This window comes from Mustela erminea, chromosome 11 (assembly GCF_009829155.1).
Source record: "Mustela erminea isolate mMusErm1 chromosome 11, mMusErm1.Pri, whole genome shotgun sequence".
In the NCBI taxonomy this organism is placed as follows: Eukaryota; Metazoa; Chordata; class Mammalia; order Carnivora; family Mustelidae; genus Mustela; species Mustela erminea.
The window spans coordinates 33,409,990-33,698,347 of NC_045624.1; the positions used below are offsets into that span (position 1 = coordinate 33,409,990).

General features: G+C 35.2%; 1 protein-coding gene across 5 annotated transcripts; it reads left to right on the forward strand.

Moving 5' to 3' along the window:
* The first annotated feature begins 1,192 nt into the window (after positions 1–1,192).
* TFEC (transcription factor EC) lies at positions 1,193–176,397 on the forward strand. 5 transcript variants are annotated; one of them, XM_032304336.1, is made up of 10 exons: positions 1,193–1,289; positions 54,967–55,014; positions 55,962–56,208; positions 139,159–139,410; positions 148,857–148,943; positions 164,126–164,240; positions 165,344–165,400; positions 169,158–169,233; positions 174,094–174,241; positions 175,114–176,397. In XM_032304336.1, exons 3-10 carry the CDS (start codon positions 56,011–56,013, stop codon positions 175,492–175,494), a joined length of 1,314 nt encoding a protein of 437 aa, XP_032160227.1. In that variant the 5' UTR covers positions 1,193–1,289; positions 54,967–55,014; positions 55,962–56,010; the 3' UTR covers positions 175,495–176,397. The 5 variants fall into 5 exon arrangements, with proteins under 5 accessions (XP_032160227.1, XP_032160228.1, XP_032160231.1 ...); XM_032304338.1 differs by lacking the exons at positions 1,193–1,289; positions 54,967–55,014; positions 55,962–56,208 and adding exons at positions 115,050–115,219; positions 120,111–120,190; XM_032304340.1 differs by lacking the exons at positions 1,193–1,289; positions 54,967–55,014; positions 55,962–56,208 and adding an exon at positions 56,535–56,655.
* The last annotated feature ends 111,961 nt before the right edge of the window (positions 176,398–288,358 follow it).

A 288,358-nucleotide genomic window follows, 5' to 3' on the forward strand; every position in this document is an offset into this window, starting at 1 on the left:
GGGCATAACTTAAATGTAACTTTAATGTAGAGCACTTAAGTGACTTGCCCAAAGTAATACAAATTAGTGAGAGGTCCAAGCTTTGCTACTAACTAGTTTGCCTTACTTGGACAACTGTCCAGAGTTCCAAGCCTTGTCTTCTTTCCAGTCTACCACATTGTTCTTCAGCACATCCACTGTCTGTAGTGCGTATATTTGCCACATTTTGCCAAGATGGCCCATAGGAATGAGGAGAGGTTTATTCTAGATATGGATAGTTAATGGTACAGTTCTGAAAATAGAGCAACTATAATTTCATCCTCTCAACCAGTAAGCATTGGCTAGGTTAAACATATAACTTCCAGATCTAAGTAGTTACTAAAATTGTTTCTCATTTATGCTATAATCTCAACATAGGTTATAGGAGGGCTCTGTCCATTAAAGTTACTTGGGGTCCTGGGTTGATAGAAACTGTTTGGAAACCTAAACTGGTTTGGAAACCATGATCACAAAGACAGACAGAAAGGAACGCTGTAGAACTGGGTACCAGCAAGTAGATGTTTCAAACCCTCCTGTTTTGCTGCCATGGTCTCATGGCCACTCCAACCTCGGGTGAGCCTGAAGTGTAGGAGAATGGAATATGGGTGAAAATGGTGAACACTGGTAATGATTATCACACCCACTCACTGACAAATACACACACAGACACACAGATGCTTTGTATGTTACTTTCTTTTTAATGGAAAGATGACTCATTTGTCCTCCAAAATCTTTGTGGTGAGACTGTATTTCCTACTTGTGTTTAACTGTTGACTTTTCTGGAAGGGTCTTGTAAAATCCAGGGAAACTGAACCCAGATGATGATGACAGAGAAACCATTTATCTTCTCCCAGGAGCCTTCCTCCATCAGTAGTAATTTTGTCCCCTTATTACACATTGAAATTTGTCCTTGCGTCTCAGTTTTTTAACATCACTTTTAACTTTTATTTCTATATAGATAGCTATTGATAAAATAATAAGGTTTTTGATGGGGGGGGAAAAGAATTGGGCTTTTTTTTTTTGTAACTGCAAATTGTTCAAATCGTGATCTGTTAAATATTACTCACTCTCTTTAACATTATAGTTAGGAATATGAGAAATGAATGTAATGCCAAAAAGAGGAACTAAATCATGGTTTATCTAGCTCAGTCTCACTTAGAAGGAGAACACGTAGAGAAATCGGAGTACACAGAGCTGTAATGCTTACAGTACATAAAAAGCAAATGGAGAGATTGACTCTTAAAGATTATGCTCCTGAGCCATTACCAAAGGTAATTTTTTTCCTCTATGTTATTTAATTAGAACAATAAAATATGAAATTACTTATATCCAGGGCTTGAAAGCACATAACTCTAAATTTCAACTTAATTTTACATGTTTAAGTCTTATAAACATTTAAACTTTAACTTACATTTTGCGCTATAAGTTAGAAATAGATAAAATTTTTAATGCTGTTTTTTAAATTATTGATCACATTTTATTATAAGGTTTCATTCAGTATAAATTTGATAGAAGAAAAAGGAAATGGGGAATTGAAGAACTGATATGTGAGACTTCTAAACATTATTCTTTTTTGACTGTGCAGAAATGGCTTCAAATTTTGCCAAAATCCATAGAGAACTGGAATGAGTATGTTTTCTCATTTTATAAAATATATGTGTTACAAAGAATTCATTGAAGACATGATTATTATATATATGATGTAAGAAATGTTTATATATCTATCATCTATCAATAATCTAATTTTTTAAAAAAGCACAGATAAGGAAGTCATTTTATTGATATGTTTTTGATGCATTATAAATGTGAAATTTTGACAATTATATTTCCTTAAAGTGAGGCATAGGTTTGAATTTTGTAATTTAAGTTGAGACACCTCTCAGTATCCACTGCAGTAAATGTACTTGCAATTTAGTGCTCATATCATTTATCACATTGAATAGCATTCAGGAAGCCCTTGCATGGGGAGAAATGATTTACTCACATTAGTTATTTAAAAATGAAAACTGTTAAAATAAATAAATCACTTGAATTAGATATGAATGATATTAAATATGGATTATTCAAATCATATTTGTAAGGTTGACTTTCTTTATTGTTAAAGCATGATAAGCAATGTAACAAATAAATAAATTAGCACAATTTATAGTGTTTTAGGAACAAAAATGAAAGAATATTTGATTATAACTTTTTGCTACTTTATATTTTTAATATGAGCAAATATTTTTAAAAAAAGCAAGTACAATTAAGCAAAGACCTTCAACTCACATCATATTAATAGGGATTTGTGAAATACTATAAAATACAAATTATGTTGTTATAGTATGACATTAATATTATATTTTTACAGGTGTATGTTATCGCAAAAGAAAGAAAAAATATATCTGCTTATCCATTATTGCCCATTTTAAACAAAGACTGCACAAAACTTCACAAAATATTTTTATAGCTCAGAACTCAAAAAATTTTCCCCTTGGATATCATTAAAATTTCCTTTAGCTACCTTTCACTTTTGGGGGGAATTGTGTCAGAATTTGAAAAAATAGAAAATAAATCACTTAGAAAGCATTATTAGGATGTGAGTTTGTTAAATTCAGCTAGAGATATATTTAGTTGCTTAAATTACATGAGACCAACAAGAAGAAGGAATACGTACTTCAGAGGTTTGCATAATTTTTCATACAACTAAATAATTTGATTTACTCACATTAACTATTTCTTTTCTTGTCCATAATTCTCATGTAAAGGTAGAGTTTTAGTTGCTATTTCTCACTGAAAATACAGAACAGATTAAAGAAATAATCATTAAAAAAAATACTTGATAGGCTGTGAAATGGGTCAGAAATATTTTTTTTTCTTTTTAAAAATTTATTTATGTATGAGAGAGAGCATGCATAGGACTGGGGGGGATGGGCAGAGGGAGAGGGACAAGCAGACTCCCCGCTGAGGACCCTAAGATCATGACCTGAGCCCAAGTCAGATGCTTGACTTACTGAGCCACCCAGGTGTCCCCAGAAATATCTTTTTATAGTGTTATACTGGAGAATCTCAGGTGACAGATACATGATTGAATTTTAGATGTATTTTTCGGTTGATTTGCTTATGACCTTTACCCATTCGTAGACTTCATAGAATTTCCTTTTTTGTATTTATAGTCAAACCCCCAAATTCCAATGGCACTATTGTTATTTCTTAGAAGAATGTTATAACACATACAGGGGGTAATGGTAATGAGTGTGAGCCACACTCATTATTAGAAAGATAAATATGTATGTGGAAAATGGAGAAGCATTTTAAATGTGTGTGGAAAAATATAGGAAAAGGGAATATACTGAAACCACTTAAGTATCTTAATATAATAGAGACTTTCTGAGATCTGCTATGGGTAGTTTAACACAGTGTTACTTCTAGAGAATAGGTTTTAAAAATCTTTGGAAATAATTTCCAAAATGCTAGCTGTTGACTAAAATCCTCCCCAAACAGTCTTCTGGTGAGATTAGTGCATTCTTCCCCAGCTCAGAATAGAAACCACAGAGCTATTTTTCTAGTGAGAACAGGCTGCTCTTCTGAAAAAGCACCTCCTATGCAGCTCCCCCAGCCAGTCCCTGGCTCTGTATTGTAGTGCTCCCCGTCACCCTGACCGGAAACCTCAGATGGTTAGATTTTGTGAGTCCATAGGTACTGCTTGAAAATGCAGGAAAGACAAGAGCTGCTGTATTACTCTGCAGGGGAAAATGAAACTAAATTTAGATCCGCATTCACCAAATCTAGCATCAGTTGTTTTGTGGCTCCTTCATAGTGCTTTGGGCTGCTTTCGGATTTGCACATTTCAGGAACAACATTGTGGAGACTTTGTTAGTCTGCAGTGGTCCATTGGAAGGAAGTTGCTCTCAGTGCTCAACTGTTTCCGGTCTCTGTGGGAGGCCTGCCACCTCTGAGTTTCAGTCTCACACTGTACAACTTGCTGCCCTCTTGTCTCACCAAACACCAAACCTCAAGAATCTAGCTGCCAGGGATCAGGTCATTTGCTGCTTCATCAGCCTGAAAGCTTTATTTTCTTACAGAATCCACTTTAGTATCTTTCAAAACTTGAGCCTTTAACGCAAAATTTTTGTTAACTTTCCAGTGCTTAAGAAAAGTTCAACCTGGGGCACCTGGGTAGCTCAGTGGGTTAAAGCCTCTGCCTTCAGCTCAGGTCATGATCCCAGGGTCCTGGTCCTCTGCTGGGTGGGGAGCCTGCTTCCCCCTCTCTCTGCCTACTTGTGCTCTCTCTCTCTCTCTGTGTGTGTGTCAAATAAATAAAATAAAATAAAATAAATTAAAAAAAAAAAGTTCAACCTTAGCTATTTCACTTTAATCCTGAGGTAGTATTTTCCTAATTTTATAAATGAGGAGATTGTGGCTCAGGAAAACATTTTTAAAACTTGTTGTGTTTATGTGAACAAATAGGGGACATAGAATTTAAAACTAGGTACCTGATATGTGCCAGAAAAAGAATTCAGAGTTGGATAATATAGACATGTCCTCAAAGATACTGGTATGTAGTGGGAAGGGAGACAATAGATACACAAATGAATTAATGCCTTTCAGTGTGATAGAAGTTAGTGTGAAATTATATTAGAATCTAAGTGAGAAAACAGGAGGGAATGAACAATTCAGTATGGGGTGTCCAGGTAAGGTTTCTTTTCTTTTCTTTTCTTTTTTTAAAGATTTTATTTATTTATTTGACAGAGATCACAAGTAGGCAGAGAGGCAGGCAGAGAGAGAGAGAGGAAGGGAAGCAGGCTCCCTGCTGAGCAGATAGCCCTATGCAGAGCTCAGTCCTAGCATCCTGGGATCATGACCTGAGCTGAAGGCAGAGGCCTAACCACTGAACCACCCAGGTGCCCCACAGGTGAGGTTTCTAAGAAGAAGGAACGGTCTTGACAGTTGGGAGGAACCAAACATTCAAAAAGAGGGGAGAGTCAGGGAGATTTATTTTGCGTATTCTTGCATTTATCATTTCCTAGTCAGTCCCATCCCTGCACTTACTGTCTTATTTCTTGTTTTCCCTCTGAATCCTGATTTCCTCCCCCCAACAAACAAACAAACAAACAAAAAAAGAAAGACAAAGAAAAACCACTGGCCAATGCCTATTAAGTATCTTTTATCACCACATATTGTGTGTGGTCACTAACCCATTTGAGTTATGGACTATGTTTTCTTTACTGTGCTATTCCATTTACACTCATTATAGTAAGTATATATGTATACTATTGAAAAAAATTTGATATGTAATGTTACTTTAATTTTCTTGTTTGTTCTGAACATCTAGTATCTTCTAAACTGTTGTTAGGGAAACTAATGACAGAGAAAAAGAAGAAAAAAATGGGAAAAGTGAGCTAAGGAAGAAAAAAGAAGAAAATGGTAAGAAAGAAATAGAGAGAAAAAGGAATGATTGTTAATAACTCTGGGCAGGGCGCCTGGGTGGCTCAGCTGGTTAAGCAACTGACTTCAGCTCAGGTCGTGATCCTGGAGTCCTGGGATCAAGTCCCACATTGGGCTCCCTGCTTGGCAGGGATTCTGCTTCTCCCTCCAAACCTTCCCCTTCTCATGCTCGCTCTCTCTCTCTCAAATAAATAAAGACTTAGAAAATATATTAAACAAACAAACAAATAAACAACTTTGGGCAACAAGATACTAGCTCTTTCCACCTGCTTGCAAATTTTGTGCATGTGAAAGGAAAGCTTTCCGAGACAGGAAATTTTAGGGATTATGATATGAAAATAGGACATGAGAAAGTATAGGAAAAATCATCAGAGACATGATGGAGGCCTGATATATGAAATCAGAACTCGTTCTTTGACTGAAATCCCCAAATTATTTTCTAAGTGAGCAATATTAGTTCAAGATACTTCAGAATAAAGTTTGGTATTACACACAAATGTGGAGATGACAAGAGAAGGCCTCTAAGGCCAACAGAAGCCAAGTCTTCCATATTTGTCTAACATGTGTATATAGAGAGAATTACTTGATCATAGGATGTGAAAATGGAAAATTTGTTAATAACCTTTTAGTCTCAAACATTCATTTTGGAGATGAGGAAATGGAGACCTATATGCCTTTTCCAAGCACAAACAAGGAGCTGTTAGGAGACCTGACTAGATTTTACATCCTGGATTCCTTTCCTAGTAAACTGAAGCCTATTAACATGGACATGGAAGATGTCATAAGTGGACTACACTTAGGAGACATAAAATTAAGTGCTTGAGAAGTCAAGAAGAAATTCTAGAGAATCATAATAAAGAGAAAACTACAAAAACATGTTATGATTTCTATGTAGGCCAAACTATTTGAAGATTCAAGGCTGAGTGAGGGTGGGTGCAGTTATGGGGAAGTAGATGTGAAATTAAATATTTTCTGACTTTTAATATCTCATTTTCTATCTTTTAAATGCCTTGCTAATTGTGGGTTGATTATTATATTAGAATTGTAATCTTAGGACCGATAAAAAGTTGAAGTAATTTTTAAAACAGATTCTTCTTTTTGAAGTGTATGTCTCAGATTACCCATTTTTTTTTTGAAAGATTTTATTTATTTATTTGATAGACAGAGATCACAAGCAGGCAGAGAGGCAGGCAGAGAGAGAGAGAGAGGAGGAAACAGGCTCCCTGCTGAGCATAGAGCCCGATGCAGGGCTCGATCCAAGGACCCTGGGATCATGACCTGAGCCGAAGGCAGAGGCTTTAACTCACTTAGCCACCCAGGCACCCCTCAGATTACCCATTTTTCAAAGAGATTAATTGCTTTATGTTAGAAAGAGAGGGAAAGAGAGAAGGAATGGGGGAGGGGCAGAAGGATAAGGGGTGAGAGAGAGAGAGAGAATTGTTAGAAGACTCCACTCCCAGCATGGAGTCCAATGAGAGCTCGATCTCATTACCCTGAGATCATGACCTAAGCCAAAATCAAGAGTTGAATGCTTAATTGACTGAGCCACCTAGGTGCCTCAGTTCCTAGTTTTTATAAATAAATAATGAGTTTCAAAAATGATAATATCTAATATTCAAACTTGTTAATGCAAATGTGGGCAATTGCCTGTCATTGTGCTGTAAGAAAATTTTCTCTCTCCTCTTGGTAGTTCTTGTCATCCCACTAAAGGGAAGCCTCTGGGGCCATATAGATAGTTGTCCCACTCTGCCTCCAGTATTGGCTGAAGTTCCTTCAGGGAGCAACAAGAGCTATAGGGTCTGTATTAGGGTAGGAGAGACAGGTACTTGCCTCAGGTGCAAAATTTAAGGGAGCACCAACAAATTCAGAAATCAAGACAAATAATATTTTAATCCAATATTTTTTAAAAAACTGAAAGCTTTTAGCACACACAAAAAACCTGCCTAATGAACAAAGTATGACAGAATCAGTAATAACATGGTTCCGGGCCATATCAGAGCCTGAGGCAAAAGAAAAAAACTCAATAATACTGATCTAAGAGTTGGGGAGAACGGGGAGTTTTATTTTATTGGTAAGGTGCATTTTAATTAGACAGCCATGTCACAAGGAATGTTATATAAAAGGTGGAAAGATAGAACGATTTATTCAGTCAGCTAATCTAATCTTTTTGACATGTTAGGATTTCCGATTAAATGTGTGCCTTGAGGGTGGCGAGGTGGTTAACATGCTTGGGAGATGCTGGGAATGGCAAATGAGACGTTTTTAAAAGCTGGACATTTCTCATCAGAAATGTTTTTCCAATCCTGTGAAGACATTAGTTTTGGTTAAAAGCAAAAATATTGCTGAGTTTAATAGAATCACAATAGAACAAAATAAAGCAAATCTTTTAACTAGTCTTTTGAAGTTACCCTGACAGGCTTGTTGTAGGTTCAGTGATACAGTAAGAAGTACAACATGGAAATATGTCAGCCATAGAGCAAGCAATTGCATTTTGTAGAATGTAGTCCTTCTTCGATACCTTTAATAATGTGATGTTTGACCACATGGCTATGGCTTCCCTTCACTTGTTTAACTTCTATTCATACTCCAGTTCTTAATTTAAGTATTAATTCCTCCAGGAAACTGTCTGATTCACTATAGAGTAGATCCCCAATTATATATGTTCATTCGACCACATATTTGGCATTAATCAAAATGAAAAGCATATCAGTGAAAGAAAAAGAAATCATACTAAGTCTTTCAAAAAGAGTGAATTTAATAGAAAGAATTAGTTATGCAAATGGTGGAAGGGTTGATTCTACACCCTGGTGTCTTTTTCTATTGAACAGGGACCTATTAACATTGATATTGGAGATGCTAGATTTGTGGGGTACCCTCTGGAAATGTAAAAGCAGGGTGAGGTAACCCAGACTGGGACTGTGAGGTAACCCAGACTGTGTTTGTGAGTTGTCAGAGTTCCTAGCAGGGGTCCACAACTGCCAAAGAGGATGATGTTGCATGGGCTAGTATAACTGAAGTGGGGAAGTCAGGGCCAAGGATGGGACCCCTAAAAGGTCGTAGCCACTTTGAGAGATACCATCACAAGGCAAAGAGAGAAGAACAATGTCCAAGGGAGGGGGGAGAGCCATGACTTCTCCTCGCCTACCGTCTTCCAATTTTGCATGAATGCCTCTCATTGGCCAAACCTAACTGAAGGTCAATTGACAAGGGATTCTGGATAATATAGTTTATAGAGGTCCCTGGACCCCTATGTGACAGCACAGAATATGGAAGAAAGACATGGAGCTAAGACACACAATGTTAGTAAACTAAATAATTATATTAATTAATGCTGTTATCAGGGTAATGCTAATCTTTCTAGGCAGTGTAACTTCTGTGGGTCAGTGTTGTGCCTGCCTTATTAACTAATATATTTCCAACACATTTCATAGTTCCTAGCCCACTGAAGATTTTGAATGAATGGAAAAAATGTATGAATCAGTATTTTCATTTCCATTATACTTATAAGAGTCATGATTTTCACCAAAACTTAGTAATGTGCTCCTTCCAACAGCAATGTGAATAGGAACTTCATGATTTACCAAAAGAAATAAGTCCTCTATCTAAAAAAAGTGAAGGATAGAGGTGAGAGAGAGGAAAAAAAAGAAGTGTGTTCATAATGGTTTCAGAGCTTAGAAAATTTTGTTCTGCCTAAGTCTTAACTGCTTTATCCATCTAGCCCTTATACCTCATAGGACACTCTAGTATATGTATTAACTAAGGAAGATTTTACTTTTTTTTTTCAGAAGTAGCAACACTGGCATTAAGTGAAAAGTGGCCACTATACCTCAATACTCATAACTAAGATTAAAAGACAGTCTTTCTAAGTCTGGTTCAAGGCAATGTTCAGTAGACACTGTGTTCTTTACCGTTATGGTAGGGCAGGATCATTCTTCTCTCCTTATGGTTTCATCTAATTCTCTGTTTAAAGGATGGGCCACCAACCCAAGATTTTAAAATGTAGCAACATTTTAAAATTTTAGGAAACACTTCTTGTTTCCCCTCTCCTTTTGAGACTCCAATTACATGTATATTAATTCATCTGAAGTTGTCTCACAGCTCATTTGTGTTTTTTCATATTTTTTCCATTATTCTAATTTTGAATCTTTTCTATTGCTGTGTCTTTAAATTCACTAATCATTTCTTATGTAATATTGAATCTGCTGTTAATCCTATCTAGTGCATTTTCCCCCCCTTCATTATAAATTTTGTTTTGTTTGCTACAGCAATGAAGAAATAGGGGCTTTGGTTTTTTCTTTGCCCAATTACTAATCACTAATAATCACTACTGGCAAAGCAAATGATCAGAGTAAGAATGCAAAACACAAAACAAGTAATAGCAACTGTGACATCAAAAAAAGAAAATAACAAGATAATCATCATTGTTTACCTGAATGATAAGGAATATCTGTGCTATTTATCCAGCTTATTGGTTTTTACTGGTTTGAAAGCTTCTGCAGTTCCCTGGCTAGGATTTATGTTATCCAATGAAATTTTCATTTTAGATACTATATTTTCCTTTTCTAGAATTTAGATTTAGGTCTTTTAAAATATTCAAAAACCTTTTTAATAGGTTTGTATATTAAACCTTTTTAATAGGTTTATGCTTTCCTTTACCTTCTTGAACATGAGGCATATGGCTATAGCAGCTGTTTTTTTTTTGTTGTTGTTTGTTTTCTTTTGTTTTGTTTTAGATTTTTAAATTTATTCATTTGAGAAAGAGAGAGAGCGCTCATGAATAGGTGGGATGGGGAGAAGGAATGGGAGAAGTCAACTCCCTGCTGAGCAGGGAGCCAGATGGGGCTCCATCCCAGGATTCTGGGATCATGACCTGAGCGAAAGGCAGATGCTTAACCAACTGAGCTACCCAGGAACTCCATAGCAGCTATTTTAATGGCTTTTTCCTGTTGCTGTCATTTGAGGTGTTTGTAGGTCAGTTCTTTTGAATGATTTTTCCCCCATGTTATTGGTCATATTTTCCTACTTCTTTGTATGCCTGATGATTTTTGATTGGATACCAAGCATCATGAGTGGTGGCACTCTTAGTAATTTTAAAAACACTTTGAGCTTTGCTTAGTTGCTTGGAAACATTTTGATTCTTTCACAACTAGGTTTAATCTTTGCCAAATGGAATTAGAGTAGTCTTGAGTCTAAAGCTAATTTGTCCCTGTAAGTCAGGCAATATCTTCTGAGTACCTGCTTGACACATGCCCTATGCATTATGATGTTTCTTATCTCTGGTTCTTGGAAATGTGAACCATTCCCAACTTTGTATGATTGCTGGAAATTGTTCCTTCTACTCCCTTCCAGTAGTGCATTGCTCAGCCAAAAAGTAGTTTGCTTACACACATGCTCTGATTAGCGTTAAGTTGAGGACTCTGGGAGACCCTCTGCAGATTGCAGGAGCTCCCTCTCTTTGTAGCTCTCTCTGCTCTGATACTCTGTCTTGCAAATTCTGTCATGACCTTCCCAGATCCTCATTTCTGTCTCTTCAATTCAGAGATAATGCTGGGCTCTGTTGGGATTTCCTCTCCCTGTGACTGAAGTTTGAAAATTCTCCCCAGGTAATGAACTGAAACAATCATAGAACTTACCTAGTTTATTTCCCTTCTCTCAGGGTGGCATTGCTCTCTGCTGCCTGTTGTTCAATGTTTGAAAATATTTTGTTTGACTTTTTTTAGTTGTTTAAGGTATGGGTGAAAATCTAGTTCTTGGTCCTCTATCTTGGCTGGCAGGGGAGCTTCTTGATGTTTTTTTTTTGCCAAACTAAAGGTCCTGCCCACATTGTTCCTAAACACCTTTTTAAAAACAGATGTATTTATTTATCTTAGAGAGCATGCACATAAGTGTCAGGGGGAGGGCAGAGGAAGAGGGAGAGGGAGAGAATCCTAAGCAGACTCCCCACAGAGCATGAAACCTGTTGTGGGACTCCATCTCACGACACTGAGATCATGACCTGAGCCAAAACCAAGAGTTGGACGCTTAACTGACTGAGCCACCCAGATACCCCCTAAATGTCATCTTTTAAATTTAAAATTTAATCTAGGTATACTTGGTATCTGAATGTTATTCTGCACCATCATTTGGAAAGGTTTTAATACATGTTTTAAGAAAATGACCATAAAGAGAGCTATGTTTATGTTTGAATTATTACTTCCTACATTGGGAAAGAATGAAAAAAATTTCAGGAATTTAATCTTTTTTTTTTTTTTAAGATTTTATTTATTTGACAGAGAGAGAGAAATCACAAGTAGGCAGAGAGGCAGGCAGAGAGAGGGGAGAAAGCAGGTTCCCTGCGGAGCAGAGAGCCCGATGTGGGGCTCGATCCTAGGACCCTGGGATCATGACCTGAGCTGAAGACAGAGGCTTTAACCCACTGAGCCACCCAGGTGCCCCAGGAATTTAATCTTTGTTGAAGTCCAAGGTGCTTACCAAATTAGCATGAATGTCTCCATGAACAAAAATTTTTAAAATCCAGTGAAACAAATCAGTTCAGATTTTGTTATTATCTTAGGAACTAATTAAATTGGCCATTTGATGTTATCTCAAACTCGAGGTATTCATTTACTATTTCATGCACTAAAAGGTAAATCTCATTATGAAAAGTTATATAATTATATAAGAGATAGGTGTATTTGTCCTGCTGAATGAAAGAAAATTCCATTGTAACAGATTTTCATTCTCCGAGAGGAAAAAAAAAAAACACTATTAGGATAAGAAGAAAAATTTAACTGGAGAACAAAAATTTCAAAAGCTAGTATCAAAGGAGAATATTCTCTCTTCAGGTTAATGTTAGAGAAATCTATTTTGAATTTAACTAAGATTGATCAAGCAAACTTCCAAAAGAAATTCAGACTTTCTCATATATTTATTCATTTTCATATGCTACTGATACAGTATTATGAAATCCTACCTGCAACTTGCTCAAATAATGCAGCCCACTGCATTATTTTCAAAGGAGATTAATGAAAATATTGCAGTTTGAATAAAATTATATTTAGAATTTATAGTTTTAAAACCTCAAATTTTGATTTTATATGATTAATTATACTCATCTAAATGAGATGCATCTCAAAATGAATGTTTAACAAATTAAGTTTTGAGTCAAAACAAAGCCATATATCACAAGGGCTTTATTTCTGTATGAACAAATATAATTTGAGTTTGAGTCACACTCACATGTCTTCCAATCACCCTTACTTTGCCTCTGAATGCTAATATAAGAACACAAAAATTCTTCTCATGAATTTTTAAATGTTAGTTTCACTTCCACTCAGCAAAGTATTAAAATAGTATTCCCCTAACTATACACTCAACAAGAAAGCACTATTACAATAAAAATGCAAACATATTCTATAATATAGATGCCAGAGTTGTTGTTGTTGTGGTTGTGGTGGTTTTATTTAATATTCTTAACCATGTCATATATTACCATGTGATTGTGATGGTTTCATTGTTGCGCAAGAAAATAGGTTGTGGATTTTTTTTCTTTAAGGCCACTGAGTCTAGTTCTAGTGACTCCAAAGAAAGTTGAATGACAAGCAGGCCTGGAATCATTACATTACTTGTATTCAATATTATATTAGACGTCCCAGAAGGCATAATACAATTTATTCCCTGACTTTTAATTTAAAACAGATTTAATTCTTTTTATTATAAAAATAATTCATGCATATTATTGGAAATCTTGAAAATGAGTGAAATTGAGAATGGCCAGTCATAGTTCCACTACCCCAGGAAGAGGAACTTTAACAGAAATAAGGTCTTTGGATTAACATTAAGCAATTTTAAGTAACAGAAGACCAGTAGTAAAACTATAAGAATAAACAAAGTATAACAAAAAAGTTGTAGATTAAGCAAGAAAAATGTTTTGGTGTGTTGAACTGTGTAATAATTTAGACTTTAAGAGCCAACAGAAACAAACTTGTACTTTTGAGAATTAATTTACCTGATGGAGAATCAAGATAGGGAGAAGGAAGCTTTTCTGTTTGGTCTGTATTCTGTACACATTGGCTGTCATAAAGGAGATTATAGGGGCACCTGGGTGGCTCAGTGCATTAAAGTCCCTGCCTTTGGCTCCGGTCATGATACCAGGGTCCTGGGATCGAGCCCCACATCGGGCTCTCTGCTCAGCAGGGAGCCTGCCTCCCTTCATCTCTCTCTCTGCCTGCCTCTCTGCCTACTTGTGATTTCTGTCTGTCAAATAAATAAACAAAATCTTAAAAAAAAAAAAAAAAAAAGAAAAAGAGATTGTAGTATGGATGCCTATTACCTAGCGGCAAGGCAAAATGCTTGAGGAGGTCATGGTGAATTGCCAAGTTCGATAATGTTTCTTGGAGTTCTCTACTGTCTACAAGCTGGAAAGTTGTCTGAATTTTTGTTTTGTTTAGTTGGGTTTTGAATGCAAGTATTGGGACCATTAGAGAAAAAAAGTGCATTTCTTTTGTTGTTATTTGAAGGTATCACCAAATATTACATCAAATGAAATATTATTTAGAAATAATTCTTTTTTTTTTTTTTTAAAGATTTGATTTATTTATTTGACAGACAGAGATTACAAGTAGGCGGAGGCAGGCAGAGAGAGAGGAGGAGGCAGGCTCCCTGCTGAGCAGAGAGCCCGATGCGATGCGGGGTTCTATCCCAGCACCCTGAGATCATGACCTGAGCCGAAGGCAGAGACTTTAATCCACTGAGCCACCCAGGAGCCCCAGTATTATTTAAAAGTAATTCTTAAAGTCTATGTTCACAACTGTAATTTGAGAAATGGTGCTCAAACTTACACACACACACACACACGCACACACACTAATCATACCCACTCCTCCCTTGCATGTTATTCTTACACAGTATTATAATTAAACATTATTGTAATCCCCCAAATTAGAATTATTGTTTTTGATTTATTTAGATGCTTGTTTAGATTTAACTGCTTACTAGCTACTTCTGTGCTCACCATTCATTTTTAGCCCTTCAGACCTTGCTTCTCAGATCATTTTCTTCCTAATCCCTTTAGTGAGTGTACGTTGATAGTAAACTATCAATTTTTATGTGTTTGTCTGCAAAATGAGTTTATTTCATTTTGGAAAAATGCTTGAAACCAGTTTTTTGGTCCTTCTCTTTTCCAACCTCCTACACTCTCTTTTCCAGTTTAAGCCTCGGCTGATGATCTTGCTTTCTATTCAGTGAAAAAAATTGAAGTCATTAGAAGAGAACATGCAGAGATACCCAGCATGTTTGGTCTGTGTTCTGTACACATTGGCTACTTACCTACACCACCCTACCTACACCCTGCTGCTCTGACTGAAACTTGAGATGACTCACCGCGTCCCACCTAAAATCAAGTTTTCCAGTGTGTGCTTGTCCCCATTCCTTTTATCATCTCCTCCAGCAATTCTTCCTCTTTCTTCTGCACAATCACTGTTTGTTTTCTAGAGGACTGTCTCATCAACATACAGCATCTTCTTATTTCTCCCATGTATTTCTGAAAAGTTTTCGTCCTTATTTGCATGGTCAGCTACCACAATATTTCTCTCCTTCCCTTTGCAGCAAACCTCCTTGAAATGATTATGCTTTAAAGCCTGTTTCTACTTCTCTCAATTATTCTATTCAACTATCCAATCGGGTTTGCGCACCACTAATTTTCCAGATCACTTTTTTAAAGGTTCAGTGACTAAATCCAATGCTGAATTCTCAGTTTCCATCACAGTCCACTATCAGCAGCATTGGACACCATCATTCCTTTAATATATTTTCTTGACGTGGCCATACAATACCTCTTTTGGTTTTCCTTCTCACATGGATTGGATTACTCTCGCTCAGTATTTTGTACCCATTTCTCCTCATTTCCCTAACCAGCTGAAATTTCCCTAGTCAACACTTGGTCCATTTCTCTTTAATATTCACACTCCATCTCTTTGTCATCTTGTCCAGTGTTTTGCCTTTAATTGCCATCCATATGCCAATGACTCCCAAGTTTACATCTCTAGTGAAGATCTTTCTCCTGAACTCTGGATGAAATTATCTAACCATTAGAGACTCTTAATCTCAGGGAACAAATAGGGTTGCTGAAATGGAGGGGGATGGGAGGGATGGGGTGGCTGGGTGATGGACCTTCGGGAGGGTTTGTGCTATGGTGGGTGCTGTGAATTGTGTAAGACTGATGAATCACAGAACTGTACCCCTGAAACAAATAATATATTATATGTTAATTAAAAAAGAAATGATCTGGGGCACCTGGGTGGCTCAGTGGGTTAAGCCGCTGCCTTCGGCTCAGGTCATGATCCCAGGGTCCTGGGATCGAGTCCCGCATCGGGCTCTCTGCTGAGCGGAGAGCCTGCTTTCCTCTCTCTCTGCCTGCCTCTCTGCCTATTTGTGATCTCTCTCTGTCAAATAAATAAATAAAATCTTTAAAAAAAAAAAAAAAAGAAATGATCTAACTTCCTATTCAACAGCTCCACATTGATATTATTAGATGTTTCAAAGTCAACATGTCCAAACCTAATTTCCAATATCTTCCCTCTTTCTGTTAAGCTGTTTCAACCATAGCCACAAAGCAGATTAATGACCTCCCTCTTTTTAGTAGCTCAGATAGAATGTTTTAGTCATCTTGATTCCTCTTACCAATCTAGCGGGAAATTCTATTGTCTATATCCACAATAAATCCAGAGTCTAGCCATGACTTACCACTTCCCTGCTCTCACTCTAGTCTGAAGCATCTTTATCTTGAGCCTGAATTACTTCAAAGTCTCATAACTGGTTTTCTTCTTTGTCACCACCTCCAGCCGCATATTTGCACATAGTAGTCAGTAGTCAATGTGATCCTGTTAAAATATCAAGTGTGCCACTGCACACACTTCTTGCCCTCCATTCCCTATTTCACTGAGTAAAAATCAAAGTTCTTTTTTTTTTAAATTAACATACAATATATTATTTGGTTCAGGGGTATAGGTCTGTGATTCATCAGCCTTTTTTTTTTTTAAAGATTTTATTTATTTATTTGAGAGAGATCACAAGTAGGTAGAGAGACAGGCAGAGAGAGGGGGGAAGCAGGCTCCCTGCTGAGCATACAGCCCAATGCTAGGCTCATTCCCAAGACTCTAAGATCATGACCTGAGTCAGAGGCAGAGGCTTAATTAGCCACCTAGGCACCCTTGATTCATCAGTCTTATATAATACCCAGTGCTTATCACAACACACATTCTCCCTAATGTTCCATCACCCAGTTATCCCACCTCCCTACTACTCTCCCCTCCTGGAACCCTCCATTTGTTTCCTAAGATTAAGAGTCTGTTATGGTTTGTCTCCCTCTGGGGCTTCATCTTGCTTCATTTTTTTTCTCTCTTCCCCTATGATCCTCTGCCTTGTTTCTTAAATTCCAAATATCAGTGAGATCATATGATAATTGTCTTTCTCTGTTTGACTTAATTCACTTAGCATAATACCCTGTAGTTCCATCCATGTTGTTGCAAATGGCAATATTTCATTTTTTGTGGCTGTGTAATATTGTGTGTGTGTGTATGTGTGTGTGTGTGTGTGTGTACTGTATCTTCTTTATCCATTCATCTGTGATGGACATCTGGGCTCTTTCCATAGTTTGGCTCTTGTGGACATTGTTGCTATGAACATTGGGGTGCAGGTGCCCCTTCCGATCACTCTATTTGTTATCTTTAGGGTAAATATCCAATAGTGCAATTTCTAGGTCATAGGTTAACTCTATTTTCACCTTTTTGAGGAACTTCCATACTGCACCAGCTTGCATTCCCAGAAAATCAAATCTCACCTTTTTAATGAATTCTATTCTGACAGCCCATTTAAGTTTATTAACCTCTGTCTTTTCAGTCCCCTGGTCCACTGTTTTCACAGAACAGTTTCCTTATTTATTATCGTTATTATTTATTGATTGTTTCTCTCTGTTGGAACATAAATTCCAGAAAAGTAGGAATTTTTTTGGTCAATTTTTGGTAGATTCTAATCACTGTCTAACACAGTATATGAACAATACATTTTGTTGAATGAATGATTGAATGGGACATAACTTCATGGGGTGTAGGATGCTACATTGACAGCTAGTTTTTCTCAGTACTTTGGAGTTATCATTTATCAATCTTCTGGCTTCCATTATTGTCATTAAGAAATCAGCCACCAGTCAAATTTTTCCTTTCAGCAAATCTATCTTTTTCCTTGGGATGTTTTAAGGACCTCTTTTTTTCTCTGATGTTTTGTAGCTTCATTACAATATGTCTGAGTATGGTGTTTTTCATTAATTCTGATTGAGACTTATTGAGGTTCCTCTGTGTCTCATCATATCAGGAAAGATCTCAACCACTGTCACATCAAATATTTCTTCTACATTTTTTTTCTCATTCATTTCTAAGACTCCAATTAATAGACATATGTTAGACTCTCTATTTTCATATCTCTTAACTTTATTGATTTTTAGTCTTGGTTCTCTGAATTCTATTTTGAGTAATTTATCCATATATGTCTCAGAATTCACAAATTTCTCTTCATTTTTGTATAATCTGTTTTATAATCCAAACTTTGTATCCATAGTTCTTGTTACTATGTTCCCTCATTTAAAAAATTTTAATTTTTTCCTTTTCAAATATCTGTCATTTTCCATGATCCCTTCTTCTGCCACTGTACTTCATAATAGTCTTTTCCAGTTATTTAAGTCTATCAAGTAAACTCATTTAGCATGCTTCTTATGATTATTAGAAGAGAAACCATCCAAAAATATTACTTGGCAGTTTCCTGATTTATATCTTGTTTCTCACCTCTAGTTATTTAACCCTTCCATGTTTGGTGATTTTTCACTGTGAGTCAGTTTTGAAGCATCAACTGATACTTTTTTGAGGAATATGTAAAGTGAATTTTTCTCACTTATGTTAGAAACTTATGTTTACTACCAACCTTGAATCACTTTAATCTACATTTTATATTTGTCAGCAACCTGAGAAATTTTGCCTGCTCTAGTATTACCTTGTTTTAGTAAGTTGTCAGGGATATTTCTGAGATAATGTGAATAAGGAATTCAGGTCTATTTGTATTTCTTTTCCTTATATGCCTGTGTTTCTTGGTCATGCTGCTTTGAAGAATACAGAGGTAGACCACATGAAGAGTGATGGGCAGCAAAGCAAAGTTTACTGAAGGATAGTTAAGTTTATTGAGCAGAGGTAGTACAAAGCTCCAGAAGAGGGAGGGGACCGGTGTGGGTGGCTGCAGGGGTTTCAAAGTCTAACAGTTTTTATGAGACTGTTGATGGGTCATTTTAATCTAATTAACCCTCCATGCACCTGTCACCTAATCAGGTTTTTGTTCATGCACTCATCTACCTATCAGGTAGTTGTTCAGATGGGAAAGGGTGGAGGGCTCCTTCTAGGATGGTGTAAAATTCCTTTAAGGATAGTTTCCTTTTAGAGTGGGGTGGAGAAGAGGGAGAAGGGGAGTGGAGCTTGTCCCTGCCTGCCTTTTTTCTGACTATCTTTCATTATTTGCCTGTGGATTCAATCTAATATCTGGATCTAAATTAATCCAAAGTAACTATTTCCTGAGAGTGTTTCTGGACCTGAAACTACATGATACCTAATTAGAGCTCCTGGGTCCTTTAACAAATCAAAACTTTATTTTTGGCTTCTGAGTCCTGGTATCTCTGATTGGAAATATTTTGGTTTCTAAGAACTGCCTGTAATTGATTGAGCTCTGGGCATTTGCTGGGTAGGAGCTCTGGGCATTTGCTGGGTAGGAGTCTAGTAATTGTGATCCTCTACATGGGTGCACGAAAGGAAGTGGCCTCTGTGGTGTGATTTGATGGATGCTGCCCAGACCTTTTTGACCAAACGATTTCCTCCTCTCTTTAGCTGTGGCTCAGAGATGACTGTTTTAGCCATTTCATAATCAGACAGCAAAAACAGGAATCACAGTCTTCAGATAGCTCAGGGGAAGGGTAGTATTTATAGATATCAGCTTTCTCCTTAGTATGGATTTGATTATAGGGATAAGGTGAATGTCGTTGTGGAAGGTTAAGAGCCTATGGAGAAAAGATTTAGGACTGGTAAATTTCCAAGGAAAGAAGAATCTGTCGGAAGTCATTTGGACAATTTACTGTTGTGAAAGGACAAGCATTAAAAATTTCCAAAGGTCAGGGAAAAACGTTGGGGTGATTATTACTGTTGCAAGATTTTTTTCTCTGTTGGTGCCATGGTTCTTGGCCACACCCCTTTAAAGAACGTGGAGGTAGACCAGACAGAGTGGTGGGCAGCAAAGCAAGGTTTATGGAGTCATAGCAAAGCAAAGCAATTGCACAAAGCTCCCAAAGAGGGAGGGACCCCGGAGGGGTTGGCGACAGGAGCTTCTAAGTCTAGGGGGTTTTATGGACTTGTTAGCTGACTCTTTTAATCTGATTAACCCTCTCTGTGCCTGTCATCCAATCAGGTTTTTGTTACCAATCTATCACTTGTGAAAGGGTGGAGGGCTCCTACTAGGGTGGTATAAAATCCTTTTAAGGGTGGTTTCCTTGTGAGGGGGGATTTGTCCCTGCCTTCCTGCTTTCCAATTGTCCTTCATCATTATTATTATTTATAAGATTTATTTATTTGAGAGAGAGAGAGAGAGAAAGCAAGTACAAGTGGGGGAGGGGCAGAGGGCGAGGGAGAGAGAATTCTAAGGAGACTCCCTGCTGTGGGTGGAGTCTGATGTGGGGCTCCATCTCATGACCTTGAGATCATGACCTGAGCTGAATCCAAGAGTTGGTTGCCTAATTGACTAAGCCACCCAGGCTGCTGGGGTGATTATTTTTAGAATACAGTTTTATTTGTATTTATTTTTACTTTTTTTGCAGTAGTTAGCCAGGATTACATACAGTCTATATGTATTCGTCAGATTTCTCCAAAGAAAGAGAGAGGAGACTGATTTTTAAACAATTAGCTTACATGACTGTGGGAGCTGGCAAGTCTGAAATCGGTAGGGTGTGCTGGTAGGCTGGACCTTTAAGTCAAGAGTCGATGTTGCAGTTCTGGGTCTGACTGAATTCTGCAGAGTAGGCCAACAGATGGGAAACTCAGGCAGGGTCCCTATGTTGTGATTTTAAGGCAGAACTGAATATTCTTTAGGGAAACGTATCTTTTCTCTTTAGGCCTTAGTAACTGAATAGATGAAGCCCACCTACATTATGGATGCAATTTGCTTTACTTAAGGTCTACTAATTTAAATACTAATCACATCTAAAATATACCTACATACCAATATCTAGACTGGTGTTTGACCAAATGACTGAGCACCATGGCCTCGCCAACTTGACACAAAAATTAATCATCACACAATCCTATAAAATTTTAGCGGACTGCCTGCCAATTTCATTTAACATGATTACATTTGCTAATGCTTCATAACTTTTATATCATGCCTTTTGCATACCCAAAATTAGTAATCCAGATACCCACATGACTGATAGTCATGGAGTTTTTGTGCTGAGGTGCTAACTTGATCAGTGAATCAAGACATGTTTGCAAAATACCACGCTAAGGAAAAGTGTCTGAGAGTCCTTCATCTCCAGTTTTCTCTGGGCCTCTTCCTTCTCCATAATCCTGTGCTAAAGTTTATAGTTAAAGGCATTGCAGTATGTTTGTAGAAAAGGTAGAGACAGAGATAATATATTGGAAGAATGTGAAAGGTGGGTTTCCCCACTTCTCTGACTACTCCCAGATCTCATTTCAATGGTCAAGATTGCACAGTTCCCTGACAGAAACATCAGTAACATATACAGCAAGGGGTCATGTACACAATTCAATCTGTCAAGACATCAATTCATTTCTTGATTTAGACTCAGCAATTTCAGTACATTAAACATGTTTTCTGTGTCTGCTTCCAGCTGGGGAACTCTAAACTGATGTTTTTCTCTTTCATGTTGTACTTCATTGATTGTCATAAAGAGTAGCCTTCAGGTTTTGAAATTCTCACACTCAACAAAGAATTCTCCTAAACCATTGTCATCTATGGTGGAAATGTCATTTGAATTTCAAGAGATTACAGGGAGGAATTGAACCAACTACTTCAGTATTGCATAACAGTCAGCTTTTCACTCTGAAATGAGAATTACTACCCCATATATCTTCTATTCAGCTAGCTCTGCATTTTCTCTGAATGTCTGTTATGGCAACCTCTCTGTGTTCATCTGATCTTCTGTAGCAAAAAGAGCTCACAAGACAGAGATAAAAATGAAATAAAAGTTTATTTCTCTGACATGTGGATAGTCTAAAGTTAGGCTGTAGTCTGAAGATAATGGTAGAAGGTTTTCTCCTAAAAGGTCAACAAATTATCTTGGTTGGTGGGTTGGTTTTGTCACCAGAAATTTATTTCTGTTTCTGGTCCAAGGCAGTTGTTCTACTGGTCACTGCATTCCTACTAGTGAGAAAAGAAGCTGGTTCAGGACAGGCTGCTTATCTAAAAGAGGTAGTCATAAAAGTTACAGGCATCACATTCACTCATCTCCTATTTGGCTGAACTCAGTCATATGGCTACAGCTAGCTGCAAAGGAAGTTGGGAAATTTAGTCTTTAGCTCAATAGCCATGTACCTAGCCAAAACCCAGAAGGTTTTATAAAAGAAAAAAAAGAGAAGAAGAATAAATACTGGGTGCAGTCAGTGGTCTGTGCTATACTTACACTCAGCATGAAACTGCTTGCTATTCTTAATTAAGGCTTTTTGTAAATATAAATAATAAATATGTTTGAGCTGACTTTAATGAAAATAGAGAATGTATTGTAAAGACAAGGGAACTTGAGTGTGGGAATGCAGCTGGACCTCAGGAAGAGACTAGAAACAGGAACTGAAAATTATGAGGTCCCTCCTGTTTGCATCTCTGCTTCTTTCTGTAGTTCTGATTCGTTCTCTCTCCATTGCTTGGCTTTCTGCAACCCTAGGCCGCCTAAGAAAAATAGCATGTACAGAGACCCTGAGCTAATCTGAGACAACAAAAGCTGCATGCAGATTTTGTTTGGCTTTTCTGAATCTCAGTTGGAAGTTTCAGGGTGGGGGGCTCTGATTGGTCCAGCTAGGATCAAGTGTCTACTTTTGTCTACTTCCTTGCAGCAAAGGGTCAGGTAGTGTAATTATAGCTGGTAGGGCCTAACGATGTGCGGGAGTACATTCAGAAAAATGAGGAGGGGTTCCCTAAAAGGTGTCATTACCTCCAGCCTTATTAGTATTCTTAGAAATCCTCCACTTAGATATGATCCTGACCTTTTGTGTCCAGCTTTTCCAGTTTACTGCTAAGGCAAACATTCCTAGAGAACAACAGAATTCATAGCAGATTCTTAATTTATTGAGTTGTAAAGAATTCCTTCTGAAGATTTCTTATAGTATGGACAATCTTCATCACAGAAGACTGTACTTGAGAAAGAGAACAGCTAGGACAGCTGTCTGCTGGTAGCTGGCGAGATACCAAGAGCTAAGGCATGGTGTTCTGCTTTTCCTAAATAGCACCAGTCACCTCTGATCACAATAGAAAGACAAGGATAAAACCCTGCACAATGCAGACAAATGGCCGAGTCCCTTCCTCTCCTGTCTAAATGAGTGACTGCTGCCTGTTTACCAATTACAGCTTTAGACTCATTGTGTTTTTGCTGATGCTGAGAAAACTGACACCCAACTACTGAATTGCTTGTACTTTCTGATAACATCCAACCTAGTGCTGGGCTGATACTTAGTACCTTCTCTAAAAATCATCTAATAGAAGCCCAACTCTTATAACTAGCTCCCCGCTGCACCCTTGAACTGAGGTGATCCATAGCTCCTCATGGGGTATGGTCTCCCTGGCTCTGGCAAGCAATCAATCCAACTTTGTTTGACTTCCATGGTATGTCTATAGTCCTTGGATGATGGTACTTCTCTGAGGGATCTGACTGAAAGAAAAACAAAGCAAAATCGATAAAACAAAACACTCTATACACATGTGCATACACACAGTAACTCCCTTTGTCTCTTGTATTTTTTGTCCAGTGGTACTGAGCCTATTTTTAGGTAAGTGAACTGGTTCATTTAGAAGATGATTAAATATACTTGTTATAACTTGAGGAGCTCAATAGCTTGTTGCAAGGGGATGTTACAGAAACTCATTATTTTTTTTAAACTTAGCTCTTAAAACTTATTAAAATATGAAAAAATCACCTTGAAAGTTTATTTATTATTCATTACATTAACATAAAGATGAAAATAGAATAGTTTGAACTGCTCCAACTCCTTTTTACAGTTCCACATATTTAAAACTACTCAAGAAATTTAAGTTTGGAAATGGCAATTAGCCTTTTAATTTTTACTTTTTTTGGTCACATCCTGCCTGACATATTCTTCTGGTGAACTTTTGAACAATTCCTACAGCACTTCCTTAATTAGCATATAATATAAGTGCTTGTGCTTCTCTTAAGGTATTTCAGTGATTTATTGATTATAAATTTCCAGAAGGTGTTGACCATGTAATAGAGGAGTTTGTTTACTTGCTTGTTTTTTTCAAGTGTCCAACAGGACTTGGTACTTTATTCAGAGTAATCATTTTATAAATAAGTGGCTGATACCTGTGTGGTGGGGGAAATTTGGTGAAGGCCCAGAAAGGACATTGGATTCAAGTACTTTGAGGGCATAGACTGTGTCATATTCAACATTATATCTCTAGTGGATAGTAGCATGCTAGCGCATTATGACTGCCCTATAAATATTTGTTGAGACATGAAAAGACTGTAATGCTATATCCTCCAGAGTGTGGAGAGTCTGGTGAAGGTCACAAATGGGAAGAGAGAAATTGAAGATGATTTTCACCTGAAATATCATTTTGTCTCTAAGCCTGGGTCTGTGGACTACCATATTCCATTAGGCAATACATTTAAAATAGTAATTGATAAAAAAAAATAAAATAAAATAGTAATTGATATTCATATGTTGTATGCTGCCATAGTATACTGCTAATATATCAATGCTTTCATTTATTTTTTAATGATATAATACCTTGAAATTTTATAAAAGTTGTCTTCTATACCTCCATAATACCTCCATAATACCCACCACCAGGTTTACCCAATCTCCCACCCCCTCCCCTCTAAAATCCTCAGTTTGTTTCTCAGAGCCCACAGTCTCTCATGGTTTGTCTCCCCCTCCAATTTCCCCCAGCTCACTTCTTTCTATCTCCCAATGTCCTCCATATTATTCCTTATACTCTACAAGTAAGTGAAACCATATGATAATTGACTGTCTCTGTTTGCCTTATTTTACTCAGCATAATCTCTTCCAGTCCCATCCATGTTGATACAAAAGTTGGGTATTCATCCTTTCTGATGGAGGCACAATACTCCATTGTATATATGGACCATATCTTCTTTATCCATTCATCTGTTGAAGGGCATCTTGGTTCTTTCCACAGTTTGGCGACCGTGCCATTGCTGCTATGAACACTGGGGTACAGATGGCCCTTCTTTTCACTACATCAGTACCTTTGGGGTAAATACCTAGTAGTGCAATTGCAGGGTCATAAGGAAGCTCTATTTTTAATTTCTTAAGGAATCTCCACACTGTTTTCCAAAGTGGCTGCACCAACTTGCATTCCCACCAACAGTGTAAGAGGGTTCCCCTTTCTCCACATTCTCTCCAACACACGTTGTTTACTGTCTTGTTAATTTTGGCCATTCTAACTGGTGTAAGGTGGTATCTCAATGTAGTTTTGATTTGAATCTCCCTGATGGCTGATAATGATGAACATTTTTTAATGTGTCTGATAGCCATTTGTATGTCTTCTTTGGAGAAGTGTCTGTTCATGTCTTTTGCCTATTTTTTGATGTGATTATCTGTTTCGAGTGTGTTGAGTTTGAGGAGGAGTTTTTTTTTTTTTTCTTTTTTTTGAGTTTGAGGAGTTCTTTATAGATCTTGGACATCAGCCCTTTGTCTGTAGTGTCATTTGCAAATATCTTCTCCCATTCTGTGGGTTGCCTCTTTGTTTTGTTGACTGTTTCCTTTGCTGTGCAGAAGCTTCGGATCTTGATGAAGTCCCAAAAGTTTACTTTAACTTTTGTTTCCTTTGCCTTTGGAGACCTATTTTGAAAGAAGTTGCTGGGGCCGATGTCAAAAAGGTTGCTGCCTATGTTCTTCTCTAGGATTTTGACAGATTCCTGCCTCACATTGGTCTTTTATCCATTTTGACTTTATCTTTGTGTATGGTGTAAGAGAATGGTTGAGTTTCGTTCTTCTATACATAGCTGTCTAATTTTACCAGCACCATTTATTGAAGAGACTGTCTTTTTTCCACTGCATATTTTTTCCTGCTTTGGAGAGGATTATTTGGCCATAGAGTTTAGGGTCCATATCCGAGCTCTCTACGCTGTTCCACTGGTCTATGTGTCTGTTTTTGCGCTAGTACCATGCTGTCTTTCTTGGTGATCACAGCTTTGTAGTAAAGCTTGAAATTAGGCAACATGATGCCCCCAGTTTTATTTTTCTTTTTCAACATTTCCTTAGAAATTTGGGGGTCTCTTCTGGTTCCACACAAATTTTAGGATTGTTTGTTCCAGCATTTTGAAAAACGCCAGATTATTTTAAAGTGTTTCCGGCAGTCCTTCACCTCTCTTGATAAACTTTTGCACTCTTGTCTTAACAATCTAATCTGCTGACTGTATTTCTAGAACATTGCTTCTATTGCCTCATGTCCCAGCATAAGACAGTATAATGGCTCCCGTTTGCTTTTTAAACCTGTTGTCCTATCTCTCCTGAACCTCTACAATCCAGCCTACTGGAGGTTATGTCTATTTCTGTTCAAGCATCTCTAGGTGCCCAGTCTAGCTGGCTTCTCTGTTTTTTGCTTATGTGATGGCCTTTTATATATCTGTGTTCTTTCACTTGGTGGTTTCCCCCTGGTCTCTCCTTTTCCTCCCTTCTTCCTCCCAGTTCCTGGAATACTTTAGATTTAGTTTAAGCTCCCACCCCTCTATAAACCTGTTTTTCCAGGACACAAATATAATCTTCCCTGAATTACCATAGTAATTCTTCCCAGGATCCCATAGTTTATCATTAAGTTGTTTTCTAGTTGTTTCTTCTGATTTGGTTGACTTTCCTAACCTTGATCATAAACTAAGTAAATTTAAGGCTTGATGGTTTTAACTTTTTTTTTTTTTTTGACATTACCTCCATTCTTGGCACACTCCATAAATAATAACAAAAAAATACTAAAGAGATGAAAGGTGAGCTTTAATCAAAGGAAAGCACGATCAAGAAGTGGCTCTTGAATGGAGAAGGTTTGTTGAAAGGCTGGGGACGGGTTGGGAAGCGGTGAGAATGGCCCATTGTTCCTACACGGTGCTGGATGGAGTGCTGGGCAGAGAATGGAGGCTGTCAACTCTGGTTATACTTGGCCATTGTTCCTGGGAAGCCCGTGTTAGCTCTGAGTAAGAGATAATTCATCAGAACGCTCTTGTACTTTTTTTCTCTCTTGCTCCGGGGCAGAAACTGCTCTACTTCACAGGCTGAACTTTTTACCTCTTGCCCTGCGAGGCAGAAACATGCTGCCTGAGTGCTTCCATTTTGAGACACCTTGTAGGAATCCTTATTGAATTGCTTTAGAAGAGTAGATTCTCAGCCCTCTAGTGCAGCAATCTGCCACAGCAACCACAGAGGGTGTTATATTTCTGTCAGAGGCAGAAGCCTCCTGTAACATGGGCTCACTGGGCTTTTGGGGGAAAAAAGAGCATTTTGCAAGCCTAGTTCTAATTGAACATCTCCACGTTGCAATTATTATTGTATTTCAGTCTTGTAGCCTTTGTTACAGAGGTTTTTGTGTGAGTTAGGAGGGGACGCTTTGGGTGACTATTCAGGCTTTTACTTTTTTTCCTTAATTTATTAAAGTTCAAATTAAACAAGGCTCCTGCTGTTACCAAAGTTTTCTGAACTATTTTGTGTAAATGTTATTCACTCTTTGAAATCAATACAATTAAAAGTTGTGTTAAGAATCCTCCTTTTCAAGGCTGTGAACTTTTATTCTAAGGATTTTGAACTTGTTTCAGGTCTTTGATTTCTTAAACGCATTTCAGAAAGAAGATATACATGTTCTTTAATTGCTTCTTAAATTGGCAAAGTTATATTCTGTCTCAGACAAAAAACTTTAAATGATTGCGTTTCTCTGTAGATTAGTAGCTTGTTAATTTTGAGGATGAAATGAAAGGAGGGATAAAAATCATTTGACAAGGTATCTCAGGAACTCACTTCAAAAAGAAACAGTAGATGCAGATTCTGTCTAACAAGGCCCCATCTGAGATCAGAGCTTCTGTATGACGTGCTGGAGACATCTAGTGGACAAAAGTCAGAATGGAACATAAAACAGCACCCAGGCGGGATCCTAACTTTGAGAACATTATGCTTTAAAAAATTAGGAAGGTATTTCCTTCCTGCATGAAAACCAGTATACTTTCTCTGAAAATAAATTGTCCTGTGTGTTTTAAATCTGATTTTAACTTTGTTGTTTTGAACTCATTATGACTATAATGACCTATATTGCTTAACTTGGCACAGTTATCTGTGTCAGTGTCAGATTTTAATTTAATATATCCTATTCGTAGAGGGAGATCTCTCACTACCAATCTCAGAGAGGTAGATTTACATGGAACAAAGGACTGTTGTATTTGGCTAGTTATGTAGTATTTTTTTTTAAAGATTTTATTTATTTATTCGAGAGAGAAAGGGAGAGCGAGCGAGCACGAGTGGGGTGAGGGGCACAGGGAGAAGCAGGCTTTCTGCTGAACAGGGAGCCTGACCCGGGGCCTGATCCCAGGACCCTGGGATCATGACTTGAGCCGATGGCAGATGCTCAACTAAGCCATGCAGGCGCCCCTAGTTATATTATCTTGGGAAAACCTGTCTGAATCTCTTCTTTCACATGTAAAATGTGTGATTAAACAAATATTTTTTTCTGGTTTGGAAATCTAAAAGCTTATTTGTATAGTATTATTTTTGTTTTCTATACTCCTTGACACTTTTGAGAAGGTTTTCACAACTATCATCTAAACTGACTCTTAATAAGTGTCCTAGTTATTTACTGTAAAGTTTGTTCAGTGATGCTCTGGAAGGTGAGGGGCCTTATGACCTGAAGAAAGAGACCAAGTTTCTTGACGTTCATTCTGACACACACCTGACGGATCCCACTGTTGATGCAGTTCGAGTAAATTTCTTAATGTCAGGGGCGCTCAGCTCAACTTTCAAAAGCTAGTAACTACCAGCTAACATCTACAGTTACCATATCTTTTACATACATTATTTCTAATCATCTTAGTAATCATGCAGAAAAGGATTATTAAACCCAATATAAAGTTGAGAAAGTTAAGACTCAAGTAAGTGAAGACTCAAGCTCACCAGAGGGTCTGTGACAGGGCCTATGTGGACATTCCAGTCTCTGGCTTTATTACACAAAGCTGCAGAGCATCCCTTGACCAAACAAGGGAACCCCTGAAAGCTGGTGCTGTGTGTATTTTCCCCCTGAGGATTAAAAAGCCTGTGGTAGGTGTTCCCAAAGTCTCAAACGGGACCTCTTAAACATAAAAACCTGGAAACATAAATAAAACTACACAATGAATGTCCCAGAAGATCTCTTAAAAATTATTTTAAAAAACAAATTAAAACAACTTGGTGAGTCTTTTATCTTGGGGGAAGAAGATCATCAAGAAAATATTTGACAATTGCTGGTCACTGTGTGTTATATACTCATGAAAAAAATGTTTAAGACACAGCAGAGACGTGATAAGACATGTAAGCTTTAAGAATAAATTAGCCAAAACAAAGGTATAGAATAATTTTAAACAGCAAAATTGATTAAATTTGGAAAAACAGTACACAGAATTTAAAAAGTACATATTCTAGTTGGCCTCTGAATATGGATAATGCAATGAAAAATATTCATTAGGAAGCTTTTTGGAATAGAGAGAGGGATCAATTAATTAGATGTGGTGACTTAAATACTAATGATTTATTCTGACAACATTGATCTAGTCACTTTTAGTTAAAGTATTTTTAAAATGTCTCTAACATTAAATGCTAATGGTATCATTAGAAACAACACTTTTTAAAATATTTCATTTATTTTCATAAACATGTTTAGTTTTATAAACAATTTGAAAAACTACTTAGATGAACTGCATAGTTATGTAAAACAGTACTCAGGAATAGATTGTTATATGAAAACTTGAAAGTCAATGAGCCAATATTTTAAATAACTTAATATTAATATTCAAATTTCTATTGGGTTTGGAAATATGCTCTGATTCATTAACAGTGAAACATTTACATTATTATCGTTGCAATGTTTAAGAGAAATCCAGTGTGTTCAGTAATTACATCTTAAAAGAATAAATCTTTCATGACAAAAAAGGATCCATTTACTAGTACATAATTATAGATTTTGCCTCAACTAGATCTGTAATCCTAGCAGCATGCCCTATTTACAGCTAAACCACTGGCTTGATGAAGTCTATAATTTATTCAGTTGTTAGCCTTTATCCATATTTGAGTTTTATGTAACTCAAATTAGTATACTTTTTAAAACAATGCTTTGAATTACTAAGCTATTTGGCATTGTTTTCATTAATAAAGCTCAAAATATTACTGCTTACAAATTTATATCCATGAATAATGTCATTTAATTTTGGTCCCCCCCACCCCTGCTTTTTTTTTTTCTGAGTAAATTAAATGCATAGCTTAAAACCAATTTCCTACACAATGCATGCAGTAATTGCAATACCTTATCGATACATATAGAGGAACATATGAAAGACTGATGTAAGTGAACCAAAAAACGTGTATGAGTATGCAAAATAAACAAATAAGTCACATACATACTAATAAGCCTTAAGTAAAGCCCTCTTTTATTTACTGTGAGGAACCGATCAGTCCTTGCAGAGAACCCTAAAAACTAATTTTCTAAAGCAATTTTTTTTCATGTTAGTTTTAGTGATCGTGCACATTATAGAAAGGTAGTAACTAAATAAATATTATTTTAGTTTAATTGGATTAAAAATTAGAAATGCAAATTCTCCTTGTACTATATCTATAAGCCCACATCTCTGTTTTTATGGTAATACCCTTTTCATGGTTTAAGCCTATGAAGAAAAAACACTGAAGATTTTTAACTAGCTGCTTTGCAGGGGGCAGAAAGGAGCAAAGAAGATTTAGTGGTGAAAAGAGCAAATAAATAGGTGCTCCAAGATTAAAAAGAGGGTAGAAGTGCATGCTGAGCTGTTGAAAGACCTCTCTGTGTTTAAAGAAAAATATTGTTTGGTGCTTTCACCAGTGCATGATCAAAATAAGAGGTACAAATTAGTTCATGGCTGCTGAAACTACAAAACATCATGCAGAGAGCTGTCTTTGGGAACGTTTTAATGAGGAGAAGAGGTCATCAGACTGTGACATTGCTTTTCAGAATTCTTCAAGAACAACACAGACTTCCTGTTCCAAATGTGGTAGAGAATAAAACAACCTTAGTAGTAATCGTACAACTTTTGAACCGTGCTCCTTGGAAATGCCGTACAGTGCTCATTTTGTAGCTTTAGTTAGCCATCTCAAAGGAAACGCTTCCATATTTTCCATGTGCCCTTATTTCAAAAGTACAGTGAAACGGTGGAGCTTTAACATGGATTATATTTATAAAATAAAGTTTTATTCAGGCTTCTAAAGAGATTTTAATGTTTTCATTGCTCCAGGTGAAATGGTACACGGTGGCTCTGTTCATTAACATTTAGCATCAGTGCAAAAAATCAAGGATTACCACATACAGCATAAAAGGAGGGATAGTATGACTTTGAAATTAAATTCACTACAATCTTAGTTTTGCCGCATTTCAAAACGTGATTTTAAAATGTATAAGTTGTTAATGACATTCTAGGTCAAATATTCATAGTCCAATATCAATCCTACAGAGACTGGCATTATTCAAATGTGTAACGTATTTGAACAGAAGCTGAAGAGGTTTTCCTGACGCTTAATAAATAAGACATTTATTTTGGTTTCAAAGACCAGTGTTATAATATTATTTAATACTTCAAGTATGGGTTGGTGCATTTTTGCCACTCCACCATGAAGCTACAACCTTCCTTTTGTTTTCCGTGGACATGATACATTTGTAAGATGTGTATAGAGAAAGAAAATATTTATGTCCATATATTTAATAGTTATAAAAATAAGAGACAAAAAAGGTGACTAGTCTTTTATATGGTAATGCTCACAATCTTATTAATCTCCAAGTTTTCTTATAATATTTTTTTCTTCCAAAATAAGGGATTCACAAATAATCACATTTCCTCCTGATGTGTAAAATTAATTGTCAAATGCGTGAAAATAATGTCAGACCTACAGGGAACAGTTTGAACTTGAGTTGACATGGAAGACAGGCCATTTCTGCACACAGCAATGTTTCTGATTAACTTGTGAGAGGTGATTCAATTTGTGTTCAATTAATTGATTTAGAGGTAGCATTTTTTCCTTCCCTCTTCCTTTTTTATCTTATTTTCTTTTTCATTTTCAGCATAGAACAGAAGTCAAGCATAGACTGTGTGCTTTACATATGATAAAGAATAAAACTGTCATACTAGCTTTATAGCTTTTCAACTATTTCATTGAAAAGTTTCTTAACTTACATAGATCATTTACGGGACTCGGTCTTTTATATTAATTTTATTTCTTTTAATGTATGCAGCCTTTGTTCTTAAATGTTCTTATTCATAAACCAGACACATTTATGTTGACATCCTTAGCATGTAGAATTTTCTACAAAGATCTAGTATGGTAGTTATTTTTAGCCTAAGCTCTCAGTCTGGTTTGTTTGGCCTGCTCTCTTTAGCTTGCTTTGTAGGCGTTTCCTGTCAATGATTTATACATTACGAGCTCGTGTCAATCTATTTTTTTGCATTATTAGCTTTCTGGACCTATTCTACTTTATCTGCACTATGAGTTCAACACTATTCTACTTCATAAACACTGTTTTTAAATCTTAAAGATGTCTTAAGCATCTAGTAAGCTGCTGTTCATGAGGCTTTAGTTAGCACTTACTATGGTAGCTTAGGGGAAGCCCTGGAAAATAACACACACAAAAATGAGAAATAGATAAAAATCTAAAATTTTCTCCCAATTATTTCAAAGTACAATTCTGTCAGGAAAGAAAAAGGTGAATTTTGAGGACATCAAAAAGAGTGGCATGAAAATCTTTAATTTAAGTAATTAAAGTATGTTATCTTTCCCACAAAACATTTTTTAGCAAAGGAACTTTTCTGATAAAGGAAGGATTTTTTTTCTTGCTAAATAAGATGAGCTTATACTTTCTGTTAGCAGGAATTTAAATATAAGGCATTGTGATGTAAACAAAAATCACTATTAATCACTATTGTATAATTTTTGAAAATCAACAAAAACTTAAAAAGACTATAAGTCCTTGAAAGTTTATGATAGCTATTATTGCATAAATTTATTTCTCTCTAAGGTACTGTATTAATGGATTTCTTTATCTCCTAATCTAGGAGAAAGCTATTATGAAGAAAAATTTAAGAAGTAATTGGACAGGGGCGCCTGGGTGGCTCAGTGGGTTAAAGCCTCTGCCTTCGGCTCAGGTCATGATCCCAGCGTCCTGGGATCGAGCCCCGCATCGGGCTGTCTGCTCCGCGGAGAGCCTGCTTCCTCCTCTCTCTCTCTCTGCCTGCCTCTCTGCCTACTTGTGATCTCTGTCTGTCAAATAAATAAATAAAATCTTTAAAAAAAAAAAAAGAAGTAATTGGACAAAGCTACAAAATAGACATTGTTCTGGAAAAGGGACAAATAAAGAATGGGATAAAAAGCAAAAATAAAAGTGATGTAAAATTGGTATATATTATATTGGTTACATTTTGATAAGAATATTCATCATATAAATAGTCTCAGTAAAATTTAGAGATATTTTGCCATTTTGAGAAAAGAATTCTCATCTTTTTTTTCAGCTACTACTCTTCTCTAGTTTGTTTAAATGTTGACTAAATGTTATAGTTCTCAGAAAGTATTCCACAATCCCCAGGGCATCTCCAAGACTCTTTCAGGAGACCCACACTGTAAAAATTATTTTCAGATTAATTGTGAGATGTTGTTTGCCATTTTCACAGTTTTGATATTTGTACTGATGGTGCAAAAAACAATGGTGAGTAAAATTGCTGGTGCCTTTTCAAGCGTCAATGCCTCAGGGCAGTGGCACCAAACTGGTCATAATATTTACTGTGTTCTTCTCAACCATGTACCCACAGATAGAGACAAAAGATATCAGTTTTACTTAAAAATACCTTTGATCAGGCAGGAAATATTAACTTATTAAATTTTGACCCTTAAACACATTCAGTTTTTCAAAAGCTGTACTTAATTGCTGATATTCTAAGCACCTCCTGAATATGAACCTCCTGAATATGGAACTTTGATTTTTTTGTATTTGTATTTTTTATTCAGTGTCTTCCTAAACGGCCAAGTACTTCCTCTGACACATAACCAAAGAGGCCGCAGTTTGTTCAAATCCTTAAGAAAACATCAAGAAATGGTATTTTTTAAAAAATTTATTTATTTGACAGATAGAGATCACAAGCAGGCAGGGAGGCAGGCAGGGGGGGTGGGAGGAAGCAGGCTCTCCGTTAAGCCGAGAGCCCGACGTGGGGCTCTATCCCAAGACCCTGGGATCATGACCTGAACCAAAGGCAGAGGCTTTAACCCACTGAGCCACCCAGGTGCCCCAAGAAATGGTATTTTTAAACAGTGTTGTGTGAACAGCACTGAAGGATACAGCTTTTGGCTGATTGAAGGGATTTCCATGAATAATTTTTATTATGTACATTTTTGGGGACTCATAGGTCAACTGTAAGCACTAACTTTTCAAAACAATGCTGCCAGCTCCTTGGTACAACTCAACACCTGGTGTGTGTGTGGTGATGGAACATCATCCAGATCTAGAGGGAACAGCACTACTTTCTGATAAAAAAAAAAAAAAAAGCATTCATTCCCATCTTTCCATCAAATAATCTCTACTTTGGCGCATAAACTGAATTTAATAACCTAATATAATTATAAGCAACAATAATTAAGTACCTGGAATCTACCATTTATTGTTATGTAGAGAAAGCTCTTCTGAAGCCACTTTCTATTCAATATGTGTTAACATCTCAGGGTACTAAATACTATAAATCATCATTTTCTGTGAGTCCTTCTGGAGCAGAGGCTCCTCTTAATTTTACCATTGCTTAGCAAATTCTCTCTTTATGGCTGGTAGAAATGACATAAAAGATAGAGGAAACAAGATATTTAAGGAAACAATTTTTTTAAGTACTCTCATGTTCTCTAGAAAAATATGCTTAAAAATAAAAAAAAAGCATTGTTAATTAAAATCTTTCCTTCCCCCCTTTTTATTTTAGAAGACTCTTTCTATGAGGCAATGTTTTATCTGCAATTAGTAAAATGAATATAAAATAATATGATTATACTTGTTTTTACAATAAGTATAAAGTTACTAGACTGGTAAATGAGGAATCTATTCTAGGTATATATGTTCATGATATCTTTGTGATCACAGTAAAGATCAATTTTCTGAATAATAATATCATTAATTAATTACAACTGATTAGCAGACTAGTCTTGATTAGTGGGTCCATATTACCCCAGAGGGAAGTCTCTATTGACTGATCTTTGTGCCTTGTTTTTGTTTTTATCCTGCCCAAGACATTTATTAATTATTTGCATGAGGATGCAGAAGTCTTATTGATAGCATATTGACCCAGTTTCACATGGTGTAAAAGCATGGTCATGTCTGTTTGCCATTGATATTTCATATTTAATAAATAAACCTACTTATAAATAAATAAACTTATCTTAAAAATTTGCTTCACATAAGCAACACCATGAATGAGATTGTGGCTCTCAATTTCCTAGGTATAATTTTTTATTAACATAGATTATTAAATTTCATTAATGTAAAAGGAAAATTCAACCATATAATCATGTCATATAGTTAAATTAGTGTTTATACTATACTTTGAGTGACTTTAACTTAGGCAGAATCTTGGCAAAAGGAAAGAAGATGGAAGGACATCTTTGAGAAATAATGAGAAACAGCAGGACTAGAAGTTAGCTCTCAATGAACAGTCGTACAAAGGTTAAACCTGATGTGTCTGTGATTCATAGGTGGAGCTGTCCATTAGTTGGTTGGAAATATGGCTTAATGCAGTCATATTTATCACTGGTATTAAAATTATTAGTTGCATATATTACTTCATTTGACATTCACAATAAAGCTGTAACTCAGTTACCATTTTCATTTTATAAATATTCAGTCACTCACTGATTTATGCAAATAATATTTATTAAGTGCTTACCTCTGCCAATAACTATTTTAAGTAGTAGGATGTAACAATAAAACATGCAAAAATCTCTATCTTCAAGAAACTTCCATGCCAGGACGAGGAGAAAAAAATAGAAATTTAAAGACAGATTAACTAACCTAAACTAGTAAGTGGTAGAGTCCATACTTAAACCTTAGTTGTTATTAGTTTTAAATCTCAAGTCTTTGATCTTTTCTTTTCTAAATAGAACTCAGATTAATAAACCATGTCATGTCACAGAAGAGAGAAACACTAGTAGTACTTATATTAATAGATATGATACATAGAATGAGGAGAGGTCCATTTCCACCACAATTAGATTGGTCATTTTATATCTGGGGTGTTATATTCCGTTTCTGGCATGCTTGGATAATTCTTATGTAGTGGAATTTTTCAGAGGAGATGTTATCATAAGCTATGCTATATGGAGGAACTGAGTACACTTTGTATAAAAAAATGAAGACTTAGAGGGGACTTGGTAATTGTTTTATGATTATGAAGAACTGTGAAGTGATAGAGACTTGATTGGTCTGAGAGCTGTGTGAGACTAGATAAGGTTTCTCAACGCTGACAGTTTTCAAGAGCTTTGGGGAGATTTTTTATCATACGAAACTGAGGTGGACAACAAAGGTCCTGTCTAACTTACAGAATATTGGATGGATAACATAAAAATTTATGATTCTATTCTGGGATTCAAATGTCTTATTACTTCCGCATGGTTTTCCCTTCCTTTCTTCTAAATAAGTTTTGCTGTGAATTAAAATATAGACTATACACACTTTTCATAGCAAAGATTTTTACTATCTTTTTATTTGCTTCTATCTTGTACAATTTTGATAAAAGCTCTACCAACTGATGTTTCCTTCCTGGTCTCCTATATTTGGATATTTATCACTTCTTAATTTCTTTTTTATCATTTAGTATCTTAGATAGGAATTTCAGTAATAATATGAAGTAAATTTAGAACAGTTACCTGGAAGTTTACAGATCTTTATACTCCGTGTTCGGACAACATGTGCCTTCTCAGTCTCTTCACTGGACTTCCTCCAAGTCTTAAACATATAGTACTAGTTTTTCTCAAGGGTCACCATATTATCATTTTCATTCCCTTTTCTCTGCATTTGATATAATTCCTTTCATTTACTTGCATCTTTGTTATGCTGTCCCAGATTGGCAACAGTGAAAAAGACAGATTAGGTTTTAGCTTTCATGGACTTCCTAGTCTAGCTAGTGAATGGATAAGAAAACAAATTGTGAGCACTTTGTGGTAAGAGCAATGGTAGCAAAACCATAGCAAGGAAATAATACACCTAACCTGCACTTGTTTGGTCTGAGGAGATTTCTAGTGAATAGGGTTTCAGATCTGTAAGTGAACAGAAAGGAATTTGCCAATGTGTGTGTGTTTGTGAGTGTGCACACTCATGTATGTGTGTTCTTGCATTAATGGTGGCAGGAATATAGTAATGCAATAAGAATGCAGACAAAAATATTGAATCATTAGCATTATAATGTGTGGGGGAGGAGATTACTGGGTGTTGAAGGTGACAGGGAACCACCATCAAAGAGGAAAAAGTACAACAGGGAAAGACATCTGGGAGAATCGCAACAGCCTCTTTTTCTTCACAATTTGGCTAAGAACTAGCTTTAGAAATTATTAAAATGTAAGAATACTGGGAACCAGAAAGGTGACAAGAGAAAAACCATATAAAAAGGTTAATGTTCTAGATCTTGTTCTATTACCACTTTGTTGGTGAGGCTTAGAAATCAATTTTATTACCTTTAATACACAAGTGATATTTAATGTTTTCCATATGCTTATTGAAATATGGTGTGCCAACATAAAGCAACATATGAAGAAGAAAATACAAATCTGTGTTTTCCTTTGTCTCTCAGTAACAATTCTTCTTCTACATGATACATCCTTATGTGGCAGCTTTTCTCTGTTGCCCTCTCTAACCCAGTCACACTTAGACACTGCTGCTATATTACTCTTCAGCTACTTACCTTTAAATAACACCTTGTCAAGTTACTTTGATTTTGTTTTGTTTTGTTTTTCCAATCTGAATATTTGTATAGTCTTTGGTTTTATAAGACTTTTCTAAATTTGAAATCCCCTCGAAAAACACTGATAGATGAACTAAACCAAGAAATAAGCCAAAGGATATATAGCTTCTCTAAAGCACAAACTAAATGTCCTCTGAAGTAAAATTCAAAACAGTCAATAGAACTGAAGCTGTGAGCATACTAGTTTGAAGTTACATTCTCCATATCTAGAAAGATAAGTGAGGTTATATCCATATCAAACAGAATATAATATATGAAGCAAAAATATTTAAAGCAAGTAGAGAGAAAAAAATGATTATTTTTTAAAAGATTTTATTTATTTACTTGACAGAGAGATAGAGAGCACAAGTAAGCAGAGTGGCAGGCAGAGGCAGAGAGAAGCAGGCTCTCTGCTGAGCAGGCAGCCCTAGACAGGGCTCGATCCCAGCACCCTGGAATCATGACCTGAGCCAAAGGCAGCCACTTAACCAACTGAGCCACCCAGGCACCCCAAGAATGATGTCTTAAAAGGGGTGAGAATTCATTAATTGAAAATTTCTCATCAGCAACAACAGAGGCCAGAAGACAATGGAGTAGTGAAGGGAAATAATTATAATCTAAAGTTTTATACCTAGCTAAACTATTACTCTAGGGTCAGGTCAAAATAAACCCATTTTTAGAAATATAAATATTTTTAGAAAAGAATTATTCATCAAAATAAAACTGATGCCATTACAAGAAACAGTGATGAGCCAAGAAATGGCAAAAAAAAGTCAATATATTTATTTAACTATTGACTGTATGAAACAACTAATTTTTATTTTTTATTGTTATTTTTATTTATTTATTTCAGAGAGAGGGAGAGGAAACAAGTGAGTTGGAGAAGGGGCAAAGGGAGAGAGAGTCTCAAGCAGACTTTGTGCTAAGCACAGAACCTCTTGTGGGACTCCATTTCACGACCCTGAGATCATGACCTGAGCCAAAACCAAAGGTCTGTTGCTCAACTGACTGTGTCATTCAGGCACCCACCTAATTTTTATTTTTATAAATCAAATTTAAACTAAAACTATAGGCCAGTACTACTCAAAGTATGGTCATCAGATCTGTGTCTGTGCATGAATTACTTGTTATTGATCTTCTGTAAGTACAAGAATTGAGAGTAATTACTTGAAATTGTTTTAGACATTTGACTGTGCCTCATTATTGATTAGGGAGATTATTCTCACCTACTGAAAGCAGAGATTATTACATTGGATGAAAAAACCTAAGTCCAGTCATGAACCATTTTTAAGAGTTCCATCTAAAACAAATCCCTTCAGAAAGGTTGATATTACAATAAAGAACAATAAGCCAGGAAGCTAACATTAAAAAAAAAAAATCTGTAACAATATTTGAAACAGATAAAACTTTCCATCTGACCTGTTCCAAACTCCTAAAATTACAGTTTCTCTAAGAGAAACACTCCCCCTTCCCCACTGTCTCAAGAGTTCTCCTTTCAGGAGTCCTCTGTTCTCTTGCTTCACTCTGTACAGGTTGTTGTGTAGACGCAGGACATAGTAATCCTTCAGGTGTCCTTTGTCTTCTTTTCTGTTGGAGTCCCAGTTTTTAGTTTTTTGAATTCCACTCCTTTTCTTTTTTTTTTTTTACTTTCATAAATGACTAACATACATTATTCAGTAGTGGATCAAATGAACATGCAGAATTTCAGAATTTCAGAATTTCACAAGTTTGTGAGTTTTTTTCCCCCCACCCTCACACCTGCCTAATAATTAGGATGGTAAAGAATTCTAGAACAAAAATCATTTTTCCTCAGATTTTGAATGCTTATCTCCATTGTTTCCTAGCTTCCCCAGTTACTGATGTTGAGATTTCATCTCAAGTTCTGATCCTAGGTTTCTTTCTCACTAAAATTTCTTGGGAGTGTGATTTTTGTCATGCCTTAGGCTAGTTGCTTAATAGTCTTTTCAAACTGGAAATTAATGATCTAGTAAATTTTATTTATCAATTTATTAATTCTTTGATCATTTCATTCCCTCTTTTTTTTTTAATGGATCGCTTGACTCTTCAATTAATACCTTATTTTCTATTTTTATCCTATCTATTTCCATCACATTTTTGTTTATGCTTCTTTGGATAGTCTCTTATGTTTGTTTAGTTAATCAAAATTGATTTCTGCTATTTTTAGTGCATCCTGATTTTTATTTCATAAGATACATTCTTTTGTCATTCTGAGGCTATTAATTTTAGGCTCCGTTTTTTTCTCATTGTTTATTTTCTTTTTTAAGTTTTGTTTATTTATTTGAGAGAGAGAGCAGAACAAGAGAGAACATGAGCAAGGGTGAAGGATGGAGAGAGGGACAAGGAGACTCCCTGCTGAACAGGGAGCCTGATCCCGGGATCCTGAGTTCATGACTTGAGCTGAAGGCAGATGCTTAACAGACTGAGCCACACAGATGCTCCTCATTGTCTCATTTTCTTTAAGTTTCTTTCCTATAATGACCTTTTTGGGGAATTTTTTTCTACTGCTTGGTTTAATTTCTCTAATGTGTAAAACTCCCACCTTCTAACATATTGGTAGAGGACTAAATACAGTGGGAGGGTATGGTGAGCTAACTGCTCCTAAGTCATCAAACTGATTTCCCTTGCTGCCATCTGTACAAACTCTGAAATTTCAGTTTGTTCAGTTCTTATACATTCATTCTAGATGGTTTCCAAATCTACAACTTTAACTCTGATCTCAGTTGTCTTATATTGTAATTCACAACCAGATATTTCCTTTTGAAAGGCACTTCAAGCAGGAAAATATGGCTTAATGAAGTAATCAACTCTCCAAAGATACCAGCCTTATTCCTCTTTTATTCTTAGTTTCTTGAAGTGGCATCATCTTTGAGTTCATTCTCTCAATTATCATTCATATTTAATCGATTCAACCAAATCTCAATTTTGTTTCTGTAGGATCTTTTGGAATTTTCTTTTCCATTTTCTCCTGGTCACTACAATATATATCACCAGCTTTACTTTTTCCCTAAACTACTGTAATATAGCCTTTAAAGGGATCCCCCAAGCTTCCACATTCAAGACCATTACATGCATTGTCATCTGGTTAATTGCCCCCAAGCAATGCCCCGATCGTGTCATTCAGCTGCTCAAAATTTTAATGACTTCTTGTTTGCTAGAGTAAAGCCAAATTCTTCAGCCTAGAATTGAATGACTTCCATATTCTAGTTCCAATCTAGCTTTCTGATTTTATTTCTCATTGTTTCATGTCACATTTTCCATACATCCCAGTAAAAGAAATTAATGTTCTCTTACCCATCCTAGCTTTACCAACTCTGTGACTTTGCACACGGTAAAACCTCTGCCTGGAATGCTTTCTTTAATATCTCTCAACCCTGTATATTTGAACTATGCATGCGCTTTAAGACAAATCACTGTCTACCTCTTCTATCAAGTAATCTCTTGTCCCTATTTTGCTGTACCTGCCATACATTTCTTAGTAGACATACTGCTCTCAAGGGTCAATTTAGTAGTACCTTTACTTTTTATTCCCTAAATGTCCAGCATAACATCTTGCCAACTATGGACATTTAGTATCTGTTGAGGCATGAAAATATAGATTTTATGCATAGTATGTGGTATACATACTTGAAAGCTACCATGAAATTATTTACTATCTATTGAATATATATTGGTCTTCTTATCCCAGAAACACACTTGAGGACAGGGTCTATGGCATTTTGTTCTTTGTTTCCCTCTACAGTGGCTTGCATCATGCCTTCATATGTATTCCTCTTTTGTGGTAAAATAGCAATATATACAGCATATAAGTAATTATCCTTCTGTGATGCCTTTGAAATGTCAGCTTGAGGAATTGGGGGGGGATTTACATAGGAGAAGCCTTTTTTTTTTTTCTTTCCTCAAGATAGAATCAGCTGCTACCCCTTAAAATAGTCTAATTATTTTACTGGAGGCCTAGTTATAAAACTACTTGCAGTTGCACTAGAAATAGAATTCTGGTGTCACTTAATGAGATTTTTCAAGTTCACATTACTTATTCTGCAGACTTCTTCATTTGAGTAGATTGTTTAATATTTTATTTGTTTTATTATTCACATTTTGGGGGTAAAATATTTCCATTCACATTCGAAGTTGGTTGAATTGTCTGCCAGAGTTTGAGTGCAGAGAACTTTCTCTTCGTTCTGTTATTTCCAAGTGTGCCCCTATCTCGTGCGTCTGTAATTCACATCCCTGGAGCAGGTTTGCTGCTGCTCTCCAAGAAGCAAAACTTTGTCTTACCCGAGAACGCAAGTGAACATTTCCTTACCTGCTTCACAACAACTTCCTTTTCCTCCTGTGTTGTGAAGTGAGCTTCTCTGTCTGCACCCAAACTATCTTCTGCAGCAAACTTTCCTGATTAAATTGTACTGTATATTTTGAAGTATATTTAAATGCATCCTCGTGTTTGGGGGTATGGTACTTTTCTATCTAATTTGTCACTTCCATTTTACATGTTAATTGTGGATAGAATTTATTTTTCATAGAATATGATTCCAGAAATCTTACCCCATTTTACACTCCCTCTTCTTCCCTTGTCCCCCACCACCAGACCACTGTCTCTTTCTAAGTCAGCCATTTAATTTTTTGCACTCTCATGTTCTGTTTAACACCATACTGAGATTTATGGAAAGTGTATTGAAGCCATGAAACTTCCTTTGCAGAATAGTACGTGTAAAACAATTAGAAAACAATTAAAATACTAAACTCCATGGTAATGACCACGAATGTCAGAAAGTAGAGAAAAAAGAAGTGAGCTTTGTGGAATTTGGATTGGCCCAGAGGACTTGGAGGTGGGTAAAAGGGTGGCTGTGTTTGAGATTCGGAAGCAGCGAAGTAACAGTGATGGAAGTAGCCTAATGCACGGGGAATATGTATGTTGAGTGGAGTGTGGGGTTGGTTACACAAAGCTTGTAAAAGATCATGTCAGGATCCTTAAGCATTCAAGCTTGTAATAGGGAAGTGGGATGACAAAAGTTTTGTTTAAAGAGATTGACTTCAGTTAAGATGCTTAGGCGCTTATGGCATATAATAAAAAGAGAGGAGGAGCTCAAAATGTGACAAAGTAGGCAGCTCATTGTGAAGATTAAAATAATGATAACTGTAAATAAAATACTTTAAAAACAATTCGAATTATAAACTAGGAGGAACAAGGCCAGAGTAAAAGGAACACGGGAGATTGAAATCCAAGGGATGAAAGAAGAAGCTTCAATGTTACCTTACGTTTTTTTATAACAAACCCCAGTATTTTTGGATTTCACTGTGCTTTTATTCAAGTGCAATTATCCTGCTGGGGCCACTAGGTGGTGATCTTTGTTAGTCCGTAACGTGATTCTTTAAAGAGTTCAGCAGTTGCGAGAAAACCCGTGTTTTTGTTTCATACAATTCCTCATATACAGCATTTTCACCTATGGTTATACATCCATAAATGTGTTTCCTCCTCCTTTATTCTTTTTAGCCTCTGCTTTCAGGCAAGATAAGGGAGATGGGAAGGAAGTAAATATGAGATCTTGATCCTCACACCTGTTTGGTTTTAACACTCCTGGCATTTCCCAATTCTGGTCCCTGTCCTTTGGAACAGTGGAGAGAGAAAAGGCATCATTTATCTTGTTGGCCTCATCAGGATCCTCTGCCAGGATTCTCTAGGATAAAGCCAGTGTTGACTATGGTGTGGTGAATGGGGAGAGGTGGCTAGGCGGCTTGCCTGACGCGTAATTCCCACGCCATTATTCTGTTTTACTGGTCCCCAACCCTCATTATGTTTACTATCCATAGAATCCCATCTTCTGCCCCTATAAAGACCCCACCATGATGGAGTTTATAAACTAAGCCCCTAGGTTCTTATGCCAAGTTGCAAAGAGCCTACTACCTGGCTGGTGGAAAGGGATAGAACTTGTCCAGTGCCTGTTAAATGAGTGATCAAAGGATGAAGGCACGAATGAGCATTGGTAATACCCTGGAGGGAGGGGGAGGTCCCAGAATACCAAAATGAATGTTTCCACGGAAATCTTTTGACATATGCGTTGTGCTCTTTAGTACTCTTGGTGTGGGTGTTGCAGGTTACCTGGCCCATCATACCCTGTTGACATAGAGTCCAACCACCATAGTTAACATTGTTCTGTGGGGAAATGCTTCCTGAGTTCCAAACATTTAACTTACTAATGAACTTTTGTTAACCTGTGACTTTATAAGAAGTTCTTATTAAATTAAATAATAGCACAGTTCATAAAAGTCACTTTTGAAGTTCTTAGTCACAGCAACATGTAATTAACTGTAAAGGCTTAAAGTGCAAACACTTTTTTAATGCCAAGTTTCCTGATGATCTTTAATAAACCCTTGCAAATGTAACAACAATTACAACTTCAATGGCTTAGTAAGTCTGAAGGCTCTTCCTAAATTTATTTCCAACATCTCCCTGTAGAGAAGAAATTCTGGGCACCTAGCTACAGCTGTACATCTGTTACCTGTTCTGAAAATTAGGTTGTCAATTTTATCTGTAGTGGAAGAAAGGAAGGTTATTTTCTTTCCTCCCAATAGCTAAATTTTAATGAATTTTTTATTTCACTGATTTAGTCTTGACTGCTTTTTCCTTTCCATTTGACCTTTTGGGCCAATCAGGCTTTTAGCCAAGAATCAAAGAAATTTGGGTCCAGGTTTAGGCAAATCCCAGACGCATTTCTCTTACCTTATTTCCCTGTCTTATCTCTGTCTGACAGAGATAATCACCACTTAATATTTATGATTTAGAACTCTGACCTAGAAATAGTAAGCCTGTAACATAAAATTTCTTGATAGCAAGTCAATCCAATTAAATGGTGCTACATTTTAAAATAGTCTTTTGCTTTTTATTTACGTTTTGAGGTGAAATTCACATCACATAAAATTCACCATTTTAACCATTATGAAGTGTACAATTCAGTGACTTCCAGGGCATTTATGGTAAAGTGCAACCATTATCACTATCTGATTCTGAAACATTTCATAACCCCCAGAATAAACCCATACCCATTAAGTAGGCATTTCCCATTCCTCCTTCCCTCCCTCCCCTGACCACCATTAATCTGCTTTTTCTCTGTATGGATTGGCCTGTTCTAGACATTTCACATAGAATCAATTAAGAAGTATGTGACATTTTTGTGTCTGGCTTTTAATTAACATATTGTTGAGGTTCATCCATGTCATAATGTGTATCATGACTTCATTCCTTTTTATGGCTGAATAGTATTCCATTGTATGTATGCAACACATTTGTTTATCCATTTGGGCTGTTTCCACTTTATTTGCTATAATGAACAATGCTGTTATTAATCATGTTTAGGTTTTTGTTTGAATACCTGTTTTTAATTCTTTTGAATATATACCTAGGAGTGGAATTACTGGATTATATGGTAGTTATATCTTTAACTCTCTTAGGAACATAGTTTTTATTTTTATATATGATAATATTGATTATTCTTCAGAAGGTTATTGGATAGGATTTATTATTGCAAACACAGATATTATTTACATATGATGTCTTGGGCTATAATATTAATCAATTAATCTACTAATTCTTGTCTCCATATTTAATAATAAAACTTCAAAGACAGAGTAACTCTGACAGTTAAGGAAACATGAAATAGTATGTCTTCAATCAAAATTACTGAGGCATATTTTCTGTCCCCATCCTGTGCTTTCTTTAAATAAACATTCACTGTGTTCCAACTGTGCATCAAGAATGATTTTAGGAACTTGGAATACAGACAAAAAGACAAAAGGATTTTTACCCTCGTGGAACAGGGATGTAAGAATATAAGAAGGGGGAGAGAATTTTAGATATGGATAAGAACTATGAAGACAATTATGTAGGGAACTGGTATGAAGTTTCCATCCTAGACTATAAAATTGGTACTTCTCAAATTTTAAGGTGTTTGAGAACACCTTGGGATATTATTGAACTACAGATTTGAATTCAGTGAATCTTAGGCAAAGTGCCTTGGGCCAGGCAGAGAAGGCCTTACCGTTTAATGACTTTTCAGCAGGGACATGAATATGGAGTATGCGTCCAGAGCCAGCCTAGTCAAAAATATGAGAGAAAATTCCAGGGAGAGGAAACAGCTTTTGCAAAGGTTCCATGAAGGGAGTAGGCTTGGCATATCTGAGGGAAAGCGCTGTAGAGTAGTATTCCCTCCCTGACCCATACTTGGTTCGACAAACAGAACAAGCCAGAACTCTTTGATCTCTTACATCAGTTACAGCCTCTTCCCCAATAACCAATGAATGAATTCATTCTTGATTGAAGTGTACCTTTCAATCAGCTTCCTTTATCTTTTTTTTTCTTTTGTAATTTTTTTTTAATTTTTTATTTTTTATAAACATATATTTTTATCCCCAGGGGTACAGGTCTGTGAATCACCAGTTTTACACACTTCACAGCACTCACCAAAGCACATACCCTCCCCAAAGTCCATAATCCCACCCCCTTCCCCCAACCCAGCTTCCTTTATCTTGTCCAATCTATGTTTGCAAAAATGTCTTCTCGCAATCCACTTACTGCAGCTCTAATTTCTTTCTAACCTTTGATTTCGTTTTTCTTTTTCTTTTTTGTTTTCTTGCCCTTTCACTTAACATTGTGAACATGTCCAATGAACTAAACTATTCTGAAACTTGATTTTACATGGAGATAGCTAGGTATATTTAGGAGTTCCTGGAGTTTTGTAGCTTTTGTTGTTTTAATTCTTTTGGAGGGGACTATTATAAACAAGACTATGTTGTGTATATATGTTTATATACAATATAATTGTATATAAATCCAATGATGTATCTCCAATTAGTTTCTTAGAATAAATTTTTAAAAATGTAGTAACTAGACTTTTGATAAACAAAGCTTAATTGCCCCCCAGAGAAAAGTTCTAATTTATATTCATACTGTCAGCAAATAGTCCTTATTTCACCTCCTTTTCCCCCATATTAACTGACAGAATAATCATTTTTTGTTAACTTTTTATTGAGATACAATTTATATACCATAAAACTCATTTATATACCATAAAACTCATTCTCTTAAAGTATACAGTTGAGTGGTTTTTTAAAATGTATATTCATAAGTTTGTGCATGTAATTTTATTTTTTTAAAAGATTTATTTAGTTGAGAGAGAGAGCATGTGCATATGCAAGCAAGAGTAGGAGTGGCAAAGGGAGAGAGAACTTCAGGCTGACTCCCTGCTGAGCGTGGAACCCAACACAAGGCTTGATCTTGAGACCTTCAGTCATGACCTGGGCTAAAATCAAAAGTCAGATGTTTAACTGACTGAGCCATCTAGGCACCCCTTGTGCATATAATTTTAAAAATTTTGTTAAATTTGTATGTTCAAAGTCTTGTTATTTACAATCACTTTTTGTTGTTTCTCTTAGTTTTATATATAGTTACTTGGATCATTATAAATAATAATCATGTATTATTTCTATTAGTTTTAAATCCTTTCTCTTTCCTGACCTATTTCATTGGCTGTTCCATACTTTTCTTAATGACTGATAAGACTATTTTGCTCTGTAACATAGGAGTTTGGAAAGTCAAACTGATCTGGATTTAGTATTCTGTTTATTAAATACATAGTGTGGTGCAAACTATTTGTGATTGCTGAGTTTCAAGTTCTCCGTTTGATAGCAATAAGGAGTATTCATAAATAGGCTTATTGAAAACATTGAAGTAGATAACTAATATAAAATACTTAACCAAGTGTTTCATATATGGTTGATATTGATCCATGTATGGTTGATATTGATTCCTTTTTCATGAATTTCTAAAGATCATTGCTGCCCAGGAAATAAAACCATGTGACAATAATACACAAAAGAAGACAAATGCTACAACCAAATTATGTCCATATAAATAGTTATTACTGAACAATATCTTCTAGACACCCTTGAGCCAGACTATCTCTGCCTTTTCTACATAGAGTTATTTTATTTTATTATGCTGCCTACCTATATCCAGGATCCCATTTATGTCAGCTCAGAATTATAGCTGTTCGCATCATTAAAAATCTCCAGAGAATCTGCATTCTCCCTTGGATAACTCACAAAGGTGCCTCACAGCCCTTACAGCCGTAAATTCTTAATCTCCAAATTAGATACTTCCTACTGTACTTTTGGACTTTTCTCTTTAGTATAGTAATCTTTCATAACATGCAGCTATTGAGTTTGTTTTTGTTAGAGGAAGACTGTTAGACTATACTAATCACATCTAAATCCTTTAAATGCACCTCATTTATTACATTAAAAAATAATGACATAGCCCTGAACAATTGTATATAGGCGCAGGACTTATCTGGGGGGAGAAGAGCCACCAGAATACCTGGAAGTTAATTTCCTTGTTATGGGAAGATTCCAGCAGGCAGTCGATTGATCAAAAGAAACTGTTTAAACTTGTAAAGCAGACACAATCAGCTGGCTATTTTTAATATATAATTGAGCACAAACATCTTAGTGAAGAGCTTAGTAATAACTCTGAATAATAATGCAGATTATTTTGGAACTTGCAAACATTTTCCAGTTGTGAATATATTTGAAGTGGAAGAGATAAATAATTGAATAGAAAGTTTTAGTGTTTTGTAAATGCTGAGAAATGTGTTTTCTTTGTTAGACTGACCATCAGCAGTGGTATGAAATGATGATTTAGAGACAGGTGAGTGAAATGTCTATTCTTGTCCCAAGTCAAGGCATTCACTGAAAAAATCGCTTCAGGCCATAACTTTGGCATGCCATGGGTTAAATAAAGGTCAACTCCAAGTGAAAAATAAGAATCAGTTGATCTTTTGGTGTTAAAGGGGCAAAATAGTTATCATTTTAGATGCTTTTAGTGCTCTTATAATTCAAGGATTTTGGATTTCTTTTTCCCTCAACTGAGAATTTTTAGGCCAGTGGTGTCCATAATGTATACGAGTGCCTGGGGGCATTTTGAAGGGGAAGAGAAGAAAATTTACCATATTTTAAAAAATGTTCTCACCTATACAGGCTCTTGCATGATATTTAATAACTCAGTGATGTGGCTAGCCCTCAGGGGTTTGCAGTGCTTTTTATATTTAAATTAATCATAACCATTTGGAACACAGGTTATCTGGAATACAGTGTTCTAAGCCCATTTTTGGCTCACTGTTTACGCCTATAAAAGAGATCTAAATACAGACGTATAATTACGTCCCAATATTTCTTCTAACTTATTTGTCTCTGTTAAGAAGGTTGTGGTGGCAACCTTTGTCAGTCAGTGGGAGCTCAGGAGCTCTCCATGTCCCTTTGGCTTTTAATCTTGGGCCCCAACCCATTGTTTAGAGAAGCTAGGGGTGGTACCTGCCCAGCCAGGTGCTGAAAAGATTGCCCAGGACGGTTCATATGATGTAACCATCATATAGCAAGAGCTCGTTAAAGGTCATTAAGGGTTATTCTTATCCCTGCTCTGTACTTTCTGCAAAGAAAATATTGAAAACAGCAAAAAATAGAGGACTTTCCAGTTATCTGGTTAATTCTGACACATACTAACAACTGTGTAATCAGTGCATGATGATGTGTTGTGTGGGTGGTATAGATACTAGCCCTATTCCTCCCAGGCATTTGAGACTTTCTTGGATTTACTGTGTAATTCCGATAATTCTCTAAAAACAATTTCCCACAGCCAGGGGGATTTGGTGAGAGGTAGCTAGATAGCATCATAATAATACCTAGGACAAACCAGGCTGGATAGATTTCTACTACAACTAATTTGTGAGCTCAAAGGAGGGGGTGAAGTTTCTGAATACCTTTGCTAGAGACAATGGCAAAGCACAGACTCTGCCAAAAGTGGCACATGGTCGAGATTAAATGAGAAGTGTCCCATCTTTTCCCTTTCTCTCAGTTACAAGATGTTGGTTGTTATTATATTTGATTGCATAGGCCAAAAAGAAAAACACCTAAACTTGTGAGGTAGAATTCATTTCTCTTCTTTTAAGAAAACTCTTCCTCTTGGAATGTAAAACTGGTTGATTTTTTTTCCTATTAAAAACTGATGCTTTCCTCTAGGAAAATTCTTCCTGTGACTGGTAAAAAATGATTGTGAAAATAAAGGCTTATTGTAGATTACACTAGACCAGCCAGAGAGCCTTGGAGTTAAAGAATTAGTAGACCTTTCCAATGAGAAGCAGCCTGAAATTATGTCTATTTATGCGACATGTGTTCTTATTTGCTCATTCATAGAATAGTAGATTCTATTATTTTTGGAGTTGTAAGGGGCCTTACAGGCGCTGCACACAGAAGGTGGTCAGTCAATATTTGCTGAATAAATGCATGAATGTATTTTAATGTCCCTCTCATTGTTGAAACCTTTTCCATTTTTTTATATACTACAAAGAGTCATTTAGCCTATGCTTGCACATTCTAACAGACTAAAAGCTTACAAAATCCAGAGGCAGCCCTCTTTTCATTGGTAGATCACTCTAATTATTGGATCTTTTTCTTTCTTACTTTCCTTTTTTTTTGAGCCAGTTTTTATCACCGTGTAATTTCCACCCTTAGGTTTTAGTTTGGTTTTATGGGAGAACATTAAAATAAATCTACTTCCCCTTTCACATGAAAGTTCATCACATATTTCAAGACAGCTATCATGTCCCCATAATTCTTTTCTTCTCCAAACTAAACTACCATTTTTCAACTGATAGTGTTTCCAGTTCCCTAACCATCCTTATTCTTCTTTTCCTTGTTTTTTGGTCAAGGTTTCTAATATATTTAGTTATTTTATCATCTTCTGTATAATGAGTACTTTATGAATCAACAACTGTGACAGCTACTTTATTTACATTATTTTATTTAACTCCCACACCAACCATATAAAGTCGGCTTTTCCCAGTGAAAACACGGTGCCAAGGCCATCCAGCTAAGAAACATGACTTGGATTCATACTAACTGTAGATAACCACCAAATCATGTGCAGGTATCTTAGCCTTTCTCTGCCACTGTTTTCTCATCAGTGAAATGAGGATTATAATCATCCCTACATCCTAGAGCTGTCATAAAGATTAAATGAGTTCATATTTGTAAAGCACTTAAAAAAGCATCTGGCCAATAAAAAGCACTGTAAGTGTTTGTGAAACAAGCAAACCTACTTTATGCTTCCACACCCTACCATACCTTATAATGTGTTGCTTTTTTTTCTTTTTTAAGTGGGTTTGGTATGTCTCATCAAGGTCCCCCAAGTATATCCCTGTGTTAATTCCCAGAACCTGTAGATTTTACCTTATACAGTGAAAGGGACCTTGCAGATGTGATTAAGGATCTTGAGATGGGTAGATTTTCCAGGTGGGTCCAATGTGATCATAATAGTCCTTATAAAAGGGATGCAGACATTTGAGTCAGGGAGAAATCCATGTGACTGTGGAAGCAGAGATAAGAATGATGTACTCTGGAAGAAAGAGCCACAAACTGAGAAATATAGACTATTTCTAGAATATGAAAAGGCAAGGAAATGGATTCTCCCCTATTGCCTCCAGAAAGAACAGCCCTGACTACACCTTGACTGATTTCAGACCTCAGTCCTAGAAGATAAAAAATTTGTGTTAAGCCACCAAATTTTTGATATTTTCTTACAGCATCCACAGGAAACTCATACAGCAATTGTCCCTATTTGATACCTTGTGTTAGAAAGATCTCAAGTATAAAGAACCCGCGTTATATCTGTGATGAGTATCATAGGCATTGTGTCCTAATCAACATCCAGGAAAATACATTTTACATCCAGAACATTCCTACTTGCCTGTGATAGCCCCAAGAGCCTTGAGAAAGAAGTCTAATTAGCAAAAGGCCACACTAGCAACATTAAGTCTGCTCTACCTTCCCCCTTTTCTTGGGTATCAGCCATGCTCCTGACAATCGGTAAGGGGGAAATTTATCTCATTGGTGCTTTTGTTTTTATCCTTTGTCGAATGCCCTCCGTCCCCCTTTTGTTTAGGGCTTCCTCTGCATCTTTGAGAGTGAGTTGCTCTTTCTAGGTGGTATCTTCCTTTAGCCCCTCAAATGTCTGTTGTCATTCTTTGCACTTCAGTCTTAACTGAGTGAGTCTGATATTCCTTACTGCTGGCCACAGTACATCTTGGAAGCTGCTTTTGTAAACCTTCAGTTGTTTCTAAGAGGTAGAAAAAATGTCTTCCACTGAGATCTACTTCCTGTGGCACAGATTTGCAATCCTACAGCCTTTAATCTTCCTGAAGTTTGGATAAGAATATACAGAAATCCCTCATCTCCTCTAAAATTCTACCTCCCTCATTGCACCATGTTAACCATGGCTAAACTTAAAGAGGAGCATCACTGCTTTTAGAAAAACAGACTTCTTGTCCTCCCTCTTCGTAAATTATCATAGGTTTGCATATACATGTTAGTTCATCCCAAATCCTCACCTTTGTTGTTTGCTTTGTTTTGTTTTTGTTTTAAAGGCCGCAAAAAATGCTATTCACACACATTGAGTCTTTGGTCAACTGAAATCTCCAAATCTATCCCATATAAATTAATGGGGAGTCTGGATATTTCCCAACTTACATCTATTTAAATTTTGAACCCACATGAAATATTGTGTATTTTCCACCTAATTGGGTTTGGTCCACTATCTTAGGCTATCACACTATTAATAATAATAGTAATTTATTGAGTATTATGTATCCAGTACTATTAGGGGTTTAAAGTATTAAATTGTTTTTAATAATAATTATTACTAAATCATATTGTTATAATAACAATCAACATAATAATAACTTTATATTTTTAAATGCTGATTTTGGCATTCAGTCAATGTTATTTCTCCCAAGTTAGTTTTCTTCCCCCATATTTGAGCAGTACCCATACTACGTATTTAGCTGAGTCCTGTTAAATATGTTAAACAGCAATGCAGAAATGAAAGGTTCTGTGTTGGGGTGCCTGGATGGCTCAGTTGGTTAAGCATCTGCCTTCAGCTCAGGTGTGATCCTGGAGTCCCAGGGACTGAACCCCCACCCCCACCCCAAGTTGGGTTCCCTGCTCAGCAGGGAGTCTGCTTCTCCCTCTCTGTCTGCCCCTACCAACCACCCCACCTCATGCACACTCTCTCTCTTGCTTACTCTCTCTCAAATAAATAAATAAATAATCTTAATTTAAAAAGAGAAAAAAGAAAGAAAGGTTCTGTGTCCACCATTACAAATGTTACTCAAGGTCAGTCTCCCAAACTATCTTTGCATTTGTCTTCCAAGAGGCCTAAAATATAGATATCCAAGGTCTGAGAACTATTTTTAATATATCAAGTGAAAATTTTGGGAAAAATTAGGCTCATGTTGAAATATTAATCAGTTCTCTTTGGGATTGATAGTTTTAACAACTTTGCTTCACTAATAACTGAGCTCTTGTGATGTATTTTATCAGTGAACACATTATAAAAGACTTTGTAAAATGCTTCGCTGAAATTAAGAACTGATATATTATAATCCTCCTGACAATCATCTTAGGAAGATGCATCACTAATTTTATTTTATAGAACACTGTATTAGTTTCCTAGGGCTTTCATAACAAATTTAAGCCACAAACTGGTGGCTTAAAAAGCAGAAATGTATTCTTTCACAGTTTCGAAGGCCAGAAGTCCAAAATTGAGGTATCAACAGGAGTGGTCTCTTCTGGGGGACTCAGAGGGAGATTTCCGTGCTTCCTCTCTCCTGGCTCTCTCTCTGTCATCACATGGAACTACTCTTCCCTCTGTGTCTGTCTTGTTGGTGTCTCTTTCCCTCCCGTAAGAACTCCAGACGTACGAGTCAAGGCCTCACCCTATTCCAAGATGACCTCATCTTAATGAGCAATTTATTTACATCTGCAAAGACCCCATTTCCTAATTAGGTCATATTTACAGATACCAGAGGTTAGAACTTCAACATTTTGGGGGGGTGGTGGGTGGGGAAGGACACAATTCAACTCATAACAAAGAGAGAAAAGGTGAAATCACTAAAGTGACCAGGGAATGCATATGGAATGTGAAGCCAATACTTTTGTCATCATACAATACTCTCTTGTTTCCAGTTTCCTGTCTCCTAGCAAATTTCACTTTATTTTCCATGTCATCATAGGCTAGCTGCTTAATAATTTGCTGTAGAATTTCATGGGTACCAAAAATATATCTCACTAATTCTTGGCATCCAAATCTATTATTTCCCATCTTTATTAAGTTGTTCTTACATTAACTCAGGTTCCTCAAGTACTTTTCTTGTTTCCAAACTCGCATAATTGCTTTTGACAATTTATTTAGATTGGTTTGCTGATTCCTTATCACCCATACTCCTATACTGGGCTCAATTTCATTTTAATGATTATTCTATATATTCTAGTTTAATGCATAATGAGTTCTTTTTTTCCTTGTGCATATCCATTGTTCCTGCTCTGTGATTTGTCATGGAAATCACTGGTCTTTTCCTGCATTCACCTTCCCTTTATTGTTCTGGTACCTTCCCCTAAGGATTGGCAGTTCAAAGTAGGGCTCAGCCAAATCCAGTCAGTTAACCAACCAATTGATAATTATAGGATTCCTATTATGGGCAAGGGCTGTGTAAGAGGGGGGTGGGTTCTAACAATGTAAGAAGCAACACACAAGAAAACTTGCCCTTGAGGAGCTTATATTCTAGTATGGGGAACACAACAGAATAAGCAGGTAATTGTAATAGTATATGGTAACTGCTCTGAAAATTATTGAGCAAAGATGCCCATGTACAAGAGGAATACCTTACCCATCTTTTAAATAATTGCTAGTACAGCATTTTTGTAATTAGTTGTGTTTTTTCATATATTGTTCCCTTACTATTCTATCATAATATCTACTTTTTGAAGACACGTGTTCCTTTTATAGATCTGGTGGTGCCTAAGACCAGAGCTCCCACATTCTGTAGCCACTGTATTTTTTTGCCTTATAATAATGGCAACATATTAATCAAATAAGAACAGTATTATTAGAGTTAATAATATTAACCTCCTCTTTTTTTTTTTTTTTGCAGATTCATATCAATGATATTGTTCTTTAGAAGAAAATCAGAAAAACAAAGGTTGGTATGATATCTTACAAATGCTTAAACCAGAGTTTATCTAAAAGAGGTTATTTAAAGATATGTTAGAGCATTAATTCTAAATTCCCTGGGGTGCATTTGTTTAATCCAGACACTTCACATTATTACGAAGTCTTATGCGGTGGGAGATTTTATAGAGACTCAAAAGAAAAAGATATTTTTCCAGATACATTGAACAGTAATATGGACGGCCATTAGCTACACATTCAGTTCCTCTAGCAGCTTCCTCGTTTTACTTTCATGGCTTTTTAAGAGGTTACTTCTAGGACAGCACTGCTCTTCAGTCTGCAATAGCTCAAGTCAGAAACGGAGTGGGGGAAATGCGGTATCCATTGTGGTCTGTTTTTCTCTGTGACAGTTGTTCCTATTTTGTGTTTGTTTCTCTTTTAATGAGGATACAACTTTCATCTAGGGAGATGTATGGATCACTTGCTAGTGCACTTAAATGCACTAAGGCACTCCATCAGCTGGAAATTGTGACTTGTAGCTGAATTATTTTTGCACAGCGAATGGTTTTCCTTTTGACATATTTTAATATACTTGCACACTGAGAGCAAGAGTGGGTGAACAGAAAACAGACTGTTTTATTAACCCAGCAGTCACCTTTGAGGTTTGTACATGTCCACTTTTTTTCTTGCCTTTGTACATAATCCCAAGAGGCTGGTACCTGGCTTTGCTCAGAATAACAAAGTCAGGCACAAATCTCCAAACACAATTGTTAGCTGAATGCCAACTGTTTCTTCTCATCTTTTTTTTTTTTTTTAAACTTGAGCATTAAGAATTGTATCTTTATGGGTGAACCATAACCATTAAAGAATGAGTTTGTTTTTCTATTTTAGATGCTTCCCCTATCATTTACTAGATTTATTTCACAATATATAATCTTAGATAATAAAAGAGAATAATTTTTTGCATGTTTTTTGCAGAGCTCCCTTTTTTCAAATCCATTATTAGTGAGAAGAAAAGAAGACAAATATGTTACAAGCTCTAACCGGACTCCAGTTTCAAAAGGAAGAACAATTAGGAGAAAAGGAGAGGAGACTTCATCTCAGCCAGGAAGCCAGGGCCCAGCATACACAGTTCCACATGCAATTTTCATACAAACCAATGTTTCAGAGACTTTTCCCAGTAAGACCAGAAATTTCTTCAAGTCAATTATCATCCTTTTCTAAGGTATATATCTATCTGTGTATATATGTATATATATACACACATATAGAGAGAGCCATAATTTCTAAGTAAATACAGTAGGTAATCACCTCTGAAATTTTACATTTTACACCTCTGAAGATTACATTTTAATTTTACTCAAAAGTTGAAGAGCAAGTAATAAAAATCCAGAGCCTTCTCCCAGCTCCCAGTAAGTAGCTCATTTAAAAGAATGTAAGTATCAGAGTGACAAAACATCCAAAGTACATAATTTTCTCTTCCATATCATCTTTATCAACATCAGCATCGTGATAATAACACCAGTTGGTATTTCGGAGGCTTTTATTCTTTACAAGGAAGTTTCATATCATCTCATTTGACTATCCAAACCAGTGAGGTGCGCCTTATGAACAGAAACATTATTAAGAGTGAAAAGCCTTTTAAAAGCATTCCAAGACTTCTAAAACACAAGTAAGTGGTGTGGTATATAGAAAGCATGACATCTTTGAGTTAGAATTCTGAATCTACTTTGCTGATTCTATGATATTGGGCCCTTTAAAGCATCACCTTGTTGAATTGTTCAATTTGAGAGATAATTATTCCAAGATTGGTTATGGAGTTTGGTTGAAGATTACCTTTTGTAGAGGGTTCGTTTTAGTGTGTAAAGGTAGCAAATGTATTTTAAATGTGATTTTTGCAGGGGAGCGGGTTAGAGAACACAACTTTGAAGACAGACACAATGAGTGTATGATCCTAAAGCTAGCAACCTATTCAAGGGAACACACCTAGTAGATAGTAGATGCAAGTTTAGAATCCATTTTTTTTTCCTGACTCCTAGTGTGCATCTAGAATTCAGTTTCATTTAAACACTCTATTTTGAGTCTTTGACCAGTTTCTTGATCTATAATTATAAGATACAAATATGAAAAAGAGATACCTTACTATGAAGATTTTGTAATGTAGAAGGGTAAGCAAATAAATACATTAAAAGAAAGACTGTACCCTACGTGTGGTACATAGTAATTGTACATGGGTTCGGTGATGCCATGGAAGGCTTTATTATTGTGAGGCATTCGAATTGGACCTAAAAGTATTGCTACATCCATTTTCAGGGAATAGCTATATCAATCATATTTGCTTTAGCTTTCCTATTAAGACTATTCTTAAAAATAAGACCATTCCATTAACCTCTTATAGACTTTCAACTGCAAATGCTTATTTATTGTAAATTAAGCTTTCAAAAATCATTGCTCCTTAAGGTCATAGATATCTTTTGTTTATACTTATTTCTGACTTCATTACATTTTTTAAAGTCTTTCTAACTTGTATTTACTACACTCTGTTTAGGCAGGAATTTTTTTTTTAATTTTTAATCTTTAATTTTTAAAATTGAAATACAGTTGCCACACAGTGTTACATTGGTTTACAGCATAGTGATTCACCATGTCTGTATGTTACTCTGTGCTCCCCACAAGTGTAGATGCCACCTGTCCCCGTGCAAAGCCATTAAAACACCACTGATTATATTCCCTCTGCTGTACCTTTTATTCCTGTGACTTATTCATTCCATAACTGGAAGCCTATATTTTCTACTTATCTTTACTCATTTTGCCCAACCCCTGTCCCTCCCCTCTGTCTCCCTAAGTAGGCTTGCTTTTCATGGAAAAACCACGTAAGATTGAGTGCTATAATTTTTGTCTTCTTAGGGTTCTCCTCCCACCCCCTCCTCAAAACCTCATTATCAAAACAATAAAATTTTAGCACTTTTTAAGCAAGTGCTATGGGAGAGCCACCCTGTTAAGTACTTCATGTACATCATTCCTAATTTCTTAGTAATTCAGTAGAAGAGTTGTAAGCCCCAGTTTGCAGATGCTGAGCGAAGGCTCAGAGATTTTAAGAAATTAGTTCAAAACTACACCATTAGCAAAATGGCAATATTGACATTTATTATTTTTCTACCTTGTTGGAGTATATCACTTTCTTACTAGGTTTATTAGTGAGAACTCAGATGGTTTCCAGTCAGAATATCCATGTGGAAGCAGATTGAGCCACCAAGAGAATTGGTTGGTTTCTATTCCTAGGAAGGATAGCTGATACCAGGGCTGACTGTACCAGGACTTCAAATATGTTAAGAATGTGTTTGTTTCTCATCTTTGCTTTTCTCTGCATACTGTGTTTCTCAGACCAACTCCTCCTAGCAGCAAACCACGTAGGCTTCATTCCCTCCAGACTTACATTCTCACAATTTGCAACTTAGGAAAATGGGGGCTTATGTTACCTAGCTCCAGTGTAAAAAATTTCACATTAAGACTTGCCCGGGATCACAGTTCCATTCCTTGGTCTGGTCATTAAGGTGATGGTGAGTGCTAAGCTCGTTTTTTATTGGTCAGGCGTTCATGTCTGTGACTGTAGGGACAGATGGAAGGGATAGTGTGTTATTTGAATTAGGTGGTTGATATTCTATAGATATGCCTTCCAGGAAACAATTAGGCAATAGTCCCAATTTGTGGCTCTTTACATAGGCCGTTATGATACCTGTTCTCATTGCATTTGTTAATTTTCTACCAGTAACACCCCTAACTGATGAGATCTATTAAATTATAACTGCAAGATGGAAAATTTCTCTCTAATTTTACCCACTAAGCTAAAGTATGTCAAATTTGTTACAAACATTTCTTTATGGGGAGGAAGGATAGAGGAAGAGGAAGTCTTAAGCAGACTCCACACTTGGAGCAGAGCCCCACTTCTGGCTCGATTTCATAACCACGAGATCATGACCGGAGCTGAAACCAAGTCAGAAGCTTAACTGATTGTGTCACCCAGGTGCCCCTATATATTATGAGATTTCTTAACACATTTTAATATAAGTTTCAATAAACATTTTTTATTTTGAAGTATGAAATGTGGCTGTTTTAGAGTATGTAAGATAGGCATCTTCTTTAAAATGGAACATTTCTTTCTGAGCATAGTCATGTGCCATCCCTGTGTAGAATGTTAATGGACAGACTCTATGTGGGAAGCTCTATCCTCTGGAAGTATTTAATTTCATTTTGTTGGTAACATGTAAAGGGGATAAAAATTATGAGAAGAATGTAGTTCCTTTCTTTTCTATAATAATTTCAAACCTTTCTTAAATTTCCCACTGCCCTTCCAATACTCATATCTTACTTGGGGATGGGTAGGGCCTAAGAGATGGGGAAGAGGAGATGGCTAATTGGAGAGAAGATAATGGGATAAAAATTTAACTTTCTAGTTAAGTGTATTTCAATCTTTCAGTTTAAAATGTTTGCTTTCAGGTTAAATCTGTGTCTTTTTTAGCAAATGTTGTCTTTCATGGGTATGAGGTAAAGCTTATGTGTTTATGTGTCCTCTGACTAGACTTCCTGTTGGCTTTCACTGCTAGATCTATGGCTAATGGGATTCATGCCTCTCCTCTTGGCTGAGGCAGCATCAGTGCTCAATGCTGGTAGACTCTGAACCTCAATCATAGAGCCGAGGCTGGACTTCCTTATGCTACCCCTTAAGCACTGGGGGCCTGAAGGAATACTTGTCAGATCACCATTTCTGATATGCCAAGGTCACTCAACACTATCAGAGTTCTAAACGGAACACAGACTTAAGGCTCCTCTTGTTCATGTTTATTCTCCCCATTGGGGTTTCTGTCCTTTTCTAAACTCTCTAGTGCATACACAGTAGTGACTTTGCTCCAGAACAGGGAATTTGAACCCTCATGTCTGTCTTGTTGTTTCTCTTTGTCTTCTTTATACAATTATTATTCACACCTGGAGGAAACATATTAATTCTTCTTGGCCTATTAAAACCTCCTATATTTCCTTTTTCTAGTGTTGACATCCACCTTTTTCTCTGGGGCCATGAACAAAAGGGTAGGGAGTTGGTATATGGAAAGGAAAATATATAAGAGGTGTATGTCAAGAATATTAATCCTAATCTGGGGGCAAAACTTATAGAATAAGAGAGGCAATTAAAAAAATACCCAATCACAGAATCAATTGCTAAACATTCCATGCTTCCAGTTTTCCGTTGTACATTGGTTGTTCTAAATTTGTCAAATAACCTGTAGAATTTGGTTATCTCCTCCAGATAAATCTCGTTTCCATTTATGTTGAAAAACCTTTTGAAGTTATCTATTTCAACTCAGACTTAAAAAGTAAATTATGTCAAGTGTCCTGTGTATTACCACTTACATACTTTAAAAGTCCCTCTGCCTCTAGTGTTGATAAAGGGAAATTACAGAGACTATAGAGCTAAAAAACATTGACAGCTATGCGTTATCTATAAAAGTTTTTAAAAATTGGAATAAAGATTTTTCCCCTCCAAATTCCATTTGTTCTAAATAATAAGGAATGCATGTTCAGACCTGAGCAAATGTAGCTGCTACTCTCTGATACCAAGTGATGGGTGACCTGAAATGCTAGCAGCAGCTCAAGCTAAGTTCATCCAAGTTATGATCATCTTCATAATCAAGAAGCCTAAAGAACTCACCTAATCCCCATTGTGTTCTCTGAATAATACATTATTCATTATTATACATCTGAGACCCTTAGTATCTAATACCCTGTGAAATAGCTTTATAGCCCAAGAGTTTACTAATGGAGGAAAATGGCTCACTGAAGCCAAGGGGTACAAGAGTGGGAGTCATCTGTTTCCTACAGTCTTCAAGTATAAGACAGTCTGGCACTGTGATTCATATTGATCAATACCTGCTTTTCAGGAGCCGTCTTGATTTTAGGTAATGAAGCAGAGAGAATTATACAACCTTTTGGGTAATATTTTGTGGCATCCAAAGATGTTATAATATTAATGTTTTTCTTCACCACGATTGGCCTATAATTTTAGCATAATTTCCTTTTACTTACCTTGAAACATAGAAAATTGGTTACCTTTAACTTTATAATCGTCCTCCATAAACGTGAAGACCGTTGTCCATTTTCAGTTCTTCCTTTTATGTCTCTTTTTTTGAGGCTTTTAATAAATTATTTTGGCTAACAGTCACCTCTTCTAATTTCTCATGGTTACCTTGAAACTGCATCATAGGGATTGACCCCAAAAGAATTTATTAAAGTGTAAAATAACATGTACTCAACATACAAATTTGTTTTATGAATTTTTAATAACAATGCTCCTTTCTTCATTTTCAATTACTTGTTAAATATGAAGTCCAGTTATATACATGCTAATTATTTCTATTAGCTTCCAGTAGATGAATAATGATATTTATATGAGCTATCTGACCCTGTGGATAAAATCTCAAACACAAAAAGCTGAGAAAAGCAGAAATGGTATATATGTTAACTCCAAATTACATTTTTAATATTAATCTAAACTATATAAGCAAAGAGATTCAGTTCAAGATTTAAGGTGGTGTCTGGATGTTTTGTGAATTGTTTTAGCTCCCTAGATTCAACTGTTCCCAGTCTCTCTGGCCTTCCTTTCAACTTCTCCTGTTTAGGTCCAAGGGATTGCTTGTCTAAACTTTTCTGAGACTTCTCCAGTCTGATTACACACTGTGTGAGCAGCAGTTTTGGCAGATCCTCTTTTCACTTGCTAGCAGAGAGAAAACTACCTTTCCATTTTCTTATTGGTTCCTAGTTACAGGACTTTCCCTTTGTCCATCAGAGACCATTTACCCCTGGGGCTCCAGACTTTCCCTCCTGCCTCCCTCCTACACTTGCTCTATCTTGTCACTTGCTCTTAAAGTTTTCTACCACATTCCAGGCTCTTGTTCTTACCATATACTGTTTCATTTTCTACACGGCTTTTCAAAGTTTCTGAAAATAACTAATCTTATCGTGTTGGGGGCTTTTGGTATTGTTTATTTGTTTACTGGTTGTTTGGCTCAACCATTGAAAATGTAAGCTGCATGGGAGAGTGGGTCTTGTCTATCTTGTAGATGCAGTTCTGGGGACTAGAACAGAGTCAGTGCTTACGAAGTATTTGTTTAATAAAGGATTCTCCTTAAAACTGTGCTTTGGGGATACATTTTTTTTGAGGGGGGATGGCTTCTTACATTATCCACAGGCAAATTAATATATTACCATGTTTTCAACAAATGTAAATGCTCTAACCTACAAAGATTAGCGGTGATGTCCTCTGAGCTGACATCCAAATATCCAGCTGCTTCTTCCTAGAGGCTTTTTCAAATTCAATATATCCCATGCTAGATTAGTAATCTAGTGTTTCCCAGTGCCTTCTCAAATAAAACAAAACGAAAACCCTGCTCATCATTCCGTGTTTTGTACTTCATAACTGGAATATTTATCCATGCATTTGCTCAAGTCTTAAAACTAGGCTCATCCTTTCATCCTCTGTTATCGTAAATTCTTTTTGAGTATCTTTCATACTGTTGAATTTGCCTCATAAATAGTTCTCAAATCTACCCACTTTCTTCTACTGCTGCTAGTCAAGGTTATTACCATTTTTCATGTATTTAACTACAGTGCTCCCTATTGATGTCCTTGCTTTCTGTCTGGTTCCCATCCAAACTTTTGCACCAGGTATCTTTGAGGACATTTCACCAAGGAAATATGACTGTAGTACCCTTTTCCCAAATAAGCAAACTCACCAACAAAAGCTCTTCAGTGGCTTCCCCTTCTCTTTCAGATAAAGTTCAACTTCCTTAAGTTGCTTCGAGGAGAGATGTATCCTTACTCCTCTTACCTTTCTTCGCATACTCTTAAGAGTGAATGATTGAGCTTTAGGCAATTTCCCCTATATTATACTTTTCTCAGATGGACTATAGCTAGAAGCAAATTTGAGATTATATTATCCCATAAGTACCTTATATCTTGCTTTTCCATATTAACATTTGAGAATGGAATATTAAAATTTGAAAACAGAAGGATGTGGTAGGATGAACATTTTATGATAAAAAAAATACATTCCTTAAGATTAAAATACACAAAAAGGGTTACTAGCAGCAAAGCTTGGAATTTTCCTTAAGAATCATCTTTGGACCTACTCCAACACATGAACAAATGTTCTGTTCAATTACCATTTTCAGACATAGCTAAATGGCCAAATTATTTTGGTCTAGAAAATTTTCAAAACACTTATTAGTTATGTCCAAAGATAGCCATAGAAATGTATCAATAACACCCTCAAATATTTTCTAATTCTGGGGGATCATCTAATGCTTTTTAATAATTTACAGTATATTCATTATTATCTCCCATGCCTACCCCCAAGCTTTTTTCTGCAATCAGTATTGTTTTAAAAGCAAAAATTCCTTTACTAGTTCTTATGAACAAAAACATTCCTTCTCTTTCTTCAGCCAGTTATTTATGTAGTCAGTGAGGTCTGCCATTAAGGCAAATAGTTTCAATATTTTAAAGACTTCAATCCTTGAATTGTGTAAAGTGTGAAAGGTACATATATGTTAAACTTATTTAAAATGGTTGCTTCCTAATTCTACCTTCATCTTCTTTTCTTCCATTACAGTTGGAGCAGATTGCAATTGCTTCCTTTCACTGTTATTAACTTTTCCCCTTTCATCAGAAAAAAGATCTTACTTTCTTTGATTCTCTTACTGATATTTTAAAAGTACTTTTTTCCCTCTCTTGCTGTCTCTCAGGCAAGTCCCGACTCAATAGGACTTTGTCATTCACTGTCAGTCTTTGTGTCCATCCTCTTATCCCAGCCTAGTTTTCTTCTTTCTTCTTTTTCTTTTTTTGGGGGGGTGGGGAGGGCGGGAAGAGATGGAAGTAGGGAGCATTGGTGTTGAGAGTCTCACATCCATTTCTGGCCTTAAGCAAAATGAATTAATTTCAAATGGAAATTGCAGTTTACATCAAAAAAAGTTAATTTTTTTAAATGAATTAGAGCCTTATGTAACACATACTCATCTAAAGAAATTTTAGAATAGGACCTCCAAATAACTAATAACTGGAAAATTCTGATCTTGGGCTGTAGTCACTGAAGATAAGGAAAGACATCTGCTTCCGTACCCCATCTGGCTTTTACACAGGCATTTCAGACTCAGTATGCTCTTGCTCTTTCTTTTATCTATGCCCATCTGCTTGTATGGTGTGTTCCCACCCTAACATATTTTCAGACCCTTGCCATAGGGCAGAAGTGCCAAGCAATTATTTGTTGAGATAGATAGCCCACATAATACTGTAAGTGACATCTGTTCTGTAGGAAATCCCTCCCTTGTGGCAGCAGTGTCATATTGGCAGCTCATAGGAATATCAAAATTGACATACAGGAACAATTGAATGTTTCATCTTTTCCTGAATTCTCACTCAGAGAGCATCCAATACCAGATGCTTTAGAGGGCCCTGTAACCCCCTGACTCTCTCTCTTGTTCTCGCTACACCTATGGTAATTGGCAATACTACACTATGGGGAAAATTTCTTCCTGACCCCAGCTGGTAACCAAATTATGCCCTAAAGCATGAAGATTGGCATATTTTAAGTTTATTGTAGCTGAGATGGTGAAAAAAAGGATGTTTTTCATATTAATGTGCTTACCAGATTGTTAGACCTAAATAAATAACTTGAATAGTAAATCCTACAAATTACTCTTAATAACTCATTATTTGGCAAAATTACAATGACAGATGAGCATTTTAATCTTTTAAGAGTGCTGATCCCCATGTTTGCCAATTATTTCCTTCTTCTTTAAACTATTTCAAACAGATGATAAGAAAAATGGTTCATAGTCCATAATGGTTCAAGATTTGAATTTTTGAATAAAAGTGCATTTGGTAAGACATATTAATTCATTCTCAGTAAACTCTGAATTTCTTGATTTTTAGCCATTTCATATTAAAAAGACAAGCAGAATTTAGAGGCAAAATCATTATAGGAAAATTAAAAATGTAATATACAAGGTAGGTTCTGAATAAATTCAACCTAACTCAGTTCCCCCAAAACATCTACATTGGTGGTGTTACCCTCTTTAGTGATCCTCAGAACACCACAAACAACCTCAGACTGAAAAAAGTTAGAATGGTATAATTGTGAAAGGTTTTTAACATTAGAATTAAAATTAAATTACTTAATTATATGATTGAATTAACCCATTTACTTAAGTTTATGTTTGAGTAAGATTTAAACATTTGGTATGAGTTGTATTTTGTAATACCTACTAACATGAGAATTAGTGACTTAAAATAACTTTTACCTCTTAATAATTCTCTATGCTAGCAATATGGGCTGGGTTCATTTTAGTGATTCTCTCTCTCTCTTTTTTTTTTTTTTTTTTGCTGTCCCATTGGCATACTGTCTATGGCTTGATGGTCTAAGACAGCCTCACTCAGAGGTCTGGTTTTGGTATTGGTGGTCTCCTGGACCATTTTCTCTAGTAGGATAAGTTGCCTTCTTTCTATGTTGCAGAGTTCTAAAAACAAGAAGAAAGGGACCAGCCTTAATGTGGAAGTTATTTCTGTTTGCATACTGTCTCACTGGGCCAGACTCATGTGAAGCCCAGAGTCAGTGTGGGAGAAGACTATAAAATAGAGTAGATACAGAAAGGTTTGATTTTTGTGGGTGGTTTAACTGTAATAATCTACCACATCTTGTTACTGTATTGCTGGCAGGAATTTACGGTACCACCATTACTGGAATATTGTGCTAAATTCTGTAAATCTGTAAGAGAATTGTGTAAATAATATAAAGATTGGTAAAATTAATTCTTCATTCTATATATTTTAGATACAAGTTCTTTGTCAAATATGTACTTTGCAAATATTTTCTCCCAGCCTATAGTTTATCTTTTTATCTTTTTAATAAGATCTTTCATTTTCATAAGAGCAAACCTTTTTAATTTAGATAATATCCAATTCATTAATTATTTCTTTTATGGATTGTGTTTTTGCTGTCATGTTTTAAGAACTCCATTTATACATTGCTGTATATAATCTGTTTATTCAATTTGCTAATGTGTTGTTGAGGATTTTTACATTTAATCCCATGAAGGATATTGGCCTATAGTTTTCTTTTTTTCCTTTTTCTGTATTGTTTTTGTGTGACTGTGATATTAGGATAACACTGACCTCATACAATGAGTTGGAAAATGTTAGTTCCTCTCCTATTTTCTAGAAAAGATTATGTAAGGTTAGTATCAGTTCTTACTTAATGTTTGGCAGATTCCACCATCGAAGCCACCTGGGTCTGAAGATTTCTTTTTTGTAAAGTTTAAGTTACAAATTTAATGTAATGGTTATAGAGTGTTGAAATCCCCAGTAAAAACTGTGGGTTTGTCTATTTTTCTTTCAGTTCTATTAGTTCTTGTTTCATGTATTTTGATGTTCTGTTGCTTAGTGTATACCCATGTAGGATCACTATGTCTTCTTGGTAGACTGACCCTTTTATTATTATGTAATACTCTTTGTTGCTGATAAGTTTCTTCTTAGAAGTTTATTTTATATGATACTGAAAGAGTTTACTCTTTTTTTAAAGGTTTGCATGGTATGTCTTTTGTAATCCTTTCAATCTATTTATATCATTTTTTGGAAACAAGTTTCTTATATAATTTGATCATGTTTTTTATCCATCCTTTTACTTTTTTTAAGATTTTATTTGTTTATTTGACAGACAGAAATCACAAGTAGGCAGAGAGGCAGGCGGGGGTGGAGGGGGAAGCAAGTTCCCTGCTGAGCAGAGAACCCAACTAGGAGCTCGATCCCAGGACCCGGGGATCATGACCTGAGCTGAAGGCAGAGGCTTTAACCCATTGAGCCACCCAGTTGCCCCCATCCTGTTTTTCTTTTAATTGATATAGCTGAAACAGTTAAAATTAATGCAACTATTGATATGTTAGTGGATAAGTCTTGCATTTTATTTGTTTCCTATTTGTTCTCTGTTTCTCATTCACCTGTTTTCCTTTCCTTCCTTTGGGTTACTGAAAGTTTTTTTTTTTTAGAGTTTCATTTGACTTGTTTACAATGTTTTTGAGTATACATCAATATATCATTTTTAGCAATGACTCTAGGTATTACTGTATACATATATTTATTGTCACAATCTACATATGTCACTCTCTACTAGAATTGACATTTTACTGCTTTGAGGGTACTTTACTCAAAGCAGGAACTTTACAACTGTAAAGTAGAATTCCATTTTGGTACTTTTATCCTGCCAACTTTTTAAATATAATTGTCTTTATTTTATTTTCTAGATACTTTTAGCTCACATGAAATGGCATTATAATTTTTGCTTCTACTAACAAATATAGTTTTAAAAATTCAAACTCATAAAACAATTTTAAAATGACTCAATTCAAAGTTGGGCAAAAGATCTGAGCAGAAACCTCACTAAAGAAGATATACATATGTCAATTAAGTGTCTGGAAAGATGTTCAATACCATATGTCAATAGGGAATTTCAAATTAAAACCAAAATGAAATACTACTACACACCTATCATAATGGCCAAAATCTGAAGTGCTAATAAAATACCAAATGCCGGCAAGGATGTGAAGAAACTCTTAATTTCTGCTGGTGGCAATGCAAAATGGGACAGCTTCTAGGGGAGAGAGTTTGGTATGTTTTTTTGTTGTTGTTGTTTTGTTTTTTACAAAACTAAACATGCTCTTTCTTTCAGATTTTCTACATAGAGGACATACCATCTATGAACAGAGTTTTATTTCTTTCCAATATATATGTTTTTATTACCTTTTTTTGTTGTTCATTTTATTGCATTAGCTAGAACTTCCAGGAAGAACCTGGAAAGCATTGGTGAGAGTCAGTATATTTGCTTTGTTCTTGATCTTAGTGAGAAAGCTTCATTTCTCACAATTAAGTATAATGTTAGTTAGATGTTGGATTTTTGTAGATATTCTTTTTTAAAAATTTTGTTTTATTTTTAAGTGTTCCAAGTGTTCCCACTGTACAGTGTTCTAAGATTCATGGTTTACGTACCGTACACAGTGCTCCATGCAATACATACCCTTCTTAATACCCACCACCAGGTTCACGCATCCCCCCAACCCCCTCCCCCCTAAAACCTTCAGTTTGTTTCTCAGAGTCCACAGTCTCTCTTGGTTCCTCTGAGGAACTTCCCCTCTATTTCTAGTTTGCTGAGAGTTTTTATTATAAAGGGATGCTGGATTTTGTTAGATGCTTTTTTATATCTATTGATATGATTATGTGATTTTTTTTTCCTCTTCAGCTTGTTGAGGTAAGGGATTACATTAATTGGTTTTTAAATGTTGAATCATTCTTGCATATCTGAGTTAAATCCTAGTTGGTCATGGTGTATAATTGTTTTTATAGATTATTGGAGTCAGTTTGCTAGTACATCAATTTGTTGAGGATTTTTGCATCTATGTTCATGAGAAATATTGGTATGTGGTTTTCTGTCCTTGTAATGTCTTTGTTTGGGTAATGCTGCCCTCATAGTTAGGAAATATTCCCTCTGCTTCTGTCTTCTGGAAGACATTGTAGAGAATTGGTATCATTTGGTAGAATTCACCAGTGAGTCCATCTGGGCCTAGTGATTTCTGTTTTGGAAGTCTATTAATTATTGATTCAATTACTTTAATAGATGTAAGTCTCTTTGGACTGCCTACTTCTTGTATGAGTTTTAGCAAATTGTGCCTTTCAAGAAACTGGTCCACTTAATCTAGGTATAAAGGGCATAGAGCTGTTCATAATATGTTTTATTATCTTTTTAATGTCTGTGGGATCTGTTGTAATGTCCCTTTTTCATTTCTGATATTGATAGTTTCTTTTTTCTTTTTTTCTTAGTTTCACTAGAGGCTTATTGATTTTATTGATATTTTCAAAGAACTAGCTTTTGGCTTTGTTAATTTTCTATTAATTTCTTTTTTCAATTTCATTGATTTCTGCTCTGATTTTTATTTTTTGTCTTCTTTTACTTACTTTAGATTTAATTTGTTCTTCTTTTTCTAACTTTCTAATGTGAAACCTTAGAGTATTGTTTTAGATCCTTTTTCTTTTCTAATATATGCATTCAGTGCTACAAATATCCCTCTAAGCACTGCTTTCACGGCATCTCACCAATTAATAAGTTGTATGCTCGGTTTTATTAGATCAAAATATTTTTCTTGAATTTTTTTTTTCACTCATGTGTTATCTGATCCGAGTATGTTGTTGAATCTCCAAATATTTTGAGATTTCATGCTATCTTTCTATTATTGATTTCTAGCTTAAATTCATGGTTTAAGAGCACTCAGTGTATGATTTCTATTCTTTTAAATTTATTAAGATGTGTTTTATGGCCCAGAATGTGATCTATCTTGGTGAACATTCCATAAGAGCTTGAGAAAAATATGCATTTGGCTGTTGGATGAAGCAGCCTATAGATGTCAGTTGATTAATTGCATTGAATTTAGGTGTGTCCTTAGTGATTTTATGCTTGCTGGATCTGTCCATTTTTGATATATGGGTGTTGAAGCCTCCAACTATAATAGTGGATTTATCTGTTTCTCTTTGAAATTTTATCACTTTTTACTTCATATATTCTATGGTTAGATGCATACATATTAAGGATTATTATATCGTCTTTGGGAATTGACCTCTTTATCATTATGTAATGCCTTTCTTTATCCCTGATAACTTTTTTTTTTTTCACGAGTCAACTATGTCTGAAGTTAATGTAGTTATTCCCACTTTCAATTGATTAGTGTTAGTATGGTATATCTTATATTTTTCACCATTTATTTTTAATCCATATATTATATAATATATAAATATTTGTGTGTTATTATTATAACATTTATATTTAAAGTGAGTTTCTTGTAAACAACATATAGTTGGGTCTTGTTTTTTGATCTACTCTGACAATCTCTGTCTTTTAATTGGTGCATATAGACTATTGATGTTTAAAAGGATATAGTTAGATTAATATCTACCATATTTGTAACTGTTTTCTTTTTGTTGTCCTTGTTCTTTGTTTCTATCTTTGTCTTCCACTCTTTTTCTGTCTTTTATGGTTTTCACTGAACATCTTGTGTGACTTCATTTTCTCTTCTTTCTTAGCATATCCATTATACTTTAAAAAAAACTTTTTAGGGGCGCCTGGGTGGCTCAGTGGGTTAGGCCGCTGCCTTCGGCTCAGGTCGTGATCTCAGGGTCCTGGGATCGAGCCCCGCATCGGGCTCTCTGCTCAGCAGGGAGCCTGCTTCCCCCTCTCTGTCTGCCTCTCTGCCTACTTGTGATCTCTCTGTCTGTCAAATAAATAAATAAAATTTAAAAAAAAAAAAAAATAAATAAACTTTTTAGTATTTTTTCTAGAGTTTACAATATACATTTACCACAAATCCAAGACCACTTTCAAATAATACTACATCACTTCATGGTAGGGCTAGTACCTTCTAATAACAAAATAATCCCAATTTTCTCCTTTATGTTCTTTGTATCAACTATTTCACTTATACATAAGCATGCACACACACACAAACAAGCATCCATAATCAAGTACATTGTTGCCATTATTATTTTGGATAGACTGTCTTCTGTTAGATCAATTAAGAATAAGAAAACTAAAAGCTTTTATTTTTACCATCACTTATATTTTTGTTTCTTTATGTAGATCCAAGTTTCACCTATATCATTTTCATTCTTGCTAAAGAGCTTTTTTTTTTTTAGGTTTATTTATTTGAGAGAGAGAGAGATAAAGAGCACATGCAGAGGGGGAGGCAGAGGGAAAGCAAGAAGCAGACTCACTAAGAGCAGGAACCCCAAGGAGCTTGATTCCAGGATGCTGGGATTATGACCTGAAACAAAGGTAGATGCTTAAATTACTGAGCCACCCAGTCACCCCAAGAACTTGTTTTAACAATCCTTTCAAGACGGGTCTACTGGCAACAAATTCCCTTAATTTTTGCTTGTCTGAGAAAGTATTTCTCCTCACTTTTCCAGGGTAATTTTTCAGGGTTCTAGGTTGATATTTGTTCATTTGTTTGCTTTCCTCTCAACACTTTAAATATATAATTCCATTCTCTTTTTGCTTGCATGGTTGCTTTTGCCCCTAGATAGATAAGGTGTTTTTCTTTCTTTCTCTTTCTCTTTTTTACTTTCTCTGGCTTCTTTCAACATTTCTTATCTTGGGTTTTTTTAAAGTGTGAATATAATATACCTAAGTGCAGTTCTTTAAGCATTTTTTTCCTGCTTGGTGTTCTCTAAGCTTCCTGGATCTATGATTTTATGTCTGACATTAATTTGGGGAAATTCTCAGTTATTATTGCTTCAAATATTTTTTTGCTCCTCTTCCTTCTTCTATTACCATTATATGTATGTTATACTTCATGTGGCTGTTCCACAGTTCTTAAATATTCTTTTCTGCTTTTTTCAGTCTTTTTTCTCTATCCTTTTCAGCTTTGGAAGTTTGTATTGTCCTATCATTAAACTTAGAGTTTCTTTCCTCAGTCACATCCAGTCTACCAATGAGTCTATCAAAAACATTCTTCACTATTATTATAGTGTTTTTGGTCTTTAGCATTTCTTTTTAATTTCATTTTAGGGTTTCTATCTATCTGCTTATATTAGCCATCTGTTCTTGCATGTTGTATACTTTTTCTAATAAAGCCCTTAACATGTTGATCATAGGTTACATATTTTTAAAATTCTTGGCTTAAAGTTCCAACATCCCTGCCATATCTGACTCCGGTCTTACGCTTCAGTCTCCTCAAACTATGCTTTATTGCCTATTGGTACACCTTGTAATCTTTTTTGTTTTTTTGAGAAGTGGACATGATGTATTAGATGAAAGAATCTGCTACGAATAGACCTTTAGTAATATAGTGATAAGTTGTACGGGGAAGGGAAACATCCTATAATCCTGTGATTAGGTCCCAGTCGTTTGGTGAGCCCATGCTTCTGGACTTCACACCTTCTCAGTTTCCACTTCCAAATACTTTAGGTGAGACAAAATGTCTAGATGGGGCTGACATTTTGTATTTCCTTCTCCCAGGTATGTTAGGATCTGGTAAAATAGTTTCTCCTGAAGGAAAGTCTTGTTAAGAAAAACAGTGCTCTAATGTACTTCAAAATCATTATTTTCTCCTACCTTTTGTCCGAAGTAGAGGGGAATTTTTCTCTGATTATTCATTGTGAGAACATGGTAGAGCTCCTGGAGATAAAACTGATAAAAGTGGGAGGCCTCATATGTCTGTCTCTCCAGTTTGGTTTGCCCTGTGACCTCACTATTCTGACAGATCTAAGAAGAGTTGTTGATTTTTCAGTTTGTTGTTTTTAATTTGGGTGTAGGATGATGTGGCTACTTTTAATTTCCTTACATTTTGGACCAGAAACCAGAAGTAACACACTTCCTTTTGTTTTATTTTTGTAATTGGTATAGTAGCATGAGTGAAATGTTTTCCACGTCCAATAAAACACCAACACTTCACAGAGAAAATAGGTTTTAAGGTGAGCTAAGGCAACAAAGTTTAGAAAATTCAGTGGTTTTATGGCCAAATATTAGACTGCATTTTGAAAAGGTCAAACTCTAAAAGGAATATTAAGTAACCAACTCTGTATTATAAATTCTATAAATCTTGGATACTGTTTTAATGATATCTTTGCAAGTGGGTATTACACCTGTTAATTAAAGTTGAAAAAATAACCAACATCCTCATTATTAGTATCTGTAAGTAGCAATTCATCTGCTGGGTATCTGAGGCATATATATTTAAAGCACAATGTGCTACATAAAATCAGTGATAGTCAGTTTAATTAGCATCTGATGGGAGTTAGCAATTTAACTTCAATTTACAGCATAAAGGTTAGGTGTGGTGAGCTCATTCTATAATCCTGATGCTATTATAATAATGAATAGTAAATTGACCACAGAATATAAAAATAAGAGTAGAGGAAAACCATCCATGAGTTTGGTAATCTGTAAAGGTACTAAATCCCAATAAAAATGTACTCTAATTTTTAATTTTTAATACATTTGTCATTACATGGTAGTGCTTATGGGAGGCTAAAACCTGAACTCTAGTCTAGACCTAGACATAATGAGAAAAAGTAATCACATTAACAGCAGTTGGTCTTACATTTTACTTCAAACCAGTTCTGATTTTTATAAAACTTTTCAGGTTACCAGATGCTAGGAGCAAATTCTTTGTAGTGTTTATGATTTCACACTTCGGAATCAAGATTATTTATGTCCTTTTCTACCTTCTTAACGTATTTAAAATGACCTTATATATTATTTTGTTAGTTTTTAACCATCTCAGTGGTTTCTATATTTGTCCCTAATGCTTTTGAATTATTCTTGTGGTATTTGTCTTTATAAATTCATCTGACATTTATAATAAAGTCTATCAATTTGTACAGTTTGGGGGAAAATGGAAAAATGAAACAAAACAATAGCAAATCCCTGTGTATAAAAGTTTTACAAACTGCCTTTGGAAAGTTGGTATTTGAGGAAGATATGAAAAGTGAACAAAACCAAATTTCTGATATTGACTTGGTTATATCTATACAAACTTTTAAAGCTTACATTTCCTCTAAGTAAATCACCAATGAATAGATTTTCCTAACAAACCACTTAGATCTTTTTTCACTATCAGGGCATCAGAAATCAATGAACTCATATAGTTGGGAAAGAAGCAGGGATATTTCTACAAAAAGCAATAGATTATTTTAGCCATAAACAGATGTGACAAAAAGACTGTGGGACATGAAGTTACAAAGAGAATATGTGTTTGCTAAGAGCACAATGAATGACAGAGCAATAAAATTAAGCAAAATAATAATAATAATAAAATAAGAAGCAAAACAAAAGCTAATCCACTCTAAACCATTTAATAGGGTAAGTCATTTATTATACTGTAAATTAGGTAAATTTAATCTTCAGAATTGAACACTCAAATTCTACATTTTTAATTTTTCTTCCTAAAACACTTTCTGCCTCTCTTGTTGCCTTGTGCCTTTGTAATCTCTCTTCCTCACATATATGTCCCTGAGAAATTTTCTTTTGCTTTAAAACACAAAAATGATGGCCTTTTCTATGAACTGTACCTGTAGATTTTTCTTTTTTTTAACTTTACACTTTTCAAGCATACAATTATATAGACAACACTGCAGAGTTCATGTGTCTTACCATGGTTTCATGGGTGTCACGTCTTGCCTCTTACTAGGAAACTTCCCCTTGAGGACAAGGCCTAAGACTACTGCTTTCTTTGAAACTTCAAAGTATTCAGTCTGCTGATGTGTTAACTCAATAGGTACTCAGTAAATGTTAATTGGTTGAATATAGCAGCCAATGAAAGGAATGCAAATTCTTTGTTAAGACATGGTTAATCTCTTCTTTTTTGGGATTGGTTCAAATTGCTGTAAGGGCATTCCTTGGAGCTGTTTATTAGTTTAACTTGTTTTTTGTTGTTGTAGAGCTTAAAGACATTGGCTAGTTTTCTGGTAATCATCATATTCACTTCTGTAGTATACTTTTAAGACACAGGATTAGAGATCTGATCTGGCAGTTACTCACTGACTCCTGAGGTGACCTACATTTTCTACATAAAAAAAAAAAAGTTAAAGGAGCAGTAGTGACAGTCTTATTTATTCGGTGGAGATTGTCTAATTTTAAAAAATTCATTAAATCATTAAATTTGCTAATGTGGTCAGTCTCTCTTTAGCCATGGCCCTGATTTTAAGTCAGTTTAACAAATATTACCAAGGAAGAATGTATATTGAGTAAAACTTTATACACACACTTATCAATCTTTCTTTTTAAACTTGGGGTTTTAAAACTTCACCATAATGGGAAAAAAATACACACACTTATCAATCTTTCTTTTTAAACTTTGGGTTTTAAAACTTCACCATAATGGGAAAAAAATCTTTAGTTGGAAAATAAAATGCTAAAATATCTGATTATGCTTATTTTGCCTTAGGTAAAATATTTATTTTAGAATTGATGGAATACATGAAAGATATATTTGCCAAGATTTTTGTCTATTTAAACCCACAGTTCCAAGGCACAGTTTTAATCCTATTAAAGCTAATTGAATGGAGTCTGTAGGCTTTGTCAGTTAGATGAAGTTCAACTTGTAACTACTATTAAGGAAAGAAAAAGACAAGAACCAAACAGTAACGTCTAACTTCTGTCATTTATTATTTCCACTTGAACCTTAGGGCAATGTGAAAGAATGCTTTCTGAGTTCATAGGGCAATTCATTGAAAACATTGGGATGAGATCTGATCTCTTAAAAGGACAATTAGTAGGGTTAAAAAAAAAAAAAAAATATATATATATATATATATGGAGAGAGAGAGAGAGAGAGAGGGCCCCTATATTTGGAAGTTTAAATTATGTCTTTATGGGAGATCCAGTAGCTCTACTGGAGATAAAGGTCTGACAGTGTTTCCATTAAAACACCATTTTCCAGAGCAAACACTGTCAATGTAAAAATTTGCTCCAGGCTAAAGTTGGCATCAAGATTCTAGCCTAGAAGCTATTTTGTTTTAGAAATTCATTTGGGCCATTTTAGCTTTTAGTTAAGGGGATGAATATATGCGTCCAATTGTCCAACTGCTTTTTTAAAAAATGTAGTTATGAAATTTTTTTGATCATATTTGCAATAGGATAGTTTTTTTCTTTATGCAACTAAAACAGGCATATGTTTATAAAAAGAGCAGTTTGGAACTTGGCACATTTTCAATTTTGGATAATTTTGTAAATTAGGTTAAGTGATTATAGTTCTGGTTCATTATTATTTCAAAATTTCATGTTGAAAATGTTTCTCCATTTAGAGTGCAACTTAATTTTGATATCCATTGAAAGCCAAATATCTTTGTTTATGTAGGTTCTTGAATCTATGCTCTTATTCTCCCATAGAAAGATTTTTTAAGTAAAGAATGATGATTTTGTAATGGTAGTGACATTATAAATGTCTATGAATTACTTATATTAAAAGCCTCCTATTTGTGATGGCCTGAGGGAAAAACAAATAGGGGAAAATACAATCTTAAATTTTTTTGAGCACCTGCAAATTATGTATGTCTATTATTTTTACATATTTATACTCATGATATTACTTATACATTTTCTAGATTAAAAAAAGTTTCATCTTTGAGAAAAAATAAACAAGTTTTAAAGTCTAGTATTTCCTACTTCCACTCCAGTGGAGAGACCTCACTTTGAAGCAGCATCCTGGATATCTGCTGTCAGTCTGTGTGATGGTTTGACACATGTGGGAGGAGTCATGCTGACTTCTATGGTTAGGGACCGCTTCCCAATCTCTGACATCCTAGGTCTCTGGACAGAAGAGAAATTCCAGGGATCATGGCTAGGACAGAGCTTATGCTCTTTGTTTTAAAATCAGCTTCTTCATATTATCCTATTTGTGTGCACTTTCCTCTCATAGCTAATGGTTGACATCTACGGGTTCTCAAGGCCCAACTTCAATGATTCCTCTTCAGAGATACTTCCCTTAGTCTCTTCCACCTCAGTGGGAATTAGTATCTCTTCTTCTAAATCATTATTCAAATTTAAAGAGTAGCCATAGCTGCCTATGTCAGTTTAAAAATATATCTTTATATTTTTTAATCCACTTATTTATGTTTTTCAGCCTATAATGCTAATAATGTATTTCTATCATTGTATCCCCATCAATGTCAGTCGCTATGATTTGTGCAGGATGGTCATTCAGTAAACGATTTTGGCTAACCTCTTGTTCAGGCCACTATAAAACCTTTTAAATGGTCTCCTTGCTTAAGGGTCATCCCCTCCCCATCATTTTGCATATTCTAACACATTACATTCCTGAAGTAGAGCTCCACTTGAGTCATTCTTTCACTAAAAAGCTCTCATTGGCTCCTTTTCCAATTAAATGTAGACTCTTCATCCTTCTATTCAAGGCCTTAAATAATCTGGCTCATTTCCACTTTTTCACTGGTAGTTCTTTATTACTTTTTGTGTACCATGTTTTCAGGTTCAGGCATTATGCTTACAATTCATCAAATACACTCCATGTTTCTTGTGATAAATACTATGGAGTATTATACATCACAGGATAGATATTGTTTCCACTTACTACAGATGTAAGCCAATACATGGAAAAATCATAATGAAATATCGATTTAGTGATAATGTAGTGTGCTGAATTTATAGTTGGCTGAATATTTATACATGAAAAGATTTTTTAAAAATATACAATATTATATTACTTTCATGTGTACGATATATTGATTCAACAATTCTATACATTACTCATTGCTTACCATGTTAAGTGTAGTCATCATATGCGGTTATTATATTATTGACTGTATTTCCTATGCTGTACTTTTCATCTCTGTGATTTATTTGTTTTATAACTGGAAGTTTGCACCTTTTAATTCCCTTTATCTATTTCACCCATCCTCTTATTCATCTCCTCACTGGCAACCACCATTTCTTTGTATCTAAGAGTCTGTTTGTTTGTTTTGTTTTTTAGATGCCACATAAAGTATACATAAAGAGATTAATAATAGAAGAGAGTAAACAACGTTTTCAAATTTGTACAATCACCAGGTTCAAAAACTGAGGCTTGGACCCAAGATTATGTCTAAAGTCTTTTCCACCTCATTAACTAAAGTGTAGTTAATAAATTTCCCTCTCTATATAGATCATTTTGTCCCTCTTTTCCCACCCCCATCTCTGTATCTCTGTCTCTGTATATGTATGTGTATTATACTTATATAAGTATATATTCCATATATATATACCTTATATATACATATATATGTGTGTTTATTTTTAATATCTTCAGCGATGATGTTAAATGTATTTGCACTTCAGTTATCTGGAACAATGGCTAAGATGAAAAGTAGCAAATATAAATGTTAAGCTCTTCATTTATATTTGAAAAATCAACACTGCAAGTACAAAGTTGTCTAGACATAGTTTTAGCATTAGGTTATGTGAAAAAGGAAGGGTTTTAGTTGACCACAAAAAATAATGACCAAGATTTATTGAGACTTTCCTACATACTAAGGACTTTTCTTAGATTTTCATATATATTGACTCGTTATTTACAGTAACCACAAGAGGTGGATACTGCTCTCATTTCCATTTTATATATAATGAAACTGAGGAACACAGATGTTTATCATCCTGTCACATTCTTTGGTTTTCCAGTTATTTCACAAATATTTAGTGGACATCTACCATGTGCTCAGTTTTGGAGATGAGTAAAGCAGTTCTTGTTGAAAGAGAGCTGGCAGTCTAACTGGAAACATGGAAGGAAAAAAAAATTACAGTGCTCTAGGAAGAGTTCCATAATGGGTCAGCACGCATTTCTATAGTTCTATAGCAACACTAAGGTTGGAGGTGGAGGTGGTTAAGCCAATCTTTGGGAGCTTTAGAGAAAATTCCCCAAAGAAGGTTATTCCTAGGTTAAGATCTGATGAATGAAAAACAGACAGCCTGGATCGTAAGGGACCAAGAAATAGTGGTCCAAGCACAAAGAACAGCAGGTGCAAGACTCTGAAATGTGAGAGATGGTGAAGAACTTAACAACAAAGTCATACAAAGAAGGATAAAGAAATATGTTACATATTTATCTCAGAAATTAGACTGAAGGCAATTGTGATAGCAAGTGTTTTCTGAAAGATTGTTCTATGGAGAAAATAATCTTAGTACACATTATTCTGGAAGGAAGAGTGACCTACAGGAATTAACATGAGTTAGAATGTGGCGATTAGCAGTTGGGTAAGATAAAAAATAAACACTTAATGTACTAGATTGATCTAACAGTAGAATGCGTTTGAAATTCCTATTACTGGAGGCATTTAATTACAGGCTGAAAGATTTGTTAATGAATACTGAACGACTTTTTTTCTCTCTTTGGGAAGGAGTTAAATTGTTCTCAGAGATACTTTCTACCTCCCCTACCCCTGAAATCATAACTAGATTGTAAAGGATGATGTTAAGAAAAGATGAACAATGGAATGTAACATTCCAATTTGTGAGTAAAGAATTTGTAGAAAAGGAGATATATTTGAAAATATTTAAAGTTCAATTTGTGAGTCAACACCCTAGGTATTTTGGAAAAATAATAAAGGAATATAAAATGTTGGGTTTTTTTATTGTATATATTATTATATACATTTTCAATTTATATGTGGAAAGTAGGATAGATCTATCCCTATCAATATTTCTTAGTAACCTATACATTCTATTTTGGTGGGTTACATATTTTAGAGGGCCCAAATATTAAATACAGCATTTTTTATTTTTTAATTTTCACCTGAAACCATTTCTTAAAAGATAAATAATTTTGTTGAATCTATGAATTGGTGAAGTAAAATATTTAACACCATTTTAAATGTCATTCCCAAATAAATGTATTTTAAGCAGAGTTTTTTTGGAATAAAATTCTGGGCCCAAGTTTGTGAATTGGTGGCATCTAGGCTTAGTTGGAAGTTTTTAACATGGGCTGAAATATCTTTTCTTCCTTGACCTCTAATTGATTGTGGGTCATGTACCAAAGAGTTTTGTCATAAAATTTCCAGTAATGGTCCAAGTAGTGGCAGATTAAGCCAGAGAGTTAACAAATTTACCAAAGGAAAATAGCTGTCTTATTGCTGTTGCTGCTCTACTCTAAAGATGTCACTTCACTACCCTTGGCAGATTTATTTGACATTTGGCAGATTCAGAACTATCTCACTTGTAGATCAAGAAGGGAATATGTAATGGAAGAATAATCTCGTGAGACATAAGGAAACAACTGTGGGAGCAGAAATTATATAATTTTATAATTTCCATTCTGTTTTAGTGTAAGCAGTTTGCTATTAGCACAAATAGGGGAGGGAATTTTAAAATAATGACTTGGCAGAACATTCTACTTTCTCTCTTTCCAGTTAAATATCAACTGGCCATTCTTCTAGGACCTCATTCCTAAAAGTAAGATCCAACTTTCTCCAAGTATGGATATTGTCACTTTGCATTTGGTGCAAACAAACAATTCATTGAGAGAAATGCAGTGTCTTATAGCATTGCCATTTGGGAAACAGTGGGTAAGGTAATGGTAAAGAAATATTCAAGATTCTAAAAAATGATACAAGAACAATTGAATGGTAATGTGGAGTTGGCTCTTTCTAAATCCGTGGTCCTTAATATGGTGTCATTATTTTAGGAAAGTGTCCATTAACCGATAGCCAGAAATAGAGACAGATAAATATTTAGTTTGAAAAAACTGGGCTGGGGGAATGAAGGGGATTATAGTAAAGCAAATAAGTCCTTTGACTTCTGGGGCAGGGGTTAACATCAATTCAGAGGACCCTTCTTTAAGTATGGAACTTTGAATTAAGAGAGTAAAGTCATTAGAATCAAACTACTTTTTAAAACTATCATTTACCTTTAATTTTTATTAAGGAAAATAGCTTAATATCTTAATAAATCATGTGTGAAAGAAGTTAAATTTAAAAGAGAATAATTGGCATTCTAAAAATGAGAAATAGGCAAGCTACAGTCTCTGAAAGATGTATTTTTGCAGATGTTATGTAAGAGTCCATTAATTCATGGGACTATTTTTGCCTTCCGAATGTTAATGTTAGAGCATCTTATGAAAGAGAGGTTAAAAGGATACATTTAATAACTTTGGAATCATGGTTGGTTATTTTTGTGTTAGCTTTATCAAAAGGTCAATCTGGAAAGTTCTGTCATCGGTAACACTGTGAATAAACTAACCAAATACATTTAATACATAGCTCCAGCTAAAGGTGATATCTGTGTAACTTTGAATGAATGATTGGCCTAACCTCACTGGAGCTAATAATTTCATTTTAACTCCATCTTGGGCTTATTTTATTCTTGTGACATTTAATGAAATCTATAAACAAACTGTTAAAAAATCTTATTCAACAATTACATACTTTGGGCTTTTGAACATATTTTTATTTAAACCAAGAAGTTATTGGCCTGTTCTTTTGACATAATTAGTTTGTGGGGCATAGCATTCTATCACCTGCTTAATGAAGATTAATAAATGCAATCCACGTGGTTAAACTAGTTCTTTAAATTAAACTTTTAAGTAAAGTTTTATCAGTTCATGCAAAAAAACCTCTCTCTACCACAAAAGTAATTAGAAGATTTATGAAATTTCTACTTAGAAACAGGTCCCATGTTTTACTTCTCTCTTTATTTATTACTTATTTATTTATTTATTTTTAATTTTTTTTATTGTGTTATGTTACCATACAGTACATCATTAGTTTTCAATATAGTGTTGCATGATTCATTGTTTGCGTATAACATCCAGTGCTCCATGCAATCCATGCCCTCCTTAATACCCATCACCAGGCTTACCCATCCCACACCCCCTCCCTTCTAAGACTTTCCATTTGTTTCCCGGATTCCATAGCCTTTCAAGGTTTGTCTTCCCCCTTCAATTTCTCCCCCTTCATTTTTCCCTTCTCCTAATGTCCTCTCTCTTAGTTTAAAAAATCTTTGTGTATTCTTCTCAGCAGTACAAAAATCAACCACATTATATGCATTGTTCTTTAAATAAAATATAACTTTTTGTCACAACTTAAAACACCCTGAGTGATGTGACTGTTATCTATCTTCCTAATCTAGTTCCAAACCATTCTTTTTTTCTCTCCTTACACTGCAAACTGGCCTTAGGTTAGTTCCTCAAATTCTACAAGTTTACTTCTAATGAAGAACTTCTGCATATGCTATTCCTTCTGCCCTATCCTTTGTATGGCTTCCTTAAGTTGATGGCCCTGTTTGTTAATGAGTCTCCTCCTTCTTCTAGTTAGCCTCTGTTAATTAGTACTCACAGTAATGTTTATCTGTTGATCTTTTGACGACACCATTAGACTAAACTTTTGTGAGGGCAGAGACCCTGTATGATTAATTCACTCTTTATCCACAGCAGCCAGAAAATTCTTGTTATTTAGTAGCTGCTCAAAAATTACTAATCAATGAAAACACAACTGCAATAATTGAAAAGAAATCAAGTACTTAATTATTGCAAAGCTCTGATATAGGTGCTTTCAAACAATTGTCAAATACTTATGAAAACTTAAATATATTGGAAGCATGGATTCTAGAGGATTTTGAAAATATAAAGAAGTATGAGGCATGATATGCTTTATACATTCCAGGAAGCACTGTAAGGCATGATTATTTTCTTGAAATTGTTATTTCAGGATTATTACAATAGTCAAATATGGAAAATTTCCATAAGCTCCATAGACTCACCAGTTGATTCCATTAAATATCCTGATACTTTTGAAGTAGTACTTAGGTCATATATTACGGAAACCTCACCAACATGCCATAATAAAAACTGAGTCTTTTTTTTTTTTTTTTAAGGTATAGTCAGAGTCATTTTTTTTTATTTTTTTATTTTTTTATTTCCAGCATAACAGTATTCATTATTTTTGCACCACACCCTGTGCTCCATGCAATCCGTGCCCTCTATAATACCCACCACCTGGTACCCCAACCTCAACCATGAAAAACTGAGTCTTTTCATTTCAGATCTTGGCTGACAAATGGGCAAAAAAAGTCATTTTTGTTAAAATGAGTTATGACTCAGAAGGGAAGAAGAACAATTTAATATTATAAAATGTTTAGCAATTAGTTAAAATAATTTTGTTATAAATAATATTGTGTTTCTGGCATAATTGGTACAAAAGAAAATTTAACTGCTGTACCATCACTAGACGTTTAGGAAAGATTATATTATGAAGTAAAGTTTTAATCACATCTTAAAGTTGTCTTGGTTTCTTTTGTAGGGAACCCAGTGAAAATATTTTAGGCAAAACTTGAAAAGATGCTGGAAGGACAAGTAAAAATGCCAAGAATTGGGTTAATTGGCATAATACAAGGTGGCTGGGCACAGTTGGGGAAAGTGTCAGAGTAGGGAGAATCCCTACCAAGAAAGACGGTTTGTGCAATTAGCTCTCTGAACTTTAACCCTTCGAGAATAATTAATGAGTAACAGAGGGGATCAAGACAAAGACACAAAGTGATATGGTGGGTGCTAGCAAGTAATACATCAAAGAATGCTCGTAATTGGCCCTGTGGCTTTCATTCTTTGCCCTATTTCTTTCAATTCATTGACTCAAAATAATGGGTTCAGGTTCATTATCAACAGGTTTTTAGCTGTAAGACTACAACATTACAACAAAGCTTGGATTGTGGCAGTGTTGATGGCCACGTTAAGAAGTTGTAGTTGGTAACCACTCCTGGCAGAGGGGAAATAGCCGATTCTTTCTTAATGGATCAACAGCATTTACACACATATTCAGAATCTTGAAAGCCTTATATTTTTCAACACTACAATGCTGGAATATGGTTGGTGTGGGCAGGTATGTATATTTCCATTTGAATGATGTATGAAGCTGTGGTGAAAGGATTATATTCCCTGTATTATTTTAAATGAAACTAAATTATTGGCATATGACACATAAAGACACTAAGGATTTTGTCTCTCCAAACACGTAACTGTAGATTCTTTCTTATATTTTTGAATTATATAGTTGGCAGAAATTTTGATTCCTTTTATTTACTTTAGATCATAATGACAGAAAAAATGGAAAGTTTCCCAAGAAATTCCTAAGACAAGTGTTCTGAATTCTTTTAATTTAGTAAGCCAAGCTTATTTAATATTTGGATATGTTTTAATAATAACTTGTATTTTTGTGCACAAGATATGCTAATATTTTTAAGATTTACCCTTTGTTATTTAATTTTGTGTGTTCATTATGTAAGGCAAGGTAAATTTTATTTTGTTGCACTTGGATACTTGAAAAAATATCTTTTTTTGCTAATCACTCTTAAGTTTCTAGAAGAAGTCAGCACTGTAGTTATTAATTTATCTTATCATGTTAGTACAACTAATTTCAATTTTAGAAATTGTCATGATATAATTGAAATATTATAATTGCTAATATCTATCAGCCTAAAACTAATTAATGCACATGATTATTTAAAATGTCATATTTTTATAGTGCTTTGTATTATCATTTTATCTAAAAACATTTTAAACTTAAATTTTATTAAAAGCTTCTATATTTTTAGCTATTATAATAATATTATAAAAAAGCAGCCTGTGTATTGACAAATACACCATATATTTGTTGATAATGTTTCAATCAAATTTATCTCAAACTTTAGAGACAAATGGAAGTCAAATGCCAATAGATATTTAGCTTTATGATTTCTCTTAATTTAACATCTATTAAAATGTATTGGAAATGATTGATGGATATGAGGCTGACTAGAAACATAATTTCTTTATCTCACAAAAAATGAAATCTGTACTAATTACCCAAGATGTGTCTGCCTACAGAAAAATTTATGACATCATCACTAATTAATTAGAACATATTGTTGGAAAATTATTATGATTTTAATCCATGAATCTACAAATTTAGCTTTTACATTTCCTGGTGGACAGTTTTTAACTCAGCATATTTTCTTCTGTTTTAGAGCATATGATATATTAGATTTTTATATGAAGAAGATACTCATTTTTTTCTTCAGCAGTAACAGAAAGCACCTTTTTATTTTGGTTAATAAATGATTTGTTAATACACAACATTAGCCAAGTATTTTCTGTGATTAGTTAAAATTTTTCTGGATTTATAATTTTAGAGATTTAAGAGTACCTAGAGAATATCTTTTGACTTTAGTTTACCAGGTTAAACTAGCAAAAGGTCCTCCCAGCTCGAATATCCTATGCCAAAGTCTGGGTGAAGTAGTAAATTTAAGAGTGGGGCTTTTGGAGGATTTGCCTCTCAGTGTTAATGTCTCCACTTACCCTGAAGCAAATGGGTATGTACACATATTTATTATTTCTGTATGCATTCCATGAATTAATAGGTATTAATGAAGGATTTCCTGGTATAACAAGCATTGCAATAGAAACATTGGAATATCAAGGATGAATAAAAGCATTATCACTAATCTCACAGTCTCTTGGAAGAGAGAGATGTGTAAACAAATAATAACAACATAGTAATGTTCAATAACATAATGAGCATATAAATGCAATTCTTTCCAAGGAAGAAAGGAGTCATTAAAGATGCCTGAAGGTCTTCTAACGGACTTCATAGAAAAGGTAGCATTTAAACTTGGGCCTTAACTGATAAACATTAATAAGTCAGGAAAGGTTAAATGTGGAGGGGATGTATTATATGAAGGTACTGAGGCTTAAAGAGCATATCTGTTGAAAAAGCAGAAAGTGAGTTGCTTGGAAGATTATTTTGAGTTTTGAGTACTTACTGGAAAGTTGAAGAATATTTGGTTAATTTTGTGTGTGTGTTGGGCGGGGATTAGGCTGAAAAGTATTTTGTATCTGTGCTAAAGGTTTTGGACTTAACTTTGGGAATTATAGGGAAACTTGGAATATTTATAAGAACATGTACTTTAGGAAGACAAATGTGTAGTGAATGAGTAGCTGATCTGGAGAGAGTAGAGATTGGTGGCCTGCGGCAAAAACTTTTTGGCAAGATGCTATGATTATTTAGATTATAAATGGTGACATATGCAACTGAGGCAGGGGCAAGTAAGCATGGAAGAAAATAGAACTGATTCAAAGATTGCTGAGACAGAATCCACAGGATTTGATACCGCCAAGTAAAGAAGTTGATAGAGTTGAAGGAAATTACCCAAACTCTATTTTTTTGGTGTTTGGGACAATACAATGTATTATTTCTTTGTAAGAAGATAATGAGATTAACATTCAAAAATAGTGTCATTGATACATAATTTATATGTAATTTAGTTCATTCACTTAAAATGTAGAATTCAGTGGTTCTGAGCATATTCACAGTGTTATACAAACAACACCACAATCTAATTTTAGAATGTTTTCATCATTCCCCTGAAAAAAAAATCACACCTATTAGCTGTCACTCCCTCTTATTCACATTTTTTCAACTCTGAGCTACCACTACTATGCTTTCTATTTTTGCCTATTCTGACCATTTAATATAAATGGAATACACAATTTTTTGTGACTGGCTTCTTTTGTTCAGTGTAATGTTCAAGATCCATCCATATTATTGCATGTATAAAAACATCATTCTTCATTTTTATTGGTAAATAATATTTCATTGTATGGGTATATTACATTTTATTCATCCATTAATTAATTAGACATATGAGTTGCTTTTACTTTTTGGCTATTGTAAATAATGCTGCTATAATATATATGTAGAAGTTTTTGTATAGATGTAAGGTTTCACTTCACTTGAGTGTATACACCTAGGTGTGGAATTACTGGGTCGTACAGTAATTCTATGTTTAACATTTTAAGGAACTGCCAAATTATTTTCCAAAGTAACTGCACAATTTTACATTCCCATCAGAAATATGTGAAGGTTCCAATTTCTTCATATTCTTTCCAACACTTGTCATGATTTTGTTATGGTCATCCAAGTGTGGCTGAATTCATTGTGGTTTTGATTTATATTTCCCTAATAAATAATGATGCTTAGCCTCTTTTCATGTGTTAATTGGTTATTTTTATATCTTTTTTAGAGAAATATCTATTCATATCCTTGCCCGTTTTTAAATGGAATTCTTTATATTTTTATTTTTGAGTTATAAGAATTCCTTTTATATTTCAGATAAAAATTCTTTGCCAAGTATATGGTTTGCAAGTATTTTCTCCCATTATGTGGGTTATCTTTTCGCACTCTTGATGGTATCCTCTGAAGGACAAACATTTTTAATTTTGAGTCTAGTTTATATACATTTTTCTTTCATCCCTTGAGCTTTCACTGTCATTTCCAAGAAACCATTGCCTAACCCAAAGACACAAATATTTCCTCTTATGTTTTCTTCTGGGAATTTTATACTTTTAACTCTTATGTTTAGGTCTATGGCCCATTTTAGGCCAACTTTTTGTTTGGTGTGAGGAAAGGGTTCAATTTCATTCTTCTGTGTGTGGATATCCAGTTGTCTCAGCACCATTGTTGAAAAGATTTCTTTCCTGTTTTATTTTCTGAACACCCTTGTTGAAAATCAATTGACCATAAGGTAGGGTTTATTTCTGAACTTTTAATTCTATTCCATTAATCTATGTCTATCCTTGGCTAGTGCCACCTGTATTGATTATTGCACTTTTAAAATAAGTTTTGAAATTGATAACTGTAAGTCTTCCAACTTAGCTTTTGTTTTTTAAGACTTGTTTTGGTTTTTATGGATCTATTGAATTTCCATATGAATTTAAGGATCTATTTCTCAGTTTCATCTGCTGGAATTTTGATAGGGATTTCATTGAATTTGTAGATAAGTTATCTGCAGATAAATTCAATTTTATTGAATCTACATTGTAGATTCAATTTAACAGAATTGAATATTCCTATCTATAACCATGGCACAACTCATCAAATATTTAGATTATTATTTTCTTTTAGTGACATTTTGTCAATTAAGATAAATATCTTGGATTTTATTACATTTATTCCTAGAATTTTCTTCTTTTTGATGCAATTGTAAATAGGGCTGTTTTCTTAATTTTATTTTTCAGATTGCTTATTTTAGTTTATAGACATACAAAATTTTGTTTATCAATCTTGTATTCTGCAAACTTGCTGAAATCATTCATTCATTTTAATAGTTTTTCAGTGGATTTCTTAGAATGTTCTATGTACAAGATTGTATCATTTGCAAATAGAGATAGTTTTTCTTTCCAATTTGGATGCCTTTTATTTATTTTTCTTGCCTAATTGCCTTGACTGGGCTCTCTGGGACAATGCTGAATAGAGGTGGTAAAACTAGACACCCTTGTCTTGTTCTGAATCTTAAGGGGAAAGTATTCAGCTGTTCTTCATTAAGTATCAACTTTTGATGTCTGTTGTTGTTGTTGTTTTCAAAGATATCCTCTATCAAGTTGAGGAAGTGCTCTTCTATTCTTAGTTTGTTGACAGCTTTTTATTATGAAAATGTGTTGAATTTTGTGATTCTTTCTCTACATTTATTGAGATAAACATGTGGTTTGATGAAATGGAATTTAAATTTTTAAATTTAACAGTCCATGGATATATACCAGTACACTTATAAGTCTGCTGAAACATTTTTGTAACAAATCTTATTTTTAGAAAAAAAAATTTTTTTAATATTTTTATTTATTTATTTTTATTTTGAGAGAGAGTGAGAGAGAGCATGAGAGGGGAAGAGGTCAGAGGGAGAAGCAGACTCCCCATGGAGCTGGGAGCCCGATGCGGGACTCAATCCCTGAACTCCAGGATCGTGACCTGAGCCGAAGGCAGTCGCCCAACCAACTGAGCCACCCCGGCGCCCCTAGAAAAAAATTTTTTAAGAAAAAACTTTAGGTCCAACTACAAAAGCATGATCTGTATATCCTATATTTCAGTATCCCATACTGAATATATTTTTTGTGTGTAAGATTTTAAAGCAGTTATTGTTTTTTTTTAAGATTTATTTATTTACTTGACAGAGAAAGCAAGAGAGCACAAGCAGGCAGAATAGCATCTAGAGGGAGAGGGAGAAGCAGTCTCTCCACTGAGCAGGGAACCCAATGTGGGGTTCGATCCCAGCTCTGGGATAATGACCTGAGCCGAGGACAGACGCCTAATGACTGAGTCACCCAGGCATCCCTTGTGTAAGATTTTAAATGTATGCTGTCTATAAAATAAAAATAACTGATATTATTTCATAAACACACACAACTATGCAGCCCTAACTATATTTTTATGCATTTTTCAACAAAGACAAGAATAGGGGCTAATCTTTAAGAAAGAAATAAACAATGAATAAATTCACTTCTTAGAATCTTGATATATTTCTATTATGAAAAATACACATTTTCTAATTAAGTAATACTATATATTTTACTCAAAACTGTGCCATACAGAACTAAAAATGGATTTCTCATTCGATATGTGGTATTAAAACTTGAGAAAATTCAAGCACATTATCTAGACAGTGAGGAATCATAAGCAGATGTTAAGATCAGAATAGGAAGTTGTTAGCATTCATAAGAGAATTATTTAAAATAAGATTTGTGTATTATGTGGCAATTGCAGAATTTCTTTCACTGTATCCTTTACATAAATATAGCAAACAATATAAAGAGATTAAAGAAATCTTTCTATATCTAGTTAAGTAGAATTTTTAGGAAAAGGAAGGAGAGCTATTTTTCAAATTTAGCAATTATTCTTAAAGTAATGTCATTTCTTAAAAATATCTTTGATTATATAGTATATTAAAATCTCAGCTCAAGATAAATATTTCTGTATTGCTGCATACCTGAGTTGCCCTTTAAGTACCTAATAACTTGATTCATATTCAGTTTTTTTTTAAACTTTAGTCTGCCTGCTGTGATGAAAGAGCCATCTCATCTTGTATTAATTTCATTTGATATATAGAATATCATTATATCACAGCTGTTGGGAAGCTTAAATTTCTGAAACTCTCTAAACTCTAAAAGTAATATTTTAAACTTTTTGTGTTGGGAGTGTTTCTCTTTTCATTAAGTTGACTGTTTTTAGCATCACCTAAATATAGTAAAAAATGTTAATTTTTTGATCAGAAAAAAAAATTGTATTAAAAAAATCCCTTTCTTGTTTAATAACCATATAAAATAGCTTTAAATGTGTGTGAATGTATTTTGTCATTTGAATCCTTGCCTTTTTTTCTTTTAACATTTCTGCATAGAGAATTGAGATCATTCTCAGTCTCAGCTGAGAGGAAATTTTAAGTCAGTTTCCTTGTGCATTCATTACCTGAGTATGTGTGTGTCTGTGTGTTATTTTGAGGTTTGTGCCCTTATGTTTTTGTTCTGTCTTACTCTTCTCTGGGGACTATTTCTTCAAGTACATTTCTGGGAAAAAAATTTTTTTCATATTTCTATGATGAAGGTAATATTGGTAATTACATTATTAAATTTGACTTTAACTATGTGATAAAGATATCTAAGAGTGTTCCATAATTTGGTATAGAGGAACCTTATTACTTTAAAACTAAATTTTTTCACTGAAACTTCAACTTAGATATAACAGACCCTGGTATTTATTGTGATATGTATTAAGAGATGACATTCTAATCAACTGCCAAAAAGAATGTGTACATTGAATGTGCTTTTTTTCCACTTCCAATGTGTTTATATTTATATTTTCTTCATATTTATCATATAATTCAATGATACTCCTTTCTAAGGATATAACAGTAGATCCTTAAGTACCAAAATACTAAAATACCTAACACCATAGTTTTGGATTAGATGATCTGAGAGAATTTATTAGTTCAATATTTGTTCATAAATATTAGGTTTATAAAGAATCTTTTTTTTCCTCAGATAAAGACATGGTGGGTATTTTTGTATAAATAAACACAAATGACCCATTTGTTTGCATTAGGGATTAATGTGATCTTTTGATTTGTCTGGTGACAGAGAAATAATAAATGGATATACTTGACGTTTTAAAATAAGAAACCATGTTGAATTTTATAGATTTTGCTAAGAATTAACAAGGTTGGATTTTTGGGGGGATTTTGAAAACAGCTGTATACTCACACACATTTATTTATATATGCATATTTTATGTATATATAAAATAAGTATGTATACTTACATTGTTTTACTATTATTATATATATGTTTATTTATATTATTTTAAAAGAAGCAGATCTGAGAGAATCAGACTATATATAATCACTGGAGGCTAAAAATGGTCAAATGTCTTGATAAATTAAAATTACTTGATTGTGAATTTGAGGTAAATTTCTAAATATATATATATATATTTATTTAAGGATTTGTTTATTTATTTTAGAGAGAGAGAGACTGAGTGGAAAGAGGGGCAGAAGGAGAGGGAAGGGGAGAGAGAGAAAGAAAGAATCCCAAGCAGACCCTCCACTAAGGATAGAGCCAAATGCAGGGCTTGATCTATGACTCTGAGACAAAACCAAGAGTCAGATGCTCAACCAACTGAGCCACTGAGGCACCCCATCTAAAAATATTTTAAAGTTGATTACTAGAAAGATTAATTAATTTTGGTTGGCAAAAAAATTTTTTTGGAAGCTTTTATAATTTTTGGTACAGAAATCATGAACTTATCAACTAATGCAGGGGCAGTGATGAGAAAGGTGGGGATTAACTGATTAACACATTAGTGGTATAGGATTAATTATTAATTATGACCTCTTTGGAAAAAGAAGCAGTGCTCACTAAAAACCTACATGAATAAATAATGTCAATCTAAAATTATAGCTCAGAATCATGACAGACATCTATTACATTCTTGATTAATAATGGTCTCTTTACCTGAAGGTAAGGTTCTAACAGCATTTCAGAGAATACTTTATTTCAAATTTTCCTTTCAAGATTTTTATCATTAACATAAAAAGGGAGTATGTGTCCAATATGTTTTTAGGATTACTCAAGATCTTTGGTTCTTACTGAGTCAATTCTGATAAGATGTATTTTTTTGGCAATTGTAAATTTTGCTTTCAAAATCATTGCCATATCATTTGCTCTATTCTCTTGTAATTTTAGTCTCTTCTTTATCTCCTTTATTATATTGTTTATGTCTTCTCTATTTTTTGATCAATTTTTCCAGAGATTTATCTGTTTTGTTAGTTTTTTTTATCTCAAAGAACCAACTACTGCTTTGTTGATCTTCTCTACAGTACTGTGGTTTCTATTTCATTGAACTTGAAGAATATTTACTCTTTCTATGTATGTGAGCTCGGCATGTTAGCCAAGAATCAAGTGTGGAGAAATGTAATGTTAACAAACCCCAAATTTAATACATCTTAACAAATAATAGTAACCTATTTTTTTCCTATTTCCAAAAGTTGTGTTCTTATTTCTGTTGTTTGTGTTCAACATTTGCATTATTTTTATTATTTCAGTGTTTAAGTTCAGTATATTCTATTCTTGGACCTATTCTTAGAAAATATAAATGTTACAGTAAAAATGAGAGTGTGGATCTTTGTTAAATAGCCTGCACATACACTGAAGAACTGGGTATATCTAAGAGATTTTCTGCAGTTGGTTTATGACTTTGGGTTATATTTTTTGTCCCTTACTTTTAGATTATTTATTACTAAGACTTGTGAAGGCAGAGCATTCTTTTCTGATAGTGTTAAAAATTATTAAAACTTTGTTTCATAGATAAACTGTTTATACACAAGACATTTCTCCCACTTCGTTAATTATTTCAAAAATGAGTCAAATTATTCAAAGAATTATAACTAATTGTACATATTGTTTAGACTATTAGAACTTTTTAATGTCAGGAACTCAATTTAATTATTTTTTAGACATAGATATATATTTTTCAGCTTTTTGCTTTCCTATTTGCTTACCTCCCACAAATCTAATTCTGTCCACCCACAATTTACTCTCCTTTCCTTTTAGGTTTTTAAAGTCAGATTCTCTGAATGTTTGTTTTCAAGTCGTACTTAATGTAATACTTAAACTATTTCTAGGCTTAGCAGACTTGAAGTAATTTTTTGCCCAGGCTCAGGGAGATCAGGGTCAGGCATATAGAAAAGTAATCATCCTGCCATACAATGCAAGGGAAGCAGGGACCTCCAGATCTCTTCAACCTCCTCAAAAATATAAAAAAGAAATTGCTTCATTTTCCTTGAAATTCTCATTTTGTTTTGAAACACTCCCTGAAATTCTATCTATTAAGCATTCATTCAAACATCCATGAATAATAAGTCTTCCCTAAGCATCTGAAATAAGTAAACCAAAGTTTGTGGAAAATTGGGGAATCCTTAGTGTAAGCCATGAAAAATAGAGTTTTTTCTAGTTCCTGTCTCATGTTTTATGGCCTTTTCCTTCTGGGCTAGCGGGGCTGTTCTAATTCTCCCCTTTATAAAATTTCATGTGCAGTAATTCCAATCTGAGAAATTTTAGTAGAAAAATCAGAATTTAAGTGTTAATTTAAAATTGCTTTACAATTTACACAAACTGATCTCAAAGATCATGATTTTTTTAAAAAATTTCATTGTATTTTTTAAAACACAAGTAGTTCTTAGTTGAGAGAATGATTGAATTCCCAATATTTAACTTGAAATCACCTCTTGGGTAAGATGTATTATAATTTTCATATAAATTGTACTGTGACTTTAATAGATCATACACTCTTACTGTGTAAACTGCTTAGGGAATAATTTAGTAAGTTGCAAATTGCATTATCTTCTCAAGACTCCTAGGGTACCCTTGAGCTACTGAAGATGCAATTTATATAGTAGAAATAATCTATGATATATATATTCAGCTCCAGAGATTTTTTTTTTTTAATTTGTAAGTGAATTGTTTTTAAACGTCACAGAAAACAATTACAATTTGGCTAAACTCCTTTATCTGAACTAGTTTAACACTTCAAGTTCAAAGGGGCATATGCACCCGAATGTTTATAGCAGCAATGTCCACAATAGCCAAACTATGGAAAGAACCTAGATGTCCATCAACAGATGAATGGATCAAGAAGATGTGGTATATATACACAATGGAATACTATGCAGCCATCAAAAGAAATGAAATCTTGCCATTTGCGACAACATGGATGGAACTAGAGCGTATCATGCTTAGCGAAATAAGTCAAGCAGAGAAAGACAACTATCATATGATCTCCCTGACAAAAGCTCTCAAGCTTTTTAAATGTTTCCCAGGATCATTACAACTCAGAGAAAGAAAATTTTTAATTCCAAATGTAAGTCAATATTTTAAAATTAGAACATATGTTGCTCTTCAGCTTTATCTCAGACACGTACTCCCCAGCAGTTTTAAAAACATTATCCTCTATTTCATCACCACTAACTCAGAATTACCAACTAAAAAAAAATATTTTCCAGCATATTAAATGTTGACTAATCTCTTAGGGAGGAACCCACTTTATCCTAGATGAAAATAAATGTATATTATAATAATTTCCAATGAGAAATGCTACTACCTCAGTTGCTACATATTTGTGTCCTCTGATGACTATATCTGATCTTTATAGCTTTGTGATGGGCCTGGAGTCAGAATAAAGAACTGGTTAAGTGACTCAAACATTTAATGGCAGCAGGTAATGAAAGATGAGTGAATTTATTTCTTCATTAGGCACAGAAAAGCCACCAGGGCCATCAGGCTGTGTTAGGTAAACAGAGCACCTTCTTCCCTGGGTGGGCCTTGAATGAACATTGCCAGCATTTACCAGAAAGATTCGAATTTTACTTTATTTACTTTGCTGACCAAGGCTCTTTCTGTTTGCTATATTCTTTCTTGAGGTAAGATAATAACTTCAATCAGGTTGTATTCACTTTTTTTTTTTTAACTGACTGGGAAGCCCTTTTCTCACTTTAGGATGATGCTGTGTAACTTTAATGTGATATTATGTCTCAACTGTGCTGCAGAAGACCTGCTAAAATTCCTAGGGGAACAGCAACTGCATCAAATCCATACATAAATGTGCACATATGTTTAGACACCTATATTTAGCCACCACCATACAATAGGTGATGAAGCTGTCACAAGTTCAAATGATGAAATATTCTTTGTTTTAAGAATCAATTTATAATCAATTTAAAATTCATGCCATAGTTGGTAAATGTGCTATAATCTGTACTGAATATAAATCCTTTGTTGGTGTCCATCTTTATCAGTGTTATACATAGTCAAATAGTTCAGCATGGCTTTTAAAAAAAATCAGTGTTCTACCCCCTCACCCTGTCCCTTCATTTTCTCTGTCCCAGAAGCATCTCCATTCATGACTTTAGCTCATGTGTTTGGTACTTCAAGTCTCTAAGTCATGTATTTGTAGGATGAATTCCAATAAGTCATGTTATTTTTTCCATGTAATATACTGCTGGATTCAATTTACAAAATTTTTCTTTAATATTCTTTCATTTATGTTCATAAAAATATAGATATGTAAAATATATATAGATAAAATATAGATATGTAAAACTACATATAGATATGTAGTTTTCTTGTTTTGTAAAATCTGGTTTTGGTGCAGGGTAATACTAATTTCTAGAATGAATAGGAAAAGATTCCCTCCTTTTCAATTTTCTGGAAGAGTTTGTGTAGAACTTATTTTATCCTTATCAATGAAGCCATCTGACCTTAGAATTTCCTTTATAGGAAAATTTTTTTATTTCTTTTTCTTTAATAGATATAGGCTATTCAGATCACCTGTTTCTTCTTAAAATCTTGTTTCTGTCTTTTAAAAATTTTTTCCAGTTTATTTTTTAAAGTTTTTATTTTTTTGGCAAAAAGATGTTTGTAATATGCACTGATCATCATTTTACTACTTTTAGTATATATAGTAATGCCACCTCTTTCATTTCTTATTGGGTGGTTTTTATTTTCTTTCTCTATTTTCTCTTCTACCTGCCTAGAATTTTGTCAGTTTTATTTATTTTCTCAATAACCAGATTTTTGTTTCATTAATTGATTTCTATTTCATTAATTTTCATTCTGATCTTTAATATTTCCTTTCTTTTACTTTGGGTTTAATCTGTCCTCTTTTTCTAGTTTCTAAAAGTGGAATCTGAGGCCTTTGATATGAAGCATTTCTTGTTTTTAATATAGAAATGTGCTATTAAAAATTCTTCCCTAAGCACTGCTTTACCAGCATCTCATAAATTCAGCTGTTTTATTTTTATTTTCATTCAGTTCAAAATACCCAGTTTCTCTTTTGATTTTTTGACTATGTGTTATTTAGAAGTATGTTGTTTTGTTCCAAATGTTTGATTATCCAGAGATCTTTCTGTTTTAATTCTGCTTTGATTACAGAGAACATACTTGGTATGATACGATTTTTTAAAAATGCTTCAATATTTGTTTTGTTGCCAATACTATGTTCTATCTTGGTAAATTTTTTCATCTACACATGAAAACAATGTGAATTTGTTGTGGATGGGTGGAATCCCTAAGATTTCACGGGCGCTTGGGTGGCTCAGTTGGTTAGGAATCCAACTCCTGATTTTGGCTCAGGTCATATCAGGGTCCTGGGATTGAGCCCTGCATCTGGCTTGTGCTCAACATGGAGTCTGCTAGAGGTTCTCTCTCTCTCTCTTCCTGTGTTCTTACCACCCCACCCCAGCACCGGCTCACACACTGGTGCTCTCTAAATAAATAAATAAATAAAATCTTTTTAAAAAATCTTAAGATTTCAAGATTTTCTATTTCTTATTGGAGTTGCATCAGGTTTTGCTTCATATATTTTGAATTTCTGTCATTAGTTGCATGACTGTTTAAAATCATTATGTCCTCAACACTTTCATTATTATGAAATGGACTTCTTTATCCTTGCTGATATTCTTTGCTCAGAAACCAACTTCAGTTGATTCTTTTGACTAGTGTTAGTATAATACAGTTTTTTTTTTCCATTCTTCCACTTTTAAAGTATTTGTTACTTTATAAAGTGTATTTCTTGTAGGGAGTATATGGTTGGGTCTTACTTTTTAAAAAAATGCAGTTTTACAATCTTTGCCTTTGAGTCAGGTAATAAGACCATTTACATTTAATGTAGATTATTAATTATTAGTTTGGGTCATTTAAACCTATCATCTTAATATTTGCATTTTTTTCATCCATTTTTTGTTCTCTTTTTCTGCTGCTTCTTAGGTTAGTCAAATTAAACAAATATAGTTTTATGTACTTTGATGGCTTATTCATTATAATTCTGTTTAATTATTTCAATTGTTACTTTAGGGCTTATAGTTTATATCTTTGACTTAACAAAGGTTACCCTTAGTTGATACTATACCTCAATGTGTACTCATAGAACATCACAATTGTAGACTTCCATTTCTCCTCTCCCCTCTCTTGTGCTATTTTTTATTAATTTTGCTTTTACAGATATTATAAACCTCACATTACCATTGTTATAATTTTTGTTTAAAGAGTCAATTATCTTTTAGAGAAATTTAAATAGAAAAAAATTCTTGTATATTTGCCCATAAATTACTATTTATAGTCCCTTTCTTCCTTTGACACTTACAGTATGGATTTTCTGGTAATGAATCTTTCAGATTTTGTATGTCTAGAAAAGTACTTTACCTTCATTTTCAAAAGATATTTTTGTTGAGTTTAGAAATCTGGGTTTATCATTTTTATCTTTTAGTATCTTAATGATGTTCTTTCACTGACTTCAGTGACAGAAACTTACTGTCATCTTTACCTTTGTTCCTCTGTACATAACATGTTTTTCCCCTGCCTCTGGCTGCTTTTAAGATTTTGTCTTTATCACTGGCTTTGAAAAATTTAGTAATATATGCTATGATGTTTAGGGCTTGGGGTTAATTGAGCTTCTTGGATGTATGGGTTTATAGTTTTTATCATATTTGAAAAGTTTTGGGGCATTATTTCTCCCAATATTTTTTTCCGTTCTCTCTCTCTTCCTAACTCTGGGGATTACAGTTGCACTTATTTTAGGTTACTTGAAGTTATCCCACAGCTAACTGACACTGTGTTCATTTTAATTGTTGTTATTCTTGTTTACTCTGTATTTCTTTTTGAATTGTTTATTTTGTTATGACTTTGAGTTTCCTAAACTTTTTTTCTCAACAGTGTCTAATCTGTTGTTATCCCAATCTAGCATACTTTGCATCTCACAGATTGTTGTTTTCATCTCTGGAAGTTTGTTTGAGCTTTTTATATAGCTTTATGTAACTCTCCAAATTTTCTCAAATATACAGCACAGTTATCATAATGTTTTAATGGCATTTTCCGCTTATTTTTAAAGATTGATTTTTCTTTTTTTCTTTTTCTTAAGGATTTTATTTATTTATTTGACAGAGAGAGAGCAGGAGAACACAGGCACAGGGAAAGGCAGAGGGAGAGGGAGAAGCAGACTCCTCACTAAGCAGGGAACCCAATGTGGGGCTAGATTCCAGATGATCTGAGCTTAAGACAGATGCTTAACCAACTGAGCCACCAAGGCACTCCAAGAGCAATATTTCTTGATTGATTTTTCTCCTCACTTTGGGTTGTGTTTTCTATTTCTTTGCATCTTCGATGATTTTTTTTTTTTTTTTTTTGAGATCCCAGACATTGTAAATTTTACCTTATTGGATGCTGAATATTTTTGTATTCTTAATGTTTTTGAGCTTTGTTCTAGGACACAATTTAGTAACTTGGAATGAATTTGAAAATTTTGTGTCATGTTTTTAAGGGTTGTTGTTGTTGTTAATGTTGATGTTGTTGTTTAGATAAGAGTAGAGCAGCACTAGTCTAATCTAGGGTTAAGTACCCTGATAACTGAGGCAAGATCCTTATGAGTTCTCTACCCAATACCTATGAATCATGCTTTTCAGAATGTTTGCTGCTCTAATCATTTCATGTGGTCCTTTTTTTGGTTTGGGTTATTTTTCTCACATAAATGCACAGTTTAGTGTGTAGATGAGTACTTGGAGAGGGATACCTGCAGATATCTGGAGTTCTTTCTCTGTGGAGCTCTTTTCTTCCCAGTATTCTGCCTTGAGAACTGTAGGCACCTTAGTCTCCCGATATTCTCATTTCTGCTTTCCCCATTCACAGAATCTGCCAGCTTCTGCTTGGGTTGACTTTCTCTGTATCAGGGACTGGAAACTCTCATGGCAGTAAACTAGGGAAATCATTGAGCTTACTTTTTTCTTGAATGTCTCCTGTCGCTCAGGGATCATTCTCTTACTAACTCATGTCCAGTTTCTTGAAAGTTGTTTTTTCAAGCTTTTTTGGTCATTTTTTAGTTGCTTCAATTAGGAGGGTAAGTCCAGTCTCTGTTAGTCTTTGTCAGCTGTAGTAACATTCAGTTTGTGCTTTCTTAACAATATTGTACTACTGTTTTAGTGAGGTTTAACAATATATAGCAATAGTTATGATAAAGATATTAGTTATATTTAAAGACTGCTAATTATAATATCAATGAAAACAGAAAGAATATGGTACAGTATGTCCAAATAGAAGCACCTAGAAATGTAGGTTATCATAGTGAAAAGATCATAGAAACATAATAGGAATATCTGGTCCTTGAATGAAACCTGCAATTGATTAGTTTGTCAGTCATATTTTAAACTTTTGTTTATTCTTGATTTTCTTATTTGCAAAACAGATTACTACAGCCATAATACATTCATCACAGAATTGTGAAATCATTGGGATGATATATATATATTACTTTGAAAAATCAACATTTCATGTATAAGATCTCTTTAAAAGTTTTACATTTTAATTTTATAAAATATTTATTATAAATCTTTTTACAGTATATAATCACATATATTTCTTATGTTGCTTATATAATTTGTAGGGAAAGCCCATAACATGAAAACAGTACAAAGTCCAAATAGACTATGAAATCACTATAAAACAAATATTATAAAATATTTATATGTTTAATTCTTTTGGAATTATTTAGCTTTCTATTCTTTCTTATACACATATATTTCTATCTTTTTTGATTTTGCCTAGATAATTCAAAAAGGGTTTAAATTAAAGATGAAATAGGATGAAATAGCAATGGAAAAAGAAAAAAAGCCATATTTAAATGACAGACATTACTATAGCATTGATTCCAAACTACGGGGCCTATTGCTTTTAAAAGCACAACTTCAAACACAATGCTAAATTTGTTTTAAATATAACTATGGAATTACTGAGAGGGATCTTTTCCCATTTATGTCAGAGATGAAAGATGATTTGTGATAATGCATAGCTATTTTCCTGTCATCATAATTGGACTTATTCGCTAAACTGAATTAACAACATAGATGATCAGGGAGTCTGCCCATTGATATCTAATTACACATATAACTAGTGATAAAAATTTTAGATTGCAGTTTGTGCTTTTAAAATACTTTTGCTTTTATAAAATGCCATAAACCTTTACATAGTCATATGAATGTAATACAAAATCATAGAATGAAATTTATTCTAATTTAGCAGACTAGGAGTATAATTCTGACTTGGTAAAACTTGTTTATTAGTTTCCTTAAATTATACTGATGATAAAGATATATCAAGTTTAGGAACTTAATCTGTGAGTAGGACAAATCTGAATTCAGATGCTGACTCCATTAGTAGGCTTGCCAGAGAAAACAGATGATGCCCAGCTATTTCTGAGTGTCAGAAGAACAATATTTTTGTTGTTGTTGTTGTTGTTTTTATGACCCACACAATAGTTGGGATATACTTTCACTAAAAAAAAAAAAAAATCATTTTTATCTGAAATTTAAATGTATCTAGGTATCCCGTATTTTTATTTGCTAAATCGGACGGCCCCATTCATCTATCATCATTTCAGTATTGATCCTCTTCATTCATTCTCTGATCTGGATCTATGTCTGTCTCTGGATCTGGGTCATACTCTCTAAAACTGGTTTTGTCTCAGTCATTTCAATACCTCTAATATCTTTAATACTTTGGTCTTTTAATCCCTTGATCTTTTTTCCTCCTATTGATCTTTATTCCTCTATTATGTTAACCATCATTTTACATGATTATATTCTAGACCCCATCATTCCAGATATAGGCACATCTTTCATGATTTTTAATTCCGGGAATTTCATCACTAACTAACACATCTTATTTTTTATTTCATATCATTGAAGAACCACAACTGCAGCATTAATTCTTTTTTACTCCATTGGGACCTGCAACTCATTGATCTTTCCACCATTTCATTACCTTTATCTTTCATGATCGTAAGTAATTCTCTCCTTATTCAATAGTTTCCACAATTCTTCATGGCAGTATAGAATTACTGTTATATGCAGCCAGACTGCCTGGAATAAAAGGCTTAAACCCTCCCTTTAACATTTACTAGCTATAACCTTCAATAATTTACTAAATCTTTCTGCTTCAGTTTGCTAACCTATAAAATGGAAATGATAACAGTTATACATGCCACATAAGATTATTATGAATAAAAAATAAATTATATAATGTGCTTAGAAAAGTTCCTTTTTGGCACATAGTGTACACTATCAGGTTAGCTTTTTTTGTTATTATCCTCAGTACTAACATTATTTTTTTAAAAGATTTTATTTATTTATTTGACAGACAGAGAGCACAAGTAGGCAGAAGAGGCAGGCAGAGAGAGAGAAAGAGAGAGAGGAGGAAGCATTCTCCCTGCAGGGCAGAGAGCCTGATGTGGGGCTCCATCCCAGGACCCTGGGATCATGACCTGAGCCGAAGACAGAGGCTTTAACCCACTGAGCCACTCAGGTGCCCAGTACTAACATTACTGCCACAGGAAATGTCAAAATGCCTTTGTTCACATTTAAATTTTTTGTCCACCTCTTTCTTCACCTTTCTTGTCTACCAAAATCTCAATCCTATTTAAATCCAACTATACTCTGTACATGCCCACACAAAGTATAGGGGAGAAAACCCAAAACAAACTGGCTATTTGGTTTCACTTTAATAACTATGAATTTCAAATTGGTTTTTACTATTGCCCAGAAATTCAGTTACATGTCCAAATGCATTCTGTCTTTGAAATCTCTCCTTTCTCACCAACCTTAAATACCTCTCCCTGCTCTTACATTCTTCACCTAGGAAATGGGAGCTATCAGAAGAGAACTTCCCAAAACTCTCAACTCCACAGTTCCCATTTCCCACTTCCTAAGTCTGTCCACACTCCCTGGCTTCCTTTCTTTCACTCAGAATGGACTCTTGACCACCACCTTGACCAATCTTCCCACCGTGCGCACCACCCATCTTGACCAATCTCCTCCCTATTTGTGCTCTCCTGTACGTTTGCATTTTGCTATCTAATAGGCATATCAAAGTTAACATGCTGCAAACCACCCTGCTAATTTCTCTAGCAACCCCATCCTCAGGACAGTCCCTCAGGACGTAGCCTTTTGCTCCTCTCTTCTCACAGCACAAATCTTTTCCATGAGGTTCCAAAGAGCACCTGACGTGCCACAAAGTTAATTTAACTAGTCCTTAGTTTGACAATATGGATTAAGGAGATGATAAATAGTAGCACCCCTCAAAAATTTTTGGAAGAGTTAAACCAATAATACATGAAAAATGCTGACCTCAGTGTGTAGTCAACATTCAATAAATGTTTGCAGCTATTTTGAGTATTATTAATGCTGTTCCTTTTTCTGTTCCTCTTCCTCCTCCTCCGGAATGTCCTAATGTGGATGAATATACATACACATGCATCTGAATATGAGGCATCACAAGCATAACTGTTGTGAGATGTGTATTCACACACAATAATACTATTTGCTTGGGTTCTGTAGAAGAGGCAATTCCTTTTGGACTATTCTGTGAGTTTAACTTGAGAATCTCATCCCTAGAAATCATGTTTTATGGCATTAAGAATTCAACCTGAGGCGTACCTGGCTGGCGCAGTTGGAAGAACACATAACTCTTAACTTGGGGGTCATTGGGTATAGAGATTACTAAAATATATAAATAAACTTAAAAAAAAATTCAACTGGAGCCAGACTTCCTGAGCTTGAATTTTACCTCCAATATGACTTTGTGTCTTACTTGAACTCTACACCTCAATTTTCTCATCTATAATATGGGAATTATCAGTACCTCCTCATAGGATTGTTTAATTTTTCCATATTTGTATAGTTTTCAGTATAATTACAGAGATATTAATAACACTTTGTAAGTATTTGCTCTTGTTTTTATTGTAATGAAGTGGTCTTTTCTGTAAGAAGGTTTCAAGACATAAATTCAAAAGATTGCATAATAGCTCATCTCCCTTGCAGTTGTTATGGTCTATACATATGGGAATAGTTTTTTTACAACTTCAAAAATGTAAATCGCTGTGAGATTTTTTTTTTTTTTTTTTGCCCCAGATCCTTTGCCTTTTTTTTTTTTTTTTTTTTTTTTTTTTTTTTTTTTTACTTACATCTTTCTGGAATGAGACAGGATGATTTTAGTCGCACTTAATGTACAGGGAATATCATCCATATGTTTGTCAATTTCATTTATTCATTAGAGAGCTATTAAGCACTAATTATATGCTGGGCACTAAGTTTTGTGGTGGGGCTCAATGGTGATTAAGCTGAAAAAAATTTCTGTTCTCTTTGAGCTCATGTAATAAGGAAGAGATATTTTTTGCATAAATTACTAGAAGCCCAACTTTTCCTTTCCTTTATACCTGTGTTAAATTATGATCCAGCTGACTTTACAGTATCACACGGTGCCAGTTTTTAGGCAACACAACAACACTGGGATACGTGGGCTATAGGGTGCTAATTTGCTCAGGTTTCCTCCATGCAATTCCTTGCATAATTGGTAAAATCAAATTTGGCTTCCTTTCCACTGAAGTAGACACTGCTGCTCAGTGGAAAATAATTTGAAAAGGAGAAGCCCTTTATGGATGCTGGCCTGTCCCAGTTGGGTATTTTGCACCTTATATAGGCAGGTTCAGAGCGGAACTACAGATTATGCCTCCAAGCCTGAGACCAGTCAGCTCTCAGATGCCTGAAGCCAGCAGGTGTATGCAGTCAAAATGCTATAGGAGAGAATGATACTCAGCATCTGACTGTTTACCAGGATTCCCTTTATTGTCTAACCTTAAATATGCTTCCCAAATTGTTGTTGCTCAAAAACTGAGGAAAACACCAGAACTAAATAAATTGAAGAACATTTTGTTGATATGGTAGCCCAAAGAAAATAAACTTACCATTCTGATAAGATTTTGTAACTAAACAAGTATAGGTTAGTTACATCTATTCTCAGTGACCCATGAAAGGAAAGAATATTCCAAACAATTTAATTCCAAACAATTTAATTTTGTATTTAGACATGTAATAAATCTCTTGTTTTGAGTATAAAGAGGCATAATATTAGTACTAATTAAGAAAAAAATGCTTATTCTCATTAAATAGATTTTGTACAAATACCTTAAAATATCAGGTAAGAAGGGATAACACATTATTGGCCTATGGGGTAGCGCATTGCTCTAGCCATGATAGAGAATATGCATAAAAAATTTAGACAAATAAATCCCACTCTTGTCTTCTTTAGGTCAACTCACTACTATGTTTAATATTCAGAGGGTCAATTTCTCAACTTCTGAGAAAAACTTTACATTTTTCCTATTGGAAGACTTAGGTGCTAATTCTGCCAGAAATTTAAATGATCGAATTTTAGAGATTGTAGATTACCTTTTTATTGTTGAGCAAATAATTATGCATTATGTAGCAACTGAGAGTCCCAGAAATTGGATGGTAGTGGCTTTGTAGTTCATGTTCATGGGAAGACCCCATATAGCAGGCAGAAGAGTTCCTTAACAGCATTAGCAATCCTACCTATACATTCTCCTTCAGTAATCAAAGAGTGTTTGGTTTATTTTTAACGACCCCCAAATATGCATGAGAAGTTGACCTTTGATTTGTCAGTGTATGAGTAAACCCACTGGTGACCTCCCATGACTTTTCTCTGTAGCAGCATCTAAAATAGTCACAGTCTCAAATACTTAGATGTGCATTTTTTTATGGGTTTCCTTTCCTTTTTCTACTTAACTATTACTTGCAGGTAAAACTATGTTGTTTTTAATATCTTTTCTTTGAAAATAAGAAATGTTTTATTCTTAACACATTTTTATAAATGTAAATAGATATCTCACATTTGATCATAGCTTGCTTGGCCAGATTTGCTAGATGAGAAATGCCTATTTTTTTAAATCCTCCTGAACTGTGACTCAGTTTTAACAATTCATGTTTTAGCCTACCATTTTCTCCTCAGGCTTCTATGAGGGATTTTTTAAATGACTTTTCCATTCATAAGCTTATTCCCCTTTGTATAACCTTAACTTACAGTGCATATAGTTTTTCAAAAACTTTGGTCCTCTGTTTGTAGAGTGTGAGGCATCTATTATTAATAAACTATTGGTAGATTTTTTTTCCTGAATTGTCTTGAGAGAATAATGTTCTATTACTCAGGAAAAAAAGTCTTTCAGAGTGGGGTATTCTTACAGAAAAATCTTTATATACACATATGTTCATAAGATACACTATTAAATTTAGTAGTCCCATCACATGTAAGCTTCAGATATTGTTGCTTTAATGCATTCCCTCACTACTTTGATAAAAGCCTTAAGATGTTGCCACTAGTTCTTTGATGATTTCCTCTGATGTTACAGTACCTTTCTTTTTTTCTCCAAAAAAATCTGTTTTGCATAAACATGAGAAGTCAAGGCAGTTTGAGTTAACAAGTAAAGAGATTCAAGTTTTAGCAACAAATGTACATATATTTGTGATCAGTTCTCGCACACATTATGGCCCTCTCTTTCAATGTAAGGGAAGTTTATTTTAGATTTTTGGAAAATATAACCATTATCTTTAAAAGGAGCCCAAATAAGTTATTCAAGTTTATAGTTTCAAAGTTTATTCAGCCTTTTCTTCATTGAATTAATGAAGAGTTATTAACAAAATTTAGAGGGAAGAGAGTCATATTGACCTAGATATTGGCTTGCTCTTACTCTTTTCTCCCATCATCCCTGCCTGACTTCTGAATATGTCCTGAATTCTGCTGGATTCAGGAATGGATGGTGTTTTTGTTTTTTGTTGTTGTTTTTTTTTAATATTTAGTTCTAGCTTCCAAATCAGTTTGTGCTAATTACTTTGAACAAAAAGCCATTATATCCCTAGTTAGGTTTTATACTCCTATACAGATGAACTTTCAGCAAATTAATAATGAACTTAGCATTGTCCATTTAATTATGAAGTTCTGCTTTCAGTTAGACTATAGTTAACAATACAGTTTTGTATACCTGAAATTTGCTCAGAGTATGTCTTAAGTGTTTTCACTATAAAAAAAGGATTGACTGGGAGTTGATGGGTGTGTTAATGATCTTGATCGTGGTAATTATTTCGCTATGTAAGTATATAAAATCATTACGTTATACATTTTAAATACACATAGTTAAATTATTTCATCACTCTTCAATAAAGCGGGAAAAATTTTTAAAAACTCCTAATATTCAGAATTAAATAATATTAGTTAAAGAACTCCAAATTTACTTTTGATATCAGGTGGTATCATCTCATAGCACTTCTTTTTATCAGGTCATCTACATTGTGAATGTTTCCCTGAGCCCATGTAACCCAGTTAGTTGTTCCTTCTTCATATGCAGTGCCATACTTCTAGTGCTTAGGCTGTATTATGTATATTTTTTTGTAACCAAGCATGTTCATTTGTGGTTCTATTCTAGAAAAGAATGCTATTGTACCGACTGTCAGTGGTACCTGTAGGATCGCATTTATCTCATTGTGCTAAAATGTCATTTTCACTTTGCTTCCCATACTCTGTGAATTGATAATATAGACATCTAAAACCTAACTATTGTGCCTGATACTTTTACCTGTTTTTTCTTTTCTTTAAAATTAAGGTTACTAGGCACCACTTTCACTATTGTTCCTTCTAGTCACCCTATTGTGTGTCTCTAATACCTGGTTTATAGCTTCCTATCAGATTGCCAGCTGAAGATGAACAGTTGTAGGTCGGCATATTGTGCGAGAGATACATCACTTGCCTCTTGTTTTGTGAAATGTCTGATCATGAATCTATCTTTTAGAAGTGAGAGTCACCAACAGCCATTTTACTTATGTGTGTGTGTGTGTGTGTGTGTGTGTGTGTGTGTTCTCTTTGTTTCAGAGCTGTTATCCAAAACAGGGGAACATGGCAGAGGACACAAAACCTGTGAAATCCCTGTGTTTTTAGAAGCGCAGCTTTTCCTGCTTTGAACTGAAACCAGACAATGAAGTACAGTTTTCTAATGATTAGCAAGATCTACACACAGGAGAAAAGAATTACTTCTGAGCACACTATTACTTGTCACACATTTCAGATATACCAACATGGTTACTGACACTTACCAACTCTTTTTCTCTTACTTAACATAGGAACTTCTCAAAGCTTTGAATTTTACAGTCTCCTAACTTTTTAATATCTGAAGTGTGTTACCTTTAAAAAAAAAAAAATCACGTTTTCTACAATACACACAAACACCACCACCTAGTGCAAGTCCCGGCACTTGGTCCATATACCCAAATTACCTGAATGTAGAACTGATATTTGAAGAGTATTTGGCTTGTATTTTATGATAGTCTGCCACTTTCACTAGCATTTTAAAAGTTCATTACATTTTCATTTCTTTTTTTCTTTTTATATTCTCCTCCTTTTTCCTCATTAGATTATCAAAAAAACAAAAAGAAACATTATCATATGGGGAATGTAACCCATAGAAATGTTCTATGGAAAGATAAGGCAATTCAGAGCTCACATCCAGTGCAACTGATGTGTTTAGACACACCCGGTAATTTACAGTTTGAGAAATACTTCAGTTACCAGATTTAACAGGTCCTTCTTGTTTAAGTTTCACAAGAGATAGATACTCAAGCTATAGGAACTAAGTATCTTGGGAAATTAAGTATTAACCTTCCCTTGAAGGAAGCCTCTACATAGTAACATATTCGATTCTAAATTTCCTAAACCATAGCAGTATATCTAATCTCTCTCTCTGTCAAAATAAAAGTGAATGATCCAAAGTTAATTTTTTAACCATTTGGCCTAATATTCTCACAAACATGGGGTATTGCAAATCTGGGTTAAATCCTATTGCATGGGTTCCAAATGGCAAGGGTGCAGTTGGGAAGGTAGTTTGGAATGTGTAGGATGGTTTTCACTGATCGTCATATTAGTGGCTAGATGTTGTGGATGTGTGATTCCATGTTTGTACTTGCTGGGTTCAGTGTCCTTGATCCAGGCACTCAAAGCTGACCACCACAACACTGTGCAATTTCAGTATTATATTATAATCAATGTTTAATCCAGTGTGAGAAAATAAATAAAAATGAAGTGCTTGAAATGCAATTGTAAAATAAAATCAATATTAAAATAGCAGTCTTTCCATTTATAATTTCTAATTTATATGTCCTTGTAGAAATTTAAGGGAAAAGTTATTTTAAATGCTGTTTTGAATATTTATTTTGGCATCTTTCTTCTGAACCCATATGATATACATGTAATTATATTTTATTTTTTAAATCAGGAAATAAGAATAAATCATGCTGGCTACTTCCTAAGATACCAAGATTCCATTAAAACAACAACAACAACAACAACACTCTTCCTGCCAATGTAATCATTTTCCTTGGGATTTGTTGACATCCTTATTAAAATCCTGCAAGCCTCATTTTTCTTTGTTTTATTCCCATACCATGAAGCACCTACTGACCAAAGTGAATTTAGATACCAGTGACCTTTGAGGTCACCAAGAGTAGGAATTATCTTTAACAGATCACTTACACCTTACTTTATTCTACTCTTTTTGTTCAGTTCACATCTAGACCACTCCCTTCTTCCATTTCTTCTTATTTTACTTTGTCAGAATATAGTTTTATAATAGATGAAAATATCAGTGAAAAATTATAAATTAAAACAAGGGATGTGCATTGAATATTCTTTAGCATACATGGGCATTTTTAAAACCTCTAAAGGAATGAAAAAAGAAACAACAACCTCAAAACAGAAAAACGGAAAAATATTTCTACATTTTCTTCTTCCAAATCTCTGCTCTTACTATCTTTTCCAGGTTTTCTTCCTTTAAACATAAGTGTATTGTTGCAACTATTATAGTTTCTTCAGGAAAACTTTATCTTTGCTTGTAACAAAATATATATTTGTGAAATGTCTCTGAAAGATGACAGTTTCCCCCATGTAGATAGATCCTGGAAGGTGTTTTGGCATAGAGAACAAACATCATAATATTGACAAACACACATATGCTTATACACAGAGTTTGTTTTTATTTTAGTTCTTACCTCTCCAAATCATGATGATCAAAATTATCATTCTCATCTATCTGTCTGTTTCCCCTCCTCTTCTGTACTGAGTCTCTCCTCTTATTGGTATTTATAGTGAAATGACTCAGAATAAAGCTCACAGCTTCTTACTGGGTGGACTGAAATTCTTAGGTGACATTAAGGAAAAACACACCTTCACTGAGGAGTAATTCCCTGGGAAAAGTTGATATATTGAAGGCTATTAAGAGAATGTTATAGTCACTGGCCCTAATAACAAATATCCCTGTTCTCTCTCATCAACACATAGGAGGATTGCAGGTTAATTTCCTTTGAACTAGGCATGGCCCTTGATAGCTTCAGCCAATGAATGATAAACAGAAATTAGTCACTTCCTGCAGAAACTTAAAAAATGTGTATATATGGTTCTCCACATCTTGTTTCCCTGCCTCGGTGGTATTGAAAGCATATATGGACTTGGGGTTTCCATAATGCTGGGTCCTTTAGTAACTGTGGCATAGAGCTCTCTCCTATTCCACACTGGACATGTAGAGTATGAAAGAGCATTTTGTTTTTAACACTCTGGGTTTTCTGGAGTTGTTTGTTTCAACAACATATCCTATCCTTCCCTGGCTGATACAGAGCAACTGTATGATTTTGGAAGACTGTAGAGAACTTGTCATTTTTCCAGTCTCTAGTGAGCTGCAATGTCAGTCATGGGGCATGGTGTCTTACTTGAAATATCCTAACATTATAAAGGAAGAAGCTTTATGCTTTTATTTATTTTATGGATAATACATTGTCTAGTCTGAGCATAACAGTGCTCAAATTAGATGGCAGTCTCCATGGAATATTTTTGATTTCTGGAATTTTATATGTAATAATTCCTTCACAAATTTAAATATATCTTCCCTCTTTACCTTAAAGATTCATTATGTTCCAAATGCAAATGCTTTTGGGAGGGAGAATATTTTAAGTCTTATCAGTCATTTATATCTTAGTGAATAAAGTGGATAATGAGTTAGAGAGTCTTCTAAAAATAGTTTTAGATAGCAGAAAAATTGGCAGATGATAAGGAATCGTGGTACCTATCTGGCAAAAGGGAAAAGGACATAGAGATTTCATGTTAAAGACAAATGTTGACTACTACATAATTTTCAGAAGGGCTGGTTCTTGTTTAATACCCTAGTGTATGCCAAGATCAAGATCAAGATCAAATATCAACTCTAGGGAAATCTTAAAGCCTTTGGCATCATAGAAGAATTAAATTATATTACTGCCTTAAAGGTTTCCAGAGACTTCTTGTTCTTCAGAACTGAGTTGTTGGGGACAGAAAAACTTGGAAATGTCATTTGATTCTCTTGTTAGAATTTACCCATTTATCATGGAACAATGATTAAGTCCATGCACTTCTGCTAATACAGTTGGATTGATGAGTTAATGTTTCTGAAGTTCACTGAGGTAGATGGAAAGTATTTTATAAAAGTAAAAAATAACTACTGCTGCAATTGTATAATGATATGCATATTTTACTGCTGTTTCACAGCCCTTGTAACTGGTTCCTTCTGGTTAAGGAATAATAACTCTGATAGGATAAAACTTAAGTGCAATTTTATGTTTTGAAAGTTTACAAATATTATACTTGCTTGTATGCTAATAAAATAGTAGAAATCTAGATAAGTTTTGATGTTCATATTTTAGTGGGATTAACTCTTGTCTGTTAAATGGTCTGTAGTTCTCAAGTATCAGAATTCAAGATCATTTGGTGTTTGTTTAAGCACTATTCAGGCAAAACTTGGAGTTATGACATAAAGACATGGGATACTAACTTTCTAACTTACATTTTCCCAAACTGATAATGAAATCAGAATTTTAAATAATCAATGCTAATTATTTGCCAAGTGACTGAATTATATTATTAATCTCTCCAAAAGCATGATTCCTATTTATGGGTGACATAAATTGACATAAATTTCAGTTCTGCCTACTCACAACTGATTTTGTTTGTTTTCTATCGTAATATTGATCTTGGACATTCTTTCCAAACTTCTTAGGAGAGATATATCATTTCCTTTGATTTATTTGATTTATTTTTAAGAGAGAAACTAGGTTTCCTCAGTGTTTATCAAATTGGAAGTCTTCTGTGAAGTAGTGATTGTTTTTAACGAAGCTACTTGTCGGTAAGAAAAGAGTTATATTTATGAGCGTAAATATCCTCAGTATTGCAGGTGTATAGTTAGAAAATCAATTTCTATTAAAAAGGTTTTTACCTTTTATCTTCAAGACTTCTATAAAAGCAATCTGAATTAACAACAGATGTGTTGTTTTTCCTTTTTGAAAGGCTAATATGCTCCCTTCTATTCTGCTTTTTACCGATCTGTAGAGCTACTCTCTTGAGTCCCTTTCCAAAAGTATTAACTGCCATTTGGCAAGCAGTGATTTTTTTCCCATGATCTGTTAATATTTTTAATGCTAACATTATTTAACTTAAGCATTATATACTATTGATTACCTTAATACCCCCAAGTATGTTTGACTTTAGAAACCCACCATCCTCCACTTTCATCATATTTCTTATTTCAATATCCTATTTTCCTACAAAAATCAGACAAAAGAAAACAATCCTTTCATTCCTTATATTATTTTTGTTTGTTATTTTAAATCTTACCCCATTAAATTACTGTTTTTCTGTCTTTTAACTATTTTTAACCATGGGTGATTTATCTTTCAAATTCTATTAGATTTTAATCTCCTTGAGGGTGAGAACCATGTTTCTCTTTGTATCCTAGTGCCCGATAAATGGTAAGCATCCAATAGAAACTTATTAACAAATGAATAAATGAGGAAATGTGGGTTTAGTTTTGATGGGAAGGTTAATGTAAAGAACATGAAAGCTTAGTATTTAATACAGACTGTCTAGTGTGTGATAGCACTAGCTCTAAATAACTTGGAGCAGAGACTATTGGTGTTCTATCTATACTTCCTCATACCTCTTACTGTTTCAGTGAATGACAGCTTGTCTCCCAACAGCCTGCAATGGCAGTTTTGTCAGAGGGCTGCCCTCATTGTGACAGAATCCACTTTGCTTGCGTGTAAGTTGGGCAGGATGTGTCTAGGAACTGATTTTCCTGGGAGGCAGCCTGAAAACAGTGATTGATAGATTTTGAGGGCTTAATTATTCTATATTCTTTACTCCCTGCCTAGGTTAAGTCAGAGATATGTAGTTTACATAATTTTCAGTGTCATAAAACTAAGTTAGAATCACTACTAATAAAAGAAGAAAGAGTTATAATCCAATCCAGCAATAAACACATTTTCAGGTAAGAAAACAAAAAAAGAAAATAAACATTTATAATGTAGTGGTGACAATTAACCACCTAGTATATGTTTTCTAGCTACAGACAAAAAAACCCAGTTTCCCAGTTTTTGCTTGGTCAAATTATAAAAGAATGCTTCTTTTCTTAGAGAGATTTTAATATTTATGTAATCAAATATGTTGGAGAGTCCTTTGTTGATATATTACTCTGTAAGTTATAAAATAATCACTCACTTTTCTAAGTGATGTTTTGAAATTTTTGTGTTTAAATATTAAGGTTTTAAAATTAGATTTTTGGTGTAATAGAGGTATGAGTCTCTCTCTATTTCTCTTCCCTTTTTTTTCTCAACAAATTGTCACTTATCCTTAGAGTATTTGTTGTGGAATGTATCAATTTCCTACTAATGTAACATACAACCTTCAATATATACTAAATTTCTAGAAATGCAGAAGATTTGAGTTTTCTATTATATACTAGAAGTAAACTGTTTTAGTTAGTGTAGTTTTATAATGTGTTCAGTATCTTGTTTTTCAAGTACTTTCTCCCTATTTTTTAGTTTAAAAATATTTTGCCCGTTTTTCATTTATTATCCTTAGTAAATAATAAAAATATCCATAGAAAGTAACTAGAATTTTGAAGGATATTATATAGAATTTATAAATATATTTGGTATTAAAATATATTGACATAACATCATAGAAAAATGTGTAAAGTTCCATCTGTTCACACATACACACAAGTTCACTTTCTTTCACTGTCTTTCAAAAGAATACCATAAACAGAAGGTCAGATATGATCTATACTTGAAAAAAGGAGATCTTGCAGCAAGACATTCTAAGCAGAAGGATAGGAGGATGTTTCTAATAAAGCTTGAAGTCCAGACTCAGACTGGGTTGTGAAGACTTTTGTAAGCTATTTTAGTGAATTTGGATTCCAAGTTCAAGCAATAGGAAGTTTCTGAGGGTTGTAAGTAAGGAAAAGAAAATGATGGAATCTGTGACTTAGAAAGATAACCCTTTAATCACATGGTTCGTTCCTGTGGCAACCAGCCCCCACCTGAAGCTATTTAGGGGCCCACCGAGTTACCTCATTAACATAAAGGCCTGTGAAAGGGACTTATGAATTTGAAAAGATGCTTGGCTCACTGTTATCAGTAGCCAGGGGTGGACACCAAACATGGATTTTTTTTTTTTTAAAGGATTTTATTTATTCATTTAGTTAGTTAGAGAGAGAATGAGCGCTGGGGCGGGGGAAGCAAGAGGGAAAGGGACAGGCAGGCTCTCTGCTCTGAGCGCAGCTGCGGAGCTCTAGGAGGGGCTCCGTGCTTGATTGCTCCACCCTGAGATCGTGATCTAAGCCGTAATCAAGAGTTGGAAGCTTAACCACTGAGGAACCCAGGCGTCCCATGTGTTCTTCATAATACAGTATCGCACAAGTAGTATGCTATCCCTAAATGTTTTGATGTATAACCTAATTTTTTACATTAACATTATATTTTAATCCAAAAATGTACATGTTTATTACATAAAGTATAGAAACTATAGGTAAAAATATATATATTTTTAATGTAACTCCTCTGTTGGACCTCTTAAAGAGATAAACAGTTTCTTCAGGCGTATATAGTCATGTGTGCATTTACAACTTTTCAAAACCAAAATGTATGCTCATATAGTAATACAGCTTCAAACCTTACCCTCTGAATCACAAAAATGTATTTTAAACTGTGATTCAATCTGAACTAGTTTCTCATATGAATTAAAGCCCTAAGTGTTTCTCTTTCTTAACAATGTCTCTTATCCATCTTATTTTTTTATTTATAATATGAATCTAAGTGAGTTTTGTTCTAAATTAAATACTTACTCCTTCCATTGCCTCAGAAATTTAAATGTATGATAACATCATTGGAAAATGATGACTCCAAACTTTGCTACTGACAACAAGAGAACTTTTTCCTAATAATTTTACGGTTCTTCAAGCAAGATATAAAGTGCTGAGATATTTTCACATAACTTCCACTCCTTGAAAAACATAAATGTCAATTTAATTGCATGAACTTTCAAAGCAGAAAGACAAGAGAAATCTGAATGTAACCTTTGCATTAAACTTCAGTAATTAGTGGGAATGCTTTACTTCATATATTGTTTTAAAATATAGATTTAGATAAAGTAAGCAAATGGTATGAGTTTATAGAATAAGTGTAGATTTTCTCAGTACAAATTATAGTGTGGGAACAAAGTTGCATCTTTAGATTTCTAAGTTCATGCAGATAACTAATACATAAAAAGAAACCTTTTGAAAATTTCATTTGTAAAGGCAGTAAGTAACCAGTGCTCATCTTCCTTAAAAATACAGATCACGCTGGAATATGAAAAAAAAATTACTAGAAATCTTATAAGCTAGATTATATATCTTCCACCAACATAGGAAAATAAAATATTCTTGGACAAGATGAAAATTAACCTGGAGTCACTTTGTGTGCAAAATCATATTTAAGGTAAATGTGATTATATGAAATATGGGAAATTTGATAGCCTTAAGCAAAAACTCAAAATCTATTAGTGCTCTAAACAAAACTGCAATTCTTAAAACCTGAAAATTAGGACAGGGCAGTTTGTTGAAGAACTGTTAACTGTGAAACTTAACATGTTGCAATAGATGTGGGATCTTAGTGCATTTTGATAACAGCCATGTGCTGCTCGTGTATATGCTAGGAAGAAATGTTAATTACGGGGCAATAATGGGCTCATGGAGAGTTTTTACTGTGACCACACTACTGTAGAGTAGTTTTTTTGGAGTGCTGTTTCTCAAATTGGTAGCATATTTCAGATAAAGAAAGGAAGTCCCCCCTACTTGAAACTGCTGTGTCATTTCTTCTTCCTTAACTGAAATTCCAACCAAGTTTCAGGAAATGCCCTAATGAGCCACTTCTCTTTTCTCTTTCCTCAACTAAGTGGATTCCAAACAGCCCTAACTCTTCATTATTCATGATCAGATCATTTACTCTGGTTGTCTCTTTTGGCATGCTGCTTATGTTAAGGGAAGAGGGATGATAATTTGGTGCTGTTTGTAGAGGTGATAACACTGATAGAATCCAATCACTGCTGGCAGGTAACTAAACTGGCAGGTTAATTTTCTGTACTTTAAAACAAACTGTGAAGACAAGTCTAGTCAATACTTATTTTACTTTGATATGTGTGCCTTGTTTATACTTATGGTTTCATCTTGTGTGATCATTAGGTATCATGAGCTGTGATTTGCTATAATCTAGGTAACATATATCTGAAACTTTATTAATGTCTTATTTTTAATCAAGATTAGAAATCACTGTTTTAATTCATGATAACCAAAGCAATTTCTTCTTCCAGTTTAATATTCTTATATACTTACTAAGTTGTACTGATTTAACATTTTATTGCATCTTATATGTTATTTTATGAGTAAATGTTAATTTCTGTTTACATTTTAGCAATATATATTTTATTGGCTTTTGACAGTAAGAAAATATGAGTTCTGTTCATAGCTGAATTAACACCACATAGTACTTTAGTGTATGTTATTTTTCCAGGATTAAAACTTATTCTGGTTTTTTAAATGAAGATTTGGATCTGAAAAGTTTGTATAGGAGATGTCAAATATTTCAAAGCAACAACTTTTTGTAGTAAAGTTTTCAATTGTTATAATTAGTAGAGTTGTGGTAGGGACCTGAAGATCAAGTATCTGTTTACACACATATGTATACATTTATTTCTTACATATTTGTTCTTGTGAATTATAATCCTATATTTTCAATATTGCCCTAAAGTTCTCATTGAAAATAGACATTTTGAGAAAAAAAATAAACCTGAAGTAATCTTTAATTCATCCCAAGTAGCTTAATTAGTAACTTATTTACAGGAAACTTCATTTAACATTGACACTAAAATAACCTCTTCCTATTCAGAGACTGTGTCAACAAAGCAAAGTGAAACAGAATGGGGATTTCTTATCAAAATTATTCAGACCATTCTGCTTTACTTCTCTTCTAGATGAATCTAAGTGTAGCTTTATATTTTCAAGTTATCTTTGAATGAATACTAAATCTTTCACTTTTTTGGTGGAAACTACCTTGAAGAGGCCAAATTTGTGATCTCCATTTTGAGAATACAAGATCTTTTTTCGCTATTAAAACAAATGGAATATATGTAATTTCCATGTTGTTTATTTTTATGGTTTTGATTATTAATATTATTTTTTAAATTTTCAGTTTCATTACAAAGCAGTAGAACAGTTAAATGCATGAGTATATTTTGTTGAACTGAAACTTGGAGCTCATGTCAAAAATGAAACGAGCTGAAAAACGTTTCTTAAGCGTCAGCTGAATTTTAATGACTATGGCACAGGGTTTGTAATAAGTTCTAAACAACCAAAATAATTATAGACATTAAAACATGATGTAAATATCTAGCATAAGTGAATTTTTCACAAACTATAGTAATTAACACAGTGGAAGTAGAAAACAATTTTGAAAACAGTGGTTTGAATAGTCAAAAAGAAGAAATAGGAAAGGAAAAACTGAAAGAAATGTAATATTCTTACACAATCATTTCAAATAAACTAATGAAATACGATTCAAAGGGGATAATGATAGATATTGGTATAATAATAATCATAATTATACATGTGGAAATGCAATCATTCAACTCTTTGGAAATCGAAGTACAAATCAAATTATCTGAAGTCAGTTAGACATGCCAGATTCTTACAGAGATAAATGTAACTCTTTTAGTAAGAAATACTGGATTAAGCACCAGAGAGATACCAGATCTAAAGAGGTGAAGTTTACTAATAGCAGACTGCAAATTTTATGCTATTTGGTAAACGAAACAAATGTAAAATGTAGCATATAGTTCCTGCTCAGGTTTTACTGATTGTGTTTACTAAGATCAGTAGGAAGAGTCTGTGAAGCATAGAGCTGAAGATGTGTGAGGAAAGCATGAAGAACCACAAGTGTCTTCAAAAACACAAGCTATGAGGGGAGAGCTTAACAACAGTCTTATAGAAAAAATGAGTAGCAAGAAACTACTGTATACTACTTATTTTATAGAGGTGTGGATTACCAGCCCATTAAGGAGTCTGTGGGCTGGGGTGCAGGTGTTTGGAGACATATCGAAGATTTTGCAGACATCACTTTGCCTGTGAGAGCTTAGTGAATACATAATTCTATGATTCTATTAAAGTGTATTCTTCATTGGAGCATGGGAAGTCTGGCCGCTTACTCATCAGCAAAAAAAAAAAAAAAAGAAGAAGAATGGTATGAAAATGTATTACAGGTAGTTTAAGTTAAATGTCAGAAAAATTGGGGGAATCTGTATTATTGAAAAGTGAAATAGTAAGGTAGGTTGTAGAATTTCCTTAGGTAACCAGTTTAAAGAACAGATTGGTCAAGGAGAGAAAGCCCTTGTTGCTGATGTTGTAATTGCTCTCAAGACACAATGGAAGGTTGGACCTAATGATCTAAAAGATGCATTAGGTTGCTGTTTTTCTTTTTCTCTCTTCAGGTTTGAAGACTAAGTGAGATTTCATAAAATAAGACTAAAAAAAAAAAAAAGGCAAGAAGGAAATAGATCTAGGAAGTAGAGATTGAGTTTTAATAAGGATTCTTATGTTCCCTGATGTTCATTCCCAGGAGTTACCATGGAAGAGTATCTACAAATAATTTCTTACCTTTTCTGAAAGACTTCTCCTTTACCTACATATTAGCACACAATGTGATTCATTTTCTGGGTTTTTCTACTGGGTCAGAAAATCCTACTATCCCTCCCTTTTATTCCTTTTTTTTTATTTCTTATTTTATGAACATGTTTCCAATACAGAAGTTCATATGCACATGAACAAATTAAGTTCTGAAAGATATTCAGCTTGCTGAGATGTATTTCCATCCAAATAAGAATTTGAGCTAGGGGTCGCTCTCTCTCTTCAATCAAATATTTTGTTCTGTCCTTTTAACTTCCCTTTGCCAAAAACTCATTCCATCCACCATCTTTCCCTACTCCCACCAAAATCTAGACCAGTACCTACTACTTTGAAAATCTGTCTACAGACAGGCAATGATCTCAGCTGGTGTCTGCAAGGAGTATCTCAGCAGCTAAGATGTTTATAATCTCTACTCCCTTTGATCTTGTACAGACTCAAAAGGATCTGAACCTATTGAACAACCCGAGGTCTGCAATAGAAATTTTGTCAGCAGCATTTTTTTACCATCAGACTTTAAGTTCTGGTAAACTTTTAGGCTTCCTCTTAATTACTCTTGGGCCAAAAGGGCATTAATCCTTTGGTCATACTTGCAAATGTTTCTCTCCATTTAGACAATTTGCTTTCTCGTTTCTATAGCTTATGTTTATCCTTCACATATGCAAGGCTCTTTTCACATGATGGATGATTTGCTCTTTCCACAGAATTAGATCTACACTTCAAGACTTTTTCCCACAAGTATATTCAACCTTCTTTACTTTCTCTCTGCTCTCAAATTATAAAACATCTATTGTTATTTTTATTGCAAACAACCATTTTTTTTCCTTATTAGACTTTTGACATGTTGTGGTCATGTATGGTTATAGTGTTTGGAAAACTCTGAGAATATCCACTCTTAGAGTGTATCCACTCTTACAGTAGGAACAAACCAATGGGTGAGTCTGCTCAGTGAGATAACTGATGACACTGTCTTCTGGAGAAGGTAGAAAATGTATAATTTTGTCTTCAGTGATAACTTAGTTAATATCTATGGCTAAGTTGAAGGTATATAAGCAGAGGATTGTACCAGGTGCAACACTAGTTTTTAAGGATGCTAAAGATGCCTAAGATAGGGTACCTGCCAATGAGTATTTGAGGCATTTCAACAATTAATCACACTGACAAAGTTTTAAAAGTATATATCAATTCCCTATGAGTCTGGGGGTTTGGGAAGGGTTCAAAGAACCCTTGAAAAATAATTAGCTATTCTTTAGGCAGGCAAAGGATAGGAGAAAGGCATCAGACAAAAAGACTAGCATGTGCAGAGTTGTGAAAAGCATGGCACATCCAGGGGTCTTTGATTAGAGCTTGCGATCATTGTGGGGAATAACATAAAGTAGGGCTGGAGAGTTAAGATGGGGGCAGACCATAACTATGCTTTTAAGGGTTTTAGGATTTTAACAAGAGGAGTAGCTTGATCTGATTGTGTTTTAGCTGGATATCTCTGGCCATTTGGAACACACTTTGGGGGGATGAAAGACTAGAGCCATTAGTTTTAGATTTTGTTTATATAGTGCCCCTGTATCTGCTTTAAGAGAAAAAGGACAAGTATGTGCCTCTGCATAATACTTTGCAAAGTGGTTGCACCTCTGGCAAGAACAGAAGGCAAGTGCTTTGCTAAAAATATGACAGAACCTACTTCATAAGAAAATCAAAGGTGGTTGGCTGTGTCATTTTCCACTATAGAAATAACCACTGAAATTGAACATGGATTAGCTCCCAAACCAGTGGGCCAGGCAAATATTTGCAAGTGACTCAGAGATTTCTTTGTGGTTGCCTGGTTTAGTGTTGGTAGATCACACTGAAATGGGAAGTTAGAGTTCAGCATTCGCTTCTAACTTGCCATGTGACTTTGAATAAGTGTGTGTGTGGAGGGGGTGGGTTTTCTGAGTATTCTAAGTTGAATTAATATCTGATGTGGAGAGTGAAGGGCTAGGGCTGGGACTGAATGTGAAGGACAAGGGGTCTGGTGGTAGTAAAGTTTAGGTCTCCTGTGCCTGAAGAGTAGCTCTGGATTCACTCCTGGGATTTCAAACTTAGATTGGATGTGGGAACTCTAAGATTGGAAATCTAGGTCGGAGCCAAAGGGAGGACCTCTCTTCTTCTCCCTATGGGATCTTTGATCTCACATTTCTGACAGATATTAAGAGCATAAAGCATAACCATGGACTACTATCTTGTATTTCTGGCCCCTTTCCCCCCCTCAATATCCTTTCTTAAATACAGGCTCAGAGGACTCAAACTTAGGACAGAGCTCTCAGAGCAAAATGAACTAGAGCATGAAGCAACTCTGGATAATTTGGGAGGTAACTTTTAATTTGTCTTTCTTCATAGGTCATTTCTGTTTTTCCATATTTTCTGGGGAGGTAGTGCCAATTCACTCACATTTGTGTTTGTTTCAACATGAAATACTGGTTGTACTAAGTAGTATCTAAATTCATTTATATTCAACCTTACTGAGGACACCCAGTGAAATGTATGACAAAACTTCTGATCATTTGCTTATGATGTATTTCTTTCAAGACAAAAACAAACAACAACAACAAAATAGTAAGCAAAGATATTCCAGAATATGCTAGAAGGAAAGAATTTATAAAATAAATGCATAAGCTAAAATAGTAAGTTCTCTACTTTGGGATAAAAAGGAAACAATGACTGTTAACTACTCCTACTTGAGTAGCAGTCATCTTAGAAGAGTTTTCATGAATATCAAAAGCAGCTATATACCTGGACTCTTCTCTTCTCCAGTTGATAAAAGTTAACACTGATCAGGCTCTCATCCGGTGCAAAAGGCTTTGCATGTATCACCTCATTTGAACCTGAAAATACCCTTGAGGCAAGTGCTCTTATCTCCATTGTTCAGAAGCAAAAAAATGAGATTTTTTAGAAGATAGGTAACTTTGCCAAGGTAATCAATGAGTAAGTGATGGGGCAGCGACTTGGTTCTAGATCTGCTAGGTGCTTAGACACAAGCAAATTATATAATCTTTTTTTTTTTGTCACTTTTAGATTTAAACTTTCTTTGTTGTTCTATTTCATTCATTTTGAACAAAATCCCACCTTTATTGCAGAGAAGGGGAAACAGTTCAAGGGAGAAAGGTTGGGGGAAATCAGAAACCATGCTATGCTAAAAATGGTTTCCAGGCTTACACATGGATAACGAGGTCTTTGACGGTATTAGATTTGCAAAAATAGCAGTTGCAGAGGTAACAAGGGACCAGAATAGATGGCTCTATTTCATAAAAGAAAGGGGCAAAGTGAAAAGACTCATTAATGTTGAAGCAGTAGATGGATAACCAGTGACAAATATCAAGTAGATTTCCTTCAGTTTGGTCAGAGAAAGGTCATTGATTATTTTTGGTTAAACTGGTTCACAGAGGCCAGGTCTCCACTAAAAAAGGGAATTAATTGCTTCCATTTCCCACTAATTGCCTCAACATTTCCCTTTGCTTTGTCATTGGAGATTTGGTCAGAGAGGCAAAAAGTCAAAAGTCAGAGTGTGATGGAATCTACATAAAAAGGGAATCTGAGGAGACCAAATTATGGCATTTGGTGTAATAATTATAATGATATTTAGCATTTTTCCCTGGGAGTGCTGTGGATTTTTAGAGACCTTTTCAATCTTTAATCAGACCGTAGGGCACATTTAAGAGAGTTCACTGTTTTTATTTCCATCTAGAGGATAAGGCATCACAGAGAGATGAACTGACCTCGGGCAAGTCTCCTGAGATATTAATCCTGTATGTTGGATTGCACCCTCCTATGTTGAGTTTTAGCTAGAAGCCTGGGCTCTTCCCAGAAGTATCATTCATTCATGCTCCTTCAGAGTCTAAAGACTTTTGTGCACATTATCATCTGAGATTACTCCTTCTATCAATGACAGAAAAATCACCCAAGAAAACAGCATGAAATGGTCTTGATGTCACAACTGTTGCTCAGTTTTCAGCTTATTAATTGACATTCCAGCCATTTTCAATTAATAAGACATTTTATTTTGTGTTTGATAACTCAACCAGTCTTTGAAATGCTGCCCAGCTCTAAGTTCTCTGGAATATATGAATTTTGTATTCCAGACATTTTGTTTTATTGTTCTGAAACCCAAAGCGGCAGTATAGAAAAGGGAAAGAACATGAGCTCTGGATAAGTCAGTGTTTACTTGCACTACCTCCAGAGGCCCAATAGACAAATGTTTCTCTTTAGGAAGTCCCAAATATTCAGTATCAACTACTTTTCTTTGCTGGAAGAACCAGAAATATGTTGGTCGTAATTAGATAGTTGTTACACTATAGGTCACTTATGACCTATTTGAATGAGCATAGGTTTTAAAGATGGTTAAGTTTCAAAACCAGCTCTGTAATAACCAGTTGTTTGATCCCAGACAGGTCATGTAATTTGATTGAGACTCAGTTTCTTTATGTGGAAACCTGAAATACCTCATTAGGTTTCAAGGTTATAAATGAGAAAGTGGTGTTGAAGCACCTTGCTTAATGCCAGCATAGAATGAGGACCTAGAGACCTTAGCCATATGCTTATTGTTGCTAGAAATTATAAAGATATTAAATAATATAACTATTAATTGGGACAAGGTTTAAAAAGCTTAAGATGCTGGTATAAAAGAAGTCCAGTATTCTATAGAAATAATTTATTTGAATAAGATGCTCTCATAGTTTTGGTGAACTTGAGCTGGACCTTGTTCCTCTGGTTGGATGCCTCTCCATGGCAAGTCTTCCTTACTCTATCCTATTGAAAGTGTTTTCTTCCTATTGCCATTTGGTAATCATAACTATTATGGGAATTGAGTAATATTATTGTGACCATTTTAAGATAAGGGTATTTACATACTGGGAAGAAATTGAGTGGCCCAAAGGCACACAGCTTGTCAGTGAGGAGTCCAGGTTTGAAGCCAGGTAGGCTGATTCCAAAACCTGTAATTCCAACTGCTTCTCTAACAGTGCTTTTGAAACATCAGACTGTAATTTTAAGTTGTCATCCGTGCAAGCTGAGAAATTAAATTGCCTTCACCTCCACTTTAAAATTAATTAAGGAGATTCTTAAAACTTATCCTTCTTTTGACAAGAATGGCTAGTCACACTAAAATGGAAAACCAGTCAACAGTGACATCTATGTGACTAACCCTACATTGGTTTCTTTCTAAGTGTTTTAATTTATTTTGTTTCCAAAAGTAAAACTAACCCAGTCTTTGTCAGGACACAGGTCTCAGTCCTCTAACCAAAAAATATTAGGAGCTGGGCATATGGGTCCTTCCTGCTTCCATGGTGCTTTTCTCTTGGCTGCCTTTCCCCTGTCCCCTTCTGTAGCTCTCTGGCAGGCCCAATGAGCCTTTTCTCCCCAGCACTGAAGCTGAGGACCAACTCTGAAGAGAACCCTAATTGTCTAACTAGTTGCTCACAACATTTTTGTCTTGTTTCTCTTAAACAGTGTAACCTAATAAAATTCCTTTAAAATATATAAACAAGGCCTACCTACTACTAACACAGGAAGGGCTAAAACTATGTATACATGGGAAACCTGGTTTGACTGTTTTGATTACTTGACTGCTCAAGTCAGTCAAAAAGTAATCACCAGTGAAGCAAACCATTCTGACAGATTTTTGGCCCACTGTGACTGCTTATTTGACTGGCTTGCCTGTCAGGTTGAAGTGGTCAGATTGACTGGAGACAGTCTGAGAGATTTAACTCTGGAGGACGTGGGTGTCTGTATACCAGAATCACTTTAAATAACTTTATTTGAAATCTGTACCTATTTTCCTGGGACCAGCGGGAGAAATTTGAAAGTGACACATTGCAGCATTTGACTTTCTGGAGTGAGATGTCTTGTCGCTTGCTAGAGTTAGCAATATATTTATAGGCTACAAAACAATCACATTTTTCCCTATGCACATATAGAGTTCAATAGGATTGAAACTCTACCCTAACTTGGCCAAGTCTTAATAAGGCATCATACTCTGTAACTCTTCTGAAGGGTTGATGATAGATATGTGACAGCAAATGACTTCTCAGATATCAGGATACCAGTTCAGTCATTAGTGACTTGTGGTAAGGGCCAAGTTGACCTTGCCACTAATAGTAGTTCTTCTAAGAAGAAGAATGTATAAGAGAAATAAAAAAATCAAAATAAAATACTAAACAAAACCCTTGGTCAGATGCAAGAGAATCTGGTTGACATTATTACTTGAGCTGCTTTCTGAAAGCAAGCCACCTTATATATCTACACTTGTGTTCCTTTTCGAAATTTACTTTGAAATGAGCTCCGAGGTTTGGACAAGACAACACGATAAGGATGGGAAGAATAATTTATTCTCACCTGACAATATTGGATTTTTAGGGGAAGAACACATTGAGGTTTTTATCTGCTGTAAGCACATTTTTATATGGTCTGGTTTATGTTGGTTGAATATCCTAATATGTTTACATTGAGAATTTGAAATATCCTGTTCTTGTTTGAAACACTTATTCATGTGCTGCTCTTTAACCTTCCTAAAATTCTAGCTTTACTCACGGACATGGAAATGTTTAGTAAATGTCTGGAACTTTGATGCTAACTCATGTACTTCTATTAAATGTATTTAATAATAAGATTAGGTAGAAGTTAGGGCTACAGTGTTAGTAAAGACTTTAAAGTTATGACACTTTCCTAAAATAACTTGCTTACTAGTCATATTTTCCCTTGCTTTAGAGTCACTTGATGTATCATTCTGGTTTTGGTTTTTCTTTTTTTGAATTTTGTGATTAATTGAGGGAAAGGAAGCTTACTTTAGTTTTGTTTTCAAAGTTTATACTTTTTAGTCATTTTATGATTAAATGTTTTTAGCAAAAAAGCCCTTTGATCTGAGTAAAAGAGAGAACAAAATCAAATCTCACACTTTAAAGAATGCTATAGAGAGGCCATTGGGATGTATATTTAAATATTACATGTGCTCTACATTATAGAATCATTATTAATTATGTTTCAATGATCATCTTGATGCTTCAGGGTTTTTACACATTTGGATTATTTCCTTAGGTTATACAAGTGTATTGCACAAATTTACTTCCTTAGTAGTAAGTGACCTGGGTACTTGTTGCATTGTTCCCTCCTCAGCACTAAGTATTAAGAATTAGAATATATTTTGTTAAGTTTAAAGGCAAAAAAATATGTTTTAATAATTACTTCTGACGAGGAACAGAGACTCGTTAGTGAGACCAGCGAGGATTTGAACTTTCGCTTTGCTTCAAAGTTCCTTAATGTAGCCTCTAGCTTCACTTTCGCCTCTAGAGAGAATTAGGCTGCTCACCTCAGTGGCTTTCTATGAGGATTGCCTGACACAAGGTAATCCAAGCTCTGCGCTTGACACAAAGCAACACTTACTTACTCACTATACTTATTACCAATTTATGCCATTATTGTCATTATGATTATTAGTGTAATTTTTAACTTTGAAGAGAGTACGGTGTGAGCATATGTGGATTAATTTTTTAACTGTGTCACTTCTATAACTTGGTTAACCTCTCTGAGCCTTAGTTCATCAATAACATGCATAAAGTAAGGGATTAGAATCATAAGGGACCAAATATGAGATCACAAAAGGGATCAGTGGATAAAAAAGTGCTCTATTAATAGTAAAATAACGTATAAAATAGAGTATACTGTGTCTTATTCATTCTATTTATTATTGTCTTTGGATTCCAGGCAGTTGTCTGCTTACCCTATAAGCTTGTAGCTGCATACTTAAAAATTCAGTTTCAGTGACAGAGAAGACTCACATAAACTGTGACAATGATGGTGTTATTAAATGGTGGAAACAGAAACCAAATTATCTGTGTAATATACGACTGTTTTTTATTTAGTCTCATGGAAATATCATATTCAAAGTTAACAAATGTCCACCATTTTGTCATCATAAGATATTCTACAAGCAGTAAATGAGAAAATTAAGACCATGTTTGATGCTACAATTTTTGGAGATAATTTCCCATTGAGAAGAGGAAGCATGGTTGATAGTACACTTCACCAATAAATCTTTTATGGTAGAATTTTTGCCATGACCAAGCAAGTGATCCGTGTTAAGAAGCTGGGACATTTATGGGGATGTTGGCTGGTTTCCTTAAGCAGAGAGGTAGTGAGAACTGATAGGAAAAATGAAAATGTAAAAGTTGACAGGGACAGATTCTGTGGAGGACCTTCTTCAGGGGATTTCAGAGGATGATCCAATGTCCTAAACTGGGGCCTCAGCCTTCCAGCTTTCTTGCTCTCTTACTCTTCATACTTTCTCTTTGGTCTGATTGAGTCTTAATATACAACTATCCCCTCTTCTCACCTTTGGGCCTTTGTTTCCTCCCTGTCCAGTCTTTACTTACTTCTGTCAGTTCTCACTGGTAGAGGTGCTTTTTGCCCCATTGTCCTGATACAACTGACCATCCTCGACCAGCGGAGCCTCTCAGCTGCACCTTAATCCTTAATTTGATCACACCTTCAAAATCCCTTTGTAATGTAAGGTTACATATCCACAGGTTCTGGTGATTAGAACTTGGACTTCTTTGATGAGGGAAGCATTGTTTTACTTACCACAGAATAATTGAAAATAATTGATAAAAGCTTAAAAGACTAAAACAGTATATTTACTAATTTTGTATATATATATATATTTAATTTCAATGAAAAGGTTTTATTTTAATGCTTTGTCTGCTCAAATTAGAATGGAAATACAATTCTGGATCTTCATCTCTGAAGTTACAGTAAATATTTTCCACATATTTCAAAGCTACAATATTAACTAGCATTTTGAGTTTTTTGTTATTTCTCAAAAGCAATTGACACGCACAAAAAAAAATCTTACAAAGAAGTTTTTTGTTATTTCACCTCTTGTCAACTTTTTATATGTATTTGCTTATATCATAAATTTATTCCTCAGAGCAAGAAGATTAAAGAAATCAAATAGGATAGTCATGATACTTATTTAGAGCAAGCCAAGGTGAAAATAGTATTTTCTGCCCCCCTCACCTCCTCCTTCCCCATCCACCTGTTCTCTATCAAGAAAAGGTGTTAGATGTTTTTAGGAAAGAAACATTTATGTAACAGTAAAGATAATATAAGGAAACTTCCTGGGGAAGAGGGCTAGGACTCTTCAGAACAGTGTACATTAAACACCCAGATCTAAAGAAAAGTGGAACAAAACATCTTTAATAAAAAAAAAAAAAAGAAATACTCATCTAAAGTTAGTATTTCCTGATGGTAGATTTCAACTATAGCATTGTCCCATACTGTGTAGAGAAGCCAGATCTTACATCATGTGAGAGTTACAAGACAAAGTGAAACACAAAAATAAAATCCTGAGTGAACCAAATCAAACTTAACTAATCATGGGGAAGCAACTGCAAAGGTTTTTCCACCAGAGTCAGCTGGTGGATACTTGTCTATGGATATAGGACACATCTTTTTCTAATAATGGAGGCTGGAGTTAATTTTTATTATCCTTGCAAGCTGGTAATAAATACCTTGTAGTTGAAAGAATACCCTACTTGCAATCAAAAGATGTAAAGTAGAGTTCACTGTTTCGTCTGAGTGATTGTGCGCAAGTCCGATAGCCCATCTGAGCTTCTGTTTCTTCATCAATGGAGTGAAGACAGAAGTTCTTCCTCAGACCATTGGAATGTTGGATTCCACGTGTGACAGTGGCTACCCTAATACGGTATTCTTGAACTTTCATTTAGTCCATGAGGTCCTATGATCAGTCTTCTTGATAAATTAATGTTTCATGGCCAGGTACTTTCTGTAACTATAAAAAATTTGCGACAGAAGTATGTTTCTTTGATTCAAAAGGAACATTATTCTTCAGTGACAATGGGAAGGTGAAACTGTGTGCAACAATCTGTAACTGAAGGTCTTTCCTACATGAAGGCATGATGGCTGGAGGACTTTGATTAAAGTAGATAAAGTAATAACAGATGCATCTGAAACACAGAGAGCCAGACATCATCCTATTTACTAGTTAAGTAAAATAAAGACAATATAGATTTTGCCCTTTTTTTCCTGGAAATACTAGTAATAACTATAAAAATTGAGTGATAGAAATGTACTTATGAAACAAAGCCATTTTCTGCAGTTTGTCAATCAAAATGAGTAATTTCAAAGTCTCATTTTCAATTAGATTATTTTAATATTTAACTACCTAAAATGCCCCAATCGTATTCTTTAGAAAATGGTTAGACTAGAATACCACAGTTCTAATGATGACATTTTATTATCATAAAAATGACTTCATTAATTGATGATCATATATCAACTCATAAAGTAGATAAAGGACATAAAAAGTTTTCAAGCCTGAGATAGTATAAAACCATTTAAATTGTTTAGAATTTTTTTCAGGAATAAACCTCTGTGATCGTTTTATTCTCACAAAAAGATGTATGAATTTGTTATAAATTCAACTACCTTAAGAGACCTGTGAGTTTGTTTTACAACAAGGTCTGTATAAGTTGACAATATATGGATATTATCCCAAATCTAACCATTGAGATATATTAAAAATGTAAAAATATAATGCATTTGTAACAGAATGATGCAAACGATGCAAGTATTATAGGGAGGTTTGGATTTTGTCCTAGGAGTTCCTATTGATGGTTTTGAATCTATTTTAGAACATGTAAAATTAAAAATAAATTCACTCGTGACTTTCTAAGATATTTGAAACAAGACCTCTTAAAGAAGTCAGTCTTGTTTCTCCTTTATTCTCTGAATCCTTGAAAGAACATTTACAACTTCATAATGAAAATGATTTAAGGTCACTATACTGAGGATGAAAAAAAGTACGTTTAACCACTACATGAGAGCTTTGTTTTAAGTTGAAAGTAACTGTGAAGTATAAAGTATCATCTAAACACAACTGTTGGTTTCTGAAGCAAAGAGGACTTATAAAAGTTCTCTTAATAAATATTAATGTTTAAGCTTTAATGCAGTTAAACTTTTAAAAAAATATAAGACATTTTACTGAATCTAGCTTAAGCAACTAACTTTTATATTTCTACATTTACAGAAAAAAATTTAATTATATGAGAAACTTCTGAAAGCTTTGGGGAAGAGTATTATCTCATTTAAACGCAGCTTAAAAGCACTACATATGAATATGTTTAATATCAAAATATAATCTTACACCTGAACCTTTACTTCTTTTTTTTTTTTTAAGATTTTATTTATTTATTTGACAGACATAGGTCACAAGTAGGCAGAGAGGCAGGCAGAGAGAGAGGGGGAAGCAGGCTCCCTGCTGAGCAGAGAGCCTGATGTAGGGCTCCATCCCAGGACCCTGAGATCATGACCTGAGCTGAAGGCAGAGGCTATAACCCATTGAGCCACCTAGGCGCTCCCCCCTCATTCTTTCTTTTTAAAGGAAAAACACATCTTTTATTCATTCACTTGGTCTGTTGAATCAAAAAGGACATTTCCTCATGTCATTAGTTCCCCAAGAGATAACGTATTCTTCAATATGAATTTTGATTTTTGAAACATTATCATTTCAGAAAATAAAATGAAGTTAAATATTGTGCTGAAGTTTTTAAAAATAACTGTGGAGGCCCATTCAAGTTTTTTATTTATGATAGTGTATAATTAAATAATATTATTTATTTAAAACCTATAGCAAAATCCCTTCTGCAGGCTGTTTACTCAATAAACAAAAAGAGTACAAAATCTATTATCCAAAAACTTAGGGCTAGATGTGTTTTAGAATTCTCAGTATTTCAGATACAGTACATATAGAGAGTCCTAAAATGGCATACCATACTCAAACACATTAATGTATCTGCAGAAATGCCGACTAGTATCTATTTTAAGTGAGACAAAGAAAGATTTTAAATAGCCTTACTTTATTTCAGACCTGATTTTGCCACAAAATGGGTTTGCACCAGACTGAAATCAAAAACAAAAATGAACTTCTGATTTTCAGAGATTTTTGGATTCTGGAATTACAGTTAAAAGATTGAGGACTGATAAGGACTGATAAGGAGAGTTGCAATGCACTTGGATTAGGAAAATAAGTCTGTATATCAAAGAGTTGAATATATCACTTTGGAAATAGGAAAAACAAATAATGATTTTATTAAGGAGGATTTACTCCACTGTGTAACATATACAAACTTCAAGTGAACTCTTGCAAAGTGTGTAAAAAAAAAAAAAAAAAACAGAATCTTGGGAAAACTAGAGTTTAGAATCAGAATTGATTACCTGGTGTGTAATTAGAGCGTGGGAGTCCACCATGTTCATTTCGAGGCCCTCTCATCTTCTAATTCTGTACATCTCCCCCCAACTCATCTCATTAGTTACTATCTAAGTGTAAATGTCAAACTGGCTTCATCCACAGTGCATACTTCTGAGTTCCAGACCACTGTATCTGGCTGCCTACTTCATACCTTCAAAACACCGCAAACTCAATGTGTTCAAAATCAAAATTATGATTCTCTGTCCCTCCCAAAACCCCAGTCTTCTCTGTGAAGAGCATCACTATCCATTCTCTCACTTAAGCCAGAAACTCAGGTGATTTCTTAATCCATTTCTAAACATCTCTGAAATCCAGCTACTTGTTTCCATGTGATCCCTCACCCCTATCCCATGACCCTAGTTCAAGGAACCCATTTGGCTTGCCCGGACTCTCCTTTTACCCTGCTAGAACTCATTTAACTGAACTACTAGGGTCCCCTTCCCTGTGATAAAGAAAGTAAGACACCTTTGTACACCTAAAAGCATTGCAAGGATTGACCCAACTGGCCTCCTCAGTATCATACCACACCATAATCTCTCTGCTTCCTCACGCTTCACTCCTCTCAAGCATTTTTCTCATCTTCCCTCCTCCCATCTAGGTCTTTGCACATGGTGTTCCACCTTCCTGGAATACATTGTCTATACTCTTGCTCTAATTACTTCCTTTTCATCTTCCAGATCCAGCTCTACCATCCCTTCCTCGGGTAAATCATCCCTAACTTTTGTCTAGATAATTTCTGTCCACAGGCTCTTAGTCTTGTGTATCTCTCCTTCCTATTCTAACAGCACTTGAGAATTTACAGTGGTTCATGTGATCATTTGACTAAAATCAGTCTCTTCTGCCTGTCCATAAGCTGCATAAGGAGAGGGACTATGTTTCACCTTCCTCACCACTGTTACCCACATAAATGGCTACTGGATAGAGGCACACATGTTCATTTGAATGACTTGTTTCTCTTTTATGTCTGTCTGCCTGCTTTTGAGATACCTTTTACTTTAAAAATTTTATCACATTGTGTTACAATTATATGTTTAGTTATATGTATCTCTTAATACACTGTGAACCTTTGAAGACTGGGCTATGTCTGTTTTGTTCATAATTATATCCCCAGAACTTATCATAGTAGCATAAAATCTGATGTGCAATAGGCACTCAAAAAAATATTTGTAGAATCAATGAATGCTCAACCTGTGAGTACAGGGTCAAATGTATTTTAAAGTATTATGGCTCAAGTTATCTCCATGTTTCATATTAACTTATTTTGGTCATTGATGATATTGCCAGTTGACCTTAGTGTGCACATGGCCTGTTGTGTTCTTTTAAAGCCAACATGAGGTGGTCAGTCTCTGATGTCATTTGTATTTGATGTTTACAGCTCAAAAATTCCGAATACACAGGCCCTTAAGAAACAGAGCAGAATAGGGGCGCCTGGGTGGCTCAGTGGGTTAAAGCCTCTGCCTTCAGCTCAGGTCATGATCCCAGGGTCCTGGGATCGAGCCCTGCAGGGTCCTGGGATCGAGCCCTGCAGGGTCCTGGGATCGAGCCCCGCATTGGGCTCTCTGCTCAGCAGGGAGCCTGCTTCCTTCTCTCTCTCTGCCTGACTCTCTGCCTACTTGTGATCTCTGTCTGTCAAATAAATAAATAAAATCTTAAAAAAAAAAAAAAGAAAGAGAGCAGAATAAATAAACTACAATTATTGCTTATATTTGTTCTAATTCTCTTAAAGGTATAATATGGTGATTTTCCTGAGGTGCTAACATAAACAAAACAAATCAGCACAAGCATAGATAGAATTAGACTGAGTTTTAAGGGAAGCTTAGACTTTAAAGTGTAAATATGAGTGCTTATGGAGTGCAACCATTTTTACTGCTAGAACACTACTGAATTACCAAGAAAAAAAAAAAAAAACCTCTGCTTAATAATATTCATGCCTCTTTAAACTCTCATAAGTGTGGGTCTCTCCTCAAAGACATACCATTGGAATTACCCAAATTCAAATGATTGGGACTGACGGGATATGTTACAATCACATTTTACATTATTATCCATTAAATAGCTTTGGATTATATAACACTCATCTGAAATATGCTGACAGTTATTCAGAAATCTAACTAAAACTTTTGATGAACCAGGCCCTACTTTGTTCAGTAGTTATATCTCAATCAGACAAGCTCGACTGTATAATTTTAGGTTTAGTCAAGATGAGATTTATGGGTATATCATATCCAAAGACTGCTGCAAAGAAAGTAAGATTTGAAGAAATGAGTTATTAATCTTTACCATATAACATTAACAAATGTCGTGTGGCTTTTATAAGTAGCTACCTAGAGGTAGTAGATTCATGAGCCCCCCAAAATAGATTTCTTCTTATATACCTCTGATGCTAGAAACATAATGAATAGTCACCTATTATTCACTTGTGAAATCCAAGCTTTTACTTCATTTATTAAATTCAAGTTTAGTACAAAATTAACAAAATTAAATAAGGACTGTCATGCCGAAGTGAATGGGATTTTCTGTCTTGCTTTTCAACAGGGGTCTGTGAGTGTGTACATACATGTAAATATGTGTGTGTGTGTGTGTGTGTGTGGTGAGAGTGTACATGTTTTTCTTTACTATCATGAGGTACCATATTTACTATAAATCTATTTCTTGCTGAATATATTTGTTTCTCCTCTTGCAAATAGACTCAACATACTTATTAGGTAGTGCCCGCGTTTGCTTGATTGATTAGCTTGGCTAGTCAAATTAATGGTGATAAAAAGTCTTGTTATTGAGATAATTGCTTGTGTGATGTTTGCCGTCACTTTTTAGTTTGGAGTTTCAAAAGGCCGGTACCCAGAAGGTGTTTTATCTCCTCCCAGGTCCTGTGCCCTCAGTTTAGATAAGTGGTCTCCAGGTGGATAGTGACATGTGGGTCATAGACCTGCTTTCTAGAGAGGAATGACTTTCCCTTGGGACTAGCTTTAACAAAGAGCAAACTCTCATTAAATGTTAAACTCTCAGTAAATGTTGAAAGAATTAGCTGAGGGCTTTCATCATCATCTTATGGTTTCTCTATAAAAAGATAACATTTTAAAAGAAGCTTATATATATATGTGGGAATCATGTTTATAAGTTTTTATATGATGTACAGCAGTATTAAGGAGATATGATACAAGCAGACAATCTTACAGGTACAGAATCACAGGGTTTGTTGGAGTCCTTCAAAGATTTTTTTGGTGCAACTACCTACTTGCTTCTAAAATTTCTTTGTACATTATACTCTCTCTGTTGTTATCCACTGGATGGGATATGAAACCCATACAAGAACTAGGTCAAAAGACTACAGTATAGAACACTGAAAAGTAAATTGGAGGAATGAACTCATGTATCTAGGAGCATAATTTGAAAGCCACTCTGTGAAAATAAGAATGACTCCACGTGGGGGCATAGAGAGTCCTTCTAGCCAGCACTGCATGGCTAGCCCACATTACTCCACAGTCTTCTACCTACCAGGAGGTCTTATACCCAAATGCAAATAGGGTCACTTAATAACATTTTGTTAATCCTAGTTAATTCCTAACAAAATCTTCGCTGATGTGTAAAGTTGAACCCTCCCAAGCCTCATCTAAATTCTACGACTTCAAAAAATTTTATCAGACATCAGTTACCCTAAATCGTTTCCTCTTGTTTCACCTGCTATTGTCAAGAGAATATAGCTGACTTTTTTCTATGACATTTGGCTGCTTTCTCCTGGACCTCCCATCAATTCTCTTAGTAGTCAGGATTCCTGCATCTGTTCTAGCCCAAGAACAAATAGAAAAAGGACACACACACACACACACACACACACACACACACACACACTCACATACACTTTGCATTTGTAATGTGATCCCCCAGTCATCATGTTTCTTGCAACCAGGAGAATGCATTTTTTTGCTTCCTGACCAAATCCTTCCCTTTAGGTTATTGTATTTGCAGGAATTTGTGTGATTCTAATTTTTTAAAAATAGTTTACCTGTTAAGCACATTGTCCTGGTTCTCTTATTAGTGGATCTAAACATTTTTTATAGCTCACTAATACACTATACCTAATTTCTTGAAAGACCCCCATCCCTTTATTAGAACATGAAAATCTACATTTGAAACATTAAAAATGGACTTTTTAAGCTAATTTTTTCATTTTATTAACTCCAAGTAATGGAACTTTTTAAAACACCTTATTTTCTATCTAATGGTTAGTTTGAGACCATTGTGTTGGGGTGATGGCCTTACCAGGTGAGCCTCTGGGTTAGTCTATCTGAAGATGGAGTCTGCTGTGTAAATTGTTTGGGAGGCTGTGAGTGCTATCTCAGGGTCCAGTCAGATTTGTACAAGGTTATGTATTTGGGCTTCTCACTGGAGCTGATTCATATTATGCCTTTGATCAGAAATAAAAATAGTGTTTGTTATGGTACATTGCCTAGATGATCCCTTTCACAAGTGAGCCATTTTTCCCTCCACCTGATCCTGTTGTCCTCATCCTACTGTGGCTGAGATTCTGAAATCAACCCCCAACAAATCTCCTGCAGGCATGTCTCAGAGTATATTTCCTGGGTAACCCAACTTAAGGTGATTTTTTTTTTTAAATATAAGCATATGAAGAATTTCTTTGCCTATTTTACAAAAAACTGCTATTGGGATTTTGTTCAATATTTTAAGTCCTCCATGAAAAAATCCAGTTTATAAATTCTCAGATATTTGTAAAAATATTTGTCTTTCCTCAGAACTGGTATGATCTAATTACTTAATAAGAAATATATATTAGGTTGACCCATATAGATTAAAATATATATATATATATATATATATATATATATACATATATATATATATTTAATTCTCCTTTTTCCTTGGCTGCCAGGATGTTCATGGGTAAGTTTTTATACTTAATTGAAATTTAATCTTCAGCCTACATTTCCTGGTGTAAATATCTCTTACCACATTCACCCTTCATATTTATTTATGATGTCTTGGAAAATAAGGAGACTATAAATATATTCTTTTAAGTGAAATAAAACAGATTTCTGCATGCAGGCATTAGACTCAGCATGACCATGTCTATGTTTAGTTTCCAATGGCGGTATATCCTAGTGGTAAAGCTCAAGCATAGTACTAAGTTCTGGGGATATGATTTACTTATTTGTTTTCATAAGCAAAATTCCTTTACATTTGGATGGTCTCGATCTCTTTGACAGTCCAGTGAACCAAATCACAGTTACAGCTGCTCCGGCTTTCTAGGTGAAGACTTTGACATTCTGGTTATGGTTTACCAGCTCTTCTAGTAGATTCCCAAAGCTCTCTGGGGTCATCATAGTTATTCAAATGCTGTACTTCAATGACTCATTCATTCATTCACTGAACGCATGTAGATGCATTTTTAATCACCTGCTGGGTGCCATTCTCTGGGTTATGTTCAGGATGTATGGCAGGAAAACCGTCAGCAAGAAAAACACAGTCCTTGCCCTTGGAGATCTTGCATTTTTCTTCCCTGTCCAAACTCTGACTAGAACACCGTTCTCTGAAGGCAGGCACTGTGCTGATTTCCCTTCTGCCTTCGAAGTACCTCTCAGCACACAGACACTTGGCACTCAAAAAATATTTCTTGAATAAGTGGATAAATGAACCTATCATTTCATCTACTTCATCTCACAAAATACTGGGATCTTCAATAAGGGAAAGCCAGTAGTTTCATGGCTTTGTCTTCAGATGCCGGGCAATTTAAAAGTGTTTTAAAATGGGCTTCACAAGGGGCACCTGGGTGGGTTAGTCAGTTAAGCATCTGCCTTTGGCTCAGGTCATGATCCCAGAGTCCTGGGATCCTGCTTCTCCCTCTGTCACTCCTCCTGCCTGTGCACTGGTGCGCTCTCTCTCTCTGTCAAATAAATAAATAAATTCGTTTAAAAAAATAGGCTGTACATGGTTTAGTTGTCTCATTGTTCTGATAATCAGTTCATGATAGGAGACGATGGCGATTTTCTGGGGAGTACTTTTTTCCCATTCCATTGTACTTTCCTGCTCCACTAAGCTTTTAGTCCCTTATGCTCGCTGTACAGATGTTCTGTAGATGGGGTCCCAGACAGTCCTCACTTTTGCCCTCTAACCCATTGTAATTCTCTGTAAACAAACAAACAAAAACCCCAAAAGACAAAACGACAAAAACTCAATAATTTCGGCAGAATTAGAGTTAATCCCATTTTATGTTTTGCTTCAACTCTATAGAATGGTCTGCAGAGGATATGGTGGTCTTGTTTTGAGAAAGGAAACTCTATTCATGTGAGTTCTTTTTCACAACTAACATATGTGAATGCTTCCCAACTTTTTTTTTTAAACAAATATCTCTATTTGGCTGCAGATATAGAAGTTTGTTTTTTGTTTTTTTAAATCTACTTATTTGACAAACAAAACAAAAGAGCAGGAGAGAGCGTGAGAGAGAGCACAAGCAGGGGGAGCCAGCACAGGAGAGGGAGAGGGAGAAGCTGGCTCCCCACAGAGCAGGGAGCCTGAGGCAGGGCTTGATCCCAAGACCCTGGGATCAGGACTTGAACCAAAGACAGAAGCTTAATAGACTGAGGCACCCAGGTGCTCCTGTCTCCCAACTTCTTTTCTTCTTTCTTGTTTTCTTTGATCTTTTGCTTTTGAGATTTCCTTCCTTTTCCCCTGTTCAGGGCCATTTTCTTCCAACACCTGATTTAAAACCACTTCCTCTTATAATTCATTTTTTAAAAATCCACTGCTTTTTGTGGCATTTTTAATTCACTGTATACATCACTGAGCTTTTCCTTTGCACTCCAGTCACTTCAATTATTTACGCAGGAGCCAATAGTGCACAGTGTTTAGGTAGGCTCTGTATTCCAGCTCTGTCCCTTACTAGCAGAGTAATGAGAGGTGTGTTATTAAATCTCTCTGCCTCTGTGGCTTTATCTACATAAGGCAGTGGGGATACTAATGATACTTCCCTCCTATATCCTGGTACCTGTTGCATGTTATTATTATCATTGTTGTTTTTACTGTAGTTGATATTAATACTGCCTAACTAGATAATAGGCCTGTAGAGCCCTGGGATCACATTTACGACTTCTCTTGATGTAACACCAAATGCAATAAGTACCCTAATGAAAGCTCTCAGAGTCAATGGATGAAAAGTAAAAAATGAATTAGTTAATGAATGTTGTAAATTCTGATTCAACATACTTTTCTTAGAACAAGAGGCATTTTCCTTTCCTGGGGATACAATGCTCTTTAGTCTTCAATTACATCGTATGATTTGTAAATCTGGAGATGCTATTTATAATGTATATTTTGCAAATGTACACAGATTAGAAGGATTAACTAAAACTGTAAGATAATCTAAATAGCTACCCTAGAAAAATTATCACTGGCATTTTAATGAAATGTTATTTTACAACTTTAAAGCTCATAGCAATATAATTAGTAATATGTGTAATCTTTATTACCAATCTTAATCTTTTTTATATGACTGAAAAATTATTTTATGGTACTACAATTAAAATAATGCTAAAAATGTCAGCATAACAGAATTAGACTAAAGTAACTACTACAATATTGTACCCCAAACCAGCTAATTTAAATGCAAAATACTTTGTAAAGGCTATTTATCTGGGCTAATGCATGTTAAGGGATTTAAGGAGTAGTTTGTGTAGCTGAAATAAAAGGAAAAATAAGCACTGTACAGCAATCTTTACTATTGTTTAACATGAGGGAAATATTAAATAGGTTTATATATAGGCCACTTGAGGAAAATGTATTAGAAGCCACATCACAGCATAGTAAATATAAAGAGGACTGGCAGGCAATGCTACTTTCAAAGTCTTTTATAGGAAAAGCTTGACATGGTTAAAATTATACTTCTGCACTCCATGTTATATTGTTAACTGTGATAACTAGCCAGAATTTTAAGGCTATGTTTTGAAAAGGGATTTCAAAACACAGGACAGTTGTTTAGTTGGCACATGACACTGGTTAGATTTTTCTCTGAATGCTTCCTATGATTCATAATCATCTACACAATTATTACTAAGTGAGAATATAGAAAAGCTTAGAAGTAAGATTATGTATGTATGTATATACCTATGTAATCTCTACAGCCAATGTGGGGCACAAACTCACAACCCTGAGATCAAGATCAAGCCAGGTGCCCCTAAAAATAAGATTTTTAAAAAATAAAAATAGGATGTGCCTGGGTGACTCAGTTGGTTAAGCATCCGATTCTTGATTTTGGCTCAGGTCATGATCTCAGGTTTGTGGGATGAAGCCCAGAGAGGGCTCCGTGCTCTGCCGAGAGACTGCTTGAGATTCTCTCCCTCTCCCTCTCTGTCTGTTCCTCCCCCCACTGGTGCTCTCTCTTTCTCTCTCTCTCTCTTTCTTTTTCTAATAAATAAATAAATAAATAAATATTTTTAAAAAATAAAAAATAAGAAGTATAGCACAGAAATTTTTAAAATATGGAAAAAATTACTTTGATTACTTAGATTTCACCACCCATATCATACTTAATATTTTGTATATATATTTCTAGTTTCTGTTCATCATGAGCAGTTTTTTAAAATATTTGATAAAAATGATTTGTGATTATGTCCCATGGAATATTTATATGTAATATTTAAAAATCCAAGAAATACATATTATATGAAAATTCCTCTATTTTCCTTCTATTATTTTAGGCTTCCTTTTCTAGAACCTCAAAATGTATTGCTACTTATAGATTTATTCCCAATTTTGGTTCAGTTACCTGTTATTTTGAGAGCTGTTCTTAAACACTTGGTTACCATTGAAAATGTTTTAGTAAGTTTAAGTTACTTCTTAAAAACTGTCATCTATTAGTAGGGTATGTAAATTATGACAGAAGCATAAACCGTAAATTCGAGAGAAGTAGATGTTGTAATGTGTCTATTAACATAATTCAGTTGTTGAAAGTAGAACTCTGATTTACCAGGTGATACTACACATTGTATTTGTTTGACTTTTATTCTGTAGGTCTCAGCACATCTGGAAAATCCTGCAAAATCCCAGCTACAGAGAGTCCAGAGACAACAAGTAAAACCCTTTATGACCCTTGACTACCAGCTTGTCAACCAGACTCCTAAACGGTCACACCCTCCAGCTTCAAGCAGTGCGCTTCTGGTGCAGCAAGGACACCTATCTCCCGAGAGTGACACTGGCTTTACTGGAAATCCACTCAGCAAGTTACTAACTCTTGGGAAAGAAGATGACAATGTGGAATGGCATGTATGTCTAGTAGCTACTTATGAAAATATATAATCAGCTTTTGAAAAAAACTGTAGGGAAACTCTACATTTTTATAGTAAACATTCCAAATGCAAATATATTTAGCAAAAGGGATGTCTTAATGTATTCATTTATAATAGTTAGTTATGCACATATTGATTCCTCTGCATAATAAAATATAACAGTTCATTTCTCAATACCTCCTTTCAGTTATGTATCAGTGTGAGTCAAAATGGGCTCTAACAGTCATTTATGTTAGGAAGATTTAGCTTTGTAAGGATTGTCTGGTATATTTAGTTAAAATATTTATCGGTAGTTGTATTATCTTAAATACCCATTAAAATAAAACAGGAAGAAGTTGTTTAGATAGCAGTCAACACGTGCTCTAAAATAAGACTAAAAATGTTATTGCACTTAATGTTTTATGGAATTACATTTGGATTTCTTACTATTAATTATTTATTCATTCATTTCTATTTTCAACAAATACTGTCTACCGTTTACTAAATAACAGGAACTTAGAGGTGCCAGGGGTATAAAATGAATAAGAATGTGTACCGTCATGGAATTTATATTTATCGTGACCTGCTTATGAATGAACCTTCGAAAAGTACTGAAGAATGAATTGAACTGGCAAACCACCAGAACTGGGAAAAAGACTTCCTTTAATATCTCAGTGTAGAAAAACAGCATTTATAGCTGAGCTTTCTATTCGTTTCCTTTTCTTTCTTTCTTTTTTTTTTTTTTTCCATTTGATTTGTTAGATGGAGCCATGGTCCTGTGATCTCCTGTGTTTAATCTTCCAGTCTACATTCCTGATGATTATTACTGATTTCAGGTCGCTGCTTTTTGCTATGAAGTCTGTAGCCTCCAGTCACCAAAGAGTAATGCTCAGTGTCCCATTATGTGAATTCCAAAGTGGTAGAGGAAGATTTCACTTTTTTACAAATTTTACATTTATCAGGCAAAGGGAAATAATAAGTATCTGGTAGACTGCTTAATAAAATAGAAAACAACCACAAAATAGGACTCATTGAAATCCAAAGCTGAGCATAAAGCTCTACATGGATATTTACTGATACTTCTCAATAGTGATTATATAAATAATTGTTTTAAAAAAATGTAAGGTTAGTTCTCTAGTCACTCTATGAAGAGCGTAAAAATATATGTAGGATGAAAATCATCTGTATAGTAAATATTAGAACTCAACCAACATAATTTTTCTTACTATCACCTTCTTCCAAAGTTCATTTCATTGTGTGGAAGATTGATTTCTAAGGGAAAAAAACAAATCCCTAAGGATTTGCATATGCCAGTCAGTTCCAGGCAAAACCCAGAATACGATATTATGTATCTTATGAAATATGTTTTCTAAAAAATAGGAAAGGATAAGTAACATATATCAGTGTTCTCAGTTTTTCTTAGTAAATGTTTTTATTCCCTAGGCACACAACTTACATTTTCTTTCATAAGAATTTTTTACATTATAAAAGAAATCTATGTGGTTTTAGTAGTCTTTTATGTGGTGCCTGTCAAAGGAAGCTGCTAAGAAGGGCTGAATGCCCCAAAGGTTCAGAGCTCTGGGGGCAATGTGCACATTAGGCACGGATTTTTTTTTTTTTTTTTTTGCTATTTTTTAAACCATTGTACCTTTGGCTATGTATGTAAAGTTTCTTCTATAGTTAATTCTACTTAATCATAATTTTATTCAGTATGTTGTAGTTTTCATCAGTGTGTGTTCTCTTGAAGTCCACTTATGTGCACGTTTTCACATTCTGCCACCATTCACGGTCTTGTTATCTTTCACAGCTAAGATGTATCCTATGTCATTGAAAATTCATAATATTTTCTGATTCATGGGGTTAGAACCACCATTTATTTACTAGCTGTGTGGTCTCAGTCCTTAAGCTGTCTTCCCAGCATTCCTACAACTGGAAGAGCTGCTTGCATTTTTTAAAGGTCCTAACACAAAGGCAGAATGGGAGCTCAGGAGATGGTGGCTATTGCCATTCTTTGGCATTTCTTTTTCCTGAGCTTGTCTTGCTAGGACATCAGAAAACATTTCATTAATTCAAAGAAGAAGTCAGATATCATGGCTACTACAGAGTAAGTCTGTAAGAACATCCTTAGTTTCAGGATTTGGGGTTGGTATTAGGAGTAACTTGGTGACTAATGGTCTCTGAGACAGTGAAATACAAAATCAAAAGAAGCGTTCTATAGCCTGGGCCTTTCCAGAGGATAAAATTTGTACTCCTGGCACAGAGGACCCTTCCATATTTAACCCTTGCCTCCTGATCCAGACTTATTGTTCAGCTGGCCCATGGCACTCTGTGCTTCAGCCATATGGGTTCACTAGTGGTTCTCACAGTGGCCGGGTTCTCGATTCTTATGTCATTTCTTTACCATCTACTCATTCAGTCTTCACCATTTGTCAAGATTCTCAGTCTCTCTCCAAAATTCATCTCAGGTTTCTTCTCTAAGGTGCTTTTGCTGGTAGTTCCCTGTGTAGAAAAGCATTTATTCTCTGAATTTTCATAGTAACACCCATATCATGTAGATAAAAATTGCATTTATCACAGCATTTTCATAGCACATGCTATGTTTTAATTATTCATTGTCTTGTTTTCCTACCAACTGTAACTTCCAGGAGTTATAAGTTGAATGTGTGAGGAAAAAAATTAGCAAATAATTATAATATTATGTAGCAAGGATAATGGTACAGATAGGAGCATGAAAGTGCTGTTCTTACTCAGAAATATCAATAGTAAAACTTGGAGAAAGTGGCTAGTAGAACATTTACACAGATGAGGTAGGATGAGTGGAAAATAAAGATGGGGAAGAGCAGGAAATGCAGTGAGCAGAAAAAGGGAACAGGTGGTAGCAAAAGATGAGACCAGAGATGTGGACAAATCACAGAAAGGCTGGTACTCCATGCAAAGAAATTTCAAATCCTGGGAAGGTTTAAATGTGGGGGCTGGAGTGACATAATCAGATTTGACTGTAATATCATTCTGTCTGCTATGGAGGAGAGGAATCCTGGAGAGAGAGGGCCAATTGGGAGGTTACTTCTATAATGCAATGAAAGGTAATGAGACCCTCTATCAGAACATGCTAGATTCTTCTCCTACCCACTTAAGCCCCCATGTTGCATCACCACTTCCTCATATCAGGGAGATCATATGATAGTTGTCTTTCTCTGCTTGACTTATTTCGCTAAGCATGATACGCTCTAGTTCCATCCATGTTGTCGCAAATGGCAAGATTTCATTTCTTTTGATGGCTGCATAGTATTCCATTGTGTATATATACCACATCTTCTTGATCCATTCATCTGTTGATGGACATCTAGGTTCTTTCCATAGTTTGGCTATTGTGGACATTGCTGCTATAAACATTCGGGTGCATGTGCCCCTTTGGATCACTACCTTTGTATCCTTAGGGTAAATACATGGGGGCTTAAGTGGGTAGGAGAAGAATCAATGAAACAAGATGGGATTGGGAGGGAGACAAACCATAAGTGACTTTTAATCTCACAAAACAAACTGAGGGTTGCTGGGGGGAGGGGGTTTGGGAGAAGGGGGTGGGATTATGGACATTGGGGAGGGTATGTGCTTTGGTGAGTGCTGTGAAGTGTGTAAACCTGGTGATTCACAGACCTGTACCCCTGGGGATAGAGTATTATGCCTCCATCAGAAAGGATGAATACCCAACTTTTGTAACAACATGGACGGGACTGGAAGAGATTATGCTGAGTGAAATAAGTCAAGCAGAGAGAGTCAACTATCATATGGTTTCACTTATTTGTGGAGCATAACAAATAGCATGGAGGACATGGGGACTTAGAGTGGAGAAGGGAGTTGGGGGAAATTGGAAGGGGAGGTGAACCATGAGAGACTATGGACTCTGAAAAACAATCTGAGGGTTTTGAAGGGACGGGGGGTGGGAGGTTGGGGTACCAGGTGGTGGGTATTATAGAGGGCACGGATTGCATGGAGCACGGGGTGTGGTGCAAAAATAATGAATACTGTTATGCTGGAAATAAAAAAAAAAAAAAAAAAAAAAAAAGAACATGCTAGAGTTGGGGTATCTCGGAGATCACCATGTAGAGATGCCAGTGACAGCTAGAGATCCAAGTTTGCCTCAAGGAGAGTGATCTAGACTGGAAAAAGAGATTGAGAGTTGTCAGCATGGGGTGAGGGAGCGGGGGACAGGGGGATACTTAAAAGTTCACGTGAGAAAGAGAGCTCCTAGAAATCATGAAGAGAGTAAGAAGAGCAATGAACCAAGGATGGGATTGAGCCATTAGCAATATTTAGTGGGTGGTCAGAGAGGAGGAACTATAAAAGTAAAATAAACACATAGCCAGTGTGCTGTCATCGAAACCAAAGAGTTAGCTTAAAGAAGTTAGTTTAAATGAACTATACACTCAAGTGTGGTAACCAACTCTAGCAAAATAAGGGTTGATAAATATCTTGAGTTTGGCTGATAAGCAGTCAAGAAAACAACAACAACAACAAAAGGAATTTCAGTAGGGTGGTTGGCAGAAACCATTCTTCCACCTTGAATTCAGAGTTGACAGGAGGTGGAGAGGTTGAAACCTGGGATGTTTGGGATCACTGGGCCAAAAGCTAATAAGGCAAAGACAAGAGAGAGAGTCATAAACTGAAAATTGTTTAGTTGACTTGCAACAGGCTCTAGATTGGATCTAAAAGGAAGATTGTGTTTTGGTCAGTGAGATCATAGAATTTAAGATTTTAGAAATGAAGTGGTTTAGAGGATGACAAGACTCAAGGCCTGTGCTGAAGAATAGGTGAAAGGAAGGCTAATGTCAGATTTACAATTTTGAGAGAGGTGAGTTAAAATATTCAACTGCAATTGTTGATTTACTTTTCTGTAGAATTCTGACAGGTTGCTGCCATAGATATTTCTAAATGCATATCAATTTATGATCATTTGGCATTACTTTTCCTTTAAAATTTTATCTTGATTCTTATATGGCCCAATATTAACATTGCTACTGTGTTTTCCATTTGGTCATATTTGTGGTACAATTTTCACCTTATTTTCAATTTTCTCTTATTTTGTTTTAATTAACTATTATAATACTTTTTAACAAATCCAATTTGAGAGATAGTTTCTCAAGCAGTGTGTTAACTCATTTACATTCCTTTTATTACTTCTAAGATTTATTACTTTTTTAATGTTTTAAAATTACTATACTTTGTTTCATTATTTGTTTTTTTTTTCTATCCTCCATTGAGCAGGTCTTTTTTCTCTCTTTTCTTTTTTGTTAGTCTAATTTTTTAAGATGCAATAGTTATATCTTTTTCTATATCTAGGTCATTGTTCAGCAAGATCTATGTCATATCCTTAAGTAAAAATTTTCCTTAGTATGGTCTTACCGCCTTGTTCTCACCTATCGTCCTATATTGGGACTTACAGGATCTCTCTCTCTCTTCTCCCTATCTATATTCTTGTTTAGCTCAAAAAAAGTTTACTTTTATTTACTCATTTTTCTTTTTCTTTTCCTTTTTCTCAGAAGATTGATTTATTTATTTTAAAGAGAGAGAGGAAGACAGCGTGCATGCAGGATGGGGGTGGGGGTAGGAGGAGAGGGAAAAGGAGAAAAGCAGACCTTGAGATCAAGACCTAAGCTGAAATCAAGAGATGGACCCAGGTGCCCCTATTTACCCATTTTTCATTTGTATAGATTTCATAATTTTACTTTTCATCTAACTGGAATACTTCCTGGAAGAGTGTTTTTCAAAGGCCTTTTTGCTGTAAAACTTTTGAGTATAGAATGCCTTAGAACAATTTTATTTTGCCCATGTACTTATGCGCTATTTTATTGGTTATAAATGTTTAGGTTCAAAGTTCTTTACCTTTAATACTTCAGTTATTATCCCATTGTCTTCCTGTACCCAGTGTTGAAAAATTTCATTGTTGGTCTTTCATAGATCTTGTTTTTAAACTTTGCTTATCTTATAAATGTTCTTTCTTTGCCCTCAAACCTCATACTTTGCATACCTATTATCTCCATTTTGATTTTAGTCAAAATAATTTGTTTTTTGTTATATTTCATTATCTTCATCTATCATTTTGAAGATACTTATTCTACTGATTTGTAATTCTTTTATCTATTATTTCTCTTCCATCTGATATAAAATATTGTGTTTATTGTCTTTTCAAAAATAACAACTGGATTCTTAGGTGAGTAGTTTTGAGGATTCCTGGAAGCTATGAAGCAAGATTATGAATGGATTTTAGATCTTAAAGTCAATTTAGGATAATGGAGGAACCAATGTCTTCAATAAATTAGGGGCAAATTCAGTCATGAAGGTGGATGAGAGAAATGAGGGATAGTGGTGTTAGGGAAGCAAAGAAGAGCCTCCAATGAGGCTGAGGTTTCACATGTAGGAAAGAAAAGTTTCTTACTGAAATAGGAGAAACCTAAGCATATTGGTTAATAAGGAAAAATTAAAGATGCTGTAGAGTGAGTCATTTATGATGCAAGTTTTTAGGAAGAAAAGGGATAAATGATATATATAATATTTGCTGAAACTACTGGAAGTACCCAAAGAAGAGCATTTATATAATTGTGGTTGGCATCCTTCTTTCCTCAGGTCTTCTTTACACCTGTTCAGTGTAAATTTATTGTTCATGGAAGGATAAATGTGAATGAAAGAAATATCATGAAATTAAATTTTGAGTTTAATAACGATCAAGAATATATTTTAAAAATTTCATAGACTGTGTTAAACAAAAGAAAACAAAATATGCATATTTAGTATCCTAGATCCTTTAAGGATCTCTCAATGCACATGGAATAACATCTAATGTCCAGACCATACGTGAAATCTAAAAAACAAAACAAATAAACAAACAAAAAAGCAGAATCTGACCTATAAATACAGAGAATGAACTGATGGTTGCCAGAGGGAACAGAGGTGGAGAGTGGTCAAAATAGATGAAGGAGAGTACAAAGTACAGGCTCTCAGTTATGGAATGAATGAGTCATGGAAATAAAAGGCACAGCATAGGAAATGCAGTCAATGGTATTGTCATAGTGTTGTAGATGACAGATGATAACTACACTTATGGTGAGTATAGCATAACATGTAGACTCATCAAATCACTCCATTGTACACCTGAAACTAATGTAACACTGGGTATCAACTACATTCAAATTTAAAAATTAAAATTAATTAATTAAAAAAATACAAGAGCTGTGCTCTTGAAGATGGTACTCACCAGCCACATGTGGCTATTTAAATTTAATTTTAAATTCATTCAAATTTACTAAAATCTCTAAAAATTCAATGAGATCAAAAACTTAATTCCTGAGCACCTAGGAATTTAAATAAAAACTTGAAAAGAAAAGATTTAATTCCTCAGCTAAACTACCTACACTTTTAAGTGCCCAGTAGCTATAAGTGATCAGTTGCTACTATATTGGGCAGTGTGGATGACATACCTATGCTTAAAGAAATTTTTGTTGGACACCACCAGCCTAGAAGCTTTCACAATATAGAGGGCATAGTTTTCAACTTCATCTCAAACCTTTCTCTTGCTCTCTTCCCACTGACCGACATTCTTTCTCCAATATCCATCTTCCTACCTAAGGGTCTTTATAATTTTCGCTTCCTTTCCAAGGACTGTTCTTTGCCGTGTTACTCATGTCTTTGTTCAAATATCAGTAAGTCCTTCTCTGACCATTTTCTAAAATAACACTCATTCCCATCAAGCTCTCTCCCTACCTGCTTTAATTTCTTCAGACCACCGTCTGTTATTAAGCTGTTTCTTGTCTGTTTCCTCATTAGCGTTAGAGTTCCAAGAGGGCAGAGGCTTTGTGGTGTTTGTTTTTATAGCTCTAATACTTGCAACAAGGTCTTGCAATAAATACTGCTCAACAAATATTAATTAAATTAATATTGAAAAGTGTTCCAATTTTTTTTTTTGGCATATCAACTTTGGGAGTATCTTAATAGAAGCCTGAATATTTGATTCTCTAAGGTTCTCAGAAATCTTGCTTAGAAGATAACATTAACAGAATCATAAAATATTCTCATACATCTCTCTGAGTTTACTCCTAGTTGTTTCTGCCTATGTTATAGGAAATTCAGAGTACTACAGTTGTATAAATTCAGCATTCTCATTACCTTTTTTTTTAAGATTTTACTTATTTATTTGACTGAGAGAGAGAGCAAAACAAACAAACAAACAAACAAACAAAAACACACAAAAAAACACACAAGCAAGAGGAGTGAGAAGGAGAAGCAGGCTTCCCGCTGATGAGGGAGCCTGATGTGGGACTGGATCCCAGGACTCTGGGATCATGACCCTGAGCCTAAGGCAGATGCTTAATGGACTGAGTCACCCAAGCGTTTTTTTGTTGTTGTTGTTTTGTTTTGTTTTCTTAAATACAAGACTGTGTGTGTGTGTGTGTGAGAGAGAGAGAGAGAGAGAAAGAGAGAGAGTTATATCACCTGCCTTTTTTTTTTCTTTTTTAATATTATGTCAATGAATTTTGGAACACTACACCAAAAACTAAGGACGTACTGTATGGTGACTAAATACAAGCTTTTGAAATCTTCTCCAGCTAAAGTACAGGAGAGAAGAAAGTCTATTTTAGAAAGGAATTGGGAAAGAGAGTAAGACGGTGACTTAAGTTAGGACTTTAGGGCCAGATTTCCAGAATTTCAGTCCTGCCTTTGTCACTCACCAGTTTCATAATCTGGAATGAGCTATTGAGCACTTTTTTTTTTCCTCTCAGTTTCTCCCTCTGTATAATGGAGATAATGATAGTATCACTTCGTAGAGTTGTTGTGAAGATTAAATGAGCTGATGGATGCAAAGCACAGAGAAAGTGTCTGGCATATCCCCCACCACTGTATGTTTGCTTTTGTTGCTGTTTAATGGGTCAGTGACTATTGTTGTTGTTGATATTCCTATTATTATTATTATTAGCCATTAGGGAAAGTTGGATAATATGTTCCCGTGTAGTTTGTATCCATGTGGACCAACTGCCTGGTTTGACCACTGCTATTTGAATATCCACCTGTAAGATGCAATCAAAACATTTCAAAAGGAAAGTAAAGTTTGTAGGAAGTCATCCCTCTACAGGTTAAGTACACATGCTCTGGCTTGAGGCACATGATAACCTATTTATATAGATACTGATTTCCAAGGGACTGGCCCACGGTGATTTGCCCAGCCATCACCTGCCAGCTGGCGGAAGCAAATGCACAGAAAAGCAACACAGATCAGAGTGGCAGGATTTCTTCATTTTAAGCTCTAAAGTATTCTGGGTTTTGATATACATATAACCTTAATTTAAATATTCTTTAAAACTTTGAAAGATTGCTAAATTTTTTCTCTCTGAATTTAAGCTGAAGCACAACTCTTATCATTATGCACAGTATTCTAAATGTATTATATTTTGCTAGATGGAAGACGTAATTGAGGATATAATCGGTATGGAGTCAAGTTTTAAAGAGGAAGGAACAGACTCTCCTCTGCTAATGCAAAGAACAGTAAGTGTTTCTAGACCTGAGGAGGTCAATGAGATTGAAATAAATAATGGCATCTGATGATTAAAAAAAAAAAAGAAATTTAATTTGATTAGTAAATGGTGTCTTATATGTTTTTGAAACAGACACAAGATAACAGATGAATATTAGGAAATATTATTGGTGCAGAGAAAGATTATGTAATGTTATTGAGGAAGATGACAGGGCTTGTGATATTCTCTCTCTCTCTCTCTCTATCTACCTAATTCTTATAAACATCCATTTAATTAAATATCTGCTATTTTCCATGAGTGATTTAATCTTTAGCATATAATCACAGCATATAATCAAAACATCCTCATGAGCTAATGGCTAAGTTTTGACTAATTTACCACAACTAACAACTATCAGATTCAAAGGCTCTACACTTTGTAGAGACAAGAAAAAGATTATAACAACAAGAAACATGACTTCACGTTAGAACCAATAACCAGAGATCAAAGATGAACTTAAGAAAAGCAGAACAGGCCTCACCCTACTTTAAGGCCTGTAGACAGACCTCTATGTTGCAATCAGCACAAATTCCTGGAACCATGTGTCATGAGGGATGGTGTCTTATCTCCTCTTTGACTGCTGTTGCCTTCTCGTTGTTCATTTATTAAATCACTAAAAATGTTATTTGTAAAGGGCGTGCAAGATCTTTTCACCTACTTTGAAGGGTTATTGTTGGTTGGTTTGCTTACAGTTTTAGATCTTTTCAAAAAGTGGGAAAAATATGAAAGATTGTGATCTAGTTGTTATTTTAAACATTTCATTTAAAGAAAATGGATTCTGACTATATTGTGTTGTATGGATATTTTTCATCAGCAAATCAATGAGCTGGGTTATGGTAATGATGAACATATAAATTTAAGACCTAAAGAAAGTATCCATTTTTTTTCTTTTCTGTTCCTTTTTTCCCAGACAGAATATCTAGAGAGAAGTATCCCTTTCCTCTGATAAGCAGGGCCTCCTAGAATAGGTCACGAATACTGGCATTATCTGACAAAGTTCAAATGAAGTTTAAAATTTAGTCTTTTTGCAGACTTTATTTTTATTTTATTTTTTAGGATAGACTGACAATTCTTTCTACCTCTTCTCTCTTCAGATTTCAGGCAGCATAGTTATAGGAAATCTGACTAATTCTCTAGATAAATATATTATTAATGATAATTTCTCCATGTCTAATTTCACAGCATGAAGTTACTATTTTCTTAACTAGTATTCAACCTCTGGGTTTTAGGAATTGATATTAATTTCCTGCAATCTATTCTTTGTATGTAGTACTCATTAAAATTGGATACTGAAACATTTTCTTTGTCAAATTATTTTACTTGTTTTGTAGAGGCTGCATAGAATGCCTTACTCAGGGCAAATTGGTGGCAATAACTATTGGAATTTGCATATGATAGCTAGAGTGTTCTTTTAAAAAGATAGATACTACAGGCCTACCTGCACTTACATCAAGAAATACCTGTGTTGACCAATCAGCAATCACTGATAAGTCCAGATCTACACATAAAACCAAAGAGTTCTATTAACCAAATGCATTTATTTAACATGTATTATGTACAAAGCATAATCCATGTACTATCGGAAACTCAAGTTGAGTAAGACACAGTTCACAAGTCAGGAGATCACATGATAGTGGGGCAATGAGTGAGGTGCACCGGAGAGGCGGGGAGGGAGAGTGTGGATCTCAGTGTTAAACCCAGATTCTAATCTAGATGTTGTGCAAGTCACTTAAGCTTTCTGCTATCTTCTGCATTATAAGAATAATTAAAATCTTTTATTTCCAAGGCTTTATATGTATATACATTATGCTAACCTTAGTATACTAGGATACTACATATGTACATTTGAAATACTAGTCAGAGAGCTGCTCTGGGGTTCAAGTGAAGGAGAAACCATATTACATTGAGATTTTTTTGGAAGTGCTTTAGGAAAAGATGATATTTGAAATACAGTTATGAGGGATACTTAAGATTTTAAGAGGTAGCCAGGAACACAGAAAAGTAACAAGTTAAGAGAACAACATAAGAAAAGTCAAGAGGTGAGGGGAAAAAAAATGCTTAAGAATGGCTGGTAGAACAGATAGGAAACTGAAGGATTTTTATAGTTCATGTGGATAAAAATAAAGACCTGTTGGATTCAGAGGAATGCTTTGAGTGAGTGTGTTACCAAGTGAACTTTTGGTGCAGATGGTCGAATCTGGCTCATCTGGGGCTTAAGCATGAAAGAAATGTTTTGGTTTATGTCACGTGTAAATTGTTAATACTATCGCATGCAGGCAGCCCTCCGTAACTTTGCCTTTGTTTTCTTCTGTGCTGGCTTTTTTCCCAGCTTGCGAGCAAACACTATCATAGCCTGTTCCAAGCTATGCACATAGTTCCACATAGTTTCTTCTTGCTAACCCAGTTTTTGTTTTGTTTTTGCGTTTTGTTTTTTTGCCGACATTTACTTCTTCACAAGGAAGAGAAGTTTCTGATTAATCTAAGCCAATCTTGGTGGCCCTGCTTTCCCCTGGCAGAGACAGTTTGAGGAATGAGCTTGTGTTGTGATTTTGACATGTTGAGCAGCTCCCTGGGAATTTTCTTAAGTCTTTAAAGTAGACCCAAGAAAGAGAAGGGTTTTGCCTCTCTGTGATGTTGTAGGACAATGTGACTGATGTAGTCATTTTATTGCCCAGAAGCTATGTAAATAAAGAAAATCAAAAGAAACAAAGGGAGAAGAAAAACTGAAAGAAATCCTGCTTATATGACCCTGGAGAATTCTTTACCTGTGGATTTCACATTACGTAAGATTTTTTTTTCCTTTATTTTATAAGCTAAGTGTATCAGAGTTTTTTGATTGTTATATAGCCAAATTCATCTTAATGGATACAGTCGGTCAGGGTTGGCAACCTAAGGGGGGGAGAACATCGTTTTCCCCTTAGTTCCAGTTAAATCTCTGGGATGATTCTTACCAGAGCAATGTCTGTCATATGTCTATCCCAAGTCAATTTCTCTGGGTCTTGGGCTCACCCTAGAGCTGTGGATTGAGCAGCCCCCCACACCAAACTACCTAGACTAAGAGTGAGAATGAGAATAGGAATTGTGCTCGCTTCAGCAACACATACACTAAAACTAGAACAGGGAATTCTAACAAGGCTAAACCAACAGATGTCCATTATGGCAAACTTCAAAAGTGAGGTAGTTATCAATTAACAATAATTATTATTAATTTCTCACCTATTATTTGAGACTCACTTTTCTATATATTTTACTTATAATTTCTAGTTCTCCTAGAAATCTGTAGAATCTCAGGGCCTGTTGACTGAGTGTGCTGTTAGTCATTTTAGCATTCTCTTGCTGTGGAAGCAGGAAACCTTGGATCTCACTTAGCTAAGATTTATCCTAGGAACACTGCATATAGGCTTAACTAAAAGTCACATAATAACTTTCATTGATGGGAAACTTGAAAGCTCCTGAGGGGAATCTTGGAACAATTGTGGTCATCCTTCCCATTTATCCAGGTTGAATGAAGGAGTTCAAAGTCTTTGCAGATCAATTTAGCCCACGTATTTCTGACCCAGAAATGAATGTTGAGTGATGAGTGACTAGAGTTAGAATAATTAAGAAGTTACCTCTTGCTTTCTAACCCTAATGTGTCAGCATCTTCTTACTGTAACAACTATGTAAACTAGATTGTAAAGAGCCAAGGTGCCAGAAACATTCAGCCAAACCAGTCATACTTTTGACAAAACCCTAACCTGTCAGTTTCTCAGTCTCTTTAGTGTCAATTTATTTTTCTCTTCCCCATTTAGCCATTCCTTCACATGATTGCATCCTAGATCTTGTTATTGCTATTTTTTCTATCCCATAAGATCTTCATTTCACACTTTTTAACCCTAACATTCTATTTGTACCTCTACTGTAGTGTTGTTATTTCATCAGTTGTTCAAGCTCCAAATCAATGGACTCTATCACTGTTTTCAATAGTTATGACTTCACACTCACAACATTTTGGAAATTTCTTTAACCTGTCCAGAGTCCTTGGTCAAGCACTCTAACCAGTCCTCTTGCAAATACTCCTAACATCTCCCCTCTTTTTCTTCATTTTACTTCCTTGGCAAAACCCCTGCCCTGATTAGACTTCTCTCATCTTACTCCACATCTCAACCCGAGCAGGTTAACGGATAAAATTTCACCACACTGTTCATACTACTCACCTCAAATACATCACCGAAACTTCGCAGGGCCTTTCACCACCCATTCTGCAGGTGTACACAGCTATGCCATGTGAAAGTTCTCATTTATTCAGACCAGTTTTTAATATCTCCCCTTCTCTCCTCAAAACCCTGCAATTCATTGCCCATTCTTCATTTTGCAGCCAATTTCTCTTTTACAATGTATTTTAAGGAGAAATGTATGCAACACTATTGGATTCATTCATTAGTAGATTGGCATCACCAATTCTACTAAATCATCTGCATCTGTTTTAATTTCTTCTGCCATCTCTTCTATAATTGCTCCTGCTCATAATCTAAGGCCAGCCCACCACTTGTGCCCTGGATCTTACTCCTTCTTACCTTCTCAAGGTCTTTCCTTCTCTAAATAGTGAGTCCTTCTCCTCCATAATCAGTCTATTCTGATCTATAGGGTTATGCATATCATCATTACACTGGTCTTTAATAACACTCCCTAAAAGTAAAACCAAAACTCCTTCTGAACTCATTTTCTCTCTGGTTGCCACACTATTTCATGACTGACTTACTCACAGACGGGCTTCTTGCTTCCATCCTCACCCTGCCACCATTTCCTACCCTTCTGTTTTCTAGTCTCCAACAGAGCCATTGTCCTCACAATTCTAAAGGAGCTCTTAAAACCAACTGAAGTAGAAGCCAGTAGTAAGGTCTTCGTTCTCACCTCACTTGGCTTCTCGGTGGTATTTGCCGTGGTTGATCATTTTTCTTTCTTGATGTATGATCAGGGATTCTCTGGCACCACATTTTCTACTTTTCTACCCACCTTCCTGGTTCTTTCTTTTCTAATAGGTGTCTCAATTCTCACCTGTTCCAAGGCACAGACTTCAGCCCTCTTTTCTCATGTATTTATACATCTTACAGGTAATCTCTACCCTTTTCTAGCCTACATTTCTCCCCTATATGCTAGACCCATTTATCCTACTGCTTGACATCTTTAATGCTTCTAACAGACATCTCAAACTTAATATGATTGACAGAAATCCCCCCCACCTACCCAAATCTACTTTTGGTTCATCTAGAACCCCTACTCCTAAAGAGTCATCTTTCTTCTCTCTCTTACTCCCACACCTTCACATCTATCAGTACATTCTCACAAGTGTTCAAGATTTCCCAAATCTCCCAGCTTCTTATCAGCTCCTCTACTAAAAACACTTTTCCAAGCTACCATCATCTCTCACTTGAACTTCAGAAACAGAATCTAGCCTAACTTCTCTGCTACTTCTTGCCCCTTACAGCTGTTCACTGAGTAGACAGAATGATCTGCCCAAAGCAAAAATTAGATCCTGTTTGTCCTTGCTTAACATTCTGTTAACTTCCTAAAATCCTCAGAATATAATCCAGACATTTTACCATTGTCAGCATTTCCCTTTAACTTTAGGCTTTGGCCTCAATAGCTTTCTTCCTGCCCCTTGAACATGATATGCCTACTCTCATCTTAGGACCATTGAACTTCCTTTTTTGTCCCAGATCTTTGCATGGCTGCCCCTTTGCATGGCTGAAGTTTCCAATCTTCAGTCAATATCAACTTGTCACAGAGGCCTTCCACAATCAGGCTAGCTAAAAGACCCCATCTCATCAGTCCCTAAATCACTGTCTTATTTTGATGACCTCTGACACTTATTAGAATGATTATTTTATTTACCTATTTATTGTGTGCTCCCACCCCTAGGATGTAAACTCTTTGAGGATAAACATTTTGTCTGTCTTGTTCACTGCTATGTCCCTGGAACCTAGAGCTGTGACCTGTTTATTATTTTATCCTCAGCACCTAGCATAATGCCTAGCACATCATAGGGGTTCAGCAAACACATGTTAAATAAATATTTCAAAATCCACACATATTGAAAAAATTATTCCCATTATACATTAGTATTGAATAATTTTTTTAACAGAAAAAGCAGTAGCAACAAGGATAACAACTATTATAATAGCTACTGTGCCTCAGGTACTTGTTCTGTGACAAGGATTGTGCAGAACGCTTTTTGTGAAAAATTGTATAGATCATCCCAACAAACCTATGGGAGAGAGGCTAGTCTTACCTATAATAACTTTACAGTTGAGGAAAGAGGCTTAGAGAAGTGCAGTAATTTGTCCTGGTTAACGCAGTTAGTGAATGGCAGGGGAGGTTTTGAATCCAGTCCTGTAGGATACCAGATGCAACAACAATCCTACCCACCCTCCTGTGCCAGCAGCCTCAGAAGGAAGCTGTTTCCTAGAACTGAAGAATCCTAAGATTTGAAGGAACCCCGGCCTGATAGGATTCTCTGCCACACACATGTAGGCTGATAGCTTAGCGGTGAGTTTAGATCTGTCTCCCTGTAATTTCCACCGGGTGGTCTTGGTTTCACCCCTTCCTTTTCGAGACGTGGTGCCGAGTAACTCATTTCTTTTATCATAGATAGCTATTTTTTCAATCAAGTGTCTCTAAATGCTGGTGGCATTTGGCAATCTCAGTAAACTGTTATAGTTCAAGACCATTCCAGAGACGAGGACTGAGTAAACATTAACAGCCCCTTGCATTTGGTTGGAACTTGAGAGGACGGCATAGCATCAACAAGCAAGCTTTAGTCAATCACAATCTAGAGCAGATTAGTCTTAAAGTCCAAGGAAGAGCCAAAGTTCACCTTGGCGCTGAGTTTTCTGCCCAGTCCTCTCAGCTATTGTTTGCCAGTTTCTAAGGAAAAGAAAATGATGAAGTAGAAAGAGAAAACGGTTGCTCTCGCGAAGGTTAGAGACACTGCAGCGTTAAAACTGGTGAGCAAGTGCATTTTGGAATTCTTTCAATGTCTGGAGATGAAGCCACCTTAAATACTGAGTGTCAGCTTTATAAACTAATAGTCCATAAAACAAGGTATGTAGAAATTGAGCTTTGAAATGCATAATATATAATCTGCTGTACACCAACAAACTTGTTTACTTAAAACATAGTGTTAGGTACTCTGGATACAGTAAAAATACTGTTATTGTCTCTGTAGTAAGAAAAAGAATTCTTAAAAATGTATATTGGGACTTTTCTATCAGAAAGTGAGGGTTCCACTGGTTATTTATTGTAGTGTTTATATTAAGTCAATCGCTGTTTTTATTAATTTAGTATTAAGTAGATCATATGCATATAAAGTGTGTGATGCAAAAGTATTTCTAAGTTACCATCTCTATTTTGTGTTTTATCTTTTCTACTTAAGTTATAAGCCAGCTGGCCAAGGACAAGGGACCTTCTACTCCCGCCCAACACATTATTTTTCTTCACTCATAATAGAACAAAAATAATAATAACTCAGTGGGACTTCCCTATTCAATGTTTGTCATTCAAACCTCATATGTAGCCCTGCTTTTGCAAATAAAATACAGAGGGAGATCAATAGTGTGTGTCTTAAAACTGGAAAAATCTAGTTTACTACATTTAAATGAACAAATACCCCAAAGGAAAAAAAATAATCTTTTAAATGCCATTTTTTTTATGTATGCATACATTGTGTGGTATGTTCTCCCCTACAGTGCTCTCTCTTTATGCCTGATGTTTCTCTTCTTTTTATGTCTACAGTTATTCTAATAATTTCAGGCTTACTTTTACCATTTTAGTTCTACCGTGAATGTCTTCACAGAAAAGAAAAATAGAAGATCCAAACAACTCAGTTTTCCCATGAACCTTACACTAAATATGTGATGTAAATATAGACACATAGATATCACACATACACATATATATGTAAGGGTATGTGAAGTTTTTTACTTTTAGTGTTTATATTGAAAAATTTTCTGAAAATATATAACAAATGTATTTTCTTTCCTCTTTTGTATTTATAATGAGATTATCTGAGAGAAGGACTTATAGCACACACAGACCACACATACATATAGACAAACATACATAGTATACATATATAATACATCTATACACATACATTATGCATACATATGTGTATACACACACACACACACACACACACACACACACACACATCTCTCCAGAAAATTCTCAGGCTTTTAGATAAGTAATTTTCATGAACACGGTAAGTAGTATATACTACAGTACTCTCTTTGCTGAGTGGAATATAATAAATGAAGAGGGGTAAAACAATAAATATAAACTAAATTATTAAATTTATGATTGAGTTTATCAGTCCTGTATGTTTTGGTGAGGAGAAAAATAAACCGCGCTGCCATGAAAGACAGTGTTGGAGAACGCTTGGACTTTAAGTTGAGCCTTAGAGAGTAGGTTGGATTTTGATACTTGAATAAAACTGAGAAAAAAGTTGTTCAATGGCTTCCAACTTTTTGCATGTTCAAATCACTTCTTACCATTCAAAGTGTTAAGGAAAGGACCTTTCCAGACTAGGGTAGGTAGTAAAGAATCCAGCCTTTGTTTCATATAACCGAAAATTAAATCCCAAGCCCACTATTTATATAACTGTATGAACTTGAGATAACTTAATTTTTCAGTTTTAATTATTTTATATTTAAAATGGGAAACATTTTAACTCCTCATGGAGTTTTTACAAAGATTACTTGAAACTGTCATATCATCTTCCACAACAACTGCATCATTTCACATTCACATCATCAGAAAAGGTTCCAGTTTTTGCACCTTACCAACACTTGTTATTTTCCTTTCTCTTGATAATAATCATCTTAATGAATGTGAAGTGGTATCACATTGTGGTTTTAATTTATATTTCCCTAATGACTAATGATGTTGAGCATCTTTTCATGTGCTTATTGGCCTTCTTCTTTGGAGAAATGTCTATTCCAATCCTTTGCCCATTTTTTAATCGGGTGGTTTGTTGTTGCTGCAGTTGTTGAGTTGTTGGAATTTTAAGAAAATATAATCTGGATATTAATCTCTTACTTATACGATTTGCAAATAGTTTCAATATTATACTGATGAGTTATCTTTTCACTCTCTTTTTAATGTGCTTTGATGTACAAAGCTTTAAATTTTGATGAAGTCTAAATTCTTTTTTTTTTTTTCTTCAGGTTGCCTGTGACTTTAGTGGTAGATTAAAAAAATAATAATAATCACTGAGCTCACTATCAAGATTTCACCCATCTTTTTTCTGAGAACCTTCATAGTTTTAGCTCTTATGTTTAGATCTTTGATCCATTTCAAGTTAATTTTTGTATAACGTATAAGATAAGGGTCCAACTTTGTTCTTTGCATGTTGAATCTACTTTCTCCAACACCATTTTTTGAAAAGACTATGCTGTCCCTATTGAATGATCTTGGCACCTTTGTCAAATCATTTCACCATATGGTTGAGGGTTTATTTCCACACTGTGCCTGAAATAGTGCAGAAATCCCACTCCATTGATCTATGTCTGCTATTATGCAAACACCCACTATTTTGATTATTGTCACTTTATTGTAAGTTTTAAAATCTGGACGTGTGCGTCCTCCACCTTTTTTCTTTTTCAAGATTGTTTTTGGGGACCCCCAAAATTCTATATGAATTTTAGAATGGGTTTTTCTTTTTCTACAAAAAGTGCTTTTGAGAGTCAATTGAATCTGTAGATCACTTTGGGAACTGTTGTCATCTTAATAATATTAAGTCTTCTGATCAATGAATATGCAATGCCTTTCTATTTATACATATCTTTTTAAATTTCCCTTAGCAATATTTTTTCATTTTTGGTGTATAAGTCTTTTGGCTCCTTGAGTAAATGTTATTACTAAATATTTTATTCTTTTTGATGTTCTTGTAAATAGGATTGGTTTCTTAATTTCCTTTTCAGATTCTTTATTGCTGGTGTATAAAATATACACTGACTTTTGGATGTTCATTTTATATCTGGCAACTTTGCTCTATTTCTTTGTTGGCTCTAATAGCTCTGTGTGTATATGTGTGTGTGTAATCTCAGGTTTTTCTAGATATAAGATCATGTCATCTATGAACATGATCATTTTATTCATACTTCTCCAATTTGGATGACTTTGTTTCTTTTTCTTGCCTAATGGCTCTGGCTACAATTTCTAATACTATGTTGAACAGAAGTGGTAAAAACAGACAACATTGTCTTGCTTATTTTTAAATCTCAACTTGTACTCTTGTATTACCTTTCTTTCACTTGAAATAGTATTTAGTTATTCTTAATTCTTTTTCCTAAATCTTTCCAGAAACATATCATTCCTGTTAATTAAAAAAAAACAAAAACAAAAACTTGCTTTGTGGATCTACTTTTATATTTTTTTCAATAATTTTGTTCTTTTCTACTTTCTTTGGGTTTATTTGGTTATTTTCCTAGCTTCTTGAGAATGATAATTTATCAAATTTCAAATTTTTATCTATTTTTTATGTTCCTTTTTAAAGGTATAAATTTCCTTCTATAGCATTGTTTTGCTATATCCCAGAAGTTTCTTTATGTGTATTTTTAGTATCTTTTACTTATTTCAAAATTCCAGCATGATTTTGTCTTTACTTTTGAATTATTTAAAAATTTCCAAGGATTTTAGAAATCAAGTCTCTATGAAATACATTGAAGGTGTTTTTTGACAGAGTTCATAATCAATATTTATATATGTCCCATATATACTCAAGAAAATTATATGTTCTGTAATTTTTGGATATGGAAGTTTGCAATGTCTATTGGGCCAAGCTTTTAGTTTTTTTATTCAAATGTTCTATAACATTACTGATTATTGTTGTTTGCTTGACTTTCCAAAAATGAGGAGAAATGTCAAAATTTCCCACTACATTGGTTGATTTATTAATTTTGCCTTACAGTTCAAAACATTTAGTTTTGCATATTTTGAGGTTATTTTATTATATGAATGCATGCCTATAATTCTTTTTTGAGAATTTCACTCTTTGTTATTATGTAGAGACTCTGTCTATCCCTAGTACATTTTCTAATTTTTAAATCTATTTTCTCTGATATTTATATAGGTATGTCAGTTTTCTATGGTTATCAGTTACTGGCTATATCTTTTTCCATCCTTTAATTTTGAATCTTTGTGTGAAAATCTTCACTATGTAGGTGTGTCTCTTGTACTGTCTTATCCAAACTGTTAGCCTTTTTGCTGAGAGGTTTGACTCATTTACACTGATATGTTTTCACCTGTTTCTCTCATCTTACTTTATTATTTAAGTGTGCCCATTTATTTCTCCTTAGTTTTAACTACTTTTACACCCTTGGGTTTCCTTCTGCTTTACTTCAATCATATTGATATTATCTAAACTTTAATACCGAGTTATATCATTATATATTTCATTTTTTTTTACCTTGGTTCTCCTCATCTTTTTTAGACTACAACCACTTACTAAGGTATGTGATCATTTTTATTTTGTATTTTTGAAGCATATTCTTTAAATATCTTCTTCTATTTAGGTACTTTATCTAAAACTGTTCTCAATGTTAGTTTTTCTGGGTAAACATCCTTAAGTATTTTATGACTCTAGGAATATTTCTATCATGGCCTCATTTGTGAATGACTCTTAAGCTGGATATAAACTTGTGTTTTAAGTTCTTTTCTTTCAACATTTAAAAAATACTCACTTTCCTCTTTCATTCAATGTTGCTATTGAAAAACTCTTACGTTAACCAGATTCTTGTTCCTTTGGACATAATCTTACCTTTTTCTCTCTAGGCTTTTAGATTCTCCTCTTTGTCATTGTATACTCTTAAAATTTCACTGGAATATGTCTGGGGTAACTTTTTCCTATGTATTTTTTAATAAAAATAAAATCATAATAAAATAAGATATAATAAAGCAATAGACTTTAGTTAATTCTCAGAAATGTATCTCCATTATTTCTTAAAAATTTTTTCTTCTAATTTTATTTCTCTTTCTCTCTGCAACTTTTAATATTTGTATTAAAATATTTGTAGTTCTAATAAGTCTGTCTTCCATACTGACTAGACTTTCTTCTATATGTTCTATTTCTGGGTCCTTTTCTTCATCCTCCTGAAAGATTACTTCAGTTTGGTTTTATAGTTTACTAATTCCATTATTCCTTTCTCACTGTGTTCATGATGCTATTTTCCATTTTATATTCTTTATAATACTATTTTTCAAGTACTATATTTTTAAACCTCTTCTTTCTGCTTATTCACTTTGGCCATTCATATGTTAATTTGTTCTAATATAATTAATTATTACAAACTTTTTATTTTTTTAGAACAAACATTAGACTAATTTAAGAAAATTGGTTTCATGTGATCTTTCTTTTTTTTTTTTTAATTTTTGCTTCTGGTGTTATTTCTCACATTGCATGTTGTTTTACTTTGAAAAAATCATTTTCCTCAAATGTTTTGATATGTTGACTAGTTCGTTTATTTTCTTCAGGGAATATCAGCTACTGTGAAATTACATATGTGAAGGTACATATGTGGGAAGGTCAGGGCCTAATCTACTTCAGTCTTTATAGTCTCACTAATGGAGGTGTGACTAAAATCTAGGGTGGAGAACCCTAAACAACAAGAACTACTGGCAATCACTCCTCATCTGAAGGCAACTTCTGAGATCAGGGGTTTTTGCTTTTTACCAGAAGGAAGTATTGTCTTGAGGAGTATGTTCTAACTTCTGAAATAATATTATTATAAATTCTTTATTATATATATTTAAAATTTGTGATTTTGTTGTTAATATTGATATGTTCAATATCATGTCATGTCATGTCAAGGGTTTGCTTTACTGAAAAAGCAATGTTTTTAAAACCAGAATAATATGTATTTCTTCATAAAATATCTATCCAGTTTCCTACTAATCTACAAAATAAAGTTAATACATTACCTAAGTAACATGTACCTTTGAGAAAAGTAAATACAATTTTGCTTTGTAAGTCTTTTCAAGGGTGTATGTAATCTTTAAATTTTCACTAACATTGTACTCACATATTTTAAAGGAGGAAAGGCACTGTAGATAACAGGAAGTATAATACATATTTTGAAATTGAAACCAGTTGTCTAATGATATTCAAAAAGTGATTAGCCATTTACATGAAATAGAGTGGTACCTACAGCATAAAATTAAATATGATATTAATCACTATGCTTTAGGGCATAAATTAAGCAATCATCAAGGTCAGAAGAAAATGTAATATACCTATAGTTAAGCAGGATTAGATTCATTATCAGAATTCCAGCACCATTTCTATATTAGGTATGGTCTGACCAAGTAACATGGACCCAGAGTAATGTTATAGTTGGGAACTTATCACTTTATTGTTACAGTATATATATAATATAGCTCCTTTTCTTCTTAAACATTTTTGCAATTTGCCACTGCTGCATTGAAATCCATCTGAATTCAAGCTCTTCAGAGAAAAGTGCCCTTTCTTTGGTTCCTTCCCTCTTCCTTCCCCCTCACTCCCTATCTTTTTTTACAGCACATCCATTATATTTCTCAAAGGCACAGAAGAAATGTACAATCCAGGTTGGTGATGCCTCAGCTTATAACCAACAAGATTTTCAAAAAAGGTCTTGAAATTTTTTACTTTTACAGTATGACTAAATGACTCACACATTAGGGAAATATCTGCTTTTAGGATTTCTTCCTAATTGTATTGTTCCTTTATAAGCACTCATCATCTATCCAATTTGATCAACTATTTTTCAGATGAAGAACTTGAATATGAGTAAATATTCAACTTAAGTGTTCCCTTCCAAGATTTATGAAGTAAAAATACATTTTAAAACAGTGAGTTTATATAAAATAAGGATGAATCTTAATAGAGTAAATAATGAAAAGAACCAACATATAAAAATATGTATCAGAATAACATATTCATCCATGATATCCTTACTGATCTACATATTCACATATATTAGCCTGATTTCCACTGTATTTTTCAAGTTCCTTTTCCTCCAAAATTCATAATATTTGTTACTGTAGTTTAATGGATTATTATGTCAGAATTAACTTTGGTCTTAAAATGTTCTTTCTTCACATTTATTTTCAGTCTGACTTTATAAGTATCAAAAATTTCCCTCAGTTTGAATTGGACTTTTACAAAAAGTCTAAATAAGGAATTAAGAATCTCTATAATAATATAGTTATAATTTTGTTTGATTATTTGTATTATTTCTAGGTCCTTAAGAAAAGAAAAAAGTTACTACCCAGAAATGAAATATAGGTACTTAAAATGAAAATATTATAAATGTTCAAATCCTACATTTTAAATGTGGGTTGCTTTGGATTAATGAATATTAATTTGAATTATGAATATTATTTAAATTAAATTTTCTTGGGAAGTCAAATCAATAAGCACATTTTAAATAATAAATTTGTACAATTTTGAATTGTGTTATAAAACATCTTAGTTTTCTGAAAAATTGTTCTCAAGAAGCACATTAGAAATTGCAGTGTTTATATAATTAGATGTACCCTATATCCACCAGAGGCAAAAGTAGTTTTAGACTACTTTTGGTTACCAGCTGGGATATTTATAATAATCTAGAACATTAAGTGTGCGATGAGAAAAAGTATGCCTTCCAGGAAGGAAAGAAAGTTTCTCACTTAATTAACAGTGTAAAACACCTCTTGACTGTGAGTTGCTGGTAGCACTGATGGCATTAAGAAGGCTTCCAAAATGTTCAGCCATTATACCTAATTTATGATATGCAGTGAACTTTCCAGCTTTGCTAATATGTATTTTGATTTTGTCCAAGCGATTTTTTAAAATATTACTCATTTATAACCAGGTAATGTGCAGATCAAACTTCCATAACTTTGTAAATATTAATCAGAATTTTCTTTCATGAGTGAACTAATTTCTATTTTTGCTTAAATATAAATAGCTTTTTCTCAACATATCCACAAGCATCCCATAATGATTTTGAAAAGTCAATGCATACTCACTCTTGTTTACAATTAAAATGCTGTATATAACAATTACTAATAAAATGGCAAATTTAAAATATGCATCTAAATATATCAGTGTCTACAGGAGGTTTAATTCATCCTTTCTTCCTTTTATTTCTAAAGTTGTCTGGAAATATTTTGGACGTGTATAGTGGTGAGCAGGGAATTTCACCAGTTAATATGGGCCTTACAAGTGCTTCCTGTCCAAGTAGTCTGCCAATGAAAAGAGAAATTACAGGTAATGTTGCTTTTTAGTTTTATCCCTTTTAGGTCAACTACTTCCTTTGTTATATAACAAATTATCCCAAAACTTAACAACTTGAAATAATAAATATTTATTCTCTCATATCATCTCTATGGGTCAGAAATCCAGAGATGGCTTAGAAAATTGGTTTTCACTCAGTCTTCCATAAGACTACAGTCAAGATGTTGTCCAGAGGTACAGACATTTGAGACAAGGCAGGCTAGAGGATGTGCTCCCAAAACAGTTCTGTTGCAGGTCTTGAAAGTTAGTGCTGTTTGTTGGCAAGAGACTTTGTTTCTTTACCACGTGAACCTTTCTATGAGTCTGATCAAATGTCCTCATGACATGACTGGTGTTCCAAGAGACACTAAAGTGGTACCTGAACGTGTCTTTTATGACCTAGTCTTGGTCACACTAGTGATCACACTAGTCATTTTCACATATTCTGTTGGTGTCCCAGGTCAGCCCTGTCTAATGTGCAAAGGAACACCCAAGGATGTGAATATCGTTGAGAATCATGGTAGGCAATGTTGGAGACTATCACAAATGCTTGCAACCATGTAGCACATAAAGTGTCATTTCCTGGAAGCGTTTGATAAGAATACCTAAGAAGTGTTGCTACATCCAGGGATGTAGAAATCATAGTTAATTATGAAAAATGTTGGTTGTAAAAATTAAGCTGAAATAATTTTGAATAATCTTAAAATTCTTAAAATAATAATAATGATGGAGCAGTTTAATATTTGCTATGCACTGTACCTCTTTTCATCATCAAAGTGATCATCAGATAGGTATTATATTATGCCAATTTTACAGATGAGGAGCTGAGACACAGAGAACTTAGGTAATAGATCACATGGCTATTAAAAGGAAGGCCAGAATACAAATCCAGGTTTTACTATTCAAACCCTAAAAGGTTTGCCATTGCCTCTTAAAGAGTGCTCTGCTCCAAATTTCTAAATATTGGCATAAAAATATTATTATGCCATTTGGAGCAAGTAATATTGTATTTTCACCTAATATTTCTGGAATTAGGTTGACTAGAGTGGTTTTAAAGTAGAACTAAGCACAATTTAAATTATCTTCCTTTTGATCAGAAACTGATACACGAGCTTTGGCAAAAGAGAGACAAAAAAAGGACAACCACAACCTCAGTAAGTATATTTTCCTTTTTTCCTAAAAAAAAAAAAATTAATGCAAGAGGAAACCCATGGAAGTTAAAATATGTGGTCTTTTATTTTCACTTTGTAAGTATTAGTATGAGGTCATATAACCAAAATAACCATAATGAATAGTATATGTTCACTAGTTGTGCTATTTTGGGAAATTTTAATCATATGAACTCTCAGAAGAGCTACATATTTTTAGGAAGTGAAACATCTCAAATTGTCTCCTTACATTTGAACTCTGTTGAGACTCTTTGACTCAAAGGTTTAGAGATAAAAGTGGCTTTAGAAAATGTACGCCATTTATAAAGCAAGAAACAACTCCATGTTCTCATCTTTCTGTGTCAATCTGCCCCTCCCTTCCTAATGATGTTATCTGAAAGACATTGCTGACATTGTACTGCTGAATTCCACCTCTGCAAATTAATTAATTAATTAATTATTTAATAAAATGTCTGTGATGCCTTCCTAGGGGTCAGTTTGACTCTGATGACTGGTCATATGAGATGAGAAATACCAGTGAGGAAGTAGGTTAACTTGAGCTTGATAGTGTTTGGTCACGTCTCAAGTGCTTAACTGCCTCAAGTGAGCTTGTCTGAGTGTGAAGCCTTCCTGTTTTGGAAGGCCAATCAAAAAATGAGAAAAGAATAAAATAGAATAAACATAAATAAAAACTTCAAAGTTCTAAGACAAACCAGGATTTTTCTTATATGTGGTTAGCGGAAACTGATCCTTCAGGGACCTGTGGACCCTACATCTGTCTGTTCATATTGTACCTGCTACATCACAGGCTGATCAGGGTTTGCTGATAGCGAGGTTGCGAGGGAAGAGCTGACAAGTGGTTCTAACCATCTGTGAGGTCGTCATGGAAAGGGAAATGTTCTCACTCTGATAGTCCTTAGCAGTGGAGCAGATCACCTTTGGTCCAGACTGTGAGATGAGTAGAATACAAGTAGGGAGGAGCCGGTTATTGATAGAAGGGATTAATACAGCAAGGAACTATGGGCTTTTCTCGTCTTTTAAAACCTGTTAACTCATGACTCTCCTTGCTCTTTTCTTCTCTTCTCTACGTCTCCAGTTTAAATAGCAGGTCATTTAGTGTAAAGTATGATAGGTGCCTAGTATGTCCATCGTCAAGTGTTTGCTAATCTGGATTCCCTTACTGGAAGATATTGCTTTTTGGAGATCTCAATGTTAAAAAACACTTTAATATCCTATTTTAAATATGATGAATCTAGGACCACCCCTAAAATTTTGGGGGATTATGGCAAGAGGACAAATGGAGACCCACTTACCAGAAGTTTAAATATTTAGAAGTTGTAACTCAAGCTAGAGAGTGCTACCTTAAGTATTCTCTATTCTTTCTAAATACTGGAAGGCCAGATGTGAATTAAGAATTCTCAGATCATTGGAGCTCTGAGTGGGGGACGTCAGGGTAAGGCAAAGCTAGCCTTAAGCCAGCAGCCCATCTCACTGCTCTCCCGACTCCTTGTTTCTTTCTGTACTGCCAGTGGCCTCAGACATGAGTACGCACATTTGTCTTATACATTTGAACTCCACAACCACCTGTGTAAATAAATTCCCTCGTCTGAATCTTGAGCCTAGAGGTGAGCACATTGGTGTCATGGTCCTCACTCAGGAGGACCTCAGGAGAATGGCCCCAGGAAGGAGCCTGCACAGGCTCTGGAAGTGGGCCCAGGGAATTTGGGAGGATAGCCCCAGTGTGAGTTACTCAGTGTAGCTTGACTCCATGAACTGACTGGCTCGCTGGGAAGGAAGGGTGTGGTGAGAGAAGGCAAAAGTGGCTCCTCTTAAGTATGGATCCAGGATAGTTTCTTCTCTCACCCTGATCTCAGAACAGGAAAGAATGGGTATATCAATGCTGTGGAGAGTGAAACCACACATGGCATGCACTAACCTTGGTAATTTCTTAAAACTTAACTCCTTCACAAATAACTACTACTGGATATGAAAACATTGAGGAACCAAAGTTCTCATTATAATTACCCATTAAAAATTTATCAGGCACAATCTAAGAAGAGTAGAGTAGGAACTTCTGATATCTTACAGAAGGTACATTTAAATAATAGATTTTGAAGAAATATTATAGGACTAAACCTTATTTTGAGGTAAAACTGTGAACATCCTTGATAGCTATTCTTCATCTTATATTTAAAAGTCTGTTTTATGGGGCACCTGGGTGGCTCAGTGGGTTAAGCCGCTGCCTTCAGCTCAGGTCATGATCTCGCGTCCCGGGATCGAGTCCCACATCGGGCTCTCTGCTCGGCAGGGAGCCTGCTTCCTCCTTTCTCTCTCTCTGCCTGCCTCTCTGCCTACTTGTGATCTCTCTCTGTCAAATAAATAAATAAAATCTTTAAAAAATAAATAAATAAATAAATAAAAGTCTGTTTTATAATATAGTAGTATGTGTGAACATAGAATTGTTAATAATTTTTACTGTGAAATATGTATGTATTTCTATCAGCTTTACCTTTGTTTATCTTTTCAGGTTTTTAATGTGGTGTCATTGTTTTTTGAATTAACTCCCTCAAGAATCAATTATATTCTAATTTTAGAGTAATCCCAATATATTATTACTGAAGGTCAAATCCATTCATGGTAAATTGCTTTGTAGAGTCAATTATTACTCTTTCATGACTTTCCTTTTTGTGGTAGCAGATCTTAATTTTTAGCATGCATTAAGTATTTTCAAATATTTTTGATATATGGTTTTCTTCTTCATTACCTTTTTCTTCCTCCATTTTCCTGGAAAGATTTTTAAAATGTTACCTATTGAAAAATACTGTGTAGAAGGATATGTTGTGGTTCTTGATTCTAGGAATATAGAGCATATTGTAAGACTACACTCGACTCCATAAGACTGCTTTCTCATATCGGTCAATATAGGAAACTCTACTTATTTGTATATCTGATATTTACTGAATATTAATTAGATCATAAAATTTCCAAAAGCAGTTAAGTCGTGGAAATACAAACAAAGAAAACTGTCTCTGAATAAGAATTTATATCAGTAGTTCTCAAAATGTGGTTCCTAACAGCATCAACATGACCTGGGAATTTGTCGGAAATGCAAATCCTTGGGCCCCAACTGATGTATGCCAAAGGTTGAAAGCCATTACTCTATATATTATTGAAAAATTTTAAATTAGAAAATTTTATTTACAGTCTAATCAACATTTATTTAATATCTCCTATATGCCAGACCCTCTGAGAATAGAAAAATGAGGAATAAATGACCCCTGCCCTCAAGAAGGTCACAGTCTAGTTGGGCACACATGTCTGAGATCTGCCAAAAGTTGTGTTGGGTCTCTAGGGATTGTATAAGAAGAATAAAGCAGATCCTGATGGGCAAAATGAGTATGCGTGAAATGGTGATCCTGATGGGCAAAATGAGTATGTGTGAAATGGTGATCCAAAAAGATAAGTATATATAAATACATATGCATTTCAGTATGAGTGAATATTATAGCATTTCAGAAAGTGAAAAAAGTTGTTTTGAGAGAAAATGTTTTTAAAGCATTGTCAATAATAGAATCACAATTCTAATACTGTCATTTTTTACTTTTAGATTAAAATATATTTGAATTTTTATTTTGAATACTCTTTTGATTATAAGGAAATTTTTTCATTCACTCTTTTTTAAAGATTATTAAGAAAGTTTACAGCTGTCCAAAAGTGAATTATGCTTCAATGAGAATAATCAATAACATTTCTCTTTTAATAGTTGAAAGAAGAAGAAGGTATAATATTAATTACCGAATCAAGGAGCTTGGCACTCTTATTCCAAAGTCTAATGATCCGTGAGTTCAACAATCATTTCTATAATAATGTAATAGTTTGAATACCCTCCAACATGGGTGGGAGGGAAAAGAGGGGAAGAGAACCAATTGCTAAGAAACCAAGTAGCTTATGGTAAAGGTAAGGCTACTCCTGGTCTTATTAAGTATCTATTCGAGAATGATAGTTATTAAGCATCAATGTTGTTCCTAACATTTGCTCTTCTGAGATGTAGGAAATAAGGACATTATTTCTTCTCAGTTCATAGCAGGTCTTTCAATATGGCACCAATATTGGTAAATTTAGTGGTAGTATCAAATGTTGTCTATGACACTTCTTGTATACTCAGTTTACAGTTATAGCAATTCTTCCAATGTGAGATTTATGTATACATGAACATTGAATTGTTGGGTTTTCAGAGGTCCCAAAATTCTGGAGACATGTAGGTAAAAAATAGGTTTGTAAAAACATGCTGATTGATGCCAACCAATAATTAGTTATTGTAATTAAATTTTCAGCCACTTTTTGGTGTCATACACAAAGTCAGTTAAACAAGATGTTTGAAGTTGTAAATTTCAGGAAAGAATTGATTAATCAAAGTATCAAGTTAGAATGTCGAATGTCTCTCCAAAACATAAAAATAAGATCTGTTGCATTAATAATGACTTCAAAAACGTTTCATTCAAACTGAGAACTGGCCTCTCCAAATACCAGTGATCATCCATTATTCAAAAACAGTGATGGGGGCGCCTGGGTGGCTCAGTGGGTTAAGCCTCTGCCTTCAGCTCAGGTCATGATCTCAGGCTCCTGGAATCGAGTCCCACATCGGGCTCTCTGCTCAGCAGTGAGCCTGCTTCCCCCTCTCTCTGCCTGTCTCTCTGCCTACTTGTGATCTCTCTCTCTCTCTCTGTCAATAAATAAATAAAATCTTTAAAAAAATTAAAAAGAATTTTAAAAAAAAGTGATGTTTGATAAAGTGATATATTAGTGAGATTTGGAAATACTTTTTCCCTGAATCCAAATGTGCCAAGTCACATGGAAAATTCAATAATTTGTAATAGAAGGGAAGGTAGTATTTCTCCTCATGGGCATATTAGGTGGAATGGCACATAGAGCCCCTTTTGGAGAGTCTGAAGAACTTGGTCATAGTGTAGTTGTCATTTGATAACTCTTCAAATTACTTAAAGTCTCTAAGCATGCAACTCCTCCCATTAGCAGAAGCTAATACCCATTGTCCTGATGGGACTTTTCTTCTTTAGCACTTAATATATATACATGCACATTTATTCACCAAGCATTTGAGGTAAAGCCAAGGCTTTTTTTGCTTGAAAATGTGTTTCAACTTTTCTTTCCTACATAAACTGCACTAAAATGTATAGTTTATTTTAATTTCTTTAAAATAAAACAAAAACTTATACAACTTAAATATAGAGAGACTTTTAAAATGTTTGTTGTAAACCTTATTTGTGGCAGCACATTTTTTAGCAACCCAAATTTACTAACATTTTAATTGAGTTTTTCCAAAGCTTTTAATATAATCTTCCTAAAAACAGTAACTATTTTTATAAGTGCTTTCTTTTTTGGCATTCATATTTTATTAGCTAATGTACCTATAATTTAATTATATTATCATCATAGTAATTACAGTGGGCATTAATTTAGCCTCTCAGTCAGAGGCACCACACTGACAACAGAAATACCTGGATGTATCAGAGGGTAGCCCAGTGCTCTCTATTACCTATTTTGTTCTGTCAACAGTCAGTGAACGTCACAAAGGGAATGGAGTATTATTAACCTTGAAAGTGATTGGGTAAAGGTCAGCTGAGAGAGGTTCTCTTGTAACTGGTGGTTTCTGCATGGTTATATGCAGAAAGCCACATGAAAATTCAAGACTGGACTCTGAAGCCTAACTGACCATCTTCAGATGTCACTATGCCTATAAAGCACCAATCGTATGGTTGGGTTTTTATAAACATAAAGCGAAATACTGTGTATGAGAATACTGTACAAATGATAACGCTTCTGTAAGCGATGATTATTCTATACTTTATAGAAACTTTGGTTATAAAAAGGTTCCTTTCTCCTTCCAACTCACTGTCTGGAACAGAGAATGGCCACCTTTTCCTGTAAGGAACCAGATAGTAAATATTTTGAGGTCTGTGGGCCACATAGCCTGTGGCAACTTTCTAACTGTGTTGCTGTAGCATGAAAGCAGACATAGACCGTATGTACATGAATGAACATGGATGTGTCCTCTGAAACTTTATTGACAAAAATAGACCACAGGTCCTCATTTGTCTGCCCCTGATCTAGAATATAGAAAATCAATTTATCACAGAATCATATCCAAAAGAGACTCTCACTGGTTAAATCTTATTGTAAACATTTTTAAGTGTTTTCCTCCTCTTTATGGACCTCAGGAAGAAGTATCACTATTTATTTTAATTGTATTATATATATGGAAATGATATTTATTTTAGGTCTAATTAAAAACATTAATTAATTCAACGTTGAAGATATCTATATGTGGCTCTGGGCACATAGCAGGTAGAAGAGATGCTTTATTATTGGCTGTGGCATTCCAGACATCCAATACCAATTGTGTTTCAATACATTTTATCCCTTGGCTTGCTGAGGCCTCACCTGTTACCCTAGGGCTTCTCTTGAGGGCCTACCAGTGTGAGTCCCATGGGTGAATTCAGAACACAGCCTCTTTAAAACTTGGATCCATGGGGGGGGCACATGGGTGGCTCAGTCAGCTGAGCATCCTACTCTTGATTTTTTTTTTTTAAAGATTTTATTTATTTATTTGACAGAGAGAGATTACAAGTAGGCAGAGAGGCAGGCAAAGAGAGAGAGGAGGAAGCAGGCTCCCTGCTGAGCAGAGAGCCTGATGCGGGACTCGATCCCAGGACCCTGAGATCATGACCTGAGCCAAGGCAGCAGCTTAACCCACTGAGCCACCCAGGCGCTCCCGACTCTTGATTTTGACTCAAGAAATTGGTTAAGAAGAAACCTCACATATTAAAATGATTTTAAAATAGAATGAACTTAACAAATTTAGTGCAAATGATGTCAGATAGAAATGGTCAGAAGACCCATTGTATGGTCTCTACCACCATTTTGAAGGTTTATTTTAATAAACAGTACCTTAAACTTCAAAGTCGACTGGTGGTTATCCTTTCCATATTATTTCTTCTGTCTTTCCAGTTTTCGTTTTTGTTTTGTTTTGTTTTGTTTTTTCCCCATGAGAAGAAATGAAACAAAATCAGGGCCAAAAGTCTCCTGCTGCAGCTTAGGGTTTTAATTCAGGAGTTCACCTTTTTGAGTTACAAGTACCTTCTTAGCTTAATGACAAAAGTAGCCTCTTTCTCCATAGCCTTCCCATCACCTGAGAAGTCACTGTGAGTGGAATGAGAGTAGCAGCTATCATGGCCCTAGAGGAGCTGACAAAGCATTTTCACACTCTTGACAGACTCTAGTAATGGGTTGGTGTCTTTTTCTAGTAGGCATTTTCACCTGCCAGTAGAAAAGTTTATCTTCCTTTCATTTATTGCCCCTAATGGAAGTATCACCTAACCTTAACTTCCAGTGAGGAATATGCAAGTCAGATTTTTCATAAACTATATTTTCCCACTTCTGATCACTTAATACATACATATTAATTTCATTCTATCTCACATAGATCATACAAAACAAAAGTACATAAAGTATAATTCTAAAAGAATTTTCCTACATGCTGGGATGCCTGGATGACTCAGTCGTTTTTGATTTTCGCTCAGGTCATGATCTCGGCATCCTATGCTCCACCCCCACGGTGGGCTCCATACTTAGTGGGGAGTCTGCTTAAGGACTCTCTCTCACCCTCTCCCTCTGCCTCTCCCCACCCCACTCATGCTCTCTCTCTCTCTCAAATAAATAAATAAGTCTTCATTAAAAATTTCCTACATGCTTACTTATGCTGTACTAAAAAAATAATCTCATGACTCTGAACTGAAAATTCATCAAGGTTTTCTACAACTCTGATTAAATTTAGCAATTAGTTTGACATCATTCTCCACATGTATTATTAATTCTCATATGGGATTAAATTCACTGACGTATTTTTTCAGATGTTGCAACCGATAGCTTGTTTCATAATTCCAGATTTATAATTTCTCCTGACTTAAAAATAAGTTTTAATAAAATTTTTCCTGTGCTCTAAAAAGATTATCTGGTAATGTTTAATTTATTTACTTGTCTTAAATGTATTTAAAAATAGGCATCCAACTTTTAAATCAAGTATTGATGTCTTTGTGAAGAAAAATTTACCTAATGATTCTAGAAAGTTTTGCTCTATTGCTTAAAGTGATGTTGCTGAACTCTGATTTGTTTCACAATCACTCAGGATCACCATTCAGAAGGGACCTTATTTTTTTTTTTCTTAGAAGCATAAAAGCAACCTTATTAGAAAGTAGGTTAAAAGACTGGTACATTCGAAATGATCTTAAAAAATTTAGGCTTAAGTCCTCAGTAATGTACATTCCCTAGTTCATTAATGCAGAAATACCGCACATAGATTTTAATCTCAGAGTTAATAATAAAAGCAATTTTCACTAAAAATATAAAAACTGTAATGGTAGAATCATGATATTGCATTTAGCTCTCCCACAAAAAGTCACTTTATTACTTTCTTTTGACACTTATTTTCATTCTGGGATTAATTTTACTATATAAGGGCTTCTTAACTATTCTATTAAAATTTCTATTCAGAAGCAATAATATCTAAGAGTGAATAATAGTCATGTAAATCATTATTTCATATTAATGTAAAAGATTTTGTAAGTTCTTATGAATTCTGCTGACATGCACAATTGTGAAAAGGTTATCTCTCCGTTCTATAGTGATATGCGCTGGAACAAAGGAACCATTCTAAAAGCATCAGTGGAGTACATCAAGTGGCTACAAAAAGAACAACAGAGAGCTCGAGAATTAGAACACAGACAGAAGAAATTAGAGCAGGCTAACAGGAGGCTTCTACTCCGGATTCAGGTTTTTACAAAAATGTTGCTATGAACCACGTCACTTATATATGACTTATCCACCATCGGTTTTATTCATTGTCTCATTTATTTTTCTTATTAACAATTATTTTCCTTCTAAAGGATAATTTTATTGCCTTTTAGAAGCTCATGAATTGGGTTGTTTCAGTTAGACTTTGATTAGATGTCCACGATCAAGGTGGCTTTAAAAGTAGAATGAATAACAACTAACTGCAAAATGCCTAAAATAGAACCAATTTGATAAGCACATGATGTTATCCCAGCCAAAAACTAATAATAATTAAAACATTTTTTCTTTATATCATATTGGACTCTAAATTGTTCTCTCTCCCTTTTATTTCTTTAGTAACATTGCTATGGATTTCATTGCCGCAAGGCATATTATGCCAGTATATATTAAGTTAGTCCTCATCTGTTCATGTGACACAAAATATCAAAATATGGGTTTTCATAACTCTCAAGATTTTTTTTATGTGAGCGTGCTTATTGCCAGGTAAAGCACCACTCTGTTCCGTGAAATGGTCCTATAGTGAGAAATTAATCAGGACGAACAAATGAAATATTTTCCACTATCTCCAAATGGTTATACTGTAATCTGAGACACTATGGAACCATTCTATGTTATGCATTCCCTTGAACAGCAATGAGAAAAGAATTTTTTTTTAATCTATATAGTTTTCTCAGGGTTATTTTTCAGGTATTAGAAACACACTCGGTTCCATGACTTGCAAAGAATACTATAATATGTATTAGTCTTCATTTTGAATGCTTGTTAATATTTTTTTTCTATTTCTGGTTTATTTACTAGAGTTACGTCCACTTGCAAAGTCATAATTTAATTATTATTGTTTGAAATTGCAGGAACTAGAAATACAGGCTCGTGCTCATGGTCTGCCAGCCCTGGCTTCACTTGGTGCAGTGGATTTAGGTGCTCATGTCACCAAACAACAGACCCATCTTGAGCAGAACTCAGTAGACTATTGCCAACAACTGACTTTGTCTCAAGGGACCAGTCCTGAGCTCTGTGATCAAGCCATGGCCTTCTCTGATCCTTTGTCACATTTCACAGATTTATCCTTTAGTGCCGCTTTGAAAGAGGAGCAAAGATTGAATGACATGCTACTAGATGACACAATATCTCCATTTGGAACAGATCCTCTGCTATCTGCCATTTCCCCTGCAGTTTCCAAAGAAAGCAGTAGGAGAAGTAGTTTTAGCTCAGATGATGGGAATGAATTATAAAAAAGCAAACAGGCTCAATTCATCAACTGGGAAACAATTCTACGCTGGTGCTATGCAAGTATGTTCTGTTTCATATATTGCTTTGGCTTAGTTTTCTCAAAAGGAATAGACTGTTCACGAAAAACTAGAGACGGCAGAAGAAACATGGTGTTGAATAATTATTGAGGACAATTAAGGATTTTTTCTTCTTTGACTAAATTGTGTTTTCCTGAAAAGAGGTACAGAATAAGAAATAACTCCCTACTAATGTTGTCAGAGTGGAGATGTGGTGATGTATCACTGGAGCCAACAGACTGCAAGGAGAAAACCTACTGAAATACGCAAACCATTTTTCACTTATTCACTTCCAACTCTTCTATTCAAGTCTTATGTTAGTCATCAGGTATCAAGATCAACAGCTCTGATGGTTCATTGACTTTCTCCACTGTCTGGGGGGACATGTTGTTGAAAGTTCAAACTTGCCAGAGGAAATAGTTAAAAGATACAGAATCTGTCATATTTTAATTGAAAAGTGAATATTTAGTAAACATTTGAATTTTCCACAATAAAATACCAAAAATTTATGAGAGCTTTGCTTCTTAAAATGAGGCCCTAATTCCTCTTGTCAGTTCAAATACACTAATTCTGAGAGTGTCTTCTGCATATTTATGGAAACATGCGATGTTCAAAAAAAGAACATGTTGAATAATTTCCTCAAGAATATGAGCTGAAATTTTACTCCTTCCCACAAACATACACTTACACACAGACACACAGACACACACGTAGGTAGTACATGTCTTTTTTATTTTCCTTCACTTTCATGGTTTTTCTAATCAGGATCAGAAATTGTATTCCAAATATTCTTTACTTCATCCAAAAGAGATACTGGATAATCAGTTTCAATAATTAGAATACCCCCCCCCCAAAAAAAACTTTACCAGGACTTCTCAGCTAGCTACAATTTATCGCTGTCTCTAAAAATGGATGTAAATTAATTAGTTGATACAGTTTTGCTCCACAAAATGACAAAATATAGAAAATTTGTTTGCCAACTGACAAAATAATTAGTGAAACAGAAACTCTTTCTTGTTATATTGAACTCTGAGTGGACGATAAAGCTCCATTCCCATAAGTACTTAGAATACCCTGTGATATTTGCTAGCTTTGTTAGCATTTATTAAAAATATTTATATCTATATGCTCTACTCAAAATTTTCTTTCTCAAAAAATAAAGCTCAAGCTTGGGATTAGGAACTGACTTATCAAGCAGGTTGCTCTGTGCTAAATCTCCATGAGTGATCATCTGAACAATGACTATTTACGGAGAGATACTCAGACTTCAGTGGATCCCGTGAAAATGTAGAACAGATGAACAAGATATGGTCATACTCCCCAGGGAGTAACAAAACTACATGAGGAATAAAAACAAAAGATAGAAGACATATAGAATTAAACTCTGCATGGTACAGCAAAAGCTATAAATACAGAAGGTCAGAGAAAATGGAAATGAATGAAGAAGGTTGGAAAATCACAAGTCTACGGGAAAGTAGAATGTAACTTCTTTTTAAAAGCATAAGTTTGGTGAAAGGGAGGGCATATTAGGGAATAATATCAACCAAATGACAAAAATGAGAATAAATTGAGGAAGTGTCTTCATGGAACATTCATTAGAAAGATCTGGCCACCCTAGAAGATGTCTGCTTGGAAGTCCTGGAAAATAATTTTGGCAACAGATTATAGAAGATCTTGAATAGTAGGATGAAATGATATGGTACAAATTGAATTTTTTTTACTAGGAGGGAGAAGCCTAAAAATTAAAATGCTACTGTACATTACTAAAGTAATTCAGAGGTAATCTTTCTTGAATATTAACTTTGGGATAAATTTTTGAAAGGGTGCTTTAGGTATTACTCATAGGGAAATATGTCATCACAAAATTTGAGACATAATGCTAATGAAAGTGGGAAAATATTAAATTCCTATGGTCTAGTAATTATCTCAGGCTTAGCTTACAGCATTAGCTCAGTTTGGAGAATTAAAATAATTTTTATTGTTTGACATGGAAAAAATAACTCTAAATTTATAGGAATAGTCATTAAAGCCAGATAGATAAATTCATCTGAAATAGGCCATGTGAAAAAGAGCAATAAAATACACTTCAAGGATTTTTGAGAGAACATTATATGCTTTTAACTTCATGATAAAATTCTACTTTATTATCTAGGTTGATAGTTTAATATAACAATACAAATCATAAAGAAGGAATATATTTTTAAGTCCTTGCAAAATACATTCTAAATAGAGGCTAATTTCTGTTTTCATTTTATCCAGTATTCTCATTTCTTCGTATTTTGAGAAGACCTACACTGGTGATGTCATTTACTCTGTCATTCTTTTCAATTTGGTTTAAATACTACTACTCCATTCCTGAAGGTCATTCCTCATAATCTTAGCTAATGTAAGAACTTGACACAGGTGGTAGAGTCTGAACAAAAGATCTGAGAAGAGTACTACTACTATTTCTGCTACTTTAAGATGATAATAGCTATCAGGGGATTGTAAAATGGGTAATGGATTTTGAAAGACAAAGCAGAGAGTGGTGCTGTGTCACAGTCAACTGAAACAGATTAAAAAATTAATTTTAGTCAGTAGTTCTTAACTTTTTAAGGTATTGAGAACCTAGTGAAAGTTATAGATTCCCCCAGAAACATACAGAGTTGTACATACAGTCCAAAATTTGCACGCAACCAAGAAGTTTTAGGGACCTCCCAAATGTCTTGTTAGATGCCAGGTGAAGAATTCCTCTATCAGGAATTACTTTAATGGAAACCACTGTAGTTATGTATCCATTAAGAGCTAAGTGGGTAGTGAATATCATCTACAGTGATGGAGGAGGGAGCCCTGTTTATCTGTACATCACTCTCCCAACCCTAAGAGTGTTGAGGTTGCCTAGGGAAGTAAACTATATATACCAAACACTCGACTATTCACAAAGGAACTTGTTTACTTATAAAGTAGTCTCCCTTCAAACATCCCTGTTGTTTATATACTTCCTATTATATACTCATGTTATATATTCATGGTCAGTTTCTCTACGATTATTGAATATTGTAAACATATGCCAGTTTAAAATAATGCAGTATGTATATCAAGGCAAAAATATGTAAATTCAAAAGCAAATTATGTGAGTATCTAAGAATCGAGAGAGATCCTTGTGATATTTTTGTAGAAATGAGACTTGTAATATTAAAAGAGTTATATTGTTTATCAAATGGTTTTGTCACAAAAAAGCATCAGCTGTCACTGGACTATTAATATGCAATTAACTAAGATTTGTTCACTCAAAAGATTATTGCATAATTCTAATTACTGTAATTGTAATTATAATTACAAATAATTGTAATTACAGTAAACTTTGTTTAAAATAAGATACAAGTTTTATTTACTTTTAGTTATCTTTTCAAGATAATGTCCCATGCAATCTTACATCTCTATTTATTATAAACTGTTGGCTCTCTTTTTTATGGCTATGTCTTTTGTGTAAGTAGCCTTTCCAGTTCCAAATTATCTTAAAATAACGACTACCTCCTTTGAGTACCTCTCCATATATTTCTTCTTTTTAGTGTCCTTTCCCATTACTGGAAAATTTATATATACAGAAAAAATTTCCTCAGTTTACAGACATGGTATCAGTGACTATAGCCTTCCTTATGTGGGTACAAAAGCTCTAAATAATAAATACCTAGATGAGCTGGGGACATTGAGAAATAGCCTTCCTCCTTTTTTTTAACTCATTTTTTTCCACTCACATGACTATAAATAAAATATTTAATAGCTCTTACTTTAAAAAAATTAGGTACGAGTTTCTTGATTTGGCATGCTCATTTACCTTTATGTCAGGGGAGAAGTTAGATTTCCCAACGCTAAGAAGAATGTATTTTTTCTTTGTTTTGGTAGATTGAGTCAGGTTAATTTTTTTATACTTCAAGGTATCTTGAAATTTTTTTTTGCTGTTCTGATAATATGGAATTTTGATGTTTAAATAAATAAATGTCATAACTAGAAGTGTTTCAGTGTTTTTACAATATCTCTAGGCTGATATTTACTCTTCTTATAATATCTAAGATGTAGATGAAAACTGGAATCAATTAATCATTTTGCTGTGTTATCAGCACTAGATCAACTATCTGGGTTTCTTGAAAACACCTGAAGGATTGAATTTTACTTCAGTATTGATAATGGCACAGCCTATATAAGCTACATGGAATGACATCATTTGGCCTTCCAGTGCCCTGCATGTTGATAAGTGTAAGATGTCAACTCGAGTTAGTGTAAGTTACATATGCGGAGATGTCATTAAATGTACTTAACAAATACTAAACACATTTAGAGTGTTGCTTATCTAATGTGTCATATGACCTTCCCATAATCATTATTCATTTCATGTACCAATATTTTATCATTTGTATTTAATTTGTAAATAAGGAACCTATTCAAAAACTGATAAAAATAGTTTTCTTTAAAATTTTTTGTGTTAACTTTTTTTTTCTCTGACATTCATAGAGAATTTGAGTGTATAGGAGATTATCAGAAAATAGTTCTTTTGATTAAAAAAGCCACCTCCCACTGGATCAGTTAATTTAATGATGAAATACTATTCTCTGCTGCTCGATACATAAAAGAGGATGTTTTGTCTTCTTCTTGTGAAGAGATTTATTTATGTATTTCTATATATCCAAATTATTTCTCTTAACCCTCAGTAAAATGTCTTTTTCCTACATTTATTCAACAGGCTTCAAGAATAAAATTAAAGATTTTTGTGTTTGCAACACTACCTCTCCTATTCCTTCACTATCATCTTATTATAAAAATTCTATATTTTCAACTTTGTTTTTTCCACAGAAATAAATGTTACTTAAAACTGGTGGTTATATATAACAAACAAATGAGAAAATATGTAAAAGAAAGGTAGACTATCATTTTGCAGAAAGAATTATATATGATCAGAAAGTTACACATTATATTATTCTTTAATACATGACAACTGAAGTTTAAAAGCTAACTAAATTCAAGGATCTTACCTAACAGCATTGCAGTTGCTTATGGCATACAAGGCTAAAATTAATTCAGCTATTTAATCTTAATAATAACAATGTAGTTAAAAATCTTTGACTTTAATAGTGTTTTATACATATGAATAGCTGAAGTAACATTCCTATAACTTTAATCTAACATTGCTTAGATCAAGAAAACATTGCTAGTCTAGTAAGACCATAGAATTTGTAATTATTGCTATTTTTCACTTTTATATAGCAAAGTAATGTGTCTTATTGTCTAGGAAAATGAAGAAAACTGGTGTGTACCCTAATACATACATAAATCTTTGTGCACATTCTTTAAAAAATGTACCAATATTTTCTTTGAGTATATTAAATGAAAGCACAAACTTATTAAATGCTTAAATATATTTTTCATTCTGCCTTTGTCTATAGAGTGCACTGGAAAATACAAAATGTGGGTTAATCATCGGAAAGGATACTCAACAGCCCCAAGAATTCATAACTGACAACGGCTCACTACACAGTCCATGCTGAAAAGAGTGACCCAGTAGTTCCCTATTAACAAAAATAATAGTTACATTCTTTATTATAGTCTCCTACCATCTGCTTTTCCATGCTGCTATGGTTTTGACTTATGGAAAATATTTATCAAACTGTTGCAAATTTGCTAACAGGCATAATCGTAGCAGTGCAATCACTAAGAAACACTGCAAAATCTTTTAATATACTAGATGGTCCCCAGATAATCTAGGGTAAATAGAATACTGTATTTTAATATGTAAAACATTTTAAAGCTGCTAATTGGTATTGACTAGCCCTATCCCTTGATAACGAAATTAATAAGGATTTCAGTTAAATGTTAAGACACTCTAATATTTAATACCATGTTTATGAATTTTCATCTACATACCTTCTTCAAAAATAATCAAACAGGATAGCTCCAAGTTGACTATATAAAATAATATTTTATGTTCAAGTATAGGTTCATTCCTTTTTTAAGGCTATACCATATGAATATTTTTTTAAAGCATTAATCAATGCCAAAAAATACTGATCAGTATCATAATTTCTGTGTGGAAAGAAATAACTAGTATAATATAGGTCAAAAAATCAGGATAATTTTTTGGCCCTATACAGACTGAAAAAATGGATGACTGAACAGATTTTATACCTGACTCTTTATCATGTATATACATACATGTGTGATGTGTTTGGGAATGGATACATGTGTGCCCATGTGGGAGCTTACAAAAAAAGTTTTCTAACGTCTTGGTATTAGAAAGGACTCTACTATAAGAATATGTTATTCTTGTATTATTGTTTATTGGAACCTACACATAGGCACTATTTGGAGTTGTCCCCAAATATGGTCTATTAGATAAACACGCGCGTGCGTGCGCACACGCACACACACACACCTTGCTCTGAACTGAGTCCAAAAGGTGGGATGGATGAAGACAGCTGTAACAGGCTTTTACTATTTTTGTTAAAGTAAGTGATACATGTTGCTATCAACCATTTAGATAATAAGCATTGGGTTTACTGACCACCAATATTAGCACCTGCAGTGTTCTACCTTTGGGGTAGTTAAGTGGTAAAATGTAATAAGGCTTATTGGTTAAGTAGTGGATACCCATCATGTAAAATATATATCAGTTTTATTAATTGGCAAGCATAAGACAAGAGTACAGCATTCTAGATGGTGATGATTTTGATAGGACCGACCACATTGCGGTTAAGTATATGATTCACGTAATAAGAAAAAGGTGCCTGCAGGCTATTGTTCCTAGCATGGATTAAAATTTACATATTGCTTCTCCTTATGTCAAAACATCTGGTGCCTGCAAATGCTAACATTTCGTTAAAAAGTTTCACAAGCCAGGAAAAGTGGATTGGAAACATTGCATGTGAATCATTCAAGCATTATAATAGAATAAGAGCTATATTCAGAAAAAATTAAATTGCTGCAAACAATACTATAGTCAAGATTGTAATTTATTTGCTTATGCAAGTGAAAGGTGATGCTGTGTATCTGTGGAGAAAAATAGTGTTTGAGTTATATGGTTATCTCTTCAAAAATACTTATTTCTTATAATTATATGGAGCAAGTGGGTTTCTAAGTCCTTCAGGTTTTACAATGACTCTCAACAATTTTAGAAGCAGTCTATAGTTCTATAAAAGCCATTCTGTTATACCTAAGAATGGGAAGAGGGCGATATCTGAGATTTTATTCATTCTGCCATTAAATTTTTATTTACTCCTTGGTAAATATAAGAAGTATGTTTGAGGTACTGATGAATTACCTTTTCTATGCATGTCCCCAAATCAAGAAAGATAGACATCCTTGCACCTTCCACCATAGTCCAGCCTTCTGTTCTATAATCTGACAAGGCCAATTCAAGATTTGCCTACTTTTAAAGCTTTCTTCACCACACTACTCCACAGTTATCATTAGTATCATGGTTCCTGCTGGCTATACCAGCTAGCTGCTATTTAAAATCTTTGTATTGCTTTTTATTATAGCTAAGCATAGATTACCTGCCTCATCAAAATGGACAGGCATTGCAAGCAAAAATCATGCCTTGCTTTCTCTGTATCCCACGTTACCTAACACAGTGTCTTGCTTGACATGTTATTTCCTTTAAAAATCAATAAGCGATGGTTAATTTTAGGTAAGGAAAGTGTGCAAGTGTCAAATAATTCAGACAATGAAATGGTCCTCACTCAAGGCTGTGACAATACATTGGAATGAATCTCTTCCAAGCTCTCTTTCAATTCTTGCAATTGCAGTGAGATAAGTGTTTGTGTTTCTTTTGGCTTATCTAAAATATGAGTTTGAGATATGAAAATATTATCAAATGTTGCAAAAATGGATTTAGAGAAATCTACTCTAGAATTCATCCATTTATTCATTCACTGTTCCTTTAATAAGCATCCCGCAAGGACAAATGATTGTTGCTCAGGGGAATATAAAAGATGAAAGTAATTGAGATTTTTCTATAAAGGGTAGTAAAGGCTATGCTGGCAGAATGAAGGGTGCTGGGGAGGCCCAAATCAGGGCGTCTGTACCAATATCAGGGAAACTAAAACCTAGGGGCAAGGTGGGGGCTGAATGTGGTACAAGACGGGCAGGTGAGGCAGAGGGAAGTGATCTTTAAGCAGAGGCAGCAGTCTGATGACAATTACTGATTGAGAGGGCTCATCAATACTTTCAGTACATAGAATATAACTGGGTGGCATCAGAAATTTTGGACTTATCTGGAATAATTAGTCTTGAATTCATATTTATCACACAAGATCCAGGTTATTCAGATACTTGGTAGAGGACCCTTGTGTTACTTCTCCCAAGCCTGGAGTAAGAAGGCATATATTACATATCTGTGTGTGTGTGTGTGTGTGTGTGTGTGTGTGTGTGTGTACCTAGGAAGAGCATAAGTATACTGATATGGTGAACCAAAGTATATAGTTCTCAAATTATTACTTTTTCCCCAAAGGTTTATTTATTGGAGAGAGAGGGAGTAGAGAGAGAGTGAGCATGACTTGCAGCGGGGAGCAGAGGAAGAGGAAGAGGGTGACAGAGAGGGAGAGAAGCAGACTCCCCAATGAGTAAAGAACCCCACACCGGGCTCAATCTTCATGACCCTGAGATCATGACCTGGGCCAAAATCAAGAGTCATTCCCTCAAAGAACTGAGCCACTGAGGCATCCCTATTCTCAAACAGCTTTACCACTACCCACCCCTCCTCCCAAAACAGGTGATGAGCTCCTTCTTTTTCTTATTCGTAGAAAGAATATAGTAAACCCTACGCTTCCAGTAGTAGTTCCTCCTTGAAGTACCTTTCCATGCTGTCTGTGAATGCCCAGCAGTATTCAATTACACCTTGCCCCTTTTCATTCATTTTCTACATATGTCATTTAAGAAACCTAGTGTGAAGAGAAAACTGCCCAAGTTGAAAGGCATACTATATCCTTGGATGGGAAAACTCAATATAATGAAGATTTTAATTCTCTCTAAATTAATTTATAAATGTTATCAATACCAATAAGTTTTTGTAAACCAGACAAGTTGACATTAAACTTTATAAACAAATAAGGAAAAAAAGAAATATCTGAAAAAGGGGAGAAATGAGGAAAGATAAGCACTACCAGATATTAAAACGTATCCTGAAGTCTCACGAATTAAAAATCTGTGGTATGGGACGTGAATAAACACACTGTCCAAAGGACAGAAATAAGCTTAAGTATAATTGGAATTAAAGAAAAGGAAGCATTGCAGACCAACAGAAACAAAACTATTCTATAAATGGTATCAGAATTGTGCCAAATGCCCATCTATATGAGAACTACAGCATGTCCGTGTAATGGAATATTATGCCCCTGCAATGAGAAACAACAAAAATCACTCTGTGTTTTGATATGGAAAGGTCACTGTGAAAAGCTTTTAAGTTACTAATATACGGCTCTGAGTTGTATGTAGGGTATAGTCTCTTTTGGGTGATGAGAAATATAGGAATATGAATTTATATTTGCTGTGTATGCAAAAACAAATTGTTGGCACACACACAAGAAACTGTGTTAAAGTGGGAATAGACATGGAAATATATTTCACTAAATATCTTTAAAAAAATTTTTTGAAGCAGCTGTGTAATTTTGGTAGAGTTGATTCCATTCTGAGTTTCAAAGGTGGGTTTTTACACTAGGGATTGGTTCAGATAACTCAGGCATGCAATTGGTTCATGGCTTTTCCTTGGTACATAATTGGTTCAAGGGTGTAAAGTTTGGGAAGCTCAGAACTTTTGTTTAATGGTTTTGCAAAGTGATTTGCTTGCTTTCTCTTTATGTTTGTGAACAGGACAGCATGTGGGACCAGTTAAAGCTGGCAGCCATCGTGTCTTCTGGAGGAAAGTCAGCGTAAGGACAAAGCAGACATATGTGGGGAGGGAGAAGCTTGGAGAATTCTGGAGGAGCAACTGCAGCACTGATTGAATCCCACCCCAGTCCTGCCCTGTCCCATGTCTTTTTAAGTTCTGTGGTTTAAAACAGGGCTTCTTTCATGTTTTAGCCAGTTTGGGTGGGAATTTCTGTTACTGGCAAATGAAAACATGCTAATAGATACAGCAGAACTAAGACAACATTGCCTAATCTTCTGACAGACATGGCCATGTGTGGGAGGCACCGTCACCTGCAGAGCATTAGAGCATGACTCCCACGTGTTGATGTTTAAGACAAGAGCAGGAGATTGAGAGAGCCTCCCTCTGTGCTCTTCGCAGGCTGCATGGAATTGTTCACAAGTTGAAACCTCCATGGCCCTGTTTAGGGACATGGATCCAATGTGCTCAGTTCCTCTAGCCTGAAATGTGTGTGTGAGGAAACTTAGGTGTCAGAAGACAGCTCTTTTCCTTTTCAAACAGAGCAGGACTCAGTCACCATTTTTTTTGGCATCCCCCATAAGGTAACTAGTCTCTTGCATTGGTGAAAATAAGTTAACTTACATCGTTTGAAAAGTTTCTTTACATTTACAGAAATGCGAGTAATTCTGAATGCAAAATGGACAGGATCACCATGAAAATGTGGCTTCTTCCTTTGACCCATCTATCCATTTCTCAAACCATTCTTGATTTCCTGCCAGGTGTCTGGCTATTTTACATCTGTCAATGGTTAACAGAGATTAGGTTGCCCGAGTTCCCATCCTTAAGAGACTCATTGGTGGAGAAGAGGAACCAGTATGCCCACGAACAAACACAGAATCATATAAGAGGCCCAAGTATCCAGATTTATGGGGCTTAGGAAAGGATTCCTGGAAGAAAACGCTTCTGCTCTGAGTTTGTGGTGAGTGTCGCTATTCCGAGTCACTGCAAACAGATTTCTTAAAATTTTAAAGTAAATTATTTTGCTTGTTTTTTTTTTTAACGTAAATCAGTGTTTTTCTTTTTAAAGAAATAGCTAATAGCTATAAAGTCCAAATGGTATAAAATAGTACAAAGAGCATGATATTTAAAAAGATAAACTGTACAATTATATGTAACAGTCTGAACTCCTAGAATAACATGAAAGTATGATTTAGTCATCCAAATATATAACAAAAACTTTTTATATGACCACTCAGATTCCCACGTTGTAAAGAAAGATTCCATTGATCTTTTCTCGTGTTCTTCAAGCCTGTTGATGTGTTTTTCTGTACGTGTGTGAACGTGTGTATGTGTCTAAGTGTACATAACGTGGATAAGGTTTGTTTTTGAAAAAATAAAGTTGTACTGAGTTTACTTTTTGATTTATTTTTGTAGGGATATCTTTTCTGTCGTGGAATATTTTATACATTTTTATAAATGCTTCATTGCAAAGATGGACCTGATTTGACTTAACCACTCCCTGTTGGTGGACGTTACCTTTTCACTTTTACAGAAGATGCACAAATCCCCATGTACATGTCCCCTAGTACACACGCAGACTTTTCTCTAGGACCCATATATGGAAAATTAATATCTAGAATATGAGGTAGTGTCTTCAAAAGTAGGAGTATTATTTTGTATCCTTACTTAAAACATTTGCTCCTTCCGTATGGTCACAACTCAACAACACTTGATTTTGCCTTGTTTTATTTTTATCAATTTTATGCGATAAAATGTTTGTTTTCCCTTATTTTACATTTCACTGATTCCTACTAAGTATAAATTTTGAAAGTACATTTTTGGCCAGTTGGGGGTTTTGTGTGTGTGAGCATTCTCTTTCTATCCTTTGCCTCTTTTCTTGTTTTCTTGTTTGTTGCCTGAAACTATTTTTTAGTTGATTATAAGAATTCTAAATGTATTCTGGATGCCAATTCTTTGTTGCTTAGACCTTTGTAGATATGTTTTGCTAGACTGTGGCTTTTTTTTTTTTTTTAACTTTGTTGATGCTATACCCTTCAAAACAGAAATTTTAAACTTTGACATAGTCAAATTTTTCAATCACCCTTTCTGAGTTGTATTTCATATACTTATCTAGGAAATTTTTTTATACCCTTGTTAATTGAAGATACGGCACATATTACCCTATAATAGTTTAAAATTTTTATTTCGCACACTTAAATCAAAGTTTTCATGTGCTTATTAATAAAAAAATCAACATTTTAATTCCAAAATTCCAATATCATTTATTCAGTCCTCTCTCCTTTATAAAATGTATATTTACCATATATTGTATTATATGCGGGTATTTTCTTGTGTTCTCTTTTTGTTTTGTTTTTCTGTTACATATCATTTTGTCAATTCCATACTACTTTAATACTGTTTTAAAGCAATCAGTAACATACAGGAGAGTATGTTCCTATACCCTTCCTTCAGAATTCTCTTTGGTGTTTACAGGTCTGCATGTGAATATGAAAAATATTTTTCTAATTTTGTAAATCAAGCATATATTTTAAAATTGTATTTCATTTAAAGAATAATTTGGGGGAAATTTACATGTTTAATATGTCATATCTTTCACTCTATGGCAACTTTTATGTGCCTAACCGTGTTTTGTAATTTTTTTCTAAGGTTTTGCTTATCTTTAATTATATTTTTACCTCTGTTTTTAATGTTCCTCCTACAGGTGCAAATTTTTTACATTAAAATTTTTTGGTGCTTATTTATATTAGCAGTAGGAAAGCTTTTATGTTTCTAGGAATTTTCCCATCTCATCTAAATTTTCTAATTTATTAGTACACAGTTATTCATAGTATTCTCTTATTATCCATTTAATTTTATAAGATTGGTAGTGAAATTCTCTCGTATTCCTGATTTTAGTAATTTGAGTCTTCTCTCTCTCTCTCTCTCTCTATTTATTTGTTTGTTTTTCCCCACCTTGGTCAGCCTAAGCTACTGTTCTTTGCGTGTTGACATATAATCCAGAATTTTTGCTGGATTTTTTTGTTAGTTATAATAATACCTTCATAGATGTCCTTGAATTTTCTATATAGACAGTTTCTCAAAAACTTTTTTCTTCCTTAGTAATTCTTATATCTTTTAGTTCATTTTACAAGTATTAATTCATCAACTCCTGTTACTACTACTAGTGTTAAATTAGCAATGATAGGGGCTTCCCGACTTCAGTGGTGTCAATAAAAATTATCCTTTCAAGAAAAGTATTCAAAGTTGGAAAAATATAAAAGAGAACATGGAGTGATTTTTTTCCAGTGCTTGTGAATTTGACTTTTTATTTATTGAATGATTTTACAACTCTGAGGGGGTAGGTGTGAACTTGCAGAAAATTGATTGCAATGTAAATTATTCTCGTATTAGAGAAAAGCAAATCATCCCGTCCATGCCAACACAAAGGACTTTTGCCTGATATTCATACAATTTATTTTAATACAAGTTCACTTTGTGTTTGTATGAAAGTTATGTTTTAACTTTTTAAAACTATGTTGCAGCAATGAAAATGTTTATATATATTTTTAGCAATAAATATGAAGTTTGCTGTAAGTTTTTCCTAAATTGTTTTTACCAGGATAAGTTCAATCTCCTCATATTTGTGTGTGGAGTGGAGTTCAAGGGTTATTTGTCTTTGGTTAAATTTTTTGTTTGTCTAGCTTTTTCTTTCTTCTTTTTGTTTTTATTTCTTTCTATTTTTTAATTTATTTTATTTCTATGGGTATCCAATTTTCAGTACCATTTGTGGAAAAGACTGTCTTCTTCCACTGAATTGTCCATGTACCTTTATTGAAAAGCAGTTGTCTATGTAGTTGTAGATGAGTCTCTGGACTCTATTCTGTTTCATTGACTTTGATTAATTTATGTCAATAACACATTGTCTGGATTATTGTACATTTATAAAATAACTTGAAAGCACATAGTGTAGGTTCAGGATTTTTTTTTCTTTTTCTTGGGTTTCTTTATATTTCTATATGAATTGTAGAATCAGCTTTTCGGTTTTTGCAAATAGATAGTTAAAATTTTAATTGGGATTGTTTTGAATCTATAAATCAACTTTGGGAGAAATAGCATCTTAAGAATATTGAACCTTCAACCCATGAAGATAGTATCTCTAGTTACTTAGGTGCCTTTAATTTCTTTCAGTTTTTTAGTTTTCAATGTATAAATTTTATAAATTTTTGTCATACTTATTGTAAGAATTTAAATTTTGATGCTGTTGGTGAATGACACTTTATTTATTTCAACTTCTAATTTTTTGCCTCTAATACATGGAAATACAATTTTTACAAGTTTAGCTTATGCAATCTTGCTAGTCTCACTTATTATTCCTAGTAGTTTATTCTGTAGAGTCCATCAGATTTTCTATATAGATAATCGTGTTGTCTGTGAGTGAAGATGGTTTTACTAATTCTTTTCCATTGTGGATCCCTTTTATTTCCTTTCCTTACCCTATTGGTTCAATGGCTAGAACCAAAGATACAAATTGAACAAAGATAGTGCAAGCAGACATTCCTGTAGGTTTCTGATCTTTTGGAAGAAAACTTTCAGTATTTTGTCATTAAATATGTTTTTAAATAAAAGGTAAAAATACCTTTTATCTGCTGTAGAAGTTCCCTTTTATTAAGTTATCTGCTGCTACATTAGAAATTACTAAGCATCCAATTCTTGGTTTCAGTCATGATCTCCCAGTGGTGGGCTCTGGGCTCAGTGGTGAGGCTGCTCCAGATTCTCTCTCCTTCCTCCTCTGCTCTTCCCCCAACTTGTACTCTGTCTCTCTAAAGAAATAAAAATAATTTTTAAAAAATTAAACTATAACTTAATGGTTTGAAACAACATGCATAATCCTATAGTTTCTGTGGTTCAGGTATACAGATCCCACTGAGCTAAAACTTTATAAGTCCTCTACACAAACCCTCTGACAAATGAGTTTTTTCTAATCTGTTTCAGAAGGCAGAAAGTGCTGTAAAGAAATTAAAGTTCAGATCCTATTAAAATGGGGAGTCTTTGGTAAACATCTTGGGCTTTTAGGTGAGAAAGCCTATGCCCTAGGAATAGGATTATGCCCTAGGAGTAGTGAGTCCGCCCTTGGAGTATCAGCAAAACTGTATGAATATGATACACTCTTACATAAAGTCATATTCACCTTAACAAAGCCTAAAACTGAGTCATGACAGCTGCAGTTCACCCTCTAAAAACTTAACAATTTGCCAAAAGAAAATTTTACACTCTCCAAAGGAAAATAACATAATCCAGAGTTTCTTTACTGGATTACATTACATTACATTCAGAATGTAATGTAATATTATCACTAGACATGTGAAGAAGCAGGAAAATGTTACTGATACTAATAAGTTCTTTTGTGTCTAAATTAACAGGAGCAAGTCCAGGGATAATCCAGATTCAGAATTTAGCAGAAAATTACTTAAAAATAACTTTATTTTCCAAATAATTTTAACTTTGAAAAAAATCCTATTTTGGATTTAGAAACTGATTAAAAACCATTGTTTCTCTCTTAATTTCTGTGGTAAAAATTCTAACATTCTCAAGTAAATGAGAGTAAATATATGGTCTTGTGAGAGTCAAGAAGGAGATCAGTGCAAGGAAATAAAAAGGAGAAACTTCATAAACAAAGTTAAATAAGGCATTATTTCCCTTCCTAAAATTTCAAATTTAAAGATAAATTAAATACAATTTTGTGTCTATCAAATTAAGAGAAGTTAAAATAAGTATCAATATAACACTGTGTTACTACTTGAAGGGTTAAATTGTATATACTTAAGAAATGTGACATTATATATCAGAAACCTTAAAATCCTTAACATATTTGATAATAATTTTATTTCTAGGACTATATCTTCAGAACAAAATTGCAAGCACAGGCAAAGATTTCTATGTAAGTCTGTTTATTCTAACCTAATAAAATGTCAGGAACAAACATTTCTTATAAAGTTGACTGATTTGTTAATTATTCACCCCCTTTAAAAAATTCATGCAATCATTTAAATATTAATTTATTTAAAAATAATATATATAATCATATGTAACTGATATATATACACACATATACCTATATGTATGCAATAATATGTAATCATGTATCATATATATAGTACTTTCTCAATTAAACAAAATTATATGCATACAAAAACTAGAAAATAAACAATAATATTTATTATTTTTGGCTCCAAGACCATGATTTAAAGTTATTATTTTCTTGTATACGTGCTTCAGCATTTCCCAGCGTTCCCACATGATTGTCTCAGACATCTCTTCATATACTCGGAATCTCTCACTTTCCTGTTCTTGTACCTTGAATAAGCTCCTCCAGACTTTTTATCTCTGCTTGCTGATTAATCTTCATGGATCAGTTCAAATTTTATCTTCTCCCAGAAACCTTCCATAGAACCTGTAGCTGGAAGTTATTTATACCATGTCTGAAGTGTCATAGTACATTATCTCTACTTCTTTATGACCTTGTCACTTTCTATCCTGGATTTTAGCTACTTATGTATATATTATGATTCAGTGGGTAACAGAATTTAAGTTTGTTGAGAAAAGGAATCTTTTAATTTTTTTTGTATATTTCACAGCATTTAGCTTAATGCAGAGCATGTGGGCATTTAAAAAATCTGTTGAGTAGGGGGCGCCTGGGTGGCTCAGTGAGTTAAAGCCTCTGCCTTTGGCTCAGGTCATGATCCTAGGATCCTAGGATCCTGGGATTGAGCCCCACATCGGGCTCTCTGCTCAGCAGGAAGCCTGCTTTCCTTTCTCTCTCTCTGCCTGCCTCTGCCTACTTGTGATCTCTCTCTGTCAAAAAAATAAATTAAAAAAAAATCTTTTTTTTTTTTTAAGATTTTATTTATTTATTTAACAGAGAGAGATATTGCAGGTAGGCAGAGAGGCAGGTGGGGTGCGGGGGGAAGCAGGCTCCCCACTGAGCAGAGAGCCGATGTGGGGCTCAATCCCAGGATCCTGAGATCATGACCCGAGCTAAAGGCAGAGGCTTAACCCACTTAGCCACCTAGGTGCCCCAGGACCTAACTCTTGACAGGTTATAATCCAGATGAGTAACTCAGGAGTGCCCTGTATGATTCTTGGGAAACTAGGGGTAAAGTTGGGGATTAACAGCTATGCTGGTCAATACCTGGGTAAGAAAGGCAGGAGATACTTGAGTCTTAATCTCTTTTAGAATTTGCTTGGGAATGTCTGGATGGCTCCGTTGGTTAAGCAACTTCCTTGGGCTCAGGTCATGATCTGGAGACTGAGCAGGGAGTCTGCTTCTCCCACTGACCTCTCCTCCTCACATTCTCTCTCTCTCTCTCTCTCTCTCTCTCTCATTCTTTCTCTTTCTCTCTCAAATAAATAAAATCTTAAAAAAAAAAAAAAGAATATTGCTTGGGATTAACCTCATTTTGGGGAAATTAATCTAAAGAACCCAAAGACCTATCTAGAATATTCTAAAATTACTTACAATATCCCACTATATGTTATTTTTAGCTTCTTTGAGGAAAAAAAAAATTAAAATAGCAGATGGAAGAATTGCTTGGCATCCATCCAGGCCATCTGGTTTAGCCACAGAGACACATCCACTAGGACAATTTGCTCATTATAACAGGAGGATACAGCTTAACAGGATAGAAGACTGGAATTCCTCTTCATCATCAAAGATGTGCCCAGAATATTTGAAGAACTGCCATTGTCCTTCTATCTTCCTAGAAAAGCAAACAAACAAACAAAAACTTGTAAATACAGATCATTTGGAGGCTGACAAAGGCTATGTGTCTACCAAAACCAGTCAGTTCAATGAAAAAAAGAAGCCCATCATAATTGTAATTTTCTTGCAGAGAGCACTAACAGACCTTCTAGACTCTTCACCTCCTTTTTGGAGCACCACCCTGTCATGGTCATTGTGGTGTGATGTCTCTTTTGATTGTGTACTAAATCACCTTGTTTTTTTTTTTTTTAAAGATTTTATTTATTTATTTGACAGAGAGAGATGACAAGCAGGCAGAGAGGCAGGCACAGAGAGAGGAGGAAGCAGGCTCCCTGCCGAACAGAGAGCCCGATGCGGGGCTCGATCACAGGACTCTGAGATCATGACCTGAGCCGAAGGCAGTGGCTTAACCCACTGAGCCACCCAGGCACCCCACTAAATCACCTTGTTAAGCTTTCTGGTAGCCCATATGCAGATGGTCTGTTGTGCATCTCACAATTGGTTACATCTGACCTGTCAGAATATGTTCTAACTATTATGGCCTACTCTGAGATTGTACAAATACTTTCCCCAGAATGACAGATATTCCACAACCTTGGATTTCATTTTTTATCCCAAAACATACCTTGTGTAAAAGAAACCTCTAAATACAATGAAAAATGACATTTCCATATATGTGTTTTGTAATACTTTGTCCCCAATTACAAATACTAATACCTGTACGTGGTACATAATTCTAATGATATAATCCAGTCTTAGTGTTTTACTGCCATTCATAAACTGCTTCAGCAGAACTACTTGTGATTTACAGCGTCAATAGAACCCTTTAAATTACATCCTATATTATGTCGTAGGGCATGTATTGCCCTATGGTCTCACATGCAATGTCAGAGGCAGAGGGAACAAGAAACGGAAAATTGTGATTTCACTGTAAATCAAAAGCTAAGTGTTGTTTATGAGCACTGGGGTTTTAGCACATGATATCATTTCACTTTTTTTCTTATAACAGTTAACCTAATCTGGGACAAAAACCTAATTCAATCAACAATTATTTATACTTTAATGTCTTTGGCTTTGATAAGGAAAGGCAAATACTAACCATATAATTAATTCTCCTAAAATTACTCTGTTATTTTAGAAAATTGGCTGGATTTTTACTGTAGGAATGGAAAGAATATCGAAAGGGGTGCATGCTTATCCTTATGCTTATTGCATACATTGTTGGGCACTCTACAAACATTTGTTGAGTTTTCCATTAGTTATAAAAAAATGAAATTTACAAATTAAATTGATTTATTAATTTGTGCATAATTAATCATATAAAACAGTGAGAGTTTTGCTTGAGAACCCATCTAGTCACCAGTAAGTTTGTTTATTTTTTAATTTAGATGATTTGATAAATAAGTGAAATCACAGTGTACCAGACATAAAAGTTGGATTCAGAGGAGACACTAAATTCATTTCATGGCCTAAATACTTGAAATTTCATATCATCTTTAGTGATTTATTTTAAGACTTGTGATGACAACTGTGATTTTTCAAAGCACTTTAGGGTAGCTTGACCTTGAATTTTTGCAGGAAAAGATGTCTTTTGACCTCAGATTTCCCCACAAAATCTGAGCCTAGTAGTAAGTAGTTAGAGTTAAAGCAGTAATAATTTGTGATTGAAATGCAAACATTTCATCTGAGCATAACCAGTTTCACTTACTTGGAAGTAAAATAGTGTAAGAGACAGACAAATTCAGAGTGAAAAGGCAGGAATACACATACATACACTTTTCATCTTATAACCATTATTACCATTGCACATACATGGAAAGGTATGCCTGCTTCCAAATGAATATATATTGTCTCTCCCATTTGTAATTTGATGTCTCCAAATCCTGTCTAAACCATAAGCAGCAACTCTGAGATTCTATCAACAAAAGATATGTATACAGATGAACCAGAGTCATTTAAAAAAAAAATCGATTCTCAAGCCCATTTGGAATCAGTTAATCTCTAAAGAGGCTGGTTAAGAAATCAAAGAAGTAGATGAGATTATTTCTACATTCTATGTGTCTAATATTTACCTGCAGGCATATATGAAATAATTTTTAAATAACTGTGGCTACTTAAAATTTACAGAATTGAACCTATGCAGGAAGTAGTTGATCTTCAACTGACACAAACCAGATAGTGTCTTAATGTTACTCTAAGGAATTTTAAACTGACTCTGTTAAAGCTGAGGTTATTTGCCTTGGGGATGCCTAATGGAAGGGTTATTATAACACTGTCCACAAATAGGGGCCTTGAGAGAGTCAGGCCACAGTGCTCCATAGACAGCTAATACATTGGACCATTGCCCTGTCACAGGGATCCCCAAGGCCAAAGGTCATACCTCTTCCTTAATATTTAAATAAAGACACTTGACAAAAGCAAAAAACACCTTATTGCCAGTGATGTCTGCTGCTCAATTTATAAGAACCTTTACAAAGTCATGCTAATTCTCGGCCTTCTTAGAATGCATGGTAACCTTTCATAAATCCATCTTTTCCAGATGTCCTTGGAAATGACAGTTATAAAACTACAAATGATTTGTAATGCAAAATGGGACTGACAGACTTGAAGATTAGGGCTCCATGTACTAAAATGACTAAGATTATAGCTAACAAAAGGCATAAAATACATCAATAAATAGCTCTGAAGTAGCTCAAGATTATTTTAAACATCCTGAGTCAATGCTAGAACAAAACAAAAAGGGAAACTCATGCCTGTAATGTTAAAAGTAGCAGTTTACCTCATGAAGATAGAGGAACAGAATTCCTCTGTGCAGGTCAGCTGGAAAAGAGCAAACCCAACTACACTTTTTTTTTTTTCTTTTTTTCTAGGAAGTAGAACTGTTTTTCTCTTATGTCACTTTTTAACTTGTCAACATATGAACTTAAATCTTAAAATCTGTCAGGAATACTGGACCCGTCAAACTTAATTATATATTCTCTCTTCCTTAACTTTTAAAAAAAATAAATCAACAAATGCTTATCCTCTTAACATATCTACGATGAATCACAAATTAAAACCTAATGAAAACCGATTTTCGTACTTCATCTTTACTGCTTACATTAACAGGGTAAGTTGGGTTTCTGTATCTAAACCACACAGATCAATAGATGTTTTCAATTGCCTGTTTTCGGAGAAACTGAAAGTCAGGAAATAATTTGAGGCAAAACTAGAATGCTGTAATCGGATCTTTTGAAAAATACTTGAGGAAACGATTAAATACTACTTTTTTGTATAATTTTGAATGACTACATGATAAGCCCCCTGCCCTGTAGCACTTTCAAATACCGAGTGTAAAGTCTGCCTCTAAAACCATCAGAACAGTATTAGGAGCTTGGACCCAACAGGACCTTCGAGCTTCTGCTGGAGAGGGAGCAGACAGACAACGCATTTTCAGTGGTTTGGTTCTGTGTGAGTCTTACCCTTCTCTTCTCCATGTGTCCTCTTCTTGAATTTAATTCCTTTCAGTTATGCTCACTTTGCTTCTTCCTAATGGCTGTTCAATGACAATGAAATCAAGTCCATGGCTATGATTCTGCTAGGAGTGGGGAGGAAAAAACAAAACAAAACTTAAAAATCAGTTGAAACCTTCAGAATTCATTCCTCTATTTGCATTCAGAAAGCTTGAAAGTGAGCCACAGCCTTCCAGTATTTAGTGACCTAGAACTAGAATTCTACTGAAGACATTTTTGTAGAGGAGCTAATATATCTTTGAAACAGGAAATAATACATTTTCAAGGAATCTCTACATTTTTCTATGAATAGTTGCATTCATTAGTCAAATTTACTCAAAGTAGTAAGCTCATTTCTAAACATTTCTGGAAACCGTATGTGTGCTAAGTTTAGTTAACTATAAAATAGATTTGACTAAAGCATGGAGAAAGGATATTTCCTTTTCTTGCTTATTTTTCCAGTGCCATAAAATACGCTATCATGTTTACAGTATGTCAGAGTGATGTCATACGCAGAACACTGAAACAGATGATGTTTTCAGTATGCGAATGAAAAAAATCCCTCAGAGCTCACTAGGAGCCCTCAAACCAAAACATTACAGTGACACTAGGTAGACTGTACTGGGGAGGCCAGGCCCTGTGAAAACCAAGGCATGCCTTAACCCGTCACATGGTCAACTTACTCTCGTTTCTCACCCAGTCCATCTTATTAAATGATTAGGTTATTGGGTGGAAAAAGCAGTGCACTGTGGGGTCCACCTATGGAGCCAAGAAGATGGGCCTCTTCTAGATATTTTAAGCATGGGACTGCAGTATTAATATCATTCCTTCACCATTAGCTTAGCATTTATTTATTCACTAGAGCCAAGAAAACTCACTTTTTGGGATTTTTTGAGAATTTGACCTGTAATTTTCATTTCATTCATTCATTCATTCATTCATTCATTCACTTATCACTCCACATTTATGTCTTCCATGTATCAGCAGCTCTTCTAGACACTGCAGGACATGGAGGTGAGCCACGGAGTGCCTCCTTTATAAAGGCCTGATAATCATCTTAGTGTTATCCCCTCCTCAGATGACTTGACTTCTTCATCTTCATCTTGACTCTCTTCAATATTAACAGAAACATTTTCACTGAAAGAGATCATTGCATTTGCCTTTCTTACCTCACCTAAGATGTGGATTTCTACAGGGAAAGAGCTAGGCTTTTGTCATTTTTAGAACCGCAGGCTAAATGTTCAATTTAAAAAATAGAATGAATGAATGAACAAACAGAATAGATAGCAGCAGAATTATACTTGCTTTGTGAGCTTCAGTTAACTAGTCTTTATCCTAACATACTCAAACACTCCCATGACACAGTGTTCTCAATCCTCTTAAATACTATCTTACCCCAATCTTGGTTTGGGAAACTTTAAAAGAAAAAAGCAGAAGGGGAAGCTTATGATTCAAACATGGGCCAGAGCAGCCCCTGTTTACTGTGTAAACAGTCTATTTAAAATAGACCCAAAGTCAAGATGAGAGTCACGCAACTTTTTACATCTATTACCAATCATCTATTTTTTAAAGATTTTATTTATTTGAGAGAGAGCCAGGAGGGAGAAGCAGGCTCCCCCTGAGCAGGGAGTCCAATGTGGGACTCAGTCCCAGAACCCTGGGATCATGACCCTAGACAAAAGCAGACACTTAACCCGCTGAACCACCCAGGGGCCATGTCATGTCATATTGACATTTACAGCATTTAACATTATTTAAATGATTCCCCAATTGATAATTTCTCATGCAACGTTTATTTGGTTTGATCTATGTCTACCCTAGCATGGGTATCATATAGTCTTATATGATTATAAGATCCTTATAAAGAATCTTAAATGATTCTTTATAACATTTCTTTGGTACACAGAGGATGCCATCAACTCTCACCCCCCTGCCCCACCACTCTCTGTTTGCAACACAGAAGCTTTTTTTTTTTTTTTTTTTGAGTAACATATTATTTTTTTTCTCTTTTAAATATAAATCCAGGCTGGCAGACAGTGCTATGTGTAGACTGGATTGAATCAAAGCAGCATTCTCCTCCTTTTCCTGTGCATAGGAAGTGATACTAACAAGAATCAGATTTTCCTGGACCCGTAACAGAGTAACAGAGGAAACAACTTCTGGCACAGTAATTCTTTGAACTGGAACCATGAGGGCAAGTACTAACGGATCCTTCTATTGCATGCAATGCCTAATGCACAAAAGCAGGTTTTTGGGCTGTTGAAATGGATGGAATCAGATTTGCAGTACAAAATTTTTAAGAGTATGTGAATATTTTTATTTATTTTGAAAGATTCTATGTTCACAATTCATCTGTTCAGATGAGGAATTTCAGTTTTGATTCCATGTAATTTACTTATGGAATGGATTTGAGACAGATGTTTAGGAAGATGTTTTATAAATATTTTCACTTGATCAGAAGAAATGAAACAACTCATAATCCAACAATATTAATGCAATTAATACAAGCTTGTATTGTTGGATTATTAGTAGTATTTATTAAGCACTCGTAGGATTTGGAATAAGAAGCCTAGAGCCCATGATCTGCCATTGATTAGCTGTGTGACCTGAAGCAACACAATTAACCTCAATGAAACTCACTTTCCTCATCTGTAAAAATGAAGCTAATTATACCAACCTCACATGGTTGTTAGGTTCAAAGGATATCACAGAAGTAAATGTGTTTTTCAATCTGTACCACCTCTAAAATTATATAATTATTTATTTCCCTTAGAATGTGAGCTATGTTAGGACTAGGATCATTTTCATAAAAATTTCTATACTGAACACTAGTCCTGGCACGTAGCAGGTGCTCAATAAATGTTGAATGTATACATATACAAGAATGGATTCAGGATACGAGAGCTACAAGGATTAATATGATCCCCGTCCCCTGAAAATTATCATCTTGTAGAGGAGAATAATGTATGTTCCATACACCCTGACACAATTTAAAATCATTCCTGTACAGTCACAGCAGCATGAGAGTAATCACCGATCTGGTAATTTCTCCATTCTTTCTTTTTGTGTGCAAACATCTGCAGAACAATACATGAGAACAAATTCAAGCTTGCACTGATACACGCTACTGTTACATTCCTGTGAATTTTACTGTATGAACAAAGAAAAAAAAAGCCAGAGTTTTTAGCATTGGGAGAGAGGTACTTTTGATAACAAATAGACCTAGTGAGGACAATAAGCCCATATTACACAGATGCCTTTTTGGAGATGATAGGTGAACACCGCCATTTCCTATTTCCTTATATTTGATGTAGAAACAGTGGATTTCCAGAAAATCCATAATGACTGAACTTAGTGATTTCTCATAAGGAAGGGAAAGTAAGCCTAATGTTTCACTCTAGTGAAAAAATGTTGAAGTAAGATGTTGGTTATAATAACTTACATCTCAAGGATATTTCCTATCAGAAATATTTTTGTTGACAAGCCTAGAACAATCAGGCTTTAGCCACTCTAGCCCTCTTTGGTGCACTTGAACTTGGAACCTGCAATCACTTATTGGCTAGAAGATAGTGTGGAACAATAGTTGGCCACAGCTGTTTAATTGGCAAAGGGAAGAAAACACCATAGGTCAATTCAAAGTTGGGCTTAGTCTCACCCATAATTCACTCTCAGTCATCTGCGTGGCTATAGTGAGATCTCAAAACAGTGAATGCAGGATTGAAGCTAGGGGGATTTCAAGTATGGTCATCAATTCTGTTAAGCAGAGTTCTTCTCATGGTATCCTACAGAAACGGTCTTCATTTTCCCATGCTTAATGTTCCTTTGCATTTCTTTAAAGCATTTTCTCTTTATAGCAACATTTGACTGGGGAAATAGTGATATCTACTTGTTGTAGGTAGAGAAAACAAAGCACAGAAGAGTTGAGGACCTACTAAGGGGACCTGTTTACTGGCAGAGCAGGGGCAATAATCCAGTGTTGCAGAAATTAAGAACTCTTGTCAGTGGAGTGCTCACTGGTCCACTGGTGCATGTTTCTTTTTCTTTTTCTTTTTTTTTTTTTTTTTTTTTTGCCAGAAAGCTTCTTTGTAATAGCACATCTTGTACCGATTTGGTGCTTCATGCTGTTGGAATGGGAATAAGGGTGAGGATGACATCGAATGGTGGGAAAGGATAAATTTTGGCTTAATTTGTTGCAGTCTGAAAGAAGAGTATATATAAAAAACACAGCCCCAAACTAGAAGTGAAATTAAAAATAATGCACATATTTAGTGCAGAAAGAACTCTTATTCTCTTTATTCCTCTCTTTCCTTATGATTTTATCCCTATCTTCCGCATGCACAAGAGAAGCAAAAGGGGTGATAGTCTATGTATACACATTCATAATTAAGGCAGGGGTCTGCAACATGCCTGAAATAAGAATGAAATTACATTTGCAGAGTTCTTTCCTCTTGCCGGTGTGTGTGTGTGTGTGTGTGTGTGTGTGTGAATGAGGCCCTCAAGCAAGGCACAAGGTGGTGAGGGGTATGTTGGTTGCATTTCAGCCCTTTGGTCAGACCCAATCGTGACTTTTCCACTGAGAATTCTGGCACACTCTTGAAGACTTTCGTTTCCATCTTTACTCTTTCTCAGAATATCCTAAGATGCTTATGGAAATTAATTTTTTGTAGTGCATGAGTGGGGAGACCTATGAGAAACAGAAAGAGGGCAAGGAAACCATTCAAGAAGTGCATATGTCTAGAGAGAGACAGGGTTCAACATTGTTAATGGAAATAGTTACAAACTGAAATGTGCAAGTTTTATTTAAAAAAGACATCCTAAGACTGTGGCTTCTTTTGTTTTAAAGAAGAAAGAATCTGAAAGGAGGGCATATAATAAATACGTTGTTTTACGCTTTTCTACTTTTCAAATTTTTCTTTTAGCCATTAGAATGATTAAAAAAAAAAAAATCTCACTCAAAGCCTCCAAAATTTGATGCTCTTTTTCTTTCAAGCTCCATTCTAAAATGGAAACAAAGTCAGGGAAATAACATTGTGTGACTCTCTAGCAATGGTCCCCCCGCCATATGCCCCCCCACACACACACATCACTACTGATTCTCATTTAGCTGGCTGCCAGCCACCAGCCCAAGTTTGGAGAGATTCATGGCCCACGTTTCCTCGGAATTAGGATGTCCTGTTTTATGGGATGTTCAGACTTTGGTAAGAATGGAAAGATAGATCCTCTTCAGTATTAACTGAGATGTATTAGTATGAAGACTCTAAGGGTTGTGAATTACTTGGCTCGAATACAGGCTCAAAATTTCATCGTCCTGAGGAAAAACTGAAGACAATAGGCAGAATTAAACGTGATGAAGAAAGCTAGGGGCTGACACTGAAAATAAACATAGTCACATGAAACTCTCCTAATCAATTTGGATGAACATCTAAACAATAATAAAAGCTAAGCTCTATTGTGGTTAATTTTTGAAAAAGTATCTGTAACAACTGTTATTGCTATAGAAGAGAATTTCAGAAATTGTGACTGTACACAACTGGTTTCCACAGTTGTGATACTTCTCTTAAAAATTGTGACAATATTTCAGTGCCGAGTTAAAACTACAGCATTGAATTCTCAACTTCTTTCACTTTCTCCCTTATTCCTGGAGCACTTCCTTAAATTCTGTAGCTCTGGGTCACAGTGTCTCGCTGAACTAAAGAGGCTGTCCCAATTTAAATGAGAAGTTATGTTACCACCCAGTTGGTAACCACAGTAAGTAGACCCAGACTTCTCTGGGATTTAATGCCAAATCTCTAAGCAAAAAAATACCCTAATTTTTATATTTATCATTAATATTGCTTAAAGTAGAAAATTTTTAAGTAGTCAAATTAGTTATACATCAGAGCGTGAATTAAGTGCAATTGGGTGGAGAACAGAGGAAAAATAATCTTAAAACTAAGGAGCATTAAATTCGTTGAATGAGATACTCTAATCTGGAGGCAACGATTTTCTTCAAATAACCCATGCTTGGGTGCCTCCCCACTCCGCATATGATGGACTTGTGACTTTTTCCGAAAAACTAACTTTCAGTTATTTATTGTTAAAAGTTATGATTTACGAAATCTGGAAAATCCCCCAAACCCCACCTTGCCCTCTGCACATAGCAAAGTGCTTTGGTATTTTTTGTATGTCAAAATACTACATACAAATAAAGTATAAATTTAACAAACAAATAAATACAAAATATTACCTACAAATAAAGTAAAAATTCAACAAACAAATGAAGTTCTAGATTCCGTAGTGCCTCCCAATTCGGGTTGCCCCTCACAAATCTTGTCTTTCTTCAGAGATACCCGTAACTTGTTTTTCAAAATCTTAGGTCTGGAAGTCAAGTCTCCCTCAGGCGTGGCATTGCTGTGCTCTGAAAAGCTTTACTTGCTCGAACAGATCACAGATCCTAAGCCTTAAAGAGGAATGCAGTTTGCTGTTGTGGGGCCGCTGCCTAAACAGTGGATGCAAGTTCCGTTTTTTCGGATGAAGCCTGAACAATAAAACCCTTCTCCGAGGCACTTACATTTTTTTCCACTAGAGGTCTCTCTCGTAACAGCTTTCCTTTTGTTGGGAATCATTAATTATTTTACTCAAAGGAACAATTCTACCTTTTAGATTGGAATGCTGCACTTAACATGTTATGCTAGAGAAAGATATAATACCTCCTTAGCTTGTTCTCCTCCTTGATGGGTAGATATTAGGTTGACTGAATGAATCATCTTGGGTATTTTATTACACAATTGGCTACACTTTAGCAAAGAAGTTGGAACTTTCACCTATGCCTCCAAAAGTCTCAGAATTTGACCCGTTAAAACAATATGCTACAGTAAATATGTCTTATCAATGAGCACTAAACAGTCAGGCTTTGGATTCTCCTAAGAACATCTAAGATCTGGTACTAACTTAGATCATAAAATCGCAAGCCTGAAATCATTTCACATTCACTACTTCCACTTCAGCAAGGAAAAAAAAAAAAAAAACCTCGTTTTCTCATTTGTGTAGGGATATTTAATTTTAGCTGATTCCTTGTATATTCTTTTTACAGAAAATAAGGCATTAGCTTCAAAATAATCCATATTTTATTATGGAGGGGTTTTTTTGGTATCTAAAAGGTGTTTTCTGAGGAAATACTAATGAGGAGCTACATTTTACCCAAAAAAATTCCCCTACTTTTAACTAATGCAAAAAGACCAGTAAGTTTCAATAATGTTAAAACAGAAAAGAATCTAAAATGAAAACAAGCACTGAAGACTTTCAAGGAAAATTGCATTGAACAAAGTACTATAGAATAAAAAAACACACTGACATCGGTCACAAAGCCATTTAAATATTCAGCAAACCCAAAGAGTGAGCAGATTTCTGAGTATGGAAGTAGAAAGACAGTGCTGTGCTCCTGACACAAGAAATTCAATGGAAAGATGTGAAATGTGAAGAAACAGAGGAGCGCCTAGCAAATCAATTTTAGTGTTATACTGAAGGTAGAGTATGTCGGCATGAACGGATACAGTGGCTAAGCACAGAGCAATAGTGTATAATGAAAAAGGGCGCAAGGAAATTTGACAAGCTGAAAAATGTACCACCACCTGGCCAGGAGAACACAGACCTGTCAGACAACAGTTTTGAGAATCAGAATCTGTCCTAGAACAGAAGCAGAAAATAGATAATGCATTATTTACATTATTGAAATTGTAGTCTGCTACCCAAAGGGTTTACCCAAAACCTCTTCCTCCAACCGTAATTTATTAAGCAGTTAAGTACCTGCTTTCTTTCAACACCGGTTCAAACATATCCGTGTATTTGGTGAGAGTCTAAATCCCCACCTGCCACAACTTCTACTGTCAGCGAAATACTGGTTGTGTAACAACAACTGTTTGTGTAACAACAACCAATCCATGGAATTAAATATGAGATTGGCACTTTTTTTTACTGGAGCAACTAGAAGAAGCAGGCATTTTGACAAAGTTTTGGGCCTGTGTGTGAGTGACCAGCACCCCCCAATTGTGCCCCTCCCCCTTCAAGAAAGCACACCCCCCCACCCCCCCACCCCCGCCCCAGCTGGCTGGACTGTTCAGATGGCAGAAACTACAGCACAGACGTGACAGACTCCTGGGACTTCCCTGCAGGAAGGAGTCTAAGAGACCAGGTTTTTCACTTTACAGTTGAAGAGACTGTTCAAGGAGGTTGGTGACTACCATAGAACCCGATAGGACTGGATTATTCTGAGACCCGAGAGCCAGTGGTTTAAAAACAAAGAGTGGTGTGGTAGCATCATAGACAGTTGAACACACCACAGTGATATAGAGACTCTAAAAGCTTTGAGAGTTAAAGACACGTTAACAGCATGTTATTATGGAAAAAACATATTTTGGAATATTAATTGGCTCATTTTAATGGAATGTAAAATAAGCACTATCTTTAAGAAAGATGGTTTTTCAGGATAGACATTCAGTGCAGGAGGTTTTTTTTATCTATCAGAGGACACTATGCCCCTAAAGGTATGTTTCCTTCATGTTTCTGTTCCTAAGTTATGAACTATTATCTCTGGTTTCAGGCAGTTCTTATTATTTTTTATTTAATCTGGAATATTCTAATTAATAAGAGGGTAGATTGACCCAGTCAGCCATACCCAACTGTAGCAACAACAAAATTATCCAAATGAAAGCAATGAATAAAGGTTTTGGTTAAGTGGTAGGTTTTTTCTTTTCTTCTTTCTAAGGCAGTTTGTTGCTGAAATTAGTCCACCATCAAACTTGTGTATTTCAAAGTACAGTTTTGAGAAAAGGATGGTATAATGTCATTAAAATATGGGCTGGGGCACCTGGGTGGCTCAGTGGGTTAAGCCTCTGCCTTTGGCTCAGGTCATGATCTCAGGGTCCTGGGATCGAGCCCCGCATCGGGCTCTCTGCTCAACAGGGAGCCTATTTCCCCCCCTCTCTCTGCCTGCCTCTCTGCCTTCTTGTGATCTCTGTCTGTCAAATAAATAAAGAAAAACTTAAAAAAAATTTTAAAAATATGGGAGCTAAAAATCTCTATAAGGGAAAATTAGAGATGAAGGAAAAGGAAAAGAAAGGAAAAGCTGGCTTTTTCCATGGGAAAAAAAAATGTAATACTTCATCTTCATGAGATCTTTTTCCTACATACCTACATAACAGGGTAGTTGATAACTACGTTTCTGTGTGTTTATCCCATCACCTTTATTCAGGCAATTATTGGCATTCTGATGTTGAGCATATTTTGGGAAAAATGTATTCTATGTAGTTTCCAAACTTCCAAAAGTTATTATACTTTTTTTTCTTGGTAACCCTTTAGGTAAAAAATAATGTGTTTATTTCTGTTAGTTACCAGTGAATTATAAAAGAATGCAATATGTTTGAGTCAGATTGGTTCAGACTTGTATGCAGTCTTAATAACTAGTAGGCTTTACTTTTAATATATTTTGGAGTGAGAGGGAAACAACCTAGAATCCCCAAAAAGGTTTTCTAATTTTCCCCTTTTTCATCAGTTCTCCCTCTGTCTTCTAATCCTTTTTTAAAAAAAAGAAAAAATCCTTTTTCCCTTTCATTTTCCAGTGACATTTTAGAAAGTTATTTGCTTAGCTTTTGCTCCCATTTCTGCTTTCAACCCTGGACATGATTTCTGAAGTCATTGAAAACCACTTGGAAAACAATGTAAATTTATTTTAGTGATTTTTAAAAAATATATGCTTCTTAATTCATATGTATATATAGATTAGTTCTTCCCTTTTTTTTTTTTTTAGTCTACCATGGGAATAGAACTATTCAGGTATCCCCTCCCAGGATTAAATTATAGATTGTAGTAATCCCCAATCAGAGATAAAAATGCCAAGAGGATTCGGAACAAGTGCATTCTCATTCCACGGAGAAGATTGGGTTTGTTGTCTAAGCAAAAGCTGAGCCCTCTCCCTGTGTGGCCAAGCTGGGTGTGGGCACAATTTACGAGACAAACCCTGAAATAGGTTCTTGTTTTCCTTTTGGAAATGTGCATGTTGTTTTTTTTTTTTTTTTTCTCTGACCATTAAGCTTTTAACAAGTGTTTCCCTAGATGGAGTGTTTTACAGCTGGTTGTTAAGGTAAAATAGCACATTACCCTACCTGGGCCACAACTGTTCACCAATTAGATCATGCAGAAGTTTGTGCATGAAGGCACTTGGATTTAGCCCTGACTTGGGTGAACTTAAAAAACAATCAGTTTTTCTTTGGGAGTTTTCTTTAAGGGAGAAAGAGCATTTCCCTGTAGCAAACGTTCAAACCATGTTGTTGCTAGTTCTTTTGTTTCGGCAGATCACCAAAGTGGCACAGGAAACACACGATGGAATGTCACTGGCTTTATTTTACTTTTAAAAGGGCCTACTTTATTTTCATAGGACTTTGACATATTTATGTAATCGCTTTCCTTGAAAGTACAAGTGAGTTGTTTTTTAAAACGCCTTTGTCAGTAACCATCTGATACACCATTTCAACTGGCTTTGTTTACAAAAAAATTTCGACATAAATAAATATGAATATTGAACCAGTACAAATGCCTGGAGCAGTCAGCATAGTGGATCATACATCAGTTGTCATCGTGAGCTGAAACATGTCTACACACTCAGTAGCATATTTTGGGGCCTGATCAGAACAGTATGTCATCTGGGAGCACCAAGGAGGACCTGCCAGGCCAGAATTATTTACAAGTTGCATTTTGTGTCCTGGAAAGTTTTATAAGTGAAGAAAAAGATATCGGGGTGGAGGGGGGGACTTAAAAAAAGTGAATGCAACATGTTGGTTTCAAATATGCAAATGATAATTTTTAAAAATCTCAAGCATGGTATTCAGTAGATGTTACAATCTACTGATTGTCGATTGTAACAGCCAGAGAGAGTTTTATAACTCAATGCTTTCTTTCTTTCTTTCTTTCTTTTTTTTTGAGTGTACAGGACACACAATGTTAACATAGTACATAGTTTCAGGTATCCAACATAGTGATTTGAGAAGTTTATACATTGTGCTATGTTTGCCACAAGGGTAGCTATGTAGCTCAAGTCTCATAAAAATATTTTCAAATATTAAACAAATAATAACATCTAAATAATAAATACTGTTGTTTATACTGATCCTTTCTTTCTGGGTCACTGTGGACCTGGCATCAGAGAATCACTTTTTGGTTAGTTGTCTTTTTTCCAGTTTTCAACTCAAAATGCCAGAGCATGATTGGTTGACAAGGGACCCATGTAGGAGACTATACCTGTGGTTGTGTGCTCCATGCATGTTGAGATAGGCTGTGTGCAATGGCTATGTGCAATGTCAAGGCAGGTAATTAGATTCATGAAGGAGAAGGTTAAATCTAGGATGCCCTTGGAATGAGCAAAACTTTATTCTCAAGGACCTCAGATTCCTCCATTATACCCTTTCTTCAACTTTAAACCCTTAAGTTTTCTTATGTATACTTTCCCTCTTTACATCATTTTCCCCCACCTTGCTACTCTTTCCACCTTGTTCTCAAAGCATTTTAATGGCTATTAAACTGTTAAATAAAATGAGACAAAGATGTATCATTGACGCTTTAGAAAAATTTTACCTATCTTGTGTTCCTAAATTAATACTTCAGATAATTTGCCTGACACTAGCCCGGCTAGCATCTCACTCTGTAGGGTTTTCTCCAAATAAATACCGTACAAAAGCTAGACTTCTATTTGAGCAATTGGATTCCAAGTTTCCTAAATAATCAATAATAATGATTAGTAGTATGAAGAAAGAGCTAATAACAAATAAATTATTTCATAATTAGAATTCAAATCACTTTTCTTCTATTAATGATTATAGGTAGTTAACATACTTAGGTACCAAAATATTGTAGTGTATTTTGAGGTTTTGTTTCTTAGAAGAAAGGAGGTTTACTTGTCATGTATTTTCACTGAGTCACTTTTTATTATCTTTTACCTCATGATAAATATAGTCACAAAAGACACAGCTAGATGGAAGAGATGGGGTCAGGGCATTTTGTGGCCATTTTTGGCCATTCATCATATGTATATGAGGTTTTCTTTTTAGTTTAACAACTTACGTATAGCATTTCTTCCTTTAAAAAAGATCTGCTCTTTTCTCTGTCCCACACTACTTAAATGTTATGCCTAAAAATGTCAGTAAATAGGTTTATATGAACTTTAAGAATTTTGGCTATTAGCCCTTTCTTACTTTCTGATATTTCAATCCGTTAAAAGCAAAAATGTTAGTGCTTTTTTTGTCAATAAGAATATAAGACTCCAAAGATTTTCATGTAACTTTTAAAGAAAGTCTTAAAATCTGTATTTGTAGGGGGAGGAAAAAAAAAAAAAACCAGAAATAGCTCTCTTTCCTGTCCAGTAGAATATTAATGTATATAAGTGATGGGAGTGGGTGGCTCAGTTGGTTAAGCATCTGCCTTCATGATCTGCCTTCAGCTCAGGTCATGATCCCAGGGTCCCGGGATGGAGCCCCACATCAGGCTCCCTGCTGGGCAAAACATCGCTTCTCTCTGTGACCCTCCCTGTTCTCATGCGCTCTCACTCATTCACTCTCTCACAAATAAATAAAACCTTTAAAAAAAAAAGTATTTTTGAAAAAGATAAAAGAAGTGATGGGAGCAATATGGGATAGTGATTCTCTTTGTAGGAAATTACTAAGAAACTGCTATTATCTATATGATACTTGATAAAAAAATGGGCTTGATAATTAGAAATTTGAAGATTAAAGCATTATGTAGGAAATAATCTGGATTTGCAAATAATGTTGATTTGGTTTTATTTTATCTGAATGTTTACTTTTATGTATACTGTATATTGACCATAATAGTTCAGCCTGTTCTAGTGAAAATGGATGAATGTTCTCAAACAGCTCCTTATTTTTTGCCATAAAACTGGCTGAGATTTATTTATTTTTTTTTTTTAGTAAATAAGGGACAATATGTAAAGACATAAATGTGTTTTTAAATTTTTCAAACTCAATGTGTTTGCCATATGAAAATTACTATATCAGTTCTTGTTCTCAAGTATTTCTAATAATCCACAGCTTTGCTTAAAATAGGTGCTGATCCTAGTGAAGATAGAGGAAAATTTATTTTGAAAATAAATGTCCATTTCCCCCCAAAATATGTGATACCTATGAAACCAGAAATTTTATAACTTATTTAAAGATGTAAGGAACTTAAAAACTTATGCTTTCTTATCTTTCAAATAACTTATCTTTCAAATAAAAGGAAATTACTAAATATATACTCCCTGTTGCAATAAATAAGAGAAAATGAAAAATTACTGTACTAATATTAGTTATTCCATTTGGAGATGGGCATATTTCTTGTCACAGTCTGTTCCACAAGAATTTTTCTAGTGGTCACTGAGATTGTGAATTAGATCTAATTGGTCCTTCTCAACCATGTTAACACTGAGGCTTTTCAAGTACTCAGGCAGAATTAGTATTATGATAATAAAAGAATTACTTTGAATGCTATGTACGGAAAAAGTTCCTCATGCAGGGAAGAAAAAAAAAAAAAGAAGGGTCAGTTGCCATAATAGGTAAACTTTGTGTTGTCTGGTGCTGTGCTTTAAGTATGGAAGTCTAATGACATTCTTAACACTGCGGAGGTGTGTGGAAAGCCATGACATGTGCCTCTGGAATACAAGGGCTCTCCTTGAGCTGGGGAAGCTTTGCATCCTCACATAAGGAGTCCGGTAACTTACAAAACAGTCTCGGTCAGGGAACCAAATGTGTGGAACCAACTCTGGGAATAGTAGCTGGGCTCCTGTGCATGCAGCTGTGTAGACTAAGGAATCTTAGAGAATGAGGATAATGTTGGAGAAGAGGGGGGGAACCTCTTTAGAAGAAACCCATTGAGAGAGTGATACGTGAAAATTGGAATATTTGTTGTTGTTCATTGTCACTGATAGTACATTTTCATGTATATGTTTAAAAAATTCAGTGTCCTGCTGTATCAAATATTTCTCATTGCTCACTGAAATAGCATCATTCCCAGTCAGGCAAACATATCAAAGTTGACGGCATCTCTTGTGGTAAGAGTTTACCACAGTAATTTTAATTTTGAAATTTGTCTACTGAACCACTCAGTGATAACTATATAATTACTAATAATTCTGATGGCTGTCAAATTAAATACAGAAAACAAGTAAGCAGGTGAAATTTTATTTGAAAATATACCTTAGATGAATTTTCATTCTGAACCGGATATTTTGGTGTTGCACAAGCACAGATTAGATGTATTGTGTGAGTTATAAACTTAATTTAGAGGGTGCCTGGGTGGCACAGTTTATTAAGCATCCGACTCTTGGTTTTGGCTCAGGTCATAATCTCAGGGTTGTAAGATTCAGCCCCACATTGGGCTCTGTTCTCAGTAGAGTCTGCTTGAGTTTTGCTCTCTCCCTCTCCCTCTGCTTCCATTTGTGCTCTCTCTCAAATAAATAAATCTTAAAAACAAAAAGCAAAACAAAACAAAAAACCCTTAACTTAGTTTATCATATATTAGTATTAGGCAATATTTAGCCTAAGTGCTTTCTTAGCTGCAATAAAGCTTACTTTCACCTTGTATTTGAAATATAATGTATAGTTGGTACAGAATTTTTCAAGAAAACCCTATGATTCTCAAAATAATCATGGTCATGTGCATATTATAATAGGTCTCATTTCATAAACATGGAAATCAAGGCTCAGAGAGATGAAATGACCTTTCCAAGGCTAAATTGCTATTTAAAAAAATAGAACTAGGGTTAGACATTTGGATATCTTGGACCAGTACTCTTTTCTGTCACCAATAGTGCCTCTTACATCAGAAGGTATATTTGAATTGCCTACCATCACCTTCATTTAAATATACATATACTTAAAATTAAGTCATTAAAAATAATTGAACTCTGTACTTTTAGGGAAAGAGGGAATATGAAATGTATTGGCTCCTAGCAGGAGGTTGTCCCAAGTGAAAGAGCCAGGGGGTACTCTATCAGAAACTCGGGAAAGTATTTGTAATATTTGTCACAGGAAAAAGACCACTAGGTTAAGACAGTATCTTTATCACTTCTAGTCCAGAATTCACTCCCAGGAAACAAAAAAGCAAAGAGAAAAATAAAGGGCACCTACCTAAATGCCTATTAGAGGGACTGTGTTACTTGGAAAAAAAAAAAAAAGAAAAGAAAAAACACACACTTGATTCTTTCAGAGAGATGCTGTTCAAAGTTTGTTCAACACAGTTAATAATGTAACCAAAAATATAGTTGCCTCAATGCTTATTGAGAAGTATTCGTTAAAATGCTTGAGATTTCAAAAATGACTTGATAAAAATTTCAAAGTATTCTTCAGAACTTTACAGGAATTCTAAAGACTAAGGATTGCTAAAACTTTAGAAATACAAAAAATTACCCTAATGGTCATTGGTCTTCAGTGTTGTTTTTAGAGATCCCAAGTTTCTATTATACTATTTGCCTTATATGGTGAGGGTTTGGTTTCCATGGTGACACAACTCTTTTCATACATATTTATCATCGAAATGCCAGAAACCCACCCTGTTCTATCAAAGAATGCTACTTTAGCACTTAATAATTGAAGTTAAAGCTGATTTATTTTTTATGTCAGAGTGTTTTAAACAGATCCCTCTATCACCGAAAACTGAGGCAGCATTACAGTCATTTTCTCATAAGCAGTTTATTTCATAGATGACTTCTGAAAAATATTTCTGGTTTTTAAAAACTGGAGAAGACTTGGCTTCCTTTTTCCTGCAGTCAGCACCACAGGGATTCCCAGCTAAGCTTTCAAAATGTTGCAGAACATACACTGCATAAAGCACACAACCTTCAATTTCATTAATACAGTGCTCAAAAGGAGAACATGCACATCTTGCCTTTGCCAATGCTCAGAAAGCAATAAAGTTATTACCTATTGCAAAATTAATATTTTGGAAAGTGAAATGCTTAACTTTTCTTCCATTTACTCTCTTTTTACAGGTGCCTAATTTTCCTTGAGGTCTGAATAGAGATTCTTGTTTTTCTTCTGCCAAGGTCCTTTTTCTTTAAAAAAAGAGCCCCAAATTGGGTATATGTGTACATCATCTTAAATAATCCCCTTATTGTTTCTACACCATCTCTTAGCCCCTCCGTTAACAGTGCTCTCATTTTGAAGTTCAAGTGTGGTGGCTAGTTTATTATTTAACTGATTTTGCATATTAAAACCACCAAGAAAGGGAGGAAATATAATTAAAGCAGTTAATTGTTATTAACCTGTTTTTGTTGACACAAAACAACAGCATTGTATTTAGGAAAAGAATGAAAACATACTGAGTTAAATAAGTTTCAGACACAAATAAGACCTGTTTAAAAGCCCTTATAGTACATCAAAACGGTAAAGATAAAAATGTATTGGAACCTCAAAGAAAGGAAGTTGAATGAAAGGTAAAGGTCTAAGTTGTCACTCAAAAAATAAATTGGACGTAGAAGAGTTCAAATACTCCTATCCCCTATTAGGGTGCGATGTTCAGTTGCATTTATTCATCTTCCTAGGAGGAGAAGTAAGGGAGCCCTGGAGGGCGGCACAGGGAAGTGCTCTGGGTCAGTTTCCTTAGTATCACCTTAGGCATTTGCCCATGGGAATGCTAGCTCAGCTGTCACAACATGTTTTGATTTTCGTTTTATATGAATAAGCCCTCTTTATGACTAAACATTCAAGAATGAAAAGAAAGAATTTTCAAAATCTCCCTTTATGAGAGGGTGTCTTATTCTAATTTAGACTGTTCGCTCATTATCACATTCTTTGGAGAAGATTTTCTTCTTGACTCGATGCAGCAGTTCTCTTTTAGGAAAGTAAATTCTTTGACTGGGATGATTACAAATGATGACATTTTTGTAGTGCCCCGTGCACATTCCACTGTGGTCCAGAGATGTGCAGCTTCTACCAATATTCCTTAACTAGTGAGTAGAATGTTATATTCAGAGAAACTCTGAAGACATTAAAAAAAAAATGAATGAATCACCTTAGAATCTGCATGTTGAAGCACACTTATTTATTATAAAATCATGAAGACTTGTTTTATAGAAATTAGAAAAAAAACATTGAAGTAAAATGGATGTGATTTAAAAGAACTTGAGATTGTTATCTTAGAAATAACAGTCATTGACATTTTGACACATTTTATTCCAAATTGTCTTATTCATAAGTATGATAACATTAAATGCATTAAACAATCCATTCAAAAGTCAAAAAAGGTCAATCTGGATTAAAAAACAAAAACATCATTTAACCATGTGCCATTTCTACAAGACATCCTAGCTTCAAAAATTCAAACGGAGTGAATGTAAAAGGGTGAAAAAATATATATACCATGCAAACAACAACCATAATAGAGCTGAGGTGGCTACACTAGTATCAGACAAAATGACTTTAAAGCCAAAATTAATGTTACTAGGATAAATGGATTAATTCACAGTGATAAAAGTATAAATCTATGAGGAAGCTATAACAGTTATACACATATTTGCGCTAGATGACAGAGCCCCAAATACATGAAGCTAAGACTGACAGAAGGGAGAGGAAAAAGGCACAACTCAGCAGTAATAGTTGAAGACTTCAGTACCTCTCTTAAATTACAGATAGAACAAAGAGGTAGAAAATCAGTAAGAATAGACACGAAGAATATTATCAACCAACAAGACCTAACAGACATCTATTAAACACTCCATTCAAGTACAGTAAAATACACATTCTTCTCAAGCACACATGGGACATTCTCCATAGTAGACCATATGTTAGGTAATATACAAACCTCAGTAAATTTAAAAGGATGACAATCATAAAAGGTATGTTCTCAGAAAGTAATGGAATTTAGTCAGAGATCTGTAACATAAGGAAAATTGAGAATTTCACAAATACGTAGAAATTAAACATGTTCCTAAAGCATTGATGGATCAAAGAAGAAATCAAAAGGACAATTTGAAAATACTTTGAGATGAATGAAATGAAAACATATCCTACCAAAACATTTGGGTTGCAGTTAAAGCAATGCTTAGTAGGAACTTTAAAACTGGAAAAGCTTGTATTAAAGAAGAAAGATCTCAAATTAAAAAAGAAATCTTATGTTTTATCTTAAAAAGCAGAAAAAGAACAAATTATGCTCAAAGAAAATAGGAAGGAAATAATAAACGTTAGACAAATAAAATATAGAACAGAAATGAATAAATAGAAGAAATCAATGAAACTAAGTGTTGATTCTTTTAAAAAGATTAAAAAAATTGACAAATCCTTGACTAGACTGATGGAGAACAATAAAAGGCTTAAATTACTAAAATCAGAAGTGAAAGAAGTGTAAGTCATCACTACTGACTTTACAGAAACAAAAAATAATTATATTAAGGGAATACAATAAACAACTGTCCTCCACATTAGGAAAATTAGATAAAATGGATAAATTCCTAAAAAGACACAAACTGACTCAAAACTGACTCAAGAAAAAATAGGAAAATCTGAACTACTTAGAAAAAGTAATTGGGTCCAGAGGGCTTTCCTTTAAAATTCTACCAAATATTTAAATAATTAGTTCTAATTATTCACAAACTCTTTTATAAAAATGTATAACAGAAAGGACTTCACAGGGGCGCCTGGGTGGCTCAATTAGTTGGACGATTGCCTTCAGTTCAGGTCATGATCCTGGATCATGCCCGGGATCGAGTCCCGCATCGGGCTCCCAGCTCCATGGGGAGTCTGCTTCTCCCTCTGACCTTCTCCTCGCTCACGCTCTCTCTCACTGTCTCTCTCTCAAATAAATAAAATCTTAAAAAAAAAAAAAGAAAGAAAGGACTTCACAAATCATTCTGTGAAAACTGTATTATTCTGATACCTGAACAATACATGGGCACAAGACAAAAATAAAACTGATGACCAACATATCTTATGAATATGGATTAAAAAATGAACATACTAGCAAATTGAATCTAACAATATATAGAAATTATAGAAAATAGAAAATTTGAACAGATCAATTACATGTAATGAAATTGAACTGGTAACCAAAACTACCAAAAAACAAAAGTCCAGTACCAGATGTATTCACAAATGATTTCTACCAAAAATTTAAGGAAGAGTTAATACCTATCTTCCTCAAACTATTTCAAAAAATGGAAGATGAAGGAAGGCTTTCAAATACATTCTATGAGACCAGCATTACTCTGATACCAAAACCAGACAAAGAGACCACAAAAGGAGGAAACTACAGGCCAATATCCCTGATGAACACAGATACAAAACTCTCTACCAAAATATTAGCAAACTGCATGCAACAATACATTAAAAAGATCATCCACCATGATCAAGTGCAATTTATTTCAGTGATGCAAGGATGGTTCAATATTTACAAATCAATCATCATAATACAACACATCACCAAAATCATCAGAGGATAAAAATCATATGATCATCTCAATAGATGCAGAAAAAGCATTTGACAAAATTCAACATTTATTCATGATAAAAACTCTCAACAAAGTGGGTTTAGAGGTAATATACCAGAACATAACAAAGGCTATATATGAAAAACCCATGGCTAACAACATATCATTGAAAAACTCTATGAAAAAACATTGATGTCCCCTCTCACCACTTCTACTCAACATAGTACTGGAAGTCCTAGCCACAGCAATCAGATAAGAAAAAGAAGTAAGAGGCATCCATATTGGTAAGCAAGTTAAACTGCCACTATTTGCAGATAACATGATACCATACATAGAAAATCCTTAAGACTCCACCAAAAAACTGCTAAAAGTAATAAATTTAGTAAAGTTGCAGGATGCAAAATGAACACCTGGAAACCAGGAGTGTTTCTGTAGTGTTCTGCAAGTGTTTCTGTATACATTAATGACAAAGTAACAGAAAGAGACATTAAGAAAACAGGGCCATCTATAATTGCAGACAAAAGAATAAAATATCTAGGATTAAACTTAACTGAAGAGGTGAAAGAAGTTCTCTGAAAACTATAAAATATTGATGAAAGAAATTGAGGATGATACAAACAAATGGAAAGATATTGCATGTTCATGGATTGGGAGAATTAAGAGTTAAAGTGTCCATATTACCCAATTGAATCTATAGATTCAATGCAATTCCTACCAAAATTCCAATAGCATTTTTCATAGAACTAGAATAAGTAATACTAAAATTTGTATGGAACCACAAAAGACCCCAAGCAGCCAAAACAATCTTGAGAAAAAAAACATACACACACACAAAATGATATTTTGTTTTCAATTAAGCTAAATTAATTAATTAATTTGAGGAAGAATATAATTTTTCCAATTGTGTGACTTTCTACCAAGAGATATGGTTTATCTTTCATTTATCACGATCTTTTTTTTTTAAGATTTTATTTATTTATTTAACAGACAAAGAGCACAAGTAGGCAGAGAGGCAAGCAGAGAGAGAGGGGGAAGCAGGCTCCATGCTGAGCAAAGAGCCCGATGTGGGGCTCGATTCCAGGACCCTGGGACCATGACCTTTGCCGAAGGCAGAGGCTTTAACCTGCTGAGCCACCCAGGCACCCTAACACAATCTTTTAAAATATGATTTATTAAAGCTCAAAAATGTTTTGTCATATTTCACATATTTTCACAATTTTATTTTAGAGTTAAAGTAGTGATTAGTGATTGCTTTTTAAAATAGATTAAACAAGGGGCACCTGGGTGGTTCAGTCCATTAAGCATTTGCCATCCCTTAAACTCAGGTCATGATCTAAGGGTCTTAGAATCAGTATCCACGATCAAGCCCCACATCAGGCTCCCTGCTCAAAGGGAAATCTACTACTCCCTCTGCCCCTCTCCCTAACCCCACTCTTACTATCTCCTCAAATAAATAAATAAAAATCTTTAAAAAAATAGATGAAATAAAAAATATTTTAACATTGCTTTTTAAATATATCATTTTTAAAAATAAAACCTGTACATTTTGATCATAGAAAAGATTCTATGAATTCATATTTTACACATACATATAGAAATATATTTATATTTTACACGTACATATAGGAAGATAATAATTGAGAATCAATAAATACTATTTGATAAGTATGTGATAAAAGTGACAAAATGCTTAATAATGCACTGCTTAATTCTACTAGGATTTATAGATTTCTGTCCACAATTAGATTAGTCTATAGTTTTTTTTTATGTATACTATCTCAGGTCTTGATATCAAGAGTATGCTAGATTGGTCTGTGAATTGGTATGTTTCCATTTCGAAGTGTTTTATTTTTTAATAGTTAATGCAATATTAGAATTTTTTGGCAGGTTTATATCAACATTTCTAGAGGTTTTAAAATTATTTTTTACTCTTTCATAACTATTTACTTGTTCAGTTATTCTTTGGTGTCCATTTGGAGGGGAAGTTTTTTTCTTGAAAATCATTCACTTAGAAATTTCTACATTTGTTAGAATAGGATTATGCTTCGTATTATCTTAGATTTCGTTTTTCCAGTCTCTAGACCTGTGATTCACATATTCTGATTCTTATTTCGTGTCATTTTATTTGATTACAATAGACATTTTATTGTATGTATATTATCTTTAGAGCCAACTATGGATAACAATTCTGTTTTTTCATTTGTGACTTTGAAACTGTGCTTTTATGCTTTTTAACTCAATTTTTGTGTTTTCTTTAGCTTGGATTATATTTCATCAAACTTCTGGAAAAAATTTTAGTTTATTTAGTTTATTTTCCTTGCCAAATAATTAAACCTTTCAACATGATGAATTTACCTCTATTCATATTATTGGCCACATACGCTTTAGTTTGCAATGTTTTCATTTCTTTTTTTGCTGAATATCATATAATTGAAGTTTTAATTTTTTTTTGTACAAGTAGTTATTTAAGAGTGTTTTTTTCCACTTTTCACATCAGAGTATTTAGTTTTTTATTTATGGCCATGTGGTCTAATAAAGTGTGTTTTGTGGAACATATTGAACCAAACTTTATATGCTAATATATGATCCATTTAAAAAATACTCCGTAGACACATAAAAAACAAATTTATTTTTATCAACTATAATTTTACACTATTTATCTTTACTTTCAAGAAGGCTTTACAACTTTAATTTCTCTTTTGCAGTCAAGGTTTTGTTGCTCACTACTCATACTTTTATATTATACCTACCATAGTCTTCATTTATTTATTTTGACTCATCTTGGTTGATTATCATTGGTTACTGAATGATTGCTCTTAGGAAGTTTCTGTGGGTGGCATATTCCCTGAATTCTTACATATCACAAGTTCCTTTCATTGACTTCACAAAAATTGGCTAGGTTTTGGGACATCTGGGTGGCTCAGTCATTTAAACAGCTGCCTTCAGTAGGGCTCAAGTAGGGCTCCCTGCTCAGCAGAGATCCTGCTTCTCCCTCTCCCTGTGCCTGCTGCTCTACCAACCTGGGTTCTTTGTCTATCTCTTTGTCAAATATATAAACAAAATCTTAAAAAAAAAAAAAAAACTGGCTAGGTTTACAGACCTTAGCTCATAAAAACCATCATAGTTTTGTATACATTATTTCTTCATGTGTTATTACCGAATATTATAGAGCAAAAGACTTTTTTTCCATCTTCTTAGGTGAACTAGTGTTAACTCCTTTTTGTTGTGTCTGGAAGATTCATGTTTTGTTTTGTTTTGTTTTTAAAATTTTATTTATTTATTTGACAGAGATCACAAGTAGGCACAGAGGCAGGCAGAGAGAGAGGAAGGGAAACAGGGTCCCCGCTGAGCAGAGAGCCTGATGAGGGGCTTCATCCCAGGACCCTGGGACAATGACCTGAGCTGAAGGCAGAGGCTTTAACCCACTGAGCCACTCAGGCTCCGCCAGATTCATGTTGTTTGAGCTTGGTTGTTTGCATAATGTTTTTTCATCTTTAAATTCAAGTTTGTCATCAGGAAATTTACCTGAACTTCTAGAAAAGACTTGGTGTTCTCTACAACCAGATCGATAGTTTTCTGAGGTGAATAATGCTTTTTTGTTTGTTTGGCCCCCTCATCTCATTTACAATAATTACTACCTCTCTTTGGTTATGATTTCTCTTTATGTAATATCTTATATCCATATATTTAATGTCTCCTGACAACCATGTCTAGTACATTGTTTTATTGTTTTCACATCTGGGTCTTTTCCCTGTTTTCAGGAGGGCTTCTTAAGTTCGTCACATCCCTATTCAGTTTCCTGAGGTGCCAGTTCTAATCTTTTCTGTGTCAATGAAAATTTAAAATTTTTAACTTTGCAATCCTAATGTCCTCCACATGTCTTTTTTCAGCCCATTTTTATGCCTCCTTACTTCTCATTTCAACCTCCATGGTCAAGCCTTTTGCATGTTAAGACGTCTGTCTTAGAAAACAGAATATACTTTACCTACCTTGAGTCAAAAGGGGACACATGTCAGTGTCCATGGATTAGAGAATGCCAGAATAGCTGAAGAAACAAATTGTAGGTTGAGATTTCAGGGATGACTCCTATGGCCATACTGAAGAACCTGTTCACCATGGGAGATGATACTTCCTCTTTGATCAGAAAGCTGTCTTCTGATGTGCAACATGGTTGCTGCAGCTCTGGAACTATACTGCCACTCCAACAAACCAGATTCCATGTGGTCAGTCAGTCAGCTACCACTACCAAGAAGTCGCCTTGATAGCATCTTCAAACCAACATTGTCCATATAATAATCTATAAATCACAATAGATGCTACACATCCTGGTTTGACATCCACAAATCTAGTGACCAGGCAATGGGACCGTCACTAATGGTGCAATAGGAAAAACAAAAACAAAAAAACACATACCTCTTTGACCATGATTACCAGTAGAAATAGAGAACTCTTTTGATTTGCTTTCCCCTCCCAAATCTCATTAGGGTGTATCTAGTGGTAGAACCACTGGATGGGATAACACCCAGAAACTTGGATGAAATGGAATCTGGAAAAAAAAAAATAGGGTTTTAGTTTTCTAGCATCTGCTTTATCAGAAACTACCTTGAGAGGAATTTTGCTAGATACTGAGTACCAAGCCATGCTACCTACCTCAATTTACTGCTCTGGATATTCAACTTTGAACAAGCCCTCCTTTCCAACTTTAACCTTCCAGATGACAGCAAGCAATAGCACAGCAAAACACATCCTGCAATAATGTGTTTCTTACGTGCTTTAACTTACGAACTCAATTACAAAGTAAACTAACACCAACATGGCTCATGTAAAATGACCGGAGAAATGAGGAATATAAAATTGCCTAGCAAAAATTCTATAAATATAAGCACACAGGAAGACAATGAGTATCATGAGGTGATTATTATTTACAAATTCCTTCCAAAACTCCTCCTCAGGTCTCTTTCTCCTCGGGCAACATATCAAATGGGCTGGGATTTTTTACCTGGTGAATGACCCAAATTATCACATCTGCAGTTTCTGAGACTTCACTGATTGTGCATGCTATTCCATTAAGATTTTTTTTTTAAGGTTCTATTTATTTAAGAGGAGAGAGCTCACAAATAGGGGGAGGGGCAGAGAGACAAACAGACTCCCTGCTGAGTGGAGAGCCCAACATGGGGTTCAATCCCAGGACCCCGAGATCACACCCTGAGGTGAAGTCAGATGTTTAACTGACTGAGCCATCAAGGCACCCTCCATTAAGTTTTGTAGTTGGACACACTGAGCCAGGATGTGACCTAGAGGATACCTGAATCATAGATGTTTCTCCCTGCCCCACATAACAACTGCAATTCTATTTCCTCTTTGTAAACAGGACCACTCAGCCCAGGAAACACAATAATTCCCTTTCTGTCCATTGGTCCAGTGGCAGGAGTATCTCAATACTGAAAAACAGTAGTCTCAACTTTCAGTTCAGAGAACCCTTGATGTGTTCCTGGTGGAAGCATTGAACTCTTGAGTGCCAAGTCTTTAAATCATCAGAGACAAAGTCACAGAAATGAGAAAAAACCATTATTAGTGGGTCCATGAATATACTGATGAAGGGTGCCATTAATACAGCCGTCCCGTAGTGCCTAGACCCGTGTATTCCAATGATGAGAGGAAAAGGACTACACGTTTTCTGACTGAAAGGATATATCATCCTATAGGGAAACATTCTATCCCAGCAAGATATCGACTTAAAATTTTCAGTAGTCTATTCTATCTTTACAAAAGGCCCATTGTTTCTGAGTGCATGCTAAAAATAGTGAACCTCTTGTGAGTCAGCACACTTTCTCTCCTATTTCTTCTATATAATGGATTTCACAGTCAGTCAGTAGTTGTGTTGTATGGTAATACCATGGTAAAAAAGTAAACTATTCAGTAAGTCCAAAACATATTGCTTACAAAACAGGCAGTAAAGTCAAATCTGTAGCTATGATAAGCCAGTTCACTCACTGGTCGGTATACTTACTTCCTCTTCCATACAGGAAGAAGCCAGTGGAATCAGCCTGTCTCCGCTGCTCCCTGGGCTTTTCTGGCAGTGATGCTATAGGTCACTGAATGCCCATAAATTCATGTTTTCCCTTGTTGACAGTGATAGTTTAAGAAACTCTTTGCCACTATGTGTCTACCTTCTAAGGCTAACAAAATCATTGCTGCCTTCAATGCAACTAATACAGGAAATCAGTTACATATTTTCACTTCCTGAGTGTTTCCTGTTCTGCTGACTATACACTGTACAGCCCATCTCGAAGAATGTGGAGAATGGAATAGCACTGCAGGTAGTTAGAGCCAAAGGAATTTATTGCAGGATCTTAAGTGGCCCATAGAACTGTCGGAAGACCTAAAGAAATGGAGGCACCTGCCTCTCAACATCCACAAAGACGTTATCCAGACATTAGGGTACTTACTAGTGCTGTTGCCCAAATACCCAGATATCTCTGTTATGAGATATTATGTGTAGAGCCTCACTTCCTGGGAGAAGAGGTCAGGCTCCACTATAGAACTTGCCAGCAGAGGGAGGAGTTCTTTATGCAATTTCTTCTCTACTTGGTAGAGTTACTGCCCCAGGATCAAGTGCTCTGATCCTTCTGCCCCACCTTCAGACCAGGTGTATCACAAAGTTGCTCTTGTCCTCCTCCTGCCATGGCTGCCTCTTTGTCATGAAGGAGCTGGGCCATGCCTAGGGCTGGCAGGTAATGCACAGAGGACTCAGTGAATTTTACTTTCAGACAACAAATATAGTTTTAGCTCAAGTATGTACCAAAGCACATAGGGCAATGCAATCGCAGTGAAGAAAGTTTTCATTGACCCTCTGAAGTACAATCGTTCCTGGGCATCTCAGATCTTTATTTGCTGCATCTGCCAAACCTAGCCATCCTGTACTCAGTGGAATCCTCCATGTATTAGAGAAGCCAAGATAGCTGGTGGCCTTGCTGACTTTCTGGGAGGCCATACAGAATTGCATCTGAGAGTGTCATCTCAAGTCAGATTGCCAGAGTGTACATCTTAGTTCCTTTCCTTATTTTTTGAACTTGGATAATTTGCTTAAGTTTTCTATGCTTTACTTACCGGTGAAGTTGAACTATTAAGGCACCTACTTCAAGGGTCAAGAGAAGCATTAAGTGTGATAATTCATGTTAAGCATTTAGAAAAACATCTGGCACATATGTTAGTATTATTATTTCTGCTGGGAAAACAAGGAAATGCTGGAGACTCCCCTAAACGACTAGTTGGAAACACTCATCTGCAACAGAAAAGTGATCTCAAATTTAAACCTCCCATCTTCCCCATAGACTTTCGTTGCCTTCAGTGTTCATGTTTCCAATTAAAAAGGTGTCAGGGTTCTGCCAGCCTGTCCTCTGATTGCTTCCGGAGAGTCTGAACGCATTCTCCAGAGGGGAATTGTGAACTAGCCTTTGGTGTCTTGTCATTTCATGTGCACGAAATCTAGCAGAAATACTTTGCTATTTCTGACAATGGAAATCATAACCCTTCTCTGGTCCTTTAACTGATGCACATTAGTGTCTATTTTTATATTTCTTTGGTCATTTCAGGACATGCGTAACAGGATGGAAATTAGACCCTTGGACTCGAGTCCATCAGCTTTCTCAAGATTCCAAGGCATAAGCAGAACCATCATTTTGTTTTAATCACTTGACTGTATTGATACTTAATAACTGGTGTGATACTTAAAATTCAGAGAGACAATATTGGAGAAAAGATCTTTCAACATGAGCTTCATTGACTGGCTCACTTCTGTGTTGTTTATAAATTTTAGCTTAACCCTCCTCACTAGTTCTCTATGTTAATATATGAAATTCCCTCTTTTTTGCAGTTAATGTAATACAAATCTAATCCTTATGCAATGATTCTAGCTCAGGCTTCTTTCCAGTCCTCTGGAGTTATTTATATGCAATTTTCAAACAGAGATGATCTTTCCTATATGCACTAATAATATTTACATTTTTAAATGGAACACAGACTCAAAGTTGAGGTAAAAGGTTATGAGGTCAAAGAAACACAGAGATTAGATCTTTAACCATGAAGACTGTAACATATTGAAAATAGCAATATCACATTTTTGCAAATTTCATGCTCTCTTTGGAGACATAGATACCTAATAGAAGGAGGATTTCTTTTTAAAAACAACAACTGTGTTCATTAATAACTATTAAGTTAGCCCATATGAAGACTGGTGGCTATTAGGATAAAAATATATCTGAACAATCCCAAACAGTGATGTCTAAAATATTGTAGGAAAAGGGATAGAAATAATGGAATAATATTTCAAACAATCAGTGATAGTAAAGTGAATGTAAAGTTCCAGTTAATGGAGCTAGTTTTTCAAGGGGTGAAGTCACTATTTGCAGGGAAGCTAAACACTGAAAGATCATTTCAGATCTGCCTTACACAACTATTGATGAATTTAAAATTTTTTTGAAGCATCACAGGATGAATACAGAACCAAAGCAAGGTCTGAATGCAAAATGCAGGCTAACTGAAGTGTCCTTCCTTTCCCCTGGCTCTCTGGACTCACCCCTCCAGAAAAGGAGTCGGATGAGAGAAGAGTCTGAGGTCCTTCTCAACAACTTTCACAGATCTTGTTGCCTCTTTTTTTTTTTTTTTTAAGATTTTATTTATTTATTTATTTGAGAGAGAGAGAAAGAGAGAGAGAACATGCAGGAGCAGGGAAGGAGGGAATGGTGGGGGTGGGGCTGGGAGCAAGAAGGAAAGAATGCCAAGCACACTGCACTGAGTTTGGAGCCCGACATGGGTCTCCATCTCAGGACCCTGAGATCATGATGATGGGGTTTTGGAATATAGATGAGGTTCAGTGGGGTGGAGTCTGGAGCCAACAACCAGGAAAGAATTCTTGAGAGTCTTTGGTGCAAAAAGGTGGCTTATTAAAGCACAGGGACAGGACCCATGGACAGAAAGAGATGCTGTACCAGGGTTTTGAGGGGTGGCTGATTATATACTATAGAGTTGGGGGAAGTAAGGAAAAAAGGAAGGTTTCTAAAAGAATTTTCATATGCTAAAGAGCACCTACATGATAATGGAGGCCTTGCCGTTGTCAATTTAAGGTTGTTTATCCCTCTAGTAAGACACTGACATTAAGATAGTTGGGAGATTCCTGAAAAAATATCACACATGTCCCACCCAGGAGTGGCCGGTGGAGGAGGTTGCAGGGTGTCAGGTAAAGCCAGGCTTCTGCTCCCTCATCAGTGACTGAGAGGAAACCAAGAGTTGGACATTCAACCAACTAAGCCACCCAGGCACCCTCTTATTGCCTCCCCCCTTTTTTTTAAGATTTTATTTATTTACTTGAGAGAGAGAGAGAGCATGAGAGGAGAGAGGGTCAGAGGGAGAAACAGACTCCCCGCTGAGCAGGAAGCCCGATGTGGGACTCCATCCCTGGACTCCAGGATCATGACATGAGCTGAAGGCAGTCACTTAACTAACTGAGCCACCCAGACACCCTTTTATTGCCTCTTTTATATGAGAATAAGGTTTTCAGTGTCATGACTGAAAGTTTATGCTCTCTACTGAAGTTAGATCTTTTGTCAAAACACTGAAGAGCTCTTTCAGTGTCTAATAGAAAGTTTCCTGTAGTATATCTCAAGTGGTAGAAGTTTGTGCAATGGACATGGAGCATCTTGAGATAAAACATCCTTTATTTTACACACTGGCCCTAGTCTCTGAGTCTCAAGCCTTGTTATCTAATAGTAAATTATATCTATAAGTTATGCTTAGGAAAGTGACAGTTACCACATTCAACCTCTAAATTTGGAAAATATTGGTTTATCAATATATGTGTAGACCAGAGGTCAGCACACTTCTTTCCTTAAAAGGCCAGACAGTAAATATTCTAGGGTTTACACACCTTAGGGTCTCTCTTGCAACTCCTCTGTTCTGTCATTGGAGGGGACACAGCCACGGATGATGCATAAAGTAAGGGGCATGACTGGATTCTGACAAAACTGCGTTTACAAAAACAGCTAACAAGACTGTGGACGGTAGTTTGCTGACCCCAGTACTAGATAACACCATTTTCATGTAACAAAGTGATATCCTTCATCTTTTGTATTAAAATTTTAAATAAGGGTGCATTATTTTGCTTCTTACTTCTCTAAAGTAAGTATGTGAAACACAATTCCTATACCTTTATTATGCCTGTGTGTTGCCTCTATGTATAAACTATAACTTAAGAGTTAAACTTTTATAAATGAATTCTCCAGAATCAAGAGATGTTTGCTTTCTGATACAGTAATTGTTTTATTTTAAGGAACTCATGTCTGTGTCTTATTTTTATGAAATTTACATGAATAAACAACACAGAGGAAAAGGCAAAAATCCTTTTTTTAACCTGAAGAGGTATGGCCTCAGGTGAAAATAATAGTTCATCCTGAAACCAGCCCCAATATAGAAAGGAAAACACAAGTTATAAATTAGAACTGCTTTGGTCAGCTATCATCCTAACCATTAAAGCATTCAGGAGTATGGGCAGAAGAGTAATGAAGAATATATAATTTTACAAAATGAGGATAGTCCAATCCCATAATCTGACATATGAATAAATTCCATTTGCAGCCCTCAATAGAAGTACTGTACATTAAAGAACAAAAGAGCTCCAGGCTGTTTTTCATAATTTTTCTAATTCATTGTTTTAATGGGATGGATGAGTTTTGTGGGACTGAAAGAAAAAAGAGAAGAAGCAGCCCTCTCTGATGAGCTGCGCATTTGCAAGTAGTATCTGCCACCTGAATAAGGTTCGGTAGTTTGAATAATGACGATCTTGTCAATGATGCATTTTAAATCAATGTAACTCTAGAAGAAGGCAAGATCTTTTCTTCATTTCACATTACTGTATTTACTATTCTTTCTAGCTTTTTCCAAGGTAATAAATAATAAAAGAACTTAGCCTAGAAAAAAGTGACAAGAAAAGAGGAAATCCTGAACACTTATTTTAACAAAAATAATAATTAGTAGTGTTCTATAAATAACTCTAACAAACATCTGACAAGAAATGGTAGTTCTATGAAGATGAATAAGCATTCTGGTTTGCAACTATAAGTGCTATTTCTGAAATTGCAGCAATCCATAAAGGGAAAGAAGATAGGCAAGGTGGGCCCAAGTATTATTTCTTTTACAAATGTATGGCCCCTACCAATTTCAAAAGGAGCTCCACACTCACAAGAAACTTATAGTTCTGAATTTGGAGAAATATAGTCTAGACGATCATTTTTTATGTCACCAAAAATGAGCTGAACGCAGTATAGGAGAGAAAGAGTTAACTGAGTGATCTAGTGGCATCTTTTGTCGGAAAAAAGCAGATGAAAGCCTCTGGATGTGGTGGTGAAAGGGGACTGTGACACATGACTTCTAAGCCGCATGAGTTACAATATAGAAAAAGAGCCAGAGAAGACAAATAGAGCCACCCTGCATCAGGCAAGGGTGTATTAACGAGAAGAGTCTGAGCTTGAATTCTGAGGCTCAGGAAGAGGAGCAGTGTGATTGATGGTGAGAAGAGCACACAAGTGTTGCTGTTTTCACTGCAGCCCTAAGTCCTTGCCCTTGGACCTCCAGTGTTGCATCAGCTGGACAATGTCATTGTCAAACCTAAGCTCTATGTTCTAGTAATTAAAAGAGACCAGAAAGCACTACTTATCCTGGATTCACTCACTCCTCTGTTACAAACATAGAGAAATAAGGGAGCTCCTTTTCAGGGAGCTCAGTGTGTTTTCTGATGAACCAGAAACCACAATGGGATTTTGACACTCAATTTTAGCCCTAGGTTAAGTCATGGAGTGCTGCGTCTCAAAATGAGAATAAAATAAGAGAACTCATTAAAAAGACATGTTATAACCAGGAGCATTTAGTCTTAGTTAGATAAGACTTTGAAAGAAGGTGATAATAAATAACTCTTCCACTGTATCAAGAAATATATTAGGATTTGACCTAAGAGAGCTTCATGTAAGTAAACCCTATGACCATCTGTGTAGAGAAATTGGCAGTCACTCTATTTATTTATTTATTTTTGCTGCCCAGACTGGTGTGTTGTTTTCTTGATCGTCAATGTTGTCTTGAATTATTGGCACAACTGCAACAGCATGTGCCTTGCAAATAATAGAGATTCCTATTTGTCCAGGTACCAGTTTAAAAATTTGGAAATTTTATGTAGCTACACCAACAAAGGAAGGCAATTGCTTAACAATATAAAAAATTTGAAAAGAATATTAAAATGTGTTCTATCTGTATAAGACAGAAGGTTTTTAGTTGAGGTGAAGGAAATTAACTATAGCCAATTTAAAAGAAAAAAAAATCTCAATTGAGATTTTGAGAGATGGCTCTCAAAATCTCTGTGATGATCAGAGACATTGGTGTGGAGGTTGTGTAGCCAAGGACAAAACTGAAATCGTCTTGCAAAACCTGTCCATGAGGACACCATCCTCCTCACCACCTGGCATGGATTATTGCAGCTGTCACCACCAGCAGTGCCAAAGCTGAATCTGGGGTACCTGCTACTGGCAATGCTACCCAGGGACCTCGGGGAGGTGGACATGTCCACTCCTGGTCCCCCTGCCCTCAGTCAATGTACTTCCTCGTGGTTCCTGCTCTTTCAAGTCACTGGCTCCCAGTGTAATGTAGGGCAATGTGTAGCTTGTGTCCCCATGCCTGAACTGCAAGGGAAAATGGGGAAATTGAACATCCAGCAACTTGAGTTTTCTAGAGCTGGTTGTACCCAACAAGGAGGAGGACATCCTCACATAAAAAGGGGATGGAAATGTTGTATAGTCAAAAGGAAAGATGAATATCTACTGTACCCACAGATTCAAAAGTCCAGTGGTTAAGCGGTTCTAGGTCAGTAATTTATTAGCCCAGTGCTGTCAGTTAGAGCCTAGATTCTTCCTATCTCTTCTGTCTGTAGTCCTCAGTAAATTGGCTTTTGGTCTTCACTTTTTTTTAATTGTCTTTCTGTATCTGTCCATGTGTGTCCTAAAGCAGTTGTAGAATTTCTAAATTATCCCATATTCCAGGCCCAGAGGATATAGCAGGAAGAAAACCGTCTGGGATTAAAGGCATGAGGTTTTCTAGATAATGGGTAGCCGGTAGCATCAAGAAAGACATTTGATATACTTGAAAGATATTCACTTAAAAGTGTCAGCTCTGAGAGTGAGAGAGATGTAAAATCTCTGAGGATAAAATTGTGCTTTTTACTATCACTTGAACCCCAGGGGAACAATGACAATAAGCCTGTAGAAACCCCTAGGACTACTTATTGATATGAAGAAATTCTTGAAAAATGGTTCTGACCAAAAGGAAGATGGAGAAAGGGATCAATAATTTTATTATCTGTTACTGCTACCTACACAGTTCTCCTATAGGGCTCCAACATGCATCCCATCAAAACTATCAAACCCAAGACTCATATACCAATATTATAATTTCATTCTTTTGAGTTTTAATATTGTATTAAAGTATAAAGAAACAGTATCAAAACTCTTTCAGTTGTAAGTGAAAGAAAGCTTAACCCAACTGGCATAAACCAAAGGAGAACTTACTAGATCACATAATGTAAATGTCTATAGGAGAACCAACGCTAAGCATAGCTTGTGACACCACCAGGACTCAGTTTCTCTCTCTCTACTACTGCACTGACTCCAGTGTCAGGAAAGCCCCTCCCCGAGGGTTATACTGGGCACAGCAGTTCCAAATTTTACATTCTCACAACTTCAAGGTCCATAGAAGAGAAAAACAAATTGATTTGTTCCCAGCTATTCCAACAACATCACATGGGCAGAGATTATCTCGCATACCCATCTCTGAACCTCTCCCTGGCCCAAGTAATATGTCTGTTCTGAAGAGTCACATAGCTCCCTCTGGAGTCTGGAGGGTAATCACCCCAACCTGAGAAGCCCAGAAACTTCGAAGGACAGAGAATAGCTCTCAGAAGGAAGTTTGGCCAAGGTTTCCCAAAAGAGGTGAATGAATTCAACTGGAGATAAAAATAAACAAAGCCCCTAACACTTTATCAAAAATCAACTGATTCTGGCCAAAGGCAAAGATTGGAAAGAAGGTAGATATCTAGGAAAGAAAGAAGCCTGGATGGAAGAGGTGGATACTCATGGAGACGGGGAAGAGCAAAGCACCCACTTGTACATTAGTAGTACTTGTACATTATAGTACTTAATGTACACGTACATAATGTACTAAGTACATAATGTACGTGTACATTATAGTAAGTACTAAAAGCAGAGGACCCTTTGGACTGCTCTGCAGGGTTCTCAGCTCACAGAAAACAAGCTGTTGTTTTCAGGCTAGGTATGATGTTCCTTTCCTCTAAGTCTAAAAGTCAAAGAAGTCCTGGAATTGGGGGAATTTATAATTTACATTTGTTAGCATTCAGTATCATTTATTAAGAGCTGGTTTCTATGCTAAATGTTTTCGGAAGTGTTAATGATCAGGAGGGCAGGCTCTGAAATGAGACTATTTGTATTTAAGTACTCACTCAACAGTTTACCACCTTATGACTTTTGGCAAATAACTTTAAATTGTCTATGGTTATTTCCTTATCTATAAGACGGGAAGAAAAAGAGTCCGTAACTCACAGGGTTGTTGTGAGGATTAAATAATTTAAAGTGTTTAGAACATTCCTTATCTAAAGCAATTGCTGAATAAATAAGAATTATAAGTATTGGGTATTTTTGTTAACTATTAGTTTCCTTAAGCCTCCCAAGCTAAGAGATAGGTACTATTATTATGCACAAGCAAACTAAAGAAAAATAGACCAGCATAGGGAGCAAATGGAGTTGGCTGGGATCTGAATGCAGATCTCACCAGTCCATAACCTGAGCAGTAAAACATATTAAACAGCTTTTAGGATTGTAGATCTTCTGCCAGAATTCAGGACTCCCTGGACATAGAGAAAAGAAAGAGGGAAACACACAGTTGGGTTCTCTACCATTTTCCCTTCAGTTTATTTCATGATTCGTGTTCTTCAGAAACTGTTTAGACCATTGTACATTAAGTAATATAGATTATATTCTGGAAAATACTTGGTTTAATGTAGGTAAGAAACAAACCACATTCTCATTTCAATTCAAATTTGGTCATAGCCTGAAAATAATAGTAACTTGGAATTCCACTCAAAAATGTAATAGATCAATCAACCAGGTAGCCTGCATAACATTAAGGACTTAATTTGCTGGGACCAGGAGTCCACCTTTTTCAGTTAAAATAAGACTAATGCTTAGCATATCAATATTTAAGCTGAATCTATTTTTATTAATTAGGACTTGAAGGTTGTCAGAAACTCACTGCAAATCGTCAATTACCTTGTACCTGGGATGTCCCTTATAAGAGTATCACATTACACAGCCATAAAAAATTCAGAAATAAAGTAGAATGTGCAGGAAAATCCTCATTTAAAATTGAAAGAATGAAAATTAACCCTTATTCTTTAAGAGACCTGTGTCTTTCTAGGTTCTAAAAGTATTAAAGAATACTGTAGATAACCAGTTCTTTTTTGTTCTACCTAATCCAATTGAATCTACTTTAAATAGCCATAATTGGTGATTTTTCAGATCAAAGGTCTTCCTCAGATCAATAAGCAGAGCTTGTCTATATTGATTACTAGCCATGCCTATGAAAATATCATCCATTACATCGGAAATGTAGTGGAATGAAGAGGCTAACACCAAATTGGAAGGAAATCGATGAGTTTCATGTAGATAAAAATAAGCATGTTACCTGAGCAGAGAACATCAATTTTTTATGGACCCTGGACCAAACAGCAAAGGGGAAAATGATTTAGTAGTTCAGTCCTCCAAATGCTCAGAATGTCTTCTTATTCATAGTGGAACTTCCTCTAACCCAGCAGAATTTCATCAAAGAGAAGAGGAAGGAAAAAGGTTGAGAATTCTTAATTTTTATTGATTACTATAAAAAAATCCCTACATTTTTTTTTTTTTTTTAATTTGACAGAGAGAAATCACAAGTAGATGGAGAGGCAGCCAGAGAGAGAGAGGGAAGCAGGCTCCCTGCTGAGCAGAGAGCCCGATATGGGACTCGATCCCAGGACCCTGAGATCATGACCCGAGCCGAAGGCAGCGGCTTAACCCACTGAGCCACCCAGGCGCCCCTACATTTTGTTTTTTAAAGCCCAAGCCCCACACTCTCTACATGTTTATGAAAAACAATCAAAATACTTGATTTTTCTGCAGAACTTAATCTCATGTAACTATTTCATATCCTGACAGCTATGGTGGCTTCTGCTGCATTAAAAAACATAGTAGATGAAGAGAATTATTAGTTTGAAAAAACTTCAACTAAGAAATCATCTGAACAAAATGTTAGCTTAGATTTTTGACAGAATTTTATTTTCCCTCCAAGGCTTATTGCCATCAGTAGGTTACATTACCTCTGGGTACCCACTAAGAACCTTGCAGCTCCTTCCCACTAGTGAAAGGGATCTGAACTTGTGTCCAGAACATTTGGCTGCATCCTTTCTTCTGGTCCAGGACCACTGGTCAGGTGGCTGGACATCCTGACCTAGCCTTTGGTCCTGAGACACCCAGGATTATTAATACATCCCTATTGCCATGAATGCCAGAAAGTTTTGGTCAAGTCAGAGTTGTTGGTATGTGGAACATAGCCAAGGCTCACTGTACATATTACCATTATACAATCAGAAACAGTAGGTTAGGTTGGTTTAGCCAGGCAACCAGAGGTAGAAAATGCATTTTTAGTTGTATATGGCTAGGCAGAGGCTACTCACAAAAGAAAAAGTAATAAACAGAATTTGTCAGGAGCACCTGGGTGGCTCAGTGGGTTAAACCTCTGCCTTTGGCTCAGGTCATGGTCTCAGGGTCCTGGGATCGAGCCCCACGTTGGGCCCTCTGCTCGGCAGGGAGCCTGCCTCCCCTTCTCTCTCTCTCTGCCTGCCTCTCTGCTTCTTTATGATCTCTCTCTCTCTCTCTCTCTCTCTGTGCTAAATAAATAAATAATCCTTTAAAAGAATAAACAGAATTTGTCAAAATGAGATAAAATAGAAAATCAGGGATAGAATACAGAGGACAGTGATGTTGGTCTGACTGAGGATGGTACCTAAGAAGAAGAAAGGAAGAGAGCTGAAAGATCAAGCTTAGACCAACGGCTAGGGCAGTTCCCAGTGGGCTAACTATGCTAACAGTGGCTTTTTAGGTAATGTCACCTTAAACAAAATGGTTGAGGAATTCCTTTAGCAGCCCCTTAACTGTCCTCTGGAATTTGTTTGTTCTGATCTTACAGAGGTCTCTGATGTGTATTCTTTAGTCCAGGAGTTTTATGCCACTGTGCCCAGAGGGCACTCCACTTCCTCTGCAAACAAGGAATTTCCCGAGGGCTAAATTTTCAAACTCTGGAATTGTCCCTTGGGGTATAGTTCCAGAATGGGAAATCCTCCAGCGTGATCCCCAAATAGAAGTTTGTTATTAGTTCCCAACATTAGAATAAAAAGATTACCTGGGATGCATGTAAGTAGTGTTTAGTTTCTAGGATAGATTCCATGCCTGATCAATGTGGGAGTCTATGGGCCATCTGTAAATATCTAGGCAGGGATGATGATGCTCACTTGTACTTTTTGCTGCCATGCTCACCAGGCTTCTTAAAAGTTCCTATTGAAGTGCAAGTCACCTAAGGCTCTTAAGACCAGGCATTGGGGGAAATCCAACAAATGCAAAAGGTTGGGAAAGTTCATATCACAATTCAAAATTAAGGCAGAAAGTTCAAGTTGAAAGTAGGCTGATCAAAGAGTCTTGGCAACCCAAGGTCAGCTGGTGAGGCATGGTGTCTGATTTCTAGGCAATAGGAAGAAGTCTCAGCGTTAGGTGAGGGAACAAGTCACAGAGCAATGAAGTCCACGCAAAGTTATGTGAAAGATTTTACAGCTGGGGTCTAGACCCAGCACTTAGGGAACTGGCAAGGGCCTGAGGCCCAGTTGAAGAATCTATAGCTTCCGCAGTCAATTGGAATAGACTCAGAACCAGGGACTATGTCAGAAGGTCCAGCCCCCACTGGCCCTGGACCAGAAGGAAGGATACAGCCACTTAAATGTTTTGGACACAAGTTCAAATCCTTCTCACTTGTGAGAAGGAGCTATAAGATTCAGAGTGGGTACCTGGCAGAGGACAGGTGCAGCATGAGCTTTCAGACAGTGAAGGCCTAGAGGTATACCATGATATTCACAGACTGCTTAGCAGTGCCTGTGATGAGTAGGGTTACATGGGATTTATACTTTAGTTCTTCATGTCTGTGTTTCTTAAAATATCTGCAGTGACCATTTTTTACTATAATAATAATAATAAAATCTGATTTCCAAGTGTACATGTTTTAAAAATAGTATCTTTATTACACTAACTGGATAGAGGCTGATAAGACAATTAACTAATTATTCAGCATGTAAACTGCATACTTACTTCTTTTTATGCATTTTTTCCATACAAATAGACCAATTTGACTAGAGAAATATTTTAGAATAAACTCTTATAAACAGTTTGTGTATAATGACAGACTTAACTGACCAAACGTTGTTTTAAATGTATTCATTGAATCAGCAAATACAAATATTTTTCCACATGGAGCCAAAGAAATAGTCACAACAAAAGAATTATTAGGGGGCATCTAGGTGGCTCAGTCACTTAAGTGTCCAACTCATGGTCTCAGCTAAGGTCTGGATCTCAGGATCGTGAGTTCAAGCCCCACATTGGAAAAAAAAAAGAAAGTAATATAGACAGCAAATATTGGGGCACTGGGTGGCTCAGTTGGTTGACGGTCCAACTCTTGATTTTTTTGCTCAGGTCATGGTCCCAGGGTTGTGAGATGGAGCTCTGTGTCAGGCTGGACACTCGGTGGGGAGCTCTTTGAGATTCTCTCTCTCCATCTCCCTCTGCCAAGTCCCCACTCTCTCACACTCTAAAAGAAATAAATATATCTTTTTAAAAAAGAATTATTTAAAAAATTAATTGTTTAGAACTTAATTTATATTTTCCTTGGCGGTGGGGGGGAACAGTAAGTAGCTGTGTAAATATCTATTACTTGATTGCAGTTACCAGTATATAATAATATATAGACTGTTACATTAAACTACATTAAGAAAACCTACGACACTTATAGAAGTTCCAACAGGTTGCCTTTAGCACCAGGAATTGTAACAGTAAAACTGATGATGTAAAGAGTCTTCCCATTAATGATGTTTCAATTTTTTCATGCTATTAGCCAACTTGAATCTTTAGTCACTGAGATGTTGCTTTGGTAAGCCCTCAAGAATCTATATAATTGATAAAACATGATGTCCCTACCCTATAACCATACTGAATGATTAAGTAATATTTAAAATCTGGACAGTGTTGGTTATCAACCTGTGATAATTCAGCTACTTCCTGACTCATATTTTCAAAATGTTCTTTCTCCCTACATGTAAATTACTGATCTAAAAAAAAAAAAAAACAACAACAACAACTTATTGGCCAAAGTTCACTGCACCCCCAAACCATCTTATGGCTGTTTTATCACTTCTAGCTATTTTTTTCCTTACCATCAAATATTCAGAGAAGTAGTGGGTTTTTTCCCCCTCTGGTTACTTTATTCCAATTTCATCTCTGTGATTGAACTATCTTTAATTTCATTAATAAAGTAGAGGCTACCATTTAATCCTTTAAAAACTAATTCCACTACAGAGACAGGAAGTGCACCAGAATTGTTGATGGGGATGTTTATTAGGAAAAACCTTTATTGGAAAGGCATTATGGCAATTTCTATCAAAGTTTTAAATGTCCTTACCTTGTGACTCAGGATTTCCACCTTTAAGAATTTCGGTATATGCACTCATTTACAAAATGACATACGTAAAAGATTGCTGTCCTTATTTTTAATAGCAAGATCATTTTTTACGAGATTTTTAAATTTATGCTAGAGAGAGAAAGAGAAGGGGAGGGGCATGAAAAGGGGGTGGAGGGGTGAAGAAGAGAGAGAGAGAATCTCAAGCAGACCACAGAGTGCAGAGCCCAATTCCTGGCTGGGTCTCATAACCCTGAGATCATGACCCGAGTCAAAACCAGGAGTTGGAGGCTTAACTGACTGAGCCACCCATTTGCCCCAATAGCAATATAATTTGTAAGAGCAAAATTTTAAAAACAACCTGGGGCACATGGGTGGTTGAGTCAGTTAAGTGACTGACTCCTGATTTCAGCTCAGGTCATGATCTCTCTGGGTCCTGGAATTGAGCTCTGCATCAGGCTCACCTATCAGCAGGGAGTCTGCTTCTCTTCTGCTCCCTCTTCCTCTGCCCCTCCCCCCCATTTGCACACACTCTCTCTCAAATAAATAGATAAATCTCAAAAAAAAAAAAAGATTTTAGAAACAACCTATTATATGGAATTATTCCTAATATATAACATCCATTAAAAAAGTAAGGTAATGTGCATAAACTGTGACAATTATTATTTAAAAGGACAGAAAATAATATACATACATATTGGTTTCATATATGCATAAAATAATGGGAATCTTAATAACCTTGGCTGCTTTCAGAACAGGTAGTTGAATAAGAGGCTGCTGGGATAAGAGGGAGACTTTTCACCATATATCTTTAATACCTATTGAATATTGAATATAAGAATGTATTGCTTATTTAATACATAGATAAATAAACAAAACTTAAACAAAATATGAAGTAACTCACCTTGGCAGTAACTAGGAAGCTAAAATAATACTTGGATAATTAAGTGATTTGAAGGCAGAAAGCACTGTGCATGCCTATATAGAAGTCTATATAGAGTCCTAAATAGGACTCTATGGGAGTCTCATCTGCCCGCCCCCCCCAATTGTCTATTAGAAGAAGAGAATTCATTGATTTGCATTTGAATATTTACAAAATCTCTCTGGGGGCTTTCCCAGATATTTTGAACATCAATATTCTATTTGGCAAGTTACTTTATTAATTTTAGGATCAGTGCTAGCTTTGCATGACCTTAAGTGTTAACTGATGGGATTGTTATAAAAGAAGAAATAGAGATTTAAGAGTTTTATTCTTCAATAAGTGTTGCGTTGGTTAAACAATAATGTTGTACTTTACATTTTGAAGATCGAAACAATAATGAAGATTATGTCCTAATGTTAAGTGCAAGGTTCTTGTCTTTTGGGATATATTTTCCAGGGACACTTCATACTAGATTTTAGGAAGTGCTGTATTATAAAAAATTGTTAAGGGAACATAAAAATTGTATTCCAGGAAAAAGTTGTTTTAAAAACTTTAAAACTTTCTCTAGTGATGACCAGGAGTCTGAGATCAAAGATGTATATGTAGAATTTTTTTTAATATTTTATTTATTTATTTGACAGAGAGAGATCACAAGTAGATGGAGAGGCAGGCAGAGAGAGAGAGAGAGGGAAGCAGGCTCCCTGCTGAGCAGAGAACCCAATGCAGGACTTGATCCCAGGACCCTGAGATCATGACCCGAGCCGAAGGCAGTGGCTTAACCCACTGAGCCACCCAGGCGCTCCTATATGTAGAATTTTAAAAAATATATACATATATATGAAATTTAAGTGGAACAGAGCAATATTCACAGTTACTCCCTTATTTTATATAATTTTTAACTATATGTAAGTAATTATTTTAAATATTGTGAGTAGGCATTTGACTACCTTACCTGCCTCTCATAAGTACTATTCAAATTTATGAGGAAAAAAATCTTTACTTGGATTTCTCATTGGAAAAGCGGGGAGTTGCCTTATTGTATGAACTCCTTTATTTGGTATTGCAAAGTATTTTAAACTTTCCCAAATAAATGTATTTTCAACATTTGCCAAAACAGAAGGTGAGATTCCTTTTATTTTTGTGCTTTTCTAACCATATACCCTTTTCGTGCATTGTTCAGTAAGGCTTTCAGATTCAGACAACTTTTATTCCCCAGCAATGTAAAGTATTTTGTAACTGCACAGATAGCATGAAAACAGGTAAAACTGCTTTTGAATCCCATTATTTTAGATGCATTACAGCCCTAGGAGTCAATAGAATCCAAAACTAAAATCATTTTAATAAAAGCTTAGGTCTCTGAGATTTTATTTCCTGCAATGTTAGGGACATGACAGAATAAAAAGCCTTTCTGTTTCATTACTAAAGACCACTGTATTATCATAGAGTTTGCAAATTATCCACAGCTACTTCAAATAAATACTTCTCTACAGTGCAGTACTCTTAAAATATTTGGGGTAGTTGAAACAAATCAAATGAACTCATGGACCCATAAAAAATGCAGGAAAGCTGAAAACACAAACACTACTGTGGCTTAAGGAATTTGTAGTTTAATGTAAACAGGGTGGCTGAAATGCTAATCTTATATTTATTTAAAACAAGAGGAAGGTCATGAAAATAATTCACCATACTGATTCTGGCATGTAAAGGGAAAGTGAAGGCCTGTCAGTAAAGAAAGGAATGTCATGCTGGATCCAACTCGTGCTGTTTACTGTAGTTTTGCCTATGAGATCACTCTTTTTCAGGAAAGCTAAAAAGCGGTATGTAAGCTTTGTTTTACGAGGGATGCCTACACAGAGGATAAGGATTCAACATCATTTTTAAGCCTAAAATTAAAGTTCATGGTGAGCTAAAACCGTAAATGTTAATGAATTTGTTTTTAAAGAACATAGGTTACCTGTATTATAAAATGGCCTTTTACATGTAAATAAAAATTAAATTAAGCCACTCATTGATTAGGAATTTCCATCAAAATTTCCCTATGACTTGGAATTCCCATATTACAGACTTCTGAAGGAAGGTCACATGAGCAGATCTTGTTTTGTCAGGTGGATGGTCTCTGGGATACAGAGACTTGATAGAAACCAGCTGCAATGACCTGACATTGGTTAAGGCTGAAAACTCAGACAGTGCAAACAAATACTCTATCTTGGCTCAAAATACCGGCCACATCTGCCAACAATTAGTTCTATATCAGACCTAGAAAGGGGCACCGAAAAACAGGATCAGATTACAGAGAAAGCAAATAAACAAGGGCCCCTGCCTCATTAGTCATCAAGTGGATACAGAGGTAGCTGATTTCTAGACTGAAGCTCAGATTGTCTGTCGCGGGGTTCGGCAGATAGCCTTAGTCAAAGCGGTGCAGGGACGTTGCATGTTGATAGTCTGATAGGGCCACTGACTTCTGGGTGCCACCCAACAACCGTTTATTATTTCAGACAGCAGAGATCATCTGGACAGGGTAGAGCACTCACCTTCAGAAATGGAAGATTTTAAAAGCATTCACATGTCATCTACTGCCATTTCTGGTCAAGATTTATGACACAGTTTAAGGTGGCCATAGATAAGAAAAAAGCTGATTTTCCCTAAGGTGCCTCATTTCGCCCCAGAAATTCACTTTTCTAATTCTCTTTTTAGACTTTCTTCAACTTTTCTAAGACACTGGGTCTGTTCAGGATGATTTTTAACTCCTTGGCCCAAAAATGTGGCTTCCTGGATGGTTATTCCTGGTGTCCTGATTGTTTGGCTTTTTGTGTTCACTTTTTAACCCAAGAATTGTCAGTTTCCTTTACTTCATGGATGGTTTCTTGGTCTCCCAGTGGACTGAGGTGGTCCTAACGGTTATCAACTAATCTGGATTGGCAACATTGTTGCCATGGCACAGAAATACTCTGTGCCCCTCTACTTGGCTGTCACTGTTGGTTTTCCATGCCTTGGCACAGTGATGGGCAGATTCTGCTCCAGATACTGAGTTTTAGGCTCTCCTTCCAACCAGAGTCACCAACCTTCAGCCCGTTCCCCCTCACGTTGGATACCCATCTTAGAGAGTTGAACTGCAGGGTGAAATGCCAGTCTTTCTACCCAGAGCAATGGCCTTTCCCCTAGAGTTTCTGCCATCGCTCTGCTCCTTCCAATAAATGTCCCTTCCCCTTTCCCTGACTTTTTATAGTCACTTTTTCTGGAGTGCTAATCAATTAAGTCTTCTCTCTCTTGGTTCTCTTGTTTGTTTTGCTGGGTGTCAGAAATGTCTGAAAATCAAGGACAAGATAGAGGGAGATATATAGATAGATAGATAGATAGATAGATAGATAGATACAGATAGATATGGAGAGAAAGAGAGTCATGTGGGATTACATTATCTGCAGAATGTCAGTAATTTAATTGGGTGGGGGAAAAGATTTATTAAACAAATAATTCTTTTAGATCCAATCAACGTTTATTCAAGAACATTATTTTAAATATTCATTAGTAATAAAGCAGAAAAGTTTGGCTATAGAGTCTCTTCAATATAAAAAGAAGATGGACTTTTCTACTCCTATATTCCACTTGAAAGAATAATTTAATTAAAAGGCAAAGCCGGCAGGAACTTTATAATCTGCATGCAATGCAGGATATTATATAATGACCTTCATTTAAAACCCAAATCATTAAAACTAGTAAGTCTAACTGGTGACAAGGGAGATTTCAACATCAGGCCCAACAGCTTAAAAATATGAATAAAAATCATAGCTTAAATGAATCAGTCCATTGAGAACTTATCGCAAAGTAAAATGAGAGAAGAAAAAAGTTACCTAGGCAATGAATCCTTCTGCTGCACTATTTTATCTTTTGACATGTGCTGCTTTTTTCTTTTCTTTTTTTTTTTTCCAGAATTTCCTCCTCTGTATAAAATAAACCCCAATCTATTTCCTAGAAAAAAAATTATTTTAGACAATTTGGATGCACCAGAGAAAATAATCTTTAGAGGTGGCTAAATCACTTCTCATCCACCCCTACCTCATTTGTCACATAATCTCCAGAGACAGGAGCATTTGAAATAAAGTGTGTGGGGGTGGAATGGGGAAGGGGGGGGGGTGTGCTTCAGCCCTTGGAGAAGCATGGAGAACTGACTACTTACTAACCATTTCTGGCTGTTTTTAAGCACTGAAACACTAGCTAGAAGCTGTGTTTAGTTTCTGTAACACGTATCTTCGTTTTGACATCAACTTCTTCATATGATGGCCATCCTTAATACAGATAGGAGACCTCAACATTTAAATGTGAGCAAGATTATTTTTGTTGGTTGAAATTGCTTCTAAACTTTAGGGCAAAACAGCGTAAGGAAGTGAAAATTGTGTTACAACTATAGCATGGTGATACTTCACATTCACCAAATTCTCTTTCCTTTCCTTTTTTTCTCACGCTTTTTGTGTCTGTTCTTCGTCTGTTTACTTTCTCATGTAAGCTATTACCCCAGTTCCCTCTGTCTCCTCCTGCCCTGAGTTCCCAGGTGGTATTGTTTACCAACTTGCCTTCTTCATGATGACTTCCAGAAGTGAACAAAGGAAATCCAGAACACACTGTCTTCTTTGGAAACATGATGCCAGAGTTTCTAGGAGAGAGATGAAAATTAAGTCAAAGTGGTCATTTGATGTCATGTGGAAAAAAAACAAAAAAACCGTCTTGAATTTATTACAATATCCTTAGTAGTTGACTATGGCTTCATTCAGAAGCTGAATCTGCACCAAATCAATAGAATGAAGGATAAAATATTTTCTCAACCAGTGAATGTGTTTACTTACATGTAAACAACAAGTTTGATTTGTTATTTTAACATGAATTCACTAGCCACTCTGTTAACCAATAATTTAGTCATATAATTAGTCAAACTAATTACTTAAGCAAATTTGACTAAACATATCAATTTATAGATATGTATGGGGCATTAGCGTAGTAAAGACTAGTCAGTAACCATAGAAAAGAGAGCAAGATTGTCCATCCCTTACCTGGGGTAGAGTGGACTGTTTTTACCAAATCATTGTTCTATTGCTTCATTACTGAAAATAGACTTTAACCGTAGGAGAAATAAATATTTACTGGATTAGGAATCTGAAGACTGAGTTTTGGTTCTTGCTCATCCTCCTAGCATGGTCATGTTGGACAAAGGATGCTTGTACTTTCTCGTACTTTCCGGTCCTCATTTTCTTTGTCACAAAAACATTATACCAGCTAGATGATCTTATTTTCACTATCTGTAACTGAATGTGATGTTAGGTCTGGAATATGTGTCCCAAAGGACAATACAAATATGAAGCTAGATAGATCTTTAAGTCACTAAATTTCAATGAATATGTATTACTAATTAATGGTATTGTTATTAGCATTTCATAATGCTGCTAAAAATGGAATATGCTTATAACTAGGTAAAATATGATATTATTATCAAAAATGCATTTGATACTACAGAGTATATTAGTAAAGTTTCTCTCGTTAAAAGTAATCCCTGTAAAGTGTTTTTAGTAATCACTTGGATTTTTAATAACCTTGTTTTACAACAGAATAATTAAAATTTAAATTAAGCTAATAACAATAACATTAAGAGACACATAGAACAGCAATCAAATACCTTTGCATTACTCAATATTAATTTTTAAATTGGATTATTTTACATTTAGTTTCATAGCATATTAAAACTTATACATATAACGCTTTGTATATGATTGAAGAAACAGGATAAGACATGTTGTTCAATAGGTAAACTTCAGATAATTTTTGGAAAGTAATATCTGGGATGTTGTTTATTTTGGCATAATAAAGGATATTAAATTTAATTAGATGTAGTGAATAATTGATGCTAAAACTGCTTATACATTTAAAGAATATTATAGTGCGTATTATCCTCATAGTTAACTATGTGAAAATGGGCAAAGATTTACCAATGTCTTATATTGGCTTATTGAGTCATTCACTAATTCAACAAACATTTATTGAAGAAACTATAAGATACATGTATTAGATAAAACATAGAGTCTGAAAACTGATATCCTAGTTCTACCATTTACAAATGTTAACCCAGTAACTTCACTGAACCTCATTCTCTAATTAATAGTTGCTAACTGATTTGGTTGTTGTGGAGATTGAGAGGAGTAACACAGTAAAGTCAGAACAAAATAAAGTTTTGTTGAACTGAATTATCATGACCTTACTAGCTACCATATTGAGGTATTATACTTACAAAGTCTACCTAATTGCATATGAAAGTCAACAATGGCTTTCAGTTCCATATAATACATTCATATGTTAGTCCTACCAGAATACAGTTTCACCTAAGATTTGGAGGCCATTCAGAAAATATTCTGTTTGTCTGGATGACTTAGCTATAGCCAAACCTGAATCTAGCAGCCAGTGAGGGGTGGGAATGTCATCATAGTTCCTGTTGTATCCTTTATTCTAGTAAGTCACATTGAAAGGGAAATACATAAATAGTCAAAGCTTTCCCATACTCTGCACAGTGAAAGGCTTCTGGGATACTTAGGGAAAAACATATTTTAAAACCGTTGAAATGTAAGCTTGACATTTCTCAAACTTTTTTCCAATATGGATAATAAAAAGCTACCCTCTGAATATATTATACAAGATAACACAGAAAGAAAATTAATAGAATGTTTTTCTCATCTTCTACATGCATGCCATGTGCTGTATGCTGGAAACACAAGGGTTCAAATCACTATCATCTTTCCCTAGTACTTAAATAGTAGAAAAAGCACAGATCAGAACAGAACATTCTCTGAATCCTATCACTTGCATACAAATGTATTCAGATGACATAGCACTACTTAGAGTAAATCTGGAGCAGAAATAACTCAGCTTCAGACTGATTTCAGTTTCACTTGTCCCTGGTTTAGAGATAATAGATTAGTATTAAATGGAAATAAGTCAAGGTCATGGTTTTTTGGTCATAAGTGAAATTCATCAGCCTCAGCCTTTTTTCCTATATCTCCTCTGACTTCTACTGAAACTTTTCCTGTTCAGATGACTTATGTGAAGAATTTGAGTAGTATTTCTGTAGTAGGCTTCAATATGATATTCACGGTCCTTAGTAAGAAAATTACACTACCTGTCAAACTGATGTTCAAATGCTACCATGCCTTTATGGGGCAGCCTTCCTCTCTTTTGATATTATATGTTTCCAATAGAGCAGACAGATTTGTTTCAAGTTGAGATGAGACATTCATTATTAACTCAAAAGAGTTTCATTGGCTGATTAGTTTGCTCTCCAGTCAAGTTCTGAACACTCACATTTCTTTAAACTATTTTTGATCCACTAATAATTTCTTTTCTAATAGCCTCAATTTTTCCATCTTCCTATGTCTAGAAAGCATTTATTATTTCCGTATTTAGCAGAGAGAAAAATAGCACTCCGTGACTTCATCTTCCCTTTATCAGTGTGGTGATAACAATTACAGACTGAGGCGTTTTGTATTTCTCTAAGATACGTAGATTTTTGGCCGAAGACACCATTTGTGCTCCGCATAAAACATGACGGCAGACGCCCTTCCCATATAACCTGGAGAAAGACTGTCATAGAGACTGTCTCTATGACAGTCTTTCTGTCTGGCAGTGGAGGGGTGTGCTTGGAGTTCTTGGACAACACGCTGCTGTGCTCTCAGGAAGGGCTGGCAGGCACCCTCGAAGTCCCTGGCGGCAGTGTGGTGATGAATTCTCTTTTCTGTCCTTTAATGGTTGTGTGACATGAGAATGTCATTTACATTCTGTGACTCAGTTTCCTAATTTACACAAAGATAGTGTTTCTCAAAGGAAGTCATGATAAGGGCAATGGAGAGAAACAAGATGTTATTTAAATTCACAAGTACCTACAGAGGCTGCTAGCTTCTACAGAGATCAGTTTTCAGCCCTTAAAATAGTTTCCCCTTTTGCCATTTGGTTGTAAAAGATGAGCTTCAGGATATGTGTGGGAAGGCCAAAATTCTGTAGAGAGGGGCCAAGACTGCTAAATTGCTGTGCTTAATATAGTAAAAATTGTGAAATTTCTGGGAGGAAGAGAGAGAGACCTGGAGGTATCCAAAGCATGAAGAACCCAGCCACTAGGGTGGGAAGGGGATGGAATTTGGGGAGATCTTGGTTAATAAAAATAACGGATAATATAAAATATGTGCTCAGATTTAGCCTCTGACTCCAGAATGCCTCATTTTTGCTTTTTACTAGTGCTGTGGCCTTCAGGCAAGTTGATTAGCTCTTCTGCATCTCAGTTTCCTCTTCTGGGAAATGAGGGTTATAATAAAAGCTACCTCATAAAACTTCTCTAAGAATTAAATGAACTGATAGTTGTAAAGGGTTCAGACCTATGCCTGGCCCACAGTGTTGGGTGTGATGTATGGTATATTTTCCCAAAGTCTAAATTATTAAATTTAGGGTGATACCATAGTAACTTGGGGTGGGGAAGAGGTTGGGGGGTTAGACAGGACACAAGAAGACATTTCAGCAAGACAAGTCCAGGGGAGAGTGACTTTCAGTCTAGATGAATTCAAAGCCCTGTGTTATTCCCAGTCATCTGGCAGGTGGTGGTAAGAAAAAATACAGTTGTGAAAATATTTAGGTTTGCCAAAGATAATGTCTTACTAAAACAAGACAGTTTATGCCAGGCCCAATTATTTCTTACATGATTTCTGTGCAAATCTTTATAATTGGACAAAGCCCCAATCCTAAAATATCTCTTTTTAAATGCACCCAAACTCCAACAAAAGAGTCCATTTGAATTTGTTGTCTTAAAGAAATGACATTAAAATCTATGCCTAAATATCAGTGCATCTCTTAATTTGTATGTGTGATGGTGTATATATGCAAATTGATTATAAAAAAACATTGGCAAACATCTTACTGCATTCCTAGGATATTTGCCTAAAAGAAATGACATATTGAAGTAGAAAAATTGGCTTATTTATTGTTAGAACATATCTAAGTTTCCTCAGAACTCTGTACCTATGCATGTGTTTTGTTTGATTCTTTTGGCCAGTGTAGGTCCTGGGAAAGAGTCCTTAGCTGGATGTGGCCTTTTGTGTGACGGTTATATAACTCCCAAGTAACTGAAGAGTGAGTCAAAGGTTTTTATTTTATTTTATTTTTTTGAATCAAAGGTTTTTAAACAGTTTAGGCAGAAATCATATTTTAAGAGAACCCTGAAGTACAAACATAGGTTATACTATAGAAGATTCGATGACACCCCACATAGTTCATCAATCAAAATGAGAAACAGGAATACATAGTGAGTCACATTATTCCTGAACTACAAGAGTACTCTCAGAGCTGGTCTGAACCCAACAGTTAAGTATAACTGCATTAAAATCTCACAATTAGCACCAGAATCAAGAATGAACCTAGAGTTCTTACTTCCTCTCTCTAGTGATTTTCCCAGTACATTATTACTGCTCAAAGTGGAGTGACTGATTTTGAGCAAAGGGAGTGGTCATGTGGAAAGTAAGGAGAACCAGCTGTCAACAGTCTCTGTTCAAAACAAACACAACTCCTTGGACATTGATAGTTTCTGTTCGTTCCTGCTCTTATGAAAATGCCAGTTAAATGAGATAATGCATACAGAGCACTTAGCAAAATGCCCGGTCTATAGATCACCCTTGATAAACCATTATTTCTATCTTCGTTAGCCATGCACTGGACTTTTTCTACATCAGAGATGTATGAATGATAACACTCCTGTGCATGAATCTTCAATCTTGAAGGACAACAGCATATCTATTTGTGAAATAATCTACAGCACTATAATGGGTGTCATTAAATCTTGTCTACCTGAGGCAGTATAAATCATTCGGGTAAATGAACCAATTAAAAACCAATTACCAACACGGTCTGACAATGGAAGATTGAAGAATGGAAGGAAAGGCTAATGCGGCCTCCCTGAAGCTGGGAGAAAGGCTCTACCCCTGAGGTTCCAGGGAATGGATTTGACAAGATGGTTAGATTGGGGCTGTTCCTCTTAGAGGCATTAACTCCTGCATTTCTTGTGAAAAACAGATAACTTGCTGGCTAGATACAAAAGTGAACTGCATTGAGCAAATTTATGGCTCTTCATTTGATGTTTTCTTTTATTCATTTGGTTTCTAATTTACTTGAAGCGAATAGTTTTCCTCTGAAAATGGTCTTGATGTGGGTCTCTGATTTAACATCCTTCAAATCAGTAAAAGCCAGGGAATTATGAACCTGTTTTTGAGGCAAGAAAATTTGGTTGAATCAGATGGGCAATCCTAAAGAAATCTGAAATCAACATTTTAGTAACAAATTTATTTGATATGATTGAGAAGAAATTGAGCAGATATTTTGGCATGTTTGTTTTTACAATAGGCCACCGATTTGTTGATTCAAATGGATTTTTCCTTTCTCATGAATATATGTTGGTTATATGCAGCAGCATAAACACATTCATATACCAGCAACAGTGAATGTGGAAATCATCTTTGTTATCCCATGGAAGAAAATCAAGTCAATATTTTCCCTTTATAAAAAGCTTCTCGTTTACTTTACTATTGATAGGTAATTTTAAGGTCCTTTGCGTCCATCCCTACTTTTCCATTTCTAGATGTTATAACATAATGGCAATAGGAAAAGATTGTCTAGATTTTTTCCTATATTGTTTTTTTATCACTCAACACGATTGGGTCCGTAAGGTACATGCATTGCCTGTAAAAGTCGCATTTTTTTCAGCATCCTCTAAAATGTCGACTATTCCTCAAAGGCAGTAACTCTCACCCTCTAACTTTTCACATTAGACCTGGGGTCCTGTTTAAGGAGAACCCCCTCAGTCTCCAGATATTCTCATGTCTTGAGTCCAGGCTGGAGCCCAGGAATGTGCACATTAGCAGTCACCCTCAGCCATCATGATGCAGGTGTCTGATTACTGCATATGGGGAAATACTGTCCCTAAAGAATTCCATCTTGGCGTTCTTTCCATTACATCAGGTGTTTTTGTTGTTGTTGTTGTTGTTGTTGTTTGTGTTTTTTTCCTCCCTGATCACACAGTTTAGGTGGTGTTCATGTCTAAATTGACCACACCAAGCATTCACTGTTACATTGCTTCAGTGGAATTGGTCTGTTGAAACCATGCATTCTGCTATTACATTATAAACCAGAGTTCTTGTTCTTAAGTCTAAGAAATCTATTTGAATACATTTAAATGCAACAGGAAATTTATTAGAAAGACACTAAAACATTCTGTATTACCAAATCCAAGAAAGCTCAGTAGGATCGGTCAATCATTGTCTTTGCTTTCTCTTTATGTTGGCCTCACCTTCTACAGATGCAGACTAACTTTCTAATTTTGGGGAATGTAGTAATGAGTCATAACAGAGCTGTGGTTCTCACATGTGTCAAAAGTACTGGTTTGCATTATCTGTGATAAAAAAAAAAAAAAATCCATAGACCGACTCTGACTGGCCTAGCTTGTGTCAGGTATTCATATCTGCTTTGGGGTATGAGGCCTGTGAGAACATATCATCTTCCACTCAAAACACAAGAGTAAAACCAGGGGTGGGTCAAGTGTTTCCCAGAATAATGGTTCTGCCCTTTGAAGAGATAATGGCTCCTGAATAGCAGTAGATATTCACTGTATTTTCTGGTACATAGGTATTATGAAACAGATTCATTATCTGATTTCCCTCAACCCTTATTATTTCAATGAAGACTGGTATCTGGAGAGAAATCAGACTCTCTGACTCAGTAAATAGACATCATTCCCTATGTATTTCTACCTCAAAATTCTCTTTTCTGTTCTCCACTCCTAACTCACTCACAAATACACACCCTCACATACAAATAAATTCAATAATGAATTCCAAAATTTTCAACACTCTAACTTCTTAACTCATTTTTATCTACCACATTTCACTCACATTCCCATTAAAGGTATTAACTCAATGAGGAATCTAATAACAAATTCTGATAAAAAAAATGATTCTCATTTTCTGTTTCAAAAATATTTTGAAAGTAATAAAGTTTATAAGCTTCCATCTTTTTATCTTATTTTTTCCAGCTTTATTGACATGTAATTGGCATAAGACATAGTATAAGATTATTGTGTACAACATCGTGTTTTCATGTACAGTACACAAACATTATAAAATCATTACCAGAATAAGGTTAGTTCATACATCCATCACCTCATATGGCTATCATTTTTTGCATGTGTCCTGAGAACTTTTAAAATCTACACTCATGGCAACTTTCCAGTACACAATGGAGTGTTGTTCTCTATAGTAACCATGGTGTGCTGTGCACCCCCCCCAAACTTACTCATCTTATAACTGGGACTTTGTACACTTTGACAACCTTTGCCCATTTCTCCCATTCAACCTCCCACCCTTGGTAAACACCAGTCTCCTCTGTGTTTTTATGAATTCAGGCTTTGTTGTTGTTGTTGTTGTTTTAGATTTCACCATGTATATGGGAGATTATATAGTATTTATATTTCTCTAAGCATAATGCCCTCAAGGTCCATTCATCTGACACAAATGGCAGGATGTCCTTCTTCTTATGGCTAAATAATATTCTTATATATAGATAGTATGTATATATAACCTGTAGATACATAGATTGTTTCCGTGCCTGGCTATTGTAAATAATGCTGCAAAAATATAAGGATTGGGAGACATATTTGAGACCGTGATTGCATTCCCTGCAAATATATACCCCAAAGTACAATTGCCAGATCATATGGTAGTTCTACTTTTAATTTTTAAAGACACTGCGTACTGTTTTCCATAATGGCCATTTCAATTCACATTCCCACCAACAGTGCACAGAGGTTCCCTTTTTTCTACATCCTTGCCAACACTTACCTCTTTTCCTTTGGATAATAACCATTCTGACAGGTGTGAGATGGTATCTCATTGTGGTTTTGGTTTGCATTTCCCTGATGATGAGTGATGTTGAGCACATTTCTGTGTACGTGTTGGCTATTTGTATAATGTCCTTGGAAAAATGTTTACACGGGTCCTTTGTCCACTTTTTTAAAATTATATTTTTTTTCTCTTGAAATATATGATTTTTTAAAAAAAAATTTTTATATTAGCCCATTATCAGATTTGAAAATATTTTCTCTCATACCATAGGTTTCCTTTCATTTTTTTTTATCATGTTTTGCTGTTCAGAGGCTTTTAAGACTGACATGGTCCCACATACTTATTTTTGCTTCTGTTTGAGCTTTTGATGTCATATCCAAAAAATCATTGCAAAACCAGTGTCAAGATTTTTCTCTATGTTTTCTATGAGGAGCTTTATAGTTTCAAGTCTTATATTAAGTCTTTAATCCATTTCAAGTTAATTTTTGTAAATGATGTAACACAGAAACCAAGTTTCATTCTTTTGTATGTGGATATACATTTTTCCTAGCACCTTTTCTTAGAAACATTATATTTTCCCCATTGAGTATTCTTGGGTCCCTTGTTAAATATTACTTGGTCATATATGTATGGGTTTATTTCTGGGCTCTCAATTCTGTTCAATTTGCCTGTTTCTCTTCTTATGCCTGTACCATACATACTGTTTCATTACCATAGCTTTGTGGTATAGTTTGAAATCAAGAAATGTAATGCCTCTAGCTTTGTTCTTCTTGTTCAAGATTGCTTTGGATATTTGAGATCTTGTGAATTTTATAAATATGAATTTTAGGATTTTTTTCTATTTCTGTAAAAAATGCCATTGGATCTTGATAAGGATTGAATCTATAGATGGCTATGCATATTATGACATTTTAGCAATAATTAATTTAATTCTTCTAATTTATGAACATGAGATACCTTTCCATTATTGGTGTCTTCCTCAGTCTCTCTTATCAAATCTTATAATTTGCAGTATATAGATCCTTTGCTTTGCTGGTGAAATTTATTCCTAAGTATTTTATTGTTTCTGATGCTACTAAAAATGGAATTATTTTCTTTGTTTCTTTTCAGATGGTTTGTTATAAGTATATAGAAATATGACTGAATTTTGCATGTTGATTTTGTAGTCTGCAACTTACTAAATTAGTTTATTAGTTCCAACTGTTTTGGTGAAATCTGTAGGGTTTTTTATGTATCATATCATATCACCTGCAAACAGAGACAACTCTATTTCTTCCTTTCTGCTTTGGATGCCTTTTTTTTCTTTTTCTTGCCTGATTGCTCTGCTAGGACTTCCAGTTCCATGATTAATAGGAGTGGTGACAGTGTTCACCACTGTCTTGCTCCTAATCTTAAAGGAAAAAGCTTTAATTTTTCACAATTGAGTATGAAGTTAGCTGTGGACTTGCCATATGGCTTTTAGTATGTTGAGGTACATTCCTTCTATTTCCAATTTGTTGAGAGTTTTTATCATAACAGATTTTAAATGTTGTTCAAATGCTTTTTCTGTGTCTATTGAGTTACTCATATGACTTTTATTTTTCCTTCTAGTAATGTGTTGCATCACATTTACTGACCTGCAATTTGAACTGTCCTTAGATCCCAGGGATGAGTCCTACGTGATCATCATGTAATATACTTTTGGGTTTTTTTTAAGGTTTTATTTATTTATTTGACAGAGAGAGAGAGTGATCACAAGTAGGCAGAGAGGCAGGCAGAGAGAGAGGGGGAAGCAGGCTCCCTGCTTAGCAGAGATCCTGATGTAGGGCTCGATCCCAGGACCCTGAGATCACGACCTGAGCTGAGGGCAGAGGCTTAACCCACGGAGCCACCCAGGTGCCCCCTTCATGTAATATACTTTTAACGTGCTGCCAAAGTTGGTTTGTTAGTGTTTTGTTGAGAATTTTTGCATTTATATTCATCAGGGATATTGACCTACAGTTTTCTTTTCTTGTAGTGCACTTATTTGTCTTTAGTATCAGGGTAATGATCACTTCATAAATGAGTTTGGAGGTATTCCCTCATCTTCAGTTTTTTGGGAGAATTTGAGAAGGATTGGAATTAATTCGTCTTTAAATGTTTGGTAGGATTTGTCAGTAAAACTGTCCATCCCTGAGCTTTTCTTTGTGAGAGGTTTTTGATTACTGATTCAATCTTCTGTATTGGTCTATACATTATTGATCTGTTCAGATTCTATTTCCTCATGATTTGGTCTTAGTAGGTTTTCCATTTCTAGGAATTTATCCATTTCTTCTAGATTGTCCCAATTTGTTGGCACATAACTGTACACAGTAGCCTCTTATGACTCTTTGTATTTCTGGGGTATTCATTGTAATATCTCCTTTTTCATTTATAATTTTACTTATTTGGATCTTCTCTTTTTTTTCTTGACTAGTCAGCTAAAAGTCTGTCTGTTTTGTTTAAGTCTTCAAATAATCAACTCTGAGCTTTGTAATATTTTCTATTATTTATCTATTCTCTATTACATTTATTTCTGCTCCAATCTTTATTATTTCCTTCCTTCTGCTAACTTTAGGCTTAGTTTGTCTTTCTTTTTCTAGTTCCTTGAAGTGTAAAGTTAGGTTATTTATTTGAGATCTTTCTTTTTTCTTGATGAATGTAATTAATCACGGCAAACTTCCTCTTAGGACTGAGTTCTAAAATGTTTGGTATGTTCTGCTTCCATTTCATTTTTCTCAAGGTAATTTTTTATGTCCATCTTGATTTTTTCTTTGATCCATTGGTTATTCAGGCTATGCTTTGAAACTGGGTGGAGTCACTGTCTGGAGTGCCTGTGTGGGTAAGGCTGCAGGCTGTGTTCAGCAATCAGGCAGGGTTGTGCTGCTGGTGGGATTAATAGGCTGGCCTCCAAGGTTGTTCATTTTTCAGGATCCCTAGTTAAGTGGGGTCAGAGGCTATGCTCAATAGTTGGTTAGGGCTGCTGGCTTGGTTCCTGGCCTGAGAAGGATGTAGGATGTGCTGCATTGTCGCCAGCATCTGCAGCCATGCTTCATGGAGGAGTGGGTTTAGATGCTATGCTCAGCAGTTGAGTGGAGGTACACTCAAGGATATTCTCCGTGAGTGTTATAGCCTTGTTATCTAGGATCCAAATCAGGCGTAACGTCTAATAGAGCTGTGGTGGTCAGGACCCTCACTGAGCTCTGATGAGTAGAGTTCAGACGAGCAGAGCTGTGGCTAGGATCTCTGCTCAAGTGTGTAGTCTGCTAAGGCCTTAGGGCTGATTGCTATAAGCCCTGTTCCCCTTCTCCATCTTAACATGAACCCGAGGTCCTCAGGTTCCCCCAGTAATCCCATGAGGTAAGACCTGAGTGAACCTCCATAGAAGCATCCCACAACCCTAGGCAAACAGAACCTCCACCTTGGTTTTCCTTTTTCCCACAGGAGATGCTGTAGGTTCATGGGGCCCTCTTCATTGGGCACTGCTGGCCTAGGGAAGGGACAATGAAGTCAAAATAAAACCACTTCTTTTACCCTTCTAATATGGTCCTTCTTGGTCTCTCTTGTCTAGCAAGGTACTTCAGCCTCACCCCTTCAGGCTCACGCCTTCCCTGGGTTCTGGGATTTTTCAAGATTTGTCTTGTCTGGTTGGTTTTCTTGTGAGTGAGACTCAAGTCAAGAACAGTCTGTCACCGGGACGCCTGGGTGGCTCAGTTGGTTAAGAGGCTGCCTTCGGCTCAGGTCATGATCCCAGCATTCTGGGATCGAGTCCCACATCGGGCTCCTTGCTCGGCAGGGAGCCTGCTTCTCCCTCTGCCTCTGCCTGCCATTCTGTCTGCCTGTGCTTGCTCGCTCTCCCTCCCTCTCTCTCTCTGACAAATAAATAAATAAAGTCTTTAAAAAAAAACAGTCTGTCACCATCTTGATGACCTCACTCCTGAGAGTGGTAATTTTTTTTTAATTGTTTAGCCTATTCTTCATCAAAATATCAGAGAAAAAAGTATTTACTGCCAGTGTTTGGTGAGTTTGTAATTCTTGATTGCTTATGTTATAATTGATTCTGTGAAAAATCCTTAAACCCAGAGATCCAATTTATCTGTTCAATACTAACAATTTGTATTTTATTTAAACATTTTAATTTACTTTTCAGTACTTGAAAGATACCAAGTTCACTTGCTAAATTTATTTGCCAAATTCAAATTTTAAAACTACTTTGTAAAATAATTTATAGTTTAAAAAAGAGACATTTCTTTCTCCATTGCCTTAGAATCTTGTCAAAAATCAAATAATTGTAATCATAATTTAGAGCTATAAACTAAAGAATTTCCTAGAGAATCAACAAACTAAAAGCAACTCCATAGAGTGGTGTATTTGAATTAATAAGCCAGGTCCCCTACTAGTAGTAGGGATGTAAAAATAATCAAGATACTCTATCTGCCCTTGTATTCAGTAAAGAAAGCCCTCACTAAGGTTTCTGTACCTGTGTAGCTAGAACTAAATCTCATGGCCACGTCCAGATTCAAGAGGAGATAGAAACTGATTTCTCTTTATAGTACCAAAAGTAAAGAAAGGCAGAAAGAAGCGAGTTGCAGTGGATATTTAGCGAGCCTCCCCACCATATCCACTGCATGGTGTTTCCCTGGAGGAGAGATTTTCAATCTGTATATAGAGGTTCTGTAGTTGGCAGTGTTCCAATTGCTCTGTTTTCTTTTGGGGGATACATAGGATCCTTAGAAATGGAACTGAGTGTTCTCCATATCAGTCATCTTTTCTAGTACCTTTTCCAGGCCTGTATACATTTTTTGCATTTTAGTAAAGTTCTTCAAGTTTGTACTTCTCCTCAACTAATTTTAAATGTTTGCAGCATTAATGTGTGTTTTAATTCTGGTTGTACATTCTTAGTTTCCTATTGATATCCTAGTTTCAACTTTTGTTTTCTTGAGGAATGGTCATATTTCTTTTTTTATTAGTAAATATTCAAGTTCAAAGCTCTCAGCCAAATTCCTCAGTATTTGAAGGTACTCATCTTGCACAGCCCCGATACAGTGATGTGCAATCATCTATTTCTTTTTTTTCTTTTTTTTTTTTTTTGGTCCCCAACAATTTAAAGTGATGATTTATGTGAATAGATATAGTTTCCCAGAATGTAGTATGCCAAGATTTTTTGTTTGTTTGTTTGTTTCTGATTCTACCAGGAATACTTTGCTTATAGGAACTAAATGTTCTCTAACTGTAATTCTGCTCTATCCTCCCCATCCATTCTTGCTCTGTGGTTTCCGAAGACTTATCATGTCTGAATAAATGTAAAAATAGGAATAGGAATAGGGACTTAGAATAGTGATGTGACCATCCTCACTCACAAAGAATTAAAAGTGTGTAGAAAGCTTTTGGGGGCGCCTGGGTGGCTCAGTGGGTTAAGCCTCTGCTTTCGGCTCAGGTCATGATCTCAGGGTCCTGGGATCGAGCCCCGCGTCGGGCTCTCTGCTCAGCAGGGAGCCTGCTTCCCCCTCTCTCTCTGTCTGCCTCTCTGCCTACCTGTGATCTTTCTCTCTGTCAAATAAATGATAAAATCTTAAAAAATAAATAAATAAATAATTGACCCAAAAGGCAACATAAAAAAAAATTTTTAAAAATAAGAAAAAAAGAAAGAAAGCTTTTGTGTTGGCGGAGCCCATGATTCATAGATTAGACAAGGAATAAGCAGAAAACATATTCCTGCCATTTAAATACATGGGTTCCATTTCATAAAGTAGCTATGCCACAAAGTCTAAACAGGTGTTTCTCCACATTTCTGGCAGTAGTTTACCAAGCAGTCTTAGTTTTCATTGTTTTCTGGTCCTCCTGGGTATGTAGGCATAACACTGGGAAAGGCTGTACTGGAGAGTGCTGATCAAATGCCATTTTATGGCAGAAATATCCTGAAAGTTGATCAGAAAGAATCTCGAAGATAAGAGGAAAAAGGGACGATAGAGAGCTATGTCCAGATTCTGTATCTCCTGTGAAATCCTTCTTGAATAATGTAAATTTTTAAGTGTGATTTACATGTTTTTAGAATTTCAGCTAATTCAGATAAGTATATCCAAAACAGTGCTCAGATGTTTGCCTGTGTTTGGTTGCAGTGTTTTCTTTATAAGGATCCCATAACCTACTTCGGATCCTCTGAGTCACTATTCTCTATTTTACAGTGTATTCTGCATTTTCCTTCTCAACATTTTTATTAGAAATTTTCATTGTCTTCATTACTTTCCCCTTATTTAAATTTTCCTTCTTCATTCTTTTTTAAAGACAATGTTTAAATGAGCTCAATATATCAGCCTTCTTAGTGCAATAATTAATTCTTTGCTTCCTCTCATTTATTAGTTGCCCTATTTTCTCTTCTGTTTCTGTCTTTTCCCTGATATGTCTCTTACACACTTTTTAACTCTTTTTCTTCTTATGATGTATAAAGTCAGTATTTTTTGGTTGTTTATTTCTAATTAATTTGTTTTGTTCTCTTTGTAAATATCTCTTTCTTTTTTGGAAGGAGGATAAATGGAAAAATATGGTAAAGCTAACTTTGATACTCTAATATGGTTTTTTCTCTTATCTTTCAGTTTTTCCCCCATTATAAAAGTGGTTCTTCATTGTCTTGTATTTTGTAATTTTTTTATTAGACACACAAGAAGCTTCAGATACCAGTTAGCCCTATCTGTAACAGCAGAAAAAGCACACATTCATATACTTTAAAAGGTTGACTATTAATTATGATGTTGTTTATTTTAAGTGACTCTGCCTCTTTGCCTCCACCCCAATACCCAACTTTGTTCTTTACTTGTTAGGCCCTTAATTTATTTAATCTTAGATTATTTTAGAAGATAAGACAAACATTTTTGAAGTATTCACAATAATACTAAAAAATGATAAAATATTGAGAAATGGAGTTTTACATCAGATTTTCTTTGGATCATTTTGAATTAGCTAGCACATTTTTAGTTTGCAAATAGATCTTTAAACTAACTGAAATTTGTTTTAATGAATGAAATCACTAGATTTTATGAATGTGGATAACACTAGGGGGCAGCATGGTATCTGGAAAGAGGACAAGGCTTAGTTTGAAGGAGCCTGGGTTCTAATCTTGATTTATTTATTGACAAAGAGAATAATCCTCTGAATTTTTTTTTATTTTATCTACAAAATATGGGGTACTGACCATGCCATCTATTGGGGCCCTTCAAACTCTAAGCATTTATGTGTAATTCGCCTCTTTTTATAGTTTGTGCAAAGATAAAAATTAAAGCCAAATCCAAATTCACATTAGTAGGACTTACATTAAACCAATATGCTCCTTCTGTCACTGAAAGATTTCATTCTTTATAATTTGTGTTGGGGAGATCTATATCATGAGCCCCTCCCCCAGAAAAGCATATTGTACTTTGTGACAGTATGCTGACTATGAACCAAGGAGGATTTCACGAAATGGCTCATATCCAATTCCAATATTAGGTGGCTATTAAAAAATAACCTTGAAAAATTGTGCCTCAGCAGTGTCTCAGTTGTGAGTTACGCTGAGAGAGCAATTATGAACTCTTCATACTCCAAGGGCTTACAAGCTGTTGGCAAGACACACAGGGTACTGTCACAAAGAGAAATTCATGGGAGACCCTATCATTGTTGGTCAGCACAGTCAACAGAAGCAACTGATGGTGCTGACAGAAAGTGATAAAAGCCACTGTTGGGAATCATTGACTAGAACTTCTTTGGGGAACTCCCTTTAATCAGAATTTTTAGATTGAGTGTTGTACTAGGGAGGGCCTTTCAAAGTCTCTGGCGGGTTCTACCATTCAAATATCCCTTTCATGTGGACAGTACTTTGCTGAGAAAAGCAACTCTATATGATTTCTAACATAGAGGTGGTGACCATATTCTCTTCCATATAAATTCATATCCCAGATTATAGCTGATTATTTCAGGGTTTGACCATTAACTCAGTGACAACCAACCTATAAGATGACCCGGGGCTTATGACGGGACTTGAAATTTAGTCACGTTCAAGAAGAGATATTATTCAAAGTCTATTTCTCTGTAATTTTAACTAGCAATATGGGGGAAACATCAACGTGTTAGTAGCAGAAACAGAAGCTAAGGACCTACAAAGAAAAGGCAAAAGGCAGATGCTAGAAGAGGCAGGAAACCATAGTTAAAGTTAAATTCTAAATTTGAATATACTGTGAAGTTGGAAAAATCATTACAAAAAGGTAAAAATAGGATCCTTGGTAGGTGCAGAAGAAAAGATAGAGATCAGCTGAGAGACTGTTGTGAAAGAATTGTCAGTTACGGCTGCAGAGAGGACAGTGAGATAATACAGCCACTAGTTCAACATTGGCTCCTTCTACTATCTGACTGTGTGTTCTGACTTCAGAGACAACTAACTGCACTAATCTTTTTCCTACATATTTATGAAGACTGATCACATGACTAAGATCCCTCTTCCTCTACTACTTATTCTCATGTACTGCCTTGAAATAATTTTGATGTTAATTGAAGTAACAAGAACTGTACCATGCAACATGACTACAAACTGGTCTCAGAAGGTGCAAAAGTCAATTCTAAAAAAACTATGTGAGTTAACCAAAATTCAGTCAGATGGCATTTTAAATGCATTTGGATTATATAATGCTAGAATTTGAAATTGTGCAGAAGTCTGTGAATTTCAAAGTTCTTTAAAGCTTTTAATTAGGCAGGTACAATAAGCAAAAGAAATAGAGCATTAAATCAAATGATACACCTTGTGTGCCAGTAATCAATGATTTTCTTTCAGCTCCGAATCTATCTCTTTCCCATGCCTTGTGATAATAAAACTGGATGCTGTTAACGTATTTACTTTGCCAACTGGGAAAAATGCTAGGCATCATCAGTAGAGGGCACTATCCTGTACTACAAGGCTATCACAAGGGGAGATACTTTCTTTTGGGGTTCTGGTCTTCCATTATTATTCAGTTCAAGAGATTAGAGGCCTTCTACAGAAGCAATCCAGCTGAGTCCTTTGTTTATGATCTCCCTACCAGTGAGGACTTCTGAGCAGCTCTGTTGTGGTCACATCTCCCAGCAACCACAGACCATTTGTATAGACTAGTTTTCACTTAACAGTCTCTCGGAAGTTTCTTTGCCACCCGTAGTCTCCGTGATCCCCCTGAATCTGAATCTTAATCTTGGGGGCAGTGCTTTCCTAATCCTTCATTTTTTGTTTATTTGTATTTGGATTTGTTTTTGTTTTATTGTCTACACTCCCTCATCTTAGAAGTAGTAATTTCTTTCTTATGTGCTACTTCTGAGTGCTCTTTCACCCTTTTTATCTACCTTCTACTGGTTAACAATTCTTTTTATTACTGTGGTGACTGTCTCCTGACTGGACCCCTCGTTTAGGCATTACAGACTTCTGTAAATACTGAATCAAAGGATTTGAGCTACCTGATCGTCTCCTTTGAGTAATAAAATTATTGACACAGCAAAAATGGATAGGGTTTTGTATGTCACATCAAGATGGCCTACAAGAAACCAGTCAGTTTCTCGTTCAAAAGCTTGCATAGTTGTCTTCACTAGTGAGAATATATCTTTAACTCTGGGAATTTTTTAAATTAAGTATGCAAAAGCAGCTTAAGTTGGAATCCAGAGGAACAGATCCAGATAGAGTTTTGTGTATAGGAACTCTTTTGGGGAGTGCTCTCAGAATCAACATTTATCGGGGAATGAAGAAAGCAGGCCTGAGGAAAGAGAGGAGTCCACGCGTGATGCCCCCACAGAAGGTCTTCTAGGATCTCACGGAGACCTCAGGAACTGGGAATACAATTCAAAGTTTTTTACCTTGATGATGTTTAGGACAAAGGCATGTAAGGTAACAGTCATACAATAACCAGTCATTTGACGTGAGCTGGCTCCAAGAGGACAAGTTACCAGGACATTATATGGCGAATCTCATAGGTAAAGGCAATTTCTGGAGAATGACTCTGCTGGCAGTCTACCCATCAGCTACACTCCCACCAGCTGGCGAAACGGGTATCACAGTACTAAAGGGGGTTTTCGAGCAGATGTATTAATTATCTACTGTTGCTTACCAAACCTATCCCAAATTTTGTGGCTTAAAACAATGGACAACTTGCATTCTGCTCACAAAACTGCAATTTGGGGAGGGCTTAGTGGGGATAACTCTTTTCTGTACCTCTCAACATCAACTGCAAAGATTTGAAGGCTGGGGGGCTGACATTTTCAGAAGACTTGCTCATTCACATGTGTGATATTTGATGCTAGATTTCAGGCAGGACCAGAGCTTACGCTGTCAGTCTCCTTCTGTGGCCTGGGCTTTCCTTACAGCATGGTGGCCATATCACTTCCTCTGCATCCTAGGTTTGAGGCAATGACAAAAATCTTACCTAAGTTTAGGAAGCAGGGAAATAGACTCGGCCACTCGATGGTATTACCAGAAATACTGTTGTCACCATTTTTAGAGAATATAGTCTACCACAGCAGCACATCATAAAATCTACTTACAAAAAGAAATGAAAATCATAGTATAAATATTTTGTAAGAAGGAATTTGTGTATGACCAGCATTTTATTTACGCTGATATTTGAGAGAATCTTGGCATTTAAAGTAAAGCCTTACAACTTCAATTTAGATGTGTAAGTGAGTAGTTTATTTAGAAACGATTTTAAGTTGCAATCTTACTGTGTTTTCTTACAGAACTAGAACTTTCAAGAAAATGTCAACTTTACTACATTTTTATGTTTCAATTTTAGGTTAATGAAATCATTTTAGTATTTGGGAAGATCTGCTTTATTAATTGAGTTATTAAAGTATTTTAAAACAAAAAAGAATCCCTAAATTTGAATGTCATTTAAAGTATGTCAGAAGAATATATACAAAAATATGTAGGTATATGTGTATAAGTATACATAAATGAAACCAAACATTATCCAAAACTCTCCCAAAACTCTCATTGTAATCTGCACAATCATTAATACAATATTAAAATTTTCTGAACTTAAAACTTTCCTGAACTCTAAAAGTTAAACTAAAAGATTAGGGAAAAATTAAGAGTTTTGAATACATAACTTTATTAAATTGAATAACAGCTCTTATTTCCCAAAATATAATTCTGAATAGTCTTTTGTGTGTATACAAGCCATCTTCTGGATATCCCTCCTTTCTCTCCACCAAAATGTCTCATGAATATCATCAAGAGGGTCAACTATTTTAGAGATATTGATTGTAACTCCCAAATTTTTAATACAGGCTTTGACCTTGGAGAATAGGCTTATAGAAATTTACAATATCAGCATGGATCAGCTCATCTCTATGTAGAATGCAATAGCCATAGGACAGGGGTACACAAACTACTCTTTTGCTTTCCAAGATCATCTAGAGATATACATTTTCAAGAGCCTACAGGATACAGCAGACAAAAGCAATGCTCTTTTGCTTATAGATCTGGGTTGAATTTGGCCATGACCCATGTATTTTTACCACCTTGCACAGCAAATTTTGAAAACCATTGTTGGTCTAACAGATAAATTAAATTTTTTAGAGCTTAAGATATTAGCAATTTTACTGTCAGGATCTACTGATTAATTGGAAGTGAAATATTTTTCTTTTGCTTGAACTGAGAGAATTCACGGGGTCAGTTCTGTAGGTTAAAGCTTATACAACATTCTTTATTTTGAAAACTTTTGACATTAAAATTGTTAGAGTTATGATATTTTCTAGAGATAATATAATTAAGCTTTCAATGACTGTCTTTTATTCTGTAAATATTTCTTTTGCAGCACATGAATTTTATAGCAAAATAACATTATGCTAAATAAATTGGCTAGAGATGTAATTAAAGATTGGTGGTTTTCCATACAGAAAAGATATGAAACATGTCAAGATAGAGGCTCCACCTTCTAGAACTCTCTTTCTACACTGGCCAGACAGATTCTAGATTTGAGATTATATGATTTTAAAATGGAAAGGCTGATTCAATTCCAACTGTATATGTTGGCATGTTTTAGGTGATTTGTCAACAATTAATGTGTAAAATTTCTGAAAATTAACAATTAGGGCCCTAAACTGAGTACATCCCAGCTATGTATTATTGTTCACCATTGGCATTTGTGAGAATAGACCATGTACTCCTACCCCTAAAATACTACATATGAATGAAGGCTCAGTGGTGCAATATTTCCAATAAAGAAAAACAGGATAATATTGTATTAAGGTGTATTATATTAATTTTATGTTTGACTTAATATGTTTTTTTGAACTTCTTGTCTTGTAAAAGAAATAATGGTTTTGTTGTTGCATGTCTATTATTTCAAAACTTGTTTAAAAGATGGAAGACATTAGAGACCTGTTGCGGTTGGACTCTTCAGGAAGCAGCCTTTGAGATGGGGATCACAGACTTTGGTTGTAGATAGATCTGTGATTGAAAAAGAAACCTTGTGGAATTTATAGCAAGTCCTATGAGGATAATCATAACATAGACCCTTTGATTTCTGGAGTACAACCGTATCATCTTTGACAGAAAATTGTACACCACTCAAAAAATAGCAGCTGATCTGCTCCTGGGTTTTAATAGAGAATGAGCATCTATTATGGGACATGAATCAACCATGTAGCAGAAATGACCAGCACTAACTGGGCTCTGTTAGGCTTCCTGACACATAAGGTTCAGTGGGCCCAGAAATTATTGTAAGACAGAAGTGGCACATCTGGGATAAAGCAAAGGCAGGGCCAGAGAGTACACTGTCATGTCGCCCACCAATGTTGTACTTGTGCCTCTTGTCCATATTTATTGCTCATACCTGTGGCTTCACAGAGTCCCATATGACCAGCTGATAGGATAAAGGAGAAAAAAGTTCACACTTAATTTATGAATGGACTGCTGCTAAACCCAGAGGTGACCCTGAAAGACAGTGGTGAGAGGAACTGCTCCCAATGCGTAAAGCTTTGGGGATGAAGCACCTGGTCATCCACGTTGTACAGAAAATGGAGTAATCCACATGAGAATATACAGACTCATAGGCTATGGTTGTTTAGGACCTGGAGGGACCTGGAAGGAGAAGGAGGTTTAGGAGCAGGAAGGTCTGGGGAAAAGCATGTAGATAAACTTATGAGAGTACAAATGAACTGTGAAGACCTTTCCAGCAAACTCCTAAGAGTTGTGTGTGCTTTGTGTCTCCATTTCCTTACCTCTCATGTTCTCCTATGCTTAATATCCTGCTGGCTTTCAACTCACTATTTCACTGTCAGGGTCACTAGTGATTCCTGTCTTGCCACATCCAAAGTCTGTTCTTAGTATATTTCCTTGATCTCAACAGCATTTGACATTCATTAATGGTCGGTTCTTTGTTCTTGAAACAAGTTTTTTTTCACATGTGTTCTTGGGTATTTAACTGCCTTGGCTCTCTTTCTATTATACTGAATACTAGCTTTTAGTCACTTCTTCACGATTCTCATCTCCTTTCTGTCCTTCTGCCCCAAGGCTAAATTTTGGAGTGTCCCAGTGCTAAGTGTTCCACCTTCTTCTCTTATCTATATAAGTTTACTCGTAAGCTGACGTTAATGCAGTCCCAAAGCTTTAGATGTCACCTGTAGTCCTGATTCTTCCCTGAGCTCAAGATTGGTATATTCAACTGTCTTCACTTGGATGAATAATGAGTGTGCCTAACTTAAAATGTCTAAACCCAAACTATGGATTTTCCTCTGGAAACCTGTTTCTCCGTGGTGTCATACTTGACTCCTCTCCATTTTACATCACATCTGCTCTGTGAGCATCAGATGTCACATTTACACTCAAGACACAGTGCAAACTCAACACCTTCCCAAAATTTTCATCAGTCTTCCCAGGATAAAGCCCTTCAACTACTCTAAAACCCATCTTGTCAATATGCCCCAGGTCTATTATTGTTCTATTGCAACCAGTTCTCAACAGAACCATCCTACTAATCTTTTTTTTTTTTTTAAAGAGATGTAGATTTATTTATTTTATTTTTAAAGATTTTATTTATTTATTTGACAGAGAGATCACAAGCAGGCAGAGAATCGGGGTGGGGAGAAGCAGGCTCCCTGCTGAGCAGAGAGCCCTATGTCGGGCTCAATCCCAGGACCTGAGACGAAGGCAGTGGCTTAACCCACTGAGCCACCCAAGTGCCCCGCTACTAATCTTTTTTAAAAAGTGGAAATAAAATCATGGCACAGTTCAAAGCCCACCATTGGTTTCTAGTCCATTCAGAATAAAGTCTTCACTCCCTATCATAGGCAAAAGGGTCTACTTCATTTAGCCCAGCCTATGTTTCTGACCCCTTCTCTTAGTCCATGCTTCCCTTCGTTTGTTCTTTTTTGGCTGGCTAACATTTTTACCATTACCCAATCTATTATTTTCATTTTTACTTCAAGGACATTATTCTTGCCATTTCTTCTTCCAGAAATCCTCCTTCCCTAGATCTTTATGTGTTTCTCTCCCTTACTTCATTTGAGTCTCTAGTTAAAGGCCACCTTCTTAAAGAGTTTTTGCCTGAGCAGCTTATTCAAAACACACACACACCTTTCCACCTTCCCCTTAGGTCTCACTATTTTTCTTCAAAACACTTAGCTGGCATGCTATAATCTTTTCATTTGTTTGTTTTCTCTATTTTTCTATAGAGGATGAACTCATGAGAGTAGACATTTATTGTTTAGTTCACTCCTTATCTTCAGTACCTAGATCTGTACCTGAAATACTAGTATCTCAGTAAACATTTGTTGAATGAAAAATCAATTTTATAATTCATTGTTTCACCAACATTGGAAGATATATAAGAGGTACAATATTTAAGCCATTTTGTGGGTGAAGAACATGAGGCAGGAAAGTTAAGTAACTTGGTGAAAACCACATACTTAAATTATTCAAGGTTCCTATATCATAGCTTAAAGGGAAAATATCTTTTAGACTTTAGCACCAGGAGAAACATGCCTGTTTTGGAAATATAAAGAAAGAGACTTTTTTTTTTTTTAAATGTTCATATTTCCTTCTTAAAAGTTGCTTCTGGAAACTTACAGCCAGATCTTCATGTAAATCACTGCATTCTGTTGTTGTTGATCCTAATGCTTTGTTATTCTATTTCACGTTTTTCATGCTGTACCCATTAATAAGTCTTCTCTCATTCTGCTTATGGTCAAATGTGCTTTATTTTAAGTTTTAAAATTCAGCTGAATAAATTTGGCAAATTAGGTCAACTCCAGGCCAGAATAAACTGTAAGGTATCTATGTGTTATAATTTTAGGTATAGAGGTTAGCAAGGTAAAGTCAGAGCAAAATGATTTTTAACAGTCTACCAGGCTTTACAGATTTATCAAAGAAAGAAGAGCTCAGGAAAAAAAGACCAAATAATAAATGAGGGTGTACGTATTATTAATAATTCTGTTAAAAAGGCAGATATATTGAGCTCATTTAAAAAATCTCTCTTTAACAAGAAAAATGAAGAAGGTAGCATTGGCAATTAGCTAGTGACATGACCACTGCATATCTAGGTAATGATCAAAGCGTGTGGGTGGTATGACCAGCCCAACCCCCGAAAGGGGGGTGCACTCACTGAAATGAGGCACAGTCTAGGCATGATTAACTATTTAAAGTTCACAGAGAATGCAAGTAAATTATTAATTTGTTTTAAGATTTTCATGCGTTTTCCATGTAGTCATTTAACTTTATAATACACTAACTTGTTAAGGTTTACTATGAATTAATTTTTTTTAATTAAATAATGAAATAATATTTACAAATGCCAGCTTTTTAAAGGAGGTAAATCATATAGAATCAGCAGCAGGAATATACGTTCAGAATTTTCTTTGTCTTGGAAAGAATCTATACTATTTAAAAAATAGCAGCCCTGACATTCTTAGGAGCAAAATGGATCCATGGACACAGTTAATTATCATGATACCTGATACTATGTTTTTGTCATGTTACATTATGTCACCTCATGCTATATATCTTATCATACTATATTATAGTATACTATATTATAATTTTTTTCTTACCTATATCCCATAGAAGAATTTAAGTTCTATGAAGCCAGAAATTGAATTCTCCCCACCCCCTCTTTTAAGGCTTATATGTCTGGAATATAATAGATTCTCAAAAATGATGAATGAGTGGATGAATGAATGGTTTAAACTTTAGAGTTTAATGAGAGACTTGCTTACAGTAATTACTTAATTTCTAACTTTTTCACAATTTTTCATAGGTCTCACGCAGTTGATATCTGGGAAAATAAATATTTTTTCTTCTTTTATTGTTTTTCATTTCTCCAACAAATATTAAAAATTAGGGGTGCCTGGGTCACTTAGTTGATTAAGCGTCTGCCTTCATCTCAGGTCATGATCCTGGGGTCTCGGGAACCAGCCCCCCTCAGAGATAGGCTCCCTGCTTAGTGGGGTGTCTGCTTCTCCCTCTCCCTCTGCTCCTCCCAACTCTTGTGCTGTATCGTGAGTTCTCTCTCTTTCTCTCAAATAAATAAATCTTTTTTAAAAAATTAACTGTGTTCCATGTACTATGCTTGGTACCAGGGTTATAGTGTTGAACACAATGGATTAATTTTTTACTCACCCCTTGCAGTAGAATGGAGGAGACACGAAACAAGTGAAAAATTCAAAATAAAGGAAATGGAGGCAGGCAAAAATTTCTGAGACAGAGAATAGTGGTTACTCATTTAGTGAAAGTGACCCAAATTCTCCTTGACTTCATAGAGAAAATGAAATTTTAAATGGAACTAAAAGGATACAAATGAACCAGGCATGCAAAAATTCAGAAGAGCACATAAAAAGGTCTTGGGATGGAAAACTTAAAGTAGGGTCTAGTTGTTTTTAATGTAGTAACCAACAAGTTGAGTAACTTTAAATAAGATGGGAGCAATAAGGGATATTTAAAAATTCCCTTTCCTTCCACTAAATTAGGAACCTTGAAGAGACATGCAACTGGAGATACCTGGTAGACAATTAGATATACTATTATATTATTGTATTATTATACTATTGCTTAAATAGCTCTAATAGCATACTGAGCTGGACATACAAAATTGTGAAAAATGAACGAAACTGTGTGGAGAAGAAGAAATGATCTCCTGAGATGGAGGCCCATGAAACTTTTGTTATTTCCTGGTCAACAGAGGAAAGTAAGACAGCACTAGAGAATGAAAAGGATGAATTTTGGAGGGGAGGGGTAACCTGAAATAATAGTATCATTATACTAGTATAGTATAGTAGTATCAGGAGAGGATGAGGTTACACAAAGAAGGATATAATCCTTAATTCAAATTCTGAGAAAGATAGAATGGTGTTTGTGGCAAATATGCTAGACCAACTTGGCTCAGCATCTGGTGTATCCTTCTGTGCAGTCGAGAAGGCCATGATAAACACTCTGTGTCCCAGAATCCCATGCAGATTGGTTTCTGGAGTTATTCAGACTTTATGAATTATGTTGTATCACACTAAGGTGGATTTTAAACTGAGATGAGTAAGACAGAGGTAGCAGTCAGACAGAAATGTTATTTTCTCATACAAGTGCAGCAAAGGTAGTACAAAAGTAGTACAACACTGGAGGCTAAGATCCTGGCAGCAGCTTTCTAACCAATTCATCCATTGCATCCGAGGTATCATACTTTCAGTAAAAGCAGACTAGAAGCAACTTTCTGTTTCATGGATTGCAATTAATGCAGTAACATCTTCAAGCTAATAACTGATAGAGTTGAGGTACCTAAACTTGCAGATTATGTCACAAGTAAATGTTTCTTCATCTGGTCCATTCTGCGGTATTTTTCAAGTTAATAATTCCTAGAGCTCTAGTCCAGAGCATTCTCTTCAACACTTTCACCTGTTTTGTAAGGTGCTAATTTGTCACAAACTCCTTATAATAAAAAAAATTTTTTTTTAAATTACAGATTTTTTTTTATTTTTGCAACTAAGCTCAGACTGATAGTCAAGAGAATTTTTTAAAAAATACTTTATCTATCTATCTATCTATCTATCTGTCTATTTATTTAAGGGAGTGAGAGTGGGGTGAGGAGCAGAAAGAGTATCTCAAGCAGACTCCGAGCTGAGCATGGAGCCCAATGTATAACTTGATCTCACCGCCCTGAGATCATGACCTGATCCAAAACCAAAAGTTAGTTGCTTAACCAACTGAGCCACCAGGCACCCCGCAGAGTGAAGTGACTGTTAAACAGGGAATCAGTAGAATCTGGAATGGGTCATGTGACCTGATTGGATTTGAAGGAATGAAGATCTGGTTTGAGGGGAGTATAGAACACCAGTCATCTGTCAACCAGTGGCAAAATAGTTTCTTAAGAAGAATGACTGTTTGGAATAAAGTGCTTGTTAAAGGCATGGCTTGGACTGACCACATGGCAACTATTATATCATAGAATAGTGCATATGAAGAATACAAAATTTGGGATGGCTTCACTGTGTTTAACTGTATTTGAGAACTAGAGAAAGAATATGACAAACTCAAGGCTTTACACTCCCAATTCAAGTCAGTGTCTCATCTCTTGTATCTCAGATTTACACACAGAATCTGTGGCTATAAGCTGGAGAATCCACAGTACAGACTGAATTACAGCTATATTTTTTTATGTGAACATAAGATCTTCAATTTAGAAAAAAAATTAAGGCTTTGGGAGTTAGAGTAATGACATTTGGAAGGATTCAGGTGATTGAGTACCTCAACTCCAGACAGCACTGAACAGAAGCAGCCCCATCTTACAGTCTGAAGAGTCTGGTTTACCTCATTTGAAGGTCCTTTAATAACATTACCAAGGGTTATTGCTAGCCATCCTTATGCTCTACCACTATAATGCCTCCACAGTCTCTAATCTGTTAGCGAGAATCAGATCTCAACATGCCCAACAGGGCCATTTGCCAAGTCAAACTAAGAAAAGAAATTTTACATGTCAAAAGAATTCATATTTGAGCTAATCTGTATTGGTAAAAAGATGGGGAATATGTATATGGATTTTTCAGTGATTGATACACCATGGAGAAAATAACAAATACTTAGATAAGACAAAATTTATCAATAGAGGGTATTTACCGAAGTTTCTGGATTCAGTGTGCTACCTTGAGCAGTTATAAGTGGTTCCTTTGTTGGTTAACTAAAAGTAGAATTCAACTATGGTCTATGCTGAATGAAGTTAAAATTGTTTGATGCTATATATAAGAGGAACACCAACATATAGGAAAATTGACATATTAGAATAAATATATCTTATGCAATCTACTCACTCACCCTCTAACTATGGTCTCCCCCATTTTCAGTGGCAGTTATGAAATCCTCATGGTAGTGTTTCACTGCCAGAGACAATGAAGTAGAATTAGTATGACAAACACAATGACGGAACAAGAGAATGAACTGTTTCATCCATGGGGATCTTTGCTAGTGGCTAGTGGATCATGGGGTCTCTAAGATGGAATAAATGAAAAGTACATGGAAACACAACTTAATCTCTTTAGTGATTATAACCTTAAGTTTGGTGAGAAACACCTTGACCTCAATTTCATGAAAGAGAGTTACATTGGCCATGCAATTGCCAGAATTAACTCACTGGGAAAGTGGATATAATTGGCAGAAGATCCCTTAATGATATAAATATCTTTATTTACTATAAATCTTCTATACCATAGTACTATAAATCTTCCTCCACTTGCAACTATTTATTAGAGTTACTAAGTACCAGGAAAAGGAAAATACCCAGTCCTATCAAGATTATGGGAGATTGGCTCTGAAGTAGCACAAATCCTTGGATATGAAGAACATCAGTGCTTAGAAGAAAATGAAATTTTGCTATGTAGTCCTCTTACAGTTGTCTCGGTGGCTCTGTACCACCATTCTGTAGTTACTTTTGTACCCAATGATAACACTTAAATAAGTACAATTAGAAATTGGCAGAAACCCCACTCCGACTCCTTGATCCATAGCTTCAGAACCATCATCAAGAGAAAGTCAAAGCCGTCAGAGCTTCTTAATCATACTGAAATAAAACAATAGCATTCTTGGATATATCAAAGATATTAGTACTGCCCTCAAAGACTTGAAAAAATATAGGGGTGGTAATTTTTATCACCTTATTTAATTCATCTGGATGAATCATAGTGAATGGCAGTGGATTATTGGAAGCTTAATCAGATGGTAATTCCAAAGGTAGCTGCTGTTTCAGAAGTGGGTTCTTTAGAGAAGAAAATCAATATTGACCTTTGCCACCGGTGCACATCTAGTAATTTTGACAGATAATGCATTTTTCTTTCTATCAGTGAGCAGAGAACATCAGAAACAGTTTGAATTTACCTGACAGGGACTGAAGTACATCTTCCCTGTCTTACTGTAGGCTTATGCTAGCTCTTCAGCTTTCCTTCCTAAGTTAGTACAGAGGTACTATAACCTTCTTACCTTACCATGAGGCATTGTTACTCTGTACCTTGATGACACCATGGAAGTCCCACAGTTTCAAGGGAAATACTATTAAGCAGAAAACTTGATCTATAGGAAAGAAGAGTTCCAAAAAATATAAGTATATCTAAGAGATTTTTTTCTTAATTTTTAAGAAGAATATTGAGTCTCTAAGATACTAGCAATAGATGGTGGGGTTTATAATATATGCAGAAGCAAATACATGACAATAGTTGCAAAAATAACAGTAGGTATTATAAGTTTCTTTCTTTTTTTCTTTTTAAGATTTTATTTATTTATTTGACAGAGAGAGATCACAAGTAGACAGAGAGCCAGGCAGAGAGAGAGAGAGGGAAGCAGACTCCCTGCTGAGCAGAGAGCCCAATGCGGGCCTTGATCCTAGGACCCTGAGATCATGACCTGAGCCGAAGGCAGTGGCTTAACCCACTGAGCCACCCAGGTGCCCAGGCATTGTAAGTTTCTTACATTACATGTGAATTAGTATAAATCTAATAATAAATAAATAAATAAAACAGATTTATTGCTAAAAATCCAAAATAGGAGATAAATGGAATACTAAAACATATTCAATAAATACAAAAGGAATAAGGAAAAAGAGAAACAAAAAAGATGTTGAAAATAACAAAGAGTAAGATGAAAGCATAATAATTGTCTGATATAGAAGGAAAAATTAATAACCCTAAGTCATAGTTGGAGAACTTAATACTATAGTCTCAGTAACTTATAGGACATGCAGGAAAAAAATGTCATTAAGAGTATAGAAGGTTTGAACAAATATTAACAAATTTGACCAAATGACATTTAGAGAACACTCACAACTTCAGAATAAATATTTTTTCCAGTGTATGAAGAATAATCACTAAGATATACTACATGCTGATCATGAAACAAGTCTCAATACATTTCAAAGAACTGAATCAGAAACAACAAAAGACAGAAAAAACAAGTGCCACTACTTAGTCTATGTCACTCTTGTCACTCTATTGAAATCCATGGATTCATTTCAGACATTCCTTTTCTCATCGGTATCACTCAACTACAGAAAACAATCACCTACATACTTCTTTGATATATGCTCTGCCCATAGCAGAATTAAGTTAGAGATCAATAATAATAAGATATCTGTAAATCCCTTAATATTTGGGAATTAAGCTGCACATATCTAATATTGAATTGATTTTAAAATTCATGTAGGAAACTAGAATATAATTTGATATAAATGAAAATAAAGAACACAACATACCAAATTCATTGTATGTAGTTAGAGTAACAGTAAGTGGGAATGTTGTAACTTCAAGTACATATATTGGACAGAATAAAGTTTTAAAGTCAATTCTCCAATATTCCAGCTCAAAAAACTTAGAAAAGGAGAGCAAATTAAACAAAAAAAAGTGGAGGGAAGAAAATAATAAGAGAAAAAAAAATCAATGGAACAGAAAACAGAAAAACAAGAAACTTGAAAAGCTGAAAGTTGGTTTTCAAAAAGATTTTTAGAAAAGAATTGATAAAATTATAAGAAGGGAAACATTGAAGAGTCTACAGACAATGAAACGATAATAAAGAGAAATTATGAACGACTTTTTGCCTCTTTTTCATGTGTTCATTCACATGAAGCCCAAGTACATGCAGAATTAATTCATGGTAACAGAATTCAGAATATTCAGAAATTTTGAAGGTGCTAGAAAGAGTCTATGTCTTGATATTTGAGTGGTGGTTATATAGTATGCTTACATAAAAATTCATACAAAGTAATGTTAGGTTCCTTTAAAAATACTTTCTTGTGTATGTGTGCTCTAAGTGTGTGTGTGTTACCTTAAAAACAAATGACATATATTTATGGGTCCTGTCTATAGGTCTACTTAAAACAGTAGTTAAACAGTAGACCAAGTATTTTTACTGAGTTCCTATACTTCCTGACTATCTACTTATTTACATAGGTTCAGTGAGACTCTATTCTTTTTTCAAACTAAAAAAAAAGTTTTAAAAATTTACAACCCTACCATGACAAAGATATGTTTAATGTGGCATGATAGTCTCTGTAAGAAATGAGAGCTATGCTTCATGTGCTATAATTATGCCTTTAATATTCTCCCAGGAAAATGGTCTGGTTTTGTTCTGTGACACATATAATCCCATATCTACAAGTAGTAAAGAATATTAGTTTCAGACAGGTCAGGAATATCAACAGACAAGGGAATCTCTAAGAAGGAATGGGTCATAGTTTTATAGGTTATAGATTTCACAGAAAAAATGCGGCCAGGGTTAAGTTAATTGATTCTTGGTTCCTGATCTGAGTAGATAAGCTTAAAGAGAGAAAAATATTTCTGATCCATAACAGTAAATTACAATCCTCAAGGTTTTACAAATCCCCCCACATGGATATTAACTTGTAAGCCTTAGAACACTGTGGCCATTTTTTTTTATTTTAATTTTTTATTTAAATTTGAATTACTTAACATATGTTGTATCATTAGTTTCAGGAGCAGAATTTAGTGTTTCATCAGTTGCATATAATACCCAGTGCTCATGACATCAAGTGTCCTCTTTAATGCTCATAACCCAATTCCCCATCCCCTGACCCACTTCCCCTCCAGCAACCCTCAGTTTGTTCCCTATAGTTAAGAGCCTCTATGGTTGGACTCCCTCTCTGTTTTTATCTTATTTTACTTTTCCTTCCTTTACCCTATGCTCATGCGTTTTTGTTTCTTAAATTCCATATATGGGTGAAATCATATGGTATTTATTTCTCTGAATGACTTTTCATAGCATAATACCCTTTAGTTCTTTTCACATCATTGCAAATGGCAAGATTTCATTCATTCAATGGCTGTGTAGTATTCCGTTGTGTCTATATACCATATCTTCTCTATCCATTCATCTGTTGATGGACATCTGGGCTCTTCCCATAGTTTGGCTACTGTGGACATTGCTGCTATAAACATTGGGATGCATATGCTCCTTTGCGTCACTATTTCCATATCTTTCAGATAAATACCTAGTAGGGCAATTACTGGGTCATAGGGTAGTTCTATTTTTAACTTTTTTTAAAAAATATTTTATTTATTTATTTGACAGAGAGAGAGAGAGATCATAAGTAGGCAGAGAGGCAGGCAGAGAGAGGGGGGAAGGGAAGCAGGCTCTCCGCTGAGCAGAGAGCCGGATGAGGGGCTCCATCCCAGAACCCTGCGACCATGACCTGAGCTGAAGGGAGAGGCCTAACCCATTGAGCCACCCAGGTGCCCCACATCATCATTAGTGTCTTAAATGCCTTCCAAATCCTAAAAAGAGAAGGCCTTTTGAAGGCAGTTAGGATTCATGTACAACAGAAAAAAATAGGTTAATGTAGATACATTCACAGAATACCTAATATCTTTCAAGGCAATAGTTAAACACATTCGTTTCAGGATAAGACAGTATTTCAAAAAGCAAAAAAGCAGTTTCACAATCATTGTGGTTATATTTTAATCAATAATTTTATGTTACATGTTGACTATATCTTAGCTGTCATAATAATTCAATTAAATTACAATGTAGTTTGGCTTGATTCTTTGTCAGTGGAATCCATAATTGAATCACTTACTCTCATTACTGTAGTTTTTGGGAACTTTGTGGATTTTAGAGATGAATGCCTGCATGAATAGGGTATGACAAAAACCCGTGAAATCGGCAATGAATGTAAACCTTTAGGACTCAAACAATACTTAAAGTCTCCTTGGAAATAACCTGCTCTATAACAAACAAAATCAGAACATACAGAGTTTTATGAAGACCAAAAGTCATAAATTCCAACCTTGTATTCAAAGGAGAAAAAAATTTAACTATTGAACAAGATTACTGAAAGTTTTGAAACACAATACAATCATCCTAATTGGCATGGTCTGATAGAAATAGAAATGTGTCAGGGTACCTGGGTCGTTTAGTTGGTTAAGGGTCTGCCTTTGGCTCAGTTCATGACCCCCAGGTCCTGGGACTACTCAGCAGGGAGTCTGCTTCTCCCTCTCCCTCTGCCCTTCCCTACAGCCCATGGTGTCTCTCTGTCGAATAAATACATAAAATCTTTTAAAAAATGGAAATACATTTTTAATAGAAATTTAATAGGATTTTAATAGAAATTTAATAAATTTTAATAGAAATTAAAGAATAGAAATATAAAAATATTTTTAATAGAAATTTAAAAATACCAATGCTAATTGGTGGCTCAGAAAAACACATAGTTATTCAATAATCTCATTTGTACCACATTATTTTAATTTCGAGAGAAAATACATTTAAAAATTTCCAGCACTTTATAAAGTCTATCAAGTTATAGAACAAAAGGGAAGACATGCCCAAAGAAAGTAGCCGAAACCAAGAGCAGCTGCCTGGCCAGAGCAGTAAAAGACTTTCTAATTAGCCCTCTGATGGATCTACAATCACCCTTTTTCATAGTTCAGACAGCAGGCTCTAGCCTACCCTAGTGTCAGGGTTTATGTGTGATCTTCAGGCATCATTGAATACAAATCTCAGTGAAAATCATGGTGATAGTCAAGAAATGAGCCCTTTTTTCAATTCTGAGCAACATACTGAAAAAACATCATAAGATTTTGAAAAGAAGAGAGTTTTTTCCTCTCTGCTAGATGGAGAGTGGTTTTTTTTTTTTTTCGTTCTTTCTTCTTACCAAACTGACAATGGTTTAAAATTTTCTAACTTAAAAGATTTCACTTTCATTTTTAGCCAGCTTACTTGATCCGGGGGTTAAGAATAGCTTCCTCTAATGGTGTCAATCTGGAAAAAGAGAATGACTTTCTCAGACGAAGTAACTAGTCAGTTGCTGTCTGGGCAAGGTGTAATGTAAAGAGAGTGGGATCATCCAGAGCCCTCCTCCTCTGTCTCCGGTTCCTTCCACCACATCCAACTGCTTTTTCCTCAAACTATGGCTTGAAACTGGAGAAAAAAAAAAATGGACCTGGCAGAAGCATGTGACAAAAGCTCTATGGAAAAGTACCTCTCCTACAACACTGACTTCGTAGCTCACAGCTAATTAATCCCACAATAGAATGTGAGTTGGCTAGTTGTATTTTGAATGTCCTCATGTGGCCTCTCTTGACGGGACTTGCCACCAAGGGTTTTAAGCTTTCACCCTATTTAATATTCATGTCTAAAGAAGCAAAGTGCCTTGGGATATTAAGAATTTTTTAAAAATTGGTCCTTTAGGTTTAGATTATAATGGAAAATTCAACAGCTATAGCTACTGGAGACAAAAGGTGAAAAATTCACATTCTGGAAGTAAACTATCAACTATATGCTGAATAGGAAAAGCCATAATTATTGGACAGTGAAGTGACAGTTTTCGCAATTGAGTGGTTTAGTAAATGTTACCCACAAGAAGTTAATATCCCACATGCTATGATTCCGGAGAGCAACGTTCTTCACAGTGGGAACAGTATTTCAGTAAAGATGGAGTTTGGACGGAACGAGTAAAATCAGATTTCAAAAATATATTTTTTTAAATTTACAATGCTATATTTAGTGAAGCACCAATCCTTATGCCTAACTCATTGTCTGTTAGTTATTCAGGTCTTTGATGTATGTGACTCGAACCACACTCAATTCGTGGAAAGCAGATAAAATTTGTTAAGAAATTTTCCTCACTGAAATTCCACATTGCTGCCAACACTGTTCCAGTCTCATGACATATGAATACAGCATGGAACTGGTACCACAGAAGACACATATCCTGAGCAACTCTTGAGTTAATATTTGTGATGTTCCCCATGGCTGTTGCTTACCAGGGTACATATTTTGGAAAAATTCCCAAGTGACACTGAGCGGCACCCTTGGTTAAGAAACGCCTTAATGAGAAATTAAATGTGGATGCTTCTCTACTCTTATTTTAGGGAAAATAAACTTGGAAAACATTTTTTCCACTTCCATTTTCTGGTTTCCCCCCCACTCCATACTCTGTTTTCATCCTCCAAATCTCTTCCTCTTAGTAATAATCAATTTTGTTTCTAAATTTTATTGAGAGAAACAGGAGAGAGAAGGGTCAAAACAAGTAAGATTTAAGGCCTTTTGATCACCTGTTGATGTTATGTTCTAAATCCCATGCTATCCGTGTTCTGCTATAGCACATTGTCTGGATTTGCGGTTGCCTATAATTAAATAGGATTCATTCTCTTAAAATGAATGCCAGCTCCCAGCAAAGTCTATTTGGTGGAGGGAATCATCATGTCGGGATGACTCAGTCCTGGGCATAGAGACAGCTACCTTTACATTGCGAAGTCTACATGTGTCTTTTCTTCACCTTGTTATAATGGGAATTTAACAAAATTTCCCCTACATTCAGATAGTTGGTAATAATGGACAAAAGGACTCATATTCCCTTGGATTTAGAAAGTCTATTCCCTAGAACCCATCATTAAAATCAAAATTCCTCTGGGAAGTATAATATATAAATTCCATATTAGGTATTAACACAATTGGACTAATTTTTCTCATAATCTTTCTTCACGTTGGCAATTAGGAGGCAAAATATTCAATATATAGAAAAACCTGAACTTTAAAATTTTAATAATCAAGTGTGGGGGAAGCCGGGTAGCTCAATCATTTAAGCGCCTGCCTTCAGCTCAGGTCAAGATCCCAGGGTCCTGGGGTCGAGTCCCACATCCCTCTCCCATTTCTCCCTCTCCCTCTGCTGGTCTCCCTGCTTGCGTGCTCTCTCTTTCTCTGACAAATAAATAAATAAACTCTTTTAAAAATTGGTTAAAAATCAAGTGTGAATGAGGAAGGTACAGAAACCAGAAGTGTCCCAAGACTTGACTTGCAGAGGATTGGGGAAATAAAGAGAATCCTGGACAGCATGTTGGTCCTGGGCATCTGAAAAGAAGTAGCTCTGTGTACCAAATATGGGGGAGAACAATGGGTCTGTGGAAGGATACTAAATAAAAACATTGATGACATCATATAATTTGAAGAGACTCATATGGCACCTAAGCTCGGGCCAAGTAGGTACTTGGGGGCAAAGAACCCAAGACTTGGAAGAAACATAGCATCCTTTTTCTGATTTGAACCCTATATACAAGGAAACTGAATTTCAGTGATATTAAGTGAAACAAGGTAATATCCTTCTTACGTGATAAATAGTTTTTGTTCAGCTCCTTACAGAGTACCCACAACCTACTAGCTCTTGCTAAATATATATTGATTGATTGTTCAGCTGCTAGCATTTATACTTTCATTTGAATGAGTTACTGTCAGTGTTTCCATTTTTATGGAGTCCTTCTTTGATAAGTAGAATGCCGAATGTAATTTAAAACCACTTTAACTGTGTTTAAAAGGTTTCAGGTTTCAATAGATTTTGAAGAGTAGAATTTCTTACTTTGGAAAATGGATAGATAACTAATACTATATATCAAATATAGCAGCCAGGTTATTTCTTTTCTCTTGTGTTGGTATCAAACACACGGGGAACCTGAATTCACATCAGTATGTGGACACCCAGCACAATAATTGGCATCACTGAGAGAAGATCCTCTGAAAAGGCACACTGAGTTATTTCAAGTTACCATTGGTGGACATTTTGAAACGTGTATTTTTATTGCTAGATTATGTTGTTCACATCAGACTGTAGAAAGAAAGGGATTTCTGCGATCCTCTGACCAAGGAATATTTTCCACCAAGAATCATGACTGCTGATTTTTTGTTGTTATAAATATTGTAATTTTTTTTAAAGATTTTATTTATTTATTTGACAGAGAGATCACAAGTAGGCAGAGAAGCAGACAGAGAGGGAGGGGGAAGCAGGCTCCCTGCTGAGCAGAGAGCCCGATGCAGGGATCCATCCCAGGACCCTGAGATCATGACCTGAGCTGAAGGCAGTGGCTTAACCCACTGAGTCATGCCGGCACCCCTGTAATTTTTAACCTACAAAAATTAACTAGGATTATAAGTGACTCAATCTACGTGAGTAGACTCTACTTGAGTAAACTCTACTCATTCAACGATGTGTTCTTAGTTGAATTATGAACCTAAAACTCAAGTGTTTTGCCTACTGTTAAGATACGTATTAAAAATGTGTAGACTTTATAAACTGAAATAAGCAACTTTGAAAGATGATCTTTATCAATAGAGAAAACAAAACCTTGTTCACCTTACCCAGGTTTTTTTTTTTTTCATATTGTCCCACTTTTTCCCCCATTAAAAAAACTGACTTCCAAAACTCCAGAACAATCTTTCAAAAATCATTCTCATTTTATTAAAACTATAAATATAATGACTATTTAAACTACTTTTTGTAGGTCACCTGAATGGTTTAGTTGGTTAAGCGTCTGCCTTTGGCTCCGATCATGATTCCAGGGTTCTAGGAGCCAGCCTGGTATCTGGCTTCCTGCTCAACAGAAGGGCTGTTTCTCCCTCTCCCTCTGCTTGCTGCTCCCCCGCTTGTGCGTTCTCTCTCTCTTTGTCAAATTAATTAATTAATTGAAAAAATTTAAACTACTTTTTTAGAAGCCTTTTTACACTTCCTTTCCATTGAACACACTAAGAGTGAATATGAATAATGCTTTGAATCAAGGTGGGGATGCCTTTAGTGGGACCCACATCTTTCTTTGAGATTATGACCTATCGCATATCTTTCAGGGGTAGCTTGTTCTTGGGAGACAGTGGTCCAGTGATCTCTCTGCAAGACTTGTGAGCAGACTCCCGATGGCCTTTGTTCCGGAATATCTTCTCAAGGATGTTTGTGTAACAAACAACCTTGGAAGAATAGAAGTAGTGTCTATCGGAGCAAATGGGTAGATTTGTTTACAACCTGGTGTAATAAAGATAATGCTGCCTTCTGGGAAAAGGTCAGTCCTGTTTCATTGCAGCCTATTGTGAAAGGTTGTGATCCCCTAAACCCAGGATTCTTCAGCTGGAACAAAAACCCTCTGCCCTTCAGCATGCTCTTGGAAGCCTGCCCCCCACCTCCCCCACCCCCCATGAGAATTGGGAGGCGAGGGCAGCTGATCACATATGGTGATGCTCAGGCTGCTTGTTGTGCCTCGATACTAACATCTTCCGATTCAGGGGTCTTGTGTCTCCTGCCAGCTTCCATGAAGCCATGGTAGGCTAACTTGTTCACTTGTAAACGAAGGCAAACAAAGTCAAACAAAGTCAAATCTCAGACCTGTCACAGTTCTTGACAGTACTTAGGTTTTTTAAAGTGGACTCTATGCTTACTGAATGTTAACATACATATAGATGTATGTTCAATGGTATTTTTAAAAAAGTTAGCTATACAAATATTTGAAAATACAAACCTTGAGTATCTTCTCAGATTTCCAAATGTGTCTTTCTCATGGTTAACACCTTACCTAGGCTGGGTTGCCCCTCCACACCCCAGGGTGTGACACCTGCCTTTCCAAGCATCTGCCAGAAACCCAAATAATGAAAACTTCAAGTTAGGTTAAGGTAACTCCCCTTGCAATGGAAAAACTTGGCCATATTTCTTCAAATATTTCTTCAGCCCTGTTCTCTCTATCTCCTCCTTCTAATGTTCCAAATTTGATGAGGTTACATGATTTGATATTGTACCACAGTTTTTTGAAGATACGTTCTCTTGTTTCTATTTTCATTGTTTTTCTCTTTGGGTAATTTCCATTGAAATTAAAGTTCATTGATTTTTTTCATATATATATGCATATATATATATATAGAGAGAGAGAGAGAGAGAGAGAAAGAGAGAGAGAGACTGTGGGAATGGGGATTGGAAGGCAGAGGGAGAGGGAGAGAAAGAATCTTAAGCAGGCTCCATACCCAGGGTAGAGCACAATGTGGGGTTTGATCTCATGACCCTGAGAACATGACCCTGAGATCATGACCAGAGCCAAAATCAAGAGTTGGATGCTTAAGTGATTGAGCCACCCCAGCACCCCCAAAACTCACTGATTCTTTCCTCATCTGTATTACGTCTCTGGGCGCCCAGCCCTGGCATTCTTCATTTCTGCTTCTGTTTTGTTTTTTTTTTCTGGTGTTTACTTTTGACCCTTTGTTATAGCTTCCATCTCTTTATTGATAATTACCCAACTAGTCTTACTGGTTCTCTATGTTTTCCTGTTAAATTACTTAAACAAGGGGACTTTTCCGAATAAGGGAAACACAGCCAATCAAATAATCTCTGTGCTTGGCTGCCCCTTTTTCTCTATAAAAATCTCTCCCTGAGCACCAGGCTATGGAGCAATCCTTACCACTTGCCTGATTGGAATTGATCATTGCTCAAATAAACACTTAAACATTTTAATATGCCTCAGTTAATCTTTTAGCGTTCCTTTAGAACCTTGAACACATTATTCATAATAAAATTTAAATCCCTGTCTGATTAGTCTAACATCTCTGTCATATCTGCTTATGGTTCTGATGATTGCCTTGTCTCTTCGGCCTTTTTTTCTCGTCTTTCGGTGTACCTTGCAATTTATTGTTGAGAGCAAAGCACCTTGTATAGGGCAGTTGAAACTGAGCTAAATATGTGTTCAGTGTGAAGGTTTCTGTTCGTCCGGCCAGTAGTTGGGCTGTATTTTATGCTGCTTGTAACTGTGGGCATCAGAGACTTTAAACTCTTTCCATCGCCTTGTCACCTTATTCTTGTCTTGGTTTTGGTGCTTCCTTTTGTGCTGATTCTCAGAAAAAGTCTGCTTCTCACAGGTCTCCAGGCTATACTCTGCTGTTATTGTTACTGAGGTCTTGTTAGGTTGGTGGCAGGATGTGGGGAAGGGGGCATTTTCTAATCTTCTCGTAAGTCTCAGTTGTAGGGCTGCACAAGAGGTCTGTGTCTCAGAGATGTGTCTTCCCCCCACTTCCTCCGTGCCACCTCCCCACTGCCTTCTAACCCCTTCCTCAGGGCTAGCAGTACCTCCCAGTCTTCTTGGTCTATACCCTGAAAGCCCTGTTTCCCTCGTAAACTGCCAAGCTATGCTTTCCCTGCACGTTTGATTGTGCCGTGATGTCATTTCTCCCATCAAGCCCTCTGCTGTTATAAAGCATTCTAGTGATTTTTTTTTCCAAACTTGAAAAACCCTTAAAAGAGAAATGCTTCAGGGCAGTTATTGTTCAGGATAGTTTTGTGTGAAAAAGACCAAAGTTTCAACCTCTTAGCCTCAGAATCATAAGACGCACACTTTAAACAGGCATCTAGGTATATCTTATACCTTTTTAAATAGATGTTGCTCCTTGCCATTGATAAATTAATTATTATTGGGGTGAGTTGGCCTCATCTTCATTACCAGGTTCATTGTTAGGAGCCTAGAAGAGAGTGTCTGATCTAACATAATCCTGGATTTCCTGTTGTTTTGAATTTCTCTTATTCTTTTGTTTTATATTTTAATAAACTAGATATAGCATATATTTGGTCTGCTTTTATGAACTTATATATGTTCACTGTTGGAAATTTAATTTAGATATAATCACACCATTTATAGGGTAAATAAAGACTGATATAAGTACATTTATATAAACAGGATTTTGGTGCTATTAAAATTACATAGAGCTTGGATACTCTATCCTTATATGCTCAGAACAATTGTGCTGGAAGCTAGACTAATTTAGGGGAGGCAATGATTGTGTGTGGTGTGCACATTCATTCATATGTGTAAACAAAATGAATGAAACCATCAGCTTATTAAGTTATAAACTCAATTATCAAAAACCAGATTCTCAGCCTGATTCATCTTTCAGCTCCCAGGGTGAAGAAGATCTTGAGAAGTTTACATTAGCATGGTGGAATTTACCTCCATTTTGATGCCCCCTTCACTTTGATATGAATACAATACTTGTATTATATAGTATAATTTAATTTACTACATAATAGTAGTAGACCTATCATGGTCTAGACCTATAGGTCACTGTAGTAGATAAGTCATAATAGTAGACCTATCACTAATAGACCTATCATGGTCTATTAGGTCATTTTATTCATAAGATTATTTTAGAATGTTTAAATTGTTTTACTAAAATTCTTTGGACTGGCCTGCGTGATTAGAATTCTGTAGATTTTGCTTTTGTGAAAATATGATTACAACTTTTAAAAATATCCTTCCTGCCAAGTTATTGATAAAATTAGTTCTTTAGAATAGTAGGTCACATAAAGCTTGCTTTGCAGAAATGTGCGTGCAGGTTTTGAAAACACAAATCTAGAGGATCTTTTAGGGGTTCTCTCCTGAGAATCTAGGAGAATTTAATCCTTGAGTGAGGAGTACACCTAAAGTTTTTAATGTCCCTGGACATTGGTAGGGTCTGTCAAATAAAAAAATAAATCCAGACTTACTAAGGCAAGACTTTATTAAAAATGTTTATTGCAAGAGGGGAGAAAGGGGCTATTGAACAGGGAGAACACTGTGACTGTGAGATCCTCACAGTTCTGGCAAAAATGTTTTCTTTTATATTGAGTTAAACAACTAGGTGGGGCAGAGTGAGGTGGGAGAGGGGCACAGGCTGAGAAAATAGATCAGAGAATGTTTTCCACGTGGTCCATCTGTTCTCATGAGGAGTGCTATGCTGGCACAGGATGAGGGTGGGTCAAAATTCAGGGCCCTGAGAAGCTTAACCAAATGTTGACTAAACCATCATTTTTTTCCCCAATTGGTCCATGGGAAGAGGCAGCTCAGCTAATGGTGTATGGGGGAAAAAAAAAAGAATTAAAAAATTAAAAAATTTGGAGGGCTGGTGTTTGACCTCATTGTAAGTAAACAAGGGGTAGGGATGGGTGTGGCAAGTCCTAGCTAAGTCTTCAGGACTCAAGAGGAAGGGAATTTCATAACCTTCCCTATTGTTCAGGAGTATTGGGCTTGAGTAAATTTCAACATTGTCAGATCAGAAGCTGTTTCCTTGAGCTAGATTTAAGACTTTTTGACTCTGCTGCACTTGCCCTTGTATCTCCTGGGCCTTCTGGGTCTTTAGAACCTGTAGTGTCATGTACCACAGCCCTAGGTTGTGTGGGGCCTGAAGGGAATAGAACTGGGGCTGGGACAGAGGCAAAAAGCAGCCCCGCCTGCCCCGCCTTTGCTTGCCAGACTGCTGCCATGTGGCAAATAGCATGGAACTTGTTCAATACTTTTCTTCCTGGGGAAAGACTGCCGTGAATGCCAGGAATAGCTTTCCCTTAAAGACTGTCCTCTGACCCTTTGAGAGTTGAGATGTTTGGACACAAGGAGCTAAGGCTTTCTTTGACTTTGTTGCAAACTGAATATTCAGTTTGAATGGTTTTCTATTTTTTTAAGTGACTTTTAAATCCTTCTATAATTCTAATTAAGCTCATCTTCATCTCCGGAGGTTGGCTAGCTCTAAGGCAAGAAATAAAGGAAGCTTGCTCGCCAGGCCAGGCTTCCTAAGCTCTCACATCTCTACTTGAATTGATTTGCATTATAATGCACATGGGCAGGAAGATAGGTAAATTGAATGTGTGATTAACTGAGCAAAGAATAAAGCCCATATAGAGTTAACATTATTGCTCAACTACTCGCAGGTCATTTCTGAAGGATGGAAACAGGCACTCTCTAAGAATGAATGTATGAAATATGATGATTATCTTATTGAATATAAAACATTTATTACATCATCTAGTTCCTTTTTATTTAACTTGGAAATGTGTTAAACAATTTCTAAGATGAGAGCTAATAGTGCCATGTGGAGGTAGCCTAGTGCTGGCAAAATGGGAAACCCACTGGATCTGGAAATGATCCTTTTAGTACTAACCAGGAGATATGGTAAAATAATACAACCCTACCTGGGACATTAGGATTTTTATACAGTTTCACAAAAACTGAATTATTGGGAGTTTTATTATATTTGGTAAAAATAGATTTCCTATTCTTAATTGCCTTTTGGGGAGTACTAGCACAGCCCAAAACATCTATCTTAGAAATAATGAACTATAGATGATAATAAGAAGTAGCTTTTGAAGATATGTTTTAAAACATCACCCTGTTCATAGGTGAGTTTTTTTTTTAAACATCTGAGAGCCATGTCACATGACCTAATACAGAGTTTTACACCCAGAGTAAAGGATCTTTCGACATTTTTCACGAATTCTGTTTCTCACATTCTTGACATTTTGTATAATGCTTTGATGATTTCAATATCACCTTTAGACTTTCACGATACAGTTGCTCAGATAAAGTTTGTATTAATCCTAACAATACATATATAAACACTTTTATTTCATTGTCTTTTTCTACGAAAGGGTGTCCATGGACAGATTTTGCATAATCAAGTTAATAGTGTTCGTGAATCTGCATGATACTTCTAGTTTATTTTCAGTCTTGGTTCTTTCCACTTTATTAAAACCTATCATAATAGGAAAATGTTTATTTCATAGGGAAAAAATCCTATTTATATTTATTAGCATACCATAGAGCTTGAGATTAAGTAGTACAATTGAATTGAATTGTGTACAATAAAAATGTTCTGGAAATAATGTTTCCATCTGTTTAAAAGAAAATAATATTTCCAAAAAATAACTAATGTTTTTCAAGAAGTAAATTAAAAATCATCTTAAGTCATTTCTGAAAATCATTGTTGTTGAGTTATATAAGCTAAAAACAACCTAAGTTTAAGAAAATGATAGCAAAGAATGTTTTTGTTTGTCAAAGAATTTCTAGACTCCTGGTAGGAAAAGCGTAAGAATGGTCAATTCTGACACCTAATTTATCATTCAGGGATGACTTAAGGGACATACAATTAATGGAATTCAAAACATTAAGGTTGATGATACTCCTTTCTTTTTGCAAAAGTAATTTTTTTTGTTTTTTAGATTTTATTTATTTATCTGACAGAGTGAGAGATCACAAGTAGGCAGAGAAGTAGACAGGCAGAGAGAGGGGGGCTCTCTCTGTGAAAGCAGGCTCCCCACTGTGCAGAGAGCCCAATGCAGGGCTAGATTCCAGGACCCTGAGATCATGACCTGAGCTGAAGGCAGAGGCTTAACCCACTGAGCCACCCAGGTGCCTCACAAAAGTAATTTTTAATTACTTGCTGGATAACTCATAATATTAACTTTAACATGTCATTGAAAATGTACATGATGTATCATTTCCCTACTTTAATATGTGGGATTTTTACTTAGATCAAATTTCATTTTTTTTAAACAAGTGTTCCTGGTTATCAAGGGAAGAAATAGGATTTCAGCCAATCCAAATACAGCACACATAAATAGTCAAGGTAGTATGGTTCAATAATGCAGTTCATAGACTCCATGAGATTCCCCTGTTAATTCCACATTCCCATGACCATTAATAAGAATATGAAATAGTGTATAATAAATGCAATCATGTATAATTCCAATAATAATTTTAAATTCTACAACAAACAACAAATCTTTTTTTCTTTTCTTTTCTTTTTTTCTTTCCTTGCCTTTCCTTTTATTCTTTTTCTTTTCTTTTCTTTTCTTTTAAGGGGATGGTTTAGAATCAAATTTAGAATCTCTGCATCATCCTTTGACCAAGTGGTGAGTGTATTCACCTTGTTAAAGAGAATTATCCAAAGCTTTGGAAATAAAACAGAAAAATAATTGTGTTTCCCTAATGTCATGCTAGAATTGTCCAACAAGATTGCCTGAGGCTGAGTGAGGATCATCTGATTTTTCTCTGGGAATCTAACTTTGTTTTTATTTAGAATCCACACTCAACCAGAGCCAGGCATTTTGTAACTCTGAAAAGTACAAAGTTGACTTTTAGAAAACTAAACTGTGGTAATTTTCTTTTCTGTCCAGTGGAAAATTTAACTCTCAAGGTGACATATTCCTTGATCCATGGGATTAATTCATTCTGTAACTTCCTAATCTTATTTCACCGTCCTTATTTCAACAACTATACGCGCCCAGTTCCTCTCATCTTTTCTGCACTAGCTTTGCTGTCCTGTTGCTTCCCTCCTTATTAAGTTAAATAAAACATAGACTGGCACTTGCTCTTTATTGGTGAGAATTATGTTTCTTTTAATTTGAAAATTATGTTTGAGTAACCTGAAGTCTTTGAAAGAGAAAATAAAGAAGTGAGATAAGTAGGAATACAAACAGAGAAAGAAGCAAAGAAAGGAGAAGAGGGTGGGGGTAGACAGAATTAGGCGCTGATCTGTGAGATTATACTGGATAGTGTATTCTTTCCCGTGGTCGTGATAAAATATTACAAATCTTTTAAATCTTTTAATCATCAAACTGAAATGGTGTTGTCCAAGAATAACTACCTGCTTTTTATTTTTTAATGTATAATCCACAACCAGAGCATACAATTAAACATACAGAGAGTAGACTTGTGCTAAATCAAATAATATTTGTTATAAAACTTTGCAGAAAGGAGAGTTTTTATTCCTTGTTCAGCCTAGCTGTTACTACCTGGGACAGGTTCTATTGATAGAACACTTTCCTGGCATCAATTTTAGTGAGTTTTATCTATGATGTTTGTACATTCATGTGTACTTTGTTATTAAATTTAAGACGTTGGCCCACATAAAGCCTTTATGGATGAGGAGAAAAGTTTTCAAATGATGTTTAAAATTGCATTACTCATCAGATCAAAGGAAAAATAGACGCCAAATGTTGGAGTTTAAAGACAGGAATGGTTTGATATAAACCTAAAGAACTTTGGTTAAATTCTTTCTATACCAGTATGAAAGATACCATACCTCCCTGAAAATAATATTGGGGGGGAAAAAGGACAAATACACACACATATATATTTCCTCATTGAGGATCTCTGATATAAAAAAGGTCTGCATATAAAAGACAGTCCAGAGACATCTTTGAAGGTTCTCTTTCAAAGCAGCTCCACTTTCGCATGTGTCTGGGGATTTCTGTTATTAATTGAAGTTAATTTTCTAGGATATCAGTTTGCCGTGCACGTGGGAAAGATTGATAGCCTCTTCGATTCTCAAGAGTGTTGAAAATGACACTGTTCCATCACCGGGTGCCTTCACTTTTATCATCACAAATCAAATTATAAACATCGGGGCAACCTTGCTGGAATCTGGCTTCGGGAGATTTCCATAAGATTAATTAGGCGGCCAAAGCAAAGATGGTAAAATAGAAAGGGGGAGGGGGGGAGGGAGGAGGGAGAGTGGAACCATTCATTCCTCACAGAATGGAAAGTCAATTCAACAATGGGTAATTAGCGTGGGCCACGGATTCTCAAAGGCACTGAGGACACTGGACTCTTTCTCGCACTCTGATGTTTAGTGCCGTATTGTGGACCCCTCATTTAATTAGTGCACTTTGATACCCACAGGAGTTTGAGGCTCCAGGGCATGCTAAACACGGACTGACACCAGCAAGCTTCTGCCTCCTTCCACTCTAATTAGAGACACAATGAGCTGCAAAGACAATGTTTTACTCCAAGATTTCTTCTGCAGATACCTCTGGCAGGAAACAATCGTTTATTTTGTGTCTATATTGGTATTCAGATGAAATTGTTAGCATGCAAAAGATGAGCTAAGGGCACATATCTATTAAAAATGCTTAGCAGGGTTCAAAAATGATGGAGGCAATTTGTGGGGGGAAATGTATTTTTCCTTCTCCAAAACAATTTATTTTGCTGTGCTCTAATTAGAAATAAACTTTAAACCATAATGCACATGACATTGTAAAGTAAATATCAGTACTTTCTTAAAGTTCCTGTACCTCAAATAAATAGTCCTAAAATTATCCAAAAGCAGAGGAAGAATAAGAGGGGAAACCCCTCTCCTTCTCTGAATTCAACTGCACTGAAATAACTAGCCAGCACTGGGGAAAATGACAGAGGTCATTTTTACAGAAAGATTGCTAATCTGTCTAGAGCTCTTTAAAGAAAGCCCTGAAACATTCGCAATGCCAAGTTAAAAAAAAAAATTTTATAATGTTAGTTTTGATGGACAGTTCCATGCTGATTGGAAGAATATAAATATCCCAAGGGAGACTGCATATTGAAAATTAATCTCAGCATCCACAAAATACTAGTATGTATTGCTTTAACTATACCTTGTAAATCCTGTGCCCCTAAAATTTAAACACAGGGCAAATGTTTCTCTGTGGTATTGTTGTCTATGTATTTCTGCAACATATAATCAGCTGGCAAAATATAATGTCTCAAAGCATTGCCAACCAAATGAATCAGTGCTATTATCTTTTTATGCACCTGTATGTCTACCCAACTACCTACTTGCCCACCAAACT

Bases quoted from the DNA above. Each gene is read 5' to 3' on its own strand.
- TFEC (XM_032304336.1), top strand. From the start codon at position 56,011: ATGTTACAAGCTCTAACCGGACTCCAGTTTCAAAAGGAAGAACAATTA. The intron at 56,209-139,158 runs GTATATATCTAT...TTTATTCTGTAG, and splicing joins AATTATCATCCTTTTCTAAG to GTCTCAGCACATCTGGAAAA. The intron at 165,401-169,157 runs GTAAGTATATTT...CTCTTTTAATAG, and splicing joins AAAGGACAACCACAACCTCA to TTGAAAGAAGAAGAAGGTAT.